At 41.0% G+C, this 288,358-nt stretch overlaps 2 protein-coding genes and 1 long non-coding RNA gene across 6 annotated transcripts; 1 reads left to right on the forward strand and 2 right to left on the reverse strand.

Moving 5' to 3' along the window:
• The first annotated feature begins 14,431 nt into the window (after positions 1–14,431).
• DPYSL3 (dihydropyrimidinase like 3) lies at positions 14,432–124,673 on the forward strand. Of its 4 annotated transcripts, none has more exons than XM_070569294.1 (15): positions 62,511–62,713; positions 62,932–63,138; positions 91,433–91,521; positions 95,683–95,867; positions 98,380–98,544; positions 100,688–100,749; positions 101,635–101,715; positions 105,495–105,563; positions 109,320–109,440; positions 113,004–113,160; positions 113,826–113,967; positions 115,584–115,754; positions 116,963–117,142; positions 119,757–119,919; positions 121,366–124,673. In XM_070569294.1, exons 2-15 carry the CDS (start codon positions 63,100–63,102, stop codon positions 121,452–121,454), a joined length of 1,713 nt encoding a protein of 570 aa, XP_070425395.1. In that variant the 5' UTR covers positions 62,511–62,713; positions 62,932–63,099; the 3' UTR covers positions 121,455–124,673. The 4 variants fall into 4 exon arrangements, with proteins under 4 accessions (XP_008521413.2, XP_070425395.1, XP_070425394.1 ...); XM_070569293.1 differs by having other exon boundaries at positions 62,681–62,717; XM_008523191.2 differs by lacking the exons at positions 62,511–62,713; positions 62,932–63,138 and adding an exon at positions 14,432–15,095.
• LOC139075086 (uncharacterized) lies at positions 62,147–63,952 on the reverse strand. The gene is made up of 2 exons (XR_011525134.1): positions 63,662–63,952; positions 62,147–63,323 (listed from the first exon to the last, which is right to left on the reverse strand). It is a non-coding gene; the product is annotated as an uncharacterized lncRNA (long non-coding RNA).
• Positions 124,674–127,206: 2,533 nt separating the features above from the next.
• Positions 127,207–241,520, reverse strand: STK32A (serine/threonine kinase 32A). Its single transcript, XM_008523193.2, has 13 exons — positions 241,283–241,520; positions 237,074–237,221; positions 209,296–209,351; positions 207,823–207,974; positions 185,644–185,817; positions 161,615–161,652; positions 153,407–153,496; positions 144,744–144,841; positions 138,294–138,410; positions 135,303–135,428; positions 134,228–134,356; positions 131,201–131,265; positions 127,207–130,804 (listed from the first exon to the last, which is right to left on the reverse strand). Exons 2-13 carry the CDS (start codon positions 237,123–237,125, stop codon positions 130,711–130,713), a joined length of 1,191 nt encoding a protein of 396 aa, XP_008521415.2. The 5' UTR covers positions 237,126–237,221; positions 241,283–241,520; the 3' UTR covers positions 127,207–130,710.
• Positions 241,521–288,358: the final 46,838 nt, after the last annotated feature.

Below are 288,358 nucleotides of genomic sequence, written 5' to 3' on the forward strand. Positions count from 1 at the left end.
TGGTACAAAATAGCAGGAACATGTAGAACTATTTTACTAGATCAATGACTCTCTCTTTTTTTTCAATTATTAGCTTTTCCTGGGCCATTCTCAAACTTGGCCTTTTGACAGACATAGAAACATCAGCTAAAATCAATTTGCTTCAGATTTAGAAACAGGAATAGAGAGCAATTAGACTAATTAAGTTGCTAACCTTACTCCAGATTTTTTGTCTTTCTTGCCACATGGGACACAATTTCAACTCTTCAAAATTAATGTTAAAATTTAAAATAGAGTGTTTTTGCTTAAAAAACAATAAGACGAAAACAAGTTGCTATGTCATAGGGTGCAAGATTGTTACCAAAACTGAAGTGGGCTCCCTCCTGGCGAGTTAAACCAGACTCTCCACCAGAAGTAGTTGTCTCACAAAGTAAAGTATATTTGCTGCAAATAGGAGACCATGAGGAATCATTGCCAGAGTCATGGCATCCCCAAACAAAGGGACGCAGGGACATTTATTTCGGATGGGGAATGAATATTCAAAAGGGAGAGCTGGGTATTATCTTGTGCAGGCTCTGTTGGAAAACATGCTTCCACATACACTGCAGGTTATGGTAATAAGGCCTAAGCTCCTCCTGGAGAGATCTTAGCATTAAAAATAAGGCAAAGGTCATAGACACAGCTCTTGTGGTGAGGCTTGGTCTGATTCAGGGTGGTTGGTGATTGCATCTTCTTAACATAACAAAAGGAAAAAGAACAATTTGGAAAAACCATTAAAATATCCAAACCTACCCTTGAGTTCATCGGGGTAACTAGTCAGTGACAAGATCTTTTTCCTGACTGAGAAATGATAAGTCTTTGCCTCCCAATAGAGGGTCAAAGCAATCTTCAAAGAAAAAAAAATCTAAAACCAGAGCATTCTAGCATAATTAGAAAAATTCCAAGTCGTTTGATTTACAATCAATATGAGGCTATTGCCATTTAAAATGGAGAATCCTGAGAGTTCTAAGATTTGCTTTTTAAAGAATCCATCAGTCCCCAAACTGCCTTCAGGTGTGTGAACTGCTTGTGAAAAGCCCTGTGGGCCGTGGTGCTGAAAGAACAGTTCCTATGATGCTTTTTCACCTACACCAGGAGTGAGACCTGGGAATCTTCTCCAAGTCAGGAAGCATCAGCATCGCGTAATGAGAAAAGAATTTCAGTAGAGATGGTCTCAGTTTAGAGACACTAAAAAGCACTGTTTCTCAGAGTGTGCCCTGACCGAGAACCCCATGCAGCAGAAATACCGGGGAGATGCATTTTAACCTGCAGATTTCTTGAATATGTTCAGACTCTTGGTATCTATGGTCAAACTGCCCTCTAAAAATGTTGCACCTACAAATATTCCCAGAAGCGATGAGAACCTATTTACTACACCTGCACCAACCTGAACACGCCATAGGTCAAGGGTTGGCAAACTTTTGCTGTAAAGGGCCAGGTAGCAAATATTTTCAGTTTTGTGTACCATGCATTCTTTGATGCAACTATTCAGCTCTGAGCTGCAGTTTGAAAATAGCCATAGGCAATACATAAACAAATGAGTATGGTTGTCTTTCAATAAAACTTTGTTTATGGACATTGAAAATTGAGCCATGTAATTTTCACATCGTGAAACATTTTCTGATGTTTTTTCCAACTATTTATTTTATTTTTTTATTGAGATAAAAAATCACATAATATAAACACTACCATTTTAACCATTTTAAAGTATACAACTCAGTGATTTTTAGTATAGTCGCAGTGTTGCACAACCATAACCATCATGTAATTCTTTTTTTTTAAATTGAGATATAACTGACCCATAACAGTATATGAGTTTCAGGTGTAAAACATATAATGATTCGATATTTATATACCTTGAAAAATGATCAACACAGTAAGTCTAGTTAACATCCATCACCGCATGTGGTTACAAAATTTCTCTTTTTCTTCTGGTGAAGACTTTTAAGATCTACTCTCTTAGTTTTTTTTCAACGATTTAAAATAGAAAAAACACTGTTAGCTTGTGTGCCACAGCAAAACAGACATTGAGCTGAACTTGGCCCATGGGCTGTAATTTGCTGAGCTTAAGATAGATGCCACTAAGTCAGATGCAGTAGTTACAGAAATTACTTTTGTCTAGCAGTTAATTTTCACAGCAAGTGTAAAAGGTAAAACTCCTGTATTTCCCCCTATGCACTTCCATCATTCTCTTTTAAAAAGCTATAGGAAGGGAAAAACTTATTTCAACTCAATGGAAAATGCCCTGCAAAGATATCTCCTGCAGAGGAGCTGGGAGACTCAGATGTGTGCACATAAATGAAGTTCTCAGGTCTCCAACTTTAGACCACTTCTGAGCCTCATCACAGAACTTCTGAGGACACCTAGAGAGGAAGAGGGCTGCTGAGGCTGCAGAGGAGCGCTTGGTGAAGCTTGCATAACTGTGAGAATCATCTTATGACGACCTCACGAAGCAAGAGTCTGCCATTGTTCTAGTTCACGATATTTGGCTTCTCTGGCCTAAATATTTGGTGGGGAGGAGCCCAAAAACTAATAACTCATCAAGATTTTTCCTAAGAATTTCTCTCTAGATTTCATATGAATTTCCACATTATGTATAAACATTTCTACAACTATTATTGTTTGATCCTTACAGCAGTCTTGCTCAATCCTATAGCGACTTTCTAAAATTGCTAACTCTATTAGGTTTATTGTCCTATTGTACAAATTGTAAAGATTCAGAGGACTGGAGTGGCCTTCCCGAGAGTCCTTTGCTAGTAACTGATGCTGCCTGAGCTAGAATCCAGATCGCCTGATGTGTTCTTCCCATTGCTCCACAAGGACCCTCAAAAAATCCCACTGAATGAAAAGACAAAGCATTTTATTTAATTCAATATATATTTTATCACATGGTACCAGGCACTGTACCATCGTTTTGTGCATTCATCTGATAGCCTGAATATTATATAGTAAAATTCTTTTATTAAAATATAATTTTGAATCGTAGGATCATATCCATATCCATATAGCCATCCTCAAATATTATAAATGTGTGTATTTTGATACTTACTGAATTCTTAAGCACTAAGTATTAAGCAGTGGAGGGATTTGTAGAGACATATAAGAAATGGCTGGGCTGGCCCACTTTTCAACAACTTTCCTTATGGAATAAGAATATCAATATGAAAGATTAGAGATTCACCTATGAAAGATTCTGATAGGGGCCAGCCTGGTGGCGCAGCAGTTAAGTTCACACGTTCCACTTAAGCAGCCCAGGGTTTGCCAATTTGGATCCCAGGTGCAGACCTATGCACCACTTGTCAAGCCATGCTGTGGCAGGCATCCCACATAAAAAGTAGAGGAAGAAGGGTACAGATGTTAGCTCAGGGCAAGTCTTCCTCCACAAAAAGAGGAGGATTGGTGACAGATGTTAGCTCAGGGCTAATCTTCCCCCCTGCCAAAAAAAATGATTCTGACACACGTCTATTTGTGACAGGCAAATTCTACGATGGCCTCCAACAGTCCCATGACTCTGGTTGTATACACTTTCTCCCAGTTATTTGATCAAACATTAATCTACATGCTGCTCTGAATGGATTTTGCAGTTGTAATTAAGGCCCTTAATCAATAGATTTTAAGTTAGGGAGATTACCTTGGGTGGGCCTTGCCCAATCAGGTGAGACTTGAAAAGAAGTCAGAGAGTGAAAGCATCAGAGATTACCCTGCTGATCTTGAAGTAGCAGACAGCCATGTCATGAACTGCCTATGAAGGAGGTCACTTGGCAAGGACAGGAGGGTGGCCTCTAGGAGCTGGGAGTGGTCCCTGGCTTACCGTCAGCAAGAAAATGGCTGTCAGTCTTGTGACTGCAAAGAACTGAATTCTGCCACCAACCAATGAGCTTGGAAGAGGACCTCAAGACTGAGATGAGATCTCAGCCTTGTGTGACACCTTGAGTTCAGCTTGGTGACACCTAAGCAGAGGACCAAGCTAACCTGTACCCAAACTCCTGATCCATGGAAATTCAGATAATAAATTTATGTTGTTTTAGGCTGCTAAATTTGTGATAATTTGTTAGATAGCAATAGAAAATTAATACACTCTCATACAGAGAGAATTAAAACCTTTCTTCAGGGGCCTACATATATTATTTAATCTTATATTTCACACCCCACCCCCTATAAGACAGAAATCTGCTTATCTCATCAGTCACAGCTCTCAGCTTTCAGCTCTGCTGTTGAATCACTGGTTTTCCAACAACTCTTTTCCTCTGCAACCCTTGACAAAAAGAGATCAACTCTCGTCAACACTGCAGACTCAGTTAGAAACTCTCCTTTTCCAGGGTGGAAATTTGCCTCCCACTTCTAAACTTTTTCCCAAAGTCTCCTTGCATTACACATTGAGATTTAGCACTCCAGCCTTCTCTTCACCTCCCAGACCCACTCAGCAAAGGATGGGAAGTCCATATACTGATAGCTGGAGGTGTTATTTGTATCTACAAAAGCATTAAAGTCTTAAGTTATAGAACAGAACTCCTAGAAAGGATTTCAGATGCCACATGAAGACAGGAGGAATTGGGACAGAGGGCAAATGCAGAAGTGATTGTTACATCAGAAGTCAAATCTAGGACCTCACAGCTACAGGTAAGGTTAGTATTGCAGAGCGGGTATGACCCAGCGTATATTTAGTTTCCGACTCAAAAAGTTTCTCACCTCTCATTCAGGGTTTCCCACATTCTAGCCCTGTCCAGTCTTCCTGGCCTCATCCATTGCCACTCTACAAGCATTGCACTCTCCTGCCAAGCAAGATTGCTCACTGCTCTCCCCCATTTCTCAGTCGGCCAGGAATGACCTCACCCATCTCCCTCTGTCAAAATGCCACTCACCCTTCATCGCTTGTGTTTGCTTTTCAGAAAGGCTTGACTGAGCTCTAGTTCTCTTTTCCTCTTGTGACACTTATTACAGTCTGAGCAGCACTATATTTGAATATTTGCCTTATCTCCTATATTGTAAACTCCCACAACACCTTAATATTCCCTGGCACAAAATGAATACTCAATAAATATGTGATGAATTGAATTGATTAAACAGACCGTCTCCCTTTTGTTACTCCAGCAGAGTTCTCCTCTCCCCTTAGCTGAAGGAGAACAAAATTGGCTCAGATATTGTCTCTTCTGCATTTGAACTATTTTAGAACAACAAACAGAACTGGTCTTTGGACACACACACAAGAAAAGGGATGAATAAGTCTAATTCAAAAATTCACAGTATTTTTCCCAGGGACAAATTTCAAAGTGGTTTCTTAGACATTATTCAATGTCTTCAAAGGTAAAAAACAAAACAAGTAAACGTGATTTCTGTATCATCAGATACACTAGAATTTTGGGAAGAGTACTTAAAGATCTGCAGAAATGGTTATATTTCTAATAAAATTGGATCTGCCTTCCCCATGGAGAGTTTTCATTTAAGCCTGGTCCTGAATTAAAGTATTCATCAGGATCCAGATGGAAAAAGCACTGGTTGTAAAAATCCAAATGGTGAAATTAATCATCATTATATGCTTTGAGACTGTATTTTAATTACTGATTATTGAATTTTTACATAAGTAATTATGGACTTGCCAGCCAATGTCAAAAATTATACCTATAACAATGAATAACTCAGCTAACAATATTATATCCTTGTAGTATTTTGTTACAAGGGTATTGCCAAGGTCTACATCCAGCAGACTTACCATAATACTATAGATATATTATAAATCCTATATGTTTCTTAAGTCACTCAATTTTTTTTAGTTTGACAATTAATTTTTCTCTAAAATTAAGCCATAAAAATAAATTGTTATATTAAAAATAAAATACTTCCCCAGATAATTAATCCACTATAATTTTTTTTTTTTAAGGAAGATTAGCCCTGAACTAACTACTGCCAGTCCTTCTCTTTTTGCTGAGGAAGACTGGCCCTGAGCTAACATCGTGCCTGTCTTCCTCTGCTTTATACGTGGGACACCTACCACAGCATGGCGTGCCAAGCGGTGCCATGTCCGCACCCGGGATCCGAACCGGCGAACCCCAGGCCGCTGAGAAGCAGAACGTCTGAACTTAACCACTGCGCCACCGGGCCAGCCTCCACTATAATTTTCCCATGGTATGTAATCTCAGGTTTTCTTTAGAAAACACTCAATTCATATATTCAATAAATGTATGGTTTTGAAAATTTTAGATTAGTCTTTCTTGATATGCTCTAGTCAGTCTTAGAGCTGATTAGTCAATCTTATTGCAAAAGACTGCAATATCTATTTTTGTAGGTGTAAATTTAATAGCCAAAAAATCCTTTCTGATACAACTAATGATTTTGTAGTATATTATTTAAGCGTATAGTCATGTTAATATTTTTTATAAGAAATAAACACTTTAGCAAGTTAATCTCGTACTTTAAATGTTACAAGTCTAGTGACCAGCCAACATTAAGAATTACTAAATAGGGGCTGGCCCCGTGGCCGAGTGGTTAAGTTCGCGCGCTCTGCTGCAGGCGGCCCAGTGTTTCGTCGGTTCGAATCCTGGGCGCGGACATGGCACTGCTCGTCAGACCACGCTGAGGCAGCATCCCACATGTCACAACTAGAGGAACCCACAACGAAGAATACACAACTATGTACCGGGGGGCTTTGGGGAGAAAAAGGAAAAAATAAAATCTTAAAAAAAAAAAAAAAAAAGAATTACTAAATAAGTTGTTTGACATCATATAGTCAAAATGAGTAAATTTTAATGTGAGTTCTGCTTTAAAATATCCATCTTTAGAAACATTTTCTGTATCATTATTTCTAGTGTATTTTAATGTAATAAGTTTCACATGTACATCTGACTGTATCTTTGGTCTAGGTACATTTAAGGGACAAATGTGTAAGAGTTTTAGGAATGGAATAGAAGGTAATCTGGGGGCTGGTCTGGTGGTGTAGTGATTGAGTTCACATGCTGTGCTTCTGTGGCCCAGGGTTCATGGGTTCAGATCCTGGGCACAGACTTATACACTGCTGGTCAAACCATGCCGTGGCTGCATCCCACATACAAAGTAGAGAAAGCCTGGCACAGATGTTAGCACAGGGACAATCTTTCTCATCAAAACAAAAAAAAAAACGAAGAAGAAGAAGGTAATCTGACGTGGTTTCCCAAAATATATTTTTCAGTTTGGTTACACCTAAGACTGAAGAGTCATCGTTAGTTACATACTACATGCAAACCTAGCTACCATTAAAAAACAAAAATTCAAGGGAAGATTAATTCAACATGTGTTTATTGGCTACCTATTGGGTCACAGAAATTGGGGCCAGGCACTGAAGAAAATAAAACGATAACATTTGTAGAAAACTTGGTATGCGACACCTCATTTTTTTCAACACCAAAGTTTTTTATCCCCATTTTGCTGACGAGGGAACAGAAATAGAGAATTTATGTAATTCCCCCAACTTTACTCAGCCAGTGGTGGACCCACAATTGTAGTCCAGATTTTCTGACTTCAAATTTCATGCCTTTCTCAAGCGTACCACACTCCACATAAATACTCTGCTGTTTCTTAATAAGAAATGGAAATTGGGGCTCTATGACTAAAACTAATTGTTTCTCTTTTTTTCTTTATGTTTCCAGTATAAATCACTATAAAAGCTTGAAACGTTGCAGGGATCCTGTTTTCTATCCATTCATCTTAATTATGAAAGATCTGGAGGAATAAGGCGCTCCAGGGAGCTGCCGAAACAGGGAGTTATTTATGAACAGAAAAATGAAACCAGAAAATAGCACTGGGATAAGAAGGCATTACCAATGCATTTGTGTTTTCTGAATCTACGCATAACCATAAAATTCTCAATGAAAGAATTATTCACCACGTTTCCATTTTTTTCTCCCATATCTCTTAGTATCTATCATTTATACTCTTGCCACTTAGCTATTTATCTTGGAGCCAGGATGTGCCCTAGTCTTGTGGAGCCAGCAAATTTCTGTCTGGAAAGAAAGGAGCTTGTCTTTTCAGATTGTCATTTTATTTGACTACCTTTGTGCATTACTTAGGTTCTGCTCAAGGGAATACTGAAATAAAGTCATCTTTTTAAATGGTAAGTGTAAGTTTCATGTCCAGGTTCCTTGAGCCACTCAAGTTATGATATTAACAAGGTATTCTCAATCAGAGCAAAATGGTCGGTTTCTGAGCCTGTCTCTAACAGAGTTAGCATGGGTGATTCAGAAACCCAGTGTTCTGAAGACACGCACCTTCTGTTAGAGTTTGAGTTGAAGGTTTTCTGCTCTGATTCATGACCTATGATTACCTTTATTTAGCAGGAGATACCTTCATGTTATTGCTGCAAGCCTTAGCTTTCTAGGAGGGAGGGCCTTCTGTCTGTCATTCCCGACCAACGGTTACTCTTAAAAGCAGGGAATTTAACTAGGACAATAATTTATTTGATAAGGAAAAAAGTTTAAAAAACCCCAAATAAAGGATCAGTTCCAACAGATAGCAGACTCCAGGAGAATATGAGAGATTAATATAGGTTAGTGGTTGTTTTTCACTGGGAGGAAGAGAAAGAGAACAGGTAAGGGATACGTAGGGCATTTCAACTCTATTATGTTTCATTGCTTAAAGATAAATAACTAAAATATGATGAAAAGTTAGCATTTATAATTTCTAGACAATGAGAACATAGAAGTTTGTTAGACTACCCCCTGCTTTTCTGTAGTTTTAAAATTTTCATTGAAAAGGAAGGAAGGAAGGGAGGGAGGGAGAGAGAAACAAAGGATTTGTTACTGTTATATTTTTCTTTGAATGGCAAAAGGTAAGAGAGAATTATTTTTATTTTAAATAATCAGAATGAGACTGTGATAACAATAAGTAAAACCAATGAGATTTTTTAGTAAATGAACAAAAGACCGGAAAAGTGACTGGAAAAATAACAAATAAGGACATGTTTTTAAAGCCTTGGAAACATATTGTGAACCGTTGGGGGCTGGTAAAGAGGTAGGACAGGTTAAAGGGTTTTTGTTTGCTCATTTTTTTCTGTTCCATCCTGTAACTCGATTTATTGTCTGGCCTTTAGAGATTTTCATTTAGCAGATTACATTACACCTGTGAACCAGGGAAAATAAAGCGTTAGAGCCTTACAAGCGAATTTCTGTTTCATCATATCAGTCAGCAACAACTTAACCTTTGTCTCCCTCCCACTTAAGGCAAAAGGAGATTCTGTGATGGTAAGTGACTTTTGAACATTCGAGAAAAGTGATATCAAAGAGAGATACTCTGTATGACACTGGGCAGGAAGGCCCAACGCCTCCCTGCTAGGAAGGTGATTATGTCGTGTCTTATTAACTAATCCTTTGGCGGAAAGGATTTGCCTTGAGGACATTTATAAGCCCTCATTGCATGCCCTCCTCATAAAGATGATTTTCTCATTCAGCTGTCCAACGGCTGACACGCTTTGCATGAGGTGACAACTTGACTCTGATGAGGAGTTTAATTTTCTTTTCTTTTTCATTTTGGAGAATAGAGTCTCATAATATAGTAGGGAGACAATAGCTTGGTTCAATAAATCTCCATTGGGAGCTTTCACCATGCTTAATAAATGTATTTTAACCTAAAATAACATCCTGGACATAGGTTTAAAATAACATTGTTTATGATTACAAAAGCAACTCACACTTATTATGGAGATTTTGGAAAATATAGAAATGCATAAAAGAAGAAACTGAAAGTTACTCATAATCCTACAACTCACTCTCTATTAATATTTTTATATATATATTCTTGTACCTCCTGACATATGTACATATATTCATAAAATAGCAGGGATTTTTTTCTGTGTGCACAATTGAGATTATTAAAAATACGTTATAACCTGGTTTTAACATTGTGCGTATATTTGAAAAACAACCTGGTTTTAGGTTTCTTTTCCTTTTAAATCAAGGTTCTTCTGTTTTGTGGTGAGGAAAATTGTCCCTGAGCTAACATCTGTTGCCAATCTTCCTCTTTTTGCTTGAGGAAGATTGTCACTAAGCTAACATCTGTGCCAATCTTGCTCCATTTTGTATGTGGGACACTGCCACAGCATGGCTTGACAAACGGCATGTATGTCTGCACCCGGGATATGAACTTGCGAACCCCAGGCCCCCGAAGCCAAGCACACCAAGTTAACCACTACGCCACTGGGCCAATCCCTGTTTTTAGGTTTCTAATGAATACTTTGGTCACCAAATACTAAGCTGAAACTCAGTGGTAGCCTGTCAGGAAAATTCTTAGGTAAATTTCAATATGCCTACCTTCTTAGCAGCTACATTGAAAATAGCAGTCATTTTTTGACATATATACCAAACATTGTTATAATGTCAATTTGCTCAATAAAATCCTGCAAAGCAAAAGTTTCAGGACAAGGTCAAGCCCATCATTACAAACTCTGTGTGACGTTAATGATATATCTAAATATACTCTAGGAAAATGGGGGACTAATATTTATTAAGCACCTACTGTGTGTCAGGCAGAGGGCTGAATATTTTGCAAAAATTGCCTCATATATGGCATCTGTAGGGTGAAAAATGAGGTATCTAATCTCCGTACCATGAAGAATCAGAGATAACGTAGGTTTAAATTCCTGCAATTCTAGGAAGAAAAAGCCAGAGGGTGGGATTTGATCAGAAATATTTAAATTCAACGTTGAGTCAAGGTAAACTGCATAACTCTTCTATTTTCTCTCTCTTTTGAGCATGGAGGCACAGCCTTAGTGAGTATTTAAATTTTATCTTCTGTTGGGGGTAGACTTTTGCCTTATAAGAATGCAGTGCAATTTATTTTGCATAAAAGGTATTCTGTGTGCTTCCATATTGGGATGGCTCCGTGCACGCCACTGCTTACTATTGAAGAGTCTCTGCCTTCTGCTGATCTATAGGTAATAGAAGATGCCTCTGGAATATATTTCCCTAAGGTTACAATTGGATATGCTTTGGGCTCACATTGCAAGTCATCTCAATGCAAAGTGGCAAGTCATTTACTGCAGAGCTACAGGAAATGCAAATTTGATCTGCTGTGTGACAAGCTGAAAGCTGTATTTTGTAGCCTACGTTGTAGAAATACCTTACTGTTTGCACATTGTTTTGGATAACCTCTACACTGGGAAGTCTGACTTCAGGTGGCCGTAGACGTAATGCAGCTCTTGTTTGTGTCTGTCATTAGTACTGTATCCTCTACCTCACCAGGAAGAGATATGACAAAATCGCTATGTGTCCATGGGGCTAATGCCTTTGTTAGGAAGACATTGTTAGGGTTTTTTTATATGAGTGTTTATCTTAATTAAAGTTAACTTTTGCCCAAGAACAACTGAGGAACTTTGAATTATTTCATTTGCTAACACCTTACTTTTGGTCTTCCCATTTATTATCTCTGTGTTACTTCTTTGCTTTCAGCCTTTTCTCCACTCATTAATTTATTTACAGACTTTTAGGGGGACTCTTGCTATGTGTCCAGCACTCTCCTGGGCCCCCGAACTCTATCGTGGAGTGGCTTTTAGGAGCACAGTCTCTGAACTAGCTAGTAAAGGATTCGAATTCTAGCTTGAAGTGCCAGCTGTGATACTTTGGGCAAGGAATTTAATTTGTCTAGGCCTTGTTTTCTCCACTGCTAAAATGAGAAGAATAATCACACCAAATTTATGGGGTTGTTAGGAAGGTTAAGGCAATGCACATGAAATTGTTAGCACAATGTCTTACTCAAGGAATGAAGTCCTTCCTAATCCTGTTAGGAGGGTGCGGCAAATACAAGGCAGAAAGACATCAAGAAGTTAAGTCAGACACTTGGCCTAAGGCCACATGGTTGCAGAACCTGAGTCAGATCAACCATTCCCATTTCAGTCTTCTTTTAAATGCTGCTTTGCTTTCTTAATTAAACACATAAGCGTATATGTAGCTGTTGACTTCTAAATGTGACGTTTTGTCAACAGATGTAATTATGGAGCACATACATTGCAACAGACATCCTGGTGAGGCAATGTTGCTATAACAATGGGGCTTATCTACGCCATGCGCCCACACACGAGCACATGCAAGCATGCATCTACATTCAGAACGTGCCTCTCTCACAGGAAACCTGAAACTACTTGCACATAGATTGCTTCCAGTTATGATTCTGGCATAACTTGGGCATTTACTCAGAGCCTCAGCTTTCTCAATAGTAAAAAAAGGAATAACAGTACCTGATTTGTAGTGTTATTAAGATTAATCAAGATACAGTATGGAAAGTCCTTAGCATTGAGCCTGGCACAAAATAAATTGCTAATAAATGTTAGCTAATATCTTTATAGTTGCCCTTGCTGATGGTCCTGTTGCCACTGGTGTTTACAGCAAGGCAGAAGGGGAGGATTTAGAAGTCTGCTGACCAGCCAATCTAAAAGTTGGCTATCTTATTTTCTTCATAGCTCTTATGACTGTCTGACCTGATCTTTCTTATTTATGGTCTGTTTCCCCTCACTAGAGTTATGTTCCACAGAGGAGGGGGCCCAGGAGAGTGCTGGACACATAGCAAGAGTCCCCCTAAAAGTCTGTAAATAAATTAATGAGTGGAGAAAAGGCTGAAAGCAAAGAAGTAACCTACATGAGCAAAAAGGGAAGGAATGGCCTGTATCATTGATTTCTCATGTGAAGTTCTGGGTCCATCACCAACCAGCATTTGTTAAAAAGGAGCAGCTGCCCAAAGGAAGTCAGCTTAAGAAGTCGTGACTAATTTTGACAGAGCACAGGCAGTTTAGTAAGTGCCTTTCTCCTCACTGGGGGTAAGTATAACTTGTGTCAACAGACTTGTCTTCTATCCAAGTTCATGTTAATTTCTATCCCCCCAAAAGTTCATGGCTGTCATAGGCCTGCCACCGAGATCCCATTTTCCAATATCCTAATTGCCCCCTCGAAACTGGAGTTCAGATTTCAGTTTACCAAATTCAGTGCAGATGCCTTCAAAGATTGTGTCTGTGTGGACAGGAAGGCTGCTGTATGCTTATGAGCATTCAGTGAGTTAATATATGGAAAACAAGTACAATAATGAATGGCACACAGCAACAGCTCTGTAAATGTTCCCTGTTGCTGCTGTTATAACTATTATCATTATTCCTGGATTCAAAGAGAATTTATGGAGTCCCTCTTATGTGCCTGCAGATGTTCTAGGCTCAAGATATTCAAAGGTGAACTAAACAGACCAGATCTCTGCCTTCATGGAGCTTATGGTGTAGCGAGGAGTTCAGAAAATAAATTTGGCATGTTGAGAATAGGAATGATCGTGCTAGCTAGATGGGTGGCTGTAGACTACACTCTTGGTGAGGACCAGCTCCCATCTGGCTTGTTTAACACTATCATTGCGGTATCTTGTGAAGAGCACAGTAGGCACTCAATTCATGTTGGATGAATAAATAAATGAATGAAGGAACTTCTGAGAGGGGGCCCAGTTTGATCTGGACACTGCAGCTTCTGGGTGTTGGCTGTGTGTACAGATGCGATGCAACCTCTGCAGTTTGCGGACTCTTGTGTTTACGTGGCAAAGTCTAGGTTAGTGTATATGTGGGTGGACGTGGGAAGAGGATGAGGTTGTGAGAGCATGCATACACATAAGTAAAATCTGTGTGTATGTGAGATAACACGGAGGGCAATGTCTTTGCACGTTTCTGAGGTAAATCTGCACTTGTGTGTGAGCCCAAGTGCAGGGTTCCCACTGAGGCAAACCTGGGCTTGAGTCAGTGGGTGAGGTATTAGCTACGGGTTTGTTGTATGATTTTGCAAGGCAAAATCTAGGGACGTGTGTATGTCTATAATATAATTGTGTGGAAGGCAAATTAAGGGTGGGGAAAAGGCAAAACCCGTGATGGTATATGTGGGGTAAGAATGGGTGTAAGTGTAGATTTGTCTGTGAGTCAATTATAGGTTTTTGTGATTGTCAATGAAGTAAGAGGGTCTCTGTCTGTCTGTCTCTCTCTGTGTATAAACCGATTCAGGAGTTCCTTGTGTGAGGGTGCAGGTTTGTGAGGCAGATTCTAGAACTGGGAGCAACTGTGGACCAATTCTAAGATTAGGATGAGACAAGTCTGGGATTAGGAGTAAGCAAAGTCTAGGATTGTGAGCCTGGTAAATCTGAGTTTGTGTATGGTTGCAAATCAGGATTTGGCTTTGAGATTAACACAGCTGAGCCAACTAGGTTTACGTGCAGAAGTGGGACAGAAAGACTTGCGTTGGTGACGCTAACTCAGGAGTTAGTGTGGGTAAAGCAGGGTTCGTGAGTGAGGCAAGTTCTTGAGGGTGAATCTGGGGGCTGTTGGGCGAGCGGGAAGTGTGTCTGTGTGTGTGTGTCTGTGTGTCTGTGTGTGTGTGCGTGTGTGCACGCGCGCGCGCGCCCAGTTGGGATCTCTCCTTTCGATGGGCCATCAGGACGCGTGAGCCTGCGAGGCCGCGGTCGGGTCCGGGTGCGCGGAGGGGCGGCCGGCCGGCCGGCAGGGCGGAGAGGTGCGGGCCGGGGCGCGCCGCTGTGCCGGCCCCTGCGCCGCGCGCTCGCGGCTCGCTGGGGACTGGCAGGAACCGGAGCAGCACTGCCGCCTCTGGCGCGAAGGCTCAGGCGCCTCCTCCCGCCCCAGTCACTGTGGCTCGGCGCACGCTGCCGGCGGCTGCCCTTTCCGCCTCTCGAGAAGAAAGCCCGCGGGCCGCCGCCGCGCTTGAACCATGGCCTCGGGCCGAAGGGGCTGGGACAGCTCCCACGAAGACGATCTGCCCGTGTACCTGGCCAGGCCGGGCACCACGGACCAGGTCCCGCGGCAGAAGTACGGCGGCATGTTCTGCAACGTGGAGGGCGCCTTCGAGAGCAAGACGTTGGATTTCGATGCCCTGAGCGTGGGGCAGCGGGGCGCGAAGACTCCCCGCAGCAGCCAGGGCAGCGGCCGCGGCTCGGGGAGCAGAGCCGGGGTCGAGGGGGACACCCCGCGCAGGGGCCAAGGCCGGGAGGAGAGCAGGGAGCCGGTGCCCGCATCGCCCGCGCCCGCCGGGGTGGAGATCCGGAGTGCCACAGGCAAGGAGGTTTTGCAGAACCTCGGCCCCAAGGACAAGGTAAGGAGGCCCGGGTCTCTTCCCCTCCTGCCCTCGTTCCCTTCTCAGCCCTGAGCGCCGTGGCCCATGCACAACTTTCTCCTGCTCACTTTGCATGGGGGTGGGGGACTAGGAAAAGGAAAAGGGCATCCTCTGCCGAGCGTAGCGTGACCTCCTAACCGGGACCTGGTTTCGCGCATGTCCCCCAGTCGCAGCATCTCGGTGCGCGCGGGACCAGGGTGCGCGGATCCCCCTGCCTCCTTGCCGCACCTCCGGCCCTCGGTTCTGGGTGGGTGTGTCAGCCCGGCCAGCCCAGGAGGGCATCGTGATTTCCAGCCCTTCACTCCGTGCGAGTAACCAACAGCACAATTATCTTGGCCCCCCACCCTGGCCATAGATTAAATCTCGACCCGGGTCACCAGGGCAGAGGGCAAACTGGTGCTGGGAAAATGGGGTCATCTCCATAGTGCCCGGATGAAAGGACAGGATGGGCGGGCTCCTCTCTCACTCTTCAAACATCAGCTCTGTCCCTGAAACTTTTGGGTGTGGAGTCACTAGACTAAACACCCGAATCTCCGTGCCTCGCTTCTGTCCCGGATCAACATTTCACATCTGTGTTTGTAAAGAGTGTATTTGTGTACGTAGCTTGGCGCAAAACTGGGTACCGCAGGGATCCAGCTGTCTCTGGGAGAATGTCATTGTATTTTTAAAAATAGGCGAGAGTCTTAAGAGTGCATATTAAAGTAGCAGGAACTGCAGATTCCCTGCTGCACTTACATGTGCCAAAGCCAATTTCTTCTGCATGTGCATTTTTGAGAAACTCGTGTCACACTGAACTGACTTCAGGTATGATGTTGAAATCCAGCTTGCCCTGATTTGTTTATTTCATAGAAAATCAAAACTGTGGTTCAGAAAATTCAGGGCCTGGGCAGGGCTGCATTATTCAAAGTTCAAACTGACGCTTTTGAGTTGGGGAACAATACTCATCACATGTATCTTCCTTGTCTAGATAAGGGCTGCAAAATCCACCCGCATGTATTATTCTGCACTAATACTGTTATGAATAATAACCTGAAATGGAAATGTCTGCCTCAGAACAATTACAGTTAATGCTTACCCAAGTTTTAGATATTTTTCCATTAAAATGCAGCTAGCCAGGGAGAGGACAGCGCATCTCTCCACTGTTTGAGTTTTGGAAGTTTAAAAAAAACAAACAGACCTGTAACTATTGATACCATGAGGGAAAAGAAAGTACTGAAGTTAGTGGTGTTTAAAGATGCCATTGGGAAACAATGTCCATATCCCTTGGAATCACTCATTTAGTCTGTGATTTTCACATCATCCTTAAAATATGGGATTCCTCTAGGCCCTGCTCACATCACCTTTTAGGAAAAACTTCTGATATTTTGGAAGGGCTTTAGCTGATGTCTAAACTGAAGAATGGCCCTTACGAAGTTTATTGCCTCTCTTCGGGTCTGACTCGATCAGTATTGAAATCTTCCCTTCCTGACTCTGAGGGGTGGGGGAAGTGATGGAAAAGGTTGGTAACAATTGCTGTGAGTCAGTGCTATTCCCTGTGCTGGAACACCCCTGATGTAAGCCAGATAATATGCCTGGTTTGCAAGATTTAAGAATGGTAACTAGAGAAAGGGAAAATGTGCCTCCTTTAAACCCAGCAATTCTGTCGTTTTCCTTCCTTTTGCAAACCCTATACTTTTGGCTCCTAATTGAAAAATAATAATACAACCTAAGCATCAGCAGGATTTCCAGCGCTACGTGGTTATTTGTAAGTTCGGGCTTGCTGTCGGCTTCATCCAGGCCATGTTATTATCTCTAATTTGGTTGAATCACACTGTTAGAAGACACGCAGAGGTTATCTACTTCTGTACTTCATGATTATTTCCTTCAGGATAGGCATTGTGTGCTGGGATTTTTCTTTGTGGCTGAAATGCCTGGCACATTGGAGGTGTTCAACATAGGTTTGATGCATTTGATACAAACCTCCTTAATTAAGCCATTTCTTTTCCTACATAGATGTGAAATGTTCATCTGGCCTCTGTTTAAATACTGCCATTTTCAAAGAGCTTGCTACTTCATGAAGCAACATTTGGGCAACTTTACTTTAAAAAATTAAGATAAGCCCAAATTTGCCTACTTGTAGTTTCTGCAAACTATTCTTAGTTCTGACCTCTGGAAATATTAGAATAACTGTGTTTCCTTATTCTGAGATATTTTAATGATTTTAAGCATGTGAGTTTGTGTATCTGTCAGAAAAGTCTGGGTAAGGCCACAGTAACAAACAGTCCCCAAATCTCAGTGGCTTAATCCAACAGTAACAGTTTACTTTTTGCTCCTGCTACTTGTCCAGCACGGGTCAGCTGGGCAGCTCTGTTCCTCATCGCCCCTCAGAGACCTGGATTGATGGAGGTTCCATGTCCACACGTCCATAGTGGGAAGAGCAGGTGGCACATTGCTCACAGACTCTTAAAATCCCCCACTCAAGTCACAGACATGACTTAGGCTCACATTTCATTGGCCAGAGCAAATTATTTGTCCGTGTCCAACTTCAAAAGAATTAGGAGAGTGCAATTTTACCATGATCCTAAAGACAGAGATTAGAAATATTTGCAAAATAGCTTTAATATCTCTCCCAGATCTGGGATGGACTACTGGGGCGAAACCTGGCTCAACCCTTACAAATTGTGAGAGTGAAAGAGGGTACCTTATCCTCTGTGTGTCAGTTTTCTCATCTGCAAAATGTGGATGACCCTGACTAGTTGGCACATAATAAGTAGTCCATACATGTTAATGACTATTGCTCGTTTATTTCTCCTGCACTTTATGTGTTTGAGGGCAATTATCACATTCTCCCTAAAATTCTCTTTTTTAGCCTTGTTCTTCCTAGCTTCTTCAGCTATCCCTTGTATGAATCTTTCACCATTCTGATATACTTTCAGGTTGCACTATATTTTGTAAATATTCTTCCAAAAATACCCAGAACTGAACGCAGCACTGCAGATGGGATACCGCCATAGCAAAGTGCATTAGGCTAGTTAGTTTCCTTGATTTATACACAGCATATGCTTCTGTAGTACAAGATTACACCTGATAATTCAACAGCCATGTCCTACTGTTGTCTCCATAGTAAACGCCATGTCATTCAAACCTTCAGAAACTTTTCCACATGATCCAGGACATCTCCATTCTAAGATGGTACAATTGAACTTAAAAACAAAAGGAAAAAAATACTTTAACTTTAGGATTTTATTTTTCTTCCCTCTAGAATATTCATCACCATCTTTGCTCATCTTTCTATTATATCATGATAATTTTGAACCTTAATACAGCATCCCAACCTACAGCTTTGAACCATCTGCAAATTTGATAATAAGTACCTCTTTTTGAGCATTTTCTTTGTGCCTGACATATATAGAGAGAGATATATCTTTATCTTTTTTCTCACAGAAAATGATTTTACAGATAAGGAAATTAAAACCCAGAGAATCTGTGTTGAGTCCCAAATCACATGAGAAGTGGGGACCAGAATTCAAACTGATTTTTCTGATTCCTGAGTCCATCCTCTTTCCAGATTGGGAGACTGCTTCTTGATTTTAATTCGATGAGCCTGACCATTGTGTCTGCCCCTGACGTGTTACTGTAATGCAGGGCAAGGACAGATGTTCTGGTCACTGTTCTAGAAACCTTCCTCCATCTTGCCACCAGCCCATTCAGGACACTTGGAGATCAGTTGCTCAGCCTTTGAGAACAGTTGCTGCAAAATCCTTATTCTTCCAAGTTGCTTCTGAAGCTATGGAAAGAGATACTTTAAAAAATGTCTTGAGGGGTCAGCCGGGTGGCGTAGTGGTTAAGTTTGGTGTGCTCTGCTTTAGCAGCCAGGGTTCATGGGTTCGGATCCCTGGCGCGGACCAATACCACTCATCAAACTGTGCTGTGGTGGTGTCCCACATACAAAATAGAAGGAGATTGGCACAGATGTTAGCTCAGGTCCAATATTCCTCAAGCAAAAAGAGGAAGATTGACAACAGATGTTAGCTCACAGCCAGTCTTCTTCACATGGAAAAAAAAAAAGAAATGTCTTGATAAAAGAAAAATATGCTTTGTCTCTGGCATACCTAATTATTAACTCCTACCTTAAGGAAATGAGTTTAGTTAATAAATGAATAAGTTATGAAACAATTAAATAACAAAAGTGTTGGGCAGAATAAAAATATAAAAACTGTCACTGAGTTATACTCTGAATGCCAAATTCTAGGTTTGAGGTATCACTGGGTGTTTATATTGTGGTTCTGGACCTACCTGTAAATGCTTTGTTAAATTATGTATTTAGATTTGTTCTCATGATAGGCATTCATGTTGCCAAAATCCTCCACACAACTTTTTATTTATAATTTTTGACAATAAGTACATAAAAATAAATTCTACATGAAACGTAAATATTTTTCACAATTTCTCAAGATGGTTTCCATGCATGCAGAATTTTCCTAGCAGTGAAAAAAATCACTAAAGGGAGGAGAATTATGATATATGGTCTGCCAAGAGCAAATGATACTGCAAAGACTCTGTCATCCAGAGAAAACAAAATAATGACATTATGATTACATGGGTCTGTTGATAACTCCCTTTCAGGAGCCCTGGGTCGTTTTTAGTTCCCTGCCTCACACATGGGCCACTTTTGTGCAAGATATTTCCCTTATGAAGTCAGCAGGGGTTTTCGGTCTAGGAGGAGAGAATTTGAAACGAATGAGATGTGGCTCTTACCTTTAGACCATTTGCCTTCTTTTGTCCTGGGCAAAGCATTTTCAAAATGATTCAGAGAAATTGAAGCTCTCCTCCTTACCCTGCACAAGGGAAGACAGCTGGAAATAGAATTCTGGGTTTACAAAGGCTTCTCTAGTCATCAGAATCCAGACCCTGTAGTGTAAATGAACTTCACAAGGCTGCTCTGACAAATGAAAGTTTGCACTTAGGCTAGGACAAACAGCTCTTGCTCACCTGGCCCTCAGGCCACACTTGAATCTGGGAGTATATTTACTTACCCAAACTTGGAAGTGTTTGAAATCTTTCAGAACTTTGGTTTAGTTTGACAGTAGGCATTTGAGGAACATAAAAAGTGTACCTTCTAAGTAATGCTGCGATTGGCAGAGTTCCCTCAAAGTAATGGTCCCTGGAGACAGGGTTTTCAGACGCCTCTTGTAAGTAATGTTGTAGACGGCCGGAGCACTGTCTGTGATGCTTTTCTGTCAGCGATTTCTCTGCTGATTCTCTTTATGATTAATTTCCACTGGGCTTTATCCCTACAAATAATGTTCCTGTGAGACAGTGGGTAAAGCTTGCAAGGAATAGGAAATCTGGCTGAGGAGAATGCAGTCTGTGACTGGAAACTCAGCCCTCCATTTTCGAGAGGAGGCAAAAGGTCTATTTAGGTGTGTAAGCACTTTTTACAATTAAACTTCTAGGAAAATGTGGTGTTAAAATTTATCCGTTCTCTTGACATGGACTCATGGCATTCAAAAAACAGTTCTACTCGATCAAAAACAGTGAGACGAGGCAGGAAAAAAAACCTGAGCAAAGCATCAGCAGTCTCAGCTTTAAGACCCAACCTTTCACCAGCTGTACAACTGGGCAAGTTACCTCCCTTCTCTCTAGACTTTAGTTTCCTCCTTTCTATAATGAAGGGACTGGACCAGATGGTCACTATGGCAGTGGTCTATAAACTTTCTTGATTGTGCACTTCTATGCAAAATTTTTTGAGCATGCTCTCTCTCTATGTATATGTATATATATGTACACACGTAAAATAATTCACACATGTAAAATAAATTACATAGACAATGTATGAATATCCTATGACATATAAAATACAAATAAAAAGTACAAACTAAAAAAGAAGAGATAGCATCATAGATAAAAATATAAATCCTGACTTTTTTTCTTGTACCCAGTGGCCCACCCAGTTGGGCGAATGCTTTTAAGTCCGTGATCTTTAGACCAAAGCCGTCAGTCAGCAGTTCTAGTATTATAGTCATTAATGAGTTCACTGTCAGCCTGAGTTCTTGAGGGATATATGCTCTTTAATGGACCAGTTGCTAACAGAAAAGTTGAAACCTGTTGAAGGCTTGCAGTGAGGCTACAGACTGGGTCAGTGTGCTCTCTATAAATATATATGTGGGGTCGGGCCAGCGGGATGTGCTTACAAGGGTCACGGTAACTATAATGAAGAATCTCCAAATCTCCCTTCATCCACTAGTTTCTTCTTTACTCGTTTATTCAAAAAACATTTATTAAGCACCAGCTATGTGGGTGCACAATCAAAAAGTAATATTGAAGAAACAAAGATGAACCAAATAGGCAAAGAATAGGAAAATATAAACTTCGTTTCCTCATAATCTCCCAGAGAAAACTGCTGTGAACGCAATAGGGATTTTCTTCACATCTGTGTATAAGACACACGTATTTTCATTCCAAAATAAAAGTGAGACCATGCAGTATTACTTGTTTTTAAACTATTTTTTACTACTTTTTAAAAAATTTAATAAACTTTATTCTTGAGAGCACTTTTAGGTTCATAGCAAAATTGAGTGGAAAGTACCACGATTTCCCATATTTCTCTTGCCCTCACACTTGCCTAGCCTCCTCCATTATCAACATCCCCCACCAGAGTGGTACATTTGTTACAACTGGTGAACCTACCTTGACGTATTGTTATTATCCAACGTCCATCGTTTACAATAGGGCTCACTCTTGGTGTTGTATGTTCTGTGAATTTTGACAAATGTATAATGACATGTTTCTACCATTATAGTACCATACAGAGTATTTTCACTGCCCTAAAAGTCCTTCGTGCTCTGCCTGTTCACCCCTCCCTCCCTCTAACCTCTGGCAACTACTAATCTTTGTATTGTCTCTGTGGTTTTGCGTTTTCCAGAATGTCATATAGTTGGAATCATACAGTATGTAGCCTTTTCAGATTGCCTTCTTTCACTCAGTAATATGCATTTAAGGTTCTTACGTGTCATTTCATGGTTTGCCAGCTCATTTCTTTTCAGCGCTGAATAATACTCCATTGTCTAGATGTACCAGTTTATTTATCCGTTCACCTACTGAAGGACATTTTGGTTGCTTCCATGTTTTGGCAGTTAAGACTAAAGCTGCTATAAACATGCATATGCAGCTTTTTGTGTGGACGTAAAAATTTTCAGTTCATTTAAGTAAATACCAAAGAATGTGATTGCTGGATCTTGTGGTAAGAGTATGTTTAGTGTTGTAGGAAATCTCCAAACTGTCTTCCAAAGTGGCTGGACCATTTTGCATTCCCACCAGCAGTGAATGAGAGCTCCTGTTGCTCCACATCCTTGCCAGCATTTAGCATGGTTGCTGCTTTGTATTTTGGTCATTCTAATAGATGTGTAATGATATCTCTTTGTTGCTTTAATTTACAATTCCCTAATGACATACCATGTGGAGCATCTTTCCATATGCTTACTTGCCATCTGTATATCTTTTTGGATGGGGTGTCTGTTCAGATCTTTTGCCCATTTTTAAATTGCGTTGTTCATTTCCTTATTGTTGAGTTTTAAGAATTCTTTGCATATTTGTATAACAATCCTTTATCAGATGTGTCTCTTGGAAATGTTTTCTCCCAGTCTATGGCTTGTCTCCTCGTTCTCAGAGCAGAAATTTTTGATTTTAATTAAGTCCAGCTTACCTATTATTTCTTTCATGGATAGTGCCTTTGGTACCTAAAAAGTCATTGTCATATCCAAGGTCATCTAGGTTTTCTTCTATGTTTTCTTCTAGAAGTTTTATAGTGTTGCATTTACGTTTAGGTCTGTGATCCACTTTGAGTTAGTTTTTGTGAAGGGTATTAAATCAGTGTCTAGATTCGTTTTGTTGCATGTAGATGTTCAGTTGTTCCAGCATCATTTGCTGAAAAGGACTATCTTTGCTCCGTTGTCTTGCCTTTGTTCCTTTGTCAAAGACCAATTTACTTTATTTATATGGTCTATTTCTAGGCTCTCTATTCTGTTCCATTAATCTATTTGTCTACTCCTTTGCCAAAACCGATCTGTCTTGATTACTCTACCTTTATAGTAAGTCTTGAAGTTGAGTAGTGTCAGTTTCTTCAAGTTTCTCACTATTAAGTATGATGTTAGCTGTAGGTTTTTGTAGATGTTCTTTATCAAGTTGAGGAAATTCCCCTATATTTTTGATTGCTATGAATTTTTGTCATGCATGGGTGGTGGATTTTGTCAAATGCTTTTTCTACATCTATTGATATAATATGTGATTTTTCTTCTTTGTTTTATGTGATGGATTAGATTAATTTTCTAATATTGATCCTGGCTTGCATACCATGGGTAAAACTCACTTGGTTGTGGTGTATAATTGTTTTTACACACAGTTGAATTTGATTTGCTAATATTTTGTTGTGAAGCATCTATTTATGAGAGATGTTGGTCTTTAGTTTTCTTCTAATGTCTGTCTGATTTTGGTATTAGGGTAATGCTGACCTCATAGAATGAGTTAAGAAGTATTCGCTTTGCTTCTGTCTTCTGGAAGAGATTGTAGAGAATTGGTATAATTTCTTTCTTAAATGTTAGGTAGAGTTCACCAGTGAACCCATCTGGGTGTGGTGCTGTCTGCTTTGGAATGTTATTAATTATTAATTAAATTTCTTTAATAGATATAGGCCTATTCAGATTGTCTGTTCTTTTGTAACTTTTGGCAGATTGTGTCTTTCAAGGAATTAGTCCATTTCATCTAGGTTATCAAACTTGTGGGCACAGAATTTTTTGTAATATTCTTTTATTATCTTTATAATGTCTATGGGATCTGTAGTAATGTACCCTATTTAATTTCTGATATAAATACTTTGTATATTCTCTTTTTTTTCTTAGTTATCCTGGCTAGAAGCTTATCAATATTATTGATCTTTTCAAAGAAATAGCTTTTGGTTTTGTTAATTTTCTTTCTTAATTTCTTGTTTTCAATTTCATTGATTTATATTCTAATTTTTATTCTTTCTTTTCTTCTGCTTACTTAGGTCTCATTTGTCTTATTTTCCTAGTTTCCTAAGATGGAAGCTTGGACTACTTACTTTAGGTCTTTCTTCTTTTCTAAAGTATGCATTCAGTGTTATAAATTTCCCTCTAAGCACTGCTTTAATTGCATCCCATGAGTTTTGATATATTGTATTTTCGCTTCTGTTTAGCTCAAAATATTTTAAAATTTCTTTTCCTCTTATTCATTTCACTTATACATAAGCATACATAAACATATATATACACAGACACACACACACACACATAATTGAATACATTGTTGCTGTTAATATTTTGAATAAACTATTTTATGTTAAATCAATTAAGAATAGGGAAAATAAAAGTTTTTATTTTATCTTCACTAATTGATTCTCCAGTGCTCTTCCTTTCTTTGTGTAGATCCAAGTTTTTGACCTGTATCATTTTCCTTCTTTTAACTTTTTAACTGAAGAACTTCTTTTAACTTTTCTTACAGGCAGATCTACTGCCAACAAATTGCCTCAGAGTTTGTTTGTCTAAGAAAGTCTTTATTTCTCCTTCACTTTGAAGGATATTTTGCAAGGTCAGAATTCTAGGTTGGTGGGTTTTTCTCTCAACATATTAAATATTTCACTCCATTCTCTTCTTGTTTGCATGGTTTCTAAGGAGAAATAGGATGTAATTCTTATCTTTGCTTCTCTAAAGGTAAGGTGGGTTTTTTTCTGGCTTTGTTCAAGATTTTTTCTTTATCTCCAATTTTCTTAAACTTGAGTATGATATGCCTATGTATAGTTTTTTTGGTTTGGCATTCTCTGAGCTTCCTGAATCTGTGGTTTGGTGTTTGACATTAATTTGGGGGAAATTCTAGGTCATTATTGCTTTAACTATTGCTTCTGTTTCTTTCTTTCTTCTCCGGTATCCCCATTATGTGTATGCCATATCTTCCGTAGGTGTCCCATAGTTCTTGGATATGCTGATCGTTTTTTTCAGTCTTTTTTCTCTTTTCTCAGCTTTGGAACTTTCTATTGTTATATCCTCAAATTCAGAGATTCTTTTCTCAGCAACGTCTAGTTACTAAAGAGTCCATCAAAGGCATTCTTCATTCCTGTTACAGTGTTTTTTATTTCTAGCCTTTTTTTTTGATTCTCTGTTAGAATTTCTCTCTCTCTACTAAATTATCTGTCTCTTCTTGCATGTTGTCTACTTTTTCTGTTGTAGCCCTTAGGAAATAATCATAGTTTTTCTAAATTCCTAGTCTGGTAATTCCAACATTCCTGCCATATCTTACTCTGGTTCTGATGTTTGTTCAGTCTCTTCAAACTGTGTCTTTTGACTTTTAGTATGCCTTGTAATTTTTTGTTGAAAGCTGGACACGATGTACTGAATAAAAGGAACTTCAATAAATAGGCCTTTAGTGATGTAGTGGTGAAGTGTGGAGGGACGGGAAGTGCATAGTGCTGTGATTAGGTCTCAGTCTTTTGGTGAGCTCTTGTCCCTGGACTGTGGGCTTCACCAGCGCTTCTCAGTGCTCGCCTCCCTCAGGTGAGACAGGATGGCTGGAGGGGGCTGGAGTTGTGTATTTTCCTTCTCCCACGTGGAAGGTTAGAGGTGGCTAGTGCTGGGTATTCCTCCCTCCTCCTCGAGTAGGTTAGGCTCTGGTAAAATAATTTCTCCTGAAGGCAGGCCTTGTTAAGAAGAATAGAATGCTCTGGTGTATTTCAAAATAGTTCATTTTCCCCTGCTCCTGCCAGGAGCAGGAGGCGATTTTTCTCTGATATTCACCTTGAAGACTACAGAACTGTGAGGGCCCTCCAATAACTGGGTCCTCCTGGAGTCTTGAACTCTCAGTTGTCCATATGGGGCCTCCAGCAATTTGTCAATCACAGCTCTTCCTGCCTGGTGCTGGTTCCCATGGGAGAGTTTGCTTCTGGGCTTCTGTTCAGGTGAGTTTTGATTCTCTGTATCTGCCTCTCGGTGGCTCCAGGTTTAGGGGCAGTGGTTTTTACCCTGTGACCTCTCCTTTCTGCTGGATCTAAGATTTGTTGATTTGTCACTTTGTTCAGCTTTTTACTTGTTGCTAGAATGGAGTGGCAACTTCTTAGCTCCCTACACGTTGGACTGGAAACCCTAAACTATTTTTTTAAACTTAAGTTATTCTGGCACCCTTACAGAGCATCAAAGACTTTCCAAAATATAATTACAATGGCTAGATACTCCATTGTGATTTATCACGTGTAATAACTAATTCCTTTTCATTGGACATTTATGTTTTTGTCTTTAGTTTTGATTTCACTTTTACTTTCTCTTCTTTTGCTATTGTAAGTAAGGAAGTCATAGACCTCCTTCTAGCTAAATCTTTGTGCATATTTATTTCATTACCACTTGGCAATGGAAAATTCCTAGAAATGGCCACATGTGGTGTGGTCATGCTACAGGAACACTGAGCTGGAGATAGTTGCTTCCTCTGCGCCACTTCATGGGCAGAACCTTAGGGTATATAAAGCCAGGGAAGCCTCTTGTGTAAATTCTGTAAGAAAGAAGGATGCGGCCTGGGCCACACTGCTCAACAGCAAATGAGATGAAGGGGCCATAAGAGCCAGGTAAATGAGGACAAAGTAAAAGACATGTGAAAAAGATTTTAAATCTTAGCTGGAGATAAAAACATAGAAAGAAAGTTAAAGGTTGTAAAAGGAGATCCACTGAAAGAACAGAATTTTTCTCTACCAAAGTAGATCTCACCATAATCTCTTAGAATTTTACTTTCCTTGTGTTTGGGGGCACAAATATGAGGTTCAAGGTTTCTTCTAAGAAAAAGTTCCGTGTATGAGTACTAATTTATGCAAGGCACTGATGTCTCTAATCCTCACGATAACTCTACAAAATAGGTATTAGCATCTACATAGTCTGGAAGAGAAACTGAACCTCGGAGGGTTTACTTCACTTCCTGTAATCATACAACTAGAAATAGACAAAGGCAGGATTTAAGCCCAAGGACTGTCTGGTTGCTTTTCGTATACCACTTTGCTGTTCTCCTTTTATATGGTGGCAGTTAAGTACTGGTTCTGAATGGGGTCCAGCACCTAGAATTGGCTTGGCTAAAAGGATTATCCAAAATAAAATGTCTGCTAGTGGGACTTTCTGGCAAGTGAAAGGATGGGGCTTACAGATTCAAAACAGGAAAGCAGAATTTGGTCCAGTCCAAAAGATGAACACAGTAGCTAAAGCAGAAAGCATCAGAGGCCATGAGGTCCTAGGAAGAGGCTGGGAGATAGAACAAGGGAAGGAAGAAGTGGAGAGGGACTGAGTCAGTTGTCATGATATGCCCTCAGTGCCTAATGATAATTTTTATTGTGTGCTGTAGCTTGCTGGTGGGTTGGCCTGATTTAAAGGCACTTGCTAAGGCCACATAGTATTCAAAACATTGTGGCAGAGATAGGGCTCAAATCATGACCCTGGAGCCCATGCACCACTATTCTAGACAGTTTCTATTGAAGGCAGAACCACTTGGTTTATTTCCAAGAAGCTAGTCTATATCCAAAGAGAAAGGATGCAATGCTTATGTTGAGCTGGAAGTGGGCTAGGGAGGGGCTATTGGCTGTTTTTCTCAGACTAGCGTTCCCACATCCTGTCACTTAGATAGAAATAAATAAAACCAATGAAATGGAAAGTTGTGTGATAAATGGACAGTGAGTGAGAAGGAAAAAAAATATACAGTTGATGAATGATGATATCTCACACACTTGGTAGGGAGGGAAAACCTTTCCAGAGATATAGTTTTCTCCTACACACCACCAGGGGAGAGTCAGGAAGCCGGTCAGTGATACACAGGGAAATTTTTAGTGAGATTACGGGGTAGGGAGCAGAGAGTTTGAAATGGATGTGGGGTATTTGAAATGAAGGCAGCATCTGATTTTGCGTGCTATCAGATAAGAGTTTGCAAATAAAGGATGAGATGTCCCTCAATTGGCTACAACAGGAGTCTGTAAACATTTTCTGTAAAGGTCCAAATAGTAAATATTTTAGGTTTTGCAGGCTATAAGCCATCTGTTCCAACTACTAAACTCTGTATAGCAAAAGCATCCGTTGACGATATGTAAATGATGGGTGTGATTTGGCCCAAGGGCAATAGTTGGCCAACCCCTGGTCTTGAATACAAGAAAAGGGGCACAGGAGTGTGTGTGTGTATTTGTGTGTGTTTGCATGTATGTTGGAGTGGCAGAGTGAGTCATAGCAACTTTTCAGTATGAAAAGATTCAGACATTGGAAGTGGATGTGATAACTTTGCAAAACAGTCTAAAAGGCTCAACAAGAAACACCTGTTCTCTTTTCAGGATGTCTGCGATTGGAGGAGGAAATTAAAAATAAATACATATCTGACAATGAAGAGGAGAACAATGCAAGATATTTTAGAGAATGCAAATTTATGATGTGGAGGCAAGGCTTTATAAAGAACAAGGATAGGAGAAAGAGGGAGGTTGAAGAGGATAACCTGGAAATGACAGTGGGAGAGAAAGAAAGAAAGGAAGTCTGAGTGAGTGGGAAGAAGGAGGTCAAGCTTAAAATAAGGCTTTGCTGGAGTGCTAGAAAAAGGAGAAGTGTGAAGGTGTCAAACAGCCTGGAGCTGCAAAGAGGAAAGGTAAAGGTAGAAAAGAGATCTCTTGGAGTTGTTAACAGAGCGTGGCGTTGTTACGTGAACAGGGAGAATGCTGGGCTCACTTAAGGTGTGTTAGCAGATTAAAAATGTGGACTAAAGGGAACTAAAATAATGACTTGTCCAATAAAAATGTGATAGGAGTTTTCGGGGAAAGGGTGTACTTGGAAGGGTGTTTATTACCTTTTGGGACATGTGTGCTCATGAATTCAGCTGGGGCTGACTCCACTAGACGCACGCAGAGAGTCCGTGGCCATCCATGCGCTCTTTCAGTCATTGGTTCTTTCATCCATCGATGGGTCCGGCACATATTTACTGCGAGTCTACCATGAGTCCCTCCAGGGTCACAGCAGTCAGAGATCTGTCAGGTACTGGAAGGGATCACGTGGAAGAGGTGATGGCAGCTTCAAAATGAGCCCTCAGAAGATGGGCATTGGGCCTCCTGCCTCAGGCCAGAGGAAGGAGAGGGAGGGGCAGCACAGGAAATGGATATTCATGAAAAGATTTCTCTATCACAAGCCAGATTCGTCCAACTAGACTGCAGAATCTAGAGCTAGAAGCAATTTCACAGATTATTTTGTCTTTCCTCTATAATTAGGAGAACTGAGACCTCCACAGGGAATAAGGATGAGAAATGAAGATTACTGAGTGCTTATTATATGCCGGGCACTGTTTTTGTTTTTTACTGTGGCAAAATATAACATGAAATTTACCATTTTAAAGTACAATTCAGTGGTATTAAGGATCTTTACAATGTTGTACAGTCATCACCATTATCTTGTTCCAGAACTTTCCCATCACCCCAAAAGAAAACTCTGTACTCATTAAGTAGGCATTCTTCTTCCCACCTCTCTCCAGCCCCTGGCAACCATCAGTCTGCTTTCTGACTCTACAGATTTGCCTATTCTGGGAATTTCATATAAATGGAATCAACAATACATGCCCTTTATATTTTATCTGGCTCTTTTACTTAGCATAATGTTTTCGAGTTTCATCCATGTTGTAGCATGCATCAGTACTTCATTCCTTTTTGTGGCTGGATAATATTCCATTGTATGAGTATACCACATTTTGTTTATCCGTTCACCAGCTGATGGACACTTGGGTTGTTTCCACTCTTTGGCTGTCATGCATAGTGCTGTGCTGGGCACTTTTTAAAGCACTTTACATTTATTAATTTAATTCTGTTCACAAAAGTCCTTGGAGGGAAATTCTATAATTATACCTATTTTACAAATGAGAAAAGAAATTAGGTCACATGTCCAAGTTACCCAGTTAGTAGAAGGGGTTTGGGGGTGGAGATAAGATCCACATTTCCTATTTCCCAGCCCAGTGCCCCTTCTCTTCTCTTTCCGCTCTCAGCTCTGTAAGGCAGGACACACCACTCTGCTCCTGTCTGCTCTTCCTCAGTGTCCACTACAGTCATGTGTGCTCAGTGTATTTGGTGTAAATTAGGCAAATTAAACCCCTCTGCTGAATAACACATAAGAAACAAAGGCAGGACTAGAGATTATTTATAAGAAGTCACTCGTTGTATTTTAATATTAAATATATAAAACCACTGATTCGGTAACAGGATACTGTAAGTAATTTATAGCATATTCATATGAAAGAATATTACAGAGCCATTAAAACGATGCTGCAGAAGTGCAATGGCGTGAGAAAGTGTTCCTGGTTTATTTAGTCCCTCAGGCCTCAAGGATGGCATCATCTACTCCTAGGGTAGGAAAACTGAGGCTTGGAGAGGTTCAGTAAGCTGCACGAGCTCAGACAGCCTGCAAAGCCAGAATTCTGTCTAAATTCCCAAACCCACGCTCTAAGCCACAGTAAAAATTAAATGGAAATTTTACAGAATCTCTGCAGTGGTACATTTCTGAGCAGTGGGATAATGAACTTGTGTTTCCTTCTCTTATTTCAGCGGCATTTTCCACATTTTTCTACAGTGACTTTGTATTGCTTTTGAAATTGAATAAAAGCATTACATTTTTTCTTATAAAGAAGAGAAACCTGCTCAAATTAACCTCAAAACATAGTTGACTAAGAAAAAAGAGATTAAACCTCTCATGGGAGAAAACATGGCCACAGCAGAAGTCAGGAATGGTGCTGGTGAGAAACCCTAAATGGAGGTACAGTTTTGTGGTTACTTTTTCACCATCTCAGCATTTGGGAACTATTAATGGATGCTGACCATTCCTTTTCCCTAAATAAGCATCTCTATTTCCCAATTCCTTACAAAGTTCTTCTGATGATTTGAGAGAGCAGTTAACAAAACATGCCCAATCGTATGCAGTGGTAGCCTGGTCTCGGGTGACGTGGTGGAAATTTGAAACATTTAGGTATTTAAGTTACCCCTCCATTCTCTAACGTCTATCTAAAATTTTACCTTGCTCTCATTTCTGACTATTTGCCAGTGAGCACTTGCTTGGGGCCTGATTTTTATCTTCTCTGTGTAGTCTCCACAAAGGATTTGAGAAATAACCCTTCTTCATATTGTTAATACAAAAACAATATTAGTTTGTTATTGTTTCTTACTGTTGATAGGAACAACCACGAAAACTAGTCATTGTCTCTAAGGTCTTAGTTTGTTGATATTTAATTTCAAATTTCCCCTTTCAAAAGTCCCGTCTCCTTCATTCAATCAGTAAAGATGTGTCTCCACAATAGCTGTAATATTGTCATAATTTCCATAGAAACCAGTCTGTAAAGCTGCAAACACAGGATTACACCCTCCCTGCCGGCTGAGGCAGGAAGGCCAGATGGGCTCCGAAGGGGAAAAGGCCCTCAATGAGACATAAATCACTTGGTGCCGGTGTGGGGGCGGGAGAGACAAAAGGGGTAGGTGGGGGAGGAAACCACTTTAGGAGGAAAATTGTGTTTCGTGCAGTCTTTGCCACAGGGTGAAATTCCCAAATGAAGTGGCCAGCAGTGCAGGCTCTCTTCCAAGGCCAGTGTCTGGACCTGGTTACTTGCTAGTGATGATGCTAATGAGGCTGGAGACGAAGATTTCTTCCTATGTGGGCTGCTGACTCTGTTGGTCAGACATAAGATCCTGGTCAGCTCCGGTGTGTATGAAGATATCGATAGAAAGGAACATGTAATGCCATCCCTGTGTGTCAGGCTGGACCCTTCCCATGAGTATTTCTTTGGACCTTCAGAGCATCCTGAGAGGAAGATATTGTTACTCCCATTTTACAGATGAGGTAACTGGGCTGCTCTCACTCCCTCTCCTTCAGACCTCAGCTTCGTCTTGAGTGTTTCCAGGGACCTTTCCCTGGGTCCTCAAAGCCGAGTGAGGTGTACCTGTGTACTCCCTAATGCACCCCTATTCGATACTTATCATTCTGTATTAGAAATTCTTGTTTACTTCTTCCCCACTAGCCTGGTGCCCTTTGAGGGCAATGCCTTTAGTCCCCAACACAGTGATTGACTCACAGTAGGTGCTCAATACATATTTTTAAATGAATGAATAAGAAAGTTTCAGTAACTTATTCAAAATCTACCTTTTTCACAGTTGTATCCCTGGGAGTTAGCACAGTCCCTGGCATATACTAATATTTGCGTTAAATGAAGTAAATTTCAAGTAAATGAATGAACATCAACTAGCTCCCTGCACAGTCTATCGGGGAATGACGCCAGGCTTTTCTGACTTCAGGCACTATGCTACATTAGTTGGTTGGGAAGATCATTGTCATGTCTGGCCAGGCAATTGAGAGTGCGTGGCCTCCTGATAGTGGCTTGGTGCTGTCTACTTTTAGAAGTACGTCTCATTATATAACCATCCTTACACTTATCTGAGGCCACTCCCAGCCTGGTGGAAAGAACATTTGTCTGAATGCCAGGAGAGCAAGAGTGAGACCTGGTTTTGTTACTCTTCTGTTACTTGCTGTGTAATTTTAGCCAAATCCCTTACCTTTCTGGGCCTTAGCTTCTCCGTTTTTGAAACAACATTTTAGTTAAGTTAAATCTGAGATTTTCTAGGAGCATACCTTCTCCTTAAAAAAATCATAAGTAATCTTATGCATAACCCCAATAAAAATGGAGCTGCGTGGACAGAGGCCTTCTGAAACCTTTCCTTCATGTGCTTCACCCCAACTCTTCGTAGCCTCTGGGGAAGCTCCGTGGACAACTAGGTCCCTGGTAAACCAGTACGAAACCCACTAGAATAGATTATATTTAGGGCCCCTCTGGTTCTAAAGTTCAAGAGTTCTAGAAACATGGGCACTGAGCCTTGCAAACTATGTTGCCGATCCTGGGCTAGTGGTATGTGCCACCTATCCTTACAAATAGGCATCTTGATGGAGAAGAATGGGTGTGGGATTTGGGGTCATGATTTCTGAGTTTTGGACCCAGAAGCACCACTTCCCCAAGGGGTATTACCACTGAGCAAGTCATTTCACTTCTCTGAGCCAGTTTCCTCATCTAAAAAATGGGGCATTTTTTCATGATTGCGTTATGAGACTTATAGTGATAACTACCACTTACTGTGTAACTACTGAGTACTGAGTAAATTTTTTGATGAGAGGCAGTCCACCATGGGCTTTGAGTATTCTTGCTGGTAATCCCCCAAATGCAAGGCCCTGACTGCTCTTTACCTGGATCCTTTCTCATGGTTGTGTTTTCAGTGAGCAAGCTTGACAGATGAAGTAATGTTTCCCCCAGACAAAGAGTAGTCTCACTTCAGCTTACTACAAAGGTAGTGAGTCTCCCAAGCACTACGTTCTCCTATAACACAACCCGCTGCGTGTGCAGGCATCCATGCTGGGCCCTTTGCATCATCCCTGTGAGACTTGGGAAGCGTGAACAATCAACAAAAAACCAACATGAAACTCTGGCTAATGGTTTTGTCATGAGTAATGAAGTCATTTGTCCCTGACCCAGGAGTCTCCTGTCTCCTGCCAGCATCCATGAAATAATAAGCTAATTTGTTAGGTTGGAAGTAGGATAAAATCTCAGAACCTACACAGTTCTTGACATGTTATATATATTGTATTACGTTAATTACATGATCACAACAGCCTAAGAGGTCGGTAGCTCTAGTAACCGGATTTCATAGGTAACAAAACTAAGTTGCAACAGTGTTCAGTAACTTGCCAAAGGTCACACAGCTGTTATATGGCAGATCCAAGATTAAACTAATATCTATCTTACTCCAAAGGTTCTACCCTTAGCTATAATACATTTCCTTTCTGAATCATATGAAGTAACGACTATGAAATCCCTTCCAAACTCTAAAACATTATACGTGTTATTATTATTAATAAAAATGTAATCATGATGTGAACACTAAGAAACTGGCTCATTTGAACACATGTGTATGGATTATCTGTTGTGGCCCTAGCTCCTCACAGCAGATAAGGCTGCCTATTTAAACTCCTGTGGAAAACCCAGGTATTGCAATCACCATGCTGCTTACTAGCTGTGTGACATTAGACAAGATATTTCACGTCTTTGTACCAGTCCAGGTTCAGTCATAAAAACAGACATCAGGTACTAGGTACTTCAGACCGTGGGGATTTAACACAGGGAATTGAGTATACATGTATTGGAAGCTGGCAGAGCGAAAAAGGAACATTGAGGTGAATCTAGAGATAGTAACTAGAGGAAGCAGCAACCACAACAAAGATCGAGTTTCCAGAATGGACGTGCTCAGAAGGGCTGCCCTGCAGGGTCGGTGCTCAGATTTCTGAGGAAAGACCTCCACTTGACTGCTCCTGAAGCTCTTGAGAGGGTGTGGCAAGACTGGGAGTGGAGGTAGCCAGAGAAGCTGGAGGCTGGAGACAACTGCAGCTCCAGGGGTGATGCTGCAGGAATAAGGAAGCAGGAAAGAAATTCTGTTTCCCTTTCTTTGGCTTTCTCTTCTCCATTTTCTGCCTTCTATTTGCAGAACTTAATAGGAAACTAGCTGGTTAAGGGTCCTGAGTGATGTAGTTTGCAGAGTCCCAACCAAGTAGAGATTAGAGAGGATAGAATATGGAAGGATGGAGCTGGGACTGAGAAACAGTAGACAAGTAAGAGCTACAATTGCTTTCCCTTGGTCCCATGTCTGTAAAGTGAGGATAATGTCTATCTCATTATATTCTTTTGGAGGATTAAATGAAATAACCACTCAGTTGCTTGAGACTGATTGCAGGTGCCCAATAAATGTAAGCTTTTATTATTCTTATTATGCTAAGCTTGCTTTCTGCATAAGCTGCTGCCTTTGCCTGTTTTCCGGTGAGCTTTGGGTGTTATGCTGCTTCAGGAATTATCAGGCCATCTGGGAAGCTGGCTTTGCAAAGCTTCATGTGGAGAACAGGCTTCAGAACTCAGCCCTTGCACTTGTGCGTCAAGATGGGGACCCTCTCCCCAGAAATATTTAATTAGCTTGTTGTCAGAATGCTGTTGATAGATGAAATGCCTGTCTGAGGTTTGATCTGTGGTGGCTCTGATGTGGGATTCTCAGTTTACTTCATTTGTCATGCTGCTTCCTCTCTTTCCCAAAATAAAGCAACCTCCCCACCACCCTCCACCCCCTTCACTGCTCTCTCTTTTCATTCTCTCTTCAGACAAGATGAAATGACCTTCACTGAGTCAGCAAGATTTGCACACCCAAATAGCTGTTCAGTGCTCCGTAGCTTCATGCTTTAGCACCCTCTCAAAATAATAGCCAACTTGAGTTTCAGCAACATAGCCTGGTAATTAAGGGCTTAGACTGTAGAGTAGAAACAACCAGGGTTCAAATCCCTGCTCAATGTTTTAGTAGCTCTGTGACCTTGGGCAAATAACCTCTCTGAGCCGCAGTTTCCTCCTCTGTAAAATGAGCATGGTATTTGCATGTATATCGTAGGGTTGTTGGAAAAGTTAGAGAAGATAATTCATGTAGAGCCCTACACCCAGCATGCGTCACATTTCATAAACCTCAGTATACAATAACTATTATTATTGGCTCTCTGCACTGTTTTTTCCTTTTATTAACTGAAATACTCGAGTTGAATTTATTAATTTCTTCATTCCACAAATGTTTATTGGTCTCCTGTTAGGTGCCAGATACTCTGCAAATAATTGGTGAACCAAAAATAAGCAAAATGCAAATCTGACCTGGTGAAAATAGAAGAGTTCCTGCCTTTAAGGTGCTAACGTTTTGGGAAGTGAGGGGAGAGAGGTTGGCTACGCTTACAAGCACACTTGCAGTACATGAGATAGGTGTTACAATAGGGGTATGCACAAAGGGCCACAGGAGCAAGGAGACAGATGGGGAACTGAACTGGGACTTGGGGGGCAGGAAGGCTTCCCATGGCCTCAGTGCACATTTGAGTCAGCCTGGCAAAATGTGCGTGTATGGTATGATGATGGAAATGTGTGCTGGTTTGTGTGTGTGCTTGCCGGTGGTGGTGGTGGTGGGATGGGTGGGAGGGTGTTTCTGGGCAGACGATCCATAAAAGAGAAGGCATGGCATGCTTAAGAACCTGAAATCTTGGAGATAGTGAGGACATAAGTTGGGCAAAAGTCAAAGCCAGAGAGGTCAGCCAGGGCCAAATTATGCAGAGTCTTACAGAGCATGTGCGGGGCCACAAACCCTGGGAGGCTTCTTGCGTTCTCTTGGCTGCCTCCTTCTTTCCAAAGGTGCTATCTGCATCTCAGACCACACCTCTTATATGTTATGGCATTTGTCTAACCAATAATCAACTGTCTCCTTTCTTACTAAGACAACTCTGGTTTTGTTGAGGGAGGTAGTGTGACCAACTTGAAAAACTTCATTTTCCAGCTTCCATTACATACAGTTATTCAGCTATGCATATGCCAGTCCTAATGGACACTGGTGTGTACAGCCTGGAGATGCAATGGAAATAAAAAAAGTCAGAGTATGTATTAAGAAGATCCGTGAACCCTCTCTAGTAGACCAATAAATACAAAGAGAATGTATGAAATTTTGAGAGATGTGTTATCTTATGGGCTAGATAACCTGGATAAATCCTTTATTGAAAAACATTTTTATAAGAGCAATAATTAAAAAGAGAGCTCGAAATGGTAGGACACAAGAGACATGAATTCTGGTCTCAGCTCTTAAAAGTCTAATTGTGATTCTGAATGAGCATTAACTATCAAATACTACAATTCCATGGGGAAATGGAAATAAGTAAAGCCTCTACTGCATTGCTATTGTTAAGATTAAATGAAATATAGTAATAATAATAACACTAGGTAATGTTCATTGAGGGTTTCCTGTATTCCAGGCACTTTTTAAGCATTTTACATGTATCGTTTCACGTAAAACATTAAACATTCTAATAATCTATGAGTGCTACCATTTTATGGATACATTAAATGAGACAGAAAAATTAAATAAGTTGCCCATGGTCAGAAAGCTTCTAGTAGATGGAGTCAGGGTTAGAATTCCTGCCATCTATCTCCAGAGCCAGGGATCGCATTCTTTTCCTTTTTAAATTATTTTATTGAGGTCATGTTGTTTTATAACAGTGTGTAGATTTCAGGTGTACATTACTGTATGTCAGTTTCTGTATAGACTCTCTCGTGTTCACCACCAGTAGTCTAGTTTTTATCCATCACCATACATATGTGCCGATTTACCTTTTTTGCCCTCCTCCTACCCCCTTCCTCTCTGGTAACCACTAATCTGTTCTCCTTATCTATGTGTTTGTTTATCTTCCACATATGATTGAAATCATATGGTCCATGTCTTTCTTTTTCTGTGTTATTTTGCTTAGCATAATACTTTCAAGGTCCATCTTTGTTGTTGCAAATGACGTGATTCTGTCTTTTTTATGGCTGAGTAGTATTCCAGCCATAGAAGATACCCTATCTTCTTTATCCATTTATCTGTTGATGGGCACTTGAGTTGCTTCCATGTCTTGGCTATTGTGAATAATGCTGCAGTGAACATAGGCGTGCATAAATCTCTTTGAGTCATTGATTTGAAGTTCTTTGGATAAATACCCAGTAAAGGGATAGCTGGATCATATGGTATTTCTATTTTTAATTTTTTGATAAATCTCCATACTGTTTTCTGTAGTAACTACGCTAGTTTGCATTCCCAAGAGCAGTGTATGAGGGTTCCCTTTTCTCCACATCCTCTCCAACACTTGTTATTTTTTGTCTTGTTGATTATAGCATTCTGACAGGTGTGAGGTAAAAATTTCATTGTAGATTTGTGTTTCCCTAATAATTAGTGATGTTGAACATCTTTTCATGTGCCTGTTGGCCATCTGTATATCTTCTTTGGAAAAACATCTGTTCATACCTTCTGCTCGTTTTTGAGGTCCCATTCTTAAGACTATACTCATCATGTGATACAGATTTTGAAAAACCATATACTACGTAAAAAGGAAAGATTATTATCATTTCCACATGAGACTTGCACAGATTCCTGAGAATTAGAATAGATAAAATATACTAAACATTAACCTTGTATTGGCTGGAATTTTTTTTTTCTTTTTTGTGAGCAGGATTGGCCCTGAGCTAGCATCTGTTGCCAATCTTTCTCTTTCTTTTCCCCCCCGAAGCCCTAGTACATAGCATATTTGTATTTCCTAGTTGTAAGTCCTTCTAGTTCTTCTATGTGGGATGCCACCTCAGCATGGTTTGATGAGCTGTGTGTAGGTCCATGTCCAGGATCCAAACTGGTGAACCCTGGGCTGCCAAAGTGGAGTGTGGGAACTTAACCACTATACCACCGGGCTGGCCCTTGGGTGGTGATATTTCTTTAAGATGCCAGGGGTCTTTCAAAATCTGATGTGGTTTCAGAATCAAAATTCCTTTGTAACACTCTTTCTTTCTCATTACTTGCCTTTAACATCTTTTCTTTGAGTTCTGCAATTTTATTACAGATTTAGGTATTTTTATTATTCCTTCTCTGAACTCAACATACTTTTGAATCTGAAGATTCATGTCTTTCAACTATTCTGGAAATGTCTTAGCCATTGTCTGTGTGAGTATTGCCTCTCTCCATCCCTCTACTTTCTTATCTGTAACTCCTGTTAATTTATGGTGAACCATCTCAGCAATGTCCAAGTTTCTTAACCTCTCTACTGTGTTTTCCATTTCTTTTCATTCTTTGCCACAATTAGATTATTTGATCCTATTTACATTCCAGCTCACAAATTTTCTCTTCAGATGTGTTTATTCTACTGTCTAACTCTCCATTAAGTGTTTAATTTCGTTGGCTATTTTTTTCTTTTCCAGAAGATATATTCCCTTCCCCTTTTTTCTAATCTGCATTTTCTGTTTTGATAGTGTCTAATTCTGTTCCTGTACTTAAATATGATTTGTACTGGGCATTTCATCAATTTAAACATACTGATTTTATTTTATCTGATTGTTCTATTATATGAAGCTTTGAGGGGACTTAGTATACTTATTGTGTCTACTACATCTTGCTCATGGTGGATGATTTTCTCACGTGTTTTTTAATTTCTAATTGTGAAGTCATGTTAGATACCACTTTTTCTGAAAGAATCCACTGAACCTGGGTCCAAAGTGTCTCTTTTGAATGGTTTTGCTTTTGCCAGATACCCCAGTGGTATCTTTGCTGTGACCATTTTTAATGTTGAAATCTCACTTTAGGAGTCCCTATTGTTTTAGAATAAAGTCTAAACCTGTGTGTGGGTCCTCCCACTGTTATAAATTCTGAGAAGACTTTCCCCACAATACTCCATCAAGAGAATGGGCCAAGGCAAACAAGTTCCATTCCTCACCCTTTGTTAATAAAAAGATTTTTCTGGTTAACTTTTTTCATGGAAGGACCAAAATTTATATGGGGGTCTCTGTTCCAATCCCTCTCTCTTTGGTGTGTACTAAAGGGTCTCGTTTCTTGTTCCCTGGAGCTTTAAAACCCAAACCCTTAGTTACCAAGATTGGCAAATTCCAATAAAGCAGCCAAAGTGTCAGCTCTTCTGCTTACTTCTGCTTTCAGTTCTCTTGTTTTTGTCCCCAACTGTGCACTTAGATATTTTTTGTTGGCAGCGTTAGGTTATCTAATCTACCATATTGCTGTATTCATCTTTATGAACATCAATTATTTTATAGTCAGAAAAATTTTCCTGTGATTGGACCCTGGATAACTGAAAGTTTATGTTAATTCAAATAAAATCAGTTTGTTTCTTCTTTTGACTAGATGATTGAGGGACAAATTGGTATTAGGGCTTGATTTTCTATTCTGAAATTATAGATTATTTCACATCCTTTGTATAATTTTGAATTTCAAAATGGGATTTATGACCATTTGTAGCTATTTCAATTCCAACTTGAGCTCTACCACTTACCTACTATATGAGCTTGGTCAAATAACACACAATCATCATGCCTCAGTTTTCTCATTGTAAAAAGGGTCATAGTAATGGTATCAATCTCAGCAGGTTGTTATGAGAATTAAAGAAGTTAATACATGTAAAACATTTAGAAAATTTCCTGGGCACATAACAATAATTGTGCTTCTTCTCGTTATTGTTACTGTTGTTAACTGTGGAAGCAGTATAACAATCATACATTCATTTCTGGGAATGTGTTCATTGGTGCTGCTCTGTGTTCATGCTCTTAATCCAAAAGATTAACTTCAGATTTTTTTCACTCTAATTTTCCCCTCTAAAACTTCTAAGAGTGTTTTCAAGAGTTTGAGTCATATTCCTTATTATGGTAACATGTTAAAACAATCTTTTACATGGGGTTACTTCTATAGTTTCTAATTACTTTGATCTTTCTACCTTTCGTAAGGTATCTTTTATTCTTTAATTTAGCTTGTATTTATAAACGGCTTTGGGGCTCTGCTTTTATATGTTCTTTCAAGCTGTTCTTTCCATTTCCTTGAATAATTTTCCATTTTGAGCAATTTGTTTTGTGATCTAGATCTTTCTGTCAGGTCTTTAATAATGATGGTCAAGTTGTGTCAATCCCAAGAACAGTCTCAAAAATCATATACATGCCAGCTTTCAGGTCTGGGCATCCTCTTCAAAACTCATCTTGGCTTTCCTTTTGAAATGCCATTATTTTAACTTTTCATTTTGAAATGATTTTAGGCTCACAGGAAGTTGCAAAAATGGTACATAGAATTCTTTGAATGCTTCACTCAGCTTTTGCCACTGGTCACATCTACTATAACAGTAGTACAATATCAAAACCAGGAAACTAACATTGGTACAACAATGTTAACTATATGGCAGGGCCTTATTCATATTTTAACAATTTTTACACGCATTGGGGTGTGTGTGTGTGTGTATGTGTGTGTAGTTCTATGCAATTTTATTCCATGCATATTCGTATAACCACCATTACAACCAACATACAGAATTATCCCATTACTACCAGGGAACGCTCCCTCGTTCTACCACTTTATTATCACACCTGCCCCCTCCCTGTTCCCTGGCAACCACTAATCTGTTTTCCATCTCTCTAGCTTTGTCATTTTGAGGATGTTATAGAAATGGAATCACACGGTATATCACTTTCTGAAATGATTTTTGTTCCTTAAACATAATGCCCTTAAGACCCATCCTAGTTCTCCATCTATCGGTAGTTTGACTCTTTTTATTGCTAAGTAGTATTGCATTATGTGACTGGACCAGATTTTATTTATCCATTCATCTATTGAAAGACATTTGGGTTGTTTCCGTTTTCTGGCTATTACGAATAGAACTGCTATCAACATTCCTGTACAATTTTTGTGGCAACGTAAGTTTTCATTTCTCTGGGATAAATGCCCAAGAGTGCAGTTGCTAGGTCGAATAGTTACTGCATGTTTAGTCTTATAGGAAACTGCCAAATTATTTTCTGGAGTGGCTGTACCATTTTACATTCCAGTCAACAGTGTATGAGAGAAGTGTCGTTTTTGATACAATGATATTTTCTCCTTTAAGAAATCTATGAAAATCCAGATTTTAAAAAAAATGAAGGACTTTTCTGGTGATGAAAATGTTCTACACTTAGATTGTAATCATAGTTGTATAATTCTGTGAATATACTAAGAGACCATTGAATTGGACACTTAAATGGTGAATTTTTTGGTATGTGAGTTATATCTCAATAAAGATGGTTAAAAATGGTATTACAAGAAGGGATCTAATTATATTACAAAAAATCTTATTCCTCCACCAAATTTCTAATATTTATTAAAAATTTACCATGTTGCAAATCACAACTACGAGATATCACGTCACACCTGTCAGAATGACTATTATTAAAAAGACAAGAAATAACAAGTGTTGGAGAGGATAGAGGATGTGGAGAAAAGGGAAGCGTCATACACTGCTGGTGGGAATGCAAACTTGTGCAGCCACAATGGAAAACAGTATGAAGATTTCTCAAAAAATTAAAAATAGAAATACCATGTGATTCGGTGATTCTGCTTCTGGGTATTTATTCAAAGAACATGAAACAGTAATTTGAAAAGAGATATGCACCCCTCTTTTCACTGCAGCATTATACACAATAGCCAAGATGTGGAAGCAACCCAAGTGCCCATGAACTGATGAATGGATAAAGAAGATGTGGCATATATATAAAATGGAATACTACTCAGCCAAAAAAAGGACAAAATTGTGCCAACATGATGTGACAACACCATGACAACATGTCATGGACTTTGAGGGTATTATGCTAAGAGAAGTCAGACGGGGAAAGACAAATACCATATGATTTCACTCATATGTGGAGGATAAACAAACAAACACATGCATAGATAAGGAGAACAGATTGGTGGTTACCGGAGGGGAAGGGGTTGGGGGAAGGACAAAAGGGGTAAAGGGGCATGTATGTATGGTGACAGGTGGGAACTAGAGTTTTGGTGATGAACATGATGCAGTCTATACAGAAGCTGAAATATAATTATGTACATCTGAAATTTACACAATGTTATAAACCAATGTGATCTCAATAAAATAGTAAAAAAGAATTCACCATGTGGCAGGCATTATATACAATGCTTTATATACATCAAATCCTGACCCATTTACTAACTAGCATGTCGTTTAACCATTCTCAATTTCTACATCCTTTTTCTGTAAATGGGAATAGTAAAGTTACCTCCCTTTGTGAAGATTAAATGCAATAACGCATATAAAAATATTTAGAATACTGCTTGTATAGTATCGTTATCCTTATTATTAAATCCATGAAAAGAGATTTTCCTCTTAGCCATTCATAACTGCCTGGTAATTGTGTTATGAGAAAGTGAGCCATGTGTATTAACAAAAGATGACAGATTGTGCCATTGTGGGTATGGGAGCACAAGGGAAGCAGCTGACATTTACTGATCACCTGCTATGCACCAGACATTATATTTACCAGACACCATTTTGCACATTTAACCTAAACAATGCTCCACAATGGGAGTAGTACTAGAAGAGGACACAAACTTAGAAAGGTTAAGGAAATTTCCCAGTTTCATAAAGCAAGCATTTGATGTAGCCAGGATAGAAAACCAGGTGTGCGTCCCAAGTTCATGCTTGTCTGCTTTCACAGATGAAAGTAATTAGACTTCTCCTAACACTGCAATTAGCTTAGGGTATTAAGATACTTGCAGCTTTTCTCTCGTTATTCAAAAATTAAGATTTAGTATTTCTAAGGTCGTTGTATGTAAAATATTTTTAATGTATTTTTTAAAGAAATCTGGAGATCCTTACGGTAGTTCAGAAAGAGCCCCAATGTTTTACTGAGTTGGAATTTCAACTGTTTAGAGCTTGAATCAAAACTGAACTGGAAAAGGCAAAATTGCTGGTGGGAAAGTCCATTGGCAGAAGTGCTCAGGAGGAAGTGAAGAGATATATTCCAGAGATTAGAAGAAGACAAAGCACTCCATGATGAACTCAGTTGAAAAACAAAGAAAAACTAATTCCAAGCTAAAAAGGAAAGAAAATTGTTTGTAATAATATGGCATCAAGGAGCCGGCCTGGTGGCAAAGTGGTTAAGTTCCCTCGCTCTGCTCGGTGGCCCGGGGTTCATGGTTGGGATTCTAGTGGCAGACCCATGCACCGCTTATCAAGGCATGCTGTGGGAGGCATCCCACATACAATATAGAGGAAGATGGGCACAGATATTAGCTTAGGGCCAATCTTCCTCAGCAAAAAGAGGAGGATTAGCTCAGTGCTAGTCTTCCTCAAAAAAAAAAAAAAGAAAAAAAGGAAAAAAAATATGGCCTCAAAATGATTTCTCAAGTTTATTCACCCATGGATTAGTCTTTGTGTTCTTTCTCTTTCTTCTTCAAACTCCTTTCTCTTTAGAAACTGCCAAGTGTTGTATTGGAATCAAAGAAAGGACTCTAATGTCAGCCAATTTATTGAGAAAAACAACAAAGAAAAGTTATTTCCTTTGTACTGAGCCTCAAAGATTGTGCATCCTATTCCCGAGGTTTGTGGAGGAACTTGGCGACAGCTTCTCCACTGGAAAGAAACACAAGGATTCGGAATTCCACTTGGAAAACTTAGGTTTTCCTGATTTCTGGATCAACACAGAGGCAGAACCACAATGAGCACTGTCACACTGTTGTGAGATGGGAGATCTTTGGATAAGGGACCCACTCATTTATTCTCAGGGCTTTAAGTGCCTTGCTTCATGTGTTGGCATGGCATAATTTATTTTATTTTACTTTATTTTATTTATTTTATTATGAGCAGAAGAAACAAGGTCTGGTTCCCATATGATTAAAGAACAAACCATCTTGGATTGGGTTAGGTTCTCTGAACCATGAGAAATGACCTCAAAACTGGCTGAAAAACCCAACAAGAATGAAAAATGGCATGCTGCAAGTTCCAGGAAGATGCTGGGGAGATCAGCTTCAGATGCATTTCATTTTGCATTGTTATTAATGGCTTGGAGAGAGGCTGTAAACCTATTATAGTAATTATATCTGCAGATGAGAGTAAATAGGATGGTGTTACAGACACTAGTGAGGAAGAGACAGTACAGAGGAACCTAGCAAGATTAGAAATATGGACAGGAAATGAACAAATGAGATCAGCCTGGAAAAGTAGAAATGCGCATCTGGAGAAATAAATAATTTGAAAAATAGAGAGGTACTTAAAGGGATGGTCATACTTGGAAAGCAATGATGGTAAATGGGCCTTTGAGTGGATATCAATCCTGGATGTTTGTAACATGATGGAAAAATAATAGTAAGGCCTGGTCTTCATATAGCGTTGTGGAGTACATTTTTTTCAAACAAGGGTATTTCCATTATCTCATTTGATCATCAGCCCAAAGAGTTTGGAAGTACATAATTTGTTCTCCACTAAAGAGATGAGAGGTTAAGCGATTGCTTAAGGTCAAACAGTTTGTTAATAAAATAGACATGAGTAAAACTTGGGCCTCTTGAGTCATTCTTTTTTTCTTTTCACAACACCACCTCATCATTATATCTTGGATCTCACAGTAGTAATTGTTTCTGGTTTAGCATTTACTCATCTCTTTCTGATATTATGCACAATTTTATTTCCTTTGAGACTGAGCTTATTGTTACTGAAACTTTGAACACGGCACAAACCACACTGCCATCCCCTCCTGCCCCTATATATCTCCGATAAAGTGAGACAGTATGTAATGGATGGTGGATCTCCGGAGTAGGAGTCAGAACCCTACACTAATGGTGTCACTAACTGCATGTTTGGGGCGGGCAGCATGTGCCTTCTCTAGTCTCATGTGTTTCAGCTGTAGGCTTGAGTGGGCTGATCACTGTGGTCTCATGGAATTGATCTCTTTGAAGCTCTAAAAGAAGAATGGAGCTACTTCAAATAGACAATCAATCAAAGACAGAGATCAAGAAGCCTGAGAGAGAGAGAGAGATGGGGGTGGTGTGGGGAGAGAGACACAGATACATGGAATACCAGGACTGAGAACACGTTATAGCATACGGCAGACAGGGAGATTTACGTTTTCAGGGATCACTTTTGCAAAATTTATCTCAATCAGTTCTCTCGTGCTCTTGTTATAGACTTCCTATGTGAAAGTTGACCCTGTGTCATTGTTTTCTTTTCCTTGGTGATGATGTCTGAGTTTCTGTGCACCCTCATCTTCCCCTTTTGTGTGGACAGCAGGTAAGAATCAGTACACTAGACATCTTTTTGGGTTCTGCCAAGATTGTAATGGCTCCTTTTTCCTGAGAAATGCCTCTATGTCCACACGGTTGGGCTCCTTGCAGCCAAGTTTATGTCCTGATTCCTCCAACCCTTCTCCATAGGCGATTAGATTGTAGGGTAACAACCGACTCAAGCAGAGCCAATCAGATTCTTTCCAATTGGGAAATGGAACCAAGAGATACTCATTTTACTCTCTCAGTGTCAATGAATACAGAAATATGGAGTGGCCAAATGTTTACAGAAAAAATGTAGTTAATGTAAATAGAGTTGAGTGAATGACTGTAAGGCCTCAGAAGGTAAAAGAAACTGTGGCTTATAGATGATGATTCCAGCCTGACTGGGTATTTGCACTTGAATCTTTTTAATGCAATCTCTCTTTTTTTTTAAAAAATTGTTTTACTGAGATTGTTATATTTAACTTTTTAACAAGGCGTTTTCACTGAGTCAATCTAAATGGTAGCCTGTTAACGTGCAAATGGGTCCATCCAAAACTTTCTGCCACCCCAACCAATCCATTAGTTCTTTAGGATTCTGCTCTCAAGTAGGGTTTACATTTGGTTTGAGTTTGTTTAGGTATGTCAGTAAATATGTGGGAATGAACACATGTATGTATATATGTATATTGGTGTGTATTCATCCAAAGCAATCTTTCAACACGCATTTCATGAGTGCCTTCATCTATATGCTAGTCCCTATACTGCCACTGGGGTTACAATGATGAAAAAACAGAGCCCCGCCCTCAAGGAGCCTGGGGAAGACAGCCGACAAAACATAATTATAAGGTACTCTCTAAATGCAGTGCTGGAGGTCAGCAGAGGCTCTGAGAAGCACCATGGGGCACTGAGAAGGTGTCAGGGAAAGCTTTCTGGAGTTGCTTTGGGTTGCTTTCTCCAGTTGCTTTCTGGAGTTGCAACTCAGTGCTTGAGTTGAGTCTTAAAGGATTGTTTGGCATTTCCCAAGTTAAAAAAGGGGACAGTCGTTTCAGGTGAAAGTCGATGTGGGCAAGTGTTTGGAGGCAGGAAGTAACATAATGTGGGAGAGAAACTCCTGGCTCCTAGGCTTAGTGAAACACAAAGTCCAAGGCAGGGGTGAAGAGAGATGAAGCCACAGGGATGCACAGAGGCCAAGTGTAGCGAGTTTTGTACATCTGATTAAGAATCTCAGACCTTAGGGGCTGGCTCCGTGGCCGAGTGGTTAAGTTCTTGCGCTCTGCTGTGGCGGCCCAGGGTTCGGATCCTGGGCACGGACATGTTGAAGCGGCGTCCCACATCCCACAACTAGAAGGACGTGCAACTAAGATATACAACTGTGTACAGGGGGGGTTTGGGGAGATAAAAGCAGGAAAAAAAAAAAAAAGATTGGCAACAGTTGTTAGCCCAGGTGCCAATCTTTAAAAAAAGAAAAACGAATCTCAGACTTTAACCTGAGAGTACTGGGGAATGATTGGAGACTCGCATACAGGTAAGCGAGGAGGTGACGTTGAAGTGAGACCTGAATGATAAAAAGGACCTAAACTGTTTGAGGTTGATCCAGGCAGAGGGAGCAGACGGTGCAAAAGCACCAAAGACTGAGGCTCGGGCTTCCGGTAAGGGAGCCGGTGAGGCATGGTATTTGTAGCTGAGCTACAAAGCATTGGAGAAGGTGCACAAGGTTCTGGAACCCATTTGAGACCTGCTGAGTGTTCCAGTTTCCCTACGAGGTGGATCATAAGACAAAGATTATCATGCAGAAGGTTTTTTAGGGGATGCTTTTGAGATCAACACCAGTGGATGGGAAGGGAAGGGAAAGAAGGGCAAGGAAGGGAAGGGAAAGGAAGGGAAGAATGCAGCCTCAATAGGAATCTCAGCTGACCCTGTGGGGAGTTTTGACGAGATGATGAACCTTCAGCTCTGTCCCGAGCACTGTCTCAGTGGTGAGAATGCGTGACCTTTTGGGGGTTACGTGCCGTTTTGAGAATCTGAAGAAAACTAGAGACTCACCTTCCCCCCAAAAATGTGCAAAAATACATACCCACAGAATTTGTTTGGCTCTTTTTGGACTGGGTTCACTCAATAACACTGTACCTTGGACAACCTCATGCAATATTTTAATTGATGCAATTAATCCGGTTTCTTGGAGCGTTCACAGAATATCAGGTATTCTCCATTATTTCACCTAATCTTCATACCATATACGTTAACCATATTATCCCCATTTTACAGAGAAGGAAATTGAGTTTAAAAGAACTGGTCCAGGGGCACCACACTTAGTACATGGCGTGGGTGGAATTGAAATATCAGTCTGTGTGACTAGCAGCGTTGGATTCTGTTTCTGAGCTCTGTGGTGGGCTCTCTTTGCTGCCACTTTGACACCATCATGGTAATGATGGATTCTTGCCAAGTAGGGAGGAAAGCAAGGGGACCCAGGGATCAGTCACACAGGTGTATTGATACCCCCCTTCAGCTGCCATCATTGATGCAGAGACCTGCATTGTTGGGGAAGGAGAATACTGCTGGCCTCAGGCATACCCCTCCAAAGTGGGTGGTGGCGCAGGGGTACGACACCGGCCAAGGCTGCCAGGGCACAGTGTTAGCTTGAAGGTGCCCCAGTGGTCATAGGAGTTTGGGCAGGGGAGGAGGAGCAGCCAGTCGGCCATTCTGTCCCTGGCGGCGGATGGTTGGCTGCTTCAGACATTTTTTTCGTGTATTGATGTAGTCATGGAAAATATAGAGGCTGCTTTGAGTTCTCAAGTTAATTGGCTAGTTATTTTCTATTTTGCTTGGGAAAAAAAAGTCATATGAGTGTTATTAGCTCTGTTCATATTTCCAAGAGTCTTTACCATCTTTTCATACTAGTTCATGAGAAGTCAATTAGCAAGATCATAGTAAATTTGTCATTACAAAGTTAATGGGTCAGATCAGCCTTCTGTGACAAACATAGTTTCTACCTTTATCTGAGTGGTATCTTTTACAACAAACTTCATAATCAAGCAGTTTCTTATGAGAACTTTTCACAGTCTCAAGGTTTTAAGTGAAGAGACCTTGGATCCTATTAAAACAAACTTTCAACATTACAAAAACTTAGGGGACTTAGAGAGACTCAACTTTATGGTGACAAAATAGAGAATAAATACAGATGCACCTCAAATTCTATAGTAAATGTATAAATATTTAGTAACCTTTTCCCTTAAAGCTACCCCTACAAGTGATTTCCAGGGCTCCTCCTTGGACAAAGAAAGTGGCCCCAATTTCAGCTTTAGTTTTGATTAAGGCTGAGTCAAAGATATGTGGATGTTTGTAATAATTATTTTCCACAGTGGCATTAGCTTAAAACCCTCATTACAACAGAACTGTTGTTCTTTTAACGAGCACCTTGTTACACATTACTTTCCCTCACGCTGCAGAGAATCCCCATGACATGTATAAACCAGGCTGATGTCGATGACAAAATCTGTTCAACTCTGTTGTCAGCATTACCTTGGGGTTTTTGGACGTCATTGTAAATTATTTGTGGCTATGAAGTAATGAAAACAGGGCCTGGTTACTTGTTAAAATATGCATTAGTTAATTATGCGTACCTTTTAGGAAGATGCTCAGCATACTGTGCTCTAGGCCTCGAAAGTCTTTATCTAATTTGGTATATTAGGGAGGCAAGATTAGGATTTGACCGAGGGCTGGGTGGGGCAGGGGTTTTCCCTTTTCCGTCTGCTCAGTTACAGCAACTCCACAACCTATTCTTTTAATCACTCTGTGCTATAATGCTGTACACCAGCAACTCCGTTAAAATGAATCAACTCATCTTTCTGTCTCATAAGACTTGTTGCCTCATGTTTGTGTCCGCATATCCGCTCATCTATTCTACTGACCCATTTTATAGATGAGGCAAGTAAAGCTTAAAAGGTTTTTCAGACTGTTAATTTCAAAGTCAAATAATCTGAAATGAATTTGGAAAATCTAACAGTTTTCTCATTTCAGTCTCTGGTTCTTGTCTTCAATGAAAAATTAGTACCTGGACCTTCAAAACTGACCAAGCACTCTGCTTGGTACCAGGTCACCTTTTAATATTGGGTGTCTCGAGGTCAGAAATCCAGGGTTTCATTCGGGATCTGTGTAGAGGTGACCAGTCCAGCAAAGAAGCACTCATTTGTAGACATACCAGTTATGCGCAAGAGGTGCCTGTTTTTCACTCCACTGCTCCTTTGGGAATTTGCTCAGAGAAAGCTGTGACTGGACCCTCGGACATGTCTCTGCCGTTCCTACTTCTCTGAACACATAGGGAGCCAGAGACTGATGAGGCTTTGTGGCCCTGGAGCATTTGCTATAGCTAAGCACAGGAAACCGGAGGGAAAAAACACAAGACGTGCAGCCAAGGTCCCTTCCTGGAGACGGATGGGAAACCTGGAAAATATAAACTGGGGTTGCAGCCTTGCACTTGGGGGCTGGCTTGCTATTCTGAGCCTCCATCCAAGAGTGAGTCTCACATCCCTCATCTGGGAGTGAGCTGTTGTGCTATATAGGGAGAGATCTGAATCCAATCACATATGTTTCCATTCAGCCCCGGGGTGAAACTGACTGCCCTTAACCAGAGATTCAACAGCTCCAGTGCGTGTTCTCAAACAGGCTTTTAACAGAGTCCAGTAGTTCTGAGATTCAGTCTGTGGCTTAGGGCCCAGTAGGGGATGGGATGGGGATGGGCTACGGAGGAGGTAGTTCCCTGGAGATAACTCACTGCTCTCTCAATTCTGAACAGGCACCACAGACTGAAACAAAAGAGTTGTTTCAGAACAGAACAACCCTCACCTTTGAGACACACAGTCCCTGTTCTCTAATGCCTAAATAACTCAGTCTCCAAATGGACTGATGTCCAAAATTCAAATGACTGTAAGCCAGGCAGGTGGCATAAATACATGGAAGCCAACCCCACATAAAGGAAAAGGAAGCAGCAGACATGGCTGATTGGAGAGTCGCATGTTCTGTCCAAAGGGCAGCTAGTTTTCAGCTCTAGCTCATGGGTACCAAAGTGTGTCTATGAGTTCAGAATTGCCAAATTTTCCAATTTTTAAAGAAATCTAAATTTGAGCATGAAATCTACGCATTTTAAAATACTGGCCAAATAAAAATGTCACTCCATGTAAATATTCATTTAATATCAACCCTGCTGCTGCAGGTTGGGTTTCCTGGAAAGCAGATCTGAGGAGGGGAATAGGTTGCAGGAAGTTCATTAGGGAGTTACCCTGGGATCCACAACGACGGAAGAGAGGGGAAGGAGAGTATTGGGCAGAGGGAGAAGTCGAGCTGTGATGTGATCTTAGCAAAGGCTTCAGCTGACCTTACGGGCCTGAAACTGGGCTAACCCTTGGGAGTTGTTGCCCTTTTGTGGCTAGGAGGCCAGCCCTTTATATGTTCGCATTAACCAATGACTGGATCAGGCTGCCCTTGTGGGTGTGGGTACCCTAGACAAGGGCAGTTTGCACAAAGGGCTGACCACTGAGGGTTGAGAGTACCTGGGGGAATGAGTCCTTCAGTCCTGAAGAGGGAGCTGGGTGGAGCTTCTTGGTGTCTACTACAGACCATTCCTTACACTGCACAGATTCACTTCTTTGTGTAAGTTATGGGAGCAGCAACGTCTGGATTTGGGTTCGCCTCATCTCTTGGGGGTCTCAGGGCCTCTTTTCCCACAGTTGGTCTTCGGGCCACACTAATACTCATTATTATCCTCTCCTCTTCAATGTTAGCTATCTCCTTTGCTGGTCCAGGTGGTTTACTTAGTTTTGGGACATGGACCCTCATCTCTGAGAGGTCAGAGACCCTGGTCAACATATCCTTCTCAGGTTAAGGCTGATGTACTTGTCTGTTTACCATCATGATTGGGCAAGATAGTACCTAAAAGAACCCCTGTGGATCACAAGGGCATCATACATATTCCATCTTTCCCCCATTGTGTAACAGCAGCCCTATCTTCTCCTGATAGTCAGGGTCCTACAAGGATGCTGACTCTCCTTCTTGCCTGTTTAGTTCCTAAGCACAAAGAGCCCAAAGTGCCCCACAGCAGATATAACTATGGTTCAGTAGGACCCTCGCTATGCCCCCTGGTGGAAGCATTTCCCCTTTGGAGAAAAGACACTAAACAACCGAGTTGCAAGGATGTGAAGCACATATTCCCAGTTGGGTCCCTGGGAATGGAGGTAAAAGGGGTCACTTCTGCTTCTTCCTTTTGATTCTTGGATCCACATATTCTCCCTTTTGGTGCACAGCACCATAAAAGGGCATTGATTTAAAATGTACAATGCATGCTGGAGGATGGTGCCTTATCCTTACAAGGAATCATCTCTGAATTGGTGCTTCAGTTGTGGCTTTAATAAGCCATTCCTCCACACTCAGGATGGCAGCTTCTGGGTGATGTGTATTTGATATAACTAGCAGATTCCATGGTCGCGTGGTCTTGCTTGCATCTCATTTGCTATTAAACAGGCCCCTTGGTCTGATGTGAAGTTATGCGGGAACCCATGCTAGTGCATCAAACACTCTTTAAGCCCTCAAATAGTAGTGTTGACTGAGTCCCTAGGAGCAGAAAAGGCAAATCCATACCTAGAATATATGTTTATTTCCATAAACATGAATCTCTGTGCCTTCCAGTGTGAAAGGGGTCCAGTGTATTCAACTTGGTACCAAATGGCTGTCTGTATCTTTGAAAGATGAGGCCATGTTGGGGAGGCAGTGTTGCTTTCTGTTGCTGGCAGAATGGGCATTTCACAGTATCAGTAGTTGGATCAGCATTGGTAAGTGGCTGTCATTTCCCTGCGTAGCCTCTATCCCTGTCACCATGTCTACTCCATTGATGTGCCCTTTGTACCAATGTTAGGGTGGTTGATGCTGGAGCGTGGGTGATGTCAACTGACTGAGTCATTTTGTTCTCCTCATTGTTTAGTGCATCTTCTGTGATAGATGATCTCTGGAGGGCATTAACATGTAATGCATACATCTTTACTCTTCCTGCCCACTCCATACGCTTCTACCCAAGGCTTCCTTTTCCTTGATCTTTTAATCTTTCCCCTTCCTGCCTAGGAACACTTTGACACTACCCAGCAGTCTATATATAATCTTAAGCCCCTTTTCTTTCCAAAGTGGATGACGAGTTGCACTGTCTGCAGCTCTGGCCATTTGGGAACAGATCTCTTCATTATTGTCTTTCAACACCACCTCTGAATGGGATTATCATGTGGCCATGGTCTATTTTCAACTTGCTCGACATACCAAGCCAACCCATTTGTAAACCAGGCTTAGGGTTTGTCTTCCTCCCTCAGCTGATCATAAGGGCCATAGGTGTGTGCTAACAGAAAGGTACTGGACAATGGTAGTGGCTGACATGGGAGACTGGACCATGCTCAGGTAGTTTACTTATGCCCTTCAGCCCTTCTCACGGTCAATTCTGGATGCATCACTTCCATCTTACAATGAATTGTTGCTAGGCCAACCTGATCTTATGACTTACTGAGTCTGATAGCACCCAGCTCATGATGGGCATTTCTGGCTGCATGGTCACTTCATGACTATAGCTTTCCATCACTAGCAGGACTCAGTAGCACTCAAGGACCTATTTTTCAAATAGTGCCTAGTTCTCTTGCTCCAGAGACCTAGGAGTATAAATTGTGATGCTCCTATTGGGACTTGCATAACCTCCAAGTACTAACTTTTCTCACTGCAGATACCTCCAATGCCATCGGACTTATTGAGTCATAAATCCTGCGGGCTTTTTGCACTCCACCCTGGATCTGCTGCAGAGCCCTTTCCTGCTCTAGGTGCCACTCAAGCTGACAGCCATTCATGTAAATGGGCTGTAAAAGTATTTCCAGGTATGGGATATGTTGTCTCTAAAACCTGAAGAGGCTGACCAGGTTTTGTGCTTCCTTCTTTGCAGGGAGAATTGCCCAATGAAATAATTTGTCCCTTACTCTAGAGGAAGTGTTGTAGCATGCACTAGTCTACTGAACTCCTAAAAATTTACAGATTTCAGGCCCCGAATCTTTGTAGACTTTATTTCTCACTCTTGAGAGTTCATGTGTCCTTACCAAGGCCTTCCATGTGCTTGTCACTTCTTGCTCATCTGGTCAGATTTGCGTGATGTCATCAATAGAGTATACCAGTGGGACATCTTTAAGATGTCCAGATGGTCTAGATCTTTCCAGATGATATTATAATGGAGGAAAGGATAATTAACATAGCCTTGGGGTCGAGACTCTTCATACGTACTCTTGTCTGTTCCCAGTGCATCCAAACTGCTTTTGATCTCCTTTACTGACAGGGATGGAAAAGAACTCATTCGTTAGCTCAAAGGCTATGTACTTGAGGCTGTGACAGTCTGCTCTAGAAAAATATCACAGCAGCTTTAATTTGGGCTATTACTTGATTGAGTTATGCTCTGGGATTTGTCTGACTTTTGTAAAATCCAGACTAGTGAATTAAATGGCAATGTGATGGGGACTACTAGCCCTGCATCCTTCAGGTCTTCAAGGGTGTCACTAACCTCTACCATTCCCTTAAGATGCAAAAATTTTTTAGATTTACTATCTTGATTTAATATCTCAGGGTAGGGATGGGGGTCCATTTTAGAGCCTTCTATTTGGTCTTTCCTACTTGATAGCTCTTACTCCACAGGCTAAGAAACCAACCTAGTGGTTGGGCTAATTGTCATATTTGTCTGTCTCAATTAATCAATGGAGGTCTGTAAAAATGACCACTAGGTGGATCTGTGAACCCAATGGCCAAATGGAAGCCAGATCTACACCAGGAGTCCATTTATTATCTGGCCTCAACATGCTTCCACTCTAACAGAAGAGCTGTGATGATGCTTTAAGTCTGTAGGTATCATTGTCAACTGGGAACTTGTATCGATTGGTCCTCAGGATGTTTACCGTGGCATTAGTATATAGCCCTAGGACCCCTTGAGGAAGGAGTAGAGAAATCATTACCATATACACTAGGCAAGGTGTTGCAGGCTCCTTCCTCCTGATGACCCAGCTTCCCTTTCAGTTAACATTTTGCAAGCCTGAAAACTGGATCAGATCCAGAAAGTGGCAAGGGATCGTGACTTTTTAATGGAGTGATTACCCTCATCTTCCTGATCATCAATCCTCGATTCACTTTGATTACTACCTATTTTAGTTTCCCGTTACACTGTAACAAATTACCATACACTTGGAGGCTTAAAACAATACAGAGTTATTCTCTTACAGTTCTGTAAGTCAGAAGTCTAAAATGGTTATTACGGGGCTAAAATCAAGATGTCAGCAGAGCTTCAATCTTTCTGAAAGCTCTGAGAATCTGTTCCTTGCCTTTTCCAACTTCTACAGGCTCCCCACATTCCTTGGCTCATGCACACATCACTCTGACCTTTGCTTCCATCATCACATCTCCTTCTCTCTCTGACCCTTCTGCCCCCCTCTTTTAAGGACATTTTGTGGTTACGTTGGGCCTACCTGGATAATCCAGGATAATTTCCCCATGTCAAGATCCTTAATCACAAATCCCCTTTGTCCTGTAAGGTGACATCTCCACAACTTCTGGGGATTAGGACATAGGCATTTCGGGGGGATATTATTCTGCCTGCCACAGTACCTTTCTGGGTGACTTCCATCTATCTCGCTCATAGTGACAGCAACCATCTATTAACCATCTCCGTAAGTCTTCGGGTCAGGCCTTCTTGCCCATCACTCTGACCTTCGCAATCATTATGATAATTGCACCCACCTGGCTTCTGACAGTTGAGTGCTACCACCTGCCTCTGTTGTTTCAGAGTCCTCTGTGAGCTTAGTTCTGTGACTCATTTCGTACCATCGATCCTGACCTAAAGAGGGATTAAATAATATTTGCTAAATTTATGCGTACATCAATGAATAAATGAATGAAATAAAACTTCATCATTTGTAAATTTATATTAAGTCCCAAATTCAGTCCTCACCACTCCTCAAAAAAGCATCCAGTTTTAGCCCCTTCGTTTTCTTTCATGGGAAATTCAACTGAATGGCATGGTACAAAAGTGGTTTTAGTAAGAAAGGGAGCTAGTTGTATGGGGAATTGAATATACATAAGCTTATATCCACAGCTGACCCTAGAGACTACAAATCCAAGTGAAATGCACTGGGCTACCTTCTTTCCCAGTCCCATGCACATACATAGCTGCAGCAAAGTGGGGTTGGTGGCTGGAAGGTAACACACAGCAACAAGTTAGGGAAGACCCACTCTTTGCAAAATTTTTGAAGTTTAAATAAATCAATCAGACCATAAAAAGTGTGATTTTAGTATCTTTCCCTATGATCTCCAAGTCAAAACTGTCAAGAATTACTGGTAGTGTGAATGTAACTTCACCTGCGTGTCTAACATGTGTTGGGTCAGAAATGGAAATGAACACACAGTAGTTTATCCCTCCCTCCTAACCTTAACCCACAACCTTAGCCAGCGTGGCCCTGCCTGTGGCTTGGAAATGAACTGCCATCAAAGCTTATGGAGAAGGCCAGAAACCTTCAGAATCATCATCTGATGAAATGAACGGAAACGCCATCCAGGGAGAAGGAGGTTTGCACGCCTTGCTCACGCTGGTATAAGTTTGATTTTGGAATAAGCCCATGAGAGTATTTTTTTTTTGTGGCTGTATTTTTTTTCTTTTTTGGCTTATGTGTATCAAGGGAAGGATTGTTTGTCAGGTTATTTCTGTGTATTTAATATGTAAACATCTAATAATAGCAGGTGAATCATCACTTTGATTTTCATTCCGTGACTCTGGAAGTACATGACTGTGATTTCCTTTGTTTGAAATGTACATAAAACTAACGGACCCAAACGACTTCACAGGCAGTTCTGAGACTAAACGTTTCTTTATGCACATTGGAACAGCCTGTATATTTCACTAAGGCCTGGTATGTGGATTTTGCCTCTTCAAAACTTTTCTATATTTGTTTTGGGACTATTTTTTCCCTCCATTCTTCAAATCAAGACCAGGGGGAAATGTTTCCCCATATTAATGTAGCAAAATGTAAATTTGTTTTTAAAAAGTAGAAAATATTTTCAGTAGTCAGACTGTGTAAATGGCTAAGCACTTACTTTAGATATTTTGGAGATTAAAAGGAAGACAGAGAATATGCTCGATTTTCTCCTCTGTTCAGTTAACTTTTCCCCATTGATTTGACTCTGTTCCACACATTATAAAGGAGCTGGGGACTACAAAGATAAATAAGACATGGTCCCTGACATAAATGAGTTTAGCATATAAGAATCAGAATGTTAAAAGTAATGGTAGGAATAGCTGCCAGCTAAGTAACTTACTTTGTGCTAAGAGCTTTATATGAATAATCTTATTTAATCTTCAATATGTTCGCTGTCCTTTACTCTCCCTTCTCGCTTAACTAGCTTAGATCCCATGTTTCATCCTCATTCCCTGAGTTTCTCTCTCCCTTCTTAGCACTCGTCTAGCAAAATCCTCGGTAAGTTCCACGTCCTACCTACTCCATGCCTGCATGTGTACAGCTGTGTGTGGCTGGAGGAAAACCCACAACCAGGCCTACGGGTCTCTCTTTAAATTCATGGCCACTAGCTGAAGGGAATCCTTAGTGCTGCCAGGTCATTACACCATATTTCCCTAGTCCCTTCAGTCTCCTAGAATATTATTTCATACCAACTCCTTTCCCCTCTAACTTCTGATACCTTCTCTCCCAAACTGTCTTAGCTGGTAGCAGAGAAAAAAAGACACAATCAGAAGAGAAGTTCCATAAACTCTCTCCGTGAAATTTACCCAGCTACCTGTCTCCGTGCCAATACTATACTCGACGCTTTAGCTCCTGTGGAGGACTCATTGTTGCTCCTTGCTAAGGGCAAGCCCTCCATTTGAACACTAGATGTCACCTGTGTTGCCTATTCAAGAACCACATAGCAATTGTCCCATTTCTCTCATGCCTCATGAAGTTTCCTCTCCTTTCTGCATCGGCCCCATCAGCACACAGCCATGCTATGTTTTCTCTCGTATTCGATTCCACTTTCTCTGCTAGTTGCTGCTCCATTTCCCTGTTTCCATATGCAATAAAATCCTTCGAAAGAGTTGTCTATATTGGATGTCTCTAATTTCCACTTTGATTTTTTTATTGGAAACACTCCAATTAGTTTTTACCCCCGCAGCTTCATTAAGACTGCCCTGGCACACACAGACATATAGTAGGTACTCAGTAAATATTACTTGAATAATTTATTATACGCTCACAAAAAACCACTGTGAGGTGGTATTAAGATATTCATGTTGTAGGTGCGCTGGTCAAGGTCCTCCGTGACCTTGACAGTATTTTCATGCACTGATTAATTCCCACTTCTCATCTTCCTTGACCTTTCAATAGCATTTAGCAAAGTGAACACATTCTCGTCTTTGAAATAATTTTGTTTCTTCAGGACATGATACTCTCATGGTGTTCCCTCCGTCTTACTGACCACTCTCTCTGCTTCTTTTCCTGGTTGCGCATTTCCGCTCAGGATGCTTATCTACCTCAGCTCTCTTCTCTGTCTACACTCATTTCTGTGGTGATCTCATGCAGCCTTATTTAAATAACACCTAGAGGCTGACCACTCCCAATTTTGTATCTCTCACCCAGGTCTTCCCTTAGATTTCCAATCTTGCATTTTCACCAGCCTGCTCAACATGTCACTTGGAAGTTTAATAGGAGTGTCCACAAAGATACTCCTTACCATTTTCACACATCCCCTTCCTCCCACGATTTTCCCTATCTCAGTAAAATACATCTTTATCTTTTGAGTTGCTCAGGCCAAAACATTTAGTGTAATTCTTGATTCCTCTTTTTCTCACCCTCCACTCAAATCCATCAGCAAATGCTGTTTGCTTTACCTTGAAATATATCCAATATCTGACCATTGCTCACTGCTTCCACTGTTACCATTTGGTCCAAGCTACCATCATCTTACCTGGCTTCTGTGACCCCTGTATGTAAAATTCCACCACATCCTCAAGACACTGAAATGAATTCCACCTCCCCATCCCTGCTTTATTTATCCTCAGTCATTCGCCACCATTTTAAACACTGTATACTTTATCTTTTTACTCTTGACTTGTCCCTAGAATGTAAGCTTCAAAAGGGCAGAGATTTTGTCTATTTAATACAAATATCAAACTATTTGTATCCCTAGTGCTTAGGTATCCATAGTAGGTCTTCAATAAATATTAATTGAGTGAATTAATAAGTCATCACAAAAATACTGTAAGGTGGGTAATAAGACCCTCATTTTAGAGATGAAGAAACCAAGGCTCAGAAGTTGCGGTAGTCTGCTGATGGCCGCAGAAATAGGAAGTGGGTACAGACTGAGGCTCCTCTCCTCCCAAGTCCAGATCCTTAAGCAGTACACCAGTCTGGGTTCCAGTCCACTGTTTCCTCTCTGAACTCAGTATTGATTTTTTCTTTTTTTAAAACAAGTCTGTAAATTAACACAAGGCTTTTGATCTTCCGCTATACTTTGATGGCAGCTCCTTTCAAAGCCACAGTTGTCTAATCTGTGCTCAGGTAACAAGTCTCTTCTTCTGAGCCATTCTTTGGCCCGTGTGTTACTTGGCATTTTGTGACTGTATCATATTAGCAAAGTGATTCCTTGCTGTCTTGGATTCACCTGCTCTGAAATCTAGAATTAGGAAAGGCTAAGAAGACTTAGAGAAGCAAAAATATTCTTCAGTGTCGATTCTAACCACATGCCCTTTAGTGACAGGAAAGTTCTAATTCCGTCTACTTACTCTATCTTCAGACACAATTTCAAACATTCTTACATTCACTCACCTAATAATTATTGAGAGATTTCTGTGGGCAAGGCCCTATTTCACACACTCAGGACATAGCAGCAAATAAAATAGACACATTCCCTGCCCTCATCTCAGGGAGCTTACATTTTAATGATGGGGAAAAGGATAATACGCAATAATAAATTAATAGTACCAAGAAGATAAAGCACAGAGGGGGCGAAAAAGTGACAGGTGGTACTCTTTTGACTCAGGATATAAATAAACTCCATGAGATCTGGGACATTATTGTTATTGTGGTTATTATTCACCTCTATACCACTAGCACCTAGAAAAATAATAGCATGTTGTAAGCACAAGGTGAATATTGGGTGACTATTTCGAGATTGAATGAATGAATGAATGATGGTGAAGAAGAGAGCCCAATTAGGAGGTTACTGCAGTTGTCCAGGTGATAGCTGATGGTGGTGAGACATAGAGAGAAGCTTTGGATGAAGAGAAGAGACCATAGTCTGGATATAGCTAAAAGACAGAACCAATAGCCTTTCCCGACAGATTGGATATGGAGTGTGATTGAAGGAAAGAAGTCAAGGATGATGTCAAACCTTTGGCCTGAGCAACGAGGACAAAGTAGCCTTGATTGAGGTGTAGAATTCTACTGATGTGGCAGGTTTGGTGGCCAAAATTAAGTTTCTTTGGGACCATAAATTAAGTCTCTCTGTGTCTCCCTCTCTCTCTCTCATAGTTTCCTGAGATACCTAAAGCCAAGCATTGCTGTGTCCAAGGAAAACCATTCAGAGTCATTCTCCTGTGGAAAACATCCATGCTGGTTCCACTCTTCATTCACTTGGCCAGACACAGAGGCATCCTGTGTTGATGGCTGCCTTTCTTATTCCTTGAATAGAAAAGCACAGCCAAAGAAGGCTTTTCCTTTCAAACTCATCTTAGACACTATTTTAAGAAAGAGAACGATGATTGAAGGAGACGAAAGAGGGAAAAACTTGTGTTTGTTGTACATTTCTGATTTTGGCAACAGCTTGAACCAATTAGCTGGTTATTACGCATTCCTGGGCATGGCTTGTCACAGGAGTCTGATCCGGAGAAACACATCACAAGTCCTATTCTGCATGGCCTCTTGCATGCAAACCAAACCTCAAAGAGTTTAACCAAGTCTTGTAATGTGAAACAACACACACACACACACACAAAATCATCAACTGATCAAAAATATGGTATAAATGTATTTAGTAGAAAGTGTCCTGGATTATAATAACAGGAGATAATCAGGATACAAAAAGTGGAAAGAAACCAATGAAATTAAAAAAAAAAAGCAGTGGTATTTCTTTAGGGTTGTAAATATCCTCTACATATTTTTGCTTTTCTTAAGAAAAACTTGCAAGATTCCTTCCAGCAAGTTTGGGGCAGTCAAATCCACGAGAAAGATTAAGAGAGAGTTCTGCAAGTTTTCATAGTATGCAGTTAATTCTCTTTTTACTCTATTCTAAATATAATCCTGCTCATTTGCATGCCAATCCCCAGAATGCTTTGTAATTTCACAACTCTTGGCTAGTGGTCTCCGCATTTAAGCTCTAAGAACAAAGCAAAATGTTTAGGGCGTGCCTTGCATTTCAGCCCTTTTTTTCCCCCTGTGCTTTGCAGAAGAGTACTGGGAGGTGACCTTTGCCTGGCATTCATTCTCCTAGCCAGAGTATCACAGAAATAAAGTGGAGACTGCTGCGGACTTTTCCTGTGAAGACTGCATTCAGTCCAGTTACCCATGAATAACCCGCTGCTAAGATTAACTCACTTGAGGGAGTGTTTCGGGGGGGCCTAGTCTGCCCTTTGATTATGTGACCAGGCTGGTTCATTTCAGGTTTATGGAAAAGCGCAAACTGGAATATTCTGTACCTTCTTTTTGTGGATGCTTAAATAGCTTCTCTATTGCAAAGGAAACCTTCAATTTAGTGAAAAGCTGTTCCAAACTGTGGTTAGTGGCCTGCCTTATAGAAATGTGAATTCAAGATCCCTAACACAGACCTAGTCATGCTTAGTGACATCTACAGAATTTCTATTTAGGAGTAGGGCATGAGGATCACAACTGAGGAGTGGGGATGGTAGAAGACTTGTCTTAGAGTTTTACAGTTTTTGCATAGCAAGCCATTTTTGTTGTTGCTATTTAAACCGTATGTTTGGGATTATTCTTCAGCAGAGCTGAGGAAGCTCCCCCACACTGACCACCGCTCAGCCCTGACCCACAGTGGCCCCTCCAAATGTCTCCCTTGGCCCTTTGAGTTTAGCAGGTAGCTAAAGGACAATATATTCCAGCGCCGAAAGGCCGTATTTTTGCCAGTACCGTATTGACCTTTGTCTGTCAGCTCTGCCTAAAGTAAACTCGAGTGGGAGGCGCGCACATGGTTCGCGACGGAGGGGAGCAGGAGCAGTGCGGCTCAGGGTCCGTGGCTGCACAGTCGTGGGCCAGGCTTGGCCTTCCCACTGCAGGTGGTTTCCACTCTACTCACAGAGCAGCATTAATACCCCTCCTTCGATTCTGAGAGCCAGGCAGTGCAGTTCCTTTAAAACATATTATTTTGAGACTACTTTTGAAATGGAGAGAACAGTTGATGTTAACTGACACGGTGCCCCTCGCGGCCCTCCCTCCGAAAATGAGTGGTTGCTTCACACGCTCTGATACGGATTTTCGTGGTCTCAGGATAGCAGCGGGCCGGCCAGGATGCACAAAGTCTGAGCCGTTCTCTGCTTTCGGAAGGACCGTGCTGGCTGTTTACACACCCCGCGGCCAGCCCGGCAGAGGCGGCGCCCAGCCCTTCGCTGTAACAAAGGCGGCCGCCGTGCATCAGCGCGGTGGAGAGCGGGTTCGGGGAGGGAAGTCCCCAGCCGTCTCCTTTCTGAAGCGAGGGCGCCGAAGGTGGGCAGTCGGGCCCGGGGCTGGTCGGAGGCGGTGGCTCTTTCCCGGGCTTGGCCCGCCAGGCCAGGATAGGCGACGCTACAGCTTCTCTTCGACACCCGGGACTGCAGCATCCCCACCCGGAAAAGTCCCTCGCGCCCTCTGGTGGCTGTGGAGCAGGCTGGCTCCGCCGCACTCGCAAGTCACAAAAAAAGGAAGAAAAAGAAAAAGTGGGTGAGGCAGATGCAAAGAGGAAAATCAATAGGGATAAGAGCGAAGAGGGAGGAGTCGCGGATCAGCCATTCTTGTCTTACGGGGTCCCAGCTGGCACCGCAAAAAGAAAAAAAAAAAAAAAGCCCGGGCGTGAACGCGAGTGGAGGAGGGTGTGTGTGGCGGGGGGGTCGGGGGTGAAAGGGGGACCGGGGAGATTTACTATTGTCTCTGGCAGCCGCCGCGGGAGCCCGGGAGGGGGGCGGAGGCGAGAGGAGGCGGCGGCCGCGGCCAGCGCACCATTCGCTCCACCTGATCTCGGGGCGCTGTGCGCTGAGGACGGCGCCGGCGAGCACGAGCAGAAGAAGGAGGGAGGGAGGCAGCTGCTGCAGCCACCGCCGCCACCATGTCCTACCAAGGCAAGAAGAACATCCCGCGGATCACGGTGAGTCGGGCGCCGGGCGCCTCCGTCTCTCATCGCTGGCTGCCCGCTGCGCCGGGCGGGGGCGGCCCGGATCCACCGGCTTCCCTGGTCCGGTCCCCGGGGAGGGATGGAGACCCGGGGTCCGGGGGGTGGAGAGCGGCGGTCAGTCTAGCCGGCGCGGCGGGCGCCACCCAGACGGAACGACCCTGGGGTTTGGGGAAAACAAAACAAAGAGGAAACCCAAACAGTGGCGCAGAGAACTTTGGATTATTTATCCTTCTTTCCCACCACCCGGTAGTTCCCGAATCACGCAGGGCTCACGGCTCTCCCTGGACCCCCGCGCCGCCCGGGGTGTCAGTGCGTGCTGCCCCAGGCGGAGCGTTCTTTTTGTTTAAGGTTCCTTTTGCGGGGCGGGGTGTGGAGAGATGACACCTTTCCCCAGGGATACTTGGTAGCCCGACCGCGCCCCTCTCCAAGCTCCAGCCCTATGGCTCTGGCCCCCGCGCCTCGAGGGTGGTGGGGTGTCTGGACCATCCGTCCTCACCTTGTCCCCTTCTTGCCTGCATTCACCCCGATTCATATTTCGGTGCGTCATATTCGGGACTGGACAGCTAACGTGGCTGTAGCGGGAACGACCAACTTTTTTTGCCCTCGATGTATTTTACAATTTTCATGTCATTTCTCCTCTTCATCCCAAGAAAAGGCTGAGTTTTTAGAGCAGATTTTAGTTTGCGGTCGCAGGCGCACGCAGTGTGCCTGCCGTGTCCAACTGCCATTGTGTGCAAGACCGAGCCACCCGCGGCCGGCGGGTGTCAGATGCTCTGGGCGAGCGCCTAGGGCGGGGTGGAGAGGGGACGTGCCATTATCAGGTACAGGAACCGCATCTTCACCGGCGTCCCGCAAGGAGATCTCGTAGCAAAATACCGCGCCCCGGCCCGGGATTCCTCCGGGATGCGCTGAAATAATGCCCCCGAATGGAAGGGGCGTACGACAGGCTGGGATGAGCATTTTTAAGAAAAAGCAAAACAACAACAAAAAACCACTGACATTTGTTTGTTTAGCACGAAGCAGTGCGGTTGTGCTTTGTCTGTAGTGAATGGGGTGTGTAGTGGGGAAATGGGTGGCTACTCCATCTTTGCAAGACGAACAAAGGAAGTGATCAGCTGGCCCCTGGGAGGCTCTGCAGCTGCCCTGGGGCAAAGCTGTACCTGCTACCGTGGTTAATTTGCCCAGATCCGCCAGGTTTTGCTGTGGGCGTGGGTGTGTTTGCGCTTGTTCCAGTATGTTCGCAACACCCTGTGTGGTTGCGATTGCCATCCAGGACCTTTCCCTCTGCAGGCAGGAGGAAGCTGTTCTCGCTTCTAGAGCACTTTATTGTCAAGTAGTATATTTCTATTGCAGCATCCTGTCTTTTTCATGCACCTGAGCTTCACCCCACACAAGTGCACCCCACCCCTACCTGCTGTCCACCTGGTCCCAGGGAAGAAACACTCCACAGGGGGAAGAGTTGGGATGAGTAGGGATCCTTTTGCCAGGTAGAGGCATTGGCTTTAAACCCATCCTCCTTTCCCACTACCTGATACCATTGACTCCTCACATTACTGAGGAAACATTGTGGGTCTTTTACAATGCACAGTATTTTCTCAGTGCCAGTCATCTTTGCCAAGAGCTGTGGAAGATATCATGAAAAAAAAGGCTGATTGGGACAAAAGCTCAATATTTATACTTATTTCCCTAATTCAGGAGGGATGGACCCCAGCTCACATGCTGTTACATGCAGGAGGTATGCTGCGTGTGTGCCGCTTGCTTTTACATCCAGTATGCATTTGCTGATTCTCCTGTTTGGGATAAGCAAAGAACAGATTATTTTTTTCTTCCTAGTCTGAAGACTGCGATGGTTCTTCTTATGGCCTCAGCCTATGATATGGCACTGAGGGCCACGCCCATTCTTTTAGGTATCACTTAAACCATCTTTAAGAAAAGATAGAGAAATTTAGCCCTGATAACTTGCCTTAGAAAGCCCCCATAAATGTGGTTGTGCCCTAATCTCAGGGCCGGGTTTGCAAGGGGTTCCCTTTTGTTCCTGTTTGGATGGTCCTCCCTGGGGTGCATTCTTCATTTTCAGTGCGGCTTCCATCCTTTCTCTCTGCGCGTGGGGCGTGGTGCTGCATCGCAGCCTCTGCCTTGAAGCTGGGGCTGTGTCTCCAGCAGCTGTGGCAGGAATGGACCGTGGTTGTGAATTTCTTCCAGCCAGCCCTGCCTGGTCTTCATTGTTGAAAGGGATGTGGAGTAGCGGGGAGATGAGGGGCATGGCAGGAGGGGGGCGTTGGGCTTTGGGGGCAAGGAATCCATTTGCACATTTTTCCCATGCTTTGTATTTGTATTTCCCTGAACAAGAATTCTATTGTAGAATAAAATATTTTTTATATGTTTGCATATCTATAGATGATTATGATTATCTGCATACTACAAGGGTTGAGATACCCTTCCTAGATATAGTCACAAACATCAAAATACAGGCACAGATATACATATACAGAAAACATGATTAAATATTTAAACATAACATATATCCTCTACTGTCAATTCTAGTCCATTTTTTAAAATGGTAGGATTATGGAATTTGAATGAAGTTTCCTCTCCTCTCTATATTCCTTTTCTGTGAAGGCTGCCCCACCCAGTAGCTAAATGTCACTGTCATCTGAGGACCGATGGGGGCAGTCTTGCTTGCCGTGTACCCTTTGCCTCCCTAGGCACTACTGTCTGCCACAATTTGGGGGCCACACTCAGGGTTTGTTTGTGTTTTGTTTTTCCTTCCACCTAATTTTGCTCCCCTCCTGAGATTAAAGCCTTGGTACTATCCTGTGCTAATTGGTTTCCTGGAGGGGGGCATTTCTCTGTTGCTAGTAGAATTGGCTGGGGCTTTCCCTGTGAATAGCTCAGGTTTCAGATCTCATTGTCCCTTCTCAGGTCACCTATGTGCATGACCTGCACCTTCTACCTTGACACTAGCCCTTGCTCCTAAGTGTTAGAGACTGGCAGTTTGGGGTGGTTCAGCAGATCGGAGTAGGGACCTTTCATTCACCTCTGTCTCCACTCTCTAGCACAGTGGCTAGCACATAGGTGACTAATGATTGTCAATTAAATCAATAAATAAATTAAATTTGTTCCTAATAAGAATAGCTCACACCTATTGAGTGTTTGTGTCAGGTATTTTGCTGTGTCCCTTACATGCATTGTCTCATTTAATCCTTGGATCAACACTGGCTGAGAGGTGCTGTAGTTATTACTATCTTAGAGATTTTTTAAAAAGAAACTTGGAAAATCAAATGCATTTGCCCAGGATCAGAGATGTAATAACCTACCCACCCGACTGAAATCAAAGCGCGTGGCCCTCACCAGCACACTCCTCTTGGTGTCTCTGCTCCCGTCCTCGCTGTTACAGTCATGTCCCACATAACGACGTTTTGGTAAATGATGGACCACATGTATGACAGGCAGCCCATGAGATTAGTACCGTATAGCCTAGGTGTGTAGTAGGCTATATCATCTAGGTTTGTGTAGGAGCGCTCTATGATATTCATACAACAATGAAATCACCTAATGATGCATTTCTCAGAATGTATCCCTGTCGTTAATCTAATCGACACATGACTGTACTTGGTCTTGGTAGGACAGATGGTTTAGAGGAAAGACTCAGACTGTCCCTACTCCTGGCAGGACCTATATACCATATTTTTACTGCCACTATCAACAAATCCCATAATATAGTCTCTCTTACCTTTTATTTTAAATAGATATAAATAACAATTTGGGGGATGGGAGCTACCATATCATTTCCACAGGTAGAAAGTTTTGATAGGAATAGTCCTTGTTTTCCTCTGATATAAGCTACAACTTGAAGCTGACCCTGGGAGCGGGTAGGGACCTAACACTGAGCTTCCAGTGCTCTATATGTATTATCTTATCAGAATCTCCGCAAAAAACCATTTTACAGTTAAAGAAATTGCAACATAGATAGGTGAAGTCAGTTATACAGAGTTACACAACAAGAATTTTGGGGCAAAGCTGGAAATCAAACCCAGGTCTTGTCTGACTTCACAGCCTCAGCTGCTGTGGCACAGCTCCTGCCTCCCAGAGGCACGTGCAGTGATTTTGAAAGGTGTGGGTAAAGAGCTCCAGAATTCCCTCTAGGAGACAAACCACAGAGAACTGGCTTTTTGCAAATGCTAATTGGGTTGCAGTAAATACCATCTTGCAGATAATGCATTTCCGCTGCATTGGAGACTTGTTGAGCGTGTGTGACATTTGGGAATTGCCAGAAGACATCCTCAGTCAGGAACACGATCTGGAGGCTGCAATCTAGTTCCCGTAGTCAGAGCGCTGTGATCTCACCTGAAGGGCGTGATTGTGAGCATTGCGGGTGCCATGGGAATTTTACATTTTGGACGGGAAGTGAAGGGACCTTAGGAACTGGAGGAACAGCCAGATCTCTGTAGCAGTTAAGCTTAGAACTAAACTAGAACCTGGGCAGTGACAAGAAGTGCCACCCCATCCCTGGATCTGTGCCTTCCTCTTGCTTCAATAGGTGTCACTTTGGATTGGGAGCAAATATTTGGAGATGGAGGACTCAAGTTTGGGAGACCAAAAAGAAAGAAGTCACCCAAAGCCAGCTCTGTCCCTGTAAGGCATCTTAGAAGGGAAATTCCAGAGGAAAAGACAGAGGAAAAATATCAAAGACTTAGGAATGGAAAGCATCTTAGATATCTGATCATGGAAATCTTAGCCCAGGCCCTGCCTGGGGTGTTCATTTGTTACTTTATGTTTTGAGCAGGTATGTGGTTATTCTCAGCCAGGTTAGTCCTCTTTCTCAAATACTAGCAAAATGCCTCAGGTAGACAAAGTGCTGTGTTAGTAGCTGTGACGGAGCCAGCTGGGCACTTGGGGGAATTCTGGAGAAATAGATTTCCTGAGAGAATTCCAGTCTGTGTGGTAGAACTGTCAGTTTATAAATAAAAATCCTCTCCACTTATTTCGCTGGGCTATGGAAAGGCTCAAATGAGGTAGTGACCGGGAAAGTGGTCTGTGAACCCTGGATGTATTCAAGATGGTAAACACTGATGTATTTATGAAATCTCAACTACTTTGGAATGTAAAAATTAATCAAAGAACACTTGACAAAGGTTTGGGGTAGAAAGACGACTTGGAAAACTATTTTTTTTAATATAAGTTTTCAAAAACAAACAAAAATTAACAGTGCTATAGCAACTCTTATTTTTTCTTGATTTAGTTATATTCCACTGTTCCTCAGAGTTATGCTTGTCCTTCATTTCTGACAACCTAATAGAGGCCATTAGATGCCTTTGGACTTGGGTACAGAGACTGTCCCTTAACCTCAATAAAGCACATTTTCCTTATTTAGTTAGCTATATTGTTTTCAATGTAGCCTAGAGTGACACAGATGGTGAATATCCTTTCTAGCAATTTCTTCGCAATTCCTTCTTCAGTGTCTTTTTCTCTGCCCTTTCTCCTTCGTTGGAAAAAAATAAAATGGAATTTGAAATGGGACAAAAACCCCTTCATATCCTAAAGGGCCTTCTGCTCTTTACCTATTGACGTAGTTCCTGGAACTATTTTTGTCTACTTAGTACATTTGAAAAATTACAACATGTTTACAACAGTAGGAGTGTCTCGCTAGGATGTAAATGTGCCTCTCTTTGATTGAGTCAGTGCTTCTAATCATAAAGGGACTGGAAATTTGCATATTTCACCATCTCCTGGGATGGATGTTAACAGGAGGCAAGAACTCCTCCCTGGTTATTCCCTCCCCAAATCAATGCTCCACTTTACCTTTTCTCCCATTTTCTGTAGGCCAGTGGGAAACAAATGAGAAGGACCCTGGACAGCCCAGAGGAGTAGGCTCCTCTATTTTCAGATTCTTCTATTGCGAGGTCCCTTTCTCATCAAACTCAGTATGTGTCTATTTCAATATATAAAATAGAGTCCCTCAAAAAAATAGTTTGTTGGGAGGCTGCCCCGTGGCCGAGTGGTTAAGTTAGTGCGCTCCGCTGAGGCAGCCCACGGTTTCACCGGTTCAAATCCTGGGTGTGGACATGGCACCACTCATCAAGCCACGCTGAGGTGGCATCCCACATGCCACTACTAGAAGGACCCACAACTAAGAATATACAACTATGTACGAGAGGGCTTTGGGGAGAAAAAGGAAAAAAATAAAATCTTTAAAAAATAAATAGTTTGTTGGAATAGGATGAACCCCTCAGCTCGCCCTCTTCTTTTGGCTCTAGTCTCTACGTGGAGTCCGCTATGAAAACTGCTTCGCTTGAGGAATGTTTCTTCTGTTAATTAGATTGTAGAGGACTCAGTGGTTAGAAAGATGGGACTCAACATAGTGGAGCGGTTATTAACAGCTGCCATTTATTGAATGCCTTACCACAAACTACTTGGATTATCTCGGGTTACTCACAACAACTCCTATAGCTGCAATTATTAACCATCGTTTGGTGTTCTGGATAGAGGCTCAGAGAGATTTAAGTAACTTGACTAAGGTTACACAGCTGAAAAAGCAAGATCCTGGGATTGATTCCTCCAGAGATGAGTTTGTTTCATAGGCAGGAAAGCAGTAATTCCATATCCACAGATGACTATCCCCACCTCCATCACTTCCAGCTGTCCGCTCCTTTTAGCTCACAGTGTGGGTCAGTATTCACAGGGTGGAAGGCGTGGGGATGGTCTGGCCAAACCTATCACATCACCGTTGGAACAATGACTGAGTGCATGTCCTCCTAACAGTGGTGCATGCATTGCTCTTCCAGCTGTATGAGTTAGTCTTTGGCTCTTGCCTTGGAGCATGTATGAGTGCAGGGTGGAAAAGCAGATGCTATTTTTCTGCCTTCCGTAAGTGCAGATCTGGGCCCAAGGCCCCTTCTTACTTTCTGTCCCTGTCCTCTTCCCAGACGTGGAAGGAGCCAGGCTCCCTGTTCCCATTCAGCCAGGCAGAGAAACACAGGACACACCCAGCACTCTAAGCCAGATGGAGGAGCTCCACACTAGAATGGTCCAGGAACCTATTTGGGACATTTGGAGTTTGAGAACACATTTCTCATGGCTTAATTAATCCATCTCTTTTTTTCGATGGAAGGGCTGGATGATGAGATGTGAAGGATAAAATGAGATTGCATTTTTAAAGAGAGGAGTTCCTCTGACTAGCAGAGCAAAGGAGCCCTCTTGTTTTCTGACGCAGGGAAAGGAAGAGAACCCTGGATGGAGTGTCAGCACATTATGGTTCAGGCCTGCCTTTGCCTCTAGTTTATTTGTGACTTTAGCCAAACCCTTATTATTCCTCTCAGATTCTGCATCAGTCAAATGAGGACATGGAACTAGATGATCCCCAAGGTCCCTGCCGGTGCACATGACCCTCTGGGCCTTTATTGTGTCTTCGCTTTTCTCCTGAGATCATGGTCAGCCATCCTCACTTTGTTCTGAATGCACAGAGAGGAATTTTAAGCCATCCCTGTGAGGGAAGAGAGAGCAAGGAGAAAATGGATGAGGGTAGTAGTTGTTGGTTTAAACTCAGTGGGACCAGCCAACATCTGTGTTGGATATAAGGATCTTTGGTTGCTTTTTACCCTTAAAACCCTCTCCTTTTTCTCCTTCAGAGAGTGGACTTGGTTAATAGACTATGCAGGAGAGAAATGGAATAATGATGATTGATACATCCTTTTCTTAGCAGAGCTTTAGTATTAATTCAAATGAGTATTATTAAAATGATACCATGATTCATCTGCTGGCACGTATAGTCTCTCTTTTGGATAAGACTACCATTGGTAAGAGGACAAAGGCGACAGTTGCCCCAAATCTAGACTGCTCCAACAAACGAGCAAATCTACAGAAAACAACTCCGGGTCTGTAAATGCTCACCAAGCTTTCTCTAGTTGCTCTTGCCAATATTTTAAATGTGATGGCGGCCATCCAATGGAAATAACCCACCCCAAAGGCCAAATAATGCCATGGACACTCCATGAGGTAGGGATGGTTTTCATTCTGTTCCCACTGAATCTCCAGCACTTAGCCTTTGGCTGGCACATGTTAAGCCTTCTGTAAATTGTTGAATTGAATGGATACATTTAACACTTGCTTTGCAGGAATAGTTTCAAGCAAGATGATCAGAATGTACATACATTTGTGCTTGTACATCATCCTCCATTTCATTGACAACTTTCTAGTATATTAACTTTTAAGAGATAAGGCCTGGTTCTAAGAAACCGCACAGGATCACTGGGCCAAGGGAAACATGACAGCACTTTAGTAGAACAAGCGGAGTTCACTGTAATCTGGGACCACACTTGGGCACATGTGCCAGAGAGTCCATCCATAATTTGTCTTTCTTTTCAGGCCTCCATTCCTCTCCTTCCAAATTCCGCATCTGACCTCCTCCTCAGCCTAGTTGAGGGGCCTACCTGGGTACTACTTGCTTGCTAACAGACCCATCATTTCTCTTACTGCAGATGATTTAAAAGAATTAATGCCGACCTTTATGTCTTCTTTCAAATAGAGAAAATTGTCACCATGACTATTTGAACGAGGATCTAACATAGATCTTAATCGAGGCCTCTTTCTGCCTTTGCACAGAAACCACACATCATTAGAGTCATTAGCAGCAATTAGATAGGCCAATGTGCATTTGTTCAGCAAATTCCGCCTTTTAGAAAGCTTGGTTCAAGAGCAGCCCATAGTTCTTTTTTGTTTCTTTCTTAGGGTTGGCCATTTAAATGGAATGTTTTCATGCTTGTGTGTGTGTTCTCTCAAAGATTTTCAGTTCCTCACCCTACTGCATCTGTCAACTTCTCTGGGCTTATATTTGGAACTCTTCCTGTTATTAACTTTTATTCTAAAATTCATTCTTTGGTTTGAGGGGTGGGGACAGTTAAAGCATATTTTACCAAGCTCATCTCTGGGTGGGAACAGTACAGTTTATGATCTCAATAGGTCTATGTGTAATAATAATCACTAGATCCTTTTAAAGGGAGCATCTATAAGGGAAGGCAAAATGGGAGAATTAAAGTATGTTCATGGAACCTAAAATCTTAGGTCAGAAAGCCTTTGAAGTACTATGTGTCATATATAATATAAGCAGGTATAATAACAGCATTTTGCTATTTTTTGATTGAATAAATAAGTGTTTGTTGACCATCAACTCTGGGCCTAGCAATGGGACATTTAATTTAGACCATATAGAGAAAATTAATTTAATAATATGAAGAATTAATATTTATTGTATCCTGTATTAAGTACTTTTTATTCATTATCTCATGTGATCCTAAAAACAACAAAGTTAGGTAGATGGATTGCCAACTAGGTCTTCCCATTTATTGATAAGGAAACTTAGATCAAGAAATTTGCCTAGGATTGCACAAGCCTTAAGTGGGGGATCCAAAATTCAAACGGACTCAGAGCCCACATTCTTAACCCCTCTATCTGGGGTTAAATTCTTAAATTCTACCTTCTTTTATCTGCTCCCACCTCCGAGGTCAGGAGACATTGGTTCAAATTGGAGTTCACTTACTTCAAGTACAGGATTAAGTTCTTCTCTGCACCTATTTCCTGTGAGGCACGAGTAGTTCAGGTTATGGGAGGAATGACAGCCAGTTGGTGCATGGGTTTGGACTCATGAGCACTGCCTACTTCGGGCAGCTCTGCAGCCTTCCCATTAAGAGCACTCTTGCTTCTGAGCGTGCCTGGAGCAGCTCCACACTGTTCTGCTTACACAGCCAACTTGCCAGGGAGGTGCCCACCACTGTCAGCACCAGACGCTATTATGCATTGAATTAGCAAAAATACCAATGAAGGATTCTTTTTTTTTTTTTTGAAAGTATCCTTTTTGGTGAGGAAGATTGGCTCTGAGCTAACATCTGTTGCCAATCTTCCTCTTTTGTTTTTTCTCCCCAAAGCCCCAGTACGTAGTTGTGTATCCTAGTTGTAGGTCATTCTAGTTCTTCTACGTGGGATGCTGCCACAACATGGCCTGACAAGCAGTGTGTAGGTCTGTGCCAGGATCCAAACTGGCGAATCCTGGGCCACCGAAGTGGAGCATGCAAACTTAACCACTTGGCCACAGGGCTGGCTCCAAGAGGTTCTGCTTAATGTGGATTTGAATGCCACCTTCTCTTTCCACATCCAATGCTGCACTCCTCAGCTTCTTAAATAAACCCTAAGCAAGATTCTGCTGAGGTTTTAACTTAATGTGGCTCTGTAAAATTCATGATCAGAATATCCTTAGAGATTTTTTTAGTAAATTCCCCCCTTACAGATGAGGAAACTGAGACCCAAGTGGAGCTGAATGAATTATGGCTTTTAATATGGTCTCATTTACTGTAGGGCACTGAAATTTAAAAATTGAGTAGGAAATTTGTTTTCCAGTTACAAAAAAGAAGCATGATGGTTGTAGAAAAATTTACCAAGAAACAAACAAAATGAGCGCAATATTTTTAAGCTACAATGAAATTATTCAGAGATAGCCATTGTAAACTTTTGAGTACACCCATCTAGAATTATTTCTTACTGCTATATGTGCCATTTATTGAAATGGTACCACATATTGTTTATCCTGTTTTATGTCCTGCCTTTCATCCACAATATATTATGACATCTTTCCACAATTTAAATGCCCTTTTATAACAATTTCAAATACCTACATATTATCTTCCTGCATGGGGATCTGAATCCTATTTTGTTTGAATTTATTTTGTTGTTTTTAAGACCTTGGTATTAACAACAAAATGAAAAATGAACATGATGGATTCGTTTTCAGTTGCAGGTTTTTAGCTGAAGTTAAATTAAGAGCTACCGCAGGATGTGAGGTTGAGTAACTTGCCCAAAGTTGCTCAGCTTATGAGTATCAGACGTAGATTTGAATCCCAGTATCTTTAATCTTAGTTTTATATTCTTGTCATCATTTGCTTCAACAGTTGTGCCATTTTCCAGGAAAACTCTGCTTTCCCTTTATTTTCTTCCTCTCTTGAATGAGCACATTTGTTTTCCAACTCAGCCACCCTGCTTGCCTCCCTGTCTTGTGGAGGCTGTTGACATTTGTAGAGGTACACAGTGTCTTGGGACCTGAAGCTACACAGCTGGAGAGGAAACATGCCCAGTTCTTTTTCCCCCCTCTTCTTAAGGGCTTAACCTATAAGCTTGGAAGCTGGTTTTAATTTTACATTTTCTGTGTGTACGTGTGTTTGTTTTTAAAACTTTTTTCTCCTTAATTCTTTCAAGGAGACCTTTATTTGAAATCCTCCTTTCCCTCAAAGCCGATCTGTGCCCCAAATCTTGATGAGATTACTTTGTTTGGGGATATTGATAAATTCAGAGTGGGGTTTCTGGTTTTGCCATCTAAATTGGTTTAAATGATAGCCTTGCAAAGAGGAAGGGCTTTAAACAACTTAGAAAGTTTTAAAGCAATTGAATATAATCCTCTGCTTCTAGAGACTTCATCCTAGGTTCATTCTGCAAAGAAGGTATGTTTTTGTTTTGTTTTGCTTTTATTTCACTTGCTTCATTGAGTATTCTATCTCAGACGCTTTTTGCTGTGAGAAATTGTGGGGAAAACTTAGCTTTGCTCGGTTAAGGGCAAGAAGAGAAATAAGGGACCCGTTATTCCAACTCCCTCATTTTAATGATTAAGAAAGTGTGGGCCAGAGAGGGAAAATGATTAGCCAAAGGTCAGATAGCAAAATAGCCTTAAATAATGGGGCACAGGACTCATTTCTCCTGCTCTGGTTCAGTGCTTTTCTCACAATTTTTTTTCCAGGGAGTATGAGGGAGTGTTGTGGGCTGAATTTTGTCCCCTCAAAATTCACGTGTTGAAGTCCTAACCTCTGGTATCTCAGAATGTGACTCTATTTGGAGATAGGGTCTTTAAAGACGTAGTTAAGTTAGATGAGGTCGTTAGGGTGGGCCCTGATCCAATATGACTGGTGTCCTTACAAGAAGGGATTAGGACACAGACACACAGAGAGCAAGACCCTGTGTAGACACAGGGAGGAGAGGAGGGCCATCCATGTGCCAAGGAGAGAGGCCTCCGAAGAAACCAACCCTGCCGTGCCTTGATCTTCGTCTTCTAGCTTCCAGAATTGTGGGGAAATAAATTTCTGTTATTTAAGACACCCAGTCTCTAGTACTTTTTATGGCAGCCCTGGCAAACTAATACAGGGGGAAGTTAAGAACAAAGACGTTTAAAAATTCAGAACTTCAAACTTGGGAAGTTCTCAATGAACAGAAAAGGGAAACCAAGATCGTTAATATTTATAAGAAATGATGCCATGCCAGAGTCCATACTAACTGATTTTCAATCATAATTTTATATACGGCATCTCGTCCCATCCTTGTAACATGCCTAGGTAATAGTTACCGTGGGAGAAAAAAAATGTACTCCAAAGTCTCAATAACGTGGAACCCACTTAACTGAACAGGAACTATTTGGCCCTTGATTTTAGAATAAAAATGGAGATCATGGAAACGTAAAAAGATAATCAAGGCTTTTGAGTTTCACTACAAAGTCTTCCCAGTGGCTTACACCTTCGCGTGTCGAAATGGACGGCTACACGCGATGAAGAATTAATGTTCGCAGTGATGGACCCCAGGCCCTGAAGAAATCTGACCCGTCAAAGGAGAATCAATTACCCACACTGGGTCGCATTTGCTAAAGCAGGAAACCAGACCCGTACGTCTGTAACATGAGCAGATTTTGGAACTGCCTATGCCAGAGTTATACAGTGACATATTTTAGAAGTATTTTTAACAATAAGATCCGATAAATATGCAATCAACCAAGAAAAGCCAAAAAATCAAATTAACTTGAGCTGGTGGTACACCCCGTTGCTATGATGTGGGAAATAGGAGCTGTGTTAAATATGGAATGTAGATGGTTCTCTTGCAGCTGCATCCTCCCTGTCTCAAGGTGGTGTGGTCTTATGCTTAAAGATATAGGTTAAACTTATGTGGACTTTATTCATAAAAAGACACGATCAAGTTAAGAGGTGGATGGGCTTTGTTTCCAGCAGATACTGGAAGTCCCAGCTTTATACTAGCTGTGCAACTTTGTGGGCTCTACCTTGAGAATAGAATCTTAATCCAACTGCTTCTCACTGTTTTTCATCACTGCCACCACTGTCTGAGCTTAAGCCTCTGTCATCTTATTGCAAGAACCCCCCAACCAGTCTCTGTACTTCCACTTTGCTACCCTTTATGGCATTCTTCGTGCGTAACCAGGGTGATCCTTTAAAAATGTAAATCAGATCAAGTCACTCCCCTGCTCAAACATCTGTTGCACTTGGAATAAAACCCAGATCATGGCTCTCAAGGTTCCATGTGGCCTGGTCCTGACTATCTTTCTCAACTCCAATCCTGCCACTGCCCGTCAGTGGCTTGGCATCAGCATCCTCCCCTCTCGCTCTCCCGCGGACCTGACAAGTCCAACTCCAGCTCAGAGCTTCTGTACTTGCAGCTCCCTCGGCGTGGGGAGCAGTCTTTTCTAGACTCAGTTCTTTACTTGACTCAGATCATTCCGGCCTCTCTTCTGCAGACAGCTTCTTAGACATACCTTCTTTGAAAACCTAATCAGAAGCGGTCCCAGACTCTTCCAAGCCCCCACCCTCCTCTCCCTGTCTTTCTAAATTTCACTTATCACTGTTGAAATTACAGCCCTTATTTAGTAGCTTAATTGTTCTTCACCTTTTCAACCACTGCGGTCCAATGGCGGGGAATTTATTTTGTTCAATGTTGTATCCCTAGTACCGTGAACAGGAGGCATTTACAAACATTAAATGAAGGAGTGAATGGATAAGTAAGTAAATAAGTGAAAAGGCGCACTGTTCCCTTACTTTCAACTAATGTGCTTTCCCTGGGTTAAGTGGTTTGGGAAGAATGGGTGTCAAGGAAACAGTATTATCAGAACTGCTGCAGGATGATAGAGATCATGCTGTGTCATTCCCGCTCTATCACCAAGGCCTAGCGCAGTCTCACTTTGAGTGGATGGAATGATGAAAGAAAGGTGAAAAGACTTGGGATAACAGGGACAAAAGTGGTAACACAGAGGTGAAAACCTGTGGGGTCTGAGATGACTTGGAGAGACTTGCAAAGGTTGTAACTTGTTTGCTGTTTTTTTAGACACAATTTAATACATGTCATAATGACATCTTGCTTGATATGCATGAAACATCTGCACCTGTGAACTTCCGTGGTCATAACCCTTGTTGAAACGTTTCTGAGCAGGGGCACGTCATAAAAGAACAGGCTATTTCATCATAAAAGAACGGACTATTTGGAAATATTCCTAAAGGTTATTCTCCTGGTGTTAGAATCGTAGACTGTTAGGTAGTGATCACTGGGAAGAGAAGAGTGCAATGTGCAATGTTGTGGTTTTGCAGATAGGAATGAAGTCTACAGGCCATCGGGCACAGCGAATATATCCTGGTAATGTCCTCATGGATTTGCAAATAGAAGGCAGTCTTGAACACATTCCAGGAGGTACCTGTTGTGTAAAGCCTTAGATATTTGTTGAAGGTGAAGAAACCTTTCGTTATGGGATTTACTGCCCACTAGTCTCATTTCTGAGTTCTGATAATTTTCAAGTGGTGCCTCAATTCTATATATTTCGAGTGTTCATTTCATTCAAACTCTGCCTGACCTCTCGAAGTCTTTGTTCTCAAGAGCATCTGCAGTTTTCTCTGTCAATGTAACTTGGAGAAGTTTGGGACCCAAGAGTCAAAAATAACCACTGCTTTAATAACCACCGATCTATCAAATGAAAGCGGAGCCGTGGGTGGGTTTCTAGGCTGAGAGAAGGCTGTGACCAAGAGAATCGGTCATCACCATTGTCTGCTTCTTGTGTCAAGAAAGAGCCAGAAAAAAGAGTGAACTCCTCTATCCCTCTGCTCCCTGTATTCCTTCTTAGGAAGTGGTCTGGGTTCCTGTAGGAAGGTCCTTAAGGCATATATATAAACTACAAAGAAATGAAAAGTCAAGCTACTTTTGGGGTCAGAGGAGAGAGCGGGTGGGCATCCAAGTGAAAGGCATTGACCTGAGAAGCTTTAGGTCCTAGCTTTTAAATAAATCTGCATTTATTGAGCACCTACTATGCGCCACAATTTGGGTTTAATCCTCACCTCAGTCCTTTGGGACAGATATCATTTTCCTTATTTTGCAGCCGGGACTGTAAAGCCCTTCTCTTTTTCATCATTCCATCAGCCTGCTCTGGCACTGACTCACCACTTGGGTTCTTTATCCGCAAAGTGAATGATGAGGCCCCTCTTTGCCCTCCTGTATAGACTCAATCTCTGATGTCTGGACTCCATGACAGAGCAAAGTGGGCAACATCTCTGGTCTTTGAAGCAGTTCCCTTCCTCCCACGCTGTCTCTCCAAGGGCCCCTTCCATGGCAGCGTGGTGTGAGCTGGAACATCGCAGCTGTACGTTCTCTTAAACGCATCCACCGCGGGACGGTTTTAGGAAGTTGCATAAGCCAGTGGTTGTGTGCTTATAACCACAATCCCCAGGCAGCCCCCGCCAAGTTTAAAAGTACAAGTTAAGGCTTGGAGAAGAATCCCTGTGGCCTCCACAAATAGATGGGGAGCAATTGCCTGTCATTTGAAGGTGCCGCTCACACATTCCAAGGCCGGAGCCCACATTCCTCCTCTGGGAATTGCATTTTGGCTGGCTTTCAGATTTAGTGAAAGAGTTACTTGTTTCTGAGAAGAAATAGGGTGGGAATTCACTAGGCTTCCCTGTCTTTCCAAAGGCCCAGTCAGAGCCAACTGCCAGTCAGAAACGAGCAAGGAGGACTAAAAGAGGGGAATGGGTCCCATTCATTGGATAGCAGCTCAGAGAGGCACAGTGCCTTGCTCAGGGTCACAGACCTATGAGCAGAATCCAGGGCTCCTGCCTCCCATTCCAGGGGTCTTTCTTCTATCCCTTGCTGCCTTTCAGTTATTGTAGCCATTTTAGCATGGCGTTAACTCAAGTCCGTGCTTTAACACCTGACCATTCTCCTAAGTCGCAGGCCCCCATTTCTATAGAAATTTCATACAGATGGCTGTATGGTCGACCAGCACCTCAAAATTATTATTCATAGTCTCTCTCCTCAACTTTATTACTCTCCTTTCTGTTCTCCATTTTTCTTAATGGTCCTTCCTGGCCATCCTGCCCTGAAACGTCAGTCGACTTTGACACACGGCTTTCCAATCTCCTCCTCTTGCTTAGTTGATTCCAGCTTTCCTCTGCAGTGCACCATGCCATTTCTAATCCATATTCCTGCTGTCACACTGGACCATGGCAATCACCTGTTCTTTTTCCTTTTTATAATTTTCTTTATTAAATCCTTTTTCAAAGTTGTAAAATGGCATATGCATTGCGCAACTAGTGAGATAATGTAAATAAATAAATAGAGGAGAAAGAGAAGAGAAAAAAGCTCAGTTCTTCGGACCTCCACCCTCTGCATCCCTTCCTCCTGTCATACCCAGTGTTAATAATTTGGTGTACATCCTTCCTGACCTTTCTCTTGCTCACACAAAAGCATATAAACATATTTACCTATAATATTTTTTGATTGCTTTTGCAAGAATAGAATCGTATTTTGCACATTGGTCTGCAACTTACTTATTTTAGATATTTCTTCAGCTCAAGATACAGATTTAACCTGTTGAAAAAGTAGCTGCATAATAATCTATAGTGTGGCTGTATTACAATTTATTAAATCGTGCCCCATTGTTGGATGTGCAGGGACTGGGCTGGATATTTTCTGTTTGCCTCTCCAGATACCCTCTCCACCTTTTCCTGCCTTGCTCCATGCCCTGGACCTGTCTGGTCTGCCTCTATAAGTCCTTTGCCCTTGGGCTTCTGGTTGGATTCAGTTCATATGGTACCACAAGGAGCCTGGAGGGAGGGTGAACAATGAAGTCAGGGTATTTTTTCCCTGATTCCTTCCTGCTGGGTCACTGTAGACTGGCTGCCTGCCTCTGCTGAAGGTCACGGCTCCTGTCAGCTGCCCTCTTCAGCTCCGATAACCACTCCCTGCCCTTGCCTCCATCAGACCTGGGGACGGTGATGGCTCCCTGCTGTTGGTAGGCCCTGGATACTGCACATCCATTTAATTTCCCTAAACGCGGCCGGCACGTGGTTGAATCGCCCCTTTGTTAAACTCTCTCTAGTAATCCAGTTTGAGTACTCCATCTGTTTCTTGGCATCTGAGGGACAAAGGTGGTTTCTTTTCCTTTTCTCTTTTTTCCTCCCTGCCGCTTGCTGGTACTTTAAACTAGTTTCTTCCTTGCTCTCCAGCATGGCCATTCTGTCAGCTTAATTTTTTTTTCTTTTCCCTGAGATTGTATTTCACTTATTTTCTCAAAATCCTTTCAGAGCTGTCCAGGACCCCACAGAGTAAAGGTCAAACTCTCTAGCCAGCTATCGTTCACATCCCGCCATACCAGGATGCCAAGCGTCAGGGACCCCGTGCAGCTCCACAATTTCCCAGTGAAATGCATTTTTGTATTGGGACAATTGGTTCTCTCAGTGACTGGTTATATGATGTTGGACCATAAGCCAACCTCCCTCAGCTTCCGTGTCTTCATCAACTCAACAGATATAATAGTAGCATATAATTCATAGCATTTTGTTGAGAATTAATTGAAAGAAAAGTACATAAGCTTCTAAGAGTTACTGGCACATAAGAAGTTCTCAGTAAGTGCTACTTATGAATTATTGTCCCTCATTCTGACCAGAGTTGCCTTTGGCCATACCTGTATGTCCGGATCAAGCATTTCCCAAGACCTACTTTGACAAGGCCTTTGGGAACTGTTCTTTGATTTCTACCAGACAGGATTTCTCTCCCTTTCTCGCGCTCTCTCTTAATTAATTAATAGGCTTTGCTTTTTAAAGCAGTTTTAGTTTTACAGAAAAATTGAGCAAAAAATATGGAGAGCTCCCATATACTCTGTCTCATTTACCCTGCCCCATAGCTTCTCCTATTATTAACATATGGTGTTGGTGTGGGACATTTGTTTCAACTAAAGAACCAGTATTGATATGTTATTAACAAAAACCTGTAGTGTACATTAAGCTTAACTTTTGGACAGGTCTGTGGGTTTTGACAAATGCACAGTGTCATGTGTCCGCCATTAATGTAGCTTCTGGAATAGTTTTACTGCCCTGAAGAGTCCTCAGTGTTCTGTCTGTTCACCTATTCAGTCCGCCTCCCTCACTCCTCACCTCCCCAAACCACTGGCAACCACTCATCATTTTACTGTCTCTATAGCTTTACCCTTTCTTTCTTTACTTCACATTATTATTTATGTTCATGGCTTATTTTTCCTACTGTTTCATCTTTGCCTCTCCGTACACCTAACATACAACTCACAGCTGGTAGTCACACAGGGTATGTTTTAGGCATGAATTATTGAACTCGTTTATCCCTTGAATCAACGCTGGGGTTGAAATTTCAGGCTCTCCTTCCTTATGAAGTCGGCATTTGGCTTTTGCACAGGCTGTTGGGCTAATGGACGCGGGACCCTGTCAGAACAAAGCTGGATCCCAGTTTTTTAGCCTGTGTATATACAGAGAGCTTTCACCCATAGCACGTGGATTTGAGGCCTAAAAGAACAATGGAAAGCAAGCAAACAAAACACCCAAATAAGTAATAAACAAAACACAAAACTATCCTATACATCCAGACCAAAGATGACCAAAAGTTAGTTCTCTGAAGCAGTGACTTCTCTTTAGTCTGTGTTCTACTTTACACTCTTGGCCCTGAGCAACAGGTTGCTCAGGCATTTTATATATAACAGTATTGGCTACCTTACATGTGTACTGCAATTTGGATTTGCCTTTAATTGTGCATCTCTATAATAAGAACACAGTAGTAACTTGTAATGCCTACCTCTTATGGAGCCTTTCTAAGTGTCTGACCCCGCATCATGACACTTAATTCTCATGACAGTCCTGTGATATCAGCATTATTTTCTGTACTTTACAGATACATAAATGGGCCTTTTTAGAGAGCTGCACCTTCACTCAGCTGAGGAAGCTGAGGCCCAAAGATGGATCAAGTCATTTGCCTAAAGTCACACAATAAGAGAGTAGCAGAGATGCAAATGCAGCTCTGGTTTCCGTTCTCCACTGGTCGCTCCCTAAATTCTGAATGGCTCTGCAAACGTCTGTTAGGGCTCGTTTCCATCCCAGGCAGCAACTTTTCCATTTTTCCCTCCCAAAAGCCCAGCTAAGGATGTACCACATTTCTTCTTTCATCCAGATCTGGCACATCCTATTTTCCGATAAGGCATGTTTGTTCCCACACTAGACCCTGCCTCCTTTCTACATCCCTCCTTGCCTTCTCACCCAGTGATCCTTCAACATCCCCAGCAATCTCCTCCCTCGGCTGTGCTGCCCAGTACCTGTGAGGTCCCTGCCTCTCTGCTTTGGGCTCTGCTCTTGCTTCTGACAGACCCATGTCCATCCATGTTGGCTCATGTTGGCGCATGTTGGTCCATGTTTCAATAGCAGATATAGTATTCCTGCTATTACATTAGGTCATTTAGGTGATTCTGGAAGAGGGCATTAAATAACATTGAATCACGTAGGGAGAAATTTTGTCCCCTTTCTAATTCTTTTTCAAATCTTCTGAGTAGATCAAGGAAAATGTTTCAGTGTAGTGTTAGTCTGTTTTGAACACTTACATGACATTTGGTAATCTTCCTTTTTAACCAAGGGAGCAGTCTGAGCTCATCCTTTAGAACCCTTTGGAAGGCAGCAGAATATAGCCAAAATGTAGCGATGTTTTTCTCATATTCATTCCTAGGTTTACTGTCTATTTTTGGTAAGTGATACTGGCTTAGAATTTATGGAAGTGAGACAATGTTTACTTTTAAAATACATTTATTTAAGGATAATAGTAAGTAATAACAGTACAGCTTGTACCAGGATACGTCCAATATTGTGAAAGTAGTGCATGGGTGACTGAGGTTTGGGCTTCTCAGAGCCACTTGACCTTTCTGCTTGAGAATGGAATGGCTTCGTGCAACACTGGGTTGTTCCTCTGCTCTCCACCCTCTTGGTCCTGGGCTGGTTATCCACTTGTGCTTATCTGTGTCTGGAAGCCTGTTGAAGATCGAGAGACCATTATCAGGGGGCTAGGATTAAGATGCCATCCACAGTTCATTCCCCTGCTCCATTCTGACCCAGGGCAGGCCACATAACTTGTCTGGCCCTTTGATAATTACATCTTTAAAATGGTTAACATGAAGTTCTGGAGAGGAAAGAATGCACAAAGCTGGCTTTGATATCTGGTTCAGAAGACCGAGCAGCCACCCTACCCTGGTTAACACAGCCCTTGGCTGCTGCCTCTGCCTTGCTGCTCTTCCTATCTTGTGTACTGTCCCTCCAGGGCCAAACCAAACTTAATAAAGAAAGTGAAAACAGTGCTTCCCATTTGTTATGAATTCTGCTGAGTGGGCTGTGTTTCGAAGGGAGTGCCCAGGTTAACCTCCATCCAGCACACTTGGTCCTAAGTATGTTTGGATGATGAGAGAAAGGAGGAATGTTTTTGAGACTCATCTGTAGCAATTCAGAGGTGTGGAGTAGCCCACCCTGTAAAACTATGCCCAATTTCAATAAAGACTCAGAGCCAAGAAACTGCCTTGCTCTTCAAGTTGTCTGTTTTTTCCTGGACCTTTCTCTTTCTCTCTGTCTCAATGGGATATTTGTCATTGAGGGTCCTAGAAACAGATCCATGCATTGGGCAAGGAGAGTGGGTTTGGGGGCAGGTTTAAGACCTCACCACCCACTCTCCATTCCTGCTGGAAGAGAGCAAATAGATTGTTATCTCCTCAAGGAGGCTTATTTCCAGAGGCAGAATGACCTGGAGGGGCCATGGGAACTTGCCCCGTGGGGGTGGGTTTAAAAGGAGAAGTCTTGGCTGACCTTGGCTGCTGGTGGCAGGATCTGAGAACAGTTGCTGAGGGTTGGCTGGGGACTGGCGTCTCTGGAATTCCCTTTATGGCAAAGTCTGTTATATTTTGATTACCAGAGTGTTAGTTCAGTTCTTCTTGAGTTATTTGTGAGAGGAGAGTTTTACAGTGACCAGTTATAATTGTAAGAAGTAATAATAATGGTGGTCACTCACATGTATTAAGCATTTAGAGGGTGCCGAGCAGAGTTCAGCCCTTTACATATAGTGTCTCCCAGAATCCTAACCAGCACCCTAAGAGAAAGCTTTCATTGTCCCCATTTCACAGGTGAAGTAGCTGAAGCCCAGAGACGGGAAGTCACTTGTCCAAACACAGCTAGTTTAATGCTAGAATTCAAACTCACGTCTGCGTGGCTCACTCAAGGGTGGATGTTTAAGAGCAGAGCCAGGATGAGAACTCTGGTCTCCTTAGAGCCTAGTCTGTTCCTTTCTCTGAATACCATGTTGAGTCAACTGGGCTATCTTAGAAAGCCTTTTCTCCCTCTTTTTTAAATGATGCTGCTTTGGGGAAGAAAAACAAGATTTTATCCATGTTGTCTATCCATCCTGATGTATTCTTAAGAGTGGGAGTGTTTTTAGGAAGTCAAATCTAATTACCCAGATGGGAATTTATTTTAAATAACCACCTGCGCCTTCATCTGGACTTTTACAAGGATCTTGAGTCCCCACTGAGGGTCTGTGCTTTGTGATTTGAACATAGGTAACAAAATATTTGATTTTGGAAGATTCATTCTCCATTTTACATCCTCCTTTTCTCTTCCTAGGATTATAGTTTTTATTCTGAGCTGCTGGAATGTCTGCAGAGTATAGAACAGATGTGTCTTAAGTCCTGTTCTCAGGCTGACTTTGTTGACTGGGAAGAAATCCACGGACAGCTCTGGGTTCTCTGGGAGGCACATTCTCATTAGCTCAGAGAGACGGAGGAGGTAATTTAAGTTCTTTAAATTGAAGACTAGATGAGGAAAACGAAAATGGAAACCAACATCTCCAACAGGCTTGAGTTTAAGATTCTGTTCCTTCATTCTCTAGTCTAGTTTGAATCACATTTATTCTTTTTTTTCTCTCCAATCTTTTTTTTTTTTCCTCCTTCTTCTTCTCCCCCCAGTACACAGTTGTATATTTTAGTTGTGAGCACCTCTGGTTGTGCTATGTGGGACGCCGCCTCAGTGTGGCTTGATGAGCAGTGCCATGTCTGTGCCCAGGATCCGAACTGGCGAAAGCTTGGGCAGCCGAAGCGGAGCACGCGAATTTAACCACTCGACCACGGGGCCGGCCCTGGCGTTCATTCTTAACAGCATCCCTTGTTACAGAGTTTATTTCCTCCTTCCTCCCTCCCTTTCCTCACTCCTTTCCTTTCTTCTTTTCTTTGCTTCTCTCTCTGTTTCCCTTCTCTCCCTTTTTTCTCATAAATACCTAATTTTTTATAGCTGATTTTTCTAATTATTATCATACCCTAGTGAAAGGAAAAAGGTTGGACTTTATCAGACTTCAAGGGCCTGTGTTATCCTGGGTTGTAAGTTAAGTCCCTTTATAAGCTGCATGAACACATTCAGGCCGTAAGCGGCAGCTTTAGTGCACTGATTTTATAAATAGTAGCTCAAAAGTTACTGGATTCCTAAGTTACCTACCGCAGAGAACCGGTCAGCAGTTTCAGCACCGGGACAGTCAAATTCAGTATCAAACAGAAAAGAGAGCCCTGTCAGAAAGAGCCACTTGTCATAAGGTTTAAGGACCATTGATACAGTGGCCTCAGATGGAAATCAATCCAATGCTAAGAGGTAGGAGACCTGGATTTGCTTCCAACTGGAACTAGTCAACGCTGTCACTTGGAGAAAGTCACTTGCCTCTCTGTGTATATCTCCCCATGTAGGAAATGGGAACAATAGTCCCTCTCCAATATACTTCTTAATTTAAGGCTTTTAAAAAAGTTTAAAGTACGGTAAATAATATGAATGGAATCAATATAACTAATATTTAGAGGTGTTTACTGCAAGCTAGATTTTTATATATATTTATGTGTACATACATGCACATACATACATACACACATACTTCCCCCCCTTGTTTATTCCTGGCAGCCATCCTGTGAGGTGAGCTAGGTATTATTATCCACTCTGAGTAAATAAAAAAATTGAGGTTCTGAGAGGTTAAGTCCTAACTCAAGGTCACACACCTAGTTAAGTGGTCTGCCTGATTCTCCCAGTAGTGGGAGAACCCAGCTGAACCCAGCATTGCCTGCTGGTATGCCTGGTATCCTCTGGGCTGCAAGACTTTGCCACACCCAGCCCTGGGCGGCTGTGCAGGGTCTAAGGCAGCCAGAGTCCTCAGCTGGTTGCTTCAGGCTTGGAATAGCTTCATTTGGGGTTCCAGAACCCTCCAGATTACCCCAGTGTGCTCTAGAAATACGTCATTCTTTATATATATCATTACATGAGAAACATTGGTAGGCTCCAAACTAGACCATTCTACCTTCTTGGGCCTTAGCTCATGGATGCTTGACAGCCTCAGCTGCCAGGAACAGAAAATGGAGCATCCCACAAAGCCCCCTTCACCAGTCCTTTCTAACGTCATTGAGGATGACCTTTATTTATTTATTTATTATTGCAGTAACATTGGTTTATAACGTTATATAAATTTCAAGGGTACGTTGTAATATATTTTGAATTCTGTGTAGATTACATCATGTTCACCACCCAAAGACTAATTACAATCCATCAGCACACACATGTTCCTAATTACCCATTTCGCCCTCCTCCTTCCCCCGTTCCCCTTTGGTAACCACTAATCCAATCTCTGTTGCTATGTGTTTGTCGTTTTTATCTTCTACTTATGAGTGAGATCATATGGTATTTGACTTTCTCCCTCTCACTTATTTCTCTTAGCATAATACCCTCAAGATCCATCCATATTGTCACAAATGGTTGGATTTCATAATTTCTTATGGCTGAGTAGTATTCCGTTGTGTATATATACCACATCTTCTTTATCTATTCATCCCTTGATGGGTGCCTAGGTTGCTTCCAAGTCTTGGCTATTGTGAAGAATGCTGCGATGAACGTGGGGGTGCATGTGTCTTTATGTATTTGTGTTTTCAAGTTCTTTGGATAAATACTCAACAGTGGAATACCTGGATCATATGGTAGATCTATTCTAAATTTTCTGAGGATACTCCATACTGTTTTCCATAGTGGCTGCGCCAGTTTGCACTCCCACCAGCAGTGTATGAGGGTTCCCTTCTCTCCACAGTGAGGATGACTTTTAATCATAGCTGTCAGATTTGTTTGCCTTGTTGGGTTTTGACCCTAGCGTGTCTTACTCTATAAGGCTGGTCCTTATTCACAGACAAGGATGTTTTGTAACCTGGAACCAGTGAGGTTTGGTTTTATAGGGCCTGGGAGGGGTCAGAAGTTACATCATTTTCAATGCCAAGCCCAAGACTTACCTTTCAGACTCTTCTGTGTCTGATGGCAGTTTGCCTAGCCTGCCCTTTGTAGTGGGTCCCACATGCATGGGAAGAGTTCAAATTAATAAAGCAATTTTATTAACCACTTTAATAAAAGTTAGGAGGATAAGCTGAGGACCCCCAAGGGCAGCATTTGTTTGAGCTCTCTGAGTTACGGTTTGGATATCTCTGACAAATAATAATATTAATACTATAGACCATAGAGCAGAGGTCTTATTACTCCCATTTCTGAAGGCTACGCCAGGCCTACAATTCATCTTTGCACTCTGGACTCTTGATTATTGAACCAGAGAAGATTTGTTTAATCAGCATTTGAAGAGTTTCCAATGATGCCATCTCAATGATGTTAATTCCACTTGGATCACCTCTTACTATCCCCCTGATGTACATGGGGCCTGAGATAGCTTTTGCCCCTTTGCTGACATTTGATGCTTGTTGAAAGAAGTGATGATCATTCCAGTGGCTCAGGTTTGGGTGTCCCTAGGCAGGAGGATGGTCATATTTCATAGCTGGACTCAGTTCAGGCAGCCACTGGCTCCTTTCCAAAAACTAGCATACTTCAGCTCTTTGCTGGAAAGATAAAGAACATCAGAAAAGCACTGAGCTATGAGAGGGAACTCTTATAGTTACCAAGATTATTGTATTATGAAGCTCCTGCTGGAGATGCTTCTGTTGCCTTCCCAGACACATAGAAGTGTGCCTGGGGCACTGGTTCCAGATGCTGGTCTGTGACTTGGTGCTGGGCTGGCTGATGGCTGTATAAGAGCCACTGATGGAGCTTATAAAATACAGATTTAGTGGCCTAGGGCAGGGCCAGGGAATCTGTATTTTTCTAATGTGCACCCTAGTTTGGGAAGCACAGTCCTAGGACTGCCTCCTATAATTTTGCAATTACTGTTAAAACAGTAGATTACAATAACCTTCAATTAAAAACATTTTTTTCCTTAAAAATCCCATTTTCTGGCCACTTCACATAATTTTCTGACTCAGATGGCCTTTCCATCATACTAATATAATACACCCTCCTGTGTCCCACCCTTCACCCATTCATTTGACCAATATTTAACAGCTGTCTAGAATGGGCTCCAGGAACTAACGTAAAAAGATCAAAAGACACATGGTTCCAAGACTAAAGGAGTCTTTGTTCTAGTCAGGAGACAATTGTACAATAAACCAGCTATTATAGATCATTATAATTGTTTGAACTAAATTGCAGTGGGGGCAGGTGAAATTTTCTGGAAAGTCAGGTAACGTCTTCATGGAGAAACCCTTTGACTGGAGGCCTGACAAAGGAGAAGAAGGTTGTCGGATGCCAGCTGCACATAAGAGGAGGCAGAGAGAACATCTTTGCAGCGGCTTAGTGGCCAGAGAGCCTGATAGGTGAGAAGAACTACATATTTCTTAGTTTTGCCACTGTATAAAATATGAGCTAATATATGATAGAAATGGCGGTGAGGGGGACGTACAGACAGAGGCCAGACCGCAAGGGGCTTGTAGATCACGTGTGGTGGGAGTTTGTATTTGACTTCATTAGCGCATCTTGCTTGCCACGTAGATAGGTTTTTTCTAAATGCCACATTGATGTGTATCTTTTTAAAATCCTCTCCCCTGACAATATGGCATGATGAAATTTCTTATTCTCACGTAATACCTTGGAAGCAGGAGAAACTAAGTGGTAATTTGCTAGATCCCACGTGGAACCGTAGGCTCAATTCTCATTTTCGGGTGCTGTTCACACTTTCTTCTTTCTTTTCTTTTCTTTTCTTGTTTTTAAAGATTGGCCCTGAGCTAACATCTGTTTCCAATCTTTTTTTTTTCTTCTTCTCCCCAAAGTCCCCCAGTATGTAGTTGTATGTTCTAGTTGTGGGTCCTTCTAGTTCTGCTGTGTGGGACGCTACCTCAGCATGGTTTGATGAGTGGTGCTAGGCCTGAGCCCAGGATCCGAACCAGCGAACCCCTGGGCCACTGAAGCGGAGCACGTGAACTTAACCATTCGACCACGGGGCCGGCCCCTACATGCTCTCTTATTTCTGAAGCCAGAAGTCAGCCTGTTTGTGGGGCTTCCTTCCCCATAAAACCTGCATCCTCTTGAAAGCCAGTGCTACACCCCAACCTCATCTCATGCCACTTCTCTCCTTGATCCCTAAGCTCCCTCCACACTGATCTTTTTCCAATTTTCAAAGAAGCAAAACTTATTTCTACCTCAGTGCTTCTGTACACGCTATTCCTTCTGCCCGCAGGCATCCATCCCCAGCCCCATCTAAATTAGATCTTCCCTGAAAAGACCTTTTCCAGCCTCTATTTAAACAAGCCCTACTACCCTCTATTTTGTGACACATAATACAATTTCATATTGTTTTATTTGTTTTGTTGACTTTCTTTCTTTATTGTCAGACTTCCCCTATAAGTTCCATAAATGCAATGACCCCATGTGACTCATTCACAACTGTACCCTCCCTACCTGTTTAGTAGTAAATATTAAATAATTATTTGCTGAATGGGAGGGTAGATGAATGATGGATGGATGGATGGATAGCTGGATGGGTGGATAGATGGATGGGTAGATGGATGGATAGATGGAGTTGAAGTCTGTAAGTTGAATTCTAAACAAACTCCAGCCCACCATTCTTTTTTCATGCTGTGGTTCTACTCATCCAGGCTCCTGAGAATTCTGATCTCCCTCATGACCCCAACAAAGCTGCACCCGTCCCGCATGCTGCAGCCTAAGCTTCATTCATTTAATGAAATCTGTGATCTCTAAAGCTGACACTGATTTGTTCCTCTTCTGACTTATGTATAAAATATATGTTTATATTTTATTAATAACCTTGGAGTATATGTGTGTTGTTTCCAGTTGGATTACTTATCCAAACGTCATCTAAGTTAAAATTTTTAAAAAGACTTTTCTCATAAGAAGAGCAATTTTTTATAACAAAAACAATAAAGAAATACATTTCAGAAAATGTGAGAAATATTGAGTATAATGAAGCAAATATGAATCCTGCATAGTTTCTCCGTAGATATTTTGTCTTTTTTTCATTAAGTGGTTTTCTTATACATTCCACAACTTTGTATACATGTAAAAGTATCCTGAATTTTAAACAAAACATGACCCCCATCTCATTATAAAGACTTTTTTTTTTGGTGAGGAAGATTGGCACTGAGCTAACATCTGTTGCCAATCTTCTTCTTTTTGCTTGAGGAAGATTGTCACTGAGCTAACATCCATGCCACTCTTCCTCCATTTTGTATGTGGGACACTGCCACAGCATGGCTTCATGTGTAGGTGTGTAGGTCTGCACCTGGAATGCTAACCCTGAATCCTGGGCCACTGAAGCAGGGTGTGTGAACTTAACCACTGTGCCACCAGGCCTGCCCCTTATTATAGAAACTTTTAAAGTCTATTTCATTATATGCCTGATCCTAAGTTCTATTTTTGAGAATCACGATTGAGTGCCAACAGAGTAGTAGACGGGTGCTAGGCACTGAGGTATGTGTTATCCCACTGAAAATATTTAGTGCTTACTGAACCAGAAAAGATTATATAAAGAATGTCTTTGCTCAAGTAGCTATGTTTCTGAGTGGCTATGATAGGTTGCAGAAGCAAGAGGTGAAACTCCAGAATAATTTGAATTAAGGGCAAACAAGAAAGGCTGGATCCGCAACAAATACACCCAGTTCAAATATTGAGTGCACTGAGCACGCAGATGTCTGGAGTAAAAGTGTTCCTACTAGACCTCTAGAACAATGAATTGAGAAAGCTTTGGCAGACTGCTCTTCTCTGAAATCCCAGCTGTGAGAATGACTCATGTTTTTCTTATTTTCTAGAGTGACCGTCTTCTTATCAAGGGAGGCAGAATTGTCAACGATGATCAGTCCTTTTATGCTGATATTTACATGGAAGATGGTTTAATAAAGTACGTATGTAGAGTGCTTCTCTCTATCCTTTTGCACTTTCTATCTTCATTAGAGGCTCAGAAAGAAGCTCGCTGCTTATCTGCTTCCTAGACTGTTGGTTCTCTGTGTTTTCTTTCTCCTTCTCCTTCAAAGTGAGTCTTTATTTTAGTCCTTTGGTGTGGATGGCCATAATCCCTTAAAAGTGGGAGCTAGGGACCAACCCATGGCATAGTGGCTAAGTCTGGTATGTTCTGCTTCAGCAGCCTGGGTTTGTGGGTTCAGATCTTAGGCATGGACCTACATCACTCATCAGCCGTGCTGTCGCAGCGACCCACATACAAAATAGAGGAAAACTGGTACAGATGTTAGCTCAGGGAAAGAAAGAGGAAAATGGGCAACAAATGTTAGCTCAGAGTGAATCTTCCTCACCAAAAAAAAAAAGAAGTAGGATCTAGTCTTAGTTCACTTGGATTACATGAATGAGGTGAAAAATCTGAATTCAATCAACTGAATGATGCTGAGGGCCCCTGTGCAAGCTGCACTGATGGATATTCCATGCATCTTGGAAAAGTGGAAGAGGTGACCATATCTTTAAGGTTACTGAAAAATCTGCACAAATTACAGTACCCTAAAAATAAAAGGCCTTGTGTAATAGTTACCAAAGGAGTTCAAATGAGGATAAGTGATTTAGAAGTGCACAGAAGGGAGAAATCCCTTCAGAGGAAGGTTTGGGGGTGGAGAGGGCATTTAAATTAAACCTTGACTTAGCTTGGCCTTAGATGAGGAGAAGACAGATAGAATATACATTTCAGGCAAGATTTCCAAATAGATGCCTAGGGATGTATAATTACTTTACAAAATGATATGCTGTTGGGGGCCCGTAGGCAGCACGACCAGGTAACCTTTATGTGCAGGTTCCTGACATAAGGACCTTTAAAAAAGGATTTGATCTACACATAGCCTTTAATCACGTAAAGCAAGGTATGCCCCATACTAATAAGGTATTGTCTAAGACAGGTTTATACAACCCATCCTATTAGCCATCTCTGGCTTTGTTCAGTTTTATTTTTATATTATTCAACTTCGTTGGCTAGTTTAAGATTCTGGTGATAGGACATCTCTTACTTATCTTTGAAGACTTGCCTTAGATCTAACTTTGTGTAGGTAGACATTGCTTACCAGCCCCCAAATCTAGGCTAGCTTCCCCTCCTATGACCTTTCAAAACACCATGTGCTTTTGTCAATCACAGCAATTCTGACACTGATAGGCCCCCTTGAGAGCAAGGACCATATCTTGTCCATCTCCATATCCCCAGCACTTAACCCAGTACTTAGTACAGAAGGACGTTGATAAGAGCTACCTTGCCCTGAGTATGTAGGAGGTACCAGGCACTGTGTTAAATGTTTTACATGCCTCATCTCATTTAACCTGCCGGCCATCCTATGAAATAAGTACTGTTATTACCTTCTTCTCAGATAAGGAGAAGGAAGATCAGAGAAAGTAAATAACTTGCCAATATATTAGTCAAATACGTTGAATGAATGAATGAAAGAACAAATGCAAGAATGAAGATATTCGTGTTTACTTGCCTTGCCAATTTACATACATGCTTTTTCATATTACAAGTCGGAAAAATGGAAACACTAGGCAAGCTAACCAATGTGAAACAATAATTTCTTCAAAATATAAGCCACAAGTGATTTTATATTTTTCCCTTGCTACGAAATTATTGTGTATAGTCGACTCTCTTCGGAGGTAGCGAGTTCCCTCATTTAGAGATTTTTAGAGATGGAAAAAAATTTAGTACCTAATGCTTCTCCCTCTTTTCAGAGCTCATGTCAGGCATCACTAGTTGATCACAGTACTTTTTGCGGTTGAGCCTTAACTACAGGCTCAGGAACCATCTTCACACAGTGATTCAGGCATCTACTACCAGAGTTGAATATGTAAAATGAATTCTTTTTGCCATCTCTGTTGGAAGAGACTGGAAGCATGTTATAGAAAGAATTTAACCATCAGATGTGTGTGTTGGTGGTGGAGAGAGAGCGGATAAACACAATCCTCATCCAATCCTGAAATTTTATGTATCTCCAGAAACATTCTTAACTCACAGAGCATAAAAACAGAGATAGTTTCCTCCAATTGTTACAGCATTTTTTTGCCTGTCTGTGAGTATTTGTGGAGTGCCTGCTATGTGCAAGGCAGTAGTCTAGCCACTGGATACATGCTATGTCACATGCTTGGTAGATATTATTGGGACCCAAATTATCATGCTCTCTCCCCCCAGGGATCTTACAGTCTTTTAGGGGAACTGAGATATCTATATATATGCAAAGGACATAATATTACCAGATAATATAAATATCAAGTATTAAATTAGTAGAAGACATGAGAAACAGGAAGGAGAGGCCTATATGGGATTAGAATGGTTGTTAATTATAATAGCTGATATTTGTTGAATTCTTATGTGCCTAACAGTGTTCTGTGAGCTTAACACATATTACCATTTAATCTACACAAGAAACCTATGGAGGAGGCATTTTTATTACATTTTACAGATGGAGGAATTGAAACATGGTGAGGTTAAGTAACTTGGCCAAAGTCATAAAGCTGGTAACTAGCAGAGCCAAGATGGTGAATCCACATAGCCCATATCCAGGGCAGAGCGACACTCGTCGTTTTTAGGCCTGGCTGTCAGTAGAAACTTGACCAAAGAGGGGAGATAGAAGGTGAGCCTTCAAAGATTAATGTGACCTTGATTGGTTCAGTGGAGAAAAAGGGGGAAGGCATTTCTGTTTCAGACTCGGTCTTATATGAGTTGTCAAAATGGTGGGAACATAACATACATACACACACACAGACCAGGCAGTTCTTCATGCCAGTGGTTCTCAATTTCCCTCACAGGAAAATCAGTGAAGGAGAAAGATGAGAGCACGGCTGGCCAGGATCTGGATGAGAGTGGAGTGACAATCCAGAGGCTGCATTTTTTCCACGGTGTGTTTTGAATTGTGGTGGCTCTGGAATGGCCCAGTGGTGCTGTGGTGAAATTGCCCTCTTGGAGATGTCAGGAATACTTGGCTTTAGTTGTAGAACATGAATTTTGGCAGGCCAGTGTAGACTTCTTACTGCCCTAAGAGAGTGTCCTTCTTGGTTGGCTGTGAACAAAAGGAGAAAGTATTCATGCTACTGGCTGTGGGGTACTTGCATCCCCAAGGCAGGAGATGTGTGATGATCACCGAGAGGCTTATGAGTCATAGGTCTACCTGGAATTCACATTGGATAAGTTTAACTGGCCATTTAAACTGAGGATGTGAAATCAGATGTAAGCCAAGCAACATGGGATGGTCTGTGAGGTAACATTGTGCCAGGAGTAGTTGTATTTGTCGCTTGCTTTGTGTAGTGTGCCTCTGGGATACTCACCGCCTTTCTCCCTGCCTGAGTCCCCCCGCTCTTCCTCCCTGGGATGTTCTGAACCTTCCTCGGGGAAGCTGTGTCTGGAGGAGGTTGTCATAATTACCTTCCTTGGTTTGAAGCTTCTACTGAGATGCTGACTGCACAAAAGCAGCTGATGCCCAGGGCATCTGCATCTTTAACTTCCCTTTTGTGAGTCTGCCTTCAGCTGTGACTGACAGAGAAATTAATCAGGGAAGAGTGGAATTTCGAGTGAAGCCTGAGGTGTGAAATGACCCAGACAGATGCCTTTTGTTAGGACTACAGGTGAACCCACTTAGAGGATAGCTAAGCTCACACATCTGTTCTTTAAATGATTCACTACTTCCTCCAGTCTCTCCTAAAGATTCATTATTTTACACTCTTGATCCTTCTCCAAATGTTATTTCTCACCCTTAAATAAAGAACAAAACGAAAGGAATAACAAAAACACTTACTTTTAAAAAAATATTTATTACACACCCTATATTCTAGACTCTGTCAAACCACTGGGGTTACAGTATTAAGCCAGATACGTGGTCCTACCAAACAGCATATTGGATTGTTCTGTGTCTGTAAAAGTTTTCGCTATGTGTACTTATCTTTATTTGTTTCTAGATTGCTAAGCTTGTAAATCACTTGCAGAGACGACTTAGATAAATATAAGTTACAATGTTTAGAATCCTTATAATACTATGTTCTTCTTGGAAGTTGTTCTTTTAAATTGCCAGTTGTTTTGCTGTCTCACCAGGCAAATTGGAGACAATCTGATTGTCCCTGGAGGAGTGAAGACCGTCGAGGCCAATGGGAAGATGGTGATCCCTGGAGGCATCGATGTCCACACTCACTTCCAGATGCCATACAAGGGAATGACCACAGTGGATGACTTCTTCCAAGGGACAAAGGCTGCCTTAGCGGGGGGCACCACCATGATCAGTAAGTCCCCTGACTTTATACGCACATGTAAAGTGTGTAAGTGGTCCCTAGAAGCAAGTATTTAACTAATGTCTTAATCACAGTGCTCTCTGATGGTAACTTGTACACTTCCCTCAATTCAATTTATAGACTTTCTGCCTGATGGGACCTGAGAAAAGCAGGTTTAGTGAGGACATTGGCAGCTCCCTGTAACTTAACTGCAGAGAGGAGACGGATGAAGCTCATGACCATGAAAACAGCTGTCCTCTCTTGTCTGCCTTAGAGCAGGGGCTGGGTGTGCCTTGGGTGGGGAGTCAGCAATTATCATCTCTGGGCCAGTCACTGGGGAAAGTGGACTTCAAAGTTGTAAATAGTGGGCACAAAGTTATTTCAGCACTTTCAGCTGGGGTCTGAGGTGGAAGTAGGCAGAGAGTACAGGCAGAATAGTGCAAATGAGGCTAAGAGCATCCCAGAGAGAATGGTAATGGAGACGTGCAGTTGTTGAGAAACTGGTAGACTGCAGTGGCATTTAGTGTTATCTGGTCTGCACTGTATTTTGACCAATTCCTATCTTTAAGATTAGGCAAGCTGTGGGGGTGGTTTCCCTTGTTTTGTTTTGTTTTTTTACTGGTAATTATTGCAATTCCAAAGAAACCTAGGGATTTGCATGCCACTGGATTACCGAATGGATAGCGTTCCAGGGCAATCCTTCCTGTCCCAAAGGAATCCTGACGAATTGGGTCCCATCCCAATAATGTTCCCAAACTTGATCAGCAAGAGCCCTGTTTATGTTAACACCGTATGCATCCACCCAAGAACACAGAACAGCCTGAGCTGGAGAATTATTCACTGTCTTTTGCTTCTGTTTGATGGGAGCATTAGCAGGGTTCAGCTTCAGCTAGTTGGGTGTGGACGCCCAGGAAAATTGCATCAAGGCCATAAAAGGTGCAATTCAGGGAGAGCAAAGCTTTTCTCCAGCCGAAGGGAGGAAGCCAGCTGACTTCTCAGCAGCTGCTTGCCCACAAAGGCTCTGGTGTGGGTCCAAGCATCAGTAATGTAGCTCCCTGCGTTTGTTTTCCGATAAGTGCACTTGGGCTGCCTGTGATAGAAGGCAGAGGAAATGACTGCTCTTGGCCTGGCTTTCTGCCGTCTAGGCAAGGATTTGGACCAGTTCAGCATCCTGGACATGTGTATTATGCTTGATCTCTGCATTCGGGAAGGAGCAGGAGGAAAGTCACAGTTCGAGGTGACAAGAGAAAAAAGCGTACAAAGAACCATAAAAGTGTACATGTCCTTCGTAGATAATTTTAAAATCCTAGATATGCAAAAAGAAAAGAAAAACCCATAAATCCCACATCGCTGTTATATATAATTTGGCTATTTTTTTTCCCTGTTTAACAAAAACAGGATCATAATAGACATACTGTTTTAGCCTACCATTTTCACCAAATAATATGTCATGAATGTTTTCCCATTCATTTGTTTTTATTTTATCACATTTAAAATGGGTGCCTAATGTCCATTTTATGAAGTTAGCACAATTTATTTATTTAAACAAACTTCTCTATTGCTAAAGGTTTTATTTCCAGTTTCTTGCTTACATAAATATATAATGTTTGCAGTGGTAAACATCTTTAGAACTCAAATTTAGCATACAGCCATGTTTATTTCCTTAGGAATAATTCTTAGGCACGGGAATAATTATTGAGTAAAGGTGTGAAAAACATCAAGGTTTTTGATATCTGTTTCAAAATTCTTCTTAGGGAAGTTGTGCCAATTCACACTTTCCCTCAACTGCCCAGGGGAACTGTAAGAGTGTAACTTTTGCTTCATCGTCACTATTGTTATCTGTGTAAATGTTATTATTTTTAATAATATTACCCACAGTTGCAGGTACTGCAAGGGTAGGTTTGGGCCTCAAAGAAACCATATTCTTGACAAAAAGTTTACATGGAAATAAGATCTGTGAGCCTAGTGTTAGGTTCCCTTAACCAATACTCAGCTCTTTCCTATGACAATAAGCACAAGGATGTCACTCTCTTGTGCCCTCTCATGACTTTAAAACCTCACCTTCTGCCCACAAAAGGGAATCCTACCTTTACCCCCAGCAATGACTCCCCACAGTCCTGGTAATAATGGCAAATAGTAGGCACTCGTTGACAGCTAACGTTAGCTGAGCACTTACCTGTGTGCCAGGATCAGGTGAAGCACTTGCCGTGCATTTTCCCATTTAATCTTTTACCAACTTAGAAGGAAGGTACTGTTACACCCTGTCTCCCACACCACTTCCTTCCCATTTTAAGGGCAAGAAAACTGAGGTTTAGAGAAGCTAGTAATTTGCCCAAGGTCACATAGCTAAGTGACAGTTAAATCATCAGCCACCTTGAAACCACCAGGGAGCGCTTTCTAAAGTTAATTCCATGTCAGCAAATAGAGACTTTGCAGTCACAACTAAGAAAGCAGGAGCAGACCCGCACAGAGGGGAACAAAGGCTGTGTCGGTAAGTCCCCCATCTGGGGCCTCTGTCGTTCAGTTGACCACGTGGTGCCCGAGCCTGAGTCCAGCCTGACGGAGGCCTATGAGAAGTGGCGGGAGTGGGCCGATGGCAAGAGCTGCTGTGACTACGCCTTGCACGTGGACGTCACCCACTGGAATGACAGCGTCAAGCAGGAGGTGCAGAGCCTCATCAAGGACAAAGGTGGGCCCACACTCACCCTCTTCCCTTCTCCCTTGCCTGTCCTTCCCACACCATCCGCTCATTTGAGTCACTTCTCCTTGCTGGAGCCTGGAAGCTTGAGCATGAGTGCTGGATGTGGGGGTCCCACTGTGTTCCAGACACCGTCTCTTTATTTATACCATCTTACTTACCCCTGACAGCGGCCTCATGAGATAGGGATGATTGTCTTTGCTTTGCACATGGAGACCCTGAGGCTCAGAATAAGTAGCCCAGGATCATAGAGCTAGTAATCAGTAGATCTACCAAAGTCCATGCTCTTCACCTCCTTGCAATACTGTCCATCTTACAGAGGAAGAAACGCAGGTCAGGAGAGGTTAACATCTTACATACGGTCACACGGCTGGTGAATATTAGGTTAGGAATTTTTAACCTCTATCATTTTTACTCCAAAGATCAAACCATTGCTATTATGTAACAATGGCATCCTCAGAAAAGGAGCAAAGATGTGTTTGTACTCAAGCTAGGAGCCCAGAGCATGAAAACATGTTCGTTGTGTGTGTCCTGTCAGTGAGTGCATGATGTAAGTTTCCATTGTCTTCTTAGAGTCTTCTGTCTCTACTTCTGTGTTTTGATTGTCAGATATTTTACATGTGCGCACCACCTCCAAGATGTGCACACAGACATGCCATGTGCTCAGCATCCTGAGGCGGCCTGGGGACTTAGGGAAATATAAAGAATGGCCTCTGCCAAGCATCCAAGGCAAAAAGAAGCAGGCCAGTGAAGAGCAACAGGATAAACGCCCCAGGATGCAGAATATTACTATAATAGTAATATTATATGACTAATTATATTATAATAGTACTGGGACTATAATACTAGTACTAATACTAATAATACTAATTATTATAATACTGATTTTTATAATACTGTTATCAATGAGCAGTCTCGATGCAAATGCCAGGAGTGCCGTGGGAGAGAGTGTGCGCTGGGTGGGAGGGGAGAGGATGACCTCTTAGAAGAAGAGTTTTCCTCTCCATGCCTGTCCTCACCCCACAAGCTCTGCCCAGATCTTCCTGATATGAAGTGTGAGATCATCCCCTCCCCCTTTTTTCTTGTGTGTCCTTTCACACTGGGTATCTCAACTGGGGTAGGAAATTGAACGGCTTTAACACCTACTTCCTTCCCAAAGGGCCTGGGTCATTCCGTGGGTGACACAGGCGTGTGGGAAGGGTGGTGTTGGGAAAAACTGCCCTGAGCTGAACCACTTTGGGGAGGGAGCTTCTCAAATTACAGCCCACTTTTGGCCTGGAACCCTGTGGGCTGAGATGGCCCTGATGGTTGGAGACCAAAATTGGCCTCCTTTCCTCAAAATGACTCTCTGTTCCCCAGTCCCACCTATTTCTGTAAATTACTATATTAATGGTTTATTTTGGGTGCAAAATTAAATGGCTGTCTCTTTATAACCCTTATGACTTAGATATTTAAGCACAAGGTGAAACTTGACTTCCGCCCATTAGCTCTGTTCGTTCCCCAAGGACGGATCTCTACCTTAGTTCTCCTCTCAGATCCAGCACCCTGCACTGGCCTAGTGTAGAGCAAGCATTCATTGAATAGCGAAATAAGCTGATCCCGGGAGATGCGTTGGTGGAGACCAAATATGTGCTGCTGAGAGCTCTGCGTGTGTTATCTCATTTAACGTTTCCAACTACCTTATGAAGCAGGGTATTGTTATTTTTCCATCTTACAGATGGGGAAACCAAGGCTCAAGAGGTTAGATATTCCAAGCTCACTGAACTAGAATGTGGTGCAACTCCCAGTGTGTGAATACAACTACTGTGCTACAGTGATTCTCGATGATATATACCTCCTTGAGCAATCTCGAAAATTCTTGACCCTCTGGGCTGGGGAATCATGGAGAGGGGAGGCAAGAAAGAGGCACAGAAGAAGAGAGCATTCTGCTATGACATCATAGGAATTGTTGATTTTACGGGGTAGAGGAGGAAGTAGACAAATACTCTTGGAGAATGAGAGGCATCTGCTTTCTATTGGACGGGAGCTTGTGATGCACTTGGGCCCCATGGGCGATAGAAGGGGGAGGAAAGGATGGAGAGTGGTGGTGATAATGTTGTCTTTTTCCCGTTTCCCTCCCTTCCCTCTCTTGCAGGGGTTAACTCCTTCATGGTTTACATGGCCTATAAGGATTTGTATCAAGTGTCCAACACGGAGGTAACAACCCATTGCTGTGTGGTTTGGGGTATCGGGATGGTTTCCTGTTGTTGCCGATGACCTTGGCTCTTTGAACATGAGTCACTGTGGTCACTGTGGGAGACCACTGGGCAAGAGTGCTTCTTGAAGCCCTTGCACTTTAAATAAGGTAATGGGCAGGGTGCCCATGGCAAGGCAGACAGGGAATTAGGATTCCCACTGGCAGCGGCTTTCTCAAAAGGACCAGAGGAAGGGCATGCCTGAATCTCCATTTACCAAATGACCCCCAAACCCTTCGTGAGCTCAGTGAAGGCGTGAGGTGCTCAGCCTTGCAGGATTGAGGAGGGCCCTCTGCTGTTTGGGGTAATCGTACCAGCTTGCCTCCACCTTTCTCCCTAAGAAATTCATGGGATGTGTTTGTTTAAGACAAATCTCAAGTTTTCAGAGGAAATACAGAAATGAATTCCCATACCTTCTGGTGAGGAGATGAAGGCAGGTTAAGAGATGAGGTTTCAAGCTTTTGTGTTAGCTTCTGGCCAGGCTGTGGTGGCTTTGGGGAACATTTGTTGAGAAGGATTCTGAAACTCTATCTCAGCTCAGTGGGACATAATTCCACTTAAAATGTGTGTGTGGGAGGCAGAGTAGAGGAGTTGGTAGCACTTTGTTCCATATTTGCCCTCTCTGCCTCGGAGACACGATGAGTTCTTTATAGAGACAGCTTCCTGCAGTGCCCTGGGATTAGTGCTCCTCTTTTGGTGTGCCTGTTTTAGTCTGTATATTTCTGCCCTGGTCACTTATTTTCTCTGGTTTATCCCATTCGTTTTAGCTCTGGCTCTAGTAATTGGCCCTTATGTGAGCTTGCTAAAAGTGGCTTGTGAAGGTGACAAAGACTCATTTCTGTTTCAGCTCTATGAGATCTTCACCTGTCTGGGAGAGCTGGGAGCCATTGCTCAAGTTCATGCTGAGAATGGGGATATCATTGCCCAGGTAACACACTGCAGCTACCTGAAGTGCGCTTTCTGCCTGCGCTCGGGGTGGCATTCCATTTGCTTCCTCATTTCTTCACTGTTGCTTGAGCTCCCAATATATGCAAGACCCCCTCATAACTACTCTGCTAAAAACAGAACCTGCCCTAAGGGCTTCACAGTCTAGGAGGAGGAAAGAAAGGGGGAAATGTAGACAAGTGAGGTGGAGAGGGGAAGGTGCTGTAAAACAGAGAGAAGTCTGACCATTCTGGAGAATCGGAAAAGGCATCCTGGAAGAGGAGGTTTTCAAATAGGGCCCTTGAGTGAGAGAGCATTGCTGATGCTGTTTTGAAAATGACTGTAAGCTTTGTGACATTCTCTGTCCTGAAGAAAAACCCTAAGGCAGCATTTCTCGGAAGCTAGACATCTGATCCAGGACTGCGGAACTCACGGCCTTAGATAATAAAGAATTTAGGTCTTGTGGGGATCAGACGTCCCACTGGTTTCCTCGAAATCATATTGAGAAACTTGAGGAAAGAGTGATGAAAGTGAGGCCCCAAGGCCCAAAGTGAGCATCTGTAAGGAAGCAGACAGCACTTCTCTCTCTATCTCCTGGGTTGCCTAATGGGCTAGATGCACAGATGTGTCTTAGCTAGAGTTTTGTTTATCTCAGAAATGTTCATGATTGGCTTCCGCTAGGAGGAGGCAGCCAGAAACGAGTGTGAGCTCTCTTAGTCCATTTGATAACATTAACAACAAGAACTCATTATTCATTCTTTCAAAGAGTATTTCCTGAGCACTCTGTGCCAGGCACTAGGCTGTAGAGGTGAGCCAAAACAGATGCATCCATACCTCCCAAGTGCTGGGCTGTGTCTTCATTTTAGAAGTTGTCCAGGACTTGATGAGTGTGATCAGCAGGGGTGTGGGAACAATGCTGAGGCCGATGTTCATCTCAGGCCTGTGAGCCTCTAACAGTAGGTAATTTGGTGAGCACCTCCTGCTGTGTACCAGGACTGTAAGTGTATGTTCTCATTTGATCTTCACCCAACCCTTTAAAGATGGCTACCACCCTCCCTGTTTTGTAGATGAGAACTTTGAGGCTCAGAAGGATTAGGTCACCAGCCCAAGGATCACAGCCAACACCTAGGAGAACAAACTCTTAACCCCTAATGTGATGTGCCTTGGTAGGCATCTTTGCCCAGAGATGGTGCATCAAAGGCCCCTTGCTCCATCAATCTAGCTGCAGGCCTCCCGGAGAGGCAGCGCCCCAGCCGTGCAGGGCTCCAGCTGTTAGAATTGCAGACTCTGAACATTATCTCGCTACTGGGGGAGGGAAGCTAAGTGTGCAGTTTCTTCTTGCTTATGACCAAAGAGGTTAATTAGTCAGGCCCCTGACAGCCTTCTCCCAAGTCCCCCACACACCCAGATATAATGAAATCATTTTCCAAAGAGGGTCCAAATGCCTTGCTCCCATGGGAGGCCTCCTGGTGGTGTCAGAGCTGTCACTCCTCCCCTTTCTCCAGATTTTCAGTGCAGCAGCCAGAGGTCCCAGCCCTCCCTCCAGATGCCCTAAAAACGAAACCTCCTTCTTCATTCTGATCCCTGTGGAGGCAAATGGGCCCCTTTTCTAGCTTCCTCTTGTGGCTCCTTAGCACAGAAGTTTCCCTGGTTTCCCCCCACCTCCACCCTTCCCTTCCTTGGGAAGATCTGTTCTCAGTCAGGAAAAGAATAAGGGCATTTTTTCCATTTGGATGAATTTCTTGTGTGTGTTTGTTAAATTCAGCTTGAGGTGAAAGATTTGATCACATTGTCTAAATGAAGGCAGCTGCTGTACTCAGTTTCTCACTCCACTTTATGCAAAAGGGACTAAAGAGCAAGAAGAAATACTTCCTATGGGTACCCACAAGGGAAATTTTCAAAAGTTTCAAGCTGGCAGGACAGTCTGAGAGTACAGCGTCTTTAGCCATTCATCTAACAAATATTTATTGAGCGCCTGCTATGTGCCAAGCTTTGGAGAGGGAAGATGAAAAAGACAGGGTTCCTTTCCTCGTGGAGCAAACAAAATTGTGCCATGACCAAACAGCAGGATGAGTGCCTCAAACTGCCCACTGCTCCCCCATTCATGTAAGGTGGCATCGATGGGTCTTTACGTGACACTCTTAATCTTCCAGCTGTAGGGACACCGTGGCTTTTAGAACAGGACTTCCCAGCATGAGCAATGCATTAGAATCACCTGTGGAGCTTAGAGAACCATTCCCGGGATTCTCCTGGTTGTGGAGATTCTGAGTCAGGAGGTCAGAAGTAGGGTTCAGGCAAATGTATTTTGAAAAGGTCCCCTGGCGATTCGAATGTGCTTGGAAACCACTGCTCGAGCGAGCTTCCTCCTGTGTATTGTCCTAGCACTCTTAACAAGATAGAAGTGACAGTGTCATAGAAGACAGAAGATGCTTTATTTGGCCAGCTCAACCCTTGTGTGACGTCAGGAGGCGATTCAGAGTGGAAGCTCACTAGAGTTTGAAAGAAATTTATTCAGTCCAAGTTTCCATAAACGGAACAGTAAGAATGAAAAGTGGAGGTACTTTGCTGGAAAAATCACCCTCTGACTTCGGTCTGAATTCTATAAAGCTGGAGACAAGGACCGCTTTACTTCTCGTGGTTGCTTATAGTAAATGCATCTTTCTTCCTACTCCTCTTTAAAAAAGTTACATTATTAAAAACAAAAAACAATAAAAAATAGTTCTTTTCCAGGTGGAAGGAATCCCTTCCTTTCTAAACATCTCATGGTTTCGAAGTGAGACAAGGTTCTGTTCAGTTCACTCTCCTTCATCTCTCGTATCACTGGTGCAGAGGTTCATGGGAACTGGCCTTCGTCATTTGAGAGTGAATGCCAGCAAAACTGTAGATATGGTGGCTTAGGATTTGTGCCAGTTCCAATTAACCCACATGTGTGTTCACTGCCCAGCCACCTGCTTCTTCCAGAAAGCTGGCCTGAGGTCTGAGGAATTTAGCTGTCAGCCAGGAGTAGGCAGTTCTGCCATGTCTATGATGTAATTAAATAGAATTTAACCAAAAGGCTAACTCAGGTAATGCTGTTTAGAGGCATTATATTGTCTGGTTAAATTCTGAATTCACTTATTTAAGTCATAAATTTAAAGCATAAAAAAGCCTGAGGAGCTTATTAAAATGCAAATTCTTAGGCTTTAACCTCACATTTTCTGACTTGGTAGGCCTGGAGGGGGCCGGACATCTGCACGGCTGCAAAAGCAGCCCAGGTGATTCTGTTGTAGGTGGTGGGTGGACCAGACTTTGGGAAATGTATCACTAAACCGCAGGCCCCGTTGAAGTCAGGGGCCCTGTTGCCTTTGTTCAAGTACTTGACCTAGAGCCTGGCATGAAGTGGATACTCAGTACATTTTATTAAATGAATGGGTTTTAAAATGCATGATTGAGTAAGCAAACAGAGTTAAGGGAGTGTTCTTTTGGCGGTATCTGCATCTGAAAGAAATGAAGAATAAAGGAACTGGTGTGACGATGCATAATGTAGAAAAAAACCCTGATACTCTAACAGACTGTCTTCCTTTTAATAAAAGCAAGCCACCCTTAAATGTTTTTTCTCCTTTTAGTTAAGACTCTACCCTATTTTGCAATTTCAGATACAGAATTAACAAATTTGTTCAACGTACACATTTTATTCTTTTTCTTCCCTTGAACACATTTCTAGATTAGAACATACAGCATGATTTTTCCAAACCTCATTTGAGCTCATGTAAAAAACTGTTCTCTATTCTCTTTTCATTCTAGGAGCAAACTCGGATGTTGGAAATGGGGATCACTGGCCCAGAAGGCCATGTACTGAGCAGACCAGAGGAGGTAAGCTGCAGGGATGGGGGTGGGAGGAGGAGGGGAGGGAGAGAGAAGAGGTAGCAGTGGAGCCTCTTTTTTTTTTTTTTACCAGCTTCTTCCCAGTGATTCCCATTATCACAATCCCCAGCAGCCTCGCTTATGGCCTGCTGCTCGTTTTAGATTTGGAGGGTTTGCGTTCAGCCTACCTTCCCTGGGCACACGCACACACACGGTATGAACAAACATCGCTGAAAGGTGGGGAGACTATGAATACCAGACAGCAAAATTGGAACCTTTCTTCCAAAAACCACTTCTGACTCAAGAGCCCCTGAGAAAATTAGAAAAGAATGTAAGGGAAATGCTTACTTCTGACCCGTAATCTCTTTCAAGATATCGCAAGTTGGAGTGTACTCAGTTATCCACTGGGAGTGGTCAATATCTAAATCCTTTCTTAATCAGTGTGAATCTCCAGACTTTCCACTTACTCCCTTATTCCGTAATATATTTTGAGTCCTGCAGAATATCGGCCATATGGATAGGAGGTTGAGTGGGTTTTTCATAGGCATTATATCTCTTGATTTGTGGAAGGTGATGATTGCATCCAGGTATGGAAGTTTCCCACGTGTAAAATGAATGCTGATTAGCAGCTGTACTTAGCAGCTGAAGAGTGAAAGAAAAGTAACTAGTGGCTGATTCCATGTCTCTGGGATGTCAACAAGTTCAGCTGCTGGCGCAGGGTACAGAGCTGGGAACTGGCTGCCCATTTGGCTGAGAGCATATTGGCTTTGGGAGACCAGCCTGGGTCTGGCGCCTGGAGCAGATTCAAGGCCCTCCATGTCAGCAAAGAGAACCCTGTTCCTGTTGTCATTCCAAGCCCCACGCTGTCCAACAGGTAGAAGAAGGAGTCAGAACCAGAAATGATTGTCTTCCCATCACCCAGCTCTTCTAGAATCTTTTTGAAAATTAAAATGCAACAGACATAGAGAAAAGTGTTCCTGTCATAAAGGTACAATGAATTTTCACGAACTGAATACACTTGTGTAACTAGCACCCAGCTGGAGAAACAGAACTTTGTCAGTACCCCAGAAACTCCTTTGTCTCATGAAACTTAATTTATTGACAGTTGAAATAGTTTATAATTTTGTCTGTTGATGGGAATGTAAACTGGTGCTGCCACTATGGGAAATAATATGGAGCTTCCTCAAATAATTAAAAATAGAACTACCAGCAATTCCACTTCTGGATATTTATCAAGAAAACGAAAACACTCATTTGAAAAGATATCTACACGCCCTATGTATGCCGCAGTATTATTTACAAGAGCCAAGATATGGAAACAACCTAAGTGTCCACCAATGGGTGAAGAAAATGTGATATATATATATATATATATATACGTATATAATATAGTACAATATAATATAATATGGAATATTATTCAACCGTATAAAAGAATGAAATCTTGCCATTTGCAACAATATGGATGGACCTTAAGGGCATTATGCTAAGTGAAATAAATCAGACAGAGAAAGACAAATACCACAGGATCTCACTTATATGTGGAATCTTAAAAAACAAACAAATAACAAACAGGCTCTCATAGATACAGAGAACAGATTGGTGGTTACCATAGGCAGGGGCTGGGGGTTGGGGAACCGAATGAAGATGGTCAAACGTACAAGCTTCCAGCTATAAAATAAACAGGTCACGGGGATGTAAAGCACAGCACGGAGACTACAGTTAATAATACAGTATTGCATTTTTGAAAGTTGATCTTAAAAGTTCTTATCACAAGAATAATATTTTGTAACTGTGGTGACAGATGTGAACTAGACTTGTTGTGATGATCATTTTGCAATATGTACAGATATCAAATCATTCCGCTGTACGCCTGAAACTAATGTAGTGTTATATGTCAATTATACCTCGATAAGAAAAATTTGTGATTGGGGTTATAATCACAGCATTCCTGAAAAGTCTGTCTCCTTTATACCAGGCCCCTTCTATGCAGTATTTACTGACGCCCTGTACTTTGCTAATTGCATTATCCCAGGTATCCTTGCCGGTGCTCTAGGGGGTCGGTGTTCTTGTTACATAAAGAATCTGAGGCTCAGAGAGGTTAAGCCACTGGTCAATGGTGTTGGAAGTTTGTTTACACGGTGCGAGTAGGCCAGGCTGATCAGCACTGTTTGTGAAACTTTTCTTAAATGCTGGTCACTGTAGAGATGTGCTGGCAAGATAGAGCTCTTCAGCAGCAGCCAGGGGATTTCTGAGCAAAGTCTATTTTTGTTCCTTGGTTTGTTTTTTCAACCCCTCTACCCCACCCTCCTCCCTGTTCCCGTCTCCTTTTTAGTAGAAAGCCTCTCAGCTGCAGATCCCGACAACCCTGGAAGCCCTTTTGGGTGAAGTTGGAGGGTGATGTCACCTTCCAAAGATAGTCATGTTGTCAAGGTGCTGAGAAACCTGCAGGGCTGCCGGGGAATGAGATCAGAGGGGCCAGGACTGAGGTCCTGGGGGGCCGGAGCAGTCAGCGTAGGTGTGAAGAGGGAGGAACGGGCAGAGGAGGAGCCAGCCAGGCCTCTTCAGTTCAGAGCACAGCCAGATACTGTCTTGAGTGATGCTGTTCAGAGAGCTGAACCCGAGGCCAGTGACCGCCACTGCAGAACTCCAGAAGTCTGGGTGCTTCAGCAAGGTGACTGCATTCACTTGTGGTCCGGACCCTCCAGGGTCTCATCCATGTGGAATAAAGTGCAGTTCGGGGGACGCTAGCCGGACCAGCCAAGTCCGTAGAGTCTGTCTGCTGAGCCACAGCCACCACGGGCAGTAACTGGTTTGCATTAGACAAATGCTGGGCATCTGCAAGCTATTTTTGGTATTCTTGAAAGTGTTGGGCTGCAGGGTCTAACCAGAATGTGCTAGCCATCCAAAAAAGAACTGTTGCCGATGGAATGGAAAAATGCCAACGTCTCTGCCTTGGGCTAAATTAGACGAAGTCAGGCTTTGGCTGGTAACACGGGCTCTCACACCGGATGGAGGCTGTGATCAGTGGTGACACCAATAACCAGCCTGCAGGGAACACTGCCTTGTCCCGGGAATGGGTTACCTGCCTTACTTCGATGAACTCTTTTAATGCTCACCACAGCCATGCGTGTCAGGTCCTTATCCCCACTTTACAGACAAGGAAACTGAGGTTTGGGGAGGTTGCCTAAGGCTGCTGAAGTCACCCAGCTTCCAAGTGGCAGAACCAGAACTCAGCCCCAGGCCATTTGAGAAGGACCCGGCTCTCAGACCCAACTTTGTTAATAAAATAAGGGAAAACTCGTTACTTCTTACTTAATAAATGCAACAGGGCTGGTTAGCATATTTGAAAACATGAACTCTACGTTAGGGTGGGATGGAGGAGATTGATAATCAAAGAAGTCTTTGTCCTGAGAAGCCTGGGAATTATTAGTCTAAGAAATGCCCGCTGGAGTGAAAAGAGGCTGAGGAGAAACTCCCGCCACGTTGATGCAGGGCTTACTCTATGCCAGGCTCTGCGTTTACGCAGCCACCCTGTGCTACACTCTCCTGCTCTCCACATCACAGGGGAGGGGCGGGGGCACTGAGAAGCCAAGTGACGTGTCCCAGCTGGGGAGTGGTAGAGCTGAGATTCGGGTCCAGGGCGTCCAACTCCAGATCCTCTCTTAGCCTCTGTGCTGCACCGCGCTCCCAGTTTGTGGACACAGGGGCGTGGCCTCTGAGAGGCTCAGGCTCCTCTTGACTGCTGGGGACTTTCTTTTGCAGCTAGAAGCTGAGGCTGTGTTCCGTGCCATCACCATCGCCAGCCAAACCAACTGTCCTCTTTACGTCACGAAGGTCATGAGCAAGAGTGCGGCCGACCTCATCTCACAAGCCAGGAAAAAAGGTGATTTGTGCTCTCAAGATCTCAGAGCCATTGACACACCATGTGGCTCCTTCCCTCCCTGGCTGTCCTTTATAAATGGTACCTACTTTGCTCATTGCCTTGGTCTCTGGGAAGCCCCTCATCCATGTTAGCCCATTTGATCCTTTCTGTATCCTGTGTGGATGGCAGGATCCTGGGATTGCTCCCACTTGGCAGATGAGTAAACTGAGGCTCAGGAATGGTAAGAGGTTTGCCCAAGATGACATAGCTGACATCAGTTCTTTGAAGACTTGATGCATCTTTCTTCCTCCCTTTGATTTTTCGTTGTCAGTTCATATCATCTGAGCTGTATAAATGAACATATTAGTTAAGATTATATTGGATGCAGAAATCAAAGATCCAACTCAAACTGACCAAACAAACAAAAGTAAATTATTGGTTGAAGATGTTTCAGGTATGGCTGAATCAAGGGCTTTAAACAATGATGTTAGGGCTCTATCACTCTTATTCCTTTCTTGGCTTTGCTTTCCTCTCTGTTGGCCTTATTTTCAGTATGAACAGTGATGAGAATAAATGCCAAGGGGCTCCTATTGTCCTCAACACTTGGTAGGGAGCATGATGAGGAGGTAGAGTACATCTTTTCTAATAGCACGAGGATAAATCCCCAAGAGAACTGTGATTGCCTTGGTTTGGGTCATGGGCTCATCCCTGAACCAATTACTGCTCTGGGAATGGTATAATTGATTGGCCAGGGTTGAGGGCATTGTGAAGATGGAATCCCACCACTTAAGCTACACAAGTTGGGATAAGTTACTGTAGAAAAGGGGTTGAATGGGTCTCCAAGCATGTCTAGCAACAAGGCCTTCATGACTCGGGACCCTATCCACACTCCCTTCTCATTTCTGCTGCTTTCCTCCATCCATTGTTAACGTGGGCTTCATTTACTCAGCTGTGCTTAGCTAAAGGTTACCCCCCATGTCAAAGCTTTCTTTTCTGCTTTTCATTCTTGTCCTCAGTGACACCCTGATGGGCTCGCTTGTGAACAGAGTGTGGCTGAGAAACTGGAGGCATAGGGCTCTGTGCTTGGCTGGGAGAGAGGATTCAGTAGGCCCTGTTGGTTGTACGATCATGACCGCCGTGTGCTGCTGGCCGTTCTGGTGGTGGCGAGACCCAACATGAGTGATTCATTTACCAAACTCACAACTGATCTGTAAAACTCCACGTGTGAGTGACTGGGAAGGCTTAAAATAGTCCCAGCTGACTGTGATGGCTGAGTATTCAGCTGCCTGGCCTTCTGGCAAAGGCAATCCTTTTCTTGTGGGAGGGGAATCTTCCTAATTGTCTAGACAGTCTTTCTAGCCGGCAGATTCTGGGGCACCTCCTGCCTTCCCCTGCTCGCAGTAAGCCTGCTGTTTTCTCTCTCAGCTTTTAAATGTCTCAACATGACGTTGTGTGGTTGCTCCACTGGGTGTGAGTCATCGGGCCAGAATCAGGAAAGCAGTCCACTGTTCCTTACCCATTCTTGGAGAAAGCCAACAAGAAAAGAAAAGTCCACATCTCTCCCCATGACCACCTGCCACACTCGCCCTCTGACACCTGCTGCAGATGGCTACCTGCTGTCTGGGATCCACTCTCAGGGGGACCTGGGGTTCTCAAGGACAGCCTGTTTCAATTAGATGCTGGGTCTTATTTTAAACTTCACGTAGAAAAATTCCCCACCCTTATCTGGCTCATGATTCTCTGGCAAGGAGAACGAGTACAGCTGTGTCTCAGGGTGGACGGGAGGCATTATTTCAGTGATGAAAAACTGCCTGTTGAGATTGAGGGCAGTAAACATCTCATGACCTGTCCTTCTCGGGGAAGAGTCAAGAGCTTTCAGAGCAGGAAGAGAGAGGGCAGCAGGGTCTGCTCTTCCCTCCTGACCAGGTTACTATTTAAACCCCAGCGTGTCTAATCATGAAGAGCCCTTTAGTGACTCTGCATAGCTGTTCAAAATTCATATTAGGAGTCTACGATTTAACACGGACCCACTGTAGGCACTACATAGAGATAAATACTTTGTCTTTACTATTATGTAGAATTCTCAAAGAGCCCTGAGAAATTGGCATTATTATCACTAGTTTTCAGAATAGGAAACTGGGAGATCTTGTCCAGGATCTGCCAGCTGGGAGAGCTTGTATTCAAACCCAGGCATAATTGCAATCTTTTCTCTTTCTAGTCTCCCATCTAGAGACAGCCCAAAGAGAGAGCTCTTCCATTTTTAAGGTTGTATTTCCCCTAATAATATTTGAGTGCTTGCCTTGACTTTCATTTCTTTATTTCTTTGTGATCCTGTATGCTTTAGTTTGGTAAATATTTTGGGAGATCCCTTGAAGTTCTCATTAGTCAAGCATTGATCCTTTTTACTGTCCCCCCAAAGAGCAGTGTTGTCATATGTGAATCATTGCCACTGCTTCCTTCTTTTGCCCCTGGCAGACATCACAAATCAATCATGAGTCCTTTTGAATGAGATCAGAAGCATATTTAGAATTCTTCCAGACACAGAATTCCAGGCACGCAAAACCCATTGATTAGAGTTGAAGCAAGGCAATACTTGTTTACAATTCTGGCCATTGAGCCTTCCTACATTTCAATCTTGTGGGAAACTTGAATGTGGAAGATGTAGGATCGAAGCTAGTGAAGCCCAGGACTGTACAGGAATCTTTAGTTCGAGATTCTGGCACAGAGAAACTTGATACCAACTCATCTTTTGTGAGACAGCGTTTGCCTTCTGATCCTTTCTTCTTTAAGAAGGTCAGCTTGCATCGGTGTGTTTCCCAATATCCTTCCTCCTCTCTCCTTGGTTTGGGCATGTAAGCTCCTAATTCCAGACACAGGGTCCAAGAAGCTAGCCTCATCTTTGATGGGCCCCAGGTTATTGGGTGTCCTTGAGCAAATCACTCCTTGCCTTAGGCTAAGGAGTAAGAAACGTGATGGACAAGATCATGGGATCCTCTCATCCCTGGGAGTAGACTTTACTCTGCAAAACCAAAGTGTGTCCCTGTAACAGCAGGATCTGGCTGTTCCCAGTGAAACGGGCACATCTAGGGCTTTGGGCCCCTACAGTGGGAAAGAGTGGGAGGTGTAAAGAAATCACATTTATTGAGCACCTCCTGTGTGCCAAACACTTTGTATATGCCAAATGTTTTCATTTTTGCAAGCCTGAGAAATTGACATCATCTTTTTTCATCAATTCCAGGACAGATCTTTTCTACATTTTAACATTTCTGAAATGAGGATGGATCTTAGAATCAATGTATTTATTTTTTTCTTTGGCTTCAAATTTTACTTTGCCTCAAAAATTGAGAACTAATGCTGCATCTTGCAACCAATGGCTGCTTGTAATCTAGGGAATACAAAATTGTTCCCATTTAGCAGATAGAAAAGCAGAGGCTTAGAAAAGCTGGGAACGTGGACTTGAACCCAGGTCTGACTAACTCCAGAGCCGCAGCCTGGAGCAGGCTCAGGGGCTGTGATTCTCTGTGCCGGGCCCAGGGCAGCACACACATTCTGCAAGCCCAGTGCCTATTACCCCCCTCTTCCAGGAAATGTGGTCTTTGGCGAGCCCATCACTGCCAGCCTCGGCACAGATGGAACCCATTACTGGAGCAAGAATTGGGCTAAGGCTGCTGCATTTGTGACATCCCCACCTCTGAGTCCCGACCCGACAACTCCTGACTACATCAACTCCTTGCTGGCCAGGTTGGTGCAGAGTGACAAGCAGCAGGCATTGTGTGGAAACATCACGGGGCCGGTGGGATGAGGACTGGAACAGCCCATCCATCAGCTAGACTAGAGTCTGCAGTGAGGAAAACACATTGAGAATTCCCCTGCAGTGCTGAGCAGAGACAACAGGCTCTTCCCCATCATATTTTAAAAATAACTACAGTAATCATATTAATAATGGTAATAGTTAATATGTATTGCATGCTGAGCACTACACACATGATCTTATTGTCCCTCATAACAACTTTATGAGTGGGGAGTATCATCACCATTTTACAGATTAAGCAACTGAGAGCCAGAGAGATGAAATCATTTGCCTAAGTTTGGATGGCTAGTCATGATGACCACCTAACCAAAATGACAGGAGACTCGTTGGCTGCTGCCTCTGAAGATCAGTTCCATCACTCACTTGGAGTGTTACACAAGAGATCTGCTCCCACCCCATCATTTTACAGATGGGGTATCTAAGCCCCACAGAGGGGAAGAAATTCACCCAAGTTCACATATTGGCAAGAGGCAGAGGAAGGATCCCAAACTCAAGTCATGGCCCTCCAAACGCTTACACTAGACACTCGATTCCCGGCCCCCGAGGTGCCTCTAGCCACCTCTCCCGTTCACATGGAGCTTTTCTCCTCTGCCAGTGGGGACCTGCAGCTCTCTGGAAGTGCCCACTGCACCTTCAGTACTGCCCAGAAAGCCATCGGGAAGGACAACTTCACAGCCATTCCCGAGGGCACCAACGGGGTGGAGGAGCGGATGTCTGTCATCTGGGACAAGGCCGTGGTAAGGATGGAGGTCATGCGAGGGTGGCCAGGGCCAGATCAGGACTTGCTGCCACTGCTCCTCCATGTCCATCTGTTCGGGGTGGCGGGGTGCAGACAAGGACTCACACCTGCTGAGGTGTCTGGAACCAGGTGGTTCAGGTGGTTTGGGAATGTACCTTCTAGAGTGATGAATCCTGAGGTCTAGGATTCTGAGGGGGCCTCCTGGGTTGTTAAGGACTAGGTACGAGATGTACAGATCCTTCATCTGACGCACGAATGATCTGTACTTAAAATAATAGGGAATTAAAATTCTGTTTGTTTGGAGAGTTTTATCACTTCGTTTGAAAGGGGTGGCTATAGCCCTTTGGAAATGAGAAGTGTGGCGTCTCTGCCTAGGACTAAAGTTGTCTTGCTCGTCAAGGGTGCCCTACACTGCTGTGTGGTCATCCAGGCTGTACAAGTGATTGTCTATCAACGTCTTCTGGCAAAGTGGCCTGGCTTTATTTTCCTTGTTAGCATCATAGAAGCTGACCAAAAAAATAGCTATGCAAATGAAGGCTCTCCCTAAGATTTTAGTAAAATTAATAACTCATTATTAAGTTGATCACTTCCCTCTGTTTTATTTTAAGAACCCTAAAGACACTCATTTCAGAGCCAAACAGAATGCAGATAAACTAATGCCTTGTTTGTCTGGACAATGTAATCCACCAAGTTTTCCTTCTTGGCTCCCAGGAAGCTCAAAGCTAGATTTTTTTTTTTGCTGAGGAAGGTTTGCCCTGAGCTAATAGCCATTGCCGATTTTCCTCTTTATTTTCTTTTTTATGTGAGCCACTGCCACAGCATGACCACTAGCAGATGAGTGGTGTAGGTCTGCACCCAGGAACCAAACCCAGGCTGCCAAAGCAGACTGTGCCAAATGTAACCACTAGGCCACCAGGGCTGGCCCTCAAAGCTAGATTTTAAACTAAATTCTTCTTTCCTTACCCAGGCTTTTTGTTTTGAGAAGAGGGAAGGTATAAATATTTTTGTCTCTTACATAGATTTTGTCTTTTTTTAACATCATTATGTATTTGTGAATGTACATATATATTTATGTTGGCACTATCTGGAATTGTTAAAAAATAATATACATATTCTTATTACCAACATGATACATGCTGAATCAGGAATACTTGGAAACCACAGAAAAGTGCACACACGAAAGAAAACAAAAATGACTGATAATCCCACAATCCAGCCATGACCACTGTTATCCTCTGGGTGAGGTTCTTCCCGATTTGACCTATGCCCATGTAAATACAAACACATGTCTAAAAAAATGGACTCATAGTCACATTTGTTTTTACTATGAACTCTCTATAATCCTTTTTAGAATTAGAAAGGATAAATAAGTAGGTAGATGTCTGCACATATGCAAACTTCAGGAGCAGTAACTTCCATCTTAAGCCGTGCACTTAACCATTTTGCCCGGGCCACCATGATGGCCAAGCTGATTCCATAGGTTGCTGGATGGAGTTCCATCCTCACTACCTCAGAATCCCCTCTTTGTACTCCATTTCTTGGCCTTGGTGGTCACCCCACTCTGAGCTCAGAAGCCCTAGATTGACAATTTTTCTGTTTTTTATATTTCAATAGGCCACAGGAAAAATGGATGAAAACCAGTTTGTGGCCGTGACAAGCACAAATGCTGCCAAGATCTTCAACCTGTATCCCCGTAAGGGAAGAATATCTGTGGGTTCTGACAGCGACCTGGTGATCTGGGATCCAGATGCTGTAAAGATTGTCTCTGCCAAGAACCACCAGTCGGTAAGGCTGGAGCTGGTGGGAGTGGAACAGACGGGAGAATGTGTGCAAGGAACTTGGTCAGCAGAGATGTGTGTATGTGGCGTGCGGGGGTAGTCAGACTAGGAGGTGTTGCAATAACAAACCATCCCAAATTCTCAGTGACTTAAACCCTCAACAGTTTATTTCTCACTCCTGATTTCTAAAATGGGTCAGCAAAGGGGCTCTGCCCATCCTGGTCACTCAGGGATGGAAGCTGATGGAGGTGCCATCTTTATCCACGGTTCCGTGATTGCTGAGGCTAGGGGCCAGCACGTGGTAAACGGTGTACTGGCTCTGGAAGCTTTCCCGTGACATTATTTCCTCTCCCACTGTGTTGGCCAAAGCCAGTCCTGTGGCCGTACCTTCCTCCAGGGGTGCAGGAAGTACAATGATAGGAGGGGAAAGAATAGGAAAAAACTGGTGACCAGCACTGACATCATCATGAGGACTTCCATGTGGAAGATAATAATTAAAGCCCAGTGCCTAACAGAAAGGGGCTTCATAGTTGTTAGTAGAAGTAGTTTTCAAGCACTTTAATTCATTGCATCTTCATAGTCTTTTACAGATAGACACTATTATCATCCCCATTTTATAGATAAGGAAATGGAGATGCAGAGAGACAAGATAAGTTATACAGCAAGGAAATGGTGAAGCTAGGATTCAAACCTAGAGGACCTGACTCCAAACTCATGTCCTTAATCACTTTGCAATAATGCCTTGAACTTGTTGAATAAATGAAGAGGGTAGGGAGAAATCCCATTTTGGGTGGGAATGGCCTTTGCTTAAACCTTGTGTCGTATCACATTATTTAATTTCGAGCTAGTGGGGACCTAAGGGTCAATGTAGCCCACTTACTCACCCATTCAACACAAGGCCATCAAGTACAGCATCCCTGTTGGTTATCCAGGTTCTCTCTGAAACTGCCAGCGACCAAAGTTACTTCTGCATGAGGACCTTACTAAAGACGGATGCCTCTCTTTGCTGGAAATTCCAGCCTTTACTTAGCGAGTATCTGTCTCATGGTGCCTCTACCCACTGCAGCTTGCATATGCCTTGTAAGCTTTTCCTGGCCTACCTGGCGAATCAGTTCCTAGTGACCCTGAAGACAGGATCCCAAGCCCAGGAGAACCACTTCCTTTTTTCTCCCTCCTGCACCCACACCCACAGCTTTGCCCTCACCCTGTCTCTAGGCTGCAGAGTACAACATCTTTGAAGGGATGGAGCTGCGTGGGGCGCCTCTGGTGGTCATCTGCCAGGGCAAGATCATGCTGGAAGATGGCAACCTGCACGTGACGCAGGGGACCGGCCGTTTCATCCCCTGCAGCCCGTTCTCTGACTATGTCTACAAGCGCATTAAAGCCCGGAGGAAGGTAAGACACACCTGGGGGAGAGGAAGGGCTGTGTCCCATTCAGGCACAGGGACAGTAACCATGAGATTGGGAGGGGTCTATAGCTCAGGACCCTCCCAGAGAAATTCACAGCAACAGTCTCTTCCTGAAGGACAATCACACGGATTTAATGTATTAGGAAGGAGGGTTTCAGAAACCTTTCTGGCTAAAGAAGCTTTTTTAAAATGAGTTTCCTCCACTTTTGTAATGCTTTTTTAAAAAGTAATTTAAAATTTTAGTAATTCAAAATCATTAAAAAATATATACTGATAAATGGCAAATGTTTGTAACTCTTTTAGCTAGTTCTGTGGTTCAAGTAAAATCTTATTTATGGCCCTGATTTCACAGATAGATGGATGGATGCACACACACTTGTGTATACATATTTATGTCTATGTGTATGTGTGTCTGTCTACACATTACAAACAGAGTAGCCCTTGTTGATTTAGGGGTGAGGCCCAGAACAGTCTTTTCAGTTCCCCCTCCCACCCCACATCAGTCTCCAGGTCACCTTCCTATAAAGTTAGGGCTCTGCAAAGCTGGGTTAGCCCAGCCCTGGGGTCGTGAAATTTGAGCCCGGGTCCTGACCTCGTTGTTAGAAAGGATACAGTCATCTGTGCTCATGGGATGGAGGAGATGCTGGGGAGAAGAGGAGAAGTGGGGCTCACTTTGTAAGTCACTTTGGGCCAGTCCAGAGGAAGCAGCCATGCCCACCTCTGTGCCTGGACCCACCCCAGGGCCCCCGGCCTCCCTGCAAGTCAAGGTGAGAAAGAGAGCCTGGGAAACAGACTCTGAGAGAGAGATTTTCCCCCACAAAGGCCTCAGCTGATAACAGGGATATTTGGATCTGGCCTGGTCCTTGAAGGGGGTCTGGGCCTTGTGTTCACTCCCATGCTCCCCCACCCCAACCTACGAACCAGTCACTGGATGTGGGGTGCCCCTAGGCAGAGGGCGAGGCCTTGGGCAAGGTGGCTATCTTCAGCTGAGGGCAGTTCTTGGAAGAGACTCAGCTGAGAACTTCCTACTGCCAACACCTCCAGCGGCTGGGAGAATGAGTCTTCAGTCGTGATCATGAGGTAGGGGGCTGGGGACAGGAATATGGGTGCACACTCCAGCGTCTACACACTATGGAGAGAGGCTCACAGAAACTCAATAAGTAAGTGCCCCATCCCACTCCCAGACCCCCAGTGATCCCAGTAAGTGGTTGTCAGCCTCTGTATGGACATTTGCAACACAGGAAGCCTCCCCACCTTTGAGGCAGCCGACCTGCTCTGCCTGTGAGAATGAACTTCTTTCTGCTGAGCTGAAGTCTGCCTTCCTGAAGGCGACCAACCAGCTCAGTTCTGCTCCTGGCCCCTGCACAGAATGAGCTAAACCCATCTCTCAAAGCATCCATGTGTTTCCAAAGTCATCTATGGTTTAGTCTAAAAATCCCTGTGGCCTTTCACTTTTTATTTTATGACAACGCTTTGAATCCCTTCACTATTCTTATCTCTTTATTAGTGATCGTTTTAAAGTTAGTTATATGGAGTCAAATTCCACACTCCAGTTTTGGCCCAATAGAGAACAGAGTGAAACTCAAACATCCCTTATTTTGGCTCTTTATTTCCATTAATGTGACTTTGATTCTGAACCCAAAGAAATGATGATCTAGAGTTATTGGTCAAGGGTTTGGGGGAGGATAGTCATCCTCTCACCTGAATTATTAGCATCCGCAAATTTGATTGGCTTTGCCTCTGCACCTGCGCCTGAGTCACTAACAGAGAAGGAAGGCTCTGTGGCCCGCCTTCTTGGAGTCTTACCATGAGCCATCCTGTACTCTCAGGCTCCACGGCAACATGTCCTCATTGCCTCATCTCTGGCCAATGATAAGAAACATGCGGAGGTTGTGTGTTGGCCTTACCGCTGCCTCAGGTGGTCTTGCTGTATTTGTGCAATAGCCTGTGAGCCCCTTGGGGGAGGCACCGTGTTTCATGTGACCCTGAGCCCCTGTGCCTGGCACCAGGCCCAGTACAGAATATGCACTTGAGTGATGCTGGCTGGCTCCAGGGCAAGTTCACAGCCACAGCCAGAGGTCAGCGGGTCAGACCACAGGATGTTCATTTCAAGGGCTGCCAACTCTGATCTGTGCTGAGGAGCGTGAATGTCGAGCTCCCACAGAATCTCATTCCTGCCAGCACCTGCCACCTCGTCTCAAATTGCCACCCTTCCCGCCCGCTCTCCTCCAGCCCGACAAGCGCGGTTCTTCCATTCCGTACCATTTCACCATTGGTTTCTTCTGCTGGGAACGCTGCCATCCACACCACTCCTCTGCATCCCCCAGCCTCCTCCTTCCCTCAGCCCCAGCCCCATAACGAGCTCCTTTGATCCTTAAGGTCAAAGCTCACCTATTTGGAGAGGCCTTCACTGACCACCTCCATTGTCACCCTATCGTAACACCCCCCTTTATTTTATACTACTTCTCCTTTCCTTAAAATAATACTACGTTGATTTTCTGGTTCCCACTACACACACTAATTCACTGTTATGTTTGTGCTGTCTAGAACAGATTCGAACTGTTGAAGGAATAACCAGTGATGCACTTTCTCTGCTGCAGATGGCAGACCTGCACGCTGTCCCGAGGGGCATGTATGATGGGCCCGTGTTTGACCTGACCACCACGCCCAAGGGGGGCACACCTGCCGGCTCCACCCGGGGCTCTCCCACGCGGCCGACCCCTCCCGTGAGGAACCTCCATCAGTCGGGATTTAGCCTGTCCGGTGAGTCGGACAAGCTGATGGTGACCTTTAGTGAGGGGAGGAAGGAGCGGGAGAGGGAGAGATCTGTGCTCTGGGGCTAATGGGTGATCCTGGGAGCAAACCCGGAAGGCCTTTGCCAGCCCAGTGCCACATCACCTTTTAGGGAGAAGGTTACTGGGGCAAGCAGGAAAGTTTGCAGAACCAAAGAGGAGTCTTGTTGAGAAAGTAAGCCCAGGCTCAGTCAGGTTAAAGATTAGGTTTAAATGATGACCAATTCTGCTTAGAGATCACACCTGGTCGGGGCGGGGGTGGGAGCGTGGCTGGATGGTTTGCATTATGAACTGATCATGATTCTCTGCATTAGACTGTGAGAGCTGTGCAATGTGTTGGGTTTTCTTTGTTTGCCCAGGTTCAAAGATAGCTTATTTTTATGCTTAAGTTGCAATAACTTCTTCTAACCTAGGATTTTTATTATATTCTCTTTATTATATTTATTATATTAATAATGATAATAATGCCAACATAGCTACCATTGATAGCACATTTACCATGGGTTAGCCAGATCATTCATCTTATCTATTCTTTAAGAACTGTCTGATATTAAAAGAAAATAATTATTCCATTGCTCCATTACCTGTAGTCTTAAAATGGGGAAAAAATAAATGTAGATTTGCATCTCTGGTGAACAATTTAAATGTGACGGAGGCAAGATAACAAGGGAGAGGGATTAAGTAAAGGGAACAGTATGGGGGAACAAGAAGAGTATGAAATGGGAGAAACAGGGAAAGAGGGAGAAAAAGCAATGAGCGAGACAGATGGGGAGGAAGACAAGGAAAAGGGCTGACAGTTTTGAGGTGCCGTTGCCAGAGGTGACCTTCTGCTAACCACAGAAATTTTTGTCCGTGTTTTGCCATTTTCCATTGCTCCCTGGCTATGGTGACCCCTAAACTTACAATGGGCATAAATGCACGTCGCTGTTTCCTTTTGTGCTGTGGCCACAGGGGCCCGACCATCACCCCCCAAGCTCTGAGACCCTGGCAAGTGACCTAACCCCTCACAAGCCTCAGTCACTCCTCTGCAAAGTGGGATAAAACAGTCCTCCTCCCCAGGATAGTGGTAAGGATTGAATGAGAGGATCCGAGAAGCATGTAAAACCCTGCCTGTCACTATGAATGTAAGCAGCTATTTTTCGTAGTGTTATCAGTGTTCTTTTTATTAGCTGTGTTATGATGCTGAGAGTCCCGTGAAATCTAGATGTGAACCTGGCTTTTTCCTGGCAGAGGGTGGTTTTCGGGAAGGTGGGTATGAAAAGTGTAGAATACTTGACAGACTGGAATAGAAGTGTCTTGAGAGATGAATGTAGGAAGGCACTTAATATCTTACACCCTTAAAATTAATCCACTTTCTCTCTTGTCCACACCCCTCTCTCTCCCTTTTTTCTCCCTGGGAATTTCTTGCCAACTGCAGGCACCCAAGTGGATGAGGGGGTCCGCTCCGCCAGCAAGCGCATCGTGGCGCCCCCTGGAGGCCGTTCTAACATCACATCCCTGAGTTAAGCAACCCCTCCGCAGAGGGGCAGAAGCAAGAAGAGATTTCTTTGAAGCCAAAATGGTACACCAATATTTAAGAAGGAAAGCGAATCCAAACAGTTGCGATCTAAAGAATCAATAAGCCTCAAGCCTTATGTTTCTCCAATGTTACGCTCGCTTGCCTAGCTTTACGAATATTGCTTTGTTTTCTGTTTATGCATAGCCTTGATTGGTTTGACCCCCCCCCCCCATTTACATGCATGCAATCAGACAGGCCACTAAGGTGAAAGAGTCTGCTATATAGTGTCGAGAGCGTGTGTAGTGCTGCATCTTATGACAAGGGGACAGACAAAGCTGGGATGTCAGGAAAATGATAGAAGGGACGCAGGTTATTTGGGGTGAGTGGGTGGTGGGAGCCCAGAGCAAAGCGGAGGGCTCAAGGGTGGGGTAGGGTGGATACGGGGGAGGTGGGTGGGTGAGCTGAAGGGGTCTTGTGTATTGTGTTGATGAAGTGCGTTTATTTCCATGGAAGATGGCCACTTGGGCAGCCGTCACTTCATCACAGTCCCCCAGGGTCTGCGGAGAAGACAGGCAGTCTTTGGGTTCTGAACTTGGTCACGTCCCCTCCTAGTAGATTTTATTCCTTTGAATGTTTTATTAAAACACCAAAATCCAACCATTGCTTCCACCTTCTTGGTCGTGCCAGTGTTTGGTCGGGCCTCTTTCTCAGTGTTGCGTTCAAATTCTTCTCTTTCCTGGCCTGGGAAGGGACAGAGGAGAGAAGAAAGGACACTTCTCTGCCTCTGGCTCTCCCTGCCTCTTTGGTGCTCTTAAAAGGCAACAGCTGGGCGCAAGGCAAGGCCCTCAGGGTGAGGGCAGCCACGCTGAAGTAACACCTCCCTCTCCACATGTGTTGGAGATCACCTTCCACTCTGCTGTCTTTGCAAACGAGAAGAGTAGCATGCCTCTGGCATCCTGAGTTAGGATCGGAGCTCAGATGGGCCTGAATAAAGGGCTTCTCTTGCCACCATGAGCATTTGATTCTCTCCATCTCCTGAGATCCAGGCACATCCATGACAGAAGAGGACTTTTCGTTGCTGTTGAGAATTACTTTCTTAGGTGTTCCTAACTTTCACTAGTACTAGGTAATCTCAGCTTCTATGAGACTCAAGCAGGGCTTTGGGAAAGCTAGTCTGGAACAGAGGGAGCACATTCTGTGGCCCTGGTTCTAATTTTCAATCCTAAACCATCTGTTTCCCCTACCGTTAGCATATCCTTTGGGGGAACTTTTTGTTTCAGTATCAGAATCTCCTAAGGTGAGTGGAAGTGACATGCAGCCTCCTGATGTGGCACGTAGAGGAAATTAGCATGAAGCATTTGCATCTGTCTTGTCTGTCAGAGCTGAGTGTCCATTTCCCCATCATGCCACTTCTGAAAATTCAATTTTGGGGGCAAGTTCTGTAAGCCAGATGAGGATCTATAGAACCAAGAGGCCCAGATACAGAAATAATATATTCAACCTGGGATCAGACTTCTGTGCTTGGGGGATCCAGCTGGTAGAACCCATAACCGTGTGCTCTAAGTACTTTGAAGAAAAGAGCAGGCCTCAGACACCTTTCAAGTGCTTAGGAGGAGCCATTATCTCTGACTGCAGGTTTTTATAACTTGAAGACCAGAGAAAAGGAAATGCATGGCTAAAGAGGAATTTGGAAATAGCCAAAGAAGAGGATTTCCCCTTGAAAGCTAACGTGTTCTAATCATGAAAAAGTTTATTTTTCTTCATAATAGGGAATCTTGCTATTTTAAGCTTTTTTATGGTCCCTTTATTTTAAGGGAAACAAGTGAAGGGGAGGATTAGCTCTTAATTTATAACTCAGAGATTTGGGGGCCTATCGTAGAACTGGGAATGATGGTTTTGTAGGCAGAGGGAGCGTGTCAAATGGGAAGCATCTATATACCTCATTGGCTGGGCTGGGGATATGTTGCAGTACCAGCCATAAACACCAGATGGAGGAAAAGACGCGTTAAATAACTCTAGTCGGAACATCCACTTGGGTCCCATCTGCTGCTGTTACCCAGCCCGAGTCCAACTCATCCCTCTGCGACCTCTCTATGCCGTGAAAATAAATCTTTCATAGCCACTTGGTCACACTCAGGACTTCTGAATGAAACATTCAACCAGAACTTTATATTCTACACAAGCTTTCCTTGCTGTAGAACAACCCCTTAATGCCTTCACGATGGGCAACATGATCTGAGGAAGCCTCTCTTTCTTCACTTATTAACTTCCCAAGCATAGAAATTCCTGAGAATGCCAAGAAAACTCCCACTGTTTTCTTGGCTTTGATTTCTGATTACTTGTTACTTAAGATTTATATTCAGATTTGTCCTGTTCCATGAGACGCATCTAAGAGCCCCATACAAAGGGTTTAGGACGAGAACATGACAATGAGTCACAGCCCTCTCAAAATTCACTGGCGTCTCACCCAAGTGTGGGAGGCCATGCTGGGTCCTCCTCTCCCCACCATGCTTTCTTTTGCTGTCTCATCCCTTGGCCTGGCCCCTCTCTAAGGATGACCTGCCTTCCCCTCAGCCTTCTCACATTATTCCTAAACCCAGATGACAGTCAACTGAGTTTCTCTCTGGGAGGGTCACCATCTTGGGTAGTTGAGAAGGTATTTGTGGAACTGTTAAATCAGCCATCCCGTGGAGATATTTCTTCTAAGTTTTCTAAAAATGGCAGGATTGTAGTTATCCCGAAAATGGGTTTTCTTTAAAGTCCAATCATCCTGTGGCTTTTTCTTCGTAACTACACCCAGAGAGTCATGCTCTGCTCCAAAGGCCTCAATCCAAAGCCTGGACTGTTCACCCTGAGAAGCTCTTCCCAACAGGGTGATAATTCCCACCAGCTCCTTGCCCCAAGTTTCCCAAGCCTTCTCCCTTAGAAAACTCCAGCTTGAGTCCCAGCTATACACATGGGCTTTCCTGGGCAGCCAGCATCCATTGTAAGTTCCCTCTTGGAAAATGGTGTGTGGGTGTCAGTTCTGTGTCTGGTGAATATGGACAGACAGTAACTATCTCCCTGTGATCTGTGGTAGCTGTGAGGCAGCTCTGGAACGTGAAGAGCTGTTTGGTTTGAACCGTGAAGAAAACTGTGTTTTGAGTTTAGCTGAGATTAAGAAAAAAAAAAAAGTTCATCAAGTGACTGTTAATGTAAACCTGGTTATTAAAATAACTCAAATTATAGATGTCGTCCAGCCTTCTTCTGTGTGCGACGTGCCATTTCACCTACCATATTAAACTTGCACAATAAAACTGAGATGGTTAGTGAGAGGGGCAGTTCTGATGAAAACAGAGTTGTCCTCAGAAAATTTGGAGAGTTTCTATCTTTTCAGTTGAGGTCGAGTTTTTGCTTTGGCCACAATGTTTGATGACCGTTATTGAAACTTTGGGGAATGACTGAAGTTTTTTCTGTGGATCCCCCAATTTAGTATTAGTGGAAAAGACATTGCCCATTGGGATAAATCCAGCTGAGTCCAGAACAGATCCTGAAAGTTTTTTTTTCTTTTTTATCATCCCCTTGAAGCATTTTCTGCTTCTTCCTAAAAGCCTAGACTTTGAGAAAACTCAAAACTAAGCATGTTCCAAAATACATTCTTTAGCAAACTGATCTCAAGTTGTCTAATGAGTATTGGAAAGGCTTATTTACTAAGTCAACTCCTCTGAGAGATTTAAAGTACATATCATCAAGTTAAAGGCTCTGAGAAATCCCATGTCTTTCAAAATTTGTCTACTTCCAGGTTCTCAAACTTTTTTTTGACTACTGAACCCTCTTATATCATCTTTCAACATTCCACCAAACCTGTTTTACTAAACCCTTTTGGGAAAACACTATTAGATCCAATTACAGTTGATGCAGGACATTTTTCTTTGCAAATGTTAGACTAGTATATGCAAAAAAATTCTTTCGAAAAGAGTTTTTAAAAGTCTGGTGTAACTGAAAATTCAGGGATGGATTTGGGTAGATTCAAGCACAGATTCTTTCCATCTCTAAGCCGTACTTGCCTTTAGTAAAGTGCTTCATTCTTAGGAAAGCTCTTTCCATGTGGGAGCAAAACTGGCCATCAGCATCGCCAGGTTTCCATTTTACCTGCTTAGCAACTTCGGAGGAAAGAGACAGACTCCCTCCATAGTTCCAGACTGATTCTGATTGGTCTGGCTTGGGTCATGTATTCACCATTGAACTAGTCACTGTGGCTGGGAGACTGGGGGACTGATTTGCCACATGCCCAGCCCCTGAGCGACCTTGAGTGGACCCCTTCATTTGACTCTCAAAGAAAAACAATTTGTGCTACTAGAAGAAGAGGTGACGGATGCTGGGCAGCCAAAAACAGCAGATGGCCATGGCACCATTCTCAAGCCTGCAGGGCATGAATGTTTTGCTCAGCAAAGTATATGTGTGTGGGTTGGGGCAGGTGGAGAAGGGGACCAGGGGATGGTAATTTCTGATGAATTGCTTTTATGTGCGACGAACCCCTCTTAGTTTGGGAGAACGACGTTGTTAGTATAGGAGCACACAGTACTCGTACCTTTTAACACAGAAGCTCAGAAACCATGTCAAAGCTAGCCTGAGCATATAAAGAATTATTTAAACTTGACATTCAAGGTTTGATGATTTGGCCCATAGTCCCATTTTGTGGCTCAAACTCAGGATTGGTGAAACACCTCTCTCCTTACGACCAAGGCAGCAACTGAGCTCTGCTTAGGATTAGCATGGGTTTAAAGGGCATAGTCAATGCTTAAAATGAACTCAGGTTGCAGGGCTGTAAAAGGGATGAAGTCTTTTTTTTTAAGTTAGTGAAATTCACACACTGACTAACTTTCACACCTCTGCGGACTGAGTCACACTGACCAGGTGAGGAATGAGAACACTGAGTAGGAATATCAAGGTCTTTCTGGTTTCAAAGAACTTTTTGGAATCAGCTCTGCTACCATCAAGCCCTCTCAAAGGGAACACCCATCCTGAGCAGGAAATGGGGTATGAAAGGGCCAAGGCAACCGGCAAAAATGAGATCACATACTTAAGGCTGGCACTCTTTAGAATCAAAAGAGGTCTAGATGCTGCTTGTGCTCAACTGGCTGCTGAGAACACAACAGGACACTTAACATGACCCAGACAACACGGCACCCATCACGCAGGACTTTAGAGCCCACAGTGTGACTTACAAGAACCCATTTATTTCAGGACAAGCCTGAGGAACCAGCTGGCCTACTGGTTGCTAAGCTACTGTAGGTCTGAGAGGTAGTTGGATGGTCCCTTTAGTCTCCCCTAAGGCAGACCGTTGCTTCTAGCTGCAGGAGTTCAGAGCTCTTACCTTCCTGTCCATGGTTATGGGCCTCGGAATATCCCCCTGCAGCTTTGGTGTAAGGAATGGGACAAAGATGTTGAGGGGTAGGAAGGCAGAGTGCTGTGAAAAGAGGCGCCTGGGCTGTCCATGGCCTTTAGGTCATTGTGAAAGTCCAAACCCAGAATTCTGGGCTGTGCTTCCTAAGGTGTGAATACTAGAGGGGTCAGGTGTTTAGTTTTTATACGCATAGATCAGTTAAGTGGTGCTGCATTCCCTGGTTGTACACCATCATCTCCAACACCAGCTTGGCTCTGCTAAGGGACATCCCTCATGGCAGGAAATGGAAGTAAGAACAGGAGACTTTGGGGACCCATGACCCAGCCTCTAGGAAAAACAATACACACATGGCTGACAAAGAAGGGTCAGTGGCGTACTGTATACAGAAGACATTTTAATGCACGCAGGCACATTTACATTATAAATGCCACAGCTCAACAGAAGCACGCATTTCCCATCCAAGGCTGCCTGTTGACAACAGCATAGATAACTGAAGTTTGGATTTTTAACATCCATGTTTAATATCAGATGCATTGAGCTTGTAAGAAACAGCAATCGCAGGCAGACAGAGTCGGAAACAGGATTTGGTGCAGACAGGGTGCAGGGACAACTGGATACTGAAACAAGCGCACTATGCTTTTCAGGCCTTTGCATTCAGATTTTGAAGAATATAAGCCTTAGCATTACTGTGCCAGCCAAAAGCAGCAACACGGGGTCCCGCTGGCTATGTTAACATTCTTTCTCCCTAGTTAGATATTCATCCATCCAATCTAGGAAAGCTAGGATGATATAAAGTAGTCATTTCTGGTTAAATCTTTCCTATCAGAAGAAGCCTAACCACTAATTAATTCAGTTACCCTAATTAATTCAGGAGTGCTCTGTGCTGCTTGACATTCCTTCCTGCCCTAGCAATGCCCTCAGCCAAACCCAGTGCTGCTATTGAGCTGTGCCAGCCTAGCATTTCCTTCCATGGTGTTAGGGTGGCAGGGCTGCCCCACCCATCCCCTAGGGGTCGCTGTGAATGCACTGGGCTGGATGGCCCTGCTGCAGTACAAGTGTTACAATCAGGATGCTTCTGGTCTTCAAAACCTCAAACTTTTCAGATGCTCCACACAGGTAAAGGAGGAAGCTGTTAGGAGAGAAAGAGTCCAGGAATACCAGACAAAAGGATGCAACAGTCACCCTGTTTTCTAAAATTCTTAGCCCTGAGCCTTGGTTGTCACCAATCTAGACGAGACATGTTCTACCAGGTAGGATAGTAACTTTTAGTGGAAGTTATGGAATAAAACCAAAGGATCTGATTGAAGAAACTAGCAATCATGGTAAGGATTTAGGCATCCTTTTATTTTTTGGAAGATTTTTTTGTCCTAATGCTCAAAATCTCCAGTGGTAGGGGGTGCTTATAAGCATTGTTCTACACTGATAGAGGTGGTGCTTTTTCTTTTCTACCTTGAAACACATTGTGGGCCTGTAACGTGAGTAGGACCCTGTGCGGCTGTGCTTGCTAGTCAGTGCATCCTCGGCTCCGGAAAGCCCAGAGAGGTACTTCAGGCTTAGAAGCAGGTCACCGGAAATAAAAACTAAGGATTCAAACTACAGAGACTGTATTGGGCTCCTATCCCATTATAAACTGCATAGATCTGAAATGGCACAAATGATTAGTTCTCCTCGCAGTGGAGACCCTCCTGACCCCACTGCCCTTTGGTAACTGTTTCTCAAAGTCTCTCCTTTGAGATGATACATATAGGGTCACAGCAAGAGGAAGAAGCAGGTGACTGAGTGCATAATTCCCCAGCACATCAGGGCTGCAATCAAACAAATGAAAGATGGACATTGGTAAACATGCAAGTGGCTGCTGACACTCCTGGGGTTACCAACCTGGAGCAGAATCTGGTCACCCTGTCATTCTTGTCAACCTGTCCCCCTCTTTATGAAATTTAGTCAAGGCCAACACTTACAGTGTTTAGAGAAAAACAAAATGGCTTAGACAAATAATGTGCAGGAAATATAGAGAAAAGGAATCAAACAAATAGAACAAAAGAGCTGGCTTTTAATTCTTAACAAAAATATAGTTGCTCTTAAGTGGAGAGGCACTGTTTCAGAGCTCTGCCAGAAATTCTCGGCCTATTGCCGAGTTAAAGTTCAGCACAGGCTTTCTACCCATGTTTAGTTGTCCCGGTGCAACCTCCCTTCTAGAAAAGTCCTCTGTAGCAGGCAGCCATCTCTGTTACTTCTCCTGCCTATTTCCATCTGTCTGGCTTCCCAAAATAGGCCCCAGCCTGGTCTTCCCTGTTGCCAGCTTACTGCCATCTTGGTAAGACCCATACTCTCCATCAGTAAGCACAAGGGTTATTAGGTGGTCCAAGTGGCCAATAGGTTACAACAGTTCCCCACCGCCCGCCCCCAGGCCTGTCCACTTCTTGACTCTCTGCCTAGGGCATGTGAAATTGCCAAAAATAGTTCCTCTGCAAAGATCTTCTGTGTATCAGGAGGGTGAAGTTACATCATACGCACATCTCATTTAGGTGAATTAAACTTTGTTTTTGGCAAATAAAATATACAGAAAAAGAGTGAGATATCAAGAATATTTTACATAATTAGGCAATTCTGCCCACCATTCTTGCAGTAAGCACAAGTAAGTATTGCTGCTCCCTTAGTCAGTCTCCGTGACCTTAGACCTCTCAGATGTGTGGATGCCCCGTAAGGGTAATTCTAGTCTGTAAAGGCAGGTATGATTTGTTCAACATTTTAGTTCATTTGGTATTAGCCAAAAATGAGACCAAAAATAAAAGACAAAACTAACCAAAAACAATGACTTGCTTCATTATTGAAGGGTAATTGACTATACTGGGCTTCTCCAAGAAAAGATACCCACCTTATGTTAGGGGTAATTTACAGGATTTCTCAAGGGTCAATTTTACTATCTTCCAAATTCACCTCACATTCTAACTTCGAATATAACTCCTGGGTAAGGTACAAAGGTACAACTCTGATGTACTACAAGGTGGACATGCTTTCAATGTGGCAATCAATATCCTTTTCTGATCCTCTCCAGACACAGGCCTCTGATAATCTTAAGTGGACAATTAGCCCTCAGGGAACATGCTTAGATGAGGGTGAGCAGTATGCTAATAAATACTTAACAACTAACAGCCCTGATTTGTAGCATTTGCCAATTTCCATGGTATAAATACTCCCATCATCACCAGTTTCAACTTCCTGACTTCGCATCACTGTACAGGGCATTGGGACAGATGTGCACAGTTGGCTCTTGCTAGCTGTCACAAGCTGATGTGGTGTGCTGACTCCAGCACACCACTGGAAGGCCCTCATTAGTCTGTGTTATTCCTCATCTGGTCCCGGTCATTTCCTCCAGACTGAGTTCTTTACTCCTACGCAATCGGGCTGGGGGATTCTGACCTCTTTCGGAAGTTTTCTAGCTCTGAAGGGCCTCACTCAATCACCCACCTATGTCCCTTTGCCCATTTGTCACAGTGTGATTAGAAGGAGTGGAAAAATAAATCTACATCCAAATATTCCTTTTAAAATAAAAATAAAGGCTGTTTAGAATAACAGGATTGTAGCAGTAAAAAGGCAGCGTAGCGCTCATCTAGTATAACCTCATTTTAGATGAATAAACCAAAGCAGAGAAAGTGGTTAGTGACTTGCTCAAGGTCACAGTTAGTGGTCAAACTAGTTCCCAGGAGCCCAGGGACTCCTCACTGTGTCATTCTGCCTCCTTCCAAAGGTTTATCACATTTCCAAGGTGTGTGAGGTGTGGAGAGGCGAGAAGTACTGTCAGCTCTTTGTGACGTGGAAACCGGAAGCTCCTGGCCTGAGGTACCAGGCAATGTCCCAAGAAGATGATGTTGAGGACTTCACAGGTTGTTATTCTGGCCATCCTCCTCTTCTGGGTCTTTGGTGTGTTCCAAGGCTAGATTTGCTTGTCTTTTATTAAAGTCCCCTTTTACTCTTAAGAGGCAAAAAAAAAAAAAGGTTTATTTTTTAAAAAGGAAAAGAAAACAATTTAAGCTTTTGCCATGATAGCATTAAGCCCAATAATTTACAGAGTTAGAAGCCAAGGAAACCTTAAAAATGTCATTGATTTTAAGTGTTTAAACCCCAATTCCTATGCCCTTCCCATAAAGAGAAACTTAATCCTAAGCCACTTCGCCTATTGCAATTTTTGAAATCTCTTACAAGAAAAAATGGTTTCTGAATTTTCCAAATTGTCTATCATTGCTATGCATCATTTATGTAATTAGAAAGAGGAAAAAATGTTAAAAAATATATTAAGACTCTGCAAGTAAATTCTGGCTGAACCACTCTATCATTTGCCAGGCTGCTCTTCTTCCACAAGTTACTTACTTTTCTCTGTTAAAAATTATGAACTCCTTTTGGACAGACGCAAGGTGCTCTTGAAGAAGGCACGCCTTCCAGGTGAACATTGCAAAAGAATAGAGGTAGAGTTAGCAGACCAATGAGGATCCTCAAGCAGCCAATAAATAAAATGAATAAATAATAAAATAAACAGCCTATTGAGTGTCTCTTCACTGAATGGCCCAAATCGAAGAAGTACCAATGTATTTTCAAAATGGATGCTCTCTGAATGTTTGTAGCAGGAGTGAGATCCCAACCAGAATAAGAGGACAAATAAGGAAGAAACAGCAAGAGGAGAAAATAACGTCAACACCCTGCTCCCCATAATGAGCCAGCAAGGAAGACCTGGGTTATGGTTTAAGAGCTTGATGGCTTTCAGCCTCTCAGGCTGAGAAGAAACCACAGCTTCAAGGTGGGTGAGGGCAAGGATTTAATGAGCTGTTGTTACATTCTGGCCTCTCATCTCCTGGGCCTCATGTGGAAAGTTCGGAGGTTCCACTTGGATTTAATGAATAGTCTAGAAACATCTCTTCATGCTGATTTCTGATCGAATGTTCCCCTCAACAACTGTACTGGAGTTGATTAACTGTACTGCAGTTGCTGTGACAGAGCCTTCTGTATCTGTGACTTTCTCACAGACATGCAAAACATTTGCATTGTCACTTTGCTTTCTGGCTTTCAACATCTATTGATGACTTTTCCATCATAATGAGAACATTTAACCTCAAAAATGATAATCATCAGGCCCAGGACAGGGTCAGCTCCAGATCAAATGTTTTAAAAGTCTGCCACAAAATACTTCCAAATTACTTCTGATGAAAAATATTCTTTTCCAAGGAAAAAATATCTTTCATTCTTTTTTTTTTAATGTAGGAATTAGAAAATGTTAAGTCCTCAAGTACTAGAAAGTTTTCTTTTTTCCTGAGCAAATGTTTAAGTGATAGGAGAGCAAACTATAAAAAGGAGGGGAAATTTCAGAGAAAGTAGGAGGAAAGGAAAACAAAGGAGAGAAAAGACTTTGCTATATGTCACTCGTATTCTCAAACTGCGGTGTTTGTAACCCTAAGGGTTCCAGCATCAGTCATGGGGACATGAAGCTCTGGGATAAACATCACCTGACAGCTCCCTGGAGCAGGAGCTTTACCCCAAGATTTAGGAAAAATATTGTTAAAAATAAAATCTTATGGGGCAGCCCCAGTGGCCTAGTGGTTAAGTTTGGCGTGCTCTGCTTCAGCAGCCTGGGTTAGGGTCCTGGGCGTGGACCTACACCACTTGTCAGTGGCTATGCTGTGGTGGCTCACATAGAAAACAGAGGAAGACTGGCTACAGATGTTACAGATGAGGGCAAATCTTCCTCAGCAAAAAAAAATATATATAAATATAGAAATATATACACATATTAAATATTACAAAATTTTAAGCATATTTATATAATATTTTATGTTTACATGTTCATATATTTTATATATGTTTATATATTTACATATATATTATGTATTTATATACATAATAAAATATATATTTTAATATGCATGTTTATATATAATATATACTATATATAACAAAGCATATTTATATAAACTAGATATATACATATATAAACATGTATAAAATATAACATGAAAAGTATTAACATTGAAAAATATGCTTAACATTAAAAATCAAGATGATAATCAAATAAAATGAGAGGCATGGTAAAAAGTTACAATTTGCTGTTCTCTAAAACATTAGAAAACTTATAATAAAGATGATCTCTTGGTCTTGGCTACATTTTGGGGCCTGTTTACAGAAAAGCCTGTCAACAGGCAAGCTCTATGGGGGGCCAGGAAGGAGCAGGTCTGGACAAGCCAGTTGGTTGTGACAGGAAGAACAGATCGTTAGGAGGAAGACGGTTGTAGTGAAAAGCAACAAGCAGGATGGGTTTGCGGCATGGTCAAGCATTCCTTCAGGGGCCCAGAAAACACTGAAGGATGGGAATCTCCCATGAAGCCAGTTCTGGGAACAAAGAGGATGTGGACTTTGGTTAATTGACCATTAAAGGGTATAGTGACCCTGAGGACTAGAGAATTAAGGGCGTTGAGGATACTTATTTGTTTGCAGAGCTGTCTTCACCGCAAGACTAAGCAATCTTCCAGAACAGGGATGTCACTGAATGCAGGAATTATATATCACTCACATCTATCTGCAGTGTTTAGCACAGGACCTGGCAGATAATAGGTACTCAATAAAAGTAGCCTAAATGAATGGAAGGGTGGATGACCATTAGCCGAGTGGGTGGGGGCATGGGTGGATAGTTGTGTGGATGAGTGGATGACCATTAGAAGCAAAGTGAATGTTTATTACGTCACCATCGTTATAATACATAGACCCACGTGTATAAAATCCCACTGAATCCCTGCAAGTTATTGTGTTGAAGTCTGAGCTCTAACTCTGACAGAGAATAATATAGTTAGTGACAAAATTAATTTCACTCAGCCTGAAATCCAGCAATACTGCTCCACCATGTAAGAATTCCACCTTTTCTGTGAAAACACACTCTCTACTTCTGCTAGCCTTGACATCATGAAATTTTGGTTATGGCAAGGAAAAGACACCCATTCTAGGGTTGACTGCTCCCAGGGATTCCTCTAAGTAGGAGTGGGGCTCCAAACAGCCATGTGTGTACTTTAAAACCAGCCCCTGGCCCACTGTGTCAGGGGTAGTCACCTGACCTAGCCTTGGCCAATTACAGTCTCTCCCAGGAAAATGTAAATTTTGAATCGAGATCTGGGAGAGGGCAATGAGTCAATCAAGTCAATGGCTCTAGAGAGAAAGTCCAGGAGTGAAACGTTGCTGCTGGGATCCCCAAGCTGCCTGGTCTGCCCTGGTCTGCCCTGGCCGAAGCCTGGGTGCTCAGCTCCGTCTTACATTCAGCATCATCAGGATGCTGAGATGACCTCCCATCAGAAGCTCTCAAGTGAACAGCAGCTGTCACGAAGATTCGCCTGACCCTGAATGTGGTGGGGACCGGCTCACCTGAGAGGAATCACATTTCCTCATCTCCTTCTCCTTCTTTGCCAGACGCTTCTTTTTCTTGTGAAGAGGTTTGGACTCCAAAATCATTTCTTCGAGTTCAAAGGTGGGGTCGCAATTCAGTCTGCCTTTCTGCAAGGAAGATAGGTTGTGCACTCCTTAGACTCCTACCTCGTTCTAAAAATACAGCAGACCGCATGTGGAGAATAACGGTCTTCACAGAGCAGTCCGAGGGCGCCAAGCTGGGATTCCCACTCTAAGTTTTAGATAATTTATTGCCACCGTTCTTCTTCATATTCTTTAATTTTATATTTTGTTTATTTTTCCGAACTCCCAATAAACCCGCAGTGAGTTAGCAAGAAAATCAAATTACAATTATTTTTCTCAAGTTTGGGGTTTTGTTTCTCCAAGTACGTCCTAAGGATCATGTAGACCAGAATCACCTGAGTTCTCTGCTCAGCTTCCCTGTTCCCCAACCAGATTTCCCAAGTCAGTGTTTCTGAACACAAGGCCCAGGAAAGTGCATTTTTAACAAGCTCCCCAGATGTCCCTCAGCCAGGCAGTCAGCAGTGGGAATTACTGCCCTTTGGCTACTAGGCACTATAAATGTAGCTCCCTGGAAGAGAACTACCAGAGGAAGACGGGTGAATAGCAAAAATAATACCCTACCCCAACTCCAACAGTTTCCAATCCTTTGACTCACAGAACTCCATGGATGCAAATTTCCACATCTTTGGAATCAGAGAAAACATTGTTTTCTCAATTAGCAGATTCCTGGAAACGACTATTTGGAAGATTAGGGTTTCTTCCCAATTAAAGCAAAACATAAAAAGTGGTGAGGAGCTAGAACTCCAGACACAGATAGACCAGGATTAGAATCACAGCTCAGCCACTTGCTAAAGTGACCTTTGGAGGCCAACTTACCCTCTGTGCGTCTCAGTTTTTTCATCTGTAAAATGGGAATCTGGGCGATCTTGCCACACTGGTGTGGTTCTCTCATGAGACTACATGTGTATCTGGCACACACAGGAGCGTGCACTGAAGGCACATTATCATAGCTTTCTTGGGATTGACTCACATTAGGAACAAAACCTGGAACGAGCCTCTTCTGCAAAACCGCATCCCAGTTCATGTCATTCATACACGGGAAGTTCTGAAGGTCCGACAAGTGAGAAAACCGCTGGTCTGGATTAGGCTCAAGTAGCTGCCAATGGAATAGAACCACCAAGATTAGGAAGAAGATCAAAATGGGGAAAAAATCATATGAATTCCCTCTAAATGTTTTCAAGTGTAGGACTGAAAGAAACAAGGCTGTGTTCCCCTTCCCTAATGCCACACACAAGTAAGATAGAGAATGCAGACATAAACAAATAATGTAGGTCACGCATGGCTAGAAAGAATTGTAAATTGGTTTTTGCAACATGGTGAGTGAAAATAGCTCGTCCTACTGAGTCAAACATATCTCTGATTCCTGATTACCCTACTTACTATGGCCAAGTTTGTTCTCCAAACCTTAGTTTACCTATGTGTAAAAAAGGGACAATAACCTATTTCATAAGGTTTAGCTAGGATTAAACGAGGCCATGTCTATAAAGTGTCTAAGAGAAAATCTGTCCTTATTAGGTGGTGAATGTGTACACATTTTACAAATGAAAGTCATTTCCACTAAAAACTTTAGCTGTTTTTATAACTAATCAATATATATTGAGGGTGACATAGATAAGATGTAACTAAGTCTACTGTTATAGTTCTGGGTTTTCCAAAATGAGATTAAAGATTTCTTTCCCCCTTGACCACTCCAGAGCCAACATCACATCAATCCTGTGGCTCAAATGGGAAATGTCAGGTCCACTTAAGCATGCTCCTGGCAGTGACATGGATCATCAGGGTGGAATTTTGGGGTGAAGAGGGCTGTCTTGGAACTGAGGAAAATTTGCTTACGGAAAATGACCCCCCTGTTCTTCATCTTTGACATTACCAATCGTAATATCCCTATTCTAAAACAGGGAACTTGACCCCAAAGCCAAGAGACCCAGGTTTGAATCCTTAGCTCCCAAAGCCCTTTTTCTTGACCAGACACAATCTGTGCAATTTCCTTTCTTCAAAAAAAGCCAAGCTCATCCTCCTGGGCACCTCATTCTTCGTTTCACATAATCGTTTTATGCACATGATGAGCTCCCGCTACAATTGCTCTTCATCTTTTTGGCGAACACAGCCACCTTGAAATTCTGATGAAAGCTCTGGACCTCGTCAATCCAAATACCAAATTTTACCACCTGTTAGGCTCTGTGTTAGATGCTGAGGACACCATGGTGAACAAGCCCAAATGGTCCCTTCTCATGCCGCTCAGAGGACAACGATCATTTATCCAAGAATCACACACGTGAAATGTATAATTTCAAACTGTGAGAAATTCTATGAAGGAAGATAGTGGTGCGCTTACAACAAGAGGGAGGCTCCCTGAGGAAGTGATATTTGAGCTGAGATCCAAAGCTGTGCTTCTCAAACCAGATACAAGGGCCAATTATTTCTGTTTGTTTGTTCATTTGTTTGTTATAATTTCCAACTCACTGAAACCAATATGTGGTGTTACTGTGCATGACTAGTATGCAACTCCACACCATGTATAACTTATGATTTGCGTTCAACATCACCAAACAGGCTTGTCCCCTGTTCAATAGATGAGTCCACTGACCATGTGCTTAGAGGCATCAGAATTATCAAATTGCTATAAAAGTTCCTAAATGCTTCTCTCAAATTTCTGTACTCGTCATGGACCCATAGGAAACAATTCATGGACTTGAACCAGTCAGTGAATCACATTGAGTTGCACTGATTTAAAGGAGGGAGCCGAAGAGCTGGGGAGGGAATGCAATGTTCTAGGTAGAGTGATTAGCATACACAAAGGCCCTGTGGTGAGAGCCTGATATGTGAGGGGGGAGGGAAGAGAAAAGAAAAAGAAGGCCAAACCAGTTTATGTGTAGTCAAAAGGGGAACAGAAGGCCAAAATAAGGTTTGAGAGGTACTTAGAATCTTTAAACCATGCAAATTATTTTTATCTCAATTCCAAGAACAATGGGAAGACAATGAGCTTTGCTTTAAACAGATTACTATGGGACAGAATGGAGAACAGAATGGAGTGTGTAAAAGTGGCCAGCCCAGTGGTGTAGTGTTTTTTTTTTTTTCTGCTTTATCTTCCCAAACCCCCCGTACATAGTTGTATATCTTAGTTGCAGGTCCTTCTAGTTGTGGGACGTGGGACGCCGCCTCAACGTGGCCTGACAGTGGTGCCACGTCCCCGCCCAGGATTGGAACCCTGGGCCGCTGCAGCGGAGCGCGCGAACTTAATCACTTGGCCACGGAGCTGGCCCCTAGGGTAGTGGTTAAGTCTGCGTGCTCCACTTCGGCAGCCCAGGGCTCACAGGTTCGGATCCTGGGCATGGACCTAGCACTGCTAGTCAAGCGATGCTGTGGCAGTGTCTCACATACAATAGAGGAGGATTGGTACAGATGTTAGCTCAGTGATAATCTTCCTCAAGCAAAAAGAGGAAGATTGGCAACAGATCTTAGCTCAGGACCAATTTTCCTCACACATGCAAAAAGTATACAAGGGCAAACCAGTTATAAGGTAAAACTTGATGGCAATAGGATTGGGAAGAACGGCAGTGGAGATGCAGAGAAGTGACAGATTCAAAAGATATTTAAAAGGTCAAGTTACAGAAATTGGTGATGGATTCGTATGGGGATGATGAATGACTTCCAGTTTCTGGCTTGCATAAGTGGATAGATGGAGAGGCCAGTCACTGAGAAAGGGAACATTGGAGAAAGTCCAGGAAATACAGAGACATCAAGAACTCCATTTTGGGCAAGCTAAGTTTGAGATGGCTTTGGGACATACAAGAGGACATGTGCGTTTTCTTAATGAAGCCAAGTATTTGAAAGCCGTTAGCTGCAAAACCCACTCTGGAAATATCTATTATTGTGACTTCCTCCAATACTAACTTCGAACCTCAAACCAGAGAGCATGCTTCTTTTTCATCCCTTCCTTTTGTCAGGCAGACCTCCTTACCTTTTTCAGAAGTGACACCATTTCCTGTGACCAGGCAGAAGGGTAAGTCACAATAGCCGTCTCAAACATGTGTGCAATTTCCTTGCTGGAAGTACTGGAGCGAATATGATACGGTCTCTTAAAGGAGAGAAGAAGTTAGAGTCTTCTTTTTTATAGGGTAAAAGAAAAAACTTTTGCTTTGCAAATGTTTCCAAACTAGATTTTCAATCAGTAAAATCTCCATATCATTGTCCAATCCCTTCCAGCTGATTGTTGTGTTGCCCTATGGGCCAGTGTTGCCAGATCTCCTACTTTTTAAAAAAAGATACTAGAAATCTACAGTTTCTTGTAAATGTCAGAATTTGTGAAAGCCAGTAATTCTGCTGGACCAAAGAAAACACTTCTGTGGGCTAAAAACATCTGTGAGATGCTGATTTAGAACTGTTTTGTGAGAAAGCCTATATAAGTTTTAACACAAAATATTGGACAAGTGCTGAGTAAATGGAAGTTTTTAAAAATTGTTATTTAAATGTTGATTATAAAGAGAACCAGAGTTTTACCATACACCTCTTTCCACTTGTCTGAATCATCATAAGTTCAGGACAGAAAGTTACCCAGAAAACTTCAACTCCAGTTCCAAATGCTACAAGTTCCTGGTCCTATGGAGTGGGGTGGCAAATTTTATGATGAAGAAAAAGTTTTTTCATTTCTGAGAGAAGCAGCTTCTGTAGTTTTAACTTTGGGGAAAAGAAATGAAAGAAAACGGTGGCTTCGTTACAGTTTTCACAGCTTTCCACTAGAGGGCAGCCTTGACCTATATTAAGTTCTCGATTTCATAAAGGAATCATTAAGAATGGGATTTTCTCTCTTTTATGTAAACCATGAGCTCCTTAAAGCCAGAGACTATATCATACTCACAGTTTTGCCCGATATCATACTCACAGAGACCAAGCACCTAGTAGGTACTCATTACATGTTTGTTGAAGGAGCAAAATTTCCATATTATGTTAACCAACAATATGACAGTTAATATGGATACGTACTTTACCAAGTGCCTAGCACTTTCAAGATACTTAATAAACGACTGTGGACTGATGAAGTAAACTGGGAGAAACGGAGGAGTTTAATTTTTTCCCTGTCGTAAATCATTATTAAAAGGTAATATAATGTAATTAGATGTTTGAGCTCTGAAGGCAAAAGGATTTGAGCGTTAAACTGAGTCACTCAGTTTCTAACTTTCAATTCCTTCTTCTGTTAAGATGAAGCTACTTCATGGGAAAACTGGACAGCTACATGCAAAAGAATGATAGCAGACAATTATCTTGCACCATTCACAAAAATTAACTCTAAATGGATTAAAGATTTCAATGTAAGAACTGAAACCATAAAAATCCTAGAGGAAAATATAGGCAGTACACTCTTTGACATTGGTCTTAGCCACATCTTTTTGAATACCATGTCTACCCAGGTAAGGGAAACAAAAGAAAAAGTTAACAAATGGGACTACATCAGACTAAAAAGCTTCTGCAAAGCAAAGGAAACCATCAACAAAATGGAAAGACAACCCAATAACTGGGAGAAAAGGGGTTGATCTCCAAAGTATATAAAGAACTCAGACAACTCACGAAAAAAAACCATCAAACAACCCAATCAAAAAACAGGCAGAGGATATGAATGACATTTTTCCAAGGAAGATATACAGATGGCCAACGGACACATGAAAAGATGCTCAACATCACTAATCATTAGAGAAATGCAAATCAAAACTACAATAAGCTATCACCTTACACCAGTCAGAATGGCTATAATTACCAAGACGAAAAACAACAAATGTTGGGGAGAATGTGGAGAAAAGGGAAGCCTCTTACACTGCTGGCGGGAATGCAAACTAGTGCAGCCACTATGGAAAACAGTATGGAGATTCCTCCAAAAACTAAAAACAGAAATACCGTATGACCTAGCTATCCCACTACTGGGTATCTACCCAAACAACTTGAAATCAACCATCCAAAGTAACATATGTACCCCTATGTTCACTGCAGCACTATTCACAACAGCCAAGACATGGAAACAATCGAAGTGCTCACCGACTGATAATTGGATAAAGAAGATGTAGTATATATATATACACAATGGAATACTACTCAGCCAGAAATAAAGCAAAACCATCCCATTTGCAACAGTGTGGATGGACCTGGAGGGTATTATGCTAAGCAAAATAAGCCAGACTGAGAAAGGCAAACACCATACAATTTCACTCATATGTGGAAGATAAACAAACACATGGACAAAGACTATAGTTCAGTGGTTACCAGGGGAAGGGGGTGGGGGGTGGGCACAGGGGGTGAAGGGGCGCACTTGTGCGGTGACAGACAAGAAATAATATACAACTGAAATTTCACAATGATGTAAACTATTATGAATTTCAATTAAAAAAAAGATGAAGCTGCTTCATCTGTAAAATGAACCACTTCATGAGATTTTTGGGAACATTAAATGACATAAGACACGTAAAGTTTTCAACTGAGTGGCTAACATATACCAGACACAATACAGGAGAGCTCTTTTTATTATTATTGACTCAAGGGTAAAAGGGCAGACATCAATGTGAACAGCAAACATCAAGATGAGTCATCAGTAAAGGTGATGTGAGGAAAGGCTTAACTCTACACATGGCATATCAACATCAGATATTCAGGGAGCCATGAAGTGCTGGGAGTTGACCCCTAAAAAGGAGAGAGTCTGAACTTCATGTTCTTATGAGGTCTAAAAACACTTGCCACATATCTTCTCCCCTCAAGACTGAATAAAGGACCATAGCAAATTCATCTGTCTCAGTAACAATATAGTAGAAATGCCCCGTGTAACTCAACATCAGAAAGGGAGTGCTGGCCACTTTATCAGCGTTTACTGACCCTTCACCAGCCGAAGGGCGCTACATGTGAGCCCTTCCACGTATCTCATTCTGAGCTGGGCAGCTTTGGCATACTCAGGCTTCTAGGGTTATAGTCACGTACACATATATTTTTTCTTTTTTTCTAATTTTCTTCTTTGATTCATTGCTGCTTCTAAACCTACTGTTTCTTAGTCATCTAAAGACACAAAATGATTTGATAAATGAATAAATTAATTGATGAATGCCACAAGCAACTGGTTTAAGAGTGTTTTTTTCATTTACTTTAGAAGGTCATATGGCTGCATTTAACATTTTTTTTTAAATCCTCATGGCCTGTCAACTTATTAAAAACAAACTGCCTTTATCTTACACAATGACTTATTTTTCTAGCTCTAAATTTTAAAAATCCATATTAATTCATCAACTACTAGAATTATATATTTCCTCACTTACCAAATATTTACTGAATGACTACTATGTTTCAGCACCTCTGTTGAGCATTGAGGATACAATGAAGTTCAACACAGACATGATTTCTACATTGGTGGAGCCTATCATTTACTTAGGGAAACCACAAATAGTTATGTAGATTGTACATACACACACACACACACACACACACAGACATGAATGGAATGCATGCTATAAGGAAAAATTACAGTGTGCAATTACAGGATATATCAAACCACTTTATGGCAGCATACAAATTGGGTGAGAATATAAAGAATGAACACAGTAGAAAAGGTAAAATATTAGATGGGAGAAAATCTTGTGATTATGGTCATATTTCAGGAGTAAAAAAGCAAAAGAGTTGCAGCTAAGAATGTGCAATTAGTGCAAAACTATGTATGTACCTATCATAAACTAATATTTATGGATAATACAAAAGTAGAAAAGATATAGACCTTGCCTTCACAATGGCAATGACAGCTGGGAGACAGACAGATGACAGAGCAGGTTAATGACTAAAGGACCCACGCATCACCACCGAGATCAAGCTCAGAACCATGGGGATGTTTTCCAGCACATTTCTCTTTGAGGCATACATTTTCCTATAAATAAAATTTCTAAGCTTAGGAGGAAATTATTGTTTAGCACCCTTCCTCTGTGGTTTAGTTGACAGTTGTAATTAAATGTTGGTATTTCATTTCTTCTGATTAGCTATATTTTGAAACATAATTACACACAGCCTAGTTGGTGATTGTTTCCTAGAATGTGTCCAAATTGATCTGTAGTGACTTGCTCCTCCATTCATTCCATATGAATTTGTTATGTACCTATTTAAAGCTAAATACTGTGGATAATATAAAATTACATAAGATACATGCTTTGCCTTCAATGAATTTATAATCTAATAATATAGAAGAGATAAAAACATAAAAATTAATATACCTGGAAAAATTTACAAAGGCATTACATTTATAAAATGGATTTAACCCAAAAAATAAAATAGATTTAATCGTTCTGATGTAGAAAGGTCTACATTTTATCTTAAGTGAAAAAAAGTCTCAACAGAAAGGTAAAGCATAATTCTATTTTTGCTAAAATGACAACACTAATGTACATATATGTGTCTGTGAAAATAGATTATCCTTATAAGAACAGAGAAAGTTTGGAAGTGAATACAGCAAGCTGTTAATTCTGGAAGGTGGCACTGGAAGGCCAAAGGAGTGTTTAATATTTTAATTGGGAATTTCTTTTGCCTTAGAGGATGTGGCTGATTTTTACTCTCATTTTTGTGCTTTTCTATATTTTCCAACAATTTTAAATTCATAAGGGTCATCAGAGAGATAAAATACATAAATATTTGGAAGAGAGAGATACAGATCACTTCAGGTACAGAGATCAGAGAAAGTTTCTTCAGAGAAGGTGCCACATTGTCGTGGGCTGTAAAGAACGGGTAGGATTTGAATATCAAAAGATCTGGAGAAAGGCCTTCCCCACAAAGGAAATTTGGGATAGTCTAATACTATGTCCTTTCTTGGAAATGATTAATCTACATTAGATATAAAGATTTTGAAAAGTCTTACAATTAAGACCCATCATTCACTCAATTTAACAATTCCCAAACATATTTGAAGAATGATTTTTTAAGAAGACCAAGGTTTCCCTTGGGAAATATCTCTACAGGCAAAGGAACAAGAGGTAATAAAGCCCAAGGGATGCCTTGAGAGAGGAGAAGTCCAAAAGGCCCAAGTGAGTTCATTAGAGTCAGGGTCAATCAACTGAAGCAGGATCTGAAAAGTTAAGCTGCTTCTAAAAGGTAACGAATGCCAAGCTAAGGCATCTGAGACTCGGTGAGTGTGTGTGTGTGTGTGATATGAGGCACTGGGAGCAACAGCATTTTTTTTGACATGAAAGGTCAGATCCGTGCTTTAGAAAGATGAATCTGCATTCCCATGTTCATTGTAGCATTATTCACAACAGCCAAGAGATGGAAACAGCCTAAGTGTCTGACAACAGATGAATGGATAAAGAAGATGTGGTACATAAAGAGAACAGAATAATGGAATATTATTCAGCCATAAGAAAGAAAGAAATCTTGTCATTTGTGACAACATGGATGGACCTTGAGACTGTTATGCTAAGTGAAATAAGCCAGACACAGAAAGACAAATACTGCATAGTACCATTTATATGTGGAATCCAAAAAAAAATGGCAAACACAGAAACAGAATAGAAAAGTGGTTGCCAGGGCCGAGGAGTGGGGGAAATAGGGAGAGGTTGGTAAAAGGGTATAAACTTTCATCTGTAAGATGAGTAAAGTCTGAGGGCTTAATGTATAACATGGTGACTGTAGTTGACAACACTGTATTGTATAATCAAAATTTGCTAAGAGAGTAGGACTTAAATGTTCATAAACATATACACACATATATATACATAAAATTCAGCAACCTAACAGTAATTCTTCTTCACCTTTTCAAAGCAAAAAAAAAAAAAAAGAAAAATGAATCTGACAATGTTGATACATCAGATCACAAGGAACTACCATAATAATAAATAATATGGATATAAAATAATGTGAGTGGGAGAAAAAATATTTTCTTAGCAAAATTCTTCCTAGGCATTTTCTTAGTTTAAGAAATGTTTCTTTAAAAGGAAACTACTCTGATTTGCCCCTGAACCCAGAACCCAGGAGCCAAATGACAGACAGGAATCCAACGAGACAGGGCATGAATTGTGTTGTATTAATAATTCACACTCGCCTTGGGGAAGTGTGCCTGAATTAGAGTCCTGTACTGTGACTCCAAAATGATTTTCTTTAAACAAATATATTTATACAAGACATTGAGCGAGGCATATTGATTTTCCCTCTCTGGGAGTTTATAATATCCATATTATTCATTTAATTTTATCTGCCTAATTTAATGTTAACTCACAGGCTGGGTCCCATATGCAGGAGAGTGAATTACCGTGTGCAGAAATCTCAAGGGTTGTGATCAGCAGCACATGGCAGAGTTGCTTTCACCTCTCAAACAAACTGCTTGATTTTTAGCAAAAAATCCATCCTTTCCTTCTAAAAATGGAACTTGCTGGAAGAATAACCAAAGAGAAATGCAATTCTACTGTACCCGGCCTCTCAACAGCTCATATGCCGTCACTCCCAGGGACCACCAGTCAACGGCAAAGGAATAGCCTGCTTCTCTTCTGGAGTTGAACATCTCTGGTGCTGAAAAACACAGAAAAGTCAGGTCAGTTTTACTCTCTGAGACATTAACAAATCTGTTTTCCCAACATGTTCCTCCAAAGGCAAATTACCAGGGTAAAGGGTTTAAACACTTTTATGGGTGTTTATCATCCATTACTAGATTGCTCACAGCAGGCAAAATGTCTAATTTTCTAATCTCTCTCAGTAGCATCATTCATCAACAACACACACAGGCATGCACATGCCTTAATGGACAAATTCTTCTCTTATTGAGACCATGCACCTATTGGATCCCATGAGTCCTCAGATGTGTGGCTGACCTTGAAATCAAGAACTCTGACAAGATGCTATTTGTTGTCTTGATTTGGAAGGTTTGGCTAAAGGACCTGAATCTGTATTACTGTTGCAAACAATGCTCAGAATTCAGTGCAACGTACATTGGATTGCTCTCCATCTCAGTCATCTGGAAGAGGCAAGAGCAACATTTGCGGCCTGCTATTGGGGGAGAGGGAGGGGGAAGGAGGGAGTTGGCCCTCTGTGACAGAGGTTTTACATCAACTGTGGGGCACTGACACTTTGTAACAGAGTTCTTTGAATTGACTCCAACAGAAGGTAAAGCTACAGTCATTTTTACCCCCAGTGGAGACCCCCCAGTTGTGCATTCTCTAAGTACTTTGACACACCATGGCTGAACCTCCTACATACTCTTCCAAGAATATACCTGACCCCTGAGGGGTGGAATGAGGAAAAAGAAGCACAAAGCAAGGGCAGGTGTCTTATCTGCCTGCTTACCACTCATTCTTAAGAGTCCAGCATGGAACCTGGCACTTAGAGTCACTGAGCAGAAATTTGTTGAATGAATGAACAATACTGAATCAATTAATCAAGTAATGGTTAGAGTCATGCTGTCTGGGTTCAAAACCTGCCTTCACCACTTATTGTGATCTTGAAGAAGTCAGGTGGCTGCATCTGAGAGTCCTCATCAGCAAAATCAGAATAAGAAGAAGGCAATCTTATAAAGGTGAGAAATTAAGTGAGATAATGCATGCCAAAATCTCGGCACAGTGCCTGGCACCTGGAAAGTGCTCAAAAAATTAGCAACTCTTCTAGAGAGGCAAACATCCATCATAATGGGAACTTTACCTAGTCAAAAGCTACACACTCTCAACCCAAGACTCTGGTAGTAAGGTGCTGGCTCTGGACAAAGGAATTGGCGTGATGTGGGGCCTAGGCAGACAGGCTTGCCCTGCCCAGTGCACTCAAGGTCTAAGTAAAATCCTGTGGACAACATCCAATTAGAGAGGTGGAATGTTGACATCCCAATGCCCAGGATTGACCCCGACTGTAAGAGCCAACTGTAAGTAGGCCTCGTTCCCTAGTGAATTCACCTTTCATGCATCACTGCACTCCTCCTGCAAGTCACAGCTCCCATGCAATTTGGGAGATAATGGCTCTGACCCCATGGTACCCTACAGACTGAATGGAATGGACTAGAGTTCTGCTTTCCCTTATCAGTATCTCACAGCAAGTCATCTCAGATAGTCCCCCAGGTGACAGGTGACAGACATCTCACAGAAGCTGCAGAGAACTTTAGGAATAAACAGACCATTGTGCTAAGAAAATACCTAACAGAATAAACATTATAACAGCTGTGTATTCTGTCATTTTGGACCATCCTCAGAATTTACGAGTATACTTTCTTCTCCTCTGCTACTCATGCTATTTTCTGGCATGAAGACATTTAAATATGCATTCATTCATTCAACAAATATTCACCGTGTGGTAGGCACTGAGGAATTCTGGTAGAAAACTAAGAAAAAATATCATGGCAACATACAGGAGCATACCAGACGGTAATTCTTTGAGCCGTCAAAGAGCCGAAAACCCAGTGTGAGGGGATACTGAGGGTTTTGATTAACCCTTCAAGAGGATCCCCCTTCTAGGAGGGATGAGGGACTAACTTTCCTTCAAAAGAACCATTATTTTGTTTATTTTTTGGTGAGGAAGATTGGCCCTGAGCTAACATTTGTTGCCAATCTTCCCCCACTTTTTTTTAAAGATTGGCACCTGAGCCAACAACGGTTGCCAATCTTTGTTTTTTCTTCTTCTTCTTCTTCTTTCTCCCCAAAGCCCCCAGTACACAGTTGTGTATTCTAGTTTTGAGTGCCTCTGGTTGCGCCAATCTTCCCCTTTTTGCTTGAAGAAGATTATCCCTGAGCTAACATCTGTGCCAGTCTTCCTTTATTTTGTATGTGGGATGCTGCCACAGAGTGGCTTGATGAGTGATGCGTAGGTCTGCACCCAGGGTCTGAACCCACAAACCCCAGGCCACCAAAGCAGAGTGCAAGAACTTAACCACTACACCACCAGGCCAACTCCTTTTGTTTGTTTTCTAAAGTATTTCTATACCTACATTTAGAAAAGTAAATAAAACAGAGAAGATTTTAACAAGTAGTTATAAACAAATGGCCACGTAACCATAACACAGGTCATGAGGTAGAATCTTGACCCCATAATCGTGTCCTGTCCTGTTCACAACCATAGAAGTAACCATCACCTTGAATTTGTGTTAGTAATTGTCTTGCCTTTCTATATAGATTTACTATCTATGTACACATGTCTAAGCAATACTCTAGTTTTGCCTATTTTAGTAATATATATGTTTATATATATATGTGTGTGTGTGTCTATAGCATATATACATATATGTATGTGTGTATATATATAATATACATGTATGTGTATGTGTGTATATATATAAAACATATATGTTAAATCCTACACCATGGTTTCTTTACTGTCTTGCTTCTCTTTGCTCAACATTATGTGTATAAAATTTACCTAACTTGCACATAGTTTATTCACATTCAATGCTATATGAATATACTATAATTTACCTATCTATCCTATTGTTGGCAGTCATTTGGCTTCTTTTCAGTTTGGGAGTATTGTGAACAATGCTGTCATGAACATTTCTGCAGATGTAAGACCCTGATAAGTCCACACATCTTCAGGGTACATTCCTGGGAGGGCAACTTCCGGGGGTGGGCTGCATATCTTCTTGCATACTAGATAATGCCAAACTATTTACCAAAGGGGTTGTACCAATTAACACTATGACCAGCAACATATGAGACTTCCCTTTCTCAACCTCCTTATCCACACTTGATATTAACTGATCTTTTGCTGTGTGGCAATCTAGTGAGTATGTAACGGTCTTTCATTGCGGTTTAAATTGGCATTGCCCTGATTACTAATAAGCTTGACCACATTTTAATATGTTTACTAGCTATTTAGATTTCCATCTTTTGGTTTTCAGATTTTAAAACAACTGGACAGTAGATTCTGGTCAGGATGTAAAGAAAGGGCCTCAAAACTAATATAATAAATTTAATAAAACAAATTTAGTAATAATTTAATTCCAGAAAGAATTTCTGGAATTTACAAAATGATCCTAAATTTCATCTACAAAAAAAGTGTGAATAATGAAAGTTTTCTGAAAAAGGATAGACTTGCAACCAATGTATTAAATTACATTATAAAACTACAATAATTAAAATTGAAAGCCACAGAATATATATGCCAGTACATAAAGATACATAGTTAATGACGAACAAATTTCAAATCAGCATGGAAAGGATCTTATTTAATATATGGTCTCGAAACAATTATTTAATAATCTAACAAAAATAAAGTCAGATCCTTACCATGTATCTTCAGTCAGGATAATATATAGCTGGATTAAAAAAAAATTAAACTATAACAATAATAAAAATATTAGGTAACCACATCTAAAATCTGGAGGTAAGAAGTTCTCGCTAAGAATAGCATCAAAGGTAGAAACTATAAAGTATAAAAACTAATGGTTTGGATGAGTCAGAAAAATAGTCCTTTACGTCAAAAATGCCATAAGAACAACAGCAACTAAAAAGGAAATCATATTTATAACACGATACACTAAAATTTAATATTGCTAATTTCTAAAGGGCAAGAATCCTTTATATAACCAATAAGAAATATCAGAATAGGAAGAAAGTATTAACACCCTAATAGAAAACGGGCAAAGAACGCGAAGAGGCAATTTACAAAAGAAATACAATTTTAATATCATAATGAGGTACCGTTTTCACTTATCTTTTTGGGAAGATTCAGATATTGATACTGCATGCAGCCCTGTGAGGATGCAAAGAGATGAATATCTTCCGACACTTCCGGTGCAAATGAGTAGAAATCAACAGTGAACTTTCAGGAAGGAAATGCAGTAACATGGATACCCTTTGATCAGGAATTATTTGGGAACGTATCACAAGGAAACAATTAAGTTGCAGGACATATTTCTGCTACCAGGATTTTCCTCACAAATTTATATTTCAAAATGAGCAACAACCTAATGTTCAACAACAAAGAATTGGTTAAATAAATTTTGATGCAGCCCTCTAATTCTGTAGCATGGAACCATTACAAACGATAGTGACATATATGGGCGTGGAAAAATAGGCAGAGCGTTAGTTGTCAAGACTCAAGCTCTGGAGTCCAAGAGAAGCGGGTTTCAATTCTGGCTGAGGCCTGTTTATTGACTAGAGGCAGAAAGGCAGCAGAGCAGAGTTAGGAGTTGGCGCTCTGACATCAGACCCTGAGGGCTGCATCCATAGCTCAACCTTGGGCTAAGCTCTTACCCTCTTATGTCTTTAAAGTGCGAATAACAATAGTGCCTGCATCACAGAATTGTTTTTTGATGTAATACTTATGTATTATGTAATGTAATGGTGACGTACTACGTAAGGTTTAAACGTCCTAATACACACCCTTAAAACAGCGCTGGGCATGTAGGAAGAGCTCTGCAAATGTCAGCCATTATACCTTCATCATCATCACCATCACCATCAACGCACCAGGCTGCAGACGTTTTTAGACTTGGGTTTAACTTCAGGCTCTAGAAGTCACGTGCTGTGTGCTTATGATCACATCACTCTCTCTCTAGGCCTGATTTGCTTTTAAGTTTATGAAATCAGAACAGTAAAACCTATTTCAAAGGGTTGCTCTGAGAATTTCACATTATAATAAATACTAAAAACTTAGCAAAGTGCCTGAGACATAATAAATGCTGACTACAACACGCCTATTATTGTTCGCATTATTATATTAGCAAGTGAGAATTTAACTGACAAAATTTGGTACGATCCACCTTTTAAAAAAATGTTCATGTGTTTGTGTGCGCATAGAAAAAAAGGTCTGGAAGGAAACCATAGATATCTGCAAGTAGAGGGATTAATTTAATTTTTCCTTTGCTTATCTGCATGTTACACATTTTCCATGGTGAATTTGTTTTGTTTTTAATTTGGAGGAGAAGAACGTTTTAATTGGTTAAGCTCTAAGTGATCTGGATTATGTCCACACAGACACAGGAGCAGAGAGAAGGAAGGACTGGAGTGAAGGGAGGGCGCATGGAGGTAGGAGATTATGAATGGGAGGTGATTATGAACTGGCAGACTGCTCATCCTCCCACTTCCAGAGCCAACGAGCTGCTGAATAATATGCTCAGCATCTCATATTAGTAGATGTTGTATACTCCAAATTATTGAGAACATAATTTTTAAAAAGAGAAAGCAGACTTCATCCATGACACCTCTCCCAAAAATCAAAGCCAAGGGCAACTTCTGGATAAAGAGACAGCGATGACAGTCAGATATTCATTTTTTAATAAAACAAACATTTCTAAGAGTATGGCCTACTTAAATTGGCTTACACACATTTAAAAACCACAATAATTTTTTTTTTTAATTTCTCTCTTTTGCAGGGAGAAGCTTGATTTTCTGAAGTCAGACACAGCTTGGTTTAAATATAGGCTTTTTCAATTATTAGCCATGTGATCTTGGGTAAATCACTTAGCTTCTTATTTTCTTTATTGTAAAACTGTGATAATTACAGTCTGCCTCATAGAGTTGTTGAGAAAACATAAATGAGTAAATGAATGTAAAACATTTAACACATTGTCTGGTCCATTGAAGACTTTCAATAAATATTAGAAATTGTTAATTATAAGGCTGAAGGTGGAGAGGCACAGAGAACCCTGACGAGATTCCAATTTCCTAGCTCTATGTTGTGAAAAGACTAGAAACGCCAATTTTGAGGAGAATTAAATTATACGGATATTGTACTTAAAATCACTGGGGAGAGACAAGAAAGGTGGCCTCCATTTACTCCTCTCACCATGGAAACCAGGCCTAGAAAACCCAGATGCACATTTCTGATTTGGCTCCAAGAAAATAGCCCATAATATGGAAACCCAGGAAACCTGCGGAATAAACTCGTCAGACCAGCAGGCTTGAATATTCCTTTTTATCATTTGAGTATCGTGGGTTTTAGGCAGAAAATTGGCTGAATTTTATGTGCCCATTATTTTAGAGGTGACAAAAGAGATTTTTTTCCCCCCACTGGTAATTGGAAGCCAGGAAATTTGCAGTTGTTCAAATATCATATAAAATAAGGCTCATTTTTACCCATAGAAGATTTCTTTCTCTTGGAAAGTAAGTAACCCTGCAAGTAGGGTTGTTTGGTTTTGTTTTTTGATTTTTTTCCTTCCCTCTGTTTAGTTACAGGAGGAAGAGAATGAAATATTAAAAGAAAGTGGCATTGCTCTTGCTCTTGATTTCAAGTTCAAATACTTTGCCTGGGAATTACTCTGACCATATTTAGCCAGCACAATTCATTCCACTCCTGATTTAATTTCACCAGTTTCACCAGCAACATCACCTGCTTTAAGCATTTCAGCTACTTGGGGTAGAAGCATGAACAGTTTTTATTCTTCTGTGATCTACTAACAACTATGCAGTGTCTAGCCTCCCATTCTTGCTGGGTAGGGGGCACCCTTAATGATAGCTCAGTCTGTTACCTAATAAATTTTAATCCCTTTTACTTATTAGAACATTTACTTTAGATAATTTAATATTCAGCCCTGTGAATTTTAAAACGAATCTCATATATGATTCAAAGCTCCGCCATCCCACCCAGTTGGAGTCAGCCACCTTGGTGTGGAGATGGACAACCAAGCTGCCCTCACCTTTTTCCTAGAGAGTAACATTTGTTTTAGAACACCAAAGAGGCAGAGGGATCCTAACAAAAACGCCCTGCCCCTGCTCCAGGGTAATCTCTCCTTAGTTGCTTCTGAGAGCTGACATAGCTCATGGTCTGTGGCAGAGCTTCTCAACCCTGGCTGCATGGTATAATTACCTAAAGAGCTTCTAAACCGTCCTATGCTTGGGTGCCACCCCCAGAGATTCTGATATAGTTGGGCTCTACTGGGACCGGTGTTGCCTTCAGTATGCCATGATGCTGACAGGAGCCTCCATCCCTTCCAGGCTGCACCATCTGGGCACTGGAGGGGCCCTTGTGAAGCTGGACCACATCCTCTGGCTAATCCATGCACCCCCAACCCCCAACACATACATACTCACACACTGCTGCAACTCTCCATCTCTTACTGCTGTGGTCCCCAGCAAAACTTGACTCCAAACTCATCAACCTGCCATGGCCAACTCACACTCTGTTGGTTCAGGGACCAGTCAGCAAGGACAGTGACTAACAGACATCAACCAAGAATGGGATGCCAGGTGCCTCTTCTCACAGTTACTCACAGAACACAGCTAATTCTCTTGAGATCTGACTCACTCGCCTGAGGAACAGCAGGGAGAGGGGAGGAAGAAGGCCCTCCTCCTGTATACCATATTACCCCCAAAGGGCAGCAGGCCCTTTATATTTCTGGCGTGGATGGGAGGTAGGGCTAGCTCTGATGGAACGGTGTCTACACAGAGATGGTGCCTCCAACAACAGAAATTAGAATTGGTATTAATTTGTGACTGTTAACACAATTAAATGTGACACCTAGTTGACAATTTTGACACCTAACCCTACCCTTTTAGTCATCCTCTGGGTAAATTTTTAATCTTCAGGCAAAACCCTCATCTTTACAAAGGAGAATTCATGGGATTGTTCTGGATAAAATGAAAACTAAAATGATAGCTGGAAGGCATTCTGTGAACTTTACAGCCTTATGCATGTAATGGAGTATTATGTAAATTATAGTTATAATAATACTTATGTCATTGATTACCATCCTACAGATTACTGCATCTTATTTCTTTGTATGATTGTATTTTTTTAAGCTCCTCTCTCTAGAAGCTAAGTTCCATGGCCTGGAGACCTTGTCAGTTTTGCTCACTACAGGGTCACCAGCAGCTGGCACAGTGCCAAGCACACAGAGGCAATTAGTAGACATTTGTTGAACTAATTTAAATTTTTTGTTAGGAAGTGGGTAGAAGCTGTCCCAAATAACTCATAAAATCCTGTTTTCCAAATATAATCAAGAGCCCTCCTGAATCAAGATCAGATTGAGTGCTTGCTAAATTGAGAACCTTGAGGCTCATCTCAGACCCATGAAATCAGAAGCTCCCCAGGTAAAGTCGGAGGGGGACCTGGCATTTCTAGTTGCAAGTCTCTACTGTTGATTTGACCCGAAATAAACGGTGTCCACAGGAATGAAAAACAAGTCTCGCTCATAGTCACTACAGCCATTCACGAAGCCCGTACCCATGTAAGGCTTGGTGCCAGCCACGGTGGTGATCCGCATCTCCCTGGACACCATCGCGGCAATGTTGAAGTCTGTGATGTGCACGTGCCCTGGCAAGAGAGAAGGACCACAGAGAAGGTTAAGTCCCATTCAACCCAGTGGCACAACCACGCTTCTAACTAAAAGCATCCGGAAGCTTAGTCTGTAAAGTCTTGTATGCCAGTTGCAATCGGGTACAGGCAGTAAAAGCTCAGTTCGGTAGTCTGTCAAGACCAACACGGTCTTCAACCAGCAGCCCTCCAGCAGGCAGAACACGACATGCAAGGGGGAATGTCTGATTGTAAATCTGCAGTTCAACCTCAGAAAGTTTTCACCTTGACGGTTAAGAGCTCACACTCCAGTAATTCTTAGGCAATTTTTGTTGGCAACATTTTCAGTTGGTATAACCTGTGAGTATCAACAGGGAGGCAGCCAAGAGTTATTCAAGGTAGCAAATTTCCGAGCTGTCTCTTAGGGGATCTTTCTTTCTTTCTTTTCTTTTTTTTTTAAGAGACAAACATTATTACTACAAAGCTGACATGAATAGGGATATATACATTTATTTCTTTGCCAAGAAAGAGTCTTTTTTTTCTGTTTTTCTGAAATATCATTAGTATTTTTCGTCTGATAGTTCAGGTTGTCCTCTATCGACCTCCAATAAAATAACTTATCAAGGAAAGGCAAGAGAAAAAAGTCAAGTTTTATTTATAAAGAGGCTGTATAAAGAGTTCTAGAGTGGCAGCCACGAGGCCTGAGACCTGCCCGGAACTCTGCTCCTAATACATCACAGACTTTAAGTCCTTTCCTGTGTTGAGCCTTAGTTTCCCTTTATTAAAAAAAAAAAAAAAAAGGAAGGGGTTGGCTAGATGATCTCCAGCGTCTCTCTCAGCTCTATCGCTCACGGCGACAAAGTGCGGGTCTAACATTAAGTTTGGTAGTGAGCACCCCCTACAAAGAGCGTTAGGACCCTTGCATTTACAGCAAGGGGGGAAAGAGTGGTACTAGAAGCTCGGGCATACAAATCCGCTATGCTTGCTCTTGGCGTGAAAGTCATATGCTTTCAGAGGATCTCGAAGTGTTGGCATTTCCATTTACACGCTTCTGGGGTTTTGATGAGATATGGCTGTAACCGGAGGGGATGTCATCTGATTCTTCCTCCACATCCCACCGTCCACACTCTCCCCAGCCAAATGTCACTATCTGCTCCCTGACAGCAACCAGCTTGCTGCTAAAGATAAATCTCACAGCCTCATCACCAGGGTTTTGTTTGGGGCAGAAAGTGTTTTGCGTTTGTTTATGGGATGACATTTTAATAAAGTAAAAGCAGCACTCTTCTAGCTAAAAGTGAAGGTACTCTGGCCTGAATGGTACCAACGGATGATTCAATAACTTACGCTATCACAGGATATAGGTTGTCTCAGGTTTCTCTCTCTCTCCCCATGGGTCATGCTCAAAGCACTGGATCAATGGTTTACAAGGTTTGATAGAAAATAGGTCAGCCTGGAGACTTTGTGATTAAGAGCCTTTTCTCCGGGGTCAGACAGCTTGGCTTCTGACCACCAGTCAGAAGTCTAGGCTCTACTACTAAACTAGCTGTGTTCCCTTAAAAGGCTGATTTATCTTCTCTCTAAAGTTGGGATGATAATAGTAGTCGTCTCAGGTTGTTGGGAAGATCAAACAAAATAACGACTGGGGAAGACAGTTCAACATCCGGCAGGAAGTAAGTGTTCAATTGTTGCTATTTGTCATGATCAAAAACTGCAATGTCTTTTTGCAAAACACACAAGCCTGGACTTCCCTCTCCTGAGACTCCAATGCAATGGGACTGGTAGGAGAGCCAGAAACCCATGCTAAAAACAACCAGAAACTTCACAGGTGGTTCAGATGAGCAACCAGACATGTGATTCTCTACTTTAGTCTGAGTAGATGCTCTCAGCTGACTGAAGCCTGAGATTGTCTGTGCTCATGTAGGAGAAGGTAGAGGATGTTTGAGTCAGTTGGTTGTCAAAGTGTGGTCCCCCAGACCAGCAGCATCAGCATCACCTGGGAACTTGTTCGAAATGCAAATTCTTGGGCCCTATCCTGGACCTACTGAATCAGAGACTCTGAGGGTGAGGCCCCCGAGTTTAAACAAGCCCCCAGGTGATTCTGATACCCAAGAAAGTTTGAGACCGTGTTTTCAAAAGAAGACCTGGCTGAGCAGAAGATCCTGACGCCAGTAAGTACTCACTACATGTCTTCTGAATTTGGCTGAAAGAATGTTGAATTTTTTTTAAGTAATACTTACATTCATACGATTATTTGCAGTTTTCAAAAGGTTTTCACACACCTTAGTGTGGTGAAGTAGTCTCTATTTTATAGAAAAGTTGTTTGTGGCTAAGTGCACAGGGTCCCAAGTAGCAGAGCTGGGATTAGGATCTAGGATTTGGTCCAGAATCCTTTGGTGGGTTATGAATGGCCCAAAATCTTTTTCGTGCTGTATCACAAGACCAAAGAGGAGAATAAACAGAAACAACAAGCTTCTGGTTGGCTCAGAGTTTACCTCCCCACCAGGATGCACAGTAAAGGAGGGGGAGGAATTATTTGAAGGCCAGGAGCTACTGGCACTTGCAGCCTGGTGCTCTTAAGCTAAATAAGGAAAGCAGAACTTCATAGAGCCCATGGACACCAGCCCGAAGCCTCAGTTCCAGAACGCTGCCGTACTTCTGTCAGCTCACCTTGATCTTTCTGCCAGCTTCCTTTCTGTGTTGTGAAAATAAATCTGAGTGCCGGCTCACAGGGGAAGGTTCAGTCACTGCTGACTGAGGGGCAGAGGAATTGCCTTGGGAGTGCATGACCACTCTGGCCTCTTGCATAAGCCCAGCCCCTGAGGGAGACTTAGAACAGAGTTTCTCAACCTCAGCACTATTGAGATCTTGGACCTGATGCCTGTTTGCTATGGAGGGCTGTCCTGTGCATCGTAGGATGCTCACTAGCATTCCTGGCCTCTACCCACTAGATGCCAATACCACTTCCCACTGCTGGCTGGAATCCTGACAACCAAAAATGTCTCCAGATATTGCCAAATGTCCCCTGCAGGGAGAGGCAGTAGAGAAAAATCATCCCCTGTTAGAACCACTGCCTTGCTGTGACAAAGTTTTCAGGTACAAGGCTGAGAGCCTCTGGATTTAGTACCCTAGGAGAAGATGGTTTTTTGAGATATAATTGACATACAGCACTGTAGAAGTTTAAAGTGTAAAGCATAATGATTTGACTTACATATATTGTGAAATGGTGCCATAATAAGTTTAGTTAGCATTCATCATCTCATATAGATAGAAAAAATATCTTTTTCCTTGTGATGAGAACTCTTAGGATTTCCTCTCTTAATGACTTTCATATATACCGTACAGCAGCATTAACTATAGTCATCCCACTGTACATTACATCCCTAGTGCTTCCTTATTGTATAACTGGAAGTTTGTATCTTTTGACCACCTTCATCCAATTCCCCATCCTCCCCACCCCATCTCCTTTGGTAACCACAAATCTGATCTCTTTTTCTATGAGTTTAGTTTAAATTTTTTTTCACATATGAGATCATACGGTTTTTGTCTTTGTCTGACTTATTTCACTTAGTATAGTGCCCTCAAGGTCCATTCATGTTGTCACAAATGGCAGGGTTTCCTCCTTTTTTATGGTTGAATAATATTCCATTGTATATATACACCATGGCTTCTTTATCCATTCATCCGTTGATGGACACTTAGGTTGTTTCCACGTCTTGGCTATTGTAAATAAGGCTGCTATGAGTATAGGGGTGCACATATCTTTCTGACATAGTGTTTTCATTTCCTTCTGATATATTCCCAGAAGTGAACTTGCTGGATCATATGGTAGTTTTATTTTTAATTTCTTGAAGAACCTCCATACTATTTTAGGAAAAGGTTTTTGCCTTTTCACCTCTGCACCTTGAGACATAGGATCACCTTAAAAATCTGAATTTATAGTATTGAGTCATTGAATTCAATTATTGTTGATGTTACTTGTACTTTCTCTCACTGTGCCTGTGTCCAGCCTGAGGATCTTTCTCAAGACGGCCCTCTAGGACACCACAATCAATTGGTTGCTATTGCCTCTAACTTTCAAAAATTTCCCCTACTTAAAAATGTTTAGAGTATATGTGCCACATTTTTATGGAATTCTTGTTAAAAAATGCATATCCTTAAGCAACAGCTGAGATTTCAGAAATCTGATTATTTGGGAATAGGGTAGGACATTCTACACTGTATAATTTTTCAAAAAGATGCTGCCCACTTGATTTTTAGGCAGATATTGGGACCCTGTAAAGGTGTTAAGGTGGCAGGCTTAGTTCCTCCTTACACCTCCAGAGTGAGTTTTTGCCTTTCTCTGTTCCCTGTGACTGGGGATGATATTAAGAAACCTAAATTACAGATGATGCCATAATTGTCATCCTCTCAGATATGCCAGGAAGACATTATTGTTTCTCTGGTTGCAGCATTTATTTCCTAAATAATTTAAGAAAAACACAAGAATTTCAGACACTATGGAATTGATAGAATTGGATGGGGTAATTAAATTGGTAGGATATGAAAATATATATCAGGACAGCTGGTTATGAGCCATCCAAGATCTAATTGCCATTTTGGGCCCTGAACTAGTGAATGAGACATTTGGGGAGAACAATAACAGGTATGCTCTAAATTAAAAACATTTTTTAAGTCAACTTCTGATGTATCAGGAACGTTCATTCACACCATGGAAAGATTCTCCATTTTATAGTAAATATAAATATAAATCCCCTTTAAATATAAATCTCTAAACAGAAATCTTTTAAATATAAATCCTTATAAATATTATAAATATGTTATTAAATATAAATATAAAATGCATATGAACCGATATGAACCAGTAAGAATAAAACAGAGTTTCTGTGTGTTACTGAATGGTGCCGAATTAAAATATAAGCAACGTGATGTATGTAATACACAGCTCACTTGAAGGAACGGGTATAGGAGGCACATCAGAGAGAGACAATTATCCTTCACAGTTGCTAAAATCTCCATGCACGAGGTGCATGTGACGGCCCACCAGGGATGAAACATTATAAATGTGGGTGGAGAAGACAAATGAGAGTTCAAATATGGAACACGGAAAACCACACCAGAAGACACACCAGAACGCAGGCTTTGATTTCTGGTTCAGTTGATTCTCACAAGAGCAGCTCTACCTAATGACCTCAGGGGTTGGGTGTTAGCAGGTGTTTATTCATTTCAAAGCGGTTAATTATGATTCCTGAGCAATGCCTGAAAGTCTCAGTTTTTCAGAATCTGAATAAACAGAAAGTAAATAACCTCAAAAATTGTTTTCTCCAGAAAGGGATCCCAGGACAATGTTTAGAGAATTGCTCTCAATCTTTTTTGTTTGTTTGCTTCCATCCTATTCACATATCCGATCCTTCCCATGGGAATATTTCTCTTATTAACGGCAGTGATTTTCAAGTTGAGTTCAGGATGGGAATATAATAACAAAAAGCCCCCTCTTAATTCATTGTCCAAACCCAAAACTTGAGAGTTAAAGAGGTCATTGTAAAAAGTACCCCACGTGACAGGTGTAGACTGGGCCTGTCCCTCAGGTAGACTGGGATGACTGCTCATACTCCCTAAGCAACTGAGCCCCAGCCCCACCAAGAATAAAATGCCCCAGAAAATGGGCTTAGCCCCCTGCCCACACGAAGGAAAAGCAGAATGCGCCATTGAAATTGTAGTTACCTGAGAATTCAACAAAATTGTTTAAATACAAGACCTAACAAGTAGACACACAGAATCTTTGGTATATCCCTTCTGGAATCAAAATAATTCTTTGGTAAAGACAATTTCACTGACTTTCTGATATAGACAAAGCCACATAAAACAAGATGGAGGAGTCTAAGCTTCCTTCCCTAAGGGAAAAAGCCACTTCTACCTCATGGGAATCATACTAACATTTAATTCTTACTGAGTGATTTCTTTGTGGCAAACATTGCAATCAAGCTCTTTATAAATCGAACGTCAGTTAGTCTTTACAATGACCCTAAGAAGTAAGTACTATTTTGATCCTTGAAGAAACTGAGGTGCAGAGAAAGTTTAGACAACTTGTCCAAACTCTCAGAGGGGGTGAAGTGGGTTTTGAACTCAGGTAATCTGGCTCCAGTAACCACGCTCTTGAGTACAATAATACACAATTAATCTTTCACAAGGGTAGTCTCCAAGGGTGGTTAAACTTGAAGATTAATTTATTTCTGGACCTTTCTCCTAATCTACAATCATCAAGTAGCCAAGAAAATGAGGAAGAGAAAGAAGCTAAATGAGAGAGAACAGGACGAGTTCATGGCAGAAATAAGATGGAGTCATGTTTAAGACCCAAGATTAAAACACTGTCTCTGAATGGGAGGTAAATCTGAAAAGGGTTTTGGTTGACAAGACCTATATATGTCTATTTAGGGCCTCAACAAATGGTCAAGCAATATATTGTGCACAAAGGCAACCAGTTGAGGGGGCAAGTGGGGACAGAACCCCAAAGTGGGTTTTGCTTGACCAGCCAAGCACCTTCATAAAGCTATGATAGACAGAGGGAGGACCTTTTTCTATGTTATGCACAGGTGGCCTCTACAGGCTAGGGGAGGCCTTCTCCACACTCCCAAAGCTCCATAGACTGTATTTGCTCCACAGTGAGAGGATCCTGCCTCCTATTTGAGGCAAGGATAGCTGGTGTTTTAATAAAAGTCACCTTCATGCTAAGTCTCACCATTGCTCACATTTCTGAGATTCAGAGGATCTGTTCCCAAATGTCAGAAGCAGTAAAGGGAAGGAAGAAATAAGGCACTGGAAGAAAGTGGAAAAAATCTTTTTAGACAGTCTATAAATAAATAATGACCCTGAGCTTTGAAATTAGAGGTCATAGACAAAAGTGTTTCTTAGCCCTCTGAACACAGGTGGGGTCTGCCAAATTAGGTTTAAAACGCAACTGGGTAAATAAATAATGAGCGATGGACTGTTTGGAGTTTCAGTTCCACTTGCAAATCCCTTTTGTAAAAATCGAATGAATACAGAGCTTTGCAGATTTAGGACTCCCTTATCTAGCAGCTTTCTAGAAACATGACAAGGATCTTATTGCCACTGTAACATTTATAACCTGCAGGCTGTGTGTCCTATAGGTCTGTTCTGATACACCAATAAATCCAAATGGACATTAAAATAAATATTAGGAAGAGATTATACACATTTAATCATTGTTGCCAAAGATTGTTCTACAGGATATCTTTAATCAGTGTTTTTTGAACTCCATTTTTTTTTTTTTTTTTTTTTAAAGATTTTATTTTTTCCTTTTTCTCCCCAAAGCCCCCCGGTACATAGTTGTGTATTCTTCGTTGTGGGTTCCTCTAGTTGTGGCATGTGGGACGCTGCCTCAGCGTGGTCTGACGAGCAGTGCCATGTCCGCGCCCAGGATTCGAACCGACGAAACACTGGGCCGCCTGCAGCGGAGCGCGCGAACTTAACCACTCGGCCACGGGGCCAGCCCCTGAACTCCATTTTTTCATTTATCACCTTCATGGTTATTGCCATATGCCTATATCACTTTCATATCTGGGTACCACATATACTGTTATCTACTTTATATTTTTCTTTAAACTGACTGATTTTTTTAAACTGAAAAATCTTTGAACAGAAAACTTGATATCTCTTCTGCAAATGTAAAACCAATTTTCCCTCATAAGAAGGAAAGCATAAAAGTAGACACAATGAGAACAAAATAATGTCACTAATTTCTAGGTAGACCCTATTGCCTGCCAAATGCTCTAAGCTTAAGGTCTGTTCTGACTTTATGAAAAAAGAGAGATGATTGTTTTAAAGATATGAAGGTAAACCAGCACCAAAAGACTGTGATAGCTATCTTGAAGAAATCAGTAGGAGTGGAAGAAAATTGAAAAGAGAATGACTTTCTCATTAGGTAAATTCAATGTTATTTAAGGGTGTACTGGTGCACTGCGCCACTGCTATAAGAAATAAAGTGCCCCCACCATATCCCTCCCACCCATAAAATGAATCAAGCAAGACACCTTTGCCATGCGTAAGACTCCTTTGCTGGGGATAATCGACTTGTTCTACGTGCATGTCATGTACTTGACTGCAAACAAATCATTTACTTACCATGTTCATCAAGCAAAATGTTGTCAGGCTTCATATCCCTAGGGGAGTAAAAAGAAAAAAGAAAGTTGTTCATAATAAAGCAAACAAACAAACATAACGAAAGGATGAAGGCAAAAATGCTCGAGAATGCTAACTAGAGTCGAAACAATGTACTATCCCCTCATCGCTCACAATCTCATTCAATTCTCACACTGAATCTATGAGATGGTTACGATTAATACTCAAATTTCTAGATCAGAAAGATGAGGCTTAAGGAGCTTAAGTAACGTAACCCAAGGTCACAGAGCTAGCAAATGGGAGACAGGGGCTCTGAACCCACGTCTCTCTCATTCAAAAGCTCAGACTCTTAATTTCTATAGCATATTACACGCAAGCACGTAAATATGGCTCCATGGGATCATACAGCATTTAAATGATCATAAAGCAGCAGTACTAGTCGTATTTTTGTCTGTGTAACTTTATAGAGTTACACAGATGAAATGAACTTAAAGACTATAAAATGAGAAACAAAACGGTCTATAATGTGATTGTATTTTAAACCTGCAGAGATTAGAATCTTTTTTAGGATGATGCTATGATGCCTCTAGTTACTTAATAAATATTTTTCCTGGGGTAATTAAAGGATTTAGATAGTTTTGCATGCATTTGTGAGATCCTTAAATCCATCAGAGGGGAAAAAACCCCACCCTCTTCCAATGAAGGGTGTAGTTTGACGGTAAATACTTAGAGGAATGGCCTATAGAGTTTTCAAAGTCCTCAGGAAAGGAATATCAGCATAAGCAGCACTCCCCAATCAGAGAACAGCACTGTAGTTCATAATAGCTCTCATTCCTCCACGCTCAGGTTTGCACTGCCCTTTCCTAATGGACCATTAAAGCCCTTCAACCTAAATTCACAGACGCCATTAGGGAAGAAATTCTGAAACAGGTTTTGGGAACACATTTTCAGCCTAGTCAAGTGACTTTTACACTACTAGAATAAGGTGACCTTAGTCTTTGACTGACCAAGACTGTCAGGGTCCTCTTTTCTTGAAAATATTAATGAATAACAAGCCCTTTACTTACAAACAGAATCAAGTATGCACCACACCCAACATGCAGACGCATGGCTAGTCTCAGGAACTTTGAATATCTTCTCATTTAGTTTGGTAGGTTATTAAAATTAATTCTGGATTCACAGAGTGGTCATCTGTATCTGTGGCAATTTTTCTCTGGCGCAGGGTACAATTTGATAAGGATGGAATGTCAGGGAGTTTTAAACTGCGTGTTTCTATGGCTAAACTCTCTCTCAATATTGCAGACTCTGCCCCAAACCCTTTCATGGATCCCATCATTTCAAGAATTATCAAGTCCAAACTCACTCATACAAAATAAAAGCCCTTTCATAATCTGGCCCCTGTGCTCCAGCCAGATGGAAGCACATGAGGTCCCCGAAATTCTCCCTGCACCCCCTCACCTTCTGCTGTTCCTTTGCCTGAGTCACAGCCTCCTCATACTGCACCTAGACAATGCAGAGTCATCCCTCACTTCATAGTTCAGATGCCACTTCTTGCAGGGAGCCTTCACTCATTTTCCAATTCTCAGTCAATGGCCCTCCTATGTGCTCTGCATGGTCTACTTCTTCCACGATAACTTTTATCATACTTATATTTATTTTTTCTCCAACTGAATCATGAACTCCTTGAGGGCAGGGATGGTTTCCTGATTAATGTCATATTCCATCATACAGGCTCCTAGCGCCTGGTGGGCAGTAAATGAATGACCAAATGATATGGGGAGAATCTCTAGTCCACTCAAGAAAGCGAATGCTTACGGTATATATCAGAGCACTACGGTGCACCATCAAACTCGCTGAAGTTTAAAGCTCAAGGTAAAACCAGGCATTAGGCTCTTGCCATCTCTTTCAGACCTGCATCCAATGAGCATCAGTCAGTGTCTGCCAGGGATGGAGGAGGCACAGAGGGCCCTGCCAGCAGGGAGGAGACTTGAGTGTAGCAAGATCAGCATAATGATTTTGTGGCCTGAATTTATGAGGGCTTCCTGGGTGAAATGAATTGCTTGCTGTGGATTTGACACTTTATGAGCTTTCTATTAAATCCCTAGGCATGATTTTTCTTATTTATTAAAGCCACACATCATTATATCTACTACTTTTCCCAGAAACTACCTTGGAGCATAAAGAATAATACAGAGATCAGAGAGGTAACAATTCGTTTAAGGTGACGCTTCTTACTTTAATCTTATATTCATTTATTCATTGAATATCTACTTTGATAAGTCACTGTGCGAGGAAATAGGAAATATAACAATAAATGAGATATAGTTCCCTCTGGGATGAAGAGGAGAAGAAAGGTTCATAAGGAACCACGACAAAAAGGTTTAAAGTGGTAAAGGGGCCTGTTTGTTACTAAATTCAGAGAAAGAAGATGAAGAAAATCCAAGACAACTAAAAGAAAAAGTGAAATTTTAATATAAAAATAAAGAATATAAGCATAGATTCTAAGCACGAAGTTTCTCCAAAATGTGATGAGGTAACTTTTAAGTCACTACAGGGTAAACTGCAGTGTGGGAACTGTTTATTCATGTACCAGGAGGAAGAAAATGAAAGTAAACCCAGTGTGCTATATTAACATTCCTGCTAGGACAAGTTAAGCTTTTCCATTTCTGAAATTCAGCACCAGTTCCTTTTCAGTCTTCTCAAATAATCCTAAATATGAAATCACTTATTCTCAAATGTTTCTTTTATTTAAGGAGCTCTATCACTTGGTTTAACTTAGTGGTTACCAAACCTGTGCGTTCAGAAGCACCTGGGGAGCTTTGAGTAACGCGGATTCTCTGACCTAGTTCAGCCCCATGGCATCAGACTCTGTGGACAGGCCCAGGCATCTGTCCAAAGACAACAGAATCCTCTAGGACCTTCTAATGTACAGTCATGTTCAGAAATGCCATCCAGGCATTGTTCAAATCCAAATATATCAATCCGATTTTAAAATATGAACCTCTTAAAAGTTTATCTATGAAGATAAAGGTGACGGAAAAGTACACTTACCACTCTCAACAAATTCTTTGGTTAAAATATATCTGGAGGTCTCTTACAACCTACTTATTATTAGCTGATGAGTTCCCTCTCACTTGCTATTATCATTCTTGGTGATTCCAATGTCTATGTGGAGGATGTCATTTCAATGTCAATGTTTATGTCTATGGCCCCTTACCCCAGGCTCTCACTTTCCTGACTTACCTCCAATAATCTTTTCATCTATCCCACCTCAACTGTTTTCCAAACTTCCATTTCCTTAATCATTCTTTTGTCATTACCACAGCCTACCCCATGACCAGCATGACCTTCTATCCAATCCAATTTCCAAACTAGCATCTCTAACACACTGAGACCACCAATTATTGACCCTGTCAATTTTTATTTATACATCAGAACTCTCATATCCTCAATTCCCTTCCAAAGTCCATTGTTAATATTCCTTGTAAAATTCTGAATTCTCTTACCCCCTTCAGTTGTACACAATAAAGCTCCAACATTGGTGAAACCCAGCTCCCCACATTCTTCCTGCCTGCAGCCAAGCACCTGAAGTTTGCTAGAAGAAAAGACATCGTGATATTAACTGTTCTCATTTAAATTCACAGCTACATATCTCAAACAAGCATCAACATGCCAGGCAGTACTGTAACACGGACCTTCTCCAAGAGGACCACTGCACACTTTTGCACTGCTCCTCACACCTCTTACACTCTCCCTCTCACTTTCTCTCAGTTGATGACTATACTTCCTTATTTCACAAAGATAAGAAAATTATCTTTTGGGAACTCATCTACCACCAAGTTACCAGCTTCCTGATTTCTGTATCCATAGTCTTTGCCTTCCCTCTAGCATCTTCCATGCTGGATGAAGAGCCCCCGCACAACTCTTCTAGGGGCTCTGGATCTCATCCCCTCTCACCTGCACACGGATTTCCCTCAGAGAAGTATCCCTTCCTTCTCTCACATCATCTCCTTCTCCCATTCTTGTTATGACTGAGTCTCTTGGAAATACCTTCCTTAACCCATAGCCACCTCCACTTATTGTCCCATTTTACAATTATCTTTTACAATAATACCTCAGGATTGACTCCTTGATAGGTGAGGAATTAGAAACAGCTACTGCCATTCTCTTCTCAGCCCATTCTCATCAGGCATCCATCTTCTCCACTCCCTCAACTTGCTCTTGTCAAGTACACTGCTGACCTCCAGCTTGCCAAATCCAATCGTCACAATTTTATTAATCATGCTTAGCTTCTCAGTGAGTTGATCACTCCCTCCCGCCTGACATCCTTTGTTCTTGTGGCTTGCCAAGAGCCACATTCTCCTGGTTCTCCTCATACCACAGAGACCCCTCCTTAGTCTCATTTGCTGGTGTCTTCTTGGTTCAACCTTCAAATGTTGAGATTCTCCAGGGCTCAGTCTGATATACAACTATACTCCACTTAAGTGATCTCATTTAGTCTGGTGATTTTAATGTTATATATATGTGTGTGTATATATATATATATATATGTATATACATATACACACACACACACACATCAAACTTTTATCTCTAACCTTGACTCTGGAATTCTAGATTAACATATGAAACCTCCTACTTAATGTTTCCATCTGCATGTCTAACAGCCATGATAACTGTAATATTTCCTAAAGAGAACCTGTGATATCCATCCACATCCCACACAAACACCAAAACCCTCTTATCTCCAAATTCCTTAACTCAGAATATGGCCTCATAATTCTCCCATTGTAAAAGTAAAAATCCTGAGGTCATTCTTAATTCTTTTCTTCCTCTCAACTCATAATACCAGTCCCTCAGCAACTCCTGATAACTCTTTGTTTTTTTTTTGAGGAAGTTTAGCCCTGAGCTAACATCTGCTGCCAATCTTCCTCTTTTTTGCTGAGGAAGATTGGCCCTGAGCTAACATCTGTGCCCATCTTCCTCTACTTTATATGTGGGATGTCACAGCATGGCTTGATAAGCAGTATGTAAGTCCGTGCCCGGGATCTGAACTGGTGAACACCGGGCCACCAAAGCGGAGTACATGAACCTAACCACCATGCCACTGGGCCAGCCCTGATAAGTCTACCTTTAAAATATAACTATTGAAAACAGGATGGCAGTTCCTCAAAAAAGTAAACATAGAATTAACGCATGATCCAGCTATTCTACTTCTGGGTATATACCCAAAATAAGTGAAGGCAGGTACTTGAACAGATATGTGTATACCCATGTTCATAGCAGCACTATTCATAATAGCCAAGAGGTGGAAGCAACCCATGTGTCCATCGATGGGGAAATGGATAAATAAAATGTGTTATATACATCCAGTGGAATATTATTCAGCTTTAAAAAGGAATGAAATCCTGACACATGCTACAACATGGATGAACCTTGAAGACATTATGCTAAGTGAAAGAACCCGGACACAAAAGGGCAATTATTGTATGATTCCACTTACATGAAGTACTTAGTCAGTTTTGGATGATGAAAAATTTATGGACACAAATAGTGGTGATGGTTGCACAACAGTGTGAAGGTATTTAATGTACTGTGTCACTTAAAATGATTAAAATGGTATATTTTATTTTATGTATATTTTTCTACAGTAAATATAAGTAAATAACTACTATACTTACCATCTCCACTGCTGCCACCATCATCTCTCAGTGGAAGCATTGCAATAATACCTTGTTCTTCCTGCTTCTCCTCTTGTCCCCTGCCAATCCATTACCCACATAGCACCCAGTATGGTGTTTGTCATTACACACATCTTCCCTGCCTAATGTCCTCCATTGACTTCCAACCCATGTGGAATAAAATCTAAACCATTTGCCCCTGGCCTTATACGCCCTGTCTGTGCTCTAGTCCTGCACAGCCCTGAGCTACATTTCACGTCCTCCTCTCCCTGCCGCACGCCAACTCTAGCCGCACTAGTCTTCTTGATCTCCTTTGCACAGACTGTCCCCCCTGCCTGCAATCCTGTTCCCCTAGCCTTCACATGGCTCGCTGCTTCTTGTCATTCAGATCTCAGCTGAAATATCAGCTCCTTCAAGTTCTTTCCTGAGCACACAAACTACAGTAGCAACCACTCCATCCTTATCTCTTCGCCTCCATCTTATTTTCAGCACAACACTTAGCACTATCGATTTTCTTATTTATTTGCTAATTATTTTTCTCCCCCGACTGGAATGCAAGTTCTAAGAGAAAGGACATCTTTTCTGTATTGTTCAATACTCTAGTTCCCAGGCTCATAAAATTGCCCAGAACAAAGGAAGAACTTAAGTAAATATTTGTCCAAAAATGAGTGAATCTCATTCATTGGCTTCTCAAACTTCTGGAGTACTAAGCTATGTATTTCTTTTTCCCCTGAGAAGAAAGAAAAATAAAAACAAAACAAAAGAACAACAACAAAATCTCTGCCAGATGCGTGATATTTACTGTTGGCCAACTAAAAGAATTGATAATTTTTAGTAACTGTATGATTGTATATTAGAATAAGAGTCATAAAGAAGTGATTTCTGCACAGTTTGAGCCTGAGATTTCAGAGGGGGCTATAGAATCTTGGGAGTGGTGAAGTGCAATTCTAGGAACACAGATATTCTGTAGAAATTCTTCATCGAATCTTGATTTCATGAAACAGAAAAAGCCATGTCCTGCTGAATCAGATGATTCCTGCTGTGGGAACTATAGATAGCAGTGTGGAAATCCAACGCTCCCTGTGGCTGGGTCCAAGGCGGAACCGATATATCTGCTGTTCTCACTCGAATGACTTTACAAGACATTAGCAGAACTTAATAGGCTAATTACATCCCTTCATTGCACCTACCCTGGGATCAAGTTGCTCATCCTGCAATCCGATATGGGGTGTTGTGAGAACAGGAAACAAGAAGATCAGTGTATCCAAACCAAAATCAACTCTTTTGGTGTTCCATGGCTTTCTGATAGGTCCACAGTTTGGGTTTAATTCTTTGTTACACAATGTTCTCTTACACTGAGACCTCTCCAAGTACTTGAGAGGGGAAAAAAATACTATGCACGTGATTTTATAATATATTATATAAGATGTCACACAAAGGCTATTTGTCACAAAAACAACAGACCTATGTTAAGAAAAGAGTGGGGTGAGGTGGGGAGGGGAAATTGTAAGCAAAAACACATAGTTCGGGACAGGAGGCAGAAGAGAAGAGCTGCCAGGATTAGATTATTATGGAATAGATATCCTCTATCTCTTTCTTAACAAATGGCTGCTGCTTTTTTTAAAACTTAAATTGTGGATTTTTTAATTGAGATATAATTGACATATAACATTATATTAGTTTCAAGTGTATAACATAACGATTCGATATTTGTATATATTACAAAATGATCACAACAATAAGTCTAGTTAACATCCATCACCATATATACTTACAAATATTTTTTTCTTGTGATGAGAATTTTTTTTTGTTTTTTGGTGTGGAAGATTGGTCCTAAGCTAACATCTGTGGCCAATCTTCCTCGTTTGGCTTTAGGAAGATTGACCACAGACGTTAACTCAGGGCCAATCTTCCTCCACTTTGTAAGTGGGACACCACCACAGCATGGCTTGATGAGTGGTGCTAGGTCCATACCCAGGATCTGAACCCATGAACCCTAGGCCGCCAAAATAGAGTGTATGAACTTAACCACTATGCCACTGGGCTGGCCTGTGATGAGAACTTTTAAGATCTACTCTCTTAGCAGCTTTCTGGCTGCTCCTTTTTTTGTTCAACTGCAGTATTTTCCACAATTTGTTCAAGGGAATATGAGTTACAGAAAGGTAACGAGGTAATGAGTTACCTTCCATTACAAGGAAATCAAGTAAAGGAACTGAGGGCTTTCAGGCACTGCAGTGAATGTTGCCAATGAGATATATGTGTGTGTGAACTAGCTGTTCATGGATAGCATTGCTTTTCATCTGTCTTCCCCATATACAGACCCAATTCCATGATATCTTAATAAACAAGGTCATGAGGGGAGTGATTTTATCATCCATGAAAATGTTATACAGTATCCCTTTACAAGTTTGTTTTTCTTTTCCCAAAGTGTCATTCAAGATACCAGCACACTCACCAGGCCTTCCCTCTCTCAGGTGTCTTCTCCCATGGCCTCTGTATTTCTTCTCAATTGTCCACAATAATTTAGCTTGTATGCACACTCAGCAAAACAAAAGCTCAATTATTAGACTCCCATCTAAGGATCCCAATCTTCTCTAGTCCGTACAACCTAAGCAACTTATCAAGATATTTACCCAACAAAGGTATGTTTCCTTGGTAGAATGCAGAAGGGCAGTAAGGACAAGATGTTAAAGGCTCATCTGGTGAAAAAAGATTAAAATTCTTCAGTAGACACCAACTGAGAAAGTTAGAAAGTCAAGATCTGAGAAGGAACTTCTTAATAGGCATAGCTTTCCAAAGTTGGCATGAACTATCTCAAAATCTTAAAATGTGACAGGGATGTTGTCACAGAGGCTGGATAAGCATTTGGCAGCAATGCAATCAAGTGAGGAGTATAGCAGAGACCCATTTGATGGACTGACCTTTAAAACACCTTTGAACCTTGACCCTCTATAATTCACCCAAGCCATCTATCTCAAAGAGGCTCCTGAAAACCAGTTCTCTTTGTTGATTGATCACTTAGATATCACAGGAAAGCAATAGCATCCAAATTTTACCAATAAAGAATGGAGACTTAGAGGCACCAGCCCAGTGGTGTAGTGGTTAACTTCGCACACTCTCCTTCAGTGGCCTGGGGTTTGTAGGTTCGGATCCTGGGCACGGACTACACACTGCTCATCCGGCCATGTGGTGGTGGCATCCCACATAAAATAGAGGAAGATTGGCACAGACATTAGCTCAGTGACAATCTTTCTCACCAAAAAGAAAAAAGTAGACTTAGGGGCATTGACTGGCCCACAGTCACGCAGCTCATAAATGGCAGAGATGGAATTTACATTTCAAGCTCTTTCCATAAGCACCCACTAGGTTATTTTAAGTAGGAGGGCAGCTGGGTTCCCAAGCTTGGGGTTAACTCTTTTTAATTGGTTGTGTCTGCCTATGTTGATAAGGAGGCCCTTCATGTTCAAGAGGAGAGAGTTACCAAGATTGACCAGCAATTCTTGCCATGGACACAGGGGGAAGTGTTTAAGAAAAATTGGCAACAGTTCTTTGCAAACTGCTGTCCTTCCCATGAGCAATGAGAATGTCTATAGTGACCACTTATTGTCCATGCTGTGGCAGGCACCTGACAGACAACATATCTTTGATTCCTCACAACGGTTCCGTAACTTACATACCACACCCACTTTTGCAGATGAAGAAGAGGCAGCTCAGAGAGTTTAAATTACTCGTCTAAGATTACATGACAAGTGACTGACAGAGCTGGGATTACACCTGAAGATTGTGAGGTGCAATCTTAGTTTACATCTCAAATGTTTATATATTGCTTCCTCTAAGGAGAGAGAAGAATGTCCTCATATACCCATAGGTCTGGGGTGTGGTGCAAACTGGACTGCAGCAAGTTTAATTTTTAATTCACAGTTTTGATTGCATATTTGAAAATCATGTAGATTTTGCACCCTATTCTATAATATATCCATGTTTCTTTTATAATGAAAGTAAAGTTCCACATTTCTTGCTGTTGTTCTAGGAAGGTGGATCACACTTATCCTGACATTGCAGGTCCCCAGCAGTGTAGACACTCCAGTTTGTGTAGTATGTCTGTACACCATAATCCCAGTGACTTGAGATTTTTAACCATCCTGCAATCTTTGGAGGCAGAATGTGTACATGATAAGGCTTCCTGCCTTAGTCAATGCTCACTCATTACCATTATTTCCTTTAATTTAGATTCACACAGATAGAAACCTAGGTCACATTTATGCATTCTTCAACCAAGGAAGCAAGGACACAGAGCATTAGGGACCTGAACCAAATCATTCAGCCACAGAGATCAGCCTGAACTCAAGTCTGCTGGGTCCTTCTCTTAACCTGAGGAGATTTTAAGTAAAGAAATGAACTACTTAGAGGAAGGGAAAGAGTGTATGAAGTAAGAGGAACCAAAAAGAAACAAGATCGGTGTGGTCTGTTGATGGTAACAGTTAAAGTGGCATGAGAGGGTTATTTTTGCTTTTTTTTCTCCCCCAAGCTCTTTAAAAATATTTTAATCATGCAAAATCAACATAATGTATACTAACACAATGCTAAAATGTTAACTAAGATGAAGTGGCTTTCATTTGTCTTACAAGATGTATATTTGGCAATAGTTATTAAAAATAATTACTCTAAAGGAACTCCAAATATATTATTTTAGAAACAACATTTTAAAATACAGCAGTAAGCAACAGTAACTATTGCTCTTTATACATTTTTGGCATAACACTGGGCCTGGCCAAAACAAAAACAAAAGGCACAGAACAAAATCAACTAGTGCACATCCTAGGATGTTTTGCTTTACTATCTTACAAGGGGTGCAAACTTGTAATAATGTGCCAACATTGATTATGGGTTATGTGCCAGACACCATGCTAAATGTTTTATATGTATTATTCCACTTAATCCCAACACCACCACCAACACACACACACACACATATACCCTTGGAGGTTAAGTACAGTGCTATCCCAATTTTACAGATAATGAAACTGAGTTCTAGAGAGATTGGGCAACTGCAAGTCATGGAGCTCCTGAATGGCAGCCTCAGGATTTGAGCGTGGGCTGCGTAAGTCCAGACCCCGGCTGTACAGCTGGGGAAGGACACACTGTGATAGGACTGCAGATGGTTCGTAGGTGGCCATAAAGTCCAAAAGTAAACAGAGGAAGGGCCCAGACAGGGGAGACCTGATGTCAGGGACAGCAACCCTGTAGGAAAAAAAATAGAAACTGGGCAAAGGACAGTGCAAAGAAATCAAAGCCAGCAAAGAAGTTGTCTTGGCAGATGCTGCTGCCAAAGAGGGCTTGAGGAGGAATGTGCTAGTATAAATTGCTTAAATGAGCAAAACTGCAGCATGGGGATTGTTAGGGTTGGTATTAATTAGTGTATTGGTTAGGGACGGGTCTTGCTACAAGGGACAGAAAACTGACTGCCATTGGCTTAAGCACGGAGTGTGAGAAAGCACACAGCAGCCTCTGACAGCTATCAGCTGGGAACTGCTCTGTGGCCAAGAGCTAGGCTTTGTTGAACACCAAGATCAGACAAGGTCACTCTTGTGACCATGATGAAAAGGGAAAAAGCAACCATGTGATCATGTAATCATGTCTGAGCACAAGAGCAAGAGAGCTGCCCAAACCACACAACTGACCATACATCCCCTGACCTGGCTGATAGGAGTGCCCGCTGTGACTTTACCAGTGACAGTGTTGGTCCACTCCATTCCTCCCGCCTCCTAAGTAAAAAAAGATGCCCTGTCATAGATAGTTAATAATGCCATATTGCATATTTGAAAGTTGCTAACAGAGTAGATCTTAAAAGTTCTCATCACAACAAAAAAAGTCTTTTTTGTAACTATGTATGGTGACCGATGTTAACTGGACTTATTGTGGTGATCGTTTTGCAATGTATACAAATATCAAATCATTATGTTCTACACCTGAAACTAACATAATGTTATATGTCAATTATATTTCAATTAAAATAAATAAATAAAAGTTTTAATCTCAAAAAAAAAAAGATTCTCAGTCATAGAATTGCCCCTCTTTCCAATTCCATGCAAATCTGAGGAAAATTCTGCTTTCTTGAGTCTTCCCCATGTCACCTAAGACAACCCAAATTCTACTCAAGCCCTTCCAAACATCCTCTTTCTGAGATGTCCCATAGTTCCCCATGTATGCAGTCTTCATTCTAGAACAAATCGAACTTTGTTGGACTACACATGTGTTCCTGGTGGTGTCTGGCAGGTGGGCATCAACAAGTGGTGTGCTTTTCTCATCAACCATTTGCAGGAGAATCAGCTAGTCCAGGACCCAAGCAGTGGTTCCCCACTACTATCAAAGACCGGCCCCATTCTATCTTTCCACTCTGCAATTTGGATTGTTGCCTCATGGTCTCAGAATGATTGCTCCAGCTCCAGACATCACATATGCCTTTAGGGCAGGAAGAAGCACCAATTGAGTTTATAATCTTATACTAGGGAAGCAAAAACTTTCCTGAAGGCCCTTACAGTAGAATCTCCCTTAGGTCTCATTGGCATACTGGCTCCTATCCCACATTAAAAGAGGCTGTGATGAGGGGAACAGGATTTTTATGACTGACTTAGACCAATCATCTCCCAACCTGGGAGTGGGCACATTGCTGCCAAATTGAGTTTCGGTTACGAAGGAAGAAGGCAAAGCATATTTCAGCATTTCCTATAGCTAGGCAGTATGGCAGCAGAGTAAACAGCAGAGATGCTGGCACCAGATGACCTGAGATTGAATTCCAGGTCATATTTGACCCTAGCAAGTTACTAAATCTCCCTGTGTCTCATTTTCCTCATTTGTAAAGATGGGAATGATTATATTGGTGCTTACTTCAGATGGTTGCTGTGAGGATTAAATATGGTAATACTTGTAAAGTACTTAGTGCCTGGTGTACACTAACCACTCAGTAAGCAATAGCTCTCCCTGGTAAGAGTAAACTATACCTAGGGTATAGGATACTATATTGTATTTAAGTAGTGTGGGCATATACAGTATTCTATATAAGTATATACACTTGCAGACAGTCAGAGGTGATATCCAAAATATTTAATAAAAAGAACAGCACAATCATCAGCTAATTAGAATGGATGCTAGTGGAGGCTCAGGAGCAAGACCCTGAGGGACCCCTCCTGAGCCAGGAGTCAGCACTTTGGCTGCTGGATCAAGGGAGATAGGAGGTGGGTGGGAGAGTAGAAGACAGGGGTGAGGGTGAGGCAAGAAAGGGACTGGGGTAGTAGGCGAGCTCAGGCAGCAGCTCTTTATCAACCAAAATATGGAAATACAAGTGTTTCAATATTTTTACAACTGTTATGGCCATAGCAGTATATGGATTAAATATGAGCCTTGTACATGCTATACCACAATACACCATGTAGTGAGTGTGTGTATGTGCAGGTATGTGCATTCATACAGACATATTAAATGAATGTATGTACACACACATATATGAATTTTAGGTTGTTTGAGTATATTAAATACAGAGAATAATGTTGGTAATAGTCTCAACCACAAATGGTTTATCCAACCCCAAGGATTACTAGGTTCATATGGGAAGCAGGAGATCCGAGATGTTAAGATAGTGGGCTTTGGAGTCAGATGACCCGGGCTCAAGTCTCAGCTAAGAATTTATTAATTCTGTGAGCCTGGGAAAGTTACAACCTTGTATAATGTACATTATTATTGCCTTCTGATCATACAGTCTTCATTCTCTTAATAATCATTTCATTTGGGTATCTAATCTCTCTGCCACACACACACACACACACACACACACACACACACACACCTCTCTCTCTCTCTGCAGGCCATGTGCTTTGGGAAAACCTACTCCACCCTTGACTTCAGGGGGGGGGGTTCTGTGACTCAGGCCTAAGCTAGTAAGAGTTGTCCCATCCCACAGTCCCAGTTAGTGGTTTGGGGATGAGCTGAAGACCCAATTTAAGCCATTAAGAAGTCATTTAAGCTTCTTATAGGAAGCAGAGTTAGGCTGTGGGCTTCTGAGGAAAAATCTTCCTTGCAATCCTGGGGAAAGCTTCCAGAAGGAATGTGATTCCTTGGATTAAAGGAGTTAGCTTAAAGTCCTGGGCAATGGGCAGCTTTCTTGCAACCACTTGGAAGAACTAGCTGAGGATGAAGTGACCACATGGAAAGAAAGGATGAAGAAAACCAAGTAGCTGGTGATGCTACTGAGGAGCTGGTCAAGATAAGCCGCAAGTCTGGCACACATCTGGACTTTTCAGTATCTTAAGATAATAAATCCCCTTTACTGCTTAAGCCCATGCGAGTCAGGTTTTCTTTCGAGACCAAACACGTGTTTGGTAATATACTTCTGAGACTCAGGCCTCTGAATCTGAAATTTAGGACAACAATAGTTTTTACTTTATAGAGCTGTTGTGAAGATTTAGTGAAATGATGCATCTAATACTCTTAGTATTTTTGAGATAGGTACAATTATTATCCCTGTTTCATAGATGGGACCACTGAGGCATAAAGAGCTAAGGTAACCATTCCACTGTCACCCACTGTTATGAAAAGAGTCAAGACTCCAAATCATGTTTACCTGATACCCGGAATGATACTCAAAATACTTAACAAGGCACAAACATTAACTAATCAGAACAGGGCACTGACCAGTAAGAATGGAGGCCATCCATAAATTACCAGTAAGGCAGTCCCAGTGGGTGATGACAGAACAGAAGCCCTGTCTGACTCAAGGCCTTAGAGAAGCAGTACCATGAGGCCAATTATAAGGCTTCTTCTTGCTCTAATATCTAGAATAGCTAATGAATCCTATTCTCCACTATTTTCCTCTTTATTTTCTTACCACCTACTGTAAATGCTCTACTCTTATCTCCAAACCGATAACAAACCCAAATTTATACCCTTTCTTGACTGGCTCTGTAATTTCACTAAAGCACAAATAAGAAATAAGGTTCAGATGGAGTGTTTGCTTGTCCATGGTAAAATGATCTAGCTTCAGCTCAAATCTTTTATAGCTTCTGGAACCCTCTCCTCTTTTCTCACGTGTTCCAACCACAAAGGCCTCTGTTCTGCTCCAGGACATAACTAACTTCCACCTTAGAGCTGCTTATCCTGCCAGTCTTGGCTCAAATGCCACCTACTGGCTAGGTCTTCTTTGAGCACCATGCTCAAGAAGCTTTCACCCCCAAACCTCTACTCTCTTTCTTAGATCCTTTGTTATTCCCATAAGCACCAGGCAGTCTGTAACTAATGTGGTCATTTATGTATTTGGTTCCTTGTTCATTGCCTCTTTCTCAACTAAGCTGTAAGCTCTAAGAGGACAGAAACCATGTTTTTCTTCAAAGCACTACTCAAGAGCTATGTGCCTGGCACATAAATAAGTGATCAATACTGTGTGTTAAATGACTGAAACTGAAAGAATCAAGCTTAAGCTTTGTATTAAGCTGTATGTTAAGCAAAGCAGAATTAATTTGAGCCAAGTCACCGGTTGTATATTAACGACTCTTAACCTTATAGAAATTATTAAAAGTTCAGCACAGGCTGGTTAAATGTTAACCTGGAAACACGCAGTTCTTTGCCTCTTTCACGTGGGTTTTCACAAATGCGTGGCCTTGTGTGAGAGGCAGTTTCAAAGCCCCTTTCAAAACTGCTTGATGCATAATACAAAGGCGGCAGATTCTCCTGTTTTCACAGTGTGTGATTCACGCTCATTCATTATTCGGTAGCTTGGGAGCAGGTGCTGAATAGAACCTATCAACCTAATACCATCATTCCTGCACTGCCGTTTTGTTTTTGAGGCTCAAGTGGCCTTTCTGCTGTGGGAGTTAGAAACAGAACATTTGCAAGGGCTTGTGACCTACTGAGAGAAGATTTATCAAAGCAAAAGAAAGGGCATTTCCTTAACCATTCCACAGCAAACGGTAGCCTCAAACCAAAATCTAGTATCCCACTGCAACAAACAGAAAATATTATCAATACAGTGAAAGGAAGAAAGCCAGCATCAAGTGGAACATGCACAGTATAAGTAATCAGATTTAGACCTCTAATTTTCTCATACTAGACACGCCGCTTTGATAAACTGGAAAAGATTTAACTTCTCTTAGAGATATTTCAAAGCAAAACAAAACACATTGGACCAGAGAAATATTATTAAAAAGCCACAAATATCTGAAATGTCACACCAAATCTGAAATACAAAAGTAAGCAAAGATAGTCTCTGGGCAACATAAAATAGGTTACCATATACTAAAGCTAATGGATTTGACTTACTGAATATTCTCTTGGTTACCATAATTTTACACGCAATTCTAACAAGTTTTGATATCTGATCTCCCATCCCATAATATACTTGAAGCAGCATATCAGGAGTGAAGACAGAAGCTGCTCTAAGTAGGACCTGCTCGGGAAGTGAAGACTGAAACCTTAGCAGCCAAGACAACTATAAAAACCTACTGTATGAATTTGCCAAGGCTCCTGTAACAAGGTACCACAAATTGAGTGGCTTTACAAAAACCAATACATTGCCTCACAGTTCCGGAGGCTAGAAGTTCCAAATGAAGGTGTTAGCAGGACCCTGCCCCCTCTGAAACCTGAGGTCAGGATCCTTCCTTGCTTCTTCCTAGCTTCTGTTGGTTTGCTGGCAATCCCTGGCCTTCCTTGGCTTATAGACACATCACTCCAGTCCTCCATCTCTACGTGTATTTCTCTGTGTGTCTCTTCCATCATCTTCCCTCTGTGGATGTCTATCTCTGTGTCCAAATTTCCTTTTTTGATAAGGACACTAGTCACATTGGATTAATGTCCACCCTAACAAACTCATTTTTACCTGAGTACCTCTGTAAAGACCCTATTTCCTAATAAGGTCACATTCTGAGATACTGGGGGTTAGGACTTCAACATATCATTTTGGGAGATACAAAATTTAACCCATAACACTTACCAGCTAAAAATATGTATCTGAGCAAATGTTTGTTGCTATTGGGTAAACAGCACTAAATAGCTCACCTGATCTTGAGGATGTCTATTATATCTATAAGAGTGAAACTAACGGAGCCCATATTAAGAGCAGGTTCTTTGAATCAGATAATCCTACTTTTGAATCTGGTCTTAGTGTACTAACTGCATGATACTGGGCAAGTTAATTAACCCAGTCATAGTACTGCTGACTATCAAATTAGGCAGTGTGTACAAAATGCTTATTAGCACAGGACATAGTTCTTGGTATATGCACAATAAATGATAGCTCTTCTTAAATCATTAAGAAAATGACATATGTACTCTGTAGTAAAATTAAATGGTTAAAAACGCTGGTGAGCAGAAAGGAGTAAACACCTTCAGGAATTAGAACAACCTCTCTCCAGATGACTCATTCCCACAGGCTTCAGAAAGCTGAGTGTCACTGTGTTGGCAAGTTCATTCATCAGGAGCTCATCTGTCATTCAATGATCATTAACTAAAATGATTAGCTGCAGAAAGACCTTATTTTGTCCTATGACTTATCATCTCAGGGAAATAAAATGTGACTTCCAAAACACTATCGTGTGTGTGAGTCAGACAAAAAGGTGAATGAAATCTCAGCCTAGAAGTTCTCTGCTTATAACAAACTAAAGACCTGGGCTAAAACAAATAATTTCAGTTCACAACTGAATTGCAAATAAGACCTCCATTAGCAAATGTGCTAACAGCTGTTTATCACACCTCAATGTCATACTCTCTTTAGACAGTTCATTTCGGTCATGCAGGCTTCTTGGAGAGAAATGGGTGTGTGGTAGAGAGCAGAGAAACAATGAGATCTACTTTGAAGAGTATCCTACCAGGGCTGAGAGGAAATATCCTAGACTCTTAGGTATGAAAGAATCATTCCTGATCATTTAGTCAAACCTCCTCACCTATTCTCTGACAGGGAAGTTCGGGGCTATGTTTAAAGCCATAGAGGAAATTGGTGTCAGTCTGGGGTAGTGCAACTTCTTTAGAGGAAGTATGGTGGATAGACTTTATGGTGACCCCCATAATCCCCACCTCCTCATGTTCGTGTCTTATATAATCCCCAGCCCTTGACTGCTGGCTGGTTGTATGGTTTGCTTCTAACCAACAATATATGGCAAAAGTGATTCGGGATCACTTTTGTGATTGTGTTACATTATATAATGTTACTCAATGACAAACACTCTGTCTTGCTAGCTGACTCACACTAGAGTCTTGTTCTGCTCATTGAATTTAAAGAAACAAGCTGCCATGATCCAATAGCCACAAGGAAATGAGTTCTGCCACTATCTTGACTAAACTGGACCCATGCCCTGTCCAGCCTCCAGAAGAGAACCCAGTTGTCGACAACACCTTGGTTACAGCCTTGCAGAGAACCCAGCTAAGATGAACCCAGACCCCTGACCCAAAGAAACTACGAGATAATGAATGTGTGTTGTTTTCATTCACAATGTTTGTGGTAATTTGTTACACAGAATAAAAAAGTAATACAGCATGGAGGAAAGGCAGAAAAGACCTCCACACACACCGTGGACACACAATAGGAACGTGTGGAATGAGTAAAAAAGTTGCTGAAGACAACATCATCCACAGCAACCTTGACCTTCTACATTCACCCAAGGATCACATGTGTATACTGTCCTCATTCATTTGTTCAGTCATTGATTTATCTATCTAAAACTCTGGATTAGATGATACGCTGGTGATTAGAACACAGGTGAGGTATAGTCTCTACCCATAAGGGCTTAAGTTTAGGAGGAAGAGAGAGAGTTTTGTAAAGAATATTATGACCCGAGAGCTACAATTAGAAGTATGATCACGACCATCGTGAAGATGCAGCTGAGTGTGAGTGATGTGTGTGTGTGCGTGTGTGTGTGCAGGTGTGTGTGTAGCTCAGGATACACACATGACTGCTTATTTTCTTTATTGTGCATGCCCAGAATTTCAACACCTTTCTTATATGAGTGTTGACATGTTTACTTGACTCCTTTTCACGCTGTAATACTATCAACTCTGGCTGACAGGGAAGGTCTGTCCTTTCACCATTGGAGGTCAACACTGAGAACATTGGCAAACAGGTGCTCAACAAACAGTTTTTAAATGAATATTTATGATAGAAGCATTATTCCTAAGTTTTTTCCTTCACTATCAAGATGCTGATTTCTAGCAGAATGATAGAAACTTCTCAAAAATAGCTACTTCAGTCCAAGAGGGGACATGGAAACCTATTTCCTATGTGTATCTTACAGAAGCTCTGGGATGAACCTGGGTGGCAGTTATTGGTTCCTACGATGATAGCAAAGAAGACAAAGGTGATGAATAAAAATACCATCCTATCTTTTTTTGAAAATCAAAAATTCTCTTTTATTCCTATTTCAACATATCTGTAATCAATTGGAGATGAAATTTTTGCAACTTACTCCATTGTACTGCAATTATTTACACAAATTGCCTAATTAGATTTCTATCTTATTCCTATGGGAATTTAGAAAGCAGTGAGTTATAACTTCATTAGAGTGGGGTAATTCTTTAAGAAAAACCAATCTAACATCCCCTCAAAGGTATTTTAATCCAAGATGATTTGCTATTTGACTGTCCCATACAATTTATCTCATTAGCTTAAATTCATAATTGAGTCTTCTTTACTATCTGACAAGGGAGTGAATACAAATTTGTCTCTGGACTGCAGTGATTACTTTCCATCACATTATTCACTGGAGAAACTGTGGCAATCAACAAATCAAACAGTTCTATACCCATAGGAAGGACTGTAATGAGTTTCATTTTCCTTATTTTTTTAAATAAAAGCAAATAATCACTGTGTCCATATTTCAAAATCTTCATTCACTGATTTAACATAAGTAAAGGGAAATATTGAACTAAAATTCCATAATTTGGAAACTAAAGCTGATTTTCAAGCTGTACTCATAGAAAAATGTTTGATTTCTTGACTAGTAGGAAAACTGTCTAATTGTACAATTCAAAATTAATAGTTATTGTGCAATCTGTGTCTTTCACAATAATGATAGAAAAGAAAGATTTTAATATTGTGGAAAGGTAGCTAAATGTTCTACATATGTAGGAAACTACAAAAAAAGTCAAGTTTGTGGATTTAAAAAAATCCACAAACCAAATAAAGCAGAACCCTATTTATATCTCAGTTGGAATTTATAGCAGAAACAGGACTCAGGGTGTTTAAAAAAATAACTAAGCTCGACACTGCTAGCAGGAAAGTCAATGTGAACAAAAAATTTAAAACAGAGCCCATTCTGTGTTACCAGACGGAGACAAATGAGTACTCTCATTCAGAATACAGCTCCCCTTACATGGACGAGACTCTCCTTTCTGTTTTGGTTATTAAAACCCTTTTTAAACCCTCTGAGCTCTCAAGAAACTTTGTTTTGTTATCCCAAACCATCTCCTTCTTTGAAGTACTTCAGTCTTCCTCACACAATTTAGCTTCCAGTTTTCGGCTCTCATCTGTTGGTTCCGTACGTATCATCTTTACCTGTGCGGCCAGACTGCGGGTACCTGAAGGCAAGTGGCCATGCCTCACCTTGTACCACATCCTCCTCTGGGCTACGACCGTCTTGAACATCAGCAGTATGGAGAGTGGTTAAGAGCTCTGCATGTCCTTCAAGGGAAGCCTCACCTACTTGTTAGCCATGCAACCTTGGGCAAGTTACTTAATCTTTCTGAACCAGAGTTTCATCGGCTGTAAAACGGTAACAATAACATCTTCAACCTCCTGGAGCTGTGGGCAGATTGAGTGAAAAAATTCAGGACAAGTGCTTAGCAGAGCACCTGGTGCCCAGAAAGCCCTCAGTAAATGGCAGCCCACTGGCGCTCCTGCTCCACACATATTTGCTGAGCGCTATGAATAATTTTAAAGCTTCTACCATGTCCAGAGACAAAAGGTTGTTTACGATCTGAAATTAGGAAGTCACATATTTCATGTCTGCAGTTTTACACAGACGCCCTTGTCTGGGGAATCTACCCGACTTTGTTGATTCTTTTCTTTTTTCATTCACACTTTAAAATCTTGGAACTCAAGATGTGTCCTATAATCCAATCTTCTAAGTAGCTGAAAGATGTTTTGTTTTGTTATCTTAGATTCAATCAAACACAGCATGAATTGTGCTGATTCTTTTGAAGAAAGATATTATAGAAAGAGAATTACAGGGGTAGGCCTGATGGCCCAGCAGTTAAGTTCGCACATCCACTTCGGTGGCCCAGGGTTCACCGGTTCAGATCCCAGGTGCAGACATGGCACCGCCTGTCAAGCCATGCTGTGACAGGTGTCCCACATATAAAGTAGAGGAAGATGGGCATGGATGTTAGCTCAGCAAAAAGAGGAGGATTGGTGGCAGATGTTAGCTGAGGGTTAATCTTCCTCAAAAAAAAAAATAAAGAGAGAATTACAGTACTCAGAAGGCTCCATCTCTTCTTCTATGTTGCTCTTCATGCTTTTAACTCTGCCCTGGAAGCCCCAGCCTCAGAGTGCCACCATTATCATCCTTTAAATACAAAGGGACACTGCTTATTTTATCGTGTACATGTTTTTTAAGCCATTTGACACCAATTACAAATTGACATCACTTCATCTGGTATTCTGAAGGCAGAGTCCTGATTCTTAGAGCTTTCTCACAATTAAAATGCCTATTTGGTAACTATATTAATGACGTTGATATATGTCCTTATTTTTTCAAGAACATTGATGAGCTTTTGTCAGTTGTCCCAGCACAATTATTAATAGCATCTCCTTTTTTTCTCTGGAGTACCCTGATTTGGATGATAAATCATACGATCACCCAACATGACAACCCAGGTAGGTCTGAAATTTATGGCTTTAATGCCCTACATTTTAATTTTGTCTTTGCTATTTGTAAACCCTGGCTTCTAGTCAATCAGTCATTTGCAGTTCAGGCAACACCTATTCCTTCGTATTTTTGCATCACATTGCATTACATATTTTGCATCACATATAATGAAAAGCAAAACACACATGGCCCTAACTCACAGAGTTTACAATTTTGTAGTGCAGACAAACATTAATTAAGCAATTACACACCAACAATGTCCCGACTCCTCAGGAGAGGTACCAGATGTTATTATTGCCAACAAAATATAACACATGGGGAGGTGAGATGGGGTATATGGGCAACACAAACACACTTGAATTGTTTTTTGACCCCAAGAGGATGTCATCTCATTTTAACACAGCGTTCAAAATATCCTTGTGTTTGCCTGCCATGGTGAGGAGACACTTCAGTACAAAGAGGCCTTTCTGAGGATGGGCACTACCTAATAATTGTGAGTGTGTAAAGGGCTAGGAGCAGAAAGTTAATCTTGGTTTCTTATTTAAATGGCAAAACCATGATGGGAGCAGTAAAGAGTGAGGGAGAGAAGTACAGAATATTTGGTATTTAGTAAGTCTCTTGAGGGTAAGTTTGTGTCAAGTTTTCTGTTTGTTTTGTTTCTTTCTCTTGAATTCTTTTTGGAACACAGTTCTAAGTACAAGGCAAAAATGCTCAGAGTATCTTGACTTGTGATAGAGAAGAAAATGAAGCCCAGAGAAAGAAGGCACAGAACCCAGATTCAAGTAGACAAAGGAGAAACTTAAAAGGAGCTCTTAGGCCAGGCTTGCTTCTCATAGTACCCGTCTCCTTTCTGAGATCTACAATGTCAACAGCCAAAGCAGACTGTGGCTTGGCAATTTTGGCGAGGATGAGGGAGCATGAAGGCTCTGAGAGGAACACCATGGACGACAAAGATGAAAAGTTTCTCCTCAGAAAGATCTGTAGGGGACCAGAAAGCCAGTAGGGGAGAAAGATGGCTTGTCAACAGGATTCCTAGTCATTCAAAAAACACCAGGTGTGTAAATTTACTTCTGAAATCCTACATGATTAACTGGTCTGCTTTCCATTTATCTGTTGCCTGAAGAGCATATTTCCAATACAAATAGGCCCTTCTAAAGACAGAAAATTAAACAATAATTATGTAAGAGCACAGGGCCAAGGCCAGGAAAAAACAAAGGTTTGGTCCATGGTGCCTACACAGAGAATCTATAAATTATGATGCTACATCTTCATCCACAGGCTCTGTACTAATCCAGATAAACGTCAACCAGTGGTGTGCAAATATTTTATCTAGCCATATTTTTACTAAATGAGACCTAATTGTACTTAAAAACTCATCAAATTCTTCAAAGATTAAAGAGAGAGTGGCAGAGTCACATGTGTTTATCTTTCATTTAATGTGTGATTAATTAATGCAAATATTTCATATGTGTAATTAATGCAAGTTGGTATAATAGACAGAGAGCTGACTTTGGGGTCAGAGTGATCTAGGTTTAAATCCTGGCAACGCCATTTGTCAGCTGTTTGTCCTCGGCAAATCTTTGAGCCATATTTTCCTCACCTATATAACAGGATACTGTAATGAAATGTAGGGTCCTCCTTGAGTTTCGAGAATTTAATAGATAATATACGAAAGTATTTAGCAGTGCCTGGCAAATAGTAAGTTGTCAATAAAGAGTAACTGCTTTGATGGTGATTAGGTTCGAAATTCTTATAAATAGTTGTGTTCATTTTTTGTCTTTATTTACACAAATGCCCAAGTGAAGGAGATTTATATTTTGCTGACGTTTATTTGCAGCACACACATTCTAGGGACTCAGTATGGGGCAGATGACAGGTGGATGTTAGGTTTCAAATTTGCTCCTCAAAGAGCCTTCTTCCTTCCCATTCTATTTCTCTCTCTCCATGTACTTCCTCCATCTCTACCTCAATTGATTTATTTAATATTTATTAAGTTCCTATGTGTCATCTTTTATCCTCTTTGTCTAGGCTAGTTATAAAACAGCATCAATATTCATTGCTTCTGGTGTTTTTGATAACTAACTGTGACCATGGGCAAATTAAGCTCAATGTGCTCAGGTGTTTTGTTTCGTTTCTGCTGAGGAAGATTAGCCCTGAGCGAACATCTGTGCCAATCTTCCTTTGTTTTTTTTTACTATGGGGGTCACCACCACAGTGTGGCTGATGAGTGGTGTGGGTCCACACCCAGGATCTGAACCCATGAACCTGGGCTGCTGAAGCAGAGTGTGCCAAACTTAACCATTTTATGCCAAGGGGCAGGCCCCAGTTTGTTTTGTTTTGTTTTGTTTTTTATTCTGCAAAATGGGGACAATAAACCTACCTCAAGGAATTGTTGTAAGAATTAAGTGAGGATTAAATGTCATGTTCAACAAGGACTTGTTGAATGAGGCTGATTGTGAATTCTCTCCTGTGCGTTCAGTCCAAGGCTGTGCCCTTGGACTTGACTGACCTGTGAATGATGTGCTGGCTCTGCAGGTAGTCCAGGGCCATGGCCAGCTCGCAGATGAAGAGCTTCACGGTGTCTTCCTGGAAGCGGACATTCTGCTGCAGGTGGTAACGCAGGTCCCCGCCCAGCAGCAGGTCCACCACCATGAACATGTCTTCCTCATCCTGGAAGGAGTACCTGGAATAGAATTGGAAGTGAAAATGCATTAACTACATTTACACACTAAAGAGTTCCAGAGGCAAATAACCCCTTACAGATCAGAGGAGAGTGTTTTCGAGCAAAGAGTTCTGGCTTTTTGGGAGTACATGGTCTGTCACCAGCTCTACGACCCTAGGCCCTCAGTTTTCACATGTGTAAAATGGGAATCATAAGAATATCTATCACATTTGATCATGGTAAAGAATAAATATAAGTATAATATTTAATATCATGCCTTGCATATGGTAAGCATTCATTAACTGTTAGCTTACAAAGCTATAAAGCCCAGGAAATAAAGAAAGCCCCATTTATTCACTTATCATTAACGATCACATGCTAACCACACTGCTGCAAGAAGTCCATAAAATATGAGTTACAGGGCCTCCTTGAACCATGCTCATGCCCATTTTTCCACGCTAACAACTTCATTGCCCAGCAACATTACGACAAATCATGTACCACACTAATGATAAGAAAAACATATAAAAAGAGCAATAAAGAAGGCACAGTACAAGGAAGCAATTTGCTCAGTCTTTGGGATGAGGTAAGAGAAAGCTGCTCAGCAGAGGTGAAACCTGAGCTAAATTTTGAAGGATGGCGACAGTAATAATAACTACAAAATAAAGTTACCATCTCTGATATTTCTGATGAGTGACTTCTCTGGGGCAGGCTCTGAAGTAATGAAGATTACCCCTTGGCCCTACAATGCTGCTCTTATGCGCCCATTTTACAAATGAGGAAATGAAGGCCCAGTGAAGTTTAAGTAACTTGCACAAGGTCAAACTCCTAATAAACGGTGGAGACGAAGAGTTCTCCAAGTGTAAAAGTAAGATTTGAGTGGGAAAAATAGCATGTTCTAAACACAGACACGGGAAAGAACATAGTCATAGACTAAAGACTACAGTCAGAACACAGACATAGGGAAGGGAAATAGTTTGGGTTTGCTGGAACAACAGGTATGATGGGGAAGCTTGAGCAGAAGGCAGATCCCATGACAGGAGCTGGTTCATGAGTCTGTAGGTGTTGGGAGACACTGAAGGGTTTTAAGCAGGATGTACAATCAAACAAGGGCTTCACACTTGAAGGAGCGTGGGGTGGAGAGATTGGAAGAGGAAATGAGCCACAGGAGAGCAGAAATGGCCTCTGCTGTTTGCAAACGGCCTCCTGTAAAAATGTATTCCTACTGCTGTGGTTTGTTTTGTTTCCCTCAGAGCACAAGCAGGACTTCCAGTTGCAATAAAGCTCTCTGTATCAATACTGTTTTGACATGTCTCTTTTGACATAATATCACTGAGATCCCATTTTAAAGTTTTATTTGAATCAAAGAATTAAGTGCTTGCAAGCCATGCCGCAGGATGCAAACCAATTCCTAGTGACAAATTCCTGGCTTAGGAAATAAGTGTAGAATATCAATGATGGGAGAACTGTACTTAGTACATTTTCTTCTTCCTAATGATCATTGTGCTAAAGGAAAAGGAGGGGATTTGAAAATAAAAAAAGAGAAATTCGATGAAGCATTACTCTGAGGTGGTAACATTCTAATGAAGGCTAACAGTGCCTGATGCTTACTTGTTCAACAAATAAAATTTTGCTTACCACTAAAAACTGATTCGTACAGAAGATGTCAGAAATTAAGCTCTTGGGGGGAATTTAGACAGACACACAGGAAGTGCTTTGTCAAAATCTGAGAAATGCATCGTTGGTATTGTCTTGCAAGAAACGATATTCTTTACCTCAATGCCATGACTGGCTGGTCACCTCTGCCATAGGTTTAATGCGCACCAGGAAAGGTGCCTGGACCAGGGCTATTTGATTCACAATCTTTCCAACTGCACCACTATAAATTACATTCGTTGTGTTTTACAGCCTTCCAGTGAGCAACAATGTGCTAATTACTAAGAAATCACGCCTGGGACCTGTTACCCCTCATGCAGCTCTCAGAAATGATGATAGCTCCCGGGATTTGAGCAAGGACTTTTGGGATAGCTGACAGATGGGGTAGGGACTGTCAGGTGGGAGAGGACTGGGTACCAAAGGAAGGGAAAAGAGAGTGCTAACCACAAACATAGCTAGATGCTCCTGGAAACAACTTATGCAGACTGGGTCAGCATGCAGAGCAGCTACTGACTGCCTTGAGCTCCCCACTGGAGGAACGTGGAGGTCAGAAACCAGAGAACTCCTCTCCCATTACTCCATTGAACTCTGAGGACTATGGTTTTATTAAATTCACCCTAGATGAACAAACATTTTTACTGGGGTTAAGTTAATTTTATTCAAACAACAGACCGATAAAGGTGCCAGTCATGGCCAGTTAACAACAGTGTTCAACCATGCAGGGGATTATTAATCAAAGAAAGAAGCAGCCCAGATAAGGGGCAACAGGCTTCCCTTGCCCAGTATGAATATAAATTTGTTTAATCATGGAGCCAGGTTTGGCTGCTAAAAATCATTTTTCTCCTTCAGTACATCAGATCTAAAGCACTCTATTGCAGATCTTAAACTCTCAGAGGGAAGAAAAATAACTATTTTATTTTCCAGAAATATATCCACTAAAATATGTGGGCATAACAGTTTGGTGGATATGCAAGTTAATATCATAATCTGATTGTTTTAAAATAAAAGACTAAGAGCTTTCTTATACCTTAGCCACTTATGACATAGATATGTGCACTTCCATAACTTTTTTTTGACGTGCTATATCATGGCTTATTTATTTCTTAGTTGACAGCCCCAAAGGTAATAAGTCTGATCCCAGTGCACGCGAAACTCATTGCAAAGTATGCTCAGTAAAAGCAGAGATAAGTACCAAAAGACCATCACCTGCTCCACCCTCCTCCATCGTGTTTGACCCAGATCATTGCAATCGGCTATTCATAGCTCTCTCGTAGAATCTTGGACCCCTCCAATCCATTCTACACACCATAGTTGTATTTTTAAAAGGTGAGTCGTATGTTATACAGCCTTGTAAAACCCTTCACCTCTTTCTATGGTCTACAGGATCCTTTATGGTCTGGGCCTGTTTACTTTTCCAGGCTTATCTTGAAGATCTTTTCCTTCCATTCCTCACCTAGAAGTTCATGCCCTTCCAGGCTTAGAAGCCTGTGATATGGGGAGACCCGTGCCCATGTGGACTCACAGTGCTGTCCACATCTTGTTACTTTCTATTCATCTTTCAGTCTCAGCCCAAGTGTCACGTGTCACAGAGACATTTCTAACACTCATATTAAACCAGGTCCCCTGTTATATACAACCCATCTTCTTGTTCACAGAACTTATTCTAATTTGAAGATGTTTTCCCGTGTGCTTTTGGATGGACTGTTTTCATTCCCACTAAGCCATCAGGATGCATGCCCGCTTTCACTCATCTTTGACTCCTCAGTACCTGCACGCTACCTGAAAAGTCGACTCCACAAGTAGTTGTAGAAAAAACAATGAATCAATAAATGAACTAAAGAAAGGAAGGAGAAAAGCAAGGTTAAAACACAACTTTTAGGTGGGTCTGAGATGCATTCCTGAGGTTCTATTTTTAGAAATTACCATGGTTACCAAATAAGTTCAAAGAAGTCACTCACACTTGAAGCTGTCTCTTGGAGGCCATCTTGAGAGAAATCTGACCATTGGAAGAGACCTAAAATATTTTACAATGCATTGTTTCCACATTGTGGCTCATAGCCCATTAATGGGTTGTGAAATCAGTTTGGCTGGTTCTGACAAGCACTTTTTTTGAAGAAATAAGATAGACTGAATAACATAGAATAAATTCTCTTAATATGTAAAGTTAAACATTGTTAATGAAACCTTCGGTGAATATAATATGTGTCTCTGTGAGTATAACAGGGTTGTGATAAAAAATATTTTTCTCCCTGTGGATTGCAGTCAAAAAAGCTTGAAAACCACGACACTAGGAGAACCTGCTTCCTACTGCAGGACTATGGTGTCAAATCCTCATTCAGATGCTACCTGAGCACGGGTCAGTTCTGACATCTCCGTCTAGCAAAGCAAGGGAAAGGCATGACTGGTATTAGGTATCGCTTCTAAAAACTCTCAGGTTTTGGGAAAAAAAGACATTGATTGATTCATCAAAGATGGAATCAATTAAAAACACACTTAAGGACAATACAAGTGGAAAATTCACAGGTTTCAGACACACCTGGGTTTAAATATCACATGTGAATTTGGAGTGAGTCCCTTAAAGGAAACTGAAACTCAGGACATAAGTACATTGGGAATAATTTTATGCATCATGTGGCAAAGAGTAAATTAGATATAATATTTGTAGGTAATTAGCCCAAAGCATGACACATGGCATAGTGGTAAAGAACTTGGCCTTGGAGCCAGACCGCTCATTTCCAAATCCTAATTCTGCCCTTTAATGTCTTCATAACTGTAGCAAGTTATATAAGCCCTCAGCATCCTCATCTATAATCGTACATACCTCTTAGGGCTGTTGGGAAGATTAAGTGAATTAATACATATAAAGTGCTTAAAACACTGCCTGGAAGATAGCAAATAATGAGTCTCAGCTATTATTATAACTACATTGCTTCTTCCACCCATGAATGTAATATAGCTCTGGTATTAAGCAGATTAATTTGTTTTATGCAGTTATTTCCTATTATTTTATATGCGGTAACTTTTATATGAGAAGAGCAAGAACACTTCTATTCATATAGTACTGGAGGTTCTAGCCAGTGTTATTAGAAAAATAAAAAAATAGGGCCAGCCCTGGTTGCCTAGTGGTTACATTTTGCACACTCTGCTTTGGCAGCCTGGGTTTGGTTCCTGGGCACAGACCTACACTACTCTGTTAGCAGCCATGCTGTGCTGGCAGCCCATATACTAAAAAATAGAGGAAGACCAGCAGAGAGATGCTAGCTCAGGGCAAATCTTCCTCAGGAAAAAAAAAAAAAAAAACAAATAAAAAGAAAAAAAGAAAAGACATCCATATTGGAAAGGAAAAAGTAAAACTGCCTTTAATCACAGACAACATGATTCTGCTTACAGCAAATGATATAGGAAACATAAAAAACTATAAGAATTAATAAACAAGATAGCAATTTTGCTAGATACAAGGTCATTAAACAAAAATCAATTGTATTTTTCTTTGCAAGCAATGAACAACATGAACATGAAATTAAGAATACAATTGTATTCACAAAAGTTTCACAAAGAATAAAATACATAGGAATAAATTTAGCAAAGAAATGCAAGACTTGTACACAGAAAATTACAAAACTTTGCTTAGGGAAATTAGAGAGATCTAAATAACTGGAGAAACATTCCATGTTCATGGATTGGAAGACTCAAATATTGTTAAAATGTCAATTATGCCCAGATAGACCTATAGAGTCAGTGCAATCCCTATCAAGTTCTCAACAGGATTTCTGTTTTTGCATAAATTGACAAGCAGCTCCTAAAATTTATAGGGAAATGCAAAGCACTTAGAATAATCAAAATAATTTTGAAGAAGGAAAACCAGAGGAGTTTCACTTCCCAATTTCTAAATGTACTATAAAGCTATAGTTATCAAGAAGACAGTGTGGTACTGGCATAAGGATAGACGCATAGGTCGATGGAACAGAATTAAGAATCCAGAAATAAATTTTCATATTTATAGTCAATTTATTTTTGACAAGGTACCGGGAGAGGATAGTTAGTTTAACAAATGGGACAATTAGACATTCACATCCAAAAAGATGAACCTAGACCTCCACATCGTACACAATAATTAATTCAAATGGATCATAGACGTAAATGTAAGTGCAAAAACAATAAAACTTTTAGAATAAAATATAAGATAAAATCTTGGAGACTTCAGATTAGGCAAAGTTTCCTAGATACAACACCAAAATCAAGGTCCACTGAAAAAAATTGCTAAATTAGCTTTTATTAAAATTCGAAATGTTTGCACTTCAAAAGACACCAGTAAGAAAATGAAAAAGCAAGCAACAGACTAAGAGAAAATAATTGCAAAATATATAACTGATAAAGGATTATATCAAGACTTTACAAAAAACTATTACAACTCAGTAATAAGACAACCCAATCAAAAAATGGGCAAAGATATGAACAGATATTTCACTAAAGATATACATGAAAAGACACTCAGCATCATTAGTCATTAGAGAAATGCAAATTAAAACCAAATTGCATGCCCATCTGAATGGCTATCATAACTAAGACCAACAATAACACATGCTGGCTCTAGGATGTAGAGAAAAGGGAAGCCTCATACATTGATGGTGGAATGTAAATGGTGCAGTTACTTTGGAAGACAGTTTGTCAGTCTCTCAAAAAGTTAAACATAAAACTACCATATCATCCAGCAATTCCACTCCTAGGTATCTACCCAAGAGAAATAAAAACATATTTCTATGCAAAGACCTGTACACGAATGATCTTTGCTGAGTTATGCATAATTGCCAAAAATTGGGGACAAGCTCAATGTCCATCAACTGGTGAATGGACAGATAAAATATGGTGTATCCATAGACTGGAATACTATTCAGCACTAAAAAGGAATGAAGTACTAATACATACAACAACGTGCATGAACCCCATAAACAGGATGCTAAGTGAAAGAAGCCAGACACAAGAGATCACATATTTATAATCCCATTTATATGAAATTGTCAGGAAAAGCAAATTGATAGATGCAGAAAGTAGATTACTAGTTGCCTGGGGCTCAGGGTGGGAATGGTGATTAACTCTAAATGGGCACAAGGGATTTCATTGGGAGGATGAAAAGGTTCTAAAATTGATTTATGGCGATGGTTGCACCAGTCAGTAAAATTACTAAAAATCTTTGAATCATACACTTCAAATAGGTGAGTTTTATGATATTTTGAGGTATATTTTACCTCAATAAAGTTGTTATAAAAAAAAGGACATTGAGTAGTGGAAAAAAAAAGATTATGGTGTAGAGAGGTTTAAATATTCGCTCAAGAATCACATGTTAGGAAATTGTGGAGGCAGGATTGCATCTAAACCCACGCATTTAACACACATGCTGTATGCACAACAACCAATACAGTTCATGAGACAAAAAGCGTCTGAAGCTCATAATAAAATCCTGCCTGGGAATAGGATAATTACTTAAATCCCCTTCAAATTAACTCTTAAAATTCAATTGGTATGCCTCCTGGTAGTCTCATTCCAATGGTGGGACATTTCTTTTTTTTTTAAGATTTTCCTTTTTCCTTTTTCTCCCCCAAGCCCCCCGGTATATAGTTGTGTATTTTTAGTTGTGAGTCCTTCTAGCTGTGGCATGCGGGATGCCACGTCAGCATGGCCTGACGAGCGATGCCATGTCCCCACCCAGGACTGGAACCGGCGAAACCCTGGGCTGCCAAAGTGGAGCATGCGAACTCAACCACTGGGCCATGGGGTCGGCCCCTTGGTGGGACATTTCTGATCTTCAGCCAGGGATCAATCGCCATGAGGAATTTTTAAGAACCAATGTTGTCCTATGCACTAAAATAATAAAACAATTAATCCGTCTTTTTCAGACGCCGAACAGGGAGTACTCACTGTAGGCTTTTCACTGTTTATAAAAAGCATTAGCCCCTGTGAGAAGGGACCCTCGAGGGATGGGCAAAGAGGAGGTTAAGGTATGCTGTCCCATCCCTTAAGTACAAATGTGTTTTAAAACATTTCTTTGGAACAATGGCCCATCATATTCCTCCTCTTGTGGCTCCTTAGTAACTTTCCAAAGTGTATCTAGTGGGAAATTCATAAAAAAATAAAACCAAACTAGTATTATTTCACCTAATTAATTTACCATGACAAAATAGAAAACCCAAGGTTTGCAAAAGCCAGACTTCAACAGTTTATAAAAACTATACCCAGTTGTTGTTGTTGTGGTTGTGTGTGTGTGGGGGGGGGGGGGTGGGGGGTGTGTTTAACTGAAATACCACAGCATGACAAGCTGAGGTAAAAGAAAGGTTAATTGCTTGGATAACACTGGAACCAAGTTGAGAGAGCAATCTAAATTCTCTCTGCCCTAAGTGTAGAGGGAAGGCATTTACAACCTAAACAAGCATGTGGTGACTTCTACTCATTAATGTAGCAGAGTGAGAACATTTCCATCAAGGCTTGTCGAGAGCCACTGCTGGTGAGGACATGAAGAAACAGGCACTCTCATATGCTCTAGATAATTTGGTGAAATTTGGTGAAAGCTCCTTTGGGAACAACTTGCAGATCTCTCTTTAAAAAACAGAGTTTTTGACCCTCTAATTTCACTGCTAGGAACTTCACTATGGATACACTTGAAAAATTATACCAAAATGTACTTTTAAGGATACTCATTGCATCATATAAAATCAAAAACAGTTTGCATGCCCATCAATAGAGGAGCATGAAAATAAATCACAGTAAACTCATGCTATAGATTACACAGCAATTTAAAAAAAATGAGGCAGATCTATATTCTGATATGAAAAGATTTCCAAGATATTATATTATGAAAACAAAGTGAGGGAAAGAACAATGTATATACTATAATATGCATTGTAGTAAATAGATGCTTAATGTACATAAAAAGGATATATTAAAAAAGGATATACATGCACAACTATAAAAGGAAAATAAATGTAGCACACACAAATGCTGGTATATGCAAAAAACTTTTACGAAAATATACCAGTTATCTAAATCGTAGGATTATAAGTAATTTTATTTTTTATTTATATTTTTATATTTAAAAGGCCTAATAAACATAACAAAAATATTTCTTTCTACTCTGATATGTCTAATATACGTTGTCTCCTTGCAACAAGTAGTAAATAAGCCCTAGACATCTAGTGTACAGTATGGTGAATATAGATAATAATATTGTAATCATCAAACGTGCTAAAAGACTAGAACTTAATGATTCCAACCACTAAAAAGAAAGGATCATTATGTAATGTGACAGAGGTGCTAATTATCGCTACAATGGCAATCATATTACAATAATTAAATGTATCAAATTCACGTTATACACTTTAAATTTGCACAATGTTATATGTCAAATATATTTCAATAAAAAAGGTGAAAAATATATGTTGTCTCATCCAGAGAGGAACTAACAGAGATGAGACAGCTTCTAATCTATACAAATTATCTAGATTAGTAGTTTTCATCAAATACTCAATGTTCACATTTCTCTGATTGTTCTATAAGTGTTTCTTTCTTAAAAAGAATATTTGGGTCCCATAAATGGATCAAACAAGGTCCCTATTTTCTCCTTGGTTTTTGTGCCTTTAAAATCTGTTTTATGGGGCCAGCCCGGTGGTGCAGCAGTTTAAGTGTGCACGTTCCGCTTTGGTGGCCCGGGGTTCACCGGTTTGGATCCCGAGTTCGGACATGGCACCGCTTGGCATGCCATGCTGTGGTAGGCGTGCCACACGTAAAGTAGACGAAGATGCGTAGGGATGTTAGCTCAGGGCCAGTCTTCCTCAGCAAAAAAGGGGAGGATTGGCAGATGCTAGCTCAGGGCTAGTCTTCCTCAAAAAAAAAAATTCTGTTTTATTCTATAGCTTCCCTGACCAACTCTTCTTTCATTCTTAGTAATTTTTTGTTGAAAAAGCCAAATCATTTTTTCTGTAGCATTTCCACAGTCTGAATTTTGTTGATTGCATTCCTGTCATGTCTTTCTACATGTTCTACCCCTCTGTATTTCGTGAAAATTGGTGGTTAGATCTCAAGGCTTGCTCAGATTCAGGTTTGATTTTTTAGGAGAAAGACTACTTCACAGATGATGTGTGCACTTTGACCAGGAGGTATATAACTAGTAAGTCTATCGTTTCATGGTATTATCAGCCATCAATCATCTGAACGCCTAAATTCAAAAATTCCTTAGAAGTTGTGATATTTGAATTCTATCATTTTTCCTTTATATTTTAGTTAGAGTACTTTTATAAAGAGAAATTGGCTTTCATCAATCGGTTACTGTGAGGTCCAGTTCATACAGGAAAAGTAAAACAAATGCTTAAGTCTTTCCTTTATTTACTTTTCAAAATGATTTGTTGGTTTCCTAGAATCCTCCAAAAGTAATCAATAGGGTTTTTAATAATCATAATAAACTCATGGGTTTGATGTTATCATCCTGACTGATGTTCAGTTCATAATGTCCAGTCTTCTGCAAGTAGGAACATAGTCAAATTGGATCATGTGTCATTTAGAAATGATTTGGTGGGTTTTGATAGCTTTATGACTTTCTTATGTGAAAAGATATTCCTGGATATCTTGTACTTTTCTCCTCCAGACTATCTAGGTGATAGACATGTTCACTGCAATTGAGTTGTCAATGTTCCTAGGTTTTTTCAGCGATCAGGAGACTGAAATAGATATAGATATTTGATATGGATAAAGGTAAAATATACATGTGTATACACAAATGTAATCCAAGATAAATACATCATAAGTTCATAATGATACTTAACCTGTTACCTAGTGAAGGATACTGGGTTGTTTCCAGTCTTTTGCTATTACTGATAGTGTAACAGTGAAAAACTTCATGCATATGTCTCGTTATATTTTTGCCAGCCTAACTTTGGCATAGATTCCTAGGAGTGAGTTTGCTAAGATAAAGGTTTCTTAAAACAAAAGATAAAGGCATATCTAATTCTCGCTCAATATTGCTAAATTTATCACCATAAAGGGTGTGTCATTTTGCATTCCCCCAGCAATGGATAAGAAAGCTTATTTCCCCACATCCCCTCTCTAGAGTACCTTGTCAAATTTCCAGAAGTTTTTAATTTCAGAAAAACCCAGCGTAGAGCAAGAAGATTTGAAACTTATATAGCACTTTTTCTCTGTCTCAAAAGTAAAATTCTCCAAGGAAAAAACACACCTTAAATGCCCTCATCAAAACACACATAAATGCCCTCCTCTATTCTTGTATATCTTGTGTGTGTATCCAGGTTAAACATCCATATGTCTAAAATTCATAAACATGGATAGTTTAGAGTTTATGCAGATCTCTTTGGCAGTGGGTAGAATGGATTTGAGGGAACCACCATGTAATAGTTATAATAAATATTCATGAAAACTTCCTTTTTAGGCAGAAGAATCCTTTGTGTACATCTCAGGAGACATAGAGACTCTTGGTCTGAGGTCATCTCCCCTCTACGTTAGTCTTTCCTGACCTCTTCTTGCAAAACATAAATTGCATGTTACCCATCTGTGTTTCCCTCTCTGCACTTCCACAGTACCTAGCCATTTGTCTACTATGGAACACTCCACAAACCCGGCTATAGATGGTTGCATTGTATTATATTGTATCATGACCATTGATTTTTTTTTTTGCCTGAATTCCTCATTTGACTGAACAATTTGAGGAATTTGTGCTTTGCTCATCTCTGTATCTATCAGCAACCGCCAGCGAATAGCTTAGTACATAATAAACACTTGTTTAGTCAATGGCCATTTTGCAAATATTTATTGTATATTTACTTGCTTGTACAAGGCACTGAGGCTAAAGGAGTAAACCAAGGAACATGGTTTCCCTCTACTTAAAGCTAATCATCTGTAAAAGATTTACACAAACAAATAGGTAATTATAAAATGCGGTAAGGGCTGTGAAAGAAAAGTGCAAAATACTGTGATAGAGACTAACAGAAGGACCTCATTTTGATTGTAGTGGGTCACAAAAGCCTCAGAAAGTAATACTTGCCTGATTCAATCTATAAACTAAAGCCTCAAATAAAATGAACAAAAACCCACAATTTACACAATGAAAAAGATTGTGGGTGATTTTTAAAAATCACACATAACACGTTGTAGGTTATTTTCCTCATGGTCGGATAAAGTAGTTGATTTTCCTACAGCTGGACCTTCCTCTGGACAGAGCTTTGAATGCTATTTTGTGATCTGTCGGCTCATCTGTACTGGCTCTGGAGATGTTATTTATGAAGTGTCTCTGGGGAAAATTTGGCTTTCATTATTTTCTACAGAATCTCTCAAGATGATTACCTCAGAGAATAATATAGGCAGAAGACAGGCCAAGGGGAATAAAAACATCTTGCTGCCCATATAAAAGGAAAAGGCAAGACACACGCTCAGGTGATAATGAGGAACAATTAAATCAGACTCTTACCCAGAGAATTTATCATGAGTCCAGAAAAGAAAAAGTGTTAGAAGTTACCACTTTCTGTGCTTCCTGAGAATCACAGATCGATCGCAGAGACAACCTAAACGGGATGAGTTTGGGTCATTGATGGGATCACAAATGGCCACCTGTGATTCAGAGAGTGTCTGGGCAGGCCCTGACTGTGCTGAGAGAAGGATGTGCTGAGTCGAGCATTTTGATCGGCTGCCTCTCCAGAGGATGAAGCGGAGAGATGAAAAGTTCATCTGGCACAGAGCATTGTCTATCCCCACCCCTCTGCCTCTCTAGCCAGAAAGGCAATTGATTTCCTTACCGACCAAGCTGCTCCAGTCTCAGAACTCCAGGCAGGGGGAGGACTTCCCGGCACTGCTCCCCAATACAGAGATTTTTACTTTGCCCTTGATGCCCTCCTCCTAGCCTCTCTGTTTTTAATGCCCCCCCCCCCACTTCCCTTCTCATGACTAGTGCTTCTAGTCAAACTAGACCCACTGTACCTTCAGAAATGTTATGATCTCTCTTGCCTCTGCTTCCCTCTCATGGGGCTTTTCTATCCATCTCTATGTCTGATATCCAGTAGTTGTGACACTACCAGGGAAGCAGGAATAGGTATAATGTTTTTTTCTCAAACTGAAGTATATTAAGTTCTATGTGGTGATTTTGTCTCACTAAAACACTATCATTTATCAGGTTAAACGGCTCTTTAAATTTTTTTTTACTGATTTTGCAATTGTATTTCATTTTTAAAAGATTGACTAGAGTTTTAGAAGTAATGATACACATACAAGTAATATTAAAATAAAATATAAGTTAATGCTGAGGGTCTCAGAGAACTTGGGATGTGGGATTTGGAACCCAGATTTGCTATTGCTTTCAGGTTTTATGGTTTTGGCAAAGAATCAAACCTCTCATCTTCGGCTTACTCATTTTTATAAGGGGAAAAATACTAATTCCTATCTTACATGGACTAGTATTTGAGATATGTGAGAGAATGCATGCAACATTTTAACATAGCACCTCAAAAATAGTAAATCCTCAAAAACGTAAGCTGTCTTAAAGAGTGACTTCACATACGTATGATTTCCTCACGCTTCCCCCAGGAATATACTTCTTGAGCCTATTTCTTAAAAATATGCTTTTCAATTCATCAAACTTTGTCATAGTGAGGATACCTCTCCCAATCATAGCAGAACTAGAAGGACCTACAAATAGAATATACAACTATGTACTGCAGGGCTTTGGGAAGAAGAAAAAAAAGGAAAAAAGAGGAAGATTGGCAACAGATGTTAGCTCACGGTGAATCTCTAGAAAAAAAAAAAACTGAAACCAAAGAGAGAAATTAAGGGACACCTAAATATCCAAAGAGATATATAAATATTATATATATAAAATATATATTTATGAATTGGAAGGCATAATATTTTAAAAATATGTTAATTCTACCTGAATTAGTCTATAGATACCAGCAGCTGTAAAATACAAATTGACAAGCTAATTATGAAATTTATATGGAATTACAAAGGGCCAACTACAAGCAAGATAACCCAGAAGAAGAATTATGCTATTGAATTCTTTTACCTATAAAGCTACAGTAATTAAGACAGTGTGATAAATGTATAAGGGTACACAAATAGCTCAATAGAACAAAGTCTAGAAACCCACACTTACATGGTGATTTCACTAATAACAAATGTGTTACTGTGGTGAAATCTTCAATAAATGGTATTGGGCTAATTGGCTTTCCATATGGGGGAAAAATGAATCCTGACCCTGGATTATAGATCTAAATGTAAAAGCTAAAATAGCCATTTTTCTGGGAAACAGGATAGGATAGTTTTACCTTGGTCAGGAAAAGATTTTCTAAATAGGACACAGAAAGCACTACCCATAAAGAAAAAGATTGATAAATTATACCACATTTAAATTCAAGCTTTTTGGGTGTTAAAAAAAATCACTACAGAGTGAAAAGGTAAGTCACAGATTGGGCAAATAATTTATACTCCAAAAAGGACTTGTATACAGAATATATAAAAAACTTTTACAGCTCAATGAGAAAAAGAGGCAACCAACAGAAAGATGGACCAAAGACTTAAGCACTTCTCAAAAGAAGATTCCAAATGGCCAGTAAGCATATAAAACGGTGCCCAAACTCATAAGACACTAGGGAGATCCAAACTAAACCCACAATGGGATACCATTACACATTTACTGGAACACTTATACGTAAAGAAACTGACAACACCAAATGTTGGTGAGGCTTTAGAGCAACTTGAATTCTCATACATCGCTGATGTGAGTGTAAATTGAGACAACTTCTTTAGAAAACTGTTTGCCAGCTAAACCTACATAACTTCTAGGATCCAGTGATTTAACTCCTAGGTTTATACCCCAAAATATGCGTACTTTTGTTTACCAAAAGATACAAACAAGAATGTCAATAGCAGGACTATTTGTAAAAGTCTCAAACTGGAAACAACCCAAATACCCATCAATAGTAAGGTGTAAAAATAAATCACGGGATAGTCATACAATGGAATCTGATAGAGAATTAACAGTATATTATTGCTACTTGTGACAACATGGGTGAATCTTAAAACACAACAAAACCACTTTGCACTTCCCACTCCCAAAATAAAATTACTCACTTCCTGTTTTCTCACCAAGCCACTCCCTTTGGTCTTTTGTCCTATCCTTAGGAGTTAGCTCTTATCAAGGTCACAACCTCTATCTTCCTCTGTGAGTAGTCAGTTCCTTGTTTCCTTCTTCCTGACCTCTCAGCAGCACTTGAAAAGGTTTGCGTTCCTTCCTTTCTGAAACGCTTTCCTTTCTAGATTCTGGATGCCACACTCTCCTGATTTACCCCCAGCTAGTTGGCTAGCTTCCTGGCTGTTCCTTCTTTGTCTCGTTTCCTGAATCTTCCTCCTCTATCAGAACTATTAGAATGCTCTAGGTCTTCAGTCCTTGACCCCTTCCTTCTGTCTATCTAATCTCTCGCCGAAGGTGCTTCCTTCAAGTCCCTGGTTTAAATAGCATCAGTAAGCCAATGCTACTCATATTTGCATTTTGTTGGACTTCTGCTTGGACCCTGGACTTCTCTTCTGAGCTCCAGACTTACTACCTATTCAGCAGCTCTATTTGAATGACTAAGATGCACCTCAAAATCAACACAGCTAAAAGAGAGGTCTTGATTTTCACTATGAATCTGCTCCTCCTTGGATCTCCCCACCTTAGTGAATGACACAATCATTCACCAAGTTGCTCAGGCCAGGAGTCATTATTTATTTTACTCTTTCTTCTAGCCAAGGGGCACACATATTTTCTGACAAGGCCAACTGGATTCTCTGCCATGACTTTGAACCTTGAGTGGATGACACGAGGTTAGGAAATTGGTTGGAGCTGATTCATCCCAGCTGAGACATCCTTAAGAGGCTGTCCATTAGCTCCTGCTACCCAGATGCCCAGAAGTGTCTTTGCTCCTCACCTTCCTGAGACCTGCCTCTTCAGCTTTACTTCTGAGGCTGTAAGCTACGCCATATCCTTCCAATGAATTTCTTTTTAACTTAAATTTTCTAATAACTCCTTGCATTGTTTGCACTAAAGAACTCTTTCGTAATATTGAGGAAAAAATGAATAAGCAAATTTCTGCATTATAAAAACTCAGTTTCCTGTCCATTAGTCCATCAGTCAGACAGTCACCAATTATGTTTGGAACAATTACTAGGTACCAGACACAACAACACTGTTCTCTCTTAAACTCTTCTTCAGGAACTGCTATCCCTTCTTTACCACTTATCCAAGCTCATCAGGGTCATACCCAGGGACAATTTATTCCTATGACAAGACTAGATAATTCAGGATAACCTCCCCTAATCAAGATCCTTAATTGAATCATACCTCTTCCTAAGATAACAAAGCTGGACATTAATTAAAGAAATAAGGACAGATTTTTAGTTAGTAGTGTACTGTTGCAACAGGAAAAGAGTCCAATGTGAACTGAACTCAACTTTGATTGGTATAGAAGTGACTGGGTATTTTAAAGGGAGAATGAGAGGAGAGGGAGGGAGATGAGCAGGGGTGCAGTAGAGTCAGGGAAGTAAAAAATTACAAAAGGCAGGAAGGGGTTGGGTCCATGTGAAACTCACCTGGATGGGTTAACCAGCACTTAACAAAGTCAGGCTCCTCCCCTGCCATGGAGGCTGGGAGAGAGGGGCCCTATCTTCAGGTGTGGGCTGGAACAAACAGCAAATTCTGAGTTTTCTCAGGCGGGTACTTTTAGGAGAGCTAAGGTCATCCTAGAGATGCAGCCTTGAACTGTTAGAAACTATAGTAGTGTTTTGTTCAAGTCTTTATAGGTCAAGGTTGAAGCCTAGTCAAGAAGAGGGGTCAGAGGAGTCTGGCTAGAGTTTGGTCAAGAAAGAACCCCTGTCACCAGATGGGCTCAATGAAATCACAAGAGTCCTTAAAAGATGGAAGAGGAAAGCAGAAAGTCAGAGTCAGAGGGAGGTCTGAAGATGTTGTGCTGCTGGCTTTTCAGATGGAGGAAGGTGCTATAAACCAACGAACGCAGGCGGCCTCCAGAAGCTGGGAAGGTCAGGAAACAGATGCCCCCTACCAGAAGGAACGCCGCCCTGCTGACGGCTCAAGTTTAGCCAGTGAGACTGATTTTGCACTTCTGACCTCCAGAATCATAAGATAATAAATTCGTGGGTTTTTAAAAAAAAATTCATATTCTTTTAATGAGGTAAAATTCATTTACAGTGAAATACACAGATATGAAATACTGAATTTCTACAAATATACACCCTCCTAGAAGCCACACCACAATAAAGACAATAGACTATTTCAACCACTCCACAACCTGCCCATGTGCTCCCTTCTAGTTAATCTCCACATCCCATAGGTAATCATTGTTCTGACTAGTTTTGGCTGTTGGTGAACTTTCGGTGCAAATAACAATGCAGGGCAAAAGGAAAATAATGTCAATTATATTATGAAAATAGCTTTAGCCTCAAGTACTCCAATTCATGTTGCTTTAAGCCACTAAGTTTGCGGTGATTTGTAACAGCAGCAATAGGAAACTAACACAGCAGTTATTTCTGGGTGATGGATGGGCATTTATTATTTTCACGAGAACTTTTTGTATTTCCATACTTTATACAAAATATAGATTATTTTATATTCAAAAAATTATTTAAGTTTTAAAAAATTTAGAAGAAAAGACTTTCTAAGGCCCAGGCCAGCTCAAGCTCAGGTATACTTGTCCACTTAAGAATCTCCTCTGGTGATGGGGGCTGAGGGACATTCCATTTTGGGAGGGGCCTCACTGAGTTGTTTGTTTCATCATTTATTAAGCACCTATTATGTGTGAAGCGTTTTAGATACAGATTCTTATTCACAGCAGGACCTTCTGCCACGGGTATTGCTGTTACTCCCAATTATGGATGAGGAAACCAAGCAAAATACAGCATGTAATTTGCTCAGTGCACATAGTTACCCAGTGGTGGAGCAAGGGTTCAACCTGGGTCCCTCTGACCTCAGGGCTTGCAAAGAACCTGCAATGGGTGTGATTATATGAGAGGATGTTTGTGAGTGTGCAAGAGGTGGCAGTGGCATGATGGGAAAAGAAAAACCCAGGAGCCAGAAACCTGGTCCCACCAACTCACTTCATTCATTCAACAGATATTTATTGAGCACTTACTGTGAAATGAGAGGAGCTGGGGAATGAAGCAGTGAACAAAACATACAAACACACCTGCCTCATGGAGTTTGTATTCTTGTAGGATGTCAAAGACAATAAATGAAATAAATTGATTCCTTCCGTATTTTGTTAAGGGAGTCTCACAAGATGTCCTTAGGGGATGGTGTAGTATAGCAGGAAGAGCAGGGGCTTTGAAGTCAGGATTCCTGGGTTTCAGTCCTGGCTCTGCCAGTTCCTGGCTGTGAGACTCTGGGAAAATGACTTAACCTCTTTGAGCCTAAGTTTCTTCAGGTGTAAAATGGGAATTATAGTCCCTATCAACCTAAGTTGTTAGGATGAATAAATGAGATAATATATGTAATACTCAAAGTAACAGAACCCCATTGACAGGGAAGCTATTGTTATTGATGCTGTGGCTCTGAAGGCTGCCCTGAGTTCTCATCGTCTGCAGTTCCGTGAAGAAACACTGGCCCTCTGAGTCACAGATGATGGAGCTGGCTTCCGGGGAACCCATTGTATTCAGCGAGTTCAGCCATCTGACAGGGAATGTGACCCTTTTCACACTCCTGGTACAAGCGGTCCTTTTCACTTAAAACAGATGATCTTGTCTCCAAATTTCCTGAAACCACACGTGGACCCTTTTCTGTTCACAGCAACAAGAGACCCGGGTGAGGAGAGAGCAGGGCCCTGAGGAGCTGTGTGCAGCTGCAGGCTTAATCTCAATTAACAGCAGCCCCCGGGGAAGCGCCGCGCCAGGCAGGGCTGGCTGGGCTGTTTGCGGGCTGTGGGTTGCCAAGGCTCTGTGAGCAGCCCGCAGGGAGGCACTCGCAGGAAGATTTTATTTGCTTTGCCTGGATGCCAGCCAGCCCTGTCAGGCAGCCTTCACTTTATAACTTGGCCTACATCTGACGACTGTGTTCCTGAGGAGGGCCAGGTCTGTGGAGGCTGGGAAGGCTGAATTTTAATTCAGAATGTTCTTTCACCCTCAACTCTGCTGCCCCCAGACTAGGGAACGTCCTTCCCCAAATCCCCTCAACGCACACACACATGCACACACACATGCACACACACCCTTCTTCATACTTAGTCCCTTCATGCACTTTTCACAGTTTCTATATAAATGTGCCGTTTGACTACTGTCAGCCTCCCACGGTTAATGAAAATGTCAGGCAATCAGAGCTCTGTCCACTCCTGCTCACCATTGCGTGACCCACCTTATGGGTCTCTGCTACAAATTAAGCTTGCTAGATCTAGCAAATAAAATTACAAGACGCCCACTTAAATTGGAAATTTAGATAAGGAATAATTTTCAGTTAAAATCCGTCCCATGTGATACTTGGGACGTATACTAAAAATTATTGGTTATTTGAAATTCAAATCTAACTGTGCATCCTGTGTCTTATCTGGCAACCCTAATTATAACTAGTGTGTTATACACCTAAAGGAAGTGATGAATGGGGCTAATGCATGATCAACAACAGAAAACCAGACGCAGACATTTTACTGGAAAGTCCACACCAACATGTTAGGAGTGGTTGTTTCAAGGTGATAGGATTATTGGAGAATTTTCATTTTTCTATATGATTTTCTATGTTTTACAAGTTGACTGCAACAGAAAAGTTTTCAAAATCAGATATATGTATATATTCACACCCATACACACAAACACAAACTTCTTAATACTAGTGCAAAACCTACTCAAAAGAGAAACAATTTGTGTTTTCCCTCAGCCTGCAAACCAGTTTTCTGAATACATCCCCATAGGCTAGGGGCATATTGAGCATCCTAGAAGATTACTGAAAGCAGTAGTGAGAGGCCTACAAAGCATATCAGTAAAATAGTAAACAGGGGACAAGAGTTAAAAAAAAAAGTATCGTGTTATTTTATTAATCATACAATGCATCTTAAGAAAACTGGCTCTTGAAATTTTGGGGCTGTAAAAATAAGTCCAGTTAAACCAAGGACACAAAATCTTGGTTAAATTGTATATAATAAATTGAGGAACCTTTGATTTTTTTTTTCTTTGATTTGAAGAATGAGGGTGCAAAACAAAACAGACATCATAAGCTCTTACAGACAATGAGTTGAAGACCTGTCCCCCTTCCCCTGCCACACAACATCCCATGATGCTTGGGGCCAAACACCATCCAAATTTGCCTTTTGGATGCCCACACTGGTCCTCAGTGATAGGCACATTCAGAATGCTACACCTAAATGGAGCAAGGAAGGAAGAGAACTACCATTTGTAAGATGCTTATAATGTCCTAGGCACTGGGCGTAGCACTCTATCTCATTTCACTGATCAAAACAACCCAAGTTACACACATGAACCCTATCTCATAACAACGTGACTTAAAAATGATAAAGTAAACTACTCACAATCACACCTCCAGAAGCATGGCGACGTGCTTAACAGTTGTGGAAAGAGTGACTTACATTTGCTGTGCTCTACTTACTAAAGTGGAAAGCATTTATTAGAAGAAATAAATACAGTTTCTGAAGATTTTAGCTCGAGGTTTGAAAGACAAAAGGATTTTCTGCTGTGCTTGGAGGAATGCCCCCTCCCGGCTTCCAGTTCTGAATGTTGGGTCAGAATCATGGGGGATGGGCACTCTTCCTTCTCCTCTGTCAATATTAACAGCGGCAAATGTTATACTGTGAGATTCAGTGTGAGAAGGGAAGAATAAGGCATATGTCATGTTATCACCAAGCCAGCGTGCATCCAGAGTGTTGCCTGGAATGACACTAAGTTAGCAACGCAAAATCGGTAAACTTTGGCCCACTTAAAGTCTCCTAACACCCATGTTATAAAAAAAAATAGGAATAGAATGAAATCAACTTTGCCTACTCTGCGATAACAGACAAGCACGAAAAGGCAAAATGCTAAGTATGTCCTCAGGAAAGGTTCCTGTTCTTAAAGGAGAAAATTAGTTGGTTGAACTTTCAAAGCAGGAAAATGTGACTTTGAACAAAGGGAGACTGTGAAGTGAGAGCAACCTGTCATTCTCAGGGTGGAGGGATATGGGGGGGAAAAAGCAATTTGATGATTGCTAAGGCTGGGGAAGAAAGAGCTGCATCCATTTAACTCTTTACGTGGCAGCATTTTGAATAGGCCACTCTAAAATACTGATTAAATACACTAAGCCTGAGCCAAAATTAGACTCCACCACATTTGAGTGGTGCATAAACCATAATAGACCTATTTCCAAGTCACAAAGAATCATCTTCCTTTCAACTACGGGTAGAATCCTTGAACAAATTGTATCCTAAGTGAACTGTATTAATTAAAAATGGAGAGACAGGTTTTATGCACTGATTCCTCCAGAGAAATGTCCCTAAACACACAGAGACATTTCAATTATTTTTCCATTAGTATTCTCTGAATAAAGACTTTTTTTCCTTGCCTTTGCTAGTAAGAACTGCTTGGTATGCATATTTAAATAACAGTCATACTGAATTAGCTTTAAGAACTGGCTCTTAACATAATGGATACATTAAAAAGTAGAGCAAAATGGGTGAGCCACATAAAGACCTCCATGCACAAGAAAAGAGCAGGAAGTAACAGATAATGCCAGTTTCTTCGCTATTTTCTAAGCCTTGGATTATGATAACAGCTTTGAGAGCAGATCGCAGTTACTTAATGTCTAGCCCCTGACATAAGCTAGCTCCAGCTCTGTTAAAATCTATTTGCTGAGAAAGGCAACACCTCTCCTTTTTCAACTCACAGGCATATATATGGCTGCTTAAGAAGTATGCTGCCAGGAAACCAGTTTTATTGCCAGTCATTTTAAGGAGAAGGTGTTTTGTATGAGTTCTAAAGATCAACCTCACGTCAGCCAGTGATGCCATACTTCGTACCTAAAGTCTCTGGCCCACAGTTAATGGGGGAAAACTATCTAATGAGTGAGAAGACATCTAAACTCATTCCTTATCAGCCTACTTAATTACAATGCTTTAAAAAACTATTGACCTAAAAACGAGGGGAACTATGACAACTGAACCATGCAGTATTTATTGGTGACAGCAAAACAATTTTGTTTCATAAAGTCAAAGAAACCAAGAAGAACAAAAGCCCTGGAGGAAGAGCCTAATGAGGATTTTGCAAATGCACACCTGGAAATCAAGATGCATTTATGGAACAGTATCTGAAGGTGAAGGTGGGAGTGTCTCCATTCAGAGGTCCAATAAAAACACTTACCACAAATTAACCAAGAAAGGATGCTCCAGACCCTGCATGATCTGGAGCTCCTTGAAGACATTTCTCACTTCGTTGCGCTCTACACACTTTTGTTTGTTCATGTACTTCATCGCATACATCTTCTTGGTATCATTCTTCTGTACGATGCAGACCTAATGGTGCAAACCAGAATGACAAAGTGATTAGGGAGATGACAGATCGTGGAGATGAGAGACAGAACAAGACTTGCTCTTTAGCACTTTAGCATGGCTTGGAGGCCTTATCACTTGCAAATTCTATGATGCTAAAGTTGCCACTTAGCTCCGATTTCAGAGCAAAAAAAACAATTTTTTCCCCCTGCACCAGGTCAATTCCTAAATCTGCTTCCTCAAACAAGTTTGCTGGTTTTCGCTTTTGGGGTTTTTCTAAGAAAGCATTTTAGAGAACATAGCTGCCTCCTTGTCAGGAATCTTTCAATAGCGATTCACATCCTATGCTTCTTTGCACGACTGAAATGGACATGGCTAAACTGTCAAGCTGAACAATACTGTGCAAAGAATTTCTGTATAACCATAGGTGGTGATATAACCAAAAAGGATTTTAAGCCCAATGTCCATAGTTTAAAAAAATTTTTAGAGGTTCATATAATGCCTGATAAAGTAGACAGCAGATGGCTTTAAAATACAAGTTCAGGGGCCCAGCCCCCTGGCCGAGTGATTGGGTTCCGTGTGCTCTGCTTCGGTGGCCCGGGTTTTGCTGGTTCAGATCCTGGGTGTGGACACGGCACCACTCATCAGGCCATGCTGAGGTGGCGTCCCACATAGCACAACCAGAGGCACTCACAACTAGAATATACAACCATACTGGGGGGCTTTGGGGAGAAGAAAAGAAAAAAAAAAGATTGGCAATGGATATTAGCTCAGGTGCCAGTCTTAAAAAAACAAAATAAAATAAAATACAAGTTAAATATGGAATATTCTCTCAAAGTATGTCTCCACCAAGAAACTAATAACCAGGGTTTGAATCTAGAAGGCTTGTACAAAAAAATCAGACTGAATCTGTATATTTTTCATGGTAGCTTTTTGAAAATGAAACCATGATACAACTGGGAAAAGAAAATAAATTAGGTGGCCTCTTTCCCACAGGAAAAGATTTAACTCTTACATTAACGACATAACTGCTCCTGAAGGTACAGCTGGTACAATCTGAAAATGATTCTGAAATGTTACTCTCTCCTGCAGGGAGGAAGTTAAACTCTACTGACAGTAAATGGATTTGACTTTGAGATAATTCTGAGAACAGTATATATTCATTATGTAGCTGCCTGTCACATACTTTCCTCACAGTGTGGTGACAATTTTATAAAAATCTATTATAAAAACACCTCCGAAATGTCATTCCGTGTGGTCCCAGTAACTCAGTCCTCAGAACATTCTCAGACTCTGATCCCTGAGCTATATAACCCTGTTGGTGGTTAATCACTTTGGTTCTCACCTTCCCAAAACTGCCTTTCCCAATGGCCCGCAAAATTTCAAAGTGGTCAAAGTTGACTGTAAAACAAACAGAAAGAACATCGTGAGTGATTATCAGTTGCTCTTTAGTAGCGAATAAATAATAAATAAGGATTGGGCTAAACCAAAGTACCTTGTTTAAAACAACTTTCCAGACTACCTTAAAATGCCCATTCATTCATCCAATAAGTATTTCTTACACACTTATTTATGCATTAATCACCATGCATAGTACTGAAGGATATAGTAACAATACAGTGAAAATAGTCTAGTGAGGGCTCCATACAGAGAGAGACCCTAATGGATTAAATAGTCACAAAATAAATGGACAATTAAAATTCCTGCTGAATGTCAAGAAGGAGAGAAGTTATGAGGCTCTAAGAGCACATAACAAGGGATCTTACATAGGTGGCAAGGCCAGGAGGCACATCTCTAAACACAGACGATTACAGAGAGATCTGGTCCTCCATACATATGGCTCTACTAAGGATTTGTGCTTTAAAAATCTTCTCCTCACAGCAACCACTCTTTTGTATCTGAATGATTTCAGTTTTCCCAAGTAGGACACTATTACACTCATAAGTTTATAAAATACGCCAATCCCTAAGGCACGAATACCTAACAGATTAGCATGAACAGGTGTATGGAGGTCCACTGAATGGCGCTTTGAGGTGAGATGAGCTTTGAGATCTGCCATTTAAAACTTCAGCTCCCGGAAGGCAGAAGCAGCAGATGTTTATTTTATATGTAGCGTGGTCTCTTGGGTCTGTGCTCATGAAATGCTTGGTGATGAGAAGAACAAAGTATGGATTCTCTCAGACCGGTGACAATCTTTGGTTTCTTGCCCTGATGATCTTGAGAAAATGTTCCACTTTGTTTCCTGGTTTTTGAAATAGGGATTTAGATGAGTAAAATTCCAAATGAAGGATTTGAAGAGTTTATTCAGAAAAAGATTGTGAAACACTTGAAGGTACCACTCTTCTCTTTAAAAAGACTTATTTTATCTCTTTTTTTCAAGAATCATTAGCTCCTCCTGAAGAAAAGAGATAAGTAAAGGGATCGCTTAAGGTCTTTCCAAGCTGTCTGAGGGCCGAAACATTTTTGTGTGCGTGTGTGAGGAACATTGGCCCTGAGATAACATCTGTTGTCAATCTTCCTCTTTTTGCTTGAGGAAGATTGTTGCTGAGCTAACATCTGTGCCAATCTGCCTCTATTTTATGTGGGATGCCACCACAGCACAGCTTGACAAGTGGTGCTAGGTCCGCACCCAGGATCCAAACTCCAGGATGCCTAAGCAGAGAGCATGAACTCAACCACGACGCTACCAGGCTGGTCCCTCGAAACATTTTTATAATATGGCTTAATCATCACTTCCTCTTCTGAACTCCCAAATCACTTTATTTCTAACACGAAACCCATGTAATCATGAGAGGCAGCATGTATATTACAAATAGCCCTAGATTTAGACTCAAAATAACCATGTGACTTCTAATAAATGACAGACTCTCTGAGACTATTTTCTCATCCGAAAAAACAGGATTGACTCTTCTTGATAAGAAGAAAAGACCTTTCACCTAGAAATTGCCAATAAACCTATTTACTTAGGTAACATAGTCAAGTGAATGACTTATCTTCCAGAACTCCTTGAGTTCTGAGTTTCTCTCATCCTCTAGATCCTAAGTTCTATGAGGGTAGTGATGATATGTCGTTCTGCTCATTCTGGTTTCCCTGGCAACTCAGAAAATTCCTGGCTTGAGGCAGTTGAAAGCAAAACTTTTTGCACTTCCCACAGAGCCTAGCACAGTGATTTACACATGGTTGGTTCTCAGCAAATAAATCAACCTAAGCCATAAGCATACACACGAATCCCAAAACAATCACTTTTTGTAAATATGAACAGTGAGAGCATTTGGGTCTTCTAAGGAAGTGTTTTTCAAATTGAGTCAAGACCCATTAATACATTATGAAGTAAATTTAGTGGTAATGAGAGGCATTAAATATTTAAATGGAATAGAACCGATTAGAAAATATTGGAAATGCCTCAAATGTAGTAAGCATAGTATTGCCGCTGAAAGATTTGTTTCTGTTTTATATATATGTGTAGATAGAGTGGATCGTGATATAATTTTTTTGTTTTTTTTTTTACTGTGGGTTGTGGTCAAAATAACTTGAAAAATACTTTCATAAGCTTTCTCTTAGGTTTCAAAGTGACAAAAACCAAAGCAATGATTTCCTCACACTCATTACCTGAGGCTGAGTTATATATTATGTACCACGGAAGTGTTCAAAAAATGACCAGGATTTATTTGCAAGTCTAAGATTTTATCTTGAGCAAATCCAATAACACACTGTGATTTCTCCACTAGCAGCCTAGCCTAGAAGGCTGTGGCGACATTATGGGAACACACAACAGGGACCTACGAAGCACGAAGTTCCATCGTGATATGAATCCACTTTATGAACCATGTCTCTTTATAAGCCATTTTAAGCTTTAATGAAAATGATGAAGGATTAGATGCCGGGTTACTGATAAACTTCTACTAGCAGAACTGCCTTAATTAATGTCAGGTCAGGTCCCAGAAAAGTGACAGGCCTAAAGTTTAAGAGATAATGCATCTTATTTATGCCTTTATTTTTAGTCAATCCAAGAAAGAACACACTCCAGTCCAATATCAGACTGCCTAAAGTCACTTTCATAAATGATAATATAAACTGGGGAGAAAGCCAAGGACAGATTGAAAGTGACTGGAAGAGAAACTCTTATTTCATCCTTATAGTCCCTTCTTAAATATCCAATAAAAACATCACTAGTGAGTAGGAAGGCAACAGCATCAGTAGTTAGTATCAGACAAAAATGAGAGAGAAATGAAGTCAGAACTGTGGATTATTTTATCAACAAAAATTTAATTGTATTATAGGCATATGGTATTTGTCTAAAAGGAATATGGTATAGCACACCCACTGTGTACCTAAAGCTTTGAGCAACATGTACAGTATTAATCATCAGAATACAGATAGCCCACAGCCTCTTTTTGTACCACATATGAGCTAAGATTGGTTTTTACATTTTTAAAGGATTGTAAAAAAAAAAGTAATATGCAACAGAGACTGTCTAATAACCTATAATATATACCAGTTGGCCCCTCACAGAAAAGTTGGCCAGCCTGAGATTAAGAGCACAGCCTCTGGAGACAGTCTACCTGACTCAAATCCCAGGTCCTACAATTAATTGTGTGATCTTGGCACTTTATTTCTATGCTCTGTTTTTTCAATCTATAAAATGAGGATGAAAATAATATCTACCTCACAGGATTTATAGGAAGATGAAATGAGTTAACGTATGTAAAGTACTTAGACAATGAACTGGAACTGACTAGTTTTACTAGAACCACTGCCCAGGAAACAGCATAATTCAGAGCTCCCAGCAAATACCCCCTTAAGCTGCTATCATAGCTCATGGATACTATCAGGCAACATGGAGGTAAGTGGCAGCCATCAGTGTCATTTCTACACATTTGGAGTTTTCATAGTCTACGGCGTGGTGTTCTTACAGTGTTTTCACCAATCTCTAAAGCAAAGTTGACCGTTGTTGCATTTATTCCTTGTGTCTTGTCCTTGTATCATGTTCTAAAACTTTCCTTCTGGTTCTTGGATAAGCTCTGGTGCCAAGAGGACATAAAGGCCTTCTGGAGACACTGTTAGACCCCTTGGGACTTTGTGGGGCCTTGAAGGTAGCAGTTGAGTGTGGGGAGAGACAGAGCCTGGTTCTCACTTACTGAGGGGGCTGGGCCAGGGTAAGCGGCCTGCAGAAAAAGAAACGGCAAAAGTGGGGCAGGCTTTGATACCTTCCTTATCTGCTTCAGAGTGTTGCTTTCAGAGGTCTTCTCATCCCAGTCTTAGCAATCATCATGCCAGTACAGTATCCTTAAGGTTGCCTGGAGGTGTGTCGGGTTAATAGACAAAGTTGAATGGGTCCTAATATTACGAGGTCACCTGGAATATTTTTAAAACTAAGTATCTAAAGACTTATTTTAGAGTTTTTCTTTTGGGTAAGTTCACATTCTCCACTAATTTAAGCAGACGTAGAAATTCTATATGCATGAGGGATCTGCCTAAGTTTGGGTTGGTGCACATTTCATTTTTAAGTCTCATTTTATCCTCACAACAACCTTATGCATATACAGATAGGGGGGCTTAGACTCAGAGAGACTAAATAATTGGCCATGGTTATGATTAGCATAGCAACTAATTTATCTTGGAGTTAGGTTTTAAAGACAGAAAGCAAGGCAAAACCTTGTTTAGTCAAAACTACACAGGTAAATCCTCTAGGAAGGCACCCCTTTGAAAACCAAGAGAGTCTTTCAAAAAGTCCAACACGGTTTTGTTTCCCTTGTGTGAGCACCCACTGAGGCTCCTGAATTGCATTGAGGGGCTACTGTAGGAAAAGTTTAAACTCTAGATCACACTCAGCTCACTGGCAGCCTCAAATTTGTTAGAGTCACATGGAAAGTAAGATAACTGAGGGGACAACTGTTGACTGTTGCTGCAAAGCCACACCCAACAGTTGAGTGGAGGCGTGTGCAGAGTCAACCCACCTGGGGCTGCTCAGTTGCATTCACCTAAAATCAGTATATACCTTTCTGATTCGGGATCCAGGGTCTTAACCACTATTTTTATAATCTTCTTAATGTTGTTCTTATTGTGTAGCAGAATTGGGGAAAGCAACGTGGGATTTCTTCATCTCTCTTTTTAGCATCACATGAGTCAAGTCAGATTTTCCCAAGTCTTTCCCTACCGTAAACGTGCTGATTGTGGAATCCAGTGCCGATGCTATTATCTCCTTTGTTTTACTTCTCTTACCATCTCCCCAGTCTCAAGACTGTGCAACACAGTTGAAGGAAAGAAAAGGGGAAACCCCTCTTAGAGTTTGTTATAACACCTTGACACTTAGAATTTGGGAGAAGAGCATTCTAGAAAGAAAGCAGAAAATTCTTTTTTTTTTTCTATTTTTGAGGTAAAAATATTTGGAAAATATTTTATTTTTTCCTAAAAGAAAAATGACCCCAGCCTTAGTAAGTACCGAATCACAAACGTATGTGAGACTATTGAGAACTGTACTTCTTGTTTTTCTATTGATGATGGAATAAGGACACCAGCTGTGTGACCTAAGATAAGGTTCTCAATCTTTCCCAATCACTATGTCCCCATCTGTAAAAATGGAGCTAAGTATACCTGACTCGCAGGTGCTTTTGAAGATGAGATGCTAGAAACCAGAAGTATGATGTCTGGTCCACTGAAAACTAAAAATTACAAATGATAGAAAAGTACAATTTTGCAATAAAAATTGTCTTCTTCCATTCAAATTTCTAGTTCCACTCCCAGAAGGCAAGAGACATAATTATATTGTCTCTGTCAATTCACACCATCACTTAGAGATCCATCTGATTATTTCAAAGCTCCTTTTCATTTCATTGGATAAATGTACCATAAAATATTTAGCCTATTGACGGACTTCTCAAAGATGGTCAATTATATGCTATTACCTACCATATTACCACAAAGATCCCTGGTTAGCTTTTGTGTACATGTTTGTAGGCTAACTTTATAAAAGTAGAACTGCTAGGACAAAGAATATTGGAATTTTCCAATTTAACAGATATTGTAAACTAGCCCTCCAAAGGTGTTATACCAAATCTCCTGCTTACCAATAATGTGTAAAAATGACTTTTTTGTCCACTGCCTTGCCAACACTATTACATCAACTATCCTGGATCTGACAAGTGAAAAAAAATGAATTATTGATCTACTTTATATTTTTTTTAATGAGCAAAGCCTCATATCTTTGTATATGTATTCTTTTTGGAGAAATGTCTTCATATATTTTGGCTGCTTTTAATGAATTATTAGTCTTTTTGATTTGCAAGTACACCTAAAATGTTAAGTAAATTAACTCTTTAGCATATGTCAGGAATATTTTTTCAGGCTGTCCATTTGGCTTTTGACTTTAAAACACTTTAACAATGTAGAAAACATAAGTTTTAAATTTATATCTTATATAGTCAAATTTCATATAGTCAAATCTTTTTCTTTTCATCTCTCTAGGTTTGCGTCTTAGGAAGGCATTTTTTATTTCAAGATTGTTAAAAGCACATACTCATATTTTAAGTCAGTAAATTTTTATTTTTTTATTTTTTATTTTTTTGCTGAGGAAGATTCACCCTGAGCTAATATCTGTGGCCAATCTTTCTCTATTTTGTATGTGAGCTGCCACCACAGCATGGCCACTTATGAGTGGTCTAGGTCCATGCCTGGGAATGGAACCTGGGCTGCCAAAGCAGAGCGTGCCAAACTTAACCACCAGGCTATCAGGGCTGGACCATGTCAGTAACTTTTGACATAGATATTTTTGTCATTGCTGCTGCTTTCATTTTTGCAATCTTTTTCTAGAGTACAAACTTAGAATAAATTATGTTGTATCTACTCAAGATATACAGAATAAAAAATTTCCAAATTCCAAAATTTCCAAAAAGTCCTTCTGCTACTGCTGAAATTAAAAGCTAAACCAATTGATAACTTCCTTGTACACAGTCATGCCAACACGACTGGTAGTAAGTGGATGATTTTAAAGGGCTTTGAGGGAATATCCTAATAAAGCAGGCCCTCCATATCTTGCTTACGCTGATGATTTATTTAGGAAATGCTTCACTTATACAGCACAAGTTAAACTCCAATGCTATCTGGTCTCAACTGATAGCAAATTAAACTAGTCCAGTCTGAAAAAGTTCAAGAATATCAAAATAAGATAAATTCCCCAGAGAAAAAAACTATATATGTATAAAAAAAGGTCAAGTGAAAGTGTTGCTTGCCTTTTTTTGTGTTAATTTGCTATGCAAATTTGCTGCTTAAACACGACACTGCTCCAGGCTGTGATCCTCTAAAGGCGAAGCCAATTCAACATGGAAACAGTAATTGCTTAGCTGGCCACACGTCCCCCTCCTTCCCTCCAGTCCAGACAGAAAATAATTTATATATAATATATACAAATATATATAAATTATATATTTAAATTTATAAATTATATATATATATACACATTTGATTTTTTCCCTCAGTATAGCAGGATAGATACTTGGAGTAAAGCTGCTCACAGACATTGCTCACTGAACTCAGCCTACATTCACAGACAACATTTACTGGTTGCTTACGTAGTAATAGCCAGGCATTGTGCTGGGTACTGGGGAGAAAGAACACCAAGGTCACTTGCTTTTATGGGGCTTAGAATCTAGTGGAACAAGCATGTTACATACATCATCTCAATGTTCCATCAATTTGATGAAATAGTCCTAGTATTATTGCCTTTTTTTTTTTTGGATGGGCAAACTGCAGCCCAGAGTAATTAAGAAATTTTTCCACGGCCAATTGTAGGGAAGTGGCAGTGTGGTGGAGTCCCATTCAAGTGGACTCCAGAGCTGCCCTGGGACCCTGTTCTCTGGGGCGGCCCATTAAACACAGATAACCATGCCCAAGGAAGCAGGATACACAGCACAGAGCCAGATGAAGACCTGGCTTACAACAATGCCCATATTTCTGCTTCTCCTCTTCTTATGCAGGGCCCTTCTTTTTCACAGACCCTCTTTAACAAGACTGGTCCCATCAACTATGTGCAGTCATTGGTATCTGTCACTCATCATATCCCAACCCATAGCCAGAAAGCTTGGTCTAGGAGTGGGACTGTGACCTAAGCCATCCTAAGTACATACTCACGCAGGATTTTCAGATCTGGAAATGCATGCTCCCCCTCCGTCACAAAGCTTATTGAACATGAGAACAGAACTGGCTAAATGTAGAAAAAGCAGGTGAGTAAATCCGAGGGAATAAAGCTGATACATGGACTAGAGTAGACTGACATGATAACCAGGAAGCCCCGATGGCATAAAAGTGTGTGGCTCTATATCCTTATAGGTCCTATTTTGATTACTCTGCAGGTATCCCCAACATCCTTCCAATAGTTCAATTTTTTATTTTTACTTTTTTAGCAAAACTAATTCAAGTTCCAACTAATATAAACACCACTGTTGTAGGGAGATGACAGTGTCATGGGGACGTATAGCAGGAACAGCCAATCTAGTCCAGGGGAATCTGACGCAACAGCCCAGAGGAGGTGATTAAAACCTGAGAAGCGTTGGGGCCGGCCCCATGGCCAAGTGGTTGGGTTCATGCGCTCCGCTGCAGCGGCCCAGGGTTTCACTGGTGTGGATCCTAGGCGCGGACATGGCACCGCTCATCGGGCCACGTTGGGGTGGCGTCCCACAGGCCACAACTGGAAGGACCTGCAACTGGGATATACAATTATGTACCAGGGGGGATTTGGGGAGATAAAGCAGAAAAAAAAAATATTGGCAATAGTTGTTAGCTCAGGTGCCAATCTTTAAAAAAAAAAAAAAACCTGAGAAGTGTTGCAAGGGACTTGCTCTTTCTAGTCTTCCCTATAGATTTTCTACATTTTATCCCTGCATTGAATAGAGTATTAGAAAGATAATTTCCCAGGAAAAGAGATGAAACATATACATAAATAAGTACAATATAAAGTAATATGTATGTATTGAGAGCCACATGAGTGGTCCTACAGTGATTCCCAAATGTGTCCACTCATTAAAATCACACAAAACACTTTTTTAACAATGCAGATTCAAGGGCCTTATCTGAATCAGACTCTGGAGGCTGAACCTGGGAATCCGTATTTTAATCAGCTCCTTAGGAGATTTTGATGGAAACTGCCTGGAACCAGTCTGCAGGTCTTTATTTAGGATCCACTGCTCTATACAGTAAAAGACACAGGAGTTCTAAGGTTGGAGAAATCTCTTCCTACTGTAGAAGGTAAAAGAGCTTCAAGGAGGGGCAGCATTTCAGCTGGGCCTTACAGAACAGGTAGGAATTCAACAGCTGACCAAGCAGAGGACGACAGGGAGGATGTGCCTACTGAGAGACCTAGACCCCAGGGCGAAGAGGATCTCAATAGATATGTGTTGATTATTTAATTTGATTTCAGTGGTCTTAAATCTCTCCTTCCATCCTTGCCCCCAGCCCCATGAGTTTAAAGCAAATTAATAACGGTGTCTGTAAATGATTAATAGGCCTCTGTTGCCTACACTGTGTCACATCTTAGGTCATAGTTGATAATTACACTCACTATCTATTAGGTACATACATGTATAGGCACTGTCCAGGCACTTTTTATACGTTATCTTATTTAATGCTCATCAAAACACCATGAGGTGGTGGTGATTGCTATTTTGTAGATGTCTTAGAGACCCAAAAAAGTCAAACTTCCCAGGAGTGGGGCTTGGACTTGAACCTGACTGTGTGGCTCAAAGCTCCAGACTTGAATATTAGAGGAGTTCTAGAAGCTCCGTGATACAACATGATGGTTGTGAGCATGAAATTGTGGGTTTGAGTTTTGGCTGTACTACTTACTAGCTATGAACTTTAAGTAAGTTATTTAACCTTTCTGAGTTTCAATTTTGTTCCTCTGAAAAATTGTGATCATATATAGTATCCATTCTAAGGTTATTATGAGGACTAGGTGAAATAAGCCAGATCAAAGATGCTTATCCAATATTTTTGGCAGAGAATAAGAACTCAATAAATGTACCATTATTATTGCTGCTTTTTGTTATTGTTACTAGATGAGTCACCTTAGCATCAGCCCAGAATATCACTTCTCGTGCCCAAATATCAGGCAAAATAGACATTGGGACTTTACAGAGGACAAACTGCCAAGAATATACCCTCTATGAAGACAGACATTAGGCCCATCCTGTTTATCACTACACCCATATCGCCTAGAACTATGCTGAGCATGCAGCAGGTGCATAATACACACTCATTAAGTGGAAGAAGGAAGCAAAATGTACCATCACTAAAGTCTTACAGAACATGCATGGCTTTGGAGGAAAATTTTTAAAGATACTTTCCTTCATGTTGATTTCCTAGCATATCATCATTTACAATAGGTACCTTCCAAGACATGTCTTACCAACAACTTATTATCAAAAGGCTTCTTAATAAGCTAAGCAATAAAGAAAGTCTCCATTTGAATGTTGTTCTAATATGGCAACTTCAGATTTCTCTAAAGGCACTGGATTTGCATCTTCAAAACCTCAAGGATTGACTTATTTGCTCTTTGAGCTCAGAAGTGTCAAGAACTGCCATTCTCCACCCCATCAACTTCACAATGACTGGCTCTCCTAAGTGAGGACATGAATGAAAACCTCTCAGGAACTGAAGGATAATTAACAGCGGGAGTCAGAGGGTATTTGCTTTGTCAGTTCTGCACAATCTCTGAACAGAAGGAAATGTATTTCACTATGGCAACAGAAAGGTACCACGTTAAATTACAGTCTGCCATATACCTCATCAGATTGATGATGGAAGCAGCCCCTCTTCTAAGTCCTGCTGTCACTTTGCCCATTTTTAAGAATGGATATTGACTGATTTGCCAAGAAAGGGAGAAAAAAATTAAATAGTGGATTTTACAGTTTTCCATTAATTAGATGAATGTTTAGCCATCATCCTACATTTCCAAATGGAAGTGTTACAAAGAGGCTCACTTCTATCATTTTAAGACAGTCATAGCAAGGTAGGGAAGAAGCAAAAGTCACTTCTCCAGAAGCCATGGCTTTGCTAGCAAGTCAATCAACAAATATTGATTGAGCCTCTGTGTGCCCAGGACTCTGCTAGGCACTGATGGAAAAACAAAAGGAGCTTGGGACTAAGTCATGTCCTCAGGAAACTGAGGGTGACTCATCCAGCAGTATCAGTGAGAACTCAACACCTGGATAATCAAATGCCCCTTGCCTCATTTTTATTTTATTTTGCTGTAGGGTATGTTTCTTTCGAATTCAGTCTTTCTTCTTTCTGGAATTAGATGAGTATAAATATAGAGATATATAGGCAAATAAATTAATGAAAGAAATCGAGAGTTAGTGTTGTATAGTATAGAAAGAGACTTTTCAGAGAGGGAAGAGAATATTGTGGCATGACAATTTAGCTTCTTGGTTTTTAATGAAGATTGACTGCTTTGATGAAAGATAAAAAAGTGATTTGAAGGGCTGGCCTGGTGGCACAGCATTTGGGTGCACACGTTCCACTTCAGCAGCCCGGGGTTCGCCGGTTTGGATCCCAGGTGCAGACATGGCACTGCTTGGCAAGCCATGCTGTGGTAGGCATCCCACACAGAAAGTAGAGGAAGATGGGCACGGATGTTAGCTCAGGGCCAGCCTTCCTCAGCAAAAAAGGAGGATTGGTGGCAGATGTTAGCTCAGAGCTAATCTTCCTCAAAAAAGAAAAAAAAGTGATTGGAGTCAGACCAAACTGCATTGGAATCCTGGCTCCACCACTTACAAGATAAATGGAACTAGGAAATTTACCTGACCTTTCTGAGCTTCATTTTCTAGTTGACCATGAAGATTATTTTTTACATAAAACTAATATGCTTTTGGTATTAAAAAAAACCAGAAAAGTAGAAAGAAGAAAAACGAAATCATCTAAATATAACCATGATTAGCATTTTGATTAATTTTTCTTTTTTTATGGAGGTAACATTGGTTTATAACATATAAATTTCAGGTGTACATTATTGTATGTCATCTTCTGTATAGATTACACCGTGTTCACCACCAAAAGTCTAGTTTCCATCCCTCACCATAATTTTTCTGTCTTTTTAACATTTTTAGTTTTTATCAAAGTTATTTATCTATATCTACACTTCTATGCAGTTTAAAGAGTCAAATAGTTCTAGAAGGTTTATTATAAAACACAGGTAAAATAATAGTCTTATGATCCTCTTGTCTCACTCTTCAATCTCTTCCAGCCAAGAGGCTAACACTTTTACCTCTTTTAGATAATAAATTTGATAGTTTCCACTGGATCTTCCAAATAGTATGGTTTTGTTATTTTTTCTTTTCAGTTTCAGTCTTACTTATTGAATTTCCTAAATGGCAAGTAAGGATTTAACTCACTTTTCTGGTCTTTTGGCCTTACCTCAATATGCTCCTATCTTTCCAATATAGCTATATCTCATATAATAATTTCAATTAGATTACTATTCAGTATTTCCAGTATTATGAGTATGTAAATGGTGCACGCACCTGAGTCATGTAGTAAACTATGATTAGTTTTCCTTTCCTGAACAATTTTTTTCCCCTGGAGTTAATAATTGTCTAGTTTAAATATAAGTACATATGTAGATATGTACTTACTTTTCTATATCCTTTTTCCTAACTCAAATTCCAATTCTTCTCTAGTTGTCTAAATTCCCTTTCAACATGTTCAAGCACATCAGTCATATTGCCATCTTCCTGAAAAAGTCTCTACTGGAGCCCTCTGACCTAATCCCACCTGGACTGTTTATCCTTCTTGCTTTACAGCTATCGTCCTGGGCTCCCCTTCTCCACAATCTTGGGGATTTCTTTCGCTCCCCTTTAATGACGGATTCCCTGCTTATTGCATGCACTGTCCCTCTTTCTTGTTTTACTCCAGGGTTTTTGTGGAGTACATCCTACAACTGCCTAGTAAGAAAGATTGCATAGGAGGTATTATTATATATAGTTTTTTTGGTGAGGAGATTGGTCCTGAGCTAACATCTGTGACAGTCTTCCTCTATTTTCTGTGGGATGCTGCTACAGTGTGGCCTGACAAGCGGTACTAGGTCCATACCCGGGATCCGAACTGGTGGACCCCAAACCACCAAAGCAGAGCGTGCAAACTTAACCACTATGTCACTGGGCCAGCCTGTGCATGGGAGGTAAATTTTTGAAGCTTTGCATATATGAAAAATATTTTAATCCTACTCATGCTCAATTGAGAGGTTTGGCTGAGTATTGAATTACAGGTTGGAAATTATTTTCCTTCAGAATTTTGTACATATTGCTCTCCTTAATTTCTAGCTTTTTATGTTGCTATTGAGAATTCTAAGGTGATTTTGATGCCAGGTCCTTTGATGTAACAGCTTTCGTCTCTGGAAACTTGCAAGATTGTATATTTCTGTTGAATGTTTTGAAATTTCATGACTATATGGGCTTATTTTATTCACTGTTCTGGGCACTTGACAGTCTCATTCAATCTGGAAACTTGTAGCCTTAAATTCTAGGCTTTTCTTTTTCCCTTAAATTATGTAGTAATGATTTCCTCTCTTTCTGCACCTCCTACTACTTAAAAATAGCAGTTTTAACTGGTCCTTAAATTTTCTCATATTTACCCTTCATTTTCTATCTCTGTCTGTTCACTCATTATTCTGGGAAATTTCCTTAAATTTCTAAACCTTCTTTGAATCTTTCCATTCATATTGTAATTTTTTTCCCCCTAAAGTTAATTTTTGCTCTCTGAAGGCTGCCTTCTTGGTATTGTTTTTTTCTATTTTTTTTTTTTTATTAATGTTATGATAGATTACAACCTTGTGAGATTTCAGTTGTACATTTTTGTTAGTCATGTTGTGGGTACACCACTTCCCCCTCTGTGCCCTCCCCCCACCCCCCCTTTTCCCTGGTAACCACCGATCAGATCTCCATATCAATATACTAAATTCCACCTATGAGTGGAGTCATATAGAGTTCGTCTTTGTCTGACTGGCTTATTTCGCTTAACATAATACCCTCGAGGTCCATCCATGTTGTTGTGAATGGGCCAATTTTGTCTTTTTTTATGGCTGAGTAGTATTCCATTGTGTATATATACCACATCTTCTTTATCCAATCATCAGTTTCTGGGCATGTAGGCTGGTTCCACGTCTTGGCTATTGTAAATAATGCTGCGATGAACATAGGGGTGCAACGGACTCTTGAGATTTCTGATATCAGGTTCTTAGGATAGATACCCAGTAATGGGATGGCTGGGTCATAGGGTATGTTTTTTTCTATTTTTAAAAAAATTTCTGGTTGCTATATTTACATCTCCCTGATCGTTTTCCTTAAGTTGCTTTTTTTTCTGCTCATTTGTTTTAGTCTCTGTCAGTCCTATTATAAGCCTTTTCCACATATCCTCGGTTGTCTGCTAATATTTAAGTGTGGAGACCTGAGCCCCTGTTTGGAATTTCTGAGCATGTGGGTAGAGCTTGTCAATAGTAAGCCTCAGTCTAGAGAACTATGGTCCAGATGTTGAGTTGGAAAAACTCTAATGTCAATAACTTTAGATATCTTCCTTCTTGGTTTGGTCAAAATCTCCAGAAAAGATTCTATCATCCTCTTGTCTGAAAGGGTGGAGAAGAAAAATTTTTTCTTTTTTTTTCTGTTGACAAAGTGGTAGAAAGGACATGACCAGTTTTTATACAGATATTCAAATAATCCTCCTTATTTTAGACCTCCTGCTTCAACTCTTCTTCCAGAAGCACATGACACTTGCCAAACCTTGGGGAACAGAAGCAGAGAAAGGAGTTTCACTCACCATCTCCCCTGGAAGTCTTGCTTCCATTTTATTTTTCAGCCTAAGATAGACAGAATGATACCTACCTCACAGGGCTGTGGTGGGGATTAAATGAAATGAGAGTATAGTAGGCATTCAATAAACAAGAGCTATTTTTGTTTTTGCTTTTTCTTTTTTGGAAAAAAGAACTTAGTAGGAGTCAGAGATAGCCATCTCTTAGCTAGTGTTTTTTTAAGATAAGTTTTAGACTTGTATTCTCATCCAGATGATGGGAAGATAATAGCTTTCTTATTTACATCTAATGATAATGTGAAGAGTCTAACTAGTAAGAGGATGAGCAAATACTGAGCAGATGTAAAGCACTCGCCTTGGGCTTTGGGGGCAGACAGAGCGGGTGAGGATCCCAGCTCTGCCTCTTCCTAGTCGTGGGAACTTGCGCAGGTTTTCTAACCTTGCTGAGTCTCACTTCTCTGCTCTGTAAATCAGTGCGGCTGATACCTTCCTCAGAATTTGCAATGAAGATAAAATGAGATGACCTAAGAAAAGTCCCACACTTGGAGAAGCACTCCTGTAAGCACTGGTCTCCCTTATTCCACCTGACATCTGCCTGTCTCTCTGACTCAGCTCTGTTTTCTAGACTGAAGGTTCCCTGTATCCTTCTACCCCAAGAATACCACGAATATGAGTGCAAGCACATTCTTAAATTTGAGGAGATGGCATGGATTCCTCTGTTGAATACATGGACCCTTTTTCCAAGGAGAAAAAAGAATGCCAACAACCAAACTAATCTTTGTATAAAATGCAGGTTCCTCAGAATCCTATTTGTATATCCCATGTTAACAATTAGATCTCCTCTAAATGAAAGACGGTACTTCTAAACCAGACTCCTAACATAAAACCATGAGTATAAGCCCCCTCCACAAATCTAATGATAATCTCCAATCTTTAGTATATGAAGCACTGTGCTGGGCATTTGACTTGCATTATTTCACCTATTAGCCCCAAAATGCAAGTAAAACACTGAGACTTGAAGAGAGTAGATAACTTGCTCAAGGTCATAGATCTAGTAATAGCCGGAGTTAGCAATCCAATCAAGGATATTGGTTATGAGTTGAGTATCCCCCAAAAATATACGTTGAAGTCATAGGCCCCAGTACCTCAGAATGTGACTTTATTTGGGAATGGCGTTGTTGCAGATGTAATTAGTTAAGTAAAGATGAGGTCATACTGGAGTAAGTTAGGCCCCTAAATCAATATGACTGCTGTCCTTGTGAGGAGAGAGAAGTCTGCACACAGACACAGACACAGACAGAAGACTATGTGGAGACAGAGGTGGAGATTGGAATGATGATGCCACAACACAAGGAATGCCTCGGGCCACCAGAAGCACAGAGAGGCCAGGAAGCATCCTCCCCTAGGGGACTCCATAAGGCATGGCCCTGCCAATAACTTCATTTCAGACTTCCAGCTTCCAGAATGCTGAGAACTTCTATTGTCTTAAACCATCCAGTTTGTGGTACTTGTTACGACAGCCCTAGGAGACTAATAATAGGAAACTAATTTGGTGTCTCTGACTCCAAAATCTAAGCTTGCTACCACTAGATAGTAGCGCATGCTTTCCACATCCATCTCAAAACACAGGAAAAATCACTTAAGTGAGTGGCATTTTTAAAAACATGATGAAATGTTAAAAGACAGAAGAAGGACTGGCTAATTCTACTGCCAATAGATGAATAGATGGAAGTGTACTCCTACTGATCAAGGAGTATATTTGAGAAGGTTGTCAAGCAGGGCAAGAAAGCAGTTTTTAAGATCCTTGAAGAGAGGGTTCTGTAATTCTTTGGTATCTGTGGTGCCAAGCTCAGCACTAAGAGGAGGAAGATTAAGAAGTACTTCTGCTGTGTGTTATTTCTATCCTTAACTGAATCTGCTGACCATTGAAATGTTCGTTGTCAGCACATTTTGAACAAAAATAAACTGACAGATCCTGGTATTCCAAGCATCCTACCCTTCAGTATGGATAAGCAAAAGCTCTGGCATGTCCAGGGGTGATGTATGGGTTCAGGAATCAGGCACAGTCTTAACTCTAGTCATCAGTGGACCACAAGGTTCCTTCTTGAAAAATACTCTTAAGGCAACAGAAACTTTATTCTCCCCCATCGTGTCAAGGTAAATGCAGCCCCACAGGTAAATGTCTGTAATAGATGAACTCTGAGGCATCTTTGAGAAAGTCCACTCCTAGATATATACACCAAAGAACTGACAGCAGGGACTCCGATACTTGTACACCAACGTTCATGCAGCATTATCCACAATGGCCCAAAAGTGGAAGCAACCCAAGTGTCCATCAACAGATAAATGCATAAACAAAATATGGGATATATGTACCATGGAATATTATACAGCCATAAAAAGGAATGAAGTTCTGACACACGCTACAACACGGATGAACCTTGAAGACATTATGCTAAGTGAAACGAGCCAGACTTAAAATGACAAATATTGTATGATTCCACTTATATGTGGTACTTTGAAGAGTCAATTTCACAAAGACAGAAAGTGGAATAGAGTTACCAGGGGTTGGAGGAAGGGGCACTTGGGGAATTGTTATTTACAAAGTACCGAGTTTCTGGTTGGGATGATTAAAAAGTTCTGGAAATGGATAGTAGTGATGGTTGTACATATTGTGGATGTACTTAATGCCACTGAATTTTATACTTAAAATTTGTCATTTTAAACATTTTTATGTAATATATATATTTCCACAGTAAAAAAAAATGCTTAAAAAAATCAACTTTGAGCAAATGGCGCAAAAATCTCCATAACTCATTCAAGTGACTGTATTTATTTATTAAATAATATTCATACTTATCATTAATCCTATCTAAATAAAAAAATAAAATTGCTTTGGATATTATTTTACTATAGTGATGATTTAATACTCCAAAATAAAGAATATTTATTTCTTCCCTTATGCCATCCAAATATTTTTCAGGATTAAAAATTATTAAACATCACAAAAAAGCAAGTGCAATCTAAGAGAACTCCATTGTATTTCAGCACGTAGGTATGTTTAAAACTGTGTGTACATTAAATTGTAATATGGTCATGTTGTAAAATTGCATAGCCACTAAGTTATACTTTCAAGAAATCAACAAATTTTAAGAAATTGGGATAAACTACTCACGATATAAGTGAAAATGAGGATACAGAAGTACATAGTACATCATCCCAAATATATCAAACGCCTTTTATACACATACACAGATAAAAGACTATTAATGTATTCATTTATCCAACAAGGTAGGTATTGAGGATATAAAAGAGAATGAAACAGACAAAAATCCTGTCCTCACTGAGTTTACTTTCTAGTGAGAGGAAAAATACAATTATCAAGGCAAATAAATAAATTAAAACAAGAAATATGAAGAAAAATATAGTGGGTAAGAGGGATGAAGGATGCCAGAATGGAGATGGAGTTTGCAAAACGAACGTCCCCAAACTATTAGCAGTAGTTATCTGTGGGTTGAGGCATTATGGGTAATTTTTTCTTCCTAATTTTATTTTCCAAGCTTCTATAACTCAGATGTACTACTTTTATAATCATAAAACTTGCTTTTAAATATACATTTAAATACATATTTCCTAAGAACAGCTACAATAAAATTCATCTACCTTTATAGTAGATACCCCTACAAAATGTTAACCATAGGAAATATCGACACCGTAGTCTTCAGTGGAAACCCCCCGAGGAAAGTAAGCAAGCCAATTTTAGTTATTGATTAGGAACATAAGACTTAAACAGAAATTCTTTTTAATGATTCAATCAAGCCTTAGTTTAGAACATTTTTGCTGGTATGTTATACCCTGGACAGAAAATGAAGAAGTTATCAAAAAGAACTTCTCTGAAGAGGCATAGCTTCAATATTTTATAAAAGTAAATCAAAATTATCCCACATGGTATCATACAAATTATGTTGATCTAAAAAAGATCGAAGAATAAGCAATGACAATAATGATGGTGAAACGAATGGTGAAAGACATGGATGAAAGTCACTGAAATTGTTGTTCTTGGAATCGAAATGAATAGAGGAAGACAAGCAAAACTCAAGAGTAGCGATGAACTGCATAGTCAACTTCAGGGAAGAAAAGGTGTCACATATCAACCCCTGACACTTCAGGAATAACGTGGTCTAGAGGACATGCATCTGAGTTACAGTAGAAGTGAAGACGAATGTCACTGTGAAATGAAATGACTCAGCTCTCCGAGAGCAAGATCCAATGGGAGGCACATGAGTGTTGTATCCTTAATGAAAAGCAATTCCCTACGTTTGTTTATTTAATATTATAAATCCATTCCGGTTAGCCATCCTGGGATGATATCTATATCTGAAATAAATGAAATACATTTTATATCAAGATTCAGGATCTAGCCATGAGGCTATTTGATTTCAAGTCAGTGGCTTAATCCTCCTGCTATGTTACATTGCTGGCTGATCTGATGATAAAGTGTATTATGACTATGGGACGTTTCTGCCACCATCCGTAACAGGAATGTTACTGGGTGGTGAGTACACCTTCACATCACTTGCTTACAAACTGAACTCCATAACATACTCAGTCTGGATACACCCGTTTATCTGGATGGGAAGGTGAGGGTGGAGGAAAGCCCAAGAGACAGGCTCTAGATGGCCACTGATCAGACAAACTGCCAGCCTGTAGCAATGACAGCCACCACCATGCCATATTTGGGGATATCACGGGGGTGTTCATCCTTGATTATTCTAACATCAGCACCCAGACCCCTGCCATGGACAGAGGGCAGGAGGAGACAGGGCAGCACCAGGAGCACCAACTAGAACCCTTCCTGGTGAGGCAGCAGCCTGTGAGCCAAGACTCCAAGCCCCTGGGGCATGATCCACTGTCCCATCAGACCTAACTTACAAACACAAATTCAAAGATAAAATTAGTCAGAATTTAGAGGCAGCAACTGCAAAGCATTAAAGCCCAAGTGTGGGGCTCTTCTGAATGCAGTGCCCGGTGGGCCTGCACCGGTTCCTGGTCACATGACTTAAAAGTCTCTTGCCTTCGCATTGGTTGATTTTCATCAGCATAACTTGCTCTAGTATCTCCTTTTTTAAAAAAATAATAATATTCCTCCCTTAACATCATATTCAGCTTCAGCTGTTGGCTTATTTCTCTGCTTCCCTTTCGACCAAACTTCTTGAAAGAGTTGACTACACTTGCTGTGTCTATGTCCTCAACTCGCATACACTCCTAACTTTCCATGGTCTGGCTCATGCCTCCACAACCCACTGAACTTCTTTTGTCAGTATCACCAATATCCTCCAGGTTGCCTAATCCCATAGATATTTCTCTATTTACTCAACCACACAGGAGCATTCATTGTATGTGACTACCCTCTTTCTTGAAACATTCTTCTCTCTTAAATTTCAGGACAAATGTTTTGTCTTCCACACTGGCTGTTCCTTCTCAATTTCCTCAGGGGATTGCTTTCCTCTTCCTGACTTCTAAATATTAGGGTTCCTCTCCCCTTTTGCTTTCATATTGTCTCCCAAGGCAGACTCATCAATCCCCACAGACTTGAAAACCACATCTTTTTTATCTCCAGCCCAGACTTCTCCACTCATCTCTGGCCACTCAATCCCAGCCTCCTACTTGACATCACCGTTGAAATGTCTCACAGTCATTCTATGTATCCAAACAAGAACTCTTGAGCATGACTCAACATGGCCCAACCCCCTCAGCGCCCCTCTTTTCCATCTCAGCAAAAAGTCACATCCATCTACCTGACTACTCAAGCAAACACCTAGGATTCATTCTTGATTTTCTTCTTTCCTCTTCCCCACATTCAAACCATCAGTAACTCTCAACTATTTTATATCAAAAATAAATGTTGAATAAACTCTCGGCTTTCCATCTCCATTCCCACTCCGTCAGCTCAGGCACTGTCCTCTTTCACTTAAATGAATATTGTTGTCCTAATTAAAGTAGGTCACTTCTGTTCTGTTTTGGTTTTTTTCCATCTCAGATACGTAAACAAGTTGTCTGCATAGAACTTATTGAAAATTACACTTATACATTTGGATTTTGCGGATTAGAAAATCCCATTCCCCTAAAAAAAACTAGGGAAGAAAAGGGACACCAACACTGGGTGGCTTTTATTTATTTCCCAAGTAATGGCATTAAAAACTATGATGCCTAATGATAATGGTAGTAATAATAGCTAACATTTACTGATTCATTACTATGTGTTAGGCACTATGCTGAACACTTTTTATGGATAATCTCTTAATTCCTACAAAAACCATACTAAGCAGACACTATTGTTAGCCCCCTTTTACAGATGAGAAAACTGGGGATCAGAGAGGCAGATCACTCATCTAAGTTTTCACTATGAAAAAAAATTTCTGTTTCCACAATCCTTAAATACTAAACACACACACAACAAGAAAGGATATAATCCTAGGATTAAACATTTGAGTAGTTTTAGCTTCATGAAAAGCTTGTTTCAGTGCCTTAATTTTTCTCTTTTCACCACAGACTAAGAAAACTGTTGCTTAGATTGGCACTTGTCCACAGAGTGTCTGGAAACCACTAATTTAACCCCTCCGACACCATGGTATTAGTTAATGTTGAAGGTCAGCTCTAGAATATGCCACTTGTGATCCACTGATGAAAAACTACTTACCAGCCCTTTACATCTCAAACTGTTGGCAGCAAATGGTTGCCACTAAGACATGTGGAGCTTGGCAGGTCCTTTAAGAATATATTTGGAACTTCTCCAGAGAAGCAGCCTCCAAGGCCAATTGATGGCCTCTGTTTGCACAGTCAGCACTTCCCTTTTATGAAACACGGTGCCCCAGGGAGTCTGAGATTTACTGACACCCGTGACTGGTGCCAAGACCAAGCAATGGGCAGCAACAGCTTCTTTTCCTGCTGCTTGGACCCCAAATCATTAATTGTCTCAGAAGTCAGCAATATACTGGCTATTTCTTTAGAACAAATTGTGAAGTAGAACGGTGGGGCAGGATGAGGGGATCAACACTCTCAATTGTTGGATGCCCCTCAGTTGAATGAATACCTTTAGTAGGAAATAAATTCTACCTAGTGATATTTCAAATGAATTACAGGTTGCACCCATTTAATTGAACCCAGTCTATATGGCTATCAAGTAATATCTATTACAAAAATAATATATTTTATTCTCCAAAACACTAGATTTATTGGTCCAAGTACTTCCGCTGGTTCACAGTGATTAAACAAAAGAGAGTCGTTAAAGAGTGGATTCCTTAAGCATCTACAGAGAACAGATGTCAGTCTCCTTGCCCGGTCTCTCAGTTTAAGGCTAGAGGGTTATGGATGGGTATCAGAGACACTCCCAATGAATGTTAATAAATATCTGCAGGATGCTGTAGAGTAGGGGCCAGCACAATACGGCCCACAGGCCAAATCCAACCCACCATCTATTTTTATAAGGCTCATAAGCTAAGAATGGCTTTTGTATTTTTAAATTCTTGGGGAAAAAAAGAATATTTTGTGACAAGTGAAAATGATGTGAAATTCAAATTTCAGTGCCCAAAACTAAAATGTTATTGGAAAAGAGCCACATTCATTTGTTTTCTCATTATCTACGGCTGCTTTCATGCTACAATGGCAGAGTTGAGTAGTTGTGCCAGAGACTGTATGAACAGTAAAGCATAAAATATTTACTATCTAACCACCCACAGAAAAAGTGTATCAACCCCTGCTTAAATCATTCTCAGAAATAACAAAACATACAGGCCATTCAAGTATAAAACAAGGTTAATATTACTTATTTAACTGTAAATATGCCTCCAGAAAGGAAAGAAGAAATAGTTCAGGAGGAAAAAATAAAGCCTGTCCCAGTCTATTGAATTCAAAACCTATAACCATAAGTTTCCCAGTCCTTTCACCATATAAACTGTGCTCAATGTCCTATTTTAACAAGAATATTATTCCATCATTTGCTTGTTGCGTGTGTGTTTCCAAATGAAATTTCCGTGAATGGTCACTTAGCAATGCATAGTTGAAATTTCTGGTGAATTGATGGCTAACACTGGTCACTGTAATTAAGTTTGCATCTTCAAGGCCGTACAGCAAAAATCAGAGCCCTTGAAGGCCTTCCCTCTGGTTCTCATTGAAGACAGGAGGCTTGGAGCACCGACTACATCGTCTCAATGTTGAAACCGGCTTACAGATTTAGTTTTTCAACCCAGGTAATTTCAAGGTGAAAAAGAAAAATGTCTATAGCTTTGGGTAGGATAAAGAGTTAGAATAGCAACTATTTCACTGTAATTTGTTCATAAGACACTCTCTAAACTAAATGTTCTTAATTCATTTGTTTCTTAAAAAAAATCTCCAAATCTAATTCCTACTTTGACTAGAAACATCCAGCATCCCAGAATGAAACAGCGCTATCTTGTGTTTTACTCATTAACCTAAGTAAATGTGAACTGTGCTACATGAAGAACCTGTGGTGAAGCCACCTTACAGAGGAACTTCATCACTCTTCTGCTGAAAGGATTTTGCATGTCATCATCTGTTGCCATTAAACCAGGGATAAAAAAATCAATGGGAAGAAATGATATTTCTAAAAGAAAAGGAGTGGATATCATCATGACTTTTCATTTCCCAAACTGAGATCTACAGAACACTATGTCACAAGTTATTAAAAGGTTTTCCACAAAAATGGTTTCATTTTGAAATAACGTAATATAAGAAAATTGAGATTTCGATATTATGAGACATTTCAGAGCCTTTAATATACTAATGAGCATTCTGAATCTCCAAAGGCAGGATTTAAGTCTCATAAATTTGTTTGAGTAGATTCTTATAAACATGTGTTCATAACTCACTACTCAGGGAACATGCACACTGGAGGCACTAGCTTGTCACCGAGGTTTGTTTTCTTCGCCGTCTACTTCGTCCCTCACTCTTCCAATTCCTTGGGATGAGGGAAATAAAACCTCACAAGTTAAAAGTATTCGTTGCTATAAACTGTTGGATCTGAGGTTACTTATGACAAATGCCTTCACTAAATGTTAGACTGTCCAAGATGACAATTTTTTAAGAAGCCAATTCTCGCTAGAGAATTTTTTCTTTTACTTTCCCAACCATTTTAATGCAAAATAGTAAATAATCTAAGACAACGTTATGCTAGTTGGAGAAGGGAAAGTCTGAAATTCATTTGGCTAGCCAACTGGGCACAAATATGCAATGCATAGACATCAAAATAACGAAGGAGATCTCAAAGTCCTTCATTGCTGGAATCAATTCAGGAACCCCCCCTTGCTTTTGGATTGTAAATCTGTGGCCAATTTTTTTGGTCCAACATTTTGAAGGACTCATGGCCTCTGTCACCAAAGAAGATGTAGGAAAACTGGAAACAGTCACATATCCTAGGAGACGAATGCTGCCAAAAGAAAGTAGAACGCTGAGTTTTCAGCAAGTCCAAAGAATAATGCAATAATTGAGCTCTCTCTGCAAACTCAGGGCCTTGATGAACTCTTTGTAGCAGCTTTTTAACCTAAAGCCAACTTTTCTTAGCTAGAATACTCCAGAAGGAAGTTGTCTCAGTTTAATTAAACCAACTTTATCACCCTTATATACATACTACTTATAATGATTGCAAGACCCTCCTCTGTTGCCTAAACCCTGAATTACAAACAAGTCCACTTTCTCCTGTTATTAAAGAATTTCTTTTTCGAAATTTGCCTGAAAATCTCAATGACTGGACTTCTAAAGTGTTGGGTTTTTAGTAAAACAAGCCAAAAAAACACAGAAAACATCAAACAAAACAAAACAGCTGCATTCAGAGAGAGGAAATAAAGCTGACTTGAAGAATAAGAGTTATAAACATTAAAAATAAGTATCACTTGCATTCTTATTCATTTCTTTTAGAAAACTTAAAGACGTTATAGCATTATTATTTCTCATAGTATCCATATGGTAGTTGGGGATGGGGAACAATTGTCAGGTGTCTGTTGATCAAGTGGGATTACTTAACTAGTCAGCATTGGGCTTACATCAGCAAAAGTAAAGTTTATTGATTTTCAGCCCAATGAGTTCTTAATTTTGCCTTAAATGACAATACAATCACTCCAGGGGTTATAAAAGAGAAATCAGATGAGACTGTGTTTGTGTGCAGTCAATAACTTAGGCTCTTTTTAGAGGATTTTTATATAGGTTTTCGCAGAATCCATAAAATCTGCCATTCTGTCAATCCAATTCCATCGATAGGATTGTGAATAGGTCCTATTGACTATGGCATCTACAGGGTTGCATTTAGTTTATTTTGTTTCTTTCAGGGGTTGAAGTAGTTCAAAGAGTAGCTAAGAGACTCTGACACTAGTAAATAATGCTATAACTAGCATTAATTGGGTGGTTACTTTATGTGAGACACCTTGCTAAGTGTTTACTTGCATTATTTTATTTAATCCTAACAATGACCCAATGAAGCATGCCCAATTATTGCATTTTACATATGAAGAAATTGAGGCTTACTGGGGTTTAATGACTTGCATAATAGAAGATTTTTTCCTCTCCCAAGGGAATTCACTAGTAGTTATTTAGGTTTTGGGACTTCTTTCATGGTATTTCAAGTCCCTCTTTGAACACCTTATAATTTAGTCAAATTGACTCTAACGTTTGATAGTGGTTGATCAAGCTATATACCCTTTGTTTTTTCTCATAGAAACACACAGCTTGCTAGTCTGTGGCACAGCTGAGATTTGAACCTGTGTATGTCTTTCCAATATATATGCTAGGTGGTCTCCCATTATTAAAACACAAAACATAATTAGGTGGAAGACAGTGTGGTGGTTTCTCAAAAAATTAAACAAAGAATTACCGTATGACCTAGCGGTTCCACTTCTAAGTCTATACCTAAAAGAATTAAGAACAGAGACTTGGACAGGTGTTTGTACACCCATGTTCATAGCAACATTATTCACAGTAGTCAAAAGGTGGAAACAGGCAAATGTCCATCAAGGGATAAAAGAAGAAAGAAAAGGTGGTATATACATACAGTGGAAGACTCTTCAGCCTTAAAAAGGAATGGAATTCTGATACACGCTACAATACGGATAAACTTCGCAAACATTATGCTAAGTGAAATAAGCCAGACACAAAAGGACAAATATTACATCATTCTACTTAGATAAGGTACCTAGAATAACCAGTTCCATAGAGACGTAAAGTAGAATGGTGGTTGCCAGTGGTGAGGGGGAGGAAGGAATGGGAAATTGTTATTAAATACAGAGCTTCAGTTTGGGAAGATGAAAAAGTTCTGGAGATGGATGGTGGTGATGGTTGTCCAAAAATGTGAATGTACTTAGTGCCACTGAACTATACACTTAACAATGGTTAAAATGGTACATTTTCTTATACGTATTTTACCACAATAAAAAAAAGTAATTAGATTTGCACTAAAATGTGAAAGCTAAAGCCACAAAATAATACCATAATTTGAGATCTATTTTGTAAAAGATGACTCAGAAATTGAATAAGCAAATCTTAGTGTGTTCAACAGCACTGTAAATCCTATACTTCGTTTTCACTAAAGATAAACGTAAGTAACTAACAGAATGATTCTTTCAAGATCAGATACCAGATGGAACAACATGAAATACAGTGTCAGGATGAATACTAGCAAAAGTAGCTTATCTTAAGGGACAGCCAATAATATCTTATCTTACTCCTTCATCATCTTCAAAGTGAACCAAAACATGTTTCCATCAAAGGAAATCTTGAAATATTACTTGGGAAAATTGGTTCAAATTTACTCCCCAAATCTATATATTGAGAATAGTAAACACTTTGAAGGAAATATTAAATACTTTTCACCACATACTGGAATTCTTTTCAGCAATGTTTTTTAAATAATTAAATTGGCTCGTTTAAGTGCCCTAGATTCTGGCTCGGTTTGATTATTTATATACAAATATGCAAATCAGAATGATATAGGCATTCATATTCTTCGATTAGTCACTGCTTTTTCATTGCAGTTGTTTCTCTTGGTCAGAAGCTTCACAGCAATCAAATCAAATTTTACCTTTGCTCAATCCAGAGCTACGAAAGGAGCCAAATCAACTTTACAGCATTAACTTATAATATATAAAAAAGGAAATTCCCCAGATTGGCATGCTTTTCCTTCCAAAAGCTCAATAATCTTGTCAATAAACAAATTAATTTGGCAATTAAATATAGTCCCTTTTAATAAAATACAAACTCATACTCATCAGAATGTTATGATATAGACACCTCGTTTTTCTCCATTTTGTCATTATTTGGACTTTGGACTTGCTTTTTCCTGTGCTTGAACTATTTTTCTCATGTCATTGCATGAGTAGCTTCTCATCTTTCAGGCTTCAGCTCAAAAGTCACCTTCTCAGAAAAGCCAAACCCGACCACACCCTATCCAACACGGTCTCCACCATCACCCTGTCACTCGCTATGACATCACTCAGTCACTTCCGTGGTGCACTTTAACACTGTCTGAAGTTATCTGGTTTGTGGATTTGTTTGTTTATTGTCTGCCTCCCACCATTAGATCATGGTCCTCACAAGGGCAAGGCAAGGGCCATCTTGTTGCCTACTCTACTCCTCATGTCTGGCAGAGTGACATGCTCTCAGAGTAGGTAGAATTTCCCTTCTACTGTGTGAATGGACTCAGAGCTTTGCCCCCTGGGAAGCCCAGACAAACTGCTATGTTCGGCTCTTCCCTTTATGGGAGCTGCTGGGGCCTGGACGACAAAAAGATGGTCACCTACAGGCTGTTAAGAAAGATCTGTTTGCTCCATAAGCCTAACTCTACCCCAATCTAGTTTTTCCAGAGTCCCTTAAAGGAACAGTACTTATAAAGTGGTGCCTTATATTCCATTTTCCACAATCACTTGGGTCTGTAGCTTTCTTGGGCAGGCCATGAGAAGAAAGGCTTCCTGACTTAGGGAAGATTTAGACATTTCTGTATTTTCTCATTATAATGCTATCCTAACACCTTAAAATGACACATATCCTAGCAAGCTACAAGCATGAAGCTGGCCTCTCTTTCCTACTCTGTTCTCTGAGGACCAGCCTCATGCATAACATTCGCTCTGAATCCATAAGTAGTACAGTGAACCAAACAAATGAAATCCAAGCCTACTTGTCTTCCATTTTAGAGACGGAAAAATCAAGTAACATCACTGGTCTCTAGATACTTGCCTTTAGATTACAATTCACTTATGAAACTAGGAGCTTGTATTTGAATTCTGCAAAATTCTATAGTATTTTATACTCAACGATCATACATTTCTTACCATCCTCATTTTCATCAAACACTGGCGGTCTGCTGGAAGCGTTGGCTCCCATGGTCACGTTGGCCCACACCTGGATCCTCCAGTTACATTATCCTGACACAAACACTCATCTTCATGCAAAAGAGGTCTGGAAGCCTTAGCTAGATATCTAGGAGGGAAAAAGAAATGGTGTCTTTCAGTATGGTGAACTCAGAGTACCGACTGTGGCCAAAATAGTAACCCAGCCTGTACCACAGCAGGGTACATTTTGTGCCTGAAAATGATAATTTCAGAAATAACAGAGACCATCAAGCATCTGGGAGAACCCACTACATGGCCTCTTCAGTAGCAGACCTGGACTTACAAAGAAGGAGGAAAGCAAAATATTTTTCTAAGTCTGAAGACAAGTTTAAAATGAGGTCAGCAATGCTTTATTTAACAACCATAAGATAAAAATAGTATCTTATTGTGACTCTCCATATTTTTGAGAAAATATGTTAATTAAAAAAATTTTTTTTTGATATGTGATCAGCAATTTTAATTTTTTTCAGTCATAAAAATACCTTCCCTTCTGTCTTTTCTGTAGTACCCTGGAAGGTACTACAATGTAAAGGGGACAAGGTCTCAGTTTGGGCTTGACCACACCGTCAAGCTGCCGAATTTCACTAAACATGTTTCCTTTTTTCTTCCCCTGAACTTTAAGATGATAATGGTCCTAACCTCAAAGGCAAATTAAATGTAATTTAATAAATTAAATTTAATGAGACAATAGGTAAAGTATTTTCACAGCTTAAGTGCTCAATAATTGTTCGCCACTCTGAAGATCAAATGATATATTTGAGAGCTAAAAAACCCTAAAAAATGTACATTTATGGCTTTGTTCATTTTAAACAGAATCATAAAGAATTTTACTTTCCCTGAAATTGGTAAGGAGAGGCAGCCTCTAGAGTTCTGGTTCTAAAACTGACCCTGATAATAGCTTTGGGCCCGTAATTAACTTCTCATCTCTAAAATGGGAGAAACAACAGGCCCTCCTTAGGAATCACAAGCTCGGATGCCTACAAGAGCCAGGGAGAAATGCAAATCAGTGACGTGGACCAGGTGGAAGACAATAGTGCCTGGTGGGGACATTGGTGACCTGGAACATCCAGGCTCCATCTAAAAGACGTCATTGCTCTCAGATCTAAAAAGATTGTTGCGGGTCCAGCCTGGTGGTGCAGCGGTTAAGTTCGCATGTTCCACTTCTCAGCGGCCCAGGTTCACTGGTTCAGATCCCGGGTGTGGACATGGCACTGCTTGGCAAAAGCCATGCTGTGGTCGGCGTCCCACGTATAAAGTAGAGGAAGATGGGCATGGATGTTAGCTCAGGGCCAGTTTTTCTCAGCAAAAAGAGGAGGATTGGCAGTAGTTAGCCCAGAGCTAATCCTCCTCAAAAAAAAATAAATAAATAAAAATTAAAAAAAAGATTGTTGCTAAGTGGAAGCAGGGGACCAGGGGCCAGATCTTCAGATCTACCAAAAACAGGATAAAGATCCAGATTTTATACAAAACAATATTTAAAGATTCATTTTAGCTCTGTGGCCTGGGCAAATTTCACATATGGAACAAATAGAGCTTGTGGGATATAGTTAACGAGACAATGTAGGTAAGGTACCAGCACAAAGCCTGGCACATAATTTGCAAAGAATAAATGTTAGCTACTGCTGTTTTAACAGGAGCAGTATTTCCTTATCATGTATTATTTTTTTAATTTGACACCTGTTGATTGATTTCCTCTTGGACTTTTTACACATGAAGGAAATACAGATTAGAGGCAGAATTGAAGAAAGTGTTTCAAGCGAAACTGGTCTAAGGATGAGTTACTGAAAAAGAACTTGAGAAGTCCCTAAGCAAGTCTAGAAGAAAAGCTCATTTTCTCATTAGGAAAATATAAGTAAAGCCTTCATTTTGAAGGCAGACTCATTAAGGAAATGCTACTTTTCATACTAAAAGCCAACTGCTGGCAAGATGCCTTATGGACTTTTAAAAGAATCATTAAATGGAGAGCAAAGAAAGAGTCAGCAATTAGGAAGCAACCAATTAGAAGGTATGGGAGAGGGGTGGGGAGCGGGCAGGTGGTAACAGGTGGCCGGAGGAAGTTCAGGGGGATTGCTGAGATCAGGAAGATGGAGAGAACTCAACTGTGTCTCCAGGCTAAAAAACAAAGGGCTTTTAATTCCAGCGGAAAAGAGGATGAGAAAAAAGCAAGTGGGGTGCCTTAGTGTTTCATTGTGGGCTCGGGAGAAGCGAATGGGGTGCTCTGTGTGTTTTATTACTACATTTAGAGTCCAGAATAAGTGGGGAATAGTGCAAGGGATGAACCACAGATGACATTAGAGAGCACTGCTCCTAAAGAGAACATTGATTTTAAGGAATTGCAATTGTTAACATTGCACGCTGTAGCTACATTCTCTTATTTTGTGCATAAAACCTCAAGACACACAGTTTTCACACCACACCCCAATCCTGTCGTTCTTATATTTTTCTTAACACTGCAGGCTTTACTCAAGTAGCCTGTCTTCCTGCAACACAAGATGTACCAAGCTTTGACCTTGCAAGTTGTCAGAGCAGAAAGAGAGAGAGAGGACTATTATCACAATTTGCCACATTTCAGAGTTCCATTCTGATGGGTAGACAATTTTGTTCACCAAAGATCCAGCAATTTTTTAGCAGCAAGAAAATACGTAAACAAGGACCCACTGCTGTGTATGTGTGGAGGAGGTGGAGGTGGATTGGACAATGGGTGGTGGCTTCTCCACTGCCCCTGTCACACCAAATCCAGTCTAGAACTGCCTTTCTCTTTTTCTCCCCATGTGGATAAGCGAATTTGATAACTATCCCTTGTATCCAGAAAGAAATCAAACTTCCTCTGGCAGGAAAATGGAGACACATCTTTTCCATTCTGCTGAATAGGACCCAGAAGAGCTATAGGATTCTCTTCTACCAAACACCACACCCTTGCTGACCTCCTGGTACTAAATCTGCAGTGTTCCACAAGCATCATTTCAAGACATCAAGAAGACAGTTACCACCCATGGAAATGACCATCTTAAACATAGAAAATATAAGAGAAAGAACAATGTGTCTTACAGGAACATAGGGAATTTCCAGATTCTATCTTGACCTAGCCAATATCAGATTATTAACTGCAGACTTGTTCTCCAATGCCAACATTTGACCTTTGGCCTATACTTTTGGGGGCTGTCAACAGGTGAGCTTTTCTAGGCAGCTAAGGCTCCATAGGTAAAGAGGTGTTATCTTCAGGAATTGAAGAATCTATCTTGTGATGCAAGAACCAACTTCTGATAGAACTGTTTAAGTTTCATCCACAGCACGTTCAGAGGCATAACTTATTTTGGTTGCATTTGAAAAACAGAACTTCTTAAACTGAGAAATATTTATAAACACGGGGAAGAAAGAAAACATGAAAAACACCCAAGTTAACACCATGCTCAGGTGTACTGTTTAAATTTCATCAACTTTGCTTCATCATTTTTTTACATTAAAAGTTAGAGGTAAACATTATTTCCACTTTAACCTTCATGACAAATTAATTCCCCTTTCATACTTCCCAAAGATAGCCACAATCATGAATCTGGTATATATTTTACAGTCCACTTTCTACAATTCGACGTGACGTGTGCTTTAAAATAAGTCTCCTAAACGGCATTATAGAGTAGGTATATTTTTCATCTTACTGGGATCATTTACCATTATACTTCTGCGATCTAGGCATGCTGGTCGCCACAGCTCAGATTTCTTCTTTTTACATGCTGCATAGCAGTCCATTGTGTGAATACATCACATTTTATTTATCTGTGTAAAAATGTTCAAATCCTTCAGCTTCAGGGGAAAAAATCCTTGTGGCGATGAAGCCAAGCATCAAAGGCAGTTTTTGCTTGTTAGAAGCTGGATAAGAGACACGAGCAGAAAAATCTCCCACACTTACCACCCAGCAAATATTTATTGAAGTCGGCCTGTGTCTGGACCTGAAACAATGAGAGGCTGCGCGACGAGGTGGGGTACCAACAGCTGAGAAGCTAGGAGTGGTCCCGGCTCTCTCTGGTCGTGGTGGGTTATCTTGACCGCCCGTCTTTGTCTTATTTCTCTTCCCTTTTCACTTCCTAGCTTCCCAAGAGTGCTCTTAGTAGGCAGGTTTATTTAAAAGAAAGCATCTAGACCACCACTCACCTAGATCTTGGCTCTCCCTTCACGCCTTCCAAGAAGCTCAGACGGGTGCTTCTGGGGGAGCAGGGGCTAACACAGGAACTCCGAGAAACAAGGAGCAAGCTAGCAAATGCGCCTAGCCGCCTGGGCGCCCCGGGGCTGCGAGCGCGCGGGGGGCCGGGCCGGCACCTGCGGCCGCCGAGGGGTCCGAGCGCCGCCCGAGCGCTCAGCTCCTCCGGGAGGGGCGGCTCCCGGCCGGGGCAGGGGGCGGGGAGCGCCGAGCTGGCAGCCGTCCGCGGTCGGCGCCCTCCCCACAAACGACCGGGCAGTCCCTGGGCGAGGGGCAGCGCCTGGGGTCGCACGTCGCCCGGGGTGGGCGGGCGAGGCGGGAGGACGGCGCTGCGGGCGCGCTCCGAGCCGGCGGTGGGGATCCCGCGGGGACGCAGAGCGCGCCCCGACTTCCCGGCCCGAGGCCCGACGCGAACCCCCCTCCCCCCGGTACCCGGCAGCGCCGCCGAGGATGCCGGATACGGTGCTGGCGGGTATGAGCTGCAGATCTGAGATGGGGAAAGGCAGGATTTCCCTTAAGACGTTCCTCGGGGTGTTGGGAGACCTCCAAGAGAGCGCTGAGAATTGTGCAGGTCCCAACAAGTAGGATCTTTCAACGCATCTCCTGGTCTAGCCGATTTCGTCGTTTTACTGCTGAGGAAATTGAGGCACAGAGAAGGAAAATACTTGTCCAGTGTAACAACAGTTCATGGAGAGAACCTTTTCTAGACCCTGGATCTCCTGGCCTCAGTCCCATTTTTTCCACGTATTTTTGTCACGCTCAACCTCTGCGTGTGGAGCTGGGGCAGGCGATGGAGGGGCACAGAGATGAAGGCAATCCCACTGGAAGTTTCTATGTTCTCTTCCACAGCAGCTCTCTGTCCTTCCCCTTTGTAATAATCAACACGACGGCAATAATTTCTTATTCTCATCCCACTAATCCAAGGGTCACACACACTTAAACCACGGGAGAATTGGCACGTAGTTTGCTGACAGAAATGGCGAGGTTGTGTGCTCCTGGGCAGCTAGGGGCAGGGCAGAACTGGAGGGGGTAGGTCCACTCTGGGGGTGGGGTGGGGACAGCTTCTATTCAGCTCCAATATTTCCCGGCTTGTGGAAATGCCAGCTCAGTGTTGCCAAATATTTAGATTTCAAAAAAGAAGCTAGAAATGAGAACTTCCATGTGAAATTTCCCATTATTGTTAAACGTTGGTAAGTTTAAAAAATATTAAAGGGGCTGGCCCTGTGGCCGAGTGGTTAAGTTCGCGCACTCTGCTCCAGGCGGCCCAGTGTTTCGTTGGTTCGAATCCTGGGCGCGGACATGGCACTGCTCGTCAAACCACGCTGAGGCAGCGTCCCACATGCCACAACTAGAAGGACTCACAATGAAGAATATATAGCTATGTACCAGAGGGGCTTTGGGGAGAAAAAGGAAAAAAAAAATTAAAAACTATGTTGGTCCAACAATATGCACCTGTGGCTGAAATGCCTGTTTCAGACTCCCACTTTTCCATCCATGTAGATGTGGCTCCCCAGAGTGCAGGGACCATCTTGGCTGTTCACCATTTGCAGTACCAGCTCCTAGAATGGTGTCTGATGCATCTTAAATATCTGCTGAAATTGTTGAAGATGTGAGTGGTTACCTCATGGTCAAGAGCCCCATAATTTACTCTTTAAACAAATATTTCAGAGTAACTGCTTGGTCATATTATAAGCCAGTCCCTTTCCTCTTCTTTCTCTTATCTCAGCCATGGGATTACATTCTACTCTAGGAATTTAAAACTTGGAATAACCTTGAACTTCAGCTAACGCGCTCCCTCCTTTTGCATTTGGGGACCTGAGAAAGGGATTTGCCCAAAGCCACCTAAGGAGTTCGCGACAGAACTCAGTAGAAAGTCACCTTATGTTGCCAACTCCTTATGAAGAGCCTGTTGGAGAGGATCAGATGCCCTAAATGAACATTTAATGTGGAATTTTTGTCAAGTTCCAAAAGAGGGCACCTAAGTTCAGAAAAATAATAGAATTTTTAAGGAATTCATTTTGCAGAGAGGGTATTATTTTTAAGGCAAAAAGCAGGCACCTGGCTAAAACTACATTGTTTTTGTGTAACATCTGGTAGTTCACAGTGTGATTATGTTCATGGCATTGGAAATGCACTACAGATTTGTTGGACCTATGTGGTATCCACCCACCTGCCCCCAGGAGATAATGAGATCCATTTTATCACTGAGAAAACTGAAATTGCAAGAAAGTGGGCTGAGAGGAGAACTGAAGTCTCTGGGCGCCTCTTCACTAAAATCTCCTGGCTAGCTTAAGGGGCTTTGGAGTCGGGCAATCTTTCATCCAAATGCCGGCTCCACCACTTCATAGCTCTGAGATGTCAGCCAAGTCACATAAAGGCCCTGAGCCTCCGTGTTTCAATTTTAGTAAAGGGGATGACGGTCAGTCCTATCAGCTGTGACTGATGGAGGATTAAATGAGATAACGTATATAACAATGCATTTAGCATCGTGCTGCGCAGCACAGAGGAAGCACTCAGAACCAGGCAGCCGTGGAGGCTGGCATTTTCATTAGCAAGCTACCAGGTTCTGCCCCAAAACTTCTCAGATATGTTCTAGAAATCGTTCTTCTGTTGGTACAGTCATTTTTGCTTAAAATAAAACTACTAATTGGTCCTAATGTATTTAGTCATGTAAAGGCTTGACATACCAGACGTTTTATACAAAAAATAGTGATTCTTATTACCATCTCATATTCACTCTATCAATGCAGACATATTGCAAAGAGTTGATTGTGTCTTCATCTTTTATTTATTCAGTTGCTCGTCCTCTCTTGTCAGTATTCCTATCCTAAACACGGCTGTTGGAGAAACTGAGGAGACCGGCACAAAGTTACTTGGGAGACTAACCAGGCTAGATACTGCTGACAATCTCTGGAGCCCCCCAGTGGAGAGGAGAATGAAGTGAAGAGTCAACTGTGAGGTTGTCCCGACAGATACCCAGAGTTTTAAAACTTTTTTTTTTTTTTCAAATCATGGCTTATAACACGGACATTAATACTACACCAGTCCAACCATACCATTCTTGGCTTGAAGCTGTCCACTGGGTCACTGCATTTAGAATAAAGTGACACTCTTTTCTCCAGTAGACAAGGCCTTTTACTCTCCATTCCCTACCAGTTTGTCTACCTTCATCTAGGATCCGTGTTGCTCTGCTCATTCCCCTCCAGCCACACTGGCTTTCTGTCCTTTGCAGATCATGCTCAACTTGTCCCTACCCCAGGACATTTGAATGGCTCTTTTTTATGCATGGACATGGTTCTGTACTCCTCACCATTCAGCTATCAGCTCACGTTTCTCTAGCTCAGAGGGACTGTCCCTCAACTCTTTACCTAAAGTTGTTTCCCTACTACTTCCTCCATTCTCCACTACACACTCTCATTTCTTCCATCTTATCATTCATCACAAACTATAATTAATTTGCTTATGCAACTTTTTTGCTAGGTTTCCCCTCATTGCATGCAGGTTCCATGAGGGTGGGAACGACATCTGTCTTGGCCAACATTATATATCCAGGGCCGAACTAGCATTTGGTACATAGAAAGTGTTTAATTAAGTAAATAAATGTTTGTTTCTTTCCATCATTCTTTTCCTTTCTTAGTCCAGGAGGAAAATACAAAGAAGACATATTACATACACCTCAAAGCAGTAACCATTCTCACGATGTAAATGGGTCTTTATTGGGTTATGTTCAAAATATACTAAGACAAGTAAGAAATGATCACTGGACATGAGGATTTCGTGATTTGGGTGGAAGCAGTAACTGGAGCCTGAGGTTGATAGATGTCCACGTGGGAGCCCCTGGAGAGCACTGGCCGAACCAATTAGTTCTGCCTGAAGGGGCCAGAACTCTGATAATGTTTGGTCTGTGTTTTGAAAGATGAATGGAGGGTTACTAGCTAGAGAGCAAGGCCTTCCGGATCTGGAGACTGGAGGCATACAAAAGCACAATATTTTGGGAGAAATACGAAAAGCTTAGTGTGACTGGAGTAAAAGAAGTAGAGTGGGAGTGAAAGAGGATGGAGAAAGATCTGAAGAACCAATATACTATGAAGAACAGCTTGGAGTTTAAACACGATGGCAATGGGAAGCCCTCAGGTGTGTTAAGCAGGTTCATGACCGCATTAGAGTGGAGTTTTAGCAAATCGCTCCACCTCTCCACGTAAGACAGAGTTTATTTTCTCTTGGTCTGATATACAAATTATTCTCAGGTACTAAAAAGATGAGTTCTCCCTTGTAACAATAAAAATATTCTCCTTAGTTATAAAATAAATCATCAGGTCCTAGCACAATGTCCCATATTTAGGAAGTTCTCAAATATTTGTTGAATTCAATTCAATGCTCAGTTTTACTTGGTTTGTCCGTTTCTGCCAATATAATCACTTTTAGAAACTGCGTGTGCTAACCTCCTGAAGTTTTCTTTTAGGTATTATCTTTGCAAAGACCCTCCATTTTGTTTTTCAATTTCGTTGAACGACTGCCATTTACAGTTTCTAAACTGCCTTTACAAATTCTGTAACCTCAAGTTCATGATTCCTTTAATAACCCATTCCTGCAGGGTTTATCATTTGTCTACAGTGGGGATGGCACTGTGCCAGGAGCTAGAGACACAAAGATAAATAAACCAGTCCTGACTCTTGAGGAGCAAGCATTCTAGTGCGTGCACAATCCATATCATGCTGTCTTCGCCACTCAGCCGTGAGTGTGACATCATGTAATTGAGAGAGAGGAAAACAACCCTAAGATGTAATGGGAACATTTTATTTATCCCGTCCAAAAGAAAAGATAGACATAGTATCAAAGTATTTCCTCATACATGCTCCCTAGAAAGTAATCAACTGAAAGAGAGAAAGAGAGGAAAAACGGGTATGAGTTAAATCACAGAAGAAAGGAGCATTTATGGTGCCTACTGCATATATGCATCCATGTGCTCATTTATTCCACAGCATTCAGTAAGCTGTGAATAATTTAGTTACTCTCCAGAAAACTTGCACAATAGAGCAATGTTGTTGAGAAAAAAATATTGTTACCATCAGACAGACCTAGGTTTGTTTCCTGTTTTCACCACCTAAAGCTTCATGCTCTCGTGTAAATCGTTTCGACTCTGAGAGTCTTTATTTCTTGATCTGTACAATAAGGATCCTACTGGATCTACTCCCAAGGAGGGTTGCATGGTTAAATGAGATAAGACATGAAAGCACTTGGTGCAATGCCTGGTACAGAGGGGTAGCTGATAGTTGCATTGTTATGAATGCACCAAATGCCTCTATTTTGTACAGAAAGTGTGAAAAAATGCCCATCTCACTGCAGCTCATCAGCACTGGCTGTGCTGCTTTTGAAAGGTCCCTGCTAGGAGACATGGCTGTAACACTGAAAAGATAGATTCTTATATTAAGGAGCTCGTTATCTAAAACACCGGTCAAGTTAACTGACAATTTCAATGCAGGGTGACAGGGCTGGGAGAGGAGAAGTTAGGGTGCTCCGTGAGCATGTGCCTGAAGTTCGCGGTCTGGTCTAGGGTGTAAACAAAGGTGTCACAGAACAATATCCGAGCTCAGTCCTGAAAGGAGAGTACAAGTTAGTTGTCCAAAGGAGGGGAAGAGTGTTCCATCCTGAGGCAGCAGCACGGGCAAAGCTGTGTAGATAACAGAGTGGGTTGTGTTCAAGGAGACCAAGGAGCTTCAGTGTGACCAGGTTGTGGAGGAGGAAGGCACTATATGCAGAGAAAATAGCAAGTGCAGTAACCTAGATGTGACAGAGGCAATATGTACTCATGTCACTTTATCTAATCTGTGTGACAAACCCATAAATTATGTGGTGCTATCTTCCGTTTTCAGAACAGAAAATAGAAACTCAAATGGTTTAGGTAAGTTTCCCAAACTCCCAGTGTGGTTTACTACAAAGTCAGTGTCCTTTTCATTTTGCTATACATTTCCTCTCCGTATGGCATGTGTGTGCATGTGTGTATAAGCATGTGTGATGGAAGTTTAATCCCTTCTTCTGTAGCATAAATATAATGATTAAAAATACAACCTTAAAGGGAGAATATTCATAAAGTTGTTTGAAAGCCAGGTGATTTAAACCTGGCTTATCTGATGTGAACTCCTCATATTATTGCACAAAATGATCCATGAATGACAGTTCAAAATATACAAATGATTGAATTTCTTAAATAATTTCTGTATATTATAAAGGAAGAAATCAGACGCCCACATCTTGACTTTGTCCTCTACCTAATTATCTTATGCCTCACTATTATGAGAGATCAGATAAAGTTGTGATACAGAAAGTGAGGGGAAGGAATGATTTTGTTCACCTATAAACAAATTAATTTGTTTATTAGGTCACTGCTTCCCTCTCCCAGCCCTTTACTTTCAACACACACACACACACACACACACACACATCCCTTACACAGTCAGAGCTTAGCATATCGAGGAGCATGTAAGGGGAACAGGCAGTAGAACTGATATTTACCTAGATAGCATAGCAAACTAGTGAGTGCTCATCTACCGTTTTCCCCTTCTCCTTCCTTTCTCTTAATGCTTTTTAGTAGGGATGTCTTGGCAATGAGCTTGCCTTACATATGACCTAGAAGTGAAGGGAATGACATGGAGTTGTTCTCTGACAATGGAAAATATGTCTGATGAAATTACATTTTTTTGTTTTTGGTGAGGAAGATTAGCCCTGTGCTAACATCTGTTGCCAATCTTGCTCTTTTTTTTTTTTTTTGCTTGAGGAATATTTGCCCTGAGCTAATACCTGTGCCAATCTTCCTCCACTTTATATGTGGGTTGCCACCACAGCATGGCTAACATCTAGTATAGGTCCACGCCTGGGATCCGAACCTGCATACCCCGGGCCGCCAAAGTGAAGAGCACCAAACTTGACCACTATGCCATGGGGCTGGCCCCTATATTTATTTTTTTTAATTGCCTAGAGAGATATTTAAAAATCTATAAGTGCATAAATATATTTTTTCATGTTTAGGATGAATGTTACATTTCTTTGGATTAATAGATGTATTTTGTCCTGTAATCTTGTTCCTAAATTTGTGGAGTTCTGGGGATAGTGTTTTTTCCCTAAAAAAAAAATTGCCCTGTTTAGACACAAATTGTTTGTCAGTCTAGCCCATCCATGCTATAGTTAGAGAGATTTTCTCCCGGGGTAGTTACGAATTTGTTCTGTTTTTGGAGGCTATTTCATTGAGAAGTTTAGAAAAGGCAAAAATGAAATAATCTAGGGTATCAGTCAAACTAGGAAATCATGAAGCATCTCAAAGTGTTCACGAAATTAAGGGTAAATTGCTGTCCTTTGTTCTTCTCAAAGCACATCTCCATTTGATGCATATCCAAGGAAGGGGGCTGTGTCCTCAGAGGCACCTGTCTTGGTTTTCTAAAATTCTGTTTAATCCATCATTTGGTACATTCCTGGGTATGGAAGTGACTTACATTTTAACAAATTACAATATTGAACCATAAAGAGGAATAGAAAAAAGAGGGATTGTGCATTTTGCTTTTTTATATCCTGAGGTAGGCCAAATCTTCTGAATATTAGTTATATTCCTGAGGCATTACTTCTGAGTCAAAAATTTGTTCCACAAACCCCATTGTTGTATCATCCGTATATGTAATCATTTCAAATATACTGCATCTTTATTTTAGAATGCCTGTCCTTTGGTGAGTGCTCTTGACAGTTTGGCGTCTACAGAGAATGGCTCAGAACCTAGGGGATGGTGGTAAAAATCCAGCATTTTGAAAGGAGCCTTTTAGAAGAAGCAAATGACGTAGCTTGAAGCTGAATTACTAAAGCAATTTGAGTGTATTTGTTATAGTCAAAGAGGTATATTTTCAAAAAGTGTCTGTCAATTGTTCAGGTCAGCATGGTACAGTTCACAATGACTACTTTCAAGAAAATTACAAGTGTGAAACACTGTCCTTTGATGTACTTAAAGTCCAAGTGATTTTATTGAAAATCCAAGAAAGGATAGTTTTATCCTTGTTTCTGTCTCCCTTGCTCTAAGTAGCAAAATAATAATAATAGTATTAATACTGGGGAGGAAGAAGAGGATAAATAGATTAAAACTCCCACTAATAATAACAAATCTTTAATGTGTTTTTATGTGCCAGGCACTGAGCCCAACAATTTATTTGCACCCTCTTCTTCAATGCTAACAATACCAATTTTCAGTCAAGAGTATTGGGGCTTAAAAAGGTCAGAGAGTTTGCCCAGAGTCACAGGATAGAAGCCCATGCAGTAGTCTGGCATCAGGGTCCAGGCCTTCCACCACTACAGAATTCTTCCTCCTGTATGACATCCAAAAATCTGGAATGAGAAGGGGCTGGCCCCATAGCTGAGTAGTTAAGTTTGCGTGCTCTGCTGTAGGCGGTCCAGTGTTTCGTCGGTTCAAATCCTGGGCGCAGACATGGCACAGCTGATGGAGCCACGCTGAGGCGGTGTCCCACATACCACAACTAGAGGGACCCACAACTAAGAATATACAACTATGTACCGGGGTGGGGGGGGTGCTTTGGGAAGAAAAAGGAAAAAAATAAAATCTAAAAAAAAAAATCTAGAATGAGAATAATGAGGTTCACCTGTCATCTGAAACGCTCCTTGAGTATAGTCTGCACCTGTGGAGACGGCATTAGCCCATACCTGGGATCTGACTTCCCACCTGTTAAACCAACAGCTTAGACTGAGTAGTTTCCATAGTCCCTTCCATGCTATTCCATGATCATGGAACATGTCGCATGACCCATGGTTAGGGTGATCAACCATCTCTGTTTGCCTGAGATTGAAAGGTCATTGAGATGTGAGACTTTCAGTGCTAATATGGGGACAGTCCAGGGCAAACCTGGACTGTTGGTCACCTACTACAATACCTGATACATTTACCTCATTACTCCGGGCACAGTGATTTATTGGAGAGTTCTTTGAACTCCTTTGACTGGGACTTCCTGTTTCTTAGATAAGCTCTTGAAGACCTGGAGCAAAGAGTAGATTATTTGAAGGGACCTGGGACATGCTTTTCCCTCCCCATGCATGCTATGCTTGAGTTGTTGGAATAGTTTTACCTTCCTTTCCTCTCAAAATAATGGGCTGATTTGTCTTGTCAAATTTGCCTTTGCACTGATACTTGAGGAATACACACTGACAAGATGACAGCAGTTGTAATCCATCTGAAATTATCTCCAGTGATGAAAGGAATGGTTACGTAGTAGTGGTAACTTGATTTTATTGAACACCTACTATTTAAAAGGCACTTTATGTATACTCACTGAATTTTGATGGCAGTGATTCCAGGTAGCTATTATTATCCACACTCTAAGGTTAAGGAAACTGAGTCTCAGAGAAGTTAAGCTACACTGAAGTTAACAACTATGTCTAAACTGGGATTTGCACTCTGGTGCCCCTAAATTCAGAGTCCCCATTTTTCCCATACAAATGGTGACTTCTGTGGTTCAAAACAGTTGCAATTTCTAGTCTGTTGGTGCTGCTTATGTTCTTGAAGATTTCAAACGAAAATACACTGAGATGTCTGACTTGCTTTCAAATCCTAACTTTCTTCCCATGAAGAATAATGAGATCATTTCTTCAATAGATATGGAGCAAGTGTCTTATGTAATGCTGTTTTCCCTTGGTTTGTTTAAGTTCCCTGCATCATTAGAACAGAGTTGTATTTCCAGTTCTTGTTAGAGTAAGCAAAGACGTATCTGTATCACTAGAATAAGCAGACAACTTGACTAGAAAGTCGAAAAAACTATTTCCATGGATCTGGGTAGTTCAGGCAACAGGAAGGAATATTTCAATGAATTTCAGCATTTAACAGAATGTACATATTAAACTACAATGTGAACTATAGGGGCCAGCCCGGTGGTGCAGCGGTTGAGTTCGCACGTTCCGCTTCGGTGGCCTGGGGTTGGCCGGTTCGGATCCTGGGTACAGACATAGCACCACTTGGCTAGCCATGCTGTGGTAGGTGTCCCACTTATAAAGTAGAGGAGGATTGGTGGCAGATGTTAGCTCAGGGCTAATCTTCCTCAAAAAAAAAAAAAAAAAAAAAAACACGAATGTGACCTATAAAATGTGTCCCTTTATATTCAGTACATAATAGAAAATCTTTAAGTACAAAAAGTAGATGCAAATATTATTTTTTAATTTTAATGATTAATTAGCATTGACTACTTTTGCAGTGTGAACAAAACTACAAAATTATGGGAACATTACAAACATTTATTGTATGTTGACTATGTGAATTCAATCCTCACAGAAACCTATAGGTGAGTAATTTTTCCCATTGTACTGATGCAGACTCTAAAGCTCAGCCAGGTTAAATGATGTGACTGAGAAACATAAGACAGAGTATGAGAGACCACATTGGAGGCTTGGGCAATATGATGCTCCTTGGATATGTTGTCTCAGAATTATTCCAGAAATTGCTTCATTTTTGAATTGTTTCTCTGGGATGCTATGTTTTATATTATAATGGGCCTAACTGACTCAGACAAGGATCCTGCTTATGGCCTAAATTATTTAAATTATTCTACGCATTTTAATGCATCCATTGTTAATCTAGATTCCGTAATCTATCTGCCCATGTGATTCCAAACACCCAGGCTACTCATACACAACTAAGTAGGAGCTGGAAAAATGTCTGTATTATTAATTCAATTTTTCTACCTTTATGTGAGTCTTAGGGATCCTGTAAATATGGTCTCTATTCCCAACTTATTCTATCTGTATCGAAAAACTATCTTTCTTCTAACCATGGAGAGTTAGATAAACTTTCCTATAAAGGACGTTCTTCTTCTTAATTATGTAATTTTAACATTTTACTCTCACTAGATATTTAGTTTGTTTCCTCTGCTGCCCAGTTATTTTCTCCTTCTATATTAGTTGTTTTTTCCTGTAACTGATGTTACAGGAACTGATATTACAGGAACCGATGTTAACCAGACACTGAGAGATCAAGAATGTATCAGCTAATGAGATCTGTTTATTTCCACATATATGGAGTCATTAACAGCTTCAAAATCCTTTAAAACAAGAACACCTAGTTTGTAAAGATTGTAGAATGCAACTACGTTCCAAACTAATCAAATGTTGACATACTGATAATTAGTATTAAAGAAACAATCTTCATTTTGCATAAATAAAAATTTAATCGGAAGCAAAATTACGGTTAAGTTTGCATAATTTATTGCAGACTCAAAGACTAGTAAAAGCATGCGTTAGCATGTCAGCGACCAATTAAAAAGGATTATCATACTAACATTAAACATAAATATCAATAATCAAGTTTTGACTTAGAGTGTTTTTCCTAATGATTCTTTCCACCATCCCTACAAGGGGAGGAGGGACTTATTTTAGCTTCTGAAACAGAAGATTACACAAGTTAGGTTACTGGGTTTTCATAAGTGTAAAAATATTAAAATTGATAAATAGTGAGCAATTTGAAAAATAGAATAGAATGCATCTTCCCAAGGCAGAGTATTCATTGAGCTTACTTCTTAGCTGGATTATGAAATGCTGATAAATTTCATTTTAAATTTCCATTTCAGAGTGGCCTCTATCACAGAGCTCCTACATTTAGCTCTAGCTCCTCTTTGTAGTCTCCCATAAATTCCTGGCCCCTTTTTATTTTTATGATTGGCACTGCTTTCTTATAATAAATTTTCACAACAAAATAATAAAAGTTGTATCAATTTTATAATAAAATTCACCTTTTTAAAGTGTGTTATTGGATGAGTTTTTGACAAATATATATATTCATGTTATGTTACGTGCACCATCCTCCTTTACACGTCTGCTATAGATAGCGGTTCTCTTGACCTGGCATTCAACGCACAATTTTCTCATCATACTTTAGTTTATATCTTTTCTGTAAAAGGTCGATTAGTACATATTTGAGACATTGTGGAATGTATGGTCTCTGACTCAACTACTGTATGTCAAATGATTAAGGAAAGATGCTGTCTTGTTACATTTGGTAGAAACTGAATCCATTTATCCTATTCCCTTGAAGTCCCAGGATGACTTTCCCAGAATGGTATCTTCATTCCTTCTTTATCTTCTTCTCAGGCTGTGATATCTGGAGTAAAGGAATAGTCAACAGGGACAAGGAGTATTCTTTACCTTTCTGATAACTTCATTGGATGATCAAACCATGAGTTTACCTTAGTCATTCAAATGTCTGTACTAAGCGCTCACCCTTGTAGCCACCCTACAGAAGAAATGGGGTCAGAAGAACAGGAGTTCAAGCAATGATCCTGAACTCCAGCACTATAAGCTCAGGTCCTTGCCCAGGGTCCGCCTCAGTCTATGCCTTGCTGTCAGCCCACGACCACACTGATCACTGATCATGAGTTCCACCTGCCATTGTTCCAGGGTCAGCTCTGCTTCTGTCATAGGGAACTTTGGTTACTAAACAGAGATGGAACATACAGAAAGGCAGATAAGGACTTAAGTATCATTCCCATCTTTCTTCCTGATTTTAGATATTTCTGTAAAGGCTTTGAAAAGTACAGAAGTAGCATATTCCAAGTAAAACATGGAGCATTAATCAGAGATTAAAGGTACCTGGTTTTCCTTCAGGCTCTGCCTTCTGTACTGGTTATAGCCATCATCTCTTTCTTATCTGTGGCATAAAGAGAGTATTATATCTGTCTTGTTTGGCACAAGAGAGCTATGAGAATAAATGATATACTGTGCTTCAGTATAATTCCTTAGTTAATTGCAATACTATCTAAAAATTATGATAATAAACAGTATTGCTCAATTATGATTATTATTTGTGCTTTATGACAGATATGGGCTTATTTTCCCCAATTAGTTCTAATTTACCAGCAGATACCCTTTTCTTCTTACAGCCTGTAACTATCTGCTAAGTATATTCTTCCAAATTATTGGTTGGGTAAGAACAAAGAATCCATTGCCCTTGCTGTATATTAACTTGATAGTATGGCACAAATAAGCTTTGTGTTATAAATAGCTCCCTTTCATCCCAGATGCAAGTAGAAAGTCAAAGAAAATAATGTTATAGATGAAGAGAAGCCTTCTTTCCGTTTTCTGGAGTGAATACAGTACTGCCAGTGTTCAGATTTTTTTTTCCCTTTCATGACTTCCACTGACACTGCCCAATTGTGCAGCCCTGATCATTTTCCACGGAGGCTTGGTAACATGTGAAGGATCATATTTCTCTGGTGATAGAAAGATGTGACAGTTCTCTTTTACAAACCTAAAAATTCAATACTTCCTAATTTTGTTTTTTGGAAAGTTAATGCTATAGGTCAAGGCAAATGTCTTTCTAAAATCTTAGTTTTAAGTTAGTTTTTATTTTATTGGGGTCAAAAACACATAACATGATATCTACCCTCTTAACAAGTTTTTAAGTGTGCAGTGCAGTATTTATAGCTATAAGCACAATGTTGTACATCAGATCTCTAGAACTATTTCATCTTGTATAACCGAAACTCTTTACCCATTGAACAGCAACTCCCCATTTCCCTCTCTCTCAGCACATGGCAACCACCATTTTACTTCCTGCTTCTATGGGTTCTCACTATTTTAGATAGCTTATATAAATGGAATCCTGCAATATTTGTCTTTCTGTTTCCTTATTTCACTTAACGTTCTCAAAGTTCACCCATGATGTAGTATATGACAGGATTTCAATTTTTATGGCTGAATAATATTTCATTGTAAGTATACACCGTGTTTTCTATATCCATTCATCTGTTGGTGGACATTTAGGTTGCTTTCATGCCTTGTCTATTCTGTATAACGCTGAAATGAACATGGGAGTGCAAATATCTCTTCAAAATCCTGATTTCAATTCTTTTGGATAAATACCCAGAATTAGAATTGTTGAATCATATAGTAGCTGTGTTTTTTATTTTTGAGGAAACCCCATGCTATTTTTCATAGTGCATTATTTTACATTCCTGCCAACAGTGCACAAGAATTCCAGTTTTTCCACATCCTCACCAACATTGTTTCTTTATAGTATTTTTTGTTAATGGCCATCCTAGCAGATGTGAGGTAATACCTCATTATGGTTTTGATTTGCATTTTCCTGATGGTTAGAGATGTTGAGAATCTTTTCACATACCCATTGGCATCATTGTATGTCTTCTTTGGAGAAATGTCTATTCAGGTCCTATGCCCATTTGTTTTTGGCTATTAAGTTGTAGTAGTTTCTTATATATTCTGGATATTAACCCCTTATCAGACATATGGCTTGTAAATATTTTCTCCATTCCATAGGTTGCCTTTTCACTCTGTTGCTTGTTTCCATTGCTATGAAGAAGCTTTTTAATTTGATGTTATCCCTTTTGTCTATTTTTGCTTCTGTTCCCTGAACTTTTGGTGTCATAAGCAAGAAATCATTGCCAAGACCAACATTATGAAGATTTTCCCCTATGTTTTCTTCTAGGAGTTTTATAGCTTCAAATCTTACATGTTGTCTTTAATCTATTTTGGATTGATTTTTATGTGTGGTGTAAGATAGTGATTCAGTTTTATTCCTTTGCTCGCAGATATCCACTTTTCCCAGCATCATTTGTTGAAGAGACTCTTCGTTCCCTGTTATGTAGTCTTGGCACCATTGCTGAAGATCATTTGACTGTATATGCATGGGTTTATTTCTGGGCTGTCTATTCTGTTCCATTAGTCTGTGTGTCTGTCTTTAAGCCAGTACCTTACTGTTTGGAACTTTGTAATGTTTCGAAATAGGAAATGTGAGGCCTCCAGCTTTGTTCTTTCTCATCGTTTTGGCCATTTGGGGTCCTTTGGAGTTCTATGTAACTTTCAGGATTTTTTTTTATTTCTGTAAAAAATGGCATTGGGATTTTGATAGAGATTGTATTGAATCTGCAGATCACATTGGGTAGTTAGCCATTTTAACAATATTAAGTCTTTCAATCCATGAACATAGAATGTCTTTCCATTTGTGTCTTTAATTTCTTTCGGCAACGTTTTGTAATTTTCAGTGTATAAGTCTTTTGCCACCTTGGTTAAGTTTATTTCTAAGTATTTTACTCTTTTTAACCTATTGTAAATGGATTGTTTTCCTTACTTTTCTTTTCAGATTGTTTGGTGTTATTGTGTAGAAATACAACTGATTTTTGAATACTGATTTTGTATCGTACAACTCTGCTGCATTAATTTATTAGTTCTGACAGGTTTTTTTGTGGAATCTTTAGGGTTTTATACATATATGATCATGTCATCTGTGAACAGAGATAATTTTACTTCTTTATTTCTGATTTGGATTCCATTAATTTCTTTTTCTTGCCCAATTTCTCTGGCTACTACTTCCAGTACTATGTTGAACAGAAGTGGTGAGAGTGGGCATCCTTGTCTTGCTCCTGATCTTAAAGGAAAAGCTCTCAGTTTTTTATCATTGAGTTTGACGCTAGCTGTGTTTTTTGAGGAAGATTAGCCCTGAGCTAACATCTGCCACAAATCCTCCTCTTTTTGCTGAGGAAGACTGGCCCTGCACTACCATCCGTGCCCATCTTTCTCTACTTTATATGTGGGATGCCCACCACAGCATTCCTTGACAAGTGGTGCATAGGTCCACACCGGGGATCCGAACTGGCAAACCCCAGGCTGCCGAAGTGAAATGTTCAAACTTACCTCCTGTGCCACTGGGCCGGCCCCTCAGCTGTGTGCTTTTGATGTACGGATTTTATTATGTTGGGATAATTTACTTCTATTCCTAATTTCTTGAATATTTTTTATATGAAATGGTGTTGAATTTTGTGAAATGCTTTTTCTGTATCTACTGAGATGATCATGTGATTTTTATTCTTCTTTCTGTTAATGTGGTGTATCTCATTGACTGATATGCATATGTTGAACCATGCTTGCACCCCAGGGACAAATCCCACTTGGTCATGGTGCATGATCCTTTTAATGTACTGTTGAATTCTGTTTGCTAGTATTGTATTGAGGATTTTTGCATCTATATTCATTAGGAATATGGGCCTGTAATTTTCTTTTCTTGTACTGTCTTTTTCTGGTTTGATATCAGGGTAAAATTCTGTCTTGATGTGTAAATGCTTTTCACAGTGTTTCTTGAGTTGACAGTTGGTTAGCCTGAAACTGTCAATGTTTTTCAAAGCTTCTAATGGCTTTAGTAAAAAGTAGCTAACTCAATAATACTTATGATTAGCACAGTCTATACATTATTCTTCCATACTACTGCCACATGGGCCAAAGCTTCACCTTCCACAACCATGTTATCCTAGACCACCATTGGCGAAAGTCTTAGTAACTGGGAGATAGCCACTGCCAGAGGTTCTCTCTAATCACTCACCACCAGCAAAGGGATCCTGATTGCTGTCTGACAGGTGGGCAACCCAGTTCTAGAATCCCATCTCGAGGGTCTCATTTCTAGGACCATTTCTCATACCAACTGCCTAGCCAGGGTTCCTCCCAAAAGTAGAATATAAGGCAAGAGCTTGCTTGCAAGGCAGTTTATTTTGGGAAGTGATCCCAGGGAACAGGAATAGGGGAGAAGAAGACTGAGAAGACTGAAGCAGGGAAAAGGGGATAGGGGACAGAAGAGAGGATTATTGAGCTGATCTTACTGTGGCCCACTAAGTTTGAACCTGGCAGGATCCCTCTGAGGAGTCTGTAGAATATTCCTCAGAATTGTCCACCCAAGGACAGATGAGGGGAGCATTTACTGCTACATGCTGCTTCAGGGCATTATAATTCCTAGTAATTTAATTCCCCCTCTACACCATTCCTTAAGAGCACACTTCAAGTCTTATATCCCCAGTGGCTACCACAATACTTTGAACATAGAAAGTACTTATTAATAAATACTTATTGAATGAATAAATCAATGGATGTGCTATTCTCAGTAGTTATTCTGAACAGAGAAGGGAGTTACTGAAATCCACAGTGTACATCAAACATTTCCCTAAGGCAAAAACTATGAATATTAACTGTCTTAGTCCATTCGGGCTGCTATAATAAATTACTACAGACTGAGTAGCTTATAAACAGCAGAAATTCATTGTTCACAGTTCTGGGGGCTGAGAAGTCCAAGATCAAGGCATCAGCAAAGCTATCTGCTGATGAGAGTCTGCTTCCTTGTTCATAGCCAGCACCTTCTCCCTGTGTCCTCACATGGTGGAAGGGGCTAGGGGTCTCTCTGGGGTCCTTTTTATAAAGCATTAATCCCATTCATGAGAGTTCCACCCTCATGACTTAAGCACCTCCCGAAGGTCCCACCTACTAACCCCATCCCCTGAGCATTAGAATTTCAACATATGAATCTTGGGGGGGACACAAACATTTAGACCATAGCATTAACCTATGTCTCCAAAAAAGTGTCCAACTTATTCTCTACTTCTTGACCGGAGCTACTATTCATAAGGTGGGAGTTTTAATGTCTTCCATACTTTCTGTTTTGATTTATGAATGTATATCGTTGTTCTATAGTTCCTTGTTTATCTTAAACACACACATAAACACATAAACATCTTGCTCTGGACTTAGACTGCCTGGGTTTGAGCCCTGATATCTCTACTAATTCTCTATGTGACTTTGGGCAAGTTGCTTAAGCTCTCTCCTCCTCTGTTTCTACACCTATAAAATGACAATAATTCTAATACCTGCCTCTTGGGACTATTATTGTGAGAATTATTGGTGATAAACCATGCAACGTACTTGACAAATAGGTACAAGCCCCCTCAGTGGGGCATTTTATTGATAGTATGCAGTAATAAAAGCACTATTTGAGCAAGGGAAAGACCTCTGTGTATCTCACAGCTCCTGGAATCGTCTGAGTAAATATCAGGGGCAATGTTGAAAACGTTGTCTGGCATGGGCATTGACCAAGAATAGTGGTCAATGGTCATTAACAATCTTTATGACTGTAGTGGTGTGTACACACTGCATGCAGCCCTCTCAGAACTTTCCAAAAGCGAGGACTCCTCTGGTTCTCTCCTGATCCCACCCCCATCTGCAGGTTTCCTGTATCCTAGCATGGCCTAGGATTATGCATAACCCTACAAAGGTAGATTCAGATAGGAGATAGGCTGCTGAGAGGTAGGAAACAGGGGAGGGACAGTTGCTTTGGGGCTATAGTATTGATTGTGGTGAGGAGGGACCCTCACATGGTACTCTTAGACATTCTTCTTGCGGCTTCAGGAAATCAGATGTGCTCTGCTGTTGGAGAGGACTGGCGTCTCTTTGCCCATGCACAACACTAGAGACACCTGGAGTCTAATCACTGGTTCTGCTCTCTCAGCTATCTATAGGGCACCAGCAAATGCAGGAACTTCACTTCTCGATTGTATAAGAGCTGCTGTCAGGCTACTGCCATGACAGTCTAACCTTGCATTGTTGTCAGCTGTAGAGGAAAAGTTTGTTTTTGTTAACCAAAACAATGACTACAATGGGAAGCTTATAGATATCTGGTTTCTGAATAGTGGCAGACTTTTATCCACTGCCTCAATTTATAAAACCAATAGCTCAAATATAATTAATTCCCACTCCATCACTGCAGGATAAATGGATGCTTTTGAAAAGGGAAGAGACAAAGTGTTTTGCATAATCTATTTGCATTGTACAACCTTACAGGTTCTCATTCATCATGTGAAAGCTGAAAACATGACCTTATAAATGTGAATCCCCAAAGACCATTCGTGATCTGTCCTGCTAGATTTTCTAATTCTCCTCCCATAAAGCTTATCACATCAAGAGAGGGAATGAGATGTAGTGGAAAGAATGTGCAATTATAAGACCTGATTTTGTCTCTGACTTGCCACTTTCTAACTGTGGGAAAGTCAGCAAGGCATGTTACCATTCTGAGAGCATATGCTGCTTCATCTGTATCAAGATCTTCCTTATATACTTTATAGCCCCATGTCCCAACCAGTGCAGTGTGACACTCTTGAACTTAGCCATGAAAGGTTTTGGTGCACAAGATGTATTCCCATCCCCACCCCACTCCTCAAGGAAGCTGAGTCAGCTCTGGGGTGGATGAAACCTCAAGATTTGTGGCCACTGGCTGCCAGCGGCCTTCTCTAGGCACAGCTTCCTGCTGTGGACAAAGAACAAATGGAGCTGCCAGAAGAGTTTGTGTTTCAGAGCATGTCACAATGCCCAAAATGTGGCCAGGAGGGTTGGGGACCTGGAAAGCTGGACAGGAGACCTGAGAGATGCAGCTGCAGCTGGACGCCAAAATCTCTGTCTTCCCATATATGGCATATGTCTATCCTTCTGCAGTAGAATGTGCCCTTTTAATGCTATCCAAACTGACTTCAGAATTTCTCTAACCAAGCATGTGAGTTCTACAAATGAAAATCCCTTCACTCTTTTGAGACATTTGATTTTGGGACAAAATCAAAAATATAGTTTGATTATCACAATGTTTGTCAACAAAAGATAGAGGAAATATTAGTGCCTTTCCACAAAATCAATTTTTGCAAATATTTGAATGCTGAAAATTGTTTGATTTTTAAATCACATATTTGAGCACATAGAGATTTTATAGGCAATATCTCACAACCTGAATTTGAAGAGCTCATCATTCAAAAAGTCGTGATCAACAATTGTACCATGCTATCATTTGGAAGTTATAGAAATTAAATATTTAGAATAATCTTGAATACTTTGTATTTTATTTCTATAATGATATAAAAAAGTACAATAAAATTTCCCCAAGCCCATACAGATACTCTCAAATCTCTCTCAGTTAACCCAGCATTCTATATAAATGTCTTGATTTTCTGTGTTCCATAATGGGAGGAGGTTGGGGGCACTGCTTTCTACGGTTGGTTTGAGATTCTTTCTTTATTTTTTATTTTTATTTTTTTACTTTTTATGTTTCCTTTTTCTCCCCAATGCCCCCCGGTACATAGTTGCGTATTTTTAGTTGTGGGTCCTTCTAGTTGTGGCATGTGGGACACCACCTCAGCATGGCCTGATGAGTGGTTCTATGTCCGTGCCCAGGATCTAAACTGGAGAAACCCCAGGCCGCCAAAGCAGAGAGTGCGAACCCAACCACTTGGCCATGGGGCCAGCCAGGATTTGAGGTTCTTTTGAGAAAATTCATAAGAATAAGCTTTGTGAGTCACATTTTTTTGGTAAAACTAACCTGTATTGGCTTCTCTTATGCTGCTTTCAACCCAATCCTTTCCCTTCCTAGCAGGCCACTTCAGGCTTTAGATACTTAATTGCCCAACTGATTTAAAACACACACATGCTTCTTATTCAAATACCAAGGAAGCTGAAATCTTTCAGAGCTGAGCAAACAGAAGGCAATTTCTGCCAATACAATTGCCCAAAAAGACATGGTCCACAAATTCCACACAGCAAAGCCTGAACAAATATAACTGGCCCTTTATAGTTTATAGCAACCTCCCTTATTTTTCGGTAATGAAAAACTTTATGTGGCCCGTATGTTCATTCAATTTTTCTTTTCTGTGAGTGTGCTTTATTTTAGCATCGAAGCTCCTGGAGAGCAGGGGCAAGTTTCAGAACTCTGGACAGAAGTATTTATTTGTTGGATGATGTAGATTTTAGCACTCTGCTCCAAGAGTCAAACAATTTACTATAACTTTCTGGGTCTCAATAGAGTAGGCAAGGACAACAGGGCACTATAATCCTGATTTCCATTTAAAAACCAGGGGCACTAAAGACACACAGAGATGATATATCATAATGGCTCTGTCCATGCTACTTCTAAAACGTGTGCTGACTCCCTCTGCTTCCTTCTAATTCTATTCTCTCCATCTTCTCTTGTGTAACCTCAGTCTAAGCCATTATCATCTGTCACCTGGGCTACAATAATAGTCTCCTAACTTGTCTCCCTGTCTTAATTCCTTACAATGTGTTCCCCACATAGCAAACCATCACCCCCCTGATTAAGTCCTTCAATGACTTTCTCTCTCACTTGGGATGAAATCCAAACTCCTTACCTTGGTTCACTAGATTTGATGTTATCCTGCTCATGTTGTCCTCTCCCACCTGCTCCTCTGTGCTTAATGTGCTTGAGCCACACTGGTCTGTTTACTGATCCTTGAGTCTGCCTGAGCTCCTTTATCACTCACAGCTTTTGTATTTGCAGTTCCCTCTGCCTAGGAGCTCTTTCCTCAGATCCTCACACAGCCAACTGCTTCTCATTCTCATCTCTTGACTGTCCCAATTGGAAAGAACTTCCATGGCCATCCTGATGAAACCAGTTTCCAGCTTGGGCCCCATTCATTTACTATGGACTTGCTTTATTGCCATCATAGCACCTTGCTTAACACTTATTCAAATTGGAAGCTATCTTGCTTAATTATTTGTTTCTGCATTTATTTTCTGACTTCTCCAGTGAAAGACAAACTCCTTAAGAGCTGGCAACTTATCTCCTTTATCCACTATGGAATCCTCAGCAGCTGTTAGAGTACATGGCAAATAGTGGTCACTCAATAATTATTTGCTGAGTAAAGGGATAAATGAACGAATGCAGTGTGCCATGCCAAGCACTCCAAAATAGTCCTAACAGGTCAGAAGATCCTGCTGGGAAGGTAGAAATAAAAAGACTAGAAATCGCTCAGATTCATGCTATCAAAATGCTAATTCTTTATCAGTTGGAAGCAGAGGCTATGAAGAGAAAAGGAGGAAAGGAACGTTTTTAGGTTCACTCTACTAACAGTCAAGCTTGGATTCAAATCTAAGACTGTCTGATTCTAAAATGCGTGGTCTTTGTACTGCACAGCATTGGCCATAAGTGGCCAGATTTCTTTCACTTAAGACATTGTCTAATGGCACAGTGGTTAATATTACTACATAATTATTTAAAATGTCATTGTCTCAATTGAATATTCATGATGTTTGAGAGCCACATTCTTTCTTATAAATATTACCTTTCTTCCTCTGAAATTATTCCAAGTGACTTGCCCAACCATGGGTCAGCAGCATGCTTACTCCCTAATGAAATAAAGCAATATCTGCAGTAAATTTCCTATATTCTGGACCACAAAGAATTGCAAGGAGAAGATGGGTTTTAAAAAAAAATAAAAGTGCATTTGGTTAGAAATAAGAACTAATTCTGGGAAACCAATCTAATTGCCTGCTTGGAAGCTATCCCAGATCTTTGAAAGTTACTCTTTAAAATAAAAGGAAGATGCCTTAAGAAATTAAGTGGCTGCATGTAAACCACAGTGATTTCACCTCTTATCTCAGGAATAATAGGCTTTGTTGTATAAGAGGTAAATTCTCTCCTTCAATCTAGTAAGTTCTCAACTCCGAATCATAGCCAGGTAAGCTATGTATCAAAGTCTACAAATGAATCCATTTATTCATTGGGCAAAAATTGTCTCCATGTGTTCTATTTTTCATGTTATCAGCTCTGGTCAGTTCTGTTGGGCCAAGTACATTGCTACCTGCTTCAGATACTGTCTCATTTTGTTCTCACAGTGACCCTATTTCTCCTACTTAATCAATTATGAAACTGAGTCTTAAAGAGGAGAAGTGACTTGCCCAAGGTCATACAGCTAATAGGTGTTAGAATGAAGCCTCAGTCCCATATGATGCTACTTTAGAACCCAAACTCTAAACCATTCCATTATACTCCCTGCTCATAAGGAGCACTGCAGTGTAATGCCACGTTCTCACAGCTGAGTGTGCTCTTTTTTTTCTCCCCAAAGCCCCTCAGTACGTAGTTGCATATTCTAGTTGTGGGTCTTTTTAGTTACGGCATGTGGGACGCCACCTCAGTGTGGCCTGATGAGCAGTGCCATGTCCACGCCCAGGATCCGAACGAGAGAAACCCTGGGCCACCAAAGCAGAGCGGGTGAACTTAACCACTCAGACACGAGGCCGACCCCCTGAGTGTGCTCTTTTTAAATGAAAAATTCTTACAGTCAACTAGTTTACTTAATTTATTTTTTATGATAATGTTGCTTATTATAAGTAAAAACATAAATCTAGGTATATGTATCTTATACTTATTGCTCATATAATACTCTAAAACCAAAATATATTTGTAAATTAAATATAAACAAAGAACAAAACCAACAAAATTCAAATTAACGCAATTTAATGAGTGAAGTGAATCTTGTTTTACTGAAACTAAAGTGCCATTCACAGCAGGGAATTCTGGGGTGGGAATTCTTCTTTGTACAACTTTGTGCAAATTCAACTTTGCATGCCTTTAGTACTGTGGGCCATGCTAGTACTACGGGCCATGACGATTCAATTCTACCACCACTTCCCTCCACTAAAAATACCAAGACACCTTTGTTTGTGATGATAATTTGGCCTTCACACGGCTTGAGCATGAATTTGATATATTGGCTCTTCCTCTATTCCTTTCTCCTTAGCCTGTGACAATTAAAATAGTGCCACCAAGTGCCAATGTGAGCATAAACACGGATATGAATGCAGGCACTGAAATCATGCAGTGGTACTTACTTAGAAAGTGGTCATCCAAATATTCAAGAACTGCTGATAATAAGTGTTTTAGGATATCAAAATGAATGCAAATTTTTTAAAAATTTGGAAGACAAATTCGAAGAACTCAGAAGTATGTTTGTGGGCATCCCTAAGGGTCTGCAGATCTCAGATTGAATAATCTTATCTGCATCGATCTTTTTGAGTTCAAATGATGACATTACCAATTTACTAACTGTGTAAACTAGGTACAAGTGACGTAATTCTCTGGGCTCCATATCTCCATCTATATAATGGGAATAAAAACAGTGCTGTTTTCCTACAGTTGTTGTGAGTGTTAATTGACACAATGCATGTAAATTGCTCAACTCATAAGGTAAAGGATAAGATAAAGCCCTGCAAATATTTCCAGTAATGTTAATATTATTAGGTGATCATGGTATACTGAGGAAAGCAGATATGCATACAACTAATATGATCCAAGGAAAAATGGCTTTGTAACTTTATATGCCAAGTGCTTTTTTAGCATGGTTAAAACAGTGACAATAGCAAATTCACATAGCTGGTAAGTGACAAAGCTGGAATTCAAACCTGGGCAGTCTGACTCCGTGGGCTGTGCTTTTGAGTCCTTGAAAGAGATTTAAAAGTTAACAAGCAAACAAGTAAAACAGAGAGGGACATTAGTAATTAGCAGAGCTGGTCCATCTTACTATAAAATCCACGCAGGTAAGCACTGTGATCTACAGCCTCCTCTAGCAAATGCCACAGAACTCTGAACTTTAAAGCCCCATTCAGTCTTCTTGCACTTTTCCCCCTTCTTCCTGCAAATGCAGCTGCTGCTCTGGGGTTCTTGCCACTCAGCGCACCATACGTTTTAAAAGGAAGAGCATGCTCCCATGTGCATATTGACATAAATCACTTAGTTTCAGTGTGAGTGAGCCAGAAGACTCAGACTGGTCTTCCATTGCCCCCAGGAGAATTTGCTGGTTCCAGAACCAAGTTTAAGAAATTGAAGTAGTTGTCAGCATTTAAATATCAGGAGATTTTACATAACAATCCAGGTTTCTGTCATCTCCCAAAAAATCAGAATATCTAGAAATATTGAGCCTGTATTCCCAATGATGGCAACTGAGTGGAGCTAAGCAGCACAATGGGCATGTGAGCTACATTTTGCCGTGGTCTCCTCCCTAGAATCTTCTCTTGCCTTCAGTAGCAGCCTGGTTCCCACAGGCACTGAAGTGGGTGACACCTGGAAAGCACTCAGCCTATGTCAGCTACTATTCTTGAGGCTGTTTGGTTGCTGTGGGCTGGCTTAGATGCCCAGGACTTTTCAGAGCCTGAGTCTCAGGAGGTGCGGCAGATGGCAAAAAGTGACCACTGATTTCCCCTGTGCTGACACACACACTCCTTTGAGTTGCCACTCCTCCCAACAAGATGAGGAGCCCATCCCTCCACCCTCATGAATCTGGGCTATGGCTTGCTTTGCCTAATGGGCATTGGCAAATGTGACAAAAGCAGAGGCTTGAAAAGTGCTTGTGTTGGGGTCTGCCTACTCTTGCTGCTGAGAACCCTTAGCCACCACGTAACAAGCCCAGTGTAGCCCATGGGGGATGAGTAACCATGTGGAGGGAGGGACCCAGCCACGGGGGCAAGGCCAGCGTAGATCAGCAGATCAGATGAACTGCTCAGCTGACCCCCAGTCAGGAGAAGTGAGAAATCATTGGTGTTTTAAGCCACTGAATTGTAAATTGGCGTTTACACAGCAACAGCTAACTAACAAGAAGGCAAAGGCTGAGAATGCCCCCACATGAAAGACCTGGCAGCATAAACTGCGATTTTCCTAAGGGTCTTCAAATTAGGCATTCTCTCTCCACAAACACGGCCCGAGGCTAGCGACTCCTCTGTTTTAGATTTTATTCAATTGTCACTGAGAAAAAAGGACAGAAGTGAAAATCAATACTGAGAGGATATTTAGGATGTTTTTGAAAGGGGAGAGTGAACATAAAGGTGAATAGAAAACCAAGGTAAAGGTCATTTAACCAGCTTCCAGAAGTCAGAATGTATTAAGAAAAAATAGCATAATCATACCACTCTATGATAATTCCTCAATAATTTTTACCAAATATCAAGATTTTATTCATGTGCCTATGAGGGGTTTTTGGTGCAAATTTATCACGATGATAATAATAAAAACAACAATAAGAAGAAAAATAAGAATAGCTTCCACGCTGAGCTCTTACATATGCAGCACTTTTCTAAGGACTTTTATGTAGATTTTCTTCTTTAATACTCATAACACCCTATAAGAGATGTCCTACTGTTATATTCACTTTACAGATAAGCAAAATGAGTCTCAGAGAGGTTGGGCGATTTCTCCAGAGTTCCAGAGCTGGGACCTAACCGGCAGTTTTGTCGTATGTCCATGTTATTAATGTCTATATTTACCATTTTCCTTGGGACAATAGTCATAGTAATCAAAGGGTTTTGTATCTATAAAGCTGCCCAGAGATGACCTGAATTTGAACAACAGGCTTTTTTGTTACTTCTTAAATTTAATCTAACAATTTCAAGTTCATTTTAGACAGTGTGACAGCACTGAGCGGAGACATTTTTATTCCAATCCACCAGAGGGCAGTATGAGGCAGAGTTTGCTTCTGAAGACACGTTTGTCTACCGAGCGCTCCTGCCGCCTTCCCCGGGGGGTTCTGAACTCAGGTCTCCGCCTTCGTTTCTAGAGTTGGTTTTTTGAGTTTTTTTTCATTTTAAAATGCTGAGAGATGCCCAGCTTTTCAGAGCACTGTGTTCTTTTCCAACTAAGCAGCGCAAGGCTGTGGAAACAGTGCTGGATAAAACACCTGGGTACTTATTTCCTTAACGGTCCTGCATTTGTGATTCCCTCATCCTTCAAAATCACTTGGCTTGCTGGATCAGATTCACTTACATAATAGAATGTTGAGGTTGGAGGAGTTTTTGTTTGTTTTTTTTTAAAGATTGGCTGGAGTTAACATCTGTTGCCAATCTTTTCTTTTTCCTTCTTCTCCCCAAAGCCCCCCAGTACATAGTTGTATATTCTAGTTGCAGGTCCTTCCGGTTCTGCAATGTGGGACGTTGCCTCAGCACGGCTTGATGAGTGGTGCTAGGTGCGGGCCCAGGATCCGAACTGGCCAGACCCTGTTCTACCAAAGCTGACTGCTTGAACTTAACCACTGGGCCAGGGGGCCGGCCCCTGAATGAGTTTTAAGGATCACTCCAACTGTGAAATTCCATGATTTCTAATGTAGGAGGTGGTACGTATGAGTCTAACGCTGTGCAAACAAGGGTATGTAAGAAATGTCACATTTGTTGTTATAGTTATTGTTGTTTATGAATTGAATTAAATATGACTGAATCCCCACCCTAATCCCCACCCTCTCAGACTGATGAGAAATGCAATCTGTCATTATTGGGGCTTCCCCTAACTCTCATGGGCCCCAATCACCTCGTAGTCACATGGGTCTACAGAGTGTCAAAGAGTCAAGGAGGCACCTGCTCTTGGGGCTTCTGTCCACACTGGGCTCTTGAGGCCAAGTAACTGCTGCTTGTCTTCTTGCTTGGAGGACCCTTGTCCAGGCTGGGAACCTAGCACCCCGCTTCTCTGGGTAGGTCTGGGGGTCAGGAAGGCTTTGACCAACAAAGGATAGATGTGTTAGAGATCAAGGCCTTTCTCTGGCTGCCTGCAGAGGTGCTCTCCTTGTTCCTCGCTCACTATCATAACTGCTTTCCTGAGCTCAAAGCTTCAATCAAAGGAGACAGAAGGAGGAAGGGAGAGTGGAGAGAGAGGGAGAAGAGCAGAGCTGTCCTCCAGCATCCTCTACTTTACCAGGCAGAAAGTCCTAGGAAGAGGAAATATGAAGGGCCTGGCTGTCTTCATGGAAAAGGGGAGGGAACCCACATGTTAGCATTTAAATAATGTCCTGCCACTTCACAGGACCAGAGCCTTGAGTGTAGCAGGGGCAGCGTCAGGGACTAGATTGTATTCTCCACAGGGCCAGAACTAAGAAGTCGCTCAATGAATATTGGGAGGAAAAGTGGGCAGGATTAATTTTTGAAATAAAATGACAAGTATTTAAACCATGAGCTAGGCTTGGCTGTGAATCCTGGCTTTCTGACGGGGATCTTGGAGAATACTGCCTCTCCCTTCCCCAGCGTGGAGGTGTATAAATTCTGGATCCAGTTTAAAGGAGTTTGCTGACTTCTTGAAATTGGCTGATTACCCTTTATATGCTCCCCCTGTAGAAGACTCTGCAGACATTTTCATGGAGTCCTGCAGCCAAGCTGGAGAGAGCCTTGGGAATTCTCTCCTTTGTTGGGAAGCTTCCAGCTCTGTCCCTGTGTCCACCTGTCCAGATCTCTTGGCCCATAGCTGGTCCTCAGCCCTCTGTAGAGGCCTGTGGATTGATGCTCTTCTGGGACTGTCTTTTTATTGGGCTGCAGCTTTACTTCTGGGTACAGCCTTTTCCATTTCATGTGTTGCTTATTTTGTAAATTATCATGCTCCGTGTTCGAAAGCCCTAAGCCAGATTCACAGGCCCAGGGCCCCAGAAATGGTCCATTAAGTGCAGGAAAGGTCTGTTGTACCAAAGTAGCTGTATCAATGTATATTCCCATCAGCTATGCACAAAGGTTGCCACTGCCTCCTCCTCACGAACATTCGTTTTCCAGAGACTCCTACTATTGGCCATTCTGGTGGATGTGGTGCTGCTTTTCATAGCTTTGTTGTTGTTGTTAATTTTGGTAAAAAATGTATAACAGAATCCACCCTCTTAATGAAATTTTAAGTGTGCAGTGCATTTTCATTGTGCATATCCTGATTACTAAGAAAATTTAGCATTTTTAAACAGGCTAATTAGGTTCCCTCTTCTGTGTGTGGCCTGTTCAAAAACTTTTTCTCACATTTCTGTTGTGTTTTTGCTCTTTTTATTGATTTATAAAAGTTCTTTGTATATCCTAGATATTAGCTGTTTGTCAAATATATGTGTGACAAAATGTATGTTTCCAGTCTATGGCTGATCTTTTCATTTTGTTTATAGGCCCTGTTGATGAAATCTTGAAACTATCAATTTTTCTTTCTTTTTGAATTGTGCTCTTTGTATTTTGTTTAAGAAATCCTTTCTACACTGAAAAACTGGGCCGGGTCAAATTTTGAAGAGCTCTTGCATGCCTCCCCCCAAAAGATATTTCTAAGATCTAACTTATTTTATTAAAAAAGTTTTTTTCAAAATTCAGCCCTCTCTATTTTGTCGGAGATCCAATATTGTCACTGCTATGAATGAGTGTAGCGCAGCAGAGATACACGACGGGAGTGGCCGGACCTGTGGCTGTCCAGGTGTCAGGCCCAGATCATACAGGGTCTTGAACATTAGGCCATGACGTTGGAATTTTATCCTGAGGATGATGGACGGCTGTTGAGAGGGCTTACGTAAGAGTGATGTGATCATCAGATTTGCCTTTCAGAGAGAGCTCTGGCAGCACTAAGGTGTAGAAACTGGAAGAGGGAGAAACAGGATGGGGGAGAAAAGGTGAGAAGGCTGTTGCAGTAACCTAGGTGAGTGATGGGACCTTGAAATGGAATGGTAGCTCCTGTGATGGATAAAAGAAGGGGTAGATTTGAGAGCATTTAAGGACACAAATTTGCTTGGAGCTGGTTAATGTAAATTAGCTTTTGCCTGGCTACAAGAAATTGGCCAACTGGAAATACAAAATGGGGGGGTCACAAATGAAGAAACTCAACATCTATATATGAGGACCAGTCCTGGGGCAAACCATTCCCAGTTATCGTGAGTTACCATCTCAAAACTCCCCTTTTAAGGCGATGTAAGAAAAGCCTTTCTTTTGTGGGTGTTGGTGCACAATTCTTTGACAACAGCATTTTAATACTAAAAAGCAAATTATTTATTTGATTTTGATAATATTTGTTATTTTACATTGACAAATAATAGAGGCTTAAGTGGTCACTGAAGGAAAAGATGCTTCAAACTCACAAAGTAAGATGAAACTCAGAGAGAACAAGTCAATTTCAGGGAATTATGCTTACCCATGTTGTGAAATGCTGTGTGATAACATCAGTAGTTCACCTGCAATTGGGGTGCCTTTTCTGAGTTGGGACAGAACTAGGAGTTCATTGCTTATGCCAGATAATGCCTCCTTATCCCATCACTGCCTGCAATAAGCATAAAAGGTTATTGCTTTATAAAATGAGGCAATAACAGGGTAAATAGGAGATTTCCTTTTCATACAAATTAGTTAGATGAAACAATATTGGTCACTTCTGTGGCAGGAATGAATTGAATATGCAAGCTTGAATGAAGATACCTAAAAATAATTACCCATGTGATGAGCATAGGACCATCAAACTTTTGGCAGAAATTGTCAAAAATTTTAGGGTAATAACATAAATAACATTTATGAAGTTCTTACCACTTTTGATGGTGTCAGTATTGTCCAGTGACCAGCCTCCCTTGTGGTGGATAATGGCTACCATGGTTTCCGGCTTCACATCTGTATACCATATCGTCAGTACACACTTCACTGGCCCAAATTTAAACCCCCTAGTCAGGAGAATGCAGGTGCTGCTTGTCTCAAGTCAAAGTTAACTGAAGGAATCACTGTGTCTGGGGACTGAGGTTGCTTTGATTGATATAGACCTATCAGAGTCCACCCTTAGAGCTGGAGATGAAATCAGCTTAGCTGCAATGCGGAGGGCTATCTTGGAAAAGACTGGATAATGGAATAATTATCTGAGTGCTGTGATGAACAGACAATAGAGAATGTATTCTTACTGCATTATAAACACAAGTGGGAGAGATTTGGCAGATTCTAATAGCTAATGCTTGATAAGGAAGCTTAGCTGGAATATGGGTGCAAATGTGAATTCATGTCTTCAAACTTTACAAAGTTCTTTTATGCCAAATCTCATTTGATCCCCATAAAAACCATTGAGGGTTTCAAGGGATAAATATGGTTCCTTTTCTTCTGCAGATGGAGAAAGAGATGGAGGAAGAGAGACTTGGGAGAGGGACTCTATCTTTATTGCAGATCTACGAAAGAGAATGTGACCTAGCCCTAAATACATAGATTTCAAAGTTGGGCAGCTCTAGTTGTTTGGGCCAGGTATTTGATCTCTCAGAGACTCGGTTCCTTCATCAGTAGACAGATGTTAATTATCTACCACTAATGACTATAGGAGGGGAATTAAAAGGGATGATATAGGTGAAAGCACCAACTCACTGAGTGATTCTGAGGACAGGAGTGTCTACATGGGTTCAAATCCCAGCTCCATCATTTACTAGTTTCTTGGCCTTGGCAAGCCATTTGACTTTTCTCTAAGCTTCAGTTTCCTCACCTACAACGTGGAGCTCATAAGATAGAATCTACCTAATACAGTTACCAGGAGGATTAATGAAGATGATGATTGTAAAGCATTTAACACAGTCTCGAGCACAGGTGAGCACCAAGTACGATTTAGGTGTTGTATTTTGATCGTGTGTTAACAAGCACCCTCAGTAGTACAGGCGGTGTGGATTATATGCTCGTCAGTGCCTTCTAATATTGGTACAACGACAAACCCGACCAACAACTGCTCCTATATTTCCAGAACTCTTTCCTTTACGTTACCTGGGATACCCTTTTTGTGTGAGTGTGGTAGGAGTCAAATCCTTCAGGGAAATGTGCAGCGTTTTCGTTATTTCTGTTTTATCACGACTGGGCCCCGGACAGCAAGTTATGGAGGGACTCTACTCCCACACCAAGCTGGCTGCTCTGAGGAAAGGAGGCATCTTCACTAAGGAGGTGAGTTAAAAACAAAACCCCAACACAGATCCTGCTTCAATTCTATCCATTGCCCACAGTTGGGGGAAGGCTGCCGTGCTGTCTTTTCCTTGTTTGAAAAAGAAAGTAGAACGTTTGGTGTGAAAAAGGCAGTGGCAAAAAAGACATGTTTGACAGCTATTTCACACTCTTGTTAAAGGCATTAGTTCTTCTCCAGAACCAGAAAGGCAGAGTGGAGACCATCTGTATGTCGAAAATGTCAAAGAGCACTGAAAGTCGCATGCAATTTTTTCATGCTCAATTTATAGTTCTGTTTTTCTGATTTTTCATCTGTTTTTAATTGGTAAGCTCGGGGAGGACTGGGATAGTGTCCTGTTTTAAAGTTGTTTTCTCAACTAGGTCAAATAAAATGTTGACTGTGGAAGTGTAGTTCTGAAGCGTTTTTCTGATTATCTTTGCTGCTTAAAGACACTTCAGCACAAGTGCATTGATTGTCACAATTTATTACAACCATGACATTAAAAAATGCTTATTAAATAACTCAGCAGTTTCCTTAAGAGCTAATTATGTTCATGGGAGAAAATGAAGCAGAAAACCTTGATTTTCCTTAAAATTCTCTGAGCTGTTCCTGGACTTTTGCATTACACATTAATCTTAGAACTGACCTGTCAAATTCCGTGAAAAACATGTTGATATTTTGAGTGGAACTGGATTTGTAAATTAATTTTGGAAGAATTGACATGTTTACTATGTGATTCTTCTCAATTATTTCTCCATTTATTTCATTCTTATTTAATCTTTTAATAAATTTTTATGAATTTTCTTTAGAAATATTACTTACATTTTGTTAAATCTATTTCTAAAATAGTACATTTGATAACTCTATTTCTAGTTAAATAATAGGGATAAAATAATAATAATAAATAATAGAAATGCAATTGAACACATAATTAACAAAACATGTTTGTATATTCAGTTTTTAATCTAGATATTCATATCATGTCTAAATAATGACATTTCGTTTCTTCCCTTTAACATTAAATAATGTGAAAGTAGATTTAGAGAGATGTCCTTAAGCAGAGTAAGAAACTTCTATTCCTTCTGTGCTATCGCTTTATCATGAATCTGTATTGAATCCAATTTTATTTAATGCCTGGTTTTGCTGCCTCTATTGAGATGAGCTATATTGTTCCCTTTTAATCTCTTAACATTATGAAATATATTGATTAATTTTCTAATATTAAACTATTCCTACATTACTGGAAAAAGTATAACTTGGTCACAATAAGGCAAGGTTTTTGAATAATGCTGTAGTTATGTAGTGCTAATATTTTCTGAGGATGTTTACATTTATGTCCATAAGTTCAGCTACTTGTTAATTTTCTTTGTTCCCACTGTCCTCATCTCAGGGTTATCCTAGCTTCATGAAACAGCTGCAATTTTTGCAGAAATCAACAAATAAATCCTAAAATTCATCTGGAAATATAAAGGATCCAGAATAGCTGAAATAATCTTGAAAAAGAAGAACAAAGTGGGCCGGCCCGGTGGCGCAGCGGTTAAGTTTGCACGTTCCGCTTCTCTGTGGCCCGGGGTTCACTGGTTCGGATCCCGGGTGTGGACATGGCACCACTTGGCAAAAGCCATCCTGTGGTAGGCATACCACATATAAAGTAGAGGAAGATGGGCATGGATGTTAGCTCAGGGCCAGTCTTCCTCAGCAAAAAGAGGAGGATTGGCAGTAGTTAATTCAGGGCTAATCTTCCTCAAAAAAAAAAAAAAAAAAACCAGAGTTAAAGGACACACATTTTCCAATGTCAAAAGTTGCCACAAAGCTACAGTTATCAAAACTGTGTGGTCTTGGATTAAGAATAGATGTGGCTCAATGGGCTTGAACCGAGAGTCCAGACATAAACCCTTACATTTATGGTCAATTAATTTTCAGCAAAGGTGCCCAGACAATTCAACGGAGGGAAGAACAGTCTTCTCAACAAATGATGCTGGGACAGCTAGATAGCCACATGCAAAAGAGTGAAATTGGACCACATCCCACACACAAAAATTAACTCTAAATGGATCATGGAAATAAATGTTAAGCACTAAAAATATAAAATTCTTAGAAGAAAACTAGGGAAAATCTTCATGACATTGGATTTAGTGATGATTTCTTGGCTGTGACACCAAACGCACATTTAACTGTACACTTTAAGTGAATGAATTGATGATATATGAATTACATCTCAGTAGCTATTAAAAAAGAAAGAATATGTTTGGTGATAATTATTATAGGTCAATTTTCCCAGGTATATGGAATGTCCAATTAATTTGAATGCAGGAAAGTTTCCCTGACTTACAGCTTTCAGATATTGTTTTGAAAATGGAAATCTGAGAATGTAATATTTAAAATAAAGGACATATTCAGATAAAAAAATGGGGATCTATAGATTATATTATATTACCAATATACCCATTATATTACCATACACTATATATAGGATTTTATAAATCTGCCTCATTATAGTTGCAAGATAGGGAAACAAAAGTAAAACCCACTTAAAAATGCAAATTAACAACTGCAGGACGTATTTTTACTGTAAGGGTAGCTGTAGCCAGGCATTCCCATCTTATGAGTTACGCATCTCTTCTCTCTGCTCTGTTTTCTTCTGTGCTTTTCTTTGTTGGGTGTTTCTTTACTTGTTATGGCGCTTTAGTGGATTTTGGTTTGAACTATACTGGCTTAGCAGCTCCATCAGAAAGAAAGCTGCTCTCTTCCAAATTTTTTTTGACTCATAGGATTTATTCTGGTTGAATCAGGTGGAACTACTTGGTTGTCCATGAACCAAATTGGGCCATGTGGTTAGTCCTGCACTGTTTAATGTGGACAGGGGTAAATAGTGTTCTTACTGGTTTGGCCAAGGTCACATGCACACACATAGAGTGAAGTAGGGGAGATGTGGTCCGCAAGAAGGAAGGAAAGGGAATTCTCTTAGTAGAAATGAGAAAGAATCTGGGTAGGCAAAGGCAACCACTGTCCACAAAAGGAACTTCTGCTCATACCACTTTTTGTGATCTTCCCAGAACTCTCTGAAATAAGCAGAAGTATCATGTCTTCTTATTTGATAGATGAGGATCTATGAATAAATCGTTTCCAAAGTCTCCCAGATGGTAAAAGGCAGAGCTTGGACTAGAAATTTTTTTTTTAGTAGCTAATTCCATTTGGCTTGGATAAATGGCTGCATAACAATTTTTTTTAATTCCCTCAAATTTGATTTTCCACAATTGTTTCCTGAACTTCTTTGGTAAGTAACTAGCTTCCCAGATAGATATTTCCAGAGACTCTAATGCTTGAAAACCAAGAGAGTTTCCACAACTTTGTTGGCTAGAAGCTCCTGAAACCCGCCATTTCCTGTCTCTGGCTTTGCATACCAAGAGCATGAAACTGCTTGTTGGTCTTTGTCACATCTGCTCTTTCCTGTCTCCATACTCTTGTCCAGGGTGTTCTCTCTTGTTCGAGTGTCACCTTCTTTATTAGTGCAACTACTACAATCATGCATCGCTTAAGGACAGGGACATATTCTGAGAAATGTGTCATTAGGAGATTTCGCTGTTGTGTGAACGTCATAGAGTGTACTTACACAAACCTAGGTGGTATAGCCTACTACACACCTAGGATCTATGGTACCAATATTATGGGACCACTGTCGTGTATGTGGTCTGTCATTGACCGAAACATCATTACAAGGCACATGGCTGTACTGATTTTTGTATTCCTCCTGCAGAATCTTTCCTTTCCACTCCTCTCTGCAGGCTCTGGTTTAAAATCTACCACATTCAGTTATTTTCTTTCTCCACCAGACACTAAATTTCTTGTTAGGAGGAATTGTAACTTGTTTTTCACTGAATCTCCAGGGTCCATCAGAATGCCTGGTCCATAGTAGGCCCTCAGAGCCTCTGAAAATGTATTGAATAAATAAAAGACTAATTAAAGATAAGTAATGGCCCAGGAAAATTAAATGATAAAAAAATTAGGCACAAAATTATGAAGGATGTAGAGCAGGATTGACCTGATAAAATGGGTTCATGGGAAGGTGATGTTCATAAAACCTGGAAAACAGTGAGCCAAATGACGGAGTATAAAGGACAAAAAACTGAGTGTCACTGGTATTTAAGCCACAGAAGGAAAGAAGGAAGGAAAGAAAGAAAATATTTTAAATAATATTTTTGTGTGTGTGTGACAGTCAAATGGATTATCCATTTAGAATTTGTTAGGCGGAAAGCTGTTACCAGAAGCTATCACATTTTCCTCAGTAAAAACCTCACTTATCTTGTAAATAATGACAGCCTTTGTTTGAATAGCACTTTACCATTTGAAAAGCTCTTTGGCTATATGATCTAATTCTGTCATTCAATAAACATGTACAGGAGAGACAATATGTGAAGTATAGGGGCGAATAAGACTTTGTCCATGCCTTCAAGGAGCTTATAGCCTAGTGACAGAAACAGAAGTAAAGTGTTACAATACATGAGGAAAAAGCTTATTAAAGAGGTTATGTACTCAGAATGTGGCAGTCCAAAGGAGGTGATGAACACTATGATGTGGAGAGCAGAGAGGAAGCTTTGTAGTGGGGGTGTGTCTTATAAGGAGAGTAGAGCTTTGTAGATAGACAAAGAAGATAAAATGGACGTTCTAGACAGAAACTCATCCATAAAGGCTAAAATTATTGAAATTTTGGGAATGTCTTCATAGAACAAAAGAAAATTATTACAAAATGATTATGGCTGCAAATCATTTGGCACTCCTCCTATCCAAAGGTGAAGTCTACGTCCCCTCCCTTTGAACCTGGGAAGCCTTGTAATCAATAGAATTCAGAAAAGTGACACTGCCTGACTTCCAAGGCTAGGTCAGAAAAGGTGATGCAGCTTCCCCTTTGTGCTGGACCGCCAGGGCATGAAGCCCTGATCTACCATGTAAGAAGTCCATCCAGTTGGAGATTCTCATGCTAAGGAAACCCTGTGTAGGCGTCCAGTTGAGAGCCCAGCTGAGCTGGCATCAACAGTCACCTGGGGAGGGAGCCATCTTGGACACTCAGCCCAGGTGAGCCTTCAGATGTCTACAGCCCCAGCTGACATCTCACTGCAACCACATAAGAGACCCCAGCAAGAACTGCCCAACTGAACCTTTTCTGAATTCCTGAGCTCCGAAAAATCATGAACGAAATAAAATAGTAGCTTTAAGTCACTAAATTTTGGAACGTGGAGTAGGAGAGAAGTTCTGGAGGGTAAGGGTAGTAAAATAGGTGGTGTTTTTGCCCTCGTAGCATTTATTTTGGTGGTAACAGTCTGATTTTTAAGCCATGTAGTTCAGATGGGCAGTCCAGTCCCCCGCCTCCTGGATGTGCCTGCCTCGTCTTGTCCCTTCTATTCCTCCTTGCTACAGTGTTTAGTAAAGCGTTGGGCAAATGACCCAAGGCAGACCACTGAGATTTTGCCTTGTGACAGTTGTTGAAACTAGTGAGAAAAAGATACTCTCTTCCCAGGTGGTTGCTAAATAAGTCATAGGTAAGCCTGAAATTTCTAGGGGTAAATTTGTTACTGAATGGGAAAGTCTAATCAAGAATAAAGTCACTATGGTAGAAAGCAAAGCATGGGATGGAGAGAAATGGCTTCCTAATGAGACTGTTGGAGCCTTCAAACCCAGTTATGCATGGTCTGCTCCAGGCGTTTTTTAGTTTCAGAAGCCAATAGGTTCTCCTTTTTGATTAAGCCTAGTGGAGATGTGTTTCTGTCACTTGCATCTGAATGATTCCTAACTATGTTTTTTAAATTATTCTATTGAGGTCATATTGGTTTATAACACTGTGTAATTTCAGGTGGACATTATTACTTATCAGTTTCTGTATATGCTGCATCGTGTTCACCACCAATAATCTAGTTTTTATCTGTCACTATGGATATGTGCCCTTTACCCCTTTTGCTTCCACCCCACCCCCTTTCCTTCTGGTAACCACTAATCTGTTCTGCTTATCCCTGTGTGTGTTTATCTTCCACATATGAGTGAAATCATAGAGTGTTTGTCTTTCTCTGTCTGGCTGATTTTGCTTGGCATAATACCGTCAAGGTCCATTCATGTTGTCTTAAGTGGCACAACTTAGTCTTTTTTATGGCTGAGAAGTATTCCTCTATATGGGACACTGCCTCAGCATGGCTTGATGAGCAGTGCTAGATCTGCACCCAGGATCCAAAACAGTAAACTCTGGGCCATGCAAGTGGAGTATGCAAACTTAACAACTTGGCCACAGGGCCAGCCCCAATTTTTTACGTTGAAGTCTTGTTTGTCTGATATAAGTATGGCTACACCCATTTTCTTTTGCTTGCCATTTGCTTTTAGTATCATTTTCCCTCCCATCACTCTGAGCCTATGTTTCTCTTTAGAGCTGAGATGTGTTTCCTATAGGCAGCATATTGCTGGGTCTTGTTTTTTAATCCATCCAGCCACTGGGTATCTTTTTTTTCTTTTTCCTGAGGGAGACTTGCCCTGAGCTAACGTCTATTGCCAATCTTCCTCTTTTTGTGTGTGAGCCACCACCATAGCATGACCACTGACAGATGACTGGTAGGTCTGTGCCTGAGAACTGAACCCAGGTGGCCAAAGTGGAGCATGCCAAACTTAACCACTAGGCCACTGGGGCCAGCCCGACTCTGTGTCTTTTGATTGGTGAATTCAGTCCACTTACATTTAGGGTGATTATTGTTATATGAGGGCTTAATACTGCCATTTTATCTCTTCTTTTCTAGTTGTTCTATATTCCCCTTTCCCAAGAAGATTCTATTTCATCCAATTCATTTCTATTTGATTCAATATGGTCACTGTGTTAGGTGCTAGGGAGAGAGCAAGGAGCAAGCTCTGCATTTTATCCTGTAGGAGCTCACAGTGCAATGTAATCCCAGATCTTTAGGTAATAGAGAGGTGATCATATGCTGTAATCCTATGTTGAAAGCTATTTATGAAACCCAAAGAATAACGTCTTGCCTTTAGGTATATGTCTAGGATAATGGTTGGTTCTGAACTTTTTGAAGGAATTTATGTATCTGAGGGAGATCTGATACAACTTCTGGGAGTTGCTGGACCCTGAAAGCCATCCACACATTCAATTTAAATTTCTTGGTCCTATTCTTCACAATTTTAAAAACACTTTAACATATTTTATATACATTTAAGAAATATCTGCTCCTTTCTAGTGATCTGTTATATTTTTCAAGTCCTTTACCCTCTTTGGGTCACAATGATCTCAGTGGTAATACTTTGCACCATAAGATTGCTTTGAGTGTTAAATAAAGCAGTGATGTGGATGTGTTGAGCCTAGTGCTTGCTGCGTGCAATCTGCACAGTTGATGCTTGTTGACTATGAAGTTTCCCATCTTCTTCAGTAAGCTTTTCTTTAAAAATGCCATTGGGAATGGGAAACTACTGCCAAAAGGATAAGTGTATATTTAAAAGATGTTCGGTAGACAGGACAGCCAGCGTTATGTTCATTTGGAGAAGAAATAACAAGGCTCACAGAGCTCTGGTCAATGGCTTGTACAAATTGCTCAGCTATCAAAGGACCAGAAGTGGGGGATTTTCTCCAGAGGGCGCCAGGTAAGATGCACAGGTGCTTCCCAGGGGTGGTGGCAGCAGTGGCAGCAGCTGTCCCGCTGTGGCCTTCTCCACTTCACATGGTGATTTTTATCAGATGAGAAAGCCGATGGCCTGGACTTGAGAGAGTGCTATACAAGATGGGGTCATTTCCAGGAGGGAAGAAAGAGACTCAGAATGAGGCTGGGAGGAGAGTCCACCTGTGAGGTCATGGGTCGAGGGGAAAGATCAGAAGTAGGAAGTGTGCTCGAGGACTAGTGGACAATTTTCAAGCTTTGGAATTTGTGCTCAGAGAGTCACTCCTCTGCTTACTACCCGTGTGACTTTGTACAAGTTGCTTAACCTCTCTAAGCCTGTTTTTTCAGCTCTAAAATGGAGATAAGAAGGCCTTATCTGATCATCATTGTTAGTATAAAACATGATATGTTTTGTAAAGCACCCATCCAGCACCATTCCTTAGGAGATGCTCAGTAAACCTCAGTATGGTTATTGCTGTTGTTTTTATTTTGAAACAAGCCTTAGGTAAACATTTCACCTATGGAATAAGATGCTTGAGTGAGAATTACCCATTTTGGAGGGATTTATCACATCGCCAAAAGGCTGTTGTGAAACTAGGGATAGTTTGACAAAGTCTGAAAATCAATCCATTAAATTTGCAGCTATCTCGCATGAGAAGGTAATGCAGGTGGCAGACACTTGCAGCCCATCCCTGCTTCTATTTCAGTCCTAACTAAGCCTGAGTCTTAAAGAGAAGGATCCAAATAGGGCAGTTGGTGACAGAGATTCAGAGATGGGCCAGAAGTCAGAAGTATCTGTTATAAATTAATTGCTAAAAAAATTATCGATTAGTGAAGATGCATTTTTACCTGTTGAAACAGCTGCATCCTGATTTTTTTGGAAGGCTCTAAATTAAGAATCCCGCACTGGAGGTAAAGGGACCGCTAATTGGAGACCCATCATTCTATCCTCATTGAATTTTCTGTCCAACTTTCTGTGCAGAGGTGGGGACATTTGCTGAATTCCATTCTTATTGGGTTCTGGATACAGAACAGCCTGGGTTCAAGGTTGCCATTATTAGTGTGTGACCTTGCACAATTCACTTAAATAATCTATGCCTCGATGTACTCATCTGTGAAATAGGGATACAACGAGTAACTTGTTTGTAACCTGTTTGAAGAACTAAGTGAAATCACTTTGTAAAGTGCTTAGACTGGTGCCTGGCATTGAATGTGTACTCAGCAAATATTAGGTCACTTTTTAAAGTTACTGTCTCAGAAAGATCATTGAGCTTTAGTGTAAGCCTGTGTAAAATTCCCTGTTGATTGTATTGATTATCTGCTTTCTGCTTCCCTGCCAAACATTTAAAATGGAAAGATGTGATTTATGGAGGTGTCTTGTCTTCAAAACAGCAAGGAGGGGAAAGATGATGTCAGGGTATGGGCTTTGGGGGCTAAGATTCCACAGCAGGAGGGGTAAGATGGTGAACACTGAGAAAATACATCAAAGAAGTGGGTCTGGGGGCTTTTCAAGTAGAAAAGTGACCCCACACTAGTGTAGTGTTGGGTCTGAGGCTCTAAACTCTACTCTCTGCCTCTTCTTCCTTCTGCTGTGTGAAAAGCCACTTGAAACACCCCTTGTACCAAGCCGCATTTTAGCCTCCTTTGCTTATTTATTTAAATAAACTTTATTTTTAAAGAATCGTTTTAGATTTACAGAAAAGTTGCAAAGATAGGACAAAGAGTTCCTGTACACCTTGCACAGAGTTTCCTCTACTTAACATTTTCCTTCAGCCTGGTACTTTGGTCACAGCTAATGAACCGATCTTGATACGTTATTATTAACCAAACGTCATCTTTATTTGGATGTCTTTAGTCTCCCCCTGGTGTTCTTTCTCTGTTCCAGGATCCCACTCAGAACACTACATTACACTTAGTTGTCATGTCTCCTTAGGCTCCCCTGGGCTGTGACTGTTTCTCAGAATTGCCTTGTTTTTGATGACCTTGACAGTTTTGAGGAGTGCTGGTTTGATATTTTGTAGAATATCCTTCTTACTGGGATTTGTCTGATCTTTTACTCATGGTTAGACTGGCGTTATGGAGTTTTTGGAGGAATACCACAGGAGTAAAGAGCCATTTTCATCACATCATATCAATACACATCATGTATCAACATGACTTATCACAGCTGATATTGACCTTTGTCACCTGGCTCAGATGGTCTTTGTCAAATTTCTTCACTGGAAACACTCTTTTTCCCCCTTTCCATACTGTCCTCTTTGGAGGGTCACTAAATATAGCCCACACTTAAGGGATGAGAAATACACTTTTTGCATTAAGATGGCAATAATATCATCAACAATATTAATATTGTTCACGTGTATGTAGGGCTTATTATCTCCCTGTACCTATGTTAAACCCTTCTTGCTTATTAACTCATTTCATCCTCACAACAGCCAAGAGGAAAAACCAAGGCTCAGAGAAGTGACCTGCCCAATGTCACCCAGCTAGTGATCGCAAGGGCTTAGCTTCAAATGAGGACCTCTTTGATTGGTTCCCTGCCCCCCCATCAGTAGCATTTCTAAATGCTTTGCATTGATCTGTACCATCTGGTGTTTCTTACCAGGTGGATCAAAGAGTCTCATATATTCTCGGTAACTAAATATTATCTTACTAGTTTCCTGTGTGAGTTCGGTGTGTGCTTGTCCGCTCTCCAGATCTGTGATGCCCCTGATGAGGCTTCTCAGATATTCACGGGTGAGCCTTGCGCCTGGAACCCCTGGGCCCATGGCTCAGAATTTGGCTTGGCCTGGCCTGCTAGCCAGGCTGTTCACAAAGGCCCAGACTTCCATAAATGTACAATCTGTGACAGCATCGTCTTTTGTCAGCTTTTATCTTTCTTGTATCTCTGGTGTTCCTTTGCAGGAGGGAATATTTGGCAGCTTTATTCTTTTTTTAAAAAAAGACTAGCTGCCTTTCATCAAGAATGTTTTATTCTATTTAGTGCTGAAATCCCTTGAGGGAAAAGAGAGAAGTTTTTTCTTGTGAAAAAGCTGTAGCGAACATCCTTGGAGACAAATCTTTGAAAACTATTAATGACTTTCGGATTATCCTGTGTTTTTATTAGCTGTTCCCCTCAATTTACATGGGTAAGTGAGAATCAGCAGCAGCCTTAACTGAGGCAAAAACAATCTCTCATTGAAGAATAATGATTCCACCTGTCCCAGGTTATCTATGGCAAGTTCATAATCTTTCAGAGTCTCAAATGATGCATAAGCTCAAAAAACCCTCATTGTGTTTTTATTATAAATGTGAATTGGTGATGATAATGGAGATTTCCAGGCATGAAGTGAATAAAGAAAATAGCCTGGGCTCCGGGACTAGACACCTGTTCACGATGCAGCCCCTGGCTCACTCTGTGACTTCAGTGCGGTTGCCGCTCTGTTCCTGCACCCATCAGGTGTGACATTAATCCCTTACTGGGAAAGAGAGGGCCACTATGAATGAAACCAGGTTTCTAAGGCACCGTGTGGCCCTTTTGCGTATTAACACTACACAGAAGGAAATAGTCATTGTTGCTGTGCTCCACATTTCTGTTATAGTTTAGATGGCGAGAAACCAAAAAACGCACTTCTGGAGATAATTAGATGCCCTATTTGGGAATAAAAGGCGGGGCTTGATCAATAGCCACAGCTTCCTCTTGACGATTACAGTTCGTTTATTGCTAGAATTATGTTTACAGGCCTGACCTGGGTTATTGCATTGGGCCAGGGTTTATCTTGTGTTTCCCAGAAAGATACCAAGGCTTGTAAATGAGTGGGGTTGTCTGTTGAGGAAAGGACACAGAGCCCGTGGAGCCGTGCTGGGAAGTCAGAGCTGCCCAGCCAAAACTGCCTTTAATTGCTACAGCTACAAGAAGTGAAAGCTCCGGTTTCTAGGGAAATTAATGTTTAATGATAGGCGAAGGACTTGAAAGAGTAGTTCAGAATGCAGTAAATACTCCACTGAGGCAAGTTTTTTTTCCTTCTGGTTTTTTCTTCTATTTCAGAGAGATCCACTGAAACCAGATGAGCTGGGTTTTTGTTGTTCGTTTTTTCCAAAGACCTCTTTTCTTTCGAAACGTTGTGATCAGTGGTTGAAGGGGAGCCTCTGACTTCGATCGTCTCTGTTGGTTATTCTGCTATGATTTCAGTTTTGGCCAGATCATTTACACGATTTCATGTGTGTGGATATGCTACTAGAGACTACCCATATATAATGATAGCTGTGTAATACACTGATGACTTCACACTTGGACAGCTCACATGCTTCTCACACGTTAATGATTGTTGGATAAGAATCCCAAAAGCTCAAGAGAAAAAGTACAGAGTAAGGAGAGCAGAGCTGGCGAAGTTAGGAGGGAAGGGGAAAGAAAAAGGAAAAATTGCTTTGCCATATAAAGATCGGGTTTTGAATCACAACCCCCTGAGGGTTTCAAAATTCATATTTTAATTTTGTTGTTTGGCACGGTCTACTTTTAACCATTTAGTGGTTAATCTCAAATGCTTATGCAAAGTCCACTTGTTACAAATGGAAAATTCAGAGGAGAAATGTCTTGCACAAGGTCTGAGAAATCATCAGATCTGTGAACAAAAAACCATGGTTTCCAGAGTGAAGAGTGCTGAGGGAGCCATCTCTCTTCTGAAGCTGCAGTACCACCTCAGTAAGTGGAGCCATGTCCTTGCACACCTGTGACGAGGATGTCATGAAAAGAGGCAAGCCCATTGCACAGAGCATGGCTTAAGAATGAGAAAGATGTGCGCTTGGATCCTGGCTGTGTCACTTCCTAGCAGCAACCCTGAAATGCTGCAAAGTCCTCTGAACTTCTGGTGGATAAAAAGGTCAACCTTGCAGGGACACTGTAAGTGGGCCACAGTCAGTTGCGACTTACAAGGAAAATCGTATAGACAAACTTTGGTGAATGGAGTAGGAAATCTAAGGGGAAGACCTGGTTTGCAGGGGCAAACAAAATGAACATTTTAGAGGCTACAGGGAGAAGAACATAAGAGACCCAGCCACAGGGCAGGCAAGTAGAGAAAATTTGGAGAGAGGACTGAACTGCCTAATGGTAGACACTTTAAATTTTGCTGTATGGAAAAAGGGTGTAGCACTCTCCTCTGTTCTATAGGAAACCTTCAGTAAAAACTCCATTAATTACGATGCTTTTGAAATCGGATATGTGCGTATAACAGTAAGGGAAGCAGTGATGCTCTGAGACAGGACAGGGCTCCAGGCAGGCATGAGAGGAGAGGAATCAGGATGCAGGAAGTCTGTTCACAGTGTGTATAATATGTGCGTTGCTCCTGGCACAGAGCAGGTATTCAGGAAATGTCAGCCAATATCACTGTCATATTCAATGTATGGTCCTGAATCAAGAACTATTCAATAACTGCAGAAATTCTATGATTATCTTTTCAATAGATTTAGACAACAGCAAATCAAATATTTATCAAGTTTACCATGTGCCTGGTACAGTCATGTATCACGTAATGATGGGGCTATGTTCTGAGAAATGCATCGTTAGGCGATTTTGTCGTGTGAACATCACACAGCGTGCTTACACAAACCTAGATGGTGTAGCCTACTACACATCTCGGCTGTATGGTACTAATCTTAAGGGACCACCGTCATATACCTGGTCGTTGTTGACAGAAACATCATCATGCAGCTCATGGCTGTGCTGTGTTAGGCACAGTTGTGGAAATAAATCAGTATCTGCTTCTACACCTGTCTGTCTCTAAGCCGTAATCTTACACACAAATCTAAACTGACTTCAAGGAATTGACGACCTAGATACAGAGTGGCTTATGCAACAAAGGGGAGACAATGAGAATCAAATGAGGCATGTCAAGGTTTATAGTGTCTCAGACAGAGAGGAATTTTAGTGGCAACTATCCCCAATGGTGTTGGACAGCCTTCCTAAGACTGCTTAGGTCACACAGTAAAGCTGAAGTCTTTTCCGTGGAATACAAGGTCTGTGTGACCTGGCCCTTCGTGGTCTTTATGACTTCCTCTCCTACCCACCTTCACTCTTTCCACCTCAGCCACCCTGGCTCCTTCCTGTTCTGTTTTCAGAAGAGGAACAGGTATGACCCTATTACCTCTGCCTCAGGACCTTTGCACTTGCTGCTCTTTGCCTGGAACAACTTTCCCTCCAAATTTGAACAACTCACTCTCTCACTTTTTTCAGGAATCTGCTCAAATGTCACTTTCTCAGACAGGCCTTCCTTGACCAATATCTAAAATAGCAACCCTGAGCCCCATCACTCTATATCTTATCCTGCAATTTTTCTTCACAATTTTTGTCCCTTTCTGACATATTATTTACTTGTTTGTTTTCTGTCTGTCTCCCCCACCAGGATGAAACCTCAGTGTGAACAGGTTGTCTTTCTTTTATTGCTGAACCCCTAGCTTCCAGAACAGTGCTGTTTAAATGTTTTGACCACATTCTACAGCATCACCACGAACCTCCAATCAAGAGGTTATACAAAACTGAAAAAGTTTCATGAAACAATACTCTTCCTACTTGTGATGTGCTGTGATATTTCCTACTCTATTTTATTCTATTTCTTGTTTAAAAGTGTTGGCCATGACCCACTAATGGGTTACAAACCACAGACCCAGAACAATTCCTGAATATATTAGGCACTCAAATGATAGATGCTGAAGTTTTGTAGAAAGGATTATACAAAACTAATTCCGAGTAGAGAAGCCATTCTTCAATGAAAAAAGGAAAGGTGTGGCTGATGGGTGACAAGGTTTGGGGACAGTAGGTACCCCAAGTCTGGTTGGCACAGAGAAGCCTTTTAAGGTAAACCCCAGATATACTGGAAAAGCACCTTGAACCCTGATTGTCTAACACCAATATATTAAAAGAGCTCTTTTATTAACTCCCACGTTAGTAATAGCGGGTTTCTGCATCAATGGCTTAAAGTTACAAACTGAGGAGGGTTTGACAGAGTTGACTTCTCATCTTTATCAGCGGATCCAAACTAGTGGTAGAAAGTCAGCTGCCTAAAATAGTCTTTTATTAAAAGAAGGCTATTTTTGTTCCAATTACTAAGAAACAAAAGCAAAAACAAAAAACAGGAAAACTCCTTTTGAAAGAAGGTACCTATAAATTTCATTGAGTAAACTAATTATTATGGAGTGAACGCTTGTTAATTCCATAAGTTAATAGTGGTACTACATTAAATCAATTTTTAAATACTTCTTATAAGGAAAACTATTTAATAGCATACTCTCAGAAAACACGGGAACCAATGTCACGTTAATTGTCAGCATTGACTGTAATTCTCATTCTTCTTTCAGAGGCATTTAAAACGTGAACAAAAGTGTACCTTAACATGGAAGAAATGTGGTAACTGACATTTATTAAGCACATGCCAGGCAGGGCACTAAATGCTCTCTATATTTTATCCTTTTATAATACTGTGAAACAATTAATTGATTAGGAATGTTTTGGCTGCAAATAGTAGGCTGAACCATATAAAGCTGCTATTTTTCTAAGTTAAACATGTTTGACTGTTGGTAATTCACATGGTTCTACCTAATAACAGAACACTTGACCTCCGTATCTTAAATATAGTCTATTTTTCTCACTTAACAAGAAATTAAAAGATAAATAGCCACTAGTATGAGGTAAAAATCTTACTATCAAGACCAGCATCTCAGGGATTATCTTGGTCTTACTTTCAGGCTAATTTCCTAATAATCACAAAATGGCAGCTACAGCTCCTGGCATCACATCCTCATTTAAAGCAGAAAGAAAGAAGAGGGGAAGAGGGCGGTCATAATTTTTTTTGGAGAGGGGAGTTTACCCAGAATTCCCCAGCAGATTTCTACTTTCGCCTCACAGGCCAGAAATCTAACTACATTGCCTACAGCTAATCCTAGCTGCAAGAGAAGCTGGAAACATAACTATTAAATTTTCTGCCTCAAATAGATATGAGCCAGGGACAAAGAGGTTTGAAATGAAAGTTATATTAGACAACCAACTTATCCATCATGGTAAATACTATTTTCATAATCTCCATTTTGTGCGTGAAGAAACAGAGGCCTTTGAATGTGTTACTTGTCTGCAGTCACACACACAGTAATGGCAGGACTGGCAT

This window comes from Equus przewalskii, chromosome 13, assembly GCF_037783145.1.
Source record: "Equus przewalskii isolate Varuska chromosome 13, EquPr2, whole genome shotgun sequence".
NCBI lineage: Eukaryota > Metazoa > Chordata > Mammalia > Perissodactyla > Equidae > Equus > Equus przewalskii.

What these genes read in the sequence shown, in the direction of transcription:
- DPYSL3 (XM_008523191.2), top strand. Translation starts at nt 14,715, where the DNA reads ATGGCCTCGGGCCGAAGGGGCTGGGACAGCTCCCACGAAGACGATCTG. An exon ending in ATGGAAGATGGTTTAATAAA is followed by an intron (nt 91,522 to 95,682) that starts GTACGTATGTAG and finishes CTGTCTCACCAG; the next exon opens with GCAAATTGGAGACAATCTGA. An exon ending in GGGGGGCACCACCATGATCA is followed by an intron (nt 95,868 to 98,379) that starts GTAAGTCCCCTG and finishes TCTGTCGTTCAG; the next exon opens with TTGACCACGTGGTGCCCGAG.
- STK32A (XM_008523193.2), bottom strand. Translation starts at nt 237,125, where the DNA reads ATGGGAGCCAACGCTTCCAGCAGACCGCCAGTGTTTGATGAAAATGAG. An exon ending in CATTTTGCTTGATGAACATG is followed by an intron (nt 153,497 to 161,614) that starts GTAAGTAAATGA and finishes CTCTCTTGCCAG; the next exon opens with GGCACGTGCACATCACAGAC. An exon ending in TGGTGTCACTTCTGAAAAAG is followed by an intron (nt 135,429 to 138,293) that starts GTAAGGAGGTCT and finishes TTCCATTGGCAG; the next exon opens with CTACTTGAGCCTAATCCAGA.